The sequence below is a fragment of the Danio rerio genome, chromosome 13 (assembly GCF_049306965.1).
Source record: "Danio rerio strain Tuebingen ecotype United States chromosome 13, GRCz12tu, whole genome shotgun sequence".
Lineage (NCBI taxonomy): Eukaryota > Metazoa > Chordata > Actinopteri > Cypriniformes > Danionidae > Danio > Danio rerio.
This window is the reverse complement of record NC_133188.1, coordinates 14,361,418-14,649,775: the sequence shown is the minus strand read 5'-3', so window position 1 is coordinate 14,649,775 and position 288,358 is coordinate 14,361,418. Positions and strand designations below refer to the sequence as shown.

The 288,358-nt window shown below is 35.7% G+C and overlaps 3 protein-coding genes and 1 long non-coding RNA gene across 9 annotated transcripts in view; 2 read left to right on the top strand and 2 right to left on the bottom strand.

The window, feature by feature from the left end:
• gfra4a (GDNF family receptor alpha 4a) overlaps positions 1-55,125 on the top strand; it is a 292,438-nt gene extending 237,313 nt beyond the window's left edge. For 2 of the 3 annotated variants that reach the window (XM_073919162.1, XM_073919161.1), the window contains 6 exons: positions 3,751-4,096; positions 8,911-9,020; positions 24,706-24,840; positions 46,306-46,490; positions 50,512-51,616; positions 52,932-55,125. In XM_073919162.1, the coding sequence (XP_073775263.1) occupies positions 3,751-4,096; positions 8,911-9,020; positions 24,706-24,840; positions 46,306-46,490; positions 50,512-50,646 (911 nt within the window). In that variant the 3' untranslated portion in view covers positions 50,647-51,616; positions 52,932-55,125. 3 annotated transcript variants of the gene reach the window in all.
• An 8,829-nt stretch (positions 55,126-63,954) lies between these two features.
• Positions 63,955-240,124, bottom strand: atrn (attractin). Of its 2 annotated transcripts, NM_001353962.1 has the most exons (29): positions 239,643-240,095; positions 222,373-222,456; positions 212,983-213,096; positions 209,145-209,273; positions 197,567-197,769; positions 179,112-179,280; positions 178,926-179,016; positions 175,217-175,466; positions 167,442-167,625; positions 164,922-165,076; positions 159,174-159,258; positions 157,135-157,355; positions 153,859-153,980; positions 153,621-153,759; positions 151,655-151,836; positions 149,059-149,278; positions 148,059-148,244; positions 143,923-144,171; positions 141,975-142,112; positions 141,805-141,898; positions 131,772-131,824; positions 131,467-131,561; positions 129,268-129,346; positions 128,999-129,156; positions 114,244-114,305; positions 108,611-108,689; positions 72,846-72,953; positions 66,290-66,404; positions 63,955-64,477 (listed from the first exon to the last, which is right to left on the bottom strand). In NM_001353962.1, exons 1-29 carry the CDS (start codon positions 239,903-239,905, stop codon positions 64,353-64,355), a joined length of 4,152 nt encoding a protein of 1,383 aa, NP_001340891.1. In that variant the 5' UTR covers positions 239,906-240,095; the 3' UTR covers positions 63,955-64,352. The 2 variants fall into 2 exon arrangements, 1 of the variants encoding a protein (NP_001340891.1); XR_012388707.1 differs by lacking the exons at positions 63,955-64,477; positions 66,290-66,404; positions 72,846-72,953; positions 108,611-108,689; positions 114,244-114,305 and adding an exon at positions 92,165-92,614 and having other exon boundaries at positions 128,560-129,156; positions 239,643-240,124.
• LOC101884819 (uncharacterized) lies at positions 231,352-232,471 on the top strand. Of its 2 annotated transcripts, none has more exons than XR_002459841.3 (5): positions 231,352-231,486; positions 231,726-231,820; positions 231,948-232,058; positions 232,138-232,230; positions 232,332-232,471. It is a non-coding gene; the product is annotated as an uncharacterized lncRNA (long non-coding RNA). The 2 variants fall into 2 exon arrangements; XR_012389211.1 differs by having other exon boundaries at positions 231,423-231,486; positions 231,788-231,820.
• A 1,553-nt stretch (positions 240,125-241,677) lies between the features above and the next one.
• The window catches only part of eif2ak3 (eukaryotic translation initiation factor 2-alpha kinase 3), a 59,372-nt gene continuing 12,691 nt past the window's right edge, over positions 241,678-288,358 (bottom strand). The window contains exons 2-17 of one of the 2 annotated variants that reach the window (XM_005156585.6): positions 276,125-276,254; positions 264,051-264,245; positions 263,782-263,912; positions 263,276-263,573; positions 263,030-263,195; positions 261,554-261,694; positions 261,345-261,467; positions 261,025-261,251; positions 260,812-260,924; positions 257,719-257,841; positions 257,473-257,622; positions 248,547-249,234; positions 248,281-248,454; positions 247,131-247,232; positions 246,553-246,615; positions 241,678-243,601 (exon numbers count right to left, since the gene is read on the bottom strand). In XM_005156585.6, the coding sequence (XP_005156642.3) occupies positions 243,422-243,601; positions 246,553-246,615; positions 247,131-247,232; positions 248,281-248,454; positions 248,547-249,234; positions 257,473-257,622; positions 257,719-257,841; positions 260,812-260,924; positions 261,025-261,251; positions 261,345-261,467; positions 261,554-261,694; positions 263,030-263,195; positions 263,276-263,573; positions 263,782-263,912; positions 264,051-264,245; positions 276,125-276,254 (3,004 nt within the window). In that variant the 3' untranslated portion in view covers positions 241,678-243,421. Of the gene's footprint in view, positions 243,602-246,552; positions 246,616-247,130; positions 247,233-248,280; positions 248,455-248,546; positions 249,235-249,726; positions 250,032-255,650; positions 257,623-257,718; positions 257,842-260,811; positions 260,925-261,024; positions 261,252-261,344; positions 261,468-261,553; positions 261,695-263,029; positions 263,196-263,275; positions 263,574-263,781; positions 263,913-264,050; positions 264,246-276,124; positions 276,255-288,358 lie in introns of those variants that run through there. The other variant, XR_012389203.1, reaches the window with a different exon arrangement.

The following is a 288,358-nucleotide window of genomic DNA, read 5'->3' as shown; positions in this document are numbered from 1 at the left end:
ATGATGTCGAGCAATGCACTAGCCGCGTCTTATATACTTGACTGATTGTCATTGACGCCAGCTGTGCATGCTGACGTTGCCATTTCATTTGGCATTTCATTGGCCTGATTTTATACTCTTTCAGATGATTGGTTTCTGACGAAAACCCATAAGTGGAAGGTTTTCCACATAACATTAAAGTTTCCCATCCGAAGGGGAACACCAACTTATCTAGCATATGTTTTACGCAGCGCATGCCCTTCCAGCTGCAACCCAACACTGGGAAACACCCACACACTCTTGCATTCACACACATACACTACGAACAATTTAGTTTATTCAATTCTCTCTAAAATACATGTCTTTGGACTGGAGGCAACCGGAGCACCCAGAGCAAACCCACGCCAACACTGAGAAAACATGCAAACTTTACAAAGAAATCCAACTGACCCAGCCAGGACTCGAAACAACGACCTTCTTGATGTGAGACAATTGTGCTCACGCACAGCACTACAGTTACACCATTTTTGCTTTTTTCAAAATAAAAATTAACAAAGTAAGAGAGCAATACGGAAAGGAAAAAGAGGAAGAAATGGACGAAAGACAAAGGAAGAATAGAAAGTGGGAAATGAGTGAAAAGGAGTGGAGGCATGCAATGCTAACAATTCAAAGCATTCAATGAGGTATAAAAAGATGGAGAAATGAATGTAGTGTAGAAAGAAAGGAATGATAATGATAAGCACTAGAGTAAGGTCAAAAAATTCGAGACCAGGATAGAAGACAGGGCAAAAGAGGAAAGGGGGCAAAAGGAAAAGACACAATGGAAAGTAATCACAGAGGGGGGAATGGAAGGATGCAAATAAAATGAGGGAAAATAAATTATGAAAAGAATAATAGGAAACATGTGAGAAGGAAGGAAGGAAAAACAGGAAGGAAGAATGAAGGAAAAAAACAAAAAGGTAGCAAAGAAAGACATGAATACAGACCATAATGGATGAAAAAAAAGTAGGGCATACTAATAGATGTAGAGGAGGTGAGAAAAAAGATGACTATGTGGAGGCTAGTGGTTAAAGTCCATGGCTCATGAACGAGAGTGAGAGAGAGAGAGAGAGAGAGAGAAAGAGAGAAAGGAGAGAAAGAGAGAAAGGAGAGTTAAAGTGAGCTCTATGGCAGTGTAATGCTGGCAGGCTCTCTGCGGCCCACATTAGTCTGATATAAAAAATGAAGAAGTAGCATCAGGCAGTCTCAGCTGGGACCTGCTCTGTGATAGAGACCAGATTCATTCAACTTTTATTCTTACTCATGCTCTATTCATTAGCAGCACACACGGGCCACCCAGACTCGCATCCACTTAAAGCAGACCAGCTCAAACCTTCATTAGGACATGAGAGAAAGAGACATTCAGTGTGAACCTCAACCCTCATTAGAACAATGAGCAAGAGCGCACCTCAACAACTCACACCTCTCTGACAGCTGGACTAGCCTGTCGCAGAAATCAGTCTGGGACGATATGTACATCTTCCCTTAGCCTAATAATTAGAAGATGCATTGGATGACATTAGTTGTTATAAATAGCATTATACAGGATTTGCGTCTGATATATATTCACATAAAATGACTCTCAAACTTGGAAAAAGTTAAGATTTGACTTTTGTTCATTGGAAATTGACGATTGTGTTGTTTGCTACAGTATTGCTGTCATCAGTGGTGACCCCTTAAGTCCAAATGAAATTAAAAAATCAAAAAACACAACACAAGTTAAGACCCCTGTATACTTTGAAAGAACTGAAATTGCATAATTTCAAATAAAATCCAGCCAAAACAAAGTTAGTTTCGAGTAAACCTTTGGGGGAGTTAATTTTGCCTCCTAAACACCTTTGAGTTACTATTGGTCTGTACTAATTAAACAATTGGTGGGAGTATTCTGGAACTGACACATTTGACATGTGATTGGCTTGTACCTTATCAACGGAGTCAAGTCAGGAGAATAACATTCAACACATCTGCACCAAGTTAGCACCATGAATGCATTGGAGAGTCGAGTAGCAGAGCTGGTAAGGATGTATCTGCACCTGTATGATTGCTCTCTCGCAGAGATTTTAAAGACTCCTAAAGGGTCACACACCTGAAGCACCCTTGTGTCGTGCCACATCTTATGCAGGGCTCACACCAAATACGGAATTAAATATTAGCATTTCTTAGTTACATATAAAGCCAATGCAAATATGCAAAATGCAAATTATGTTCAAAACATAATGGTTTATTAGATTAATTAGGATTAGATAAGGGTTTTGCTCTAAATTCACATTGATAAAAATTATACAATACAAACAGTGATTTCTGTGATCTGAGACCTTCATACTGATGGGTTTGGATTCCATCGCAGCTTTCATTGGCTTATGAAATGAAAAGGAACCAATGAACCACAGTACATTTTGATCAGCACCATGCTTAGTGGTATGAAAATTGAAATAGCACTATCGTGGCTATAATACCAGAGCAATATGTAATTTCTATGCCATGAAATGACCAACTTTTAAAAATCTAGGTGTTTATCCAAAGAAACCCTCATTCACACAGTAGTTAACATGATGAATTTCCAGTTTGATGTCTTCATGGCTTTGTTTCCAAGAATGTGTCACACGTTTTCTTAAAATACTTGTGACTTCAATACATCTGAACGGTTTCCCATTTTATGTGCTTCAAGCATCAGACGTTCAGCCAACAGTCTGTGAGCATGATGTCTGAGGCTGAGTCCATATGTGAAGAAAAACACTCCATATGTTCTTTTCTTTTGAGGCTTCTAGTATACATGAATATAATTAAAAACAATTAAACCCTCTCTAAAGAAATTAGAGAAGTACATATGAGAACATCTATGGGGTTTTTTTCTTCTCTCTAAATGAGCAAACCTTTGGACTGAAAGCCCTGATGGATATTGTTTAGTAATTGGCTCAGATGTGGTGCATTTTTCTCAGTACACATTGGGCTCATTACTTCACACTAAATGTATAGATTTTGCATGCAGGCGCAGCTTCCACTGGGGCAAGGAAAGTCATGTTCCCTCCACTTTTCAAAATGGAAATAGACATTTGAAGTTGAAATGACCATTTAGAAATGAAATGGCCATCTTAAATTGGCGATGAAATGCCAAGCAGCTTCAGATTACTTTAATGTAAATATTTAATATGTTTGTTGGTTCAGTATATTAGCTCAGGTCAGAATAATCATATTTTATGTAAAACAGAATATACTACACCTGTTGATATTAGTCTAATCTTTAGAAATTTGTACTGAACAGAAATTAGCATCAAGAATGTATTTTTTCTTTAACATGGAACCCATTATTAAAGTATTGATAAACATATTCTGCAGATAATAGGTTTCATGTCCGTCTGCAATAAAATAGATCTAAATCTAGTGTTGTTTTTTTAAGTGTCATGTTTATGCAGTTATTTTCTACACACAGTATCCAGTATATTTATTAGTGTGTGTGTGTGTGTGTATGTATACATACATATATATATATATATATATATATATATATATATATATATATATATATATATATATATATATATATATATATATATATGAGTTCATGTATGTAAGTGCATACATTGAGATATCCAGAGAACAGGCTTCTATTTCAGCACTGGACAGCAACTGTATGACTGCAGCATCTACATCATGTACATGTTTGTACTTCAGTGGAGGAAGTGTAACTAACATGTTAATCCCATTATAAAAAAAGTCTCTCTCTTTTTTCAGAGTCTGAGGTTGGCATGACAACAGTGAATCGTTGTTTGGATGCCGCCAAGGCCTGTAACGTTGACGAGACGTGTCAGAAGCTACGCACCGAGTATGTGTCAGCATGCATTGCTCCATCAGCACGAGCCGGGACCTGCAACCGCGCACGCTGCAGCAAAGCACTGAGAAAGTTCTTTGACCGAGTGCCACCCGACTACACGCATGAGCTACTCTTCTGTCCGTGCTCTGACACAGCGTGTGCAGAGCGCCGACGCCAGACCATTGTGCCTGCGTGCTCATTTGAGGAAAGGGAGAAACCCAATTGCCTGGTCCAGCTCCGAGCGTGTGAAGCCGACTATGTGTGCAAGTGGGTATTGTGTGTGAAAACTACTGCTATAAATACAATCAAGTTCTTTTGAAGAGCCTAAAGATTGAAGCTCTGTTCTCTGTAGCGAGCAAAAATACAAAAGTGCACCAAGTCAGTTTGACCTGCTATGAAAAAAAGTTTTAAACATAAAAATATATATATAAATGTGTTTAAAACTGTGAAACTCGCACTAGATAAATAAGCTTTATTTTATTACACAAAAACTGTTGTAAATGTCTTATGATAGAGATCATACACTTTGACTTGTCTTGCTAAATTGCACTTAGTGCTCTTTTAAGGTCAGAACAATCTTTATTCAAGTACTAAAATGCATGTTTAAATGCTTTGCTAATCCACTGCCTTGTTAAACATGCTTTGCGCAAGCTCTTGCTTTGTTTTGGCAGTAACAAACAACTCCACTCAAGGGAATGATAGAGTTACAAATGCCTTTAAACTGGATGTTGTTATTCTGACAGCTAGCTAATAAATATGATGACTTTAACTTGCAATACAAGATTCTCTGGCTGACGGCAAATACGCTGCTGTTTAAAAATGTGGGGTGAATAAGTCTCTTATGCTTAACAAAGTGTTATTTTTTTGCGTTATTGTTTGTCCAAAAATGCAGTAAATACAGTCATTTTGAAAAAATATGACCACAATTTAAAATAACTATTTTATTCGTTTATATTGTTCCCCTGATGACAAATCTGAATCTTGGAAGTACAGTAACAAGATCTTTCAGAAATCCTTTTAATTTGCTTATACCAGGGGTGTCCAAACTCAGTCCTAGAGGGTTGTTGTCCTGCAAAGTTTACATCCAACCCCAATCAGACACACCTGGGCTATCTAATCATGTACTTACTAGGCTTTCTAGAAACATCTTTGCAGTCGTGTTAAGGCAAGTTGGAGCTAAAATCTGCAGGACACATGCCCTCCAGGACCGAGTTTGGACTCCCCTGGCTTATACAGTGCTCAAAAAAACAACTAAAAACTAATTATAAACAAAATTAAAAGTGCCATATAATAAAAATGTAAACACACCTACAGTAGGCCTGGCTGAATAATAAGAGCTCCATGAAGATGACATACCGTTAGTCTCAAATGCCATTATTTTTCTCAATCACATGTAAATTCATTGTGAGGAGTGTAAAATCCTCACAATGAAAAACTCTGGTGATCCACACAGAATTATTAATATACACGTCCAGGCAGTGGTTGAATGTCTGTAATGTGTCATAGAAAAAATTGCAGTAATGATAACTTTCCCTTATATGAAAGTTTATTTAAGTATATATTAAACTTGCAATGTATGTGGGACTCTTATTTTAAAAATAGGATAGGCTTTTTAAGAGCAAGCAGTTCTGGAAAGAAGTTCAGCCGTGCATGGCCAGAAAGTCTCATCATGTCAAAATGCAAAATGTGGAATCTAAGGATGTTAAATTATTTAAGAGGCAGAAGGTCTGTTTATATTCTGTTAGTTAGTTTAGCGTGCATATTGTGAAATTTGCTGTGTATATTTGTATTGAGGCAACAAACAAATGCTGAATAGAAGTCTTTAATCCATATTTATGCATCAGTTAATCATGGATCACTCAGCTCTTGTGATTTTTCTCGATTGACAAGATACCAGTAAAACATTCTGGAGTGAAAGGACACCAGTAAAACTCATTTGTTTATGCAGAGGTTGATATTATTTCCTGTATCTGTTTTAAGATGCATAAAAACCTCAAAATACAACTCTAATTACATCTCTGTTGGTCGGTTTTATCGGGTTTAATTATAATTTAGCCTCTATTCGATGTACAATACAATGCTAGAGCAAACTAGGTTACTCCGGTGCATAAAGACTGCTCATGCTTTCCTTCTAGCTAAAATAAACCCGCTGCTACTCTAATTGTCTTTTAACAAAGGATTTACAAAATTGAAATATGGTTATTTTGTAGGCGTTGTCAGGGTTCTACCTCTCTGGTCTTGTAAATTCTTGTTTTGGTGGCAGAGTCCGGACACTAGCTCTGTCTTTTCCGTCTTGTCCTGTTTCTGTCATTGTGTGCGTGTTATGAGCGCCAATTGTGAACTTTGTGCGTTCCCACTTGATGTGGGCGCGTGAGGTCTATGCGTGTTTGCAATTGCGCGCTCCCGTCTGGATGTTCACGTTCGTCTGTCTGCAGCATGGTTTTTTATTCCCAGCGCCTTAGTCTAGTTGGTTTCGGTTCCGGTCGGCGCTGGGATGAAACATGCACGCTGCTTGTGTGAGTGCACGGTGAGTCTTTTCAATCGTCGTGTACTCGTGTCACGCATTCAGTCTTCTGTTGGTGTTGTGTTTGGCACGTGGTGTATGTTTACATGCACTGCGTACTTGTGTTGTCATGAACACGCGGTTAACGAGTTCTCTCATGGCTGCATGTTCTAGTCTCGTTTTATGTGAGTGCATGGCTTGTGTTGTCTCTTTGTGTCATGTGCTCTCCCATATATTGTCTAGTCCCACCCTCCTTGTTAACCCATTATTAGCTGTCGGAAATATACTGTAAAATTATATATTTTTGTTTACATCTGTTCAGTAATAGATCATAACCAGTTAAATTGTGGTAGTTTATTATGGCGAGGGAAGAGACCACGAGTAATTAAAACACTGTAAAACACATTACAACTCTCTCTCACTGTGGCTGATTTTACCTTTTGGCGTGAGGTAATGTTAAAACGTTTCCTCTCCTCTTGACTGTTACAGTGTTACTTCTGTAAGAAGCGTGTGTCTGCAGAGCGAGTTTTCTCCTCTATGTCTATTATGGATCAGCTTTGATCGCCGTTGCCGTTTATCAGTGTCTTGCATCAATAAACAGTACCAGAGCGTTAAAGCCAATCGCAGCCCTATCTGTTGAGCATGTGACCGATAGTAAGTGTGTAAGAATTCACTGTACAAGGCTCATAAAGCGAGCGGGATATTTACATGTGTTTATTTGCTATAAATGCTCATGTTGTTTTATGCATGTACCTGTATATTGCTTTTATTAAAGAACAAAATTGTATCACAAATAATATATAAATGTATTTGTAGCGTTCAGATGCAAAAGGCAAAAATCGCCATTTCCGCCAAAAATTAGCTAATAACATTGAGCGAATACTTTAGGCACGTAGTACATGTTTAACAAATAGTTTTGCTTCAAATCATCTACAACTGCAGCGTCTGCCAATTCAGAAATAATGGTTTGTTGGCAAAAGCTTCTAAACGCCACTTGCCTTTACACCAAAGGCCTCTATGTCTTGAGAACCAATCAAAAGGCGCGAATCAAATCACATGTTTTCAATGTAACAGCACACTGACACTGGCGTATTTTATAGGGAGACTGTTTTATTTCACACCTGATTTATATTTTAAAAGATGGAGTTTAATGAATTGGATGAGAAGTGTGGCACTGGTTTTGACGCAAAAGAAAATCTACCTTGTTAAAAACTAAAAAAATTGTCTAAAGTACATTTTAAAAAAATTTTAAAAAGTTCTTTTATTTACAAGCTAATAACCTTATCATTACATATAAAATGAATCTTCTGAACCTAATCAGAGGAGCCTGAAAGAAAATGCTCATTTACAAGAAAAGAGATCTGATGGATTCAGAGGGTTTTGCATCTGAACTCTTCATTTATACTTTTTAATAGAAGAATTATTGTGCTGTGAAGCAAAATATAAAGTTGTTTATGGAAAGCATCATCAATGCACCGTGATGCTCTGAGATATTGAACTAAATCGATGGCATGATAATTATTACCGAACTGTGAGACCAGTGTAGGTTTACATCTCTACTATTTTGCATGCATGTATTTCAGACATGTGTGTGAATGTCAGGCATTGACACAAACTATGGAGCATTAATATTAATATCCACAACTTTTTCAAGTATGGTCAAAATCCACTTCCATATAAAGGCCAATTCCTAGATTTTGGAAACAGACTTGTAAATCAGTTTTTGGTGAGTTTCTGCACTTTCCTAAGCCACATATCTTTTATTTAAAAATCAGAAAACAATTTAACATGAATTATTAATATGTAATAACACATTTTATGGCACCTTTAAACTTGGATTTCTAGTAGACTGCACACCCTAAACAATAATAAAAGTACTTACTCACACTTCATTTGTTCAATATGGACAAATTGAGAGATTTAGACACATTGAGTCCTATCATGTGTATGCCAGCTGCGTTCACTCTGAGAGGCTCTCACTGCAGTTTGAGTGGTCATTTTTGAGCCTCTCTCTTTTCGCATCACAAACACAAAGACCTTCATCGCTCTCTGCTATCGGTCAACCATCATGCTCCACACACGCCAAGCAAACACTCTGCTGACACAATACATTACACAAGATGAGATCACTTACAGCCACAACAGCCAGTTAACATAAGGAATCAGCTGGGAATGTGAGTAATTCCTCTGAGACTGACTTGGTTAAATGATTGATTGGTGACCAGAAAGACTGGCTGAATGTGACCTGCATGTAAATGACCCAGACCAGTTGCTGCCCCTCTGTCTGAGTATCTGGCAGTTCTCCAGAACTCTGTATTGCAGTCATGTCTCTGCTTAAAATTAAAGAAAAACGAATGGATTAGGACTGTATATGAAGGGGGATAAGGGAGAAAATGATAAAGAGTGGACCGGAGTGCATTGGTGGAAAGCTAAAGAGAGGACAAAACAATAGCAGAATATGCAGCTCCATCTATATGTATAGTGGCAGGTAGCATACAAGCAAGTGTTTGAGTGAATTTGTGCTTCTGAGGGTTTGCTGACTGGCTACATGATGGATGTGCTGTTGTGGTTCCCTCAGGTCTCGCTGGGCTCAGTTCCAGCACGACTGCCAACCCTCCGAGCTCACTGCCAGCGGCTGCCAGCAAGAAAATTACGGAGCCTGCCTTATTGCATACACCGGCCTGATAGGTGAGAACTTTGGGCAACGTAGTCCAACCTGGCTTATCACATACACAAGTCAGACAGCTTAGAATTGTGGGCATTGCAATTTGATCACGTTTTGCACTGATAGGTGGAATTCTGACAAATGGAAAACCACTGTGACACATAAGCTTGAGGGTTATTTTTAATGATCAACTATGCATATGGTGCGAACAGTGAAAGATTAATCTTAAAGTGTCATTCAACCCCAGAATTAATTTGTGACTCGCTTACCCACTGTCATTATAAGTTTATAATAAATATATTTTTGATAACACTATTTTGATGGTCCATTTGATTATTAGTAGACTGTCTGCTTAACCCTCTACAGCATAGATTTGCCCTCAGGCAACAGAAAGTTTTCTTAAGGCTTGTGCTAAGCACAGATTTCTTCAAATGATGAACCAATTAAAATGTCAGAAAAAGTATCAATAAAAAAATCCAATAAGGTGTTTGAGTCACTACCTAACACCATTTGAAGGTGGAACTTCCTTTTCTGACTCATGGTGACAGGAGCACATGGTATGAGAAGAAATTAAAATTATTTGCTTAATTAACCTCATTTCAAGTAACATAAACTGTACAAAAAATGTGTGTATTTGTGAAGTTGTGAAGAAGCTTTTTGTAAGGTTTTATGAAGTTTTTATTTTATTGTACATGTTCAGAAATTCAGTTTTTCTTTTCATTGCCTTAACATTGTGCTATAAGTGGTACTTTTCAAGAAGTGTTTACTGACATTAAATGTGGGCATTTTCACATATTATCATTATTACATATTGTATTATTTTTCATTTAATTTTAGTTTTTTACATATTTTCTAAAAGAATTATGGATGTAAGCTTGTTTTATGGAAGTAAAGAGCGAATTAAAGTTGAGATAGACTGCAGTGACAGTGAGGAGAACAAAGTTTGAGCAGAAGTGTAAAAAATATCTTCAGAAGTTCAAAAAGTAGCGCTGATTAACATTTATAAGTGATCAGTTTACACAGCAGGTAGCACACAAAATAGGGGTCAAATATATAAACCAGTATCAAACCACTATATACAGTGTGCAGATTTCTCATTCAAATTAATATTAGATCTAGGGCTAATTTAACAAAATTATTTATGATAATGGTCCAAAATTAATACGCCCTAATTGATATGTTAGAGAAAAATATTGAACAAAAAATGTAAAAGAGTAAATTCAACATAAATAAAAACAATATATAAAATAGGCGAAGCAGTGGCGCAGTAGGTAGTGCTGTCGCCTCACAGCAAGAAGGTCGCTGGTTTGAACCTCAGCTCAGTTGGCGTTTCTGTGTGGAGTTTGCATGTTCTCCCTGCGCTCGCATGGGTTTCCTCCGGGTTCTCCGGTTTCCCCTACAGTCCAAAGATATGCGGTACAGGTGAATTGGGTAGGCTAAATTGTTCGTAGTGTATGTGTGTGTGTGGATGTTTTCCAGAGATGGCTTGCGGCTAGAAGGGCATCCGCTGCGTAAAAACGTGCTGGATAAGTTGGCGGTTCATTCCGCTGTGGTTAATAAAGGGACTAAGCCGACAAGAAAATGACTGAATGAATATATGAAATTTAGTTTAAATTTTGTAGTTTGTTATTTTTTTCCCAATATTTCGTATTAATTTAATTGCATTATTAATCTGTTTTGTTCAAATGCACCAAAATATATGACCTATGACCACTGAGTACTATACTCAGTACTCAGTGTACTCAGTTATGCTGAGCACTGTATATGCTCTAGTTGTTCTTCCCAATTTAATTAATGATTCTGTTACAATTTGAATAAGATTTGTAAATTATTACTGCTCTCTGATCACTGACTCATGATATTTAATATAGAATATGTGAGGAATTTTCTTTGCGATTGTGTACCATTGTTACTTAACAAAAAATATTTGGGGTTGGGGGTCAAACCAAAAACAACTTTTAACATTAAAATGTTTCCAAAAAAAGCAAAAAAAAAATCATGTGGAATAATTTTTGTCATGTACTGTACCATTAAAATGTGCAGTAGAGGGTTAATATCTGTTGATATGCTCCTTCAACAGACTTTTAACTGACTATAAGAAACTTTGCAAGTACACTAACTCTAACCCCTACCTACGAATCTTCTTATAATCTAATGAAAATTTGTTGCAATTTAAATTCAACAAACGGACCATCAAAATAAAGTGTGGCCATATTTTCTTTAGTACTCTTGTAGCATATACCTTTCAAGGTCAGGCGCACAACTTTGAATCACAAGGTCTCCTTTCCTGCAGATTTTAGCCCCAGTCATGATTAAATCCATCTGCTTGATTAAGGTAGGAACTAATCTCTGCAGGAAAGCTGATCTTGAGAATCAGATGTAGCCTTTGAAAGAATACTGCCCTAGTGACCGCTTTTGTACCTTTTTCCCTGTAGGTGACCAATCCTGTTCTTGAAGATCTATCCTTCCTGCTGAGTTTGGTGCCAACCCTTCTTTAACAAACCTTTCTGCAATAATTTAATGTTCCTGAAGATTTTAATTAGGTGGTTTAGACACTTAGAGATTAGGGTTGGAGCTAAACATTGCAGGAAGGCAGATCTCCAGAAGTAGAACTGAGCTTCTCTGCTGTACAATTAAATCAACATTGGGGGGAACTAAGCTTGTAAGTCAGAGGTATGCAATATTAGGTGTGTATTTGGTGCACTCACTCTTGGAATAAAAATGTGCTATATAATCTGTCACTGGAGACAGTACCCTTTAAAAAGCTACCTTAATGAAATAAAAAAATATTCCCTTGGGGATGAATGAAGTAAAAAAGAGTACATTTTGAAATTGTGTCACCCCAACTTTTGTAACTTTTTTCCCCATGATGCAACAGAAAATCTAATAAACTTGGTTTAAATACAGGGTGTCCACGGGGTCTTAAAATGTATTAAAAGTTGATAAATCCATTTAGAGAAATTGAAGGCCCTTAAAAAGTATATATAAACAGTCTTAAATGCTAGTTGTATGCTAAAGATTGCCTGAATTTAATCTGCCAATGGTATGCTGGGTAGTTTATAAAATCCTGCTAGATTTCACATCACACTGCTTATTATTCTTGTTATTCCTGCTGTGCTAGCTGAATTCACACTTTCATTCAGTAAATAAATAGTGTTTTAGTTCAGGATTAGTTTCTTAAAATCAGTATTTAGTTAATATATTGTGAGTTACAACACAGGGTCATTTTGAAAAAGTACCCCAGTATACATTTCTGGAGAGCGTGAATCACGTGGACTGCTTTTCCGCTGTTACTAGTTTGCCCAGTAGCTCGACTTGAAAACTTGAAACAGAGAAGAGTTCATGGTGACAACAGGGTTCGAGACCAGCGCAGAACGGTTCCAGAAAACAGATAACATAAAAACAAAAGGTAAAAAATAATGTAACACCTAGTTTGTTAAAGGGGTTAAAGACAATAAAGACGATAGACTTTCGTATAAATAACCTTTATTAATTACGCAAAAAGGGATATCAAACAATTAACTATGGCCCAGTTTACACTGTCAGGTCTTGATACCCTATCCCGATTTGTTGACTATATCTGATATGTTTGCCTGTCTGTTTACACGTTGTTTTAATTGTGACCCATATCCAATTCATGCGTTTACACTTGCCATACAATTTACAATGTCGCACATGCATAAAGGCAGGTTCTAGCATTTGTGCCACACTAGCCATGATGGAAGAAATTGTCTTGCTTTTAGCCCTGCGAAATATGCGAAGTGTAGTATAAGCAGTGAATGGTTTAGTCCAGATTTACCCCCATGCAGTTTATGTAATGGTATGGCCCTGATGTGCGTTTGTAGTTGAAGATGTAGCCTTTGCCTGTATGCGCACTGGTGTTGGAGAGAATAAAGATATTCTTTGTGTAGCCCGCAGTGCGTGTATTAATAGCGACAAAAAACAAAAGTTACAACACTAAGTTTGCCCAACTTTAAAATAATTTTGAGGGGGAGGTGGGGAAGGGCCGTCATCGCAGCTTGCGCTCATGGTTTTTATGCTTTATGATGTCCTCCACCATTCAAAGAAATTTACTTAAAATACTTTGAGAGAGATCTCAGGTCTGGTGGGAGCAAATTGTGGCGACTAACCACTTTCCTTCTCTGTGTTTCCTCTGATGTTGTTTACCGCGTCGGCATCTCCACACACGCTCTTATTTCTGTCATTGAACCACTGAGAAGCACCACATTGTCGCAAGTTTAGTGATGTACAATACGGAATGCCTCAATATATCCGATCTGCCTGTTTACATGACAGTCGCATTGTCACATATCCAATCTGTATATGATTTATTTCCAGAGGCCTGAAACCGATCTCTGAATATCCGAATGCATGCGTTTTTATTTGTTTACACGGTCATAGAACAGATCCGATCTGTTTCACATATGAGCAAAAAAATCGGAATTGAGTCACATTTATCTGGCAGTGTAAACGGGGCCTAAGAAAACCACTTTGGTATCAGGTGAGCAGACTAATCCACAAGGATTTTTTATCAGGTGCAAGCGTGCAATACTCTCAAGGCAATTTGGCTCGTACCCCACTCTTAAATAATGTGCAGAAATGCAATACATTAATCCTCAACATTCCTTATATAGTGACTCAAAACAATGACATAAGCCAACTCCTGGACACAGCTACAATAACTGTTACCCAACATTAGCACCTGCAGGTATCCTTGACTGCACATCCTCAAAGAAAATTGACGCTGCCCAACTTTTCCTAATTTGTCTGCATTGTCTGCTCAGTATTGTCTGCTTGGCGTGCACGCCATGCTTCCTCCTCACAACTGCCGCTCCATTCATAAAGACAGCGTATGACCAGAATTTACCGGATTTCCCCTATCTTGCACCATTATTGTAAATACTACAAAATTTACAATAAAATAAACAAGTAAATAACAGGGTGAGAATGTGGTAAGATCTGAAAACGTGGTAAAAATCAGACGGCCGCAAAGGCTTTTTTTTTCTGGAAAACACTGTTGGTTGGGTTTAAGGAAGATCAGGGTGATCAGGTCAGTTGGTGCTTTTGAAAAACCTTATTAGTTAGGTTTAGTGAAGGGGGTGGGTGGGGGTATCAGTCGGTCAGTCGACAGCGGCCTCTGGTGGATTTATGCAAGATCAACAGCTGCGAATGGCACAAAGCGAGAGAAATTTGAGATCTCAAAAGTGCACAGCGACCTCTAGTGGATTTGCAAAAAACAAAAACTGTGAAATAACTTACCTTCTGGCATATATTTGGCGCTCTCCAGAAATGTGTACAGGGGTGTGTATCAATAATGAGCCTGTGTTGGTAAGTTAAAATATCGCCAATGTTAGAGGTTGAAACCCAAAGTGGCGACAAGGTATTAAAATGTGCAGAAAGAGCCTTAAAGAAGGTCTTAAAAGATATTGAATTTCATTTTTTGATTCCTGTATACACCCTGAAATATTCCTAATGATCCTAATTATGTTGTTCTAGTGCTTTAAATTAGGGTTTGAGCTAAACCGTGCAGGATGCTATACAGTACACTGTCAGGAACAAAAATGACAAAGGGGGTACAAAACCTAAAACTGTACCAGTTTAAAAGGTCAACAATAGTTCCTCATAATTTTATACCCAAAATCAACTAACAACCAAGTGATGGCCTTCGTACCTAAAAAAATACAGTTTTGTGAAGGGGTTCCAACAAAAATGCCCAGTTTTGATCTTGGAGATCTACCTTCTTAGAGAGATTGGTGACAAAACGGGCTGAACCCGGTTTATCTATTTATACTACAGTAAGCTCTAAAAATATGTTCTCTTTTTGTGTTGAAAAATGTACATACTTTTGAGTGTGTAACAAAAGAGTGCAACCTTTGGGTCATACTTTCTTTCTAATTAATGATCGGTTCTGTTGCTTAGTTACATCCCCTGTCGATCATCTTGTCACATTCTCTACAATTACTTTAGAATAAATGTCCTACTATGTTGGAGATGAAGTGGCATTTGAATCTGTCATTTGCAGATCTTTCATGCAGAGAAATCTCCTTGATGTGAAATCAGTTTGCTTGCATAAGTATATTTTCATAAGTTAATGACTGAATGTGGCTTTAGATAAGTTCCTAATGTTGTTGCAGATGAAATATGACATAGATAAAATTACATTTATATAGTTTATTAGGTTACATGCTAATTAACTCTTGTGGACTGTTCAAATTGACTACCCTTTTGTTATGATGGTGGCTGTTTTTGCCCCATTAACTTTTATTATAACCACATTTTTTTAATTGCAAAGCCATGACATTAAATAATCATGCATTCTTGATTGTTGGTGGTTTTCCCTGTTGGGCAGAGGTAAAACTTTTCATTTTTACTGTTGATCATCAGATGGCAGCATTAACCCTTTAGATAAGACACAGCAAAAACGTTACTGGCATACAGCAAAAATAAATACACTTACTATGTTTACTGTGTTCTGAGAGGCTTATTTTTTATTTTCTCAAAAATATCAAGGTAAGTGCACAAAAGTCTCTCTCACATATTCACACAATCATGTCAATAGGGCAAACACGGTCGAGAACATAACGAAAGGGTAGTAAGTTTGCAAAGACTGCATTGTTGAGTTGTTGAATATTTTTAAAGCATTTTCCCAAGATTAGATTGGTCAACAAAAGTTGTTCCATTTGCTGAAACAAAGAGAAAGTTGTTGCCAAATTATAACTCAAAATCACCCCAAAGTTGATGAAAACCTCCTGAACAGCATATAAGAGTTAATAATCATTCATACTCCTTTACCTAAGCCTTTCCATTCAACCTTTCCAATCTTTTTTGTTTTTGACTTTAACCCAGTTTGTAGCACACAATGTGTTTGGGGGAATATTAGCTGTTAGAGTATGCACAGAGCTCTACTTTAAATTACTAATGGAAAAAAGCATCTGTGTAGCAGTGGAGCAATCATTTGTGCTTACTACGATTTAGGACACAATTTTATTTATTTATTTTTTCAATACTTTTTAGGATGGATGGTATGTAAGTTAGAACGGAGCAGCAGTTCAGTTCCTGAAGATCTTATTTAAGAAATTCAGGAGCTTTAAATTAGGGTTGGAACTAAACTTTGTAGGAAGGTAAAGTATCTACAGCACCAGAATGAGCACCAAAATATCTGGTGTACAATGAAACCCACACTGGGGTGAACAGTCTAAGAAGAGTACATGTAGCTACAAAATTAAGGCCAAAAAGCTGTCACTTGGGCAGTACCATTTCAAAAAGTCACTAATATGTACCTTCAAAGTTCAACAATGCTCTTTTTAGGTGGCCCAAATGGCTTTCCGGAAACAGCTTTGCATATCTTTGCTGGCTTTTTTTAACAATTTATCATTTATTTATTTATTTTTATAATTATTATTATTATTATTATTATTTTAGCTTGTTTCTAGAATATTTGTCATCAGCACAAGTACCTGCCATGCCTACTTATGTCACCTGATTTACACCATAACTAATGATTCAGCATAAGTTTCCAGCTTCTACTAAAACTTGAACAAAAGTTTTAGTACTTTGCAGCACTTGTCTGTGGATGTTTTGCAAAAGTAGCAAGAAAAACAATGAGGGCTGCTCTCTGAAGGCAATTTATTTGGGGAGAAGCAGCTATGAGACACATTTCACTATAATAAATGTGACCAGGTGCATGCAATGATGCAAATTACATGTCGTCAATAGCGGCTCACTTTTGCAGTCTAGTAACAGAAACAAATTGAACCCTGATCATAAATGGACCTGGGCCAAAACATTAGAGCGATAGCAAAAGTTTCACTGTAGCTTAAGAAACAAATTTGCATATGGGTCATTGACAAATAAGCATTAAAACACAAAATTGAAGAAAAAAATGGTCATATTTATTTAGTTTAAATTCTGACATTTGAGAAAGAATAAGGGGTCACTAACTTTATTGTTTGTTTGTACTTTGGGCTACGGATTGACAGTAAAATTGAAGAAAAACGACTCCTAATAATATACCAATTGTGAGAAACGTGTCTTCATTTTTTGACATTCCTCATAAAGAAACTACACTACATGAACAGTGCTAATTATTTTATTTGAATTTTTTTTTCTCCCTGACTTGATTTACTTCGATATTGTCAATGAAAAGGGTGTCACACAAAAGGACAACAAAACTTATGTTTACAAAAAAGCTAAATTTATGAACAATTCTTAGATATACTGTAACAGGTGCACCTCATGGGCTTCACAGAGGGCTTCAGTCACATGATCTGGGGTCCTTCAACTAATTAAAGGTTTCTGTACAATTGCTGTATAGCCTATTATTAGCACATTATATACCAGATGGTATGATTTTCACCAAAAAAAAAAAAAAAAATTATCAAGATCCTATGTTTTTTTTTAAATACATGCAGCAGCCACTTTATAAGGTAAAGTCCAACTGCTCGTTAATGCAAATTTCTAATCAAGCAACTCAAGTGCATTTAGGCATGTAGACATGGTCAAGACCATCTGCTGCAGTTTAAACCGGGTATCAGAATAGGGAAGAAAGGTGATTCAAGTGACTTAGAACGTGGCATGGTTGTTGGAGCCAGATGGGCTGGTCTTATTATTTCAGAAACTGCTGATCTACTGGAATTTTCATACACAACCACAATTCTCAAAATAATTTTCAGAATAAGTGGCAGATCTGTGGCTGCAAATGCCTTTTTGATGCCAGAGGAGAATGGCCAGACTGGTTCCAGCTGAAAGAAAGGCAGTCGTAAATCAAATAACCACTCGTTACAACCGAGGTATGCAGAAGAGCATCTCTGAATGCATAAGTCAAACCTTAAGTTGGTTGGGCTACAGCAGCAGAAGACCACACCAGGTAAGCAGAAAACTGAGGCTACAATTCACACAGGCTCACCAAAATTGGACGATAGAAGATTGGAAAAACTTTACCTGGTCTGATGAGTCTCAATTTCTGCTGTGACATTCGGATGGTTGGGTCAGAGTTTGACGTCAACAACATAAAAGCATGGATCCATCCTGCCTTGTATATCAAGGGTTCAGGCTGGTAGTTGTGGTGTAATGGTGTGGGGGATATTTTTTGGCACACTTTGGGCCTATTAATCCAGATTGATCATTTTGTCAACATCACAGCCTACCCGAGTATTGTAGCTGAACAAGTCCGTCCCTTTGACAGTGACATCCTCTGATGGCCATTTCCAGCAGGAAAACGTGCCATGTCATAAAGCGTGAATCATCTCAGACTGGTTTCTTGAACATGACATTGAGTTCACTGTACTCAAATGGCCTCCACAGTCACCATATTTCAATCCAATAGAGCCCTTTTGGGATGTGGTGGAACGGGAGATTTGCATCATGGACGTGCAGCCAACAAATCTGCAGCAACAGCGTGATGCTATCATGTCAATATGGACCAAAATCTCAGGAATATTTCCAGTAACTTTGTTGAATCTATGCCACGAAGGATTTAGGCAGTTCTAAAGGCAAAAGTGGGTCCAACCTGGCACTAGTAAGGTGTACATAATAAAGTGGCTGGTGAGTGTATATAGATTAATTAAAGAGCCCATATTATGGGTTTTTGAAAATTCCCCTCCATGTAGTGTGTAACACAGCTCTAAGTGAAGTGAAGTATCCAGCTAAGGCTTAAATATGTAAGAATACAGTGTTTAAAACTGTTGATTCATCTATAAAAGAGTCGAATCATAGTGCTTCAAACGAGTCGCCTTGATACCGACTCATTAGGTGTTTCGCCATGACGTACGAACGAAACAAAGTTTTTCACGTGCACGCGCAAACCCGGGAGATTTCAAACCTGAGGCCCCGCCCTCTGACGCAGTAACCCAGACACACACACACACACACACCCACAAACACACGCACACCCACAAACACACGCACACAAACATGCCGGTCGATTGAAGTCACACTGCAGATGGATATATTGAGTCTCTACCCAAAGATGAAACATCAGCATTATAACCAAGCAGTTGGAAACTTCTGGAAGCTACATGCTACAAAGAATACTTCATCTGAGTTTGTTAAAGGAAGGATCAGTAAAGAGTAACTGTCAGGATGGGTTTCTTCCTACATTTCTCAAGTGTAAGTACGTGCGGTTAAAGTTGTTGCCTCGTTTACTCTTGCTTGCAAATGTATTTAGTTGTGATTTGTTACTTGTAACCGCGTGTACTGTATCAGGTTAACTGGATATATTATCTTATCGCGTGCAAAGTCACGTTAAAAACGCGACGCGTGCTGTTTGTTTATGGAGCTCCGTGCTAGAGTTCTGCTCCCGCGATTTATTCGGAAATGTATTCCCGCGCCGCAGAAATCTGGCGCGGGGAGAGAGAGAGAGAGAGAGAGAGCGAGAGAGAGAGCGAACGAACGAACGAGCTTTGTGTACTTTGTGCTGTGTGTGTGTTTTTATACAGACAGCTTGGCTGTCTGGACTGTATACTGGGTGATATTTGGTTGTGTTCTCCGCTCTAGCGGGACCGGGCGCGGCGGGCAGAAAACGGAGCGGGTTCTCAGGCTAAAACCTGGCGGGTGCGGGCTGAAGCGGGAGCGTTGTCATCCGGAGGTGTGTGTGTGTTTTTGTGTGTGTGTGGTATGGCGAGTACACGACTGTCTCCTTCGTTCGGTTATCCGTGGCACTATCCACTCGCCATAGTGTGGCAGCTAAAGTCCACGCCTACACTATCGAGCGTGTATGAACTGTGATTACTTTTTAAATTGCTGATTAGCTATTGGCCATTTCCCTCTCTGACTGAAGGCAGTCGACCAATCGCGACAGACTGTCATCGGCCCAATCAGCGCAGATTAGCTTCGCGCTAAGGAGGGGTTTGGGAACAAATGAATCACTGGACGATTCATACAGGAGTCGCTGGGATAATTAGATAAAAATAAATGCAGATTATAAGACCATGAAAGTGTTTTTTGACCTTGCATGCATATTAGACTGTTGTTGGAGACCCTTACAACCAAGATATGACCTTATTTCATGTATAATATGGGCTCTTTAAATGTTTGTGGTTTCGAACAAATCTCAAGAATTGTGTTTTTTCAGCTCATTTTAAATAAATACTTTGAACAAGCAGCAACACTGTGAGTATGTCTAAGAGGTTTATGGAAGACAAATATTTAACAATTTAGGGCATTTTAAATGATGACAAGACTAATTGTATGCATTTTTGTCATGTGTGACAGTGAAAATGCAACATCAAGTAGCGACCCATATATAAATACATGATGTCAAAAGCTGGACAGAACTGTGAAAGAGATTTGGTGGTAAAGAGAGCTACAGAAGAATTTACGACATCAACAAATGTACAAGTCAAAGATAGCAGTAAGAAAAAAAGAGAACAAGAGCTTTGCCTTGGCTGCTAGTCATTAAGGCAGTATTTTTCCAAGAGCGGTTGTGAAGATGTTGCACTTTTGTGTTCTGGGACAAAAGAAATCAATGTGTTTAAACGGTACCCTATCAGACCATGGAGTTCCAGAGTGCAGCACCTCCACTTTTCCCGCTTTCAGCTGACGACTTCTACACTCACTCACACGCTGAAAAAGCAGTCATTTTCCCTCCCTGCTGAACAAAGACACAGCTCCGAGAGCATCGCAACTATATCCTCTGCAATCAATGTTCTAGCCCACTTATGTAACCCACACACAAGAAGAAGATTGACAGAGCTTTTCATATCTGCCTTAGCTGAGGGCCCGTAAAGTAACACAAAGTGATTGCGTGAAAATGCAACAAACATTTCATCATCAGAAGGGTGAAAGTGTCTTTGCGGTGATGCGCGCTAGTCAGTTGAAGCGTTCGTCAGATGCAATGAGTCTAATAGCACGTTCTATGAATAAGGTGCACTTTGATGTCCCATTAGAGGCACAAATCCAATACCAATTTTTTTATTTTTATTTTTTTGATGAAAAGAAAATACAGTGCAAAATGCTAAAGTCCTTGATCAGACATTGACAGGGGGTTGCTTGGTGTTTTCCAAAAGTCAAATAAATTTTATTAAACTATTAGAATTTTCATGTGTTTTCCATAACCAACAGAAGTTAAAAGTAGTATTTTATAGTTATAAATTAAAACCACAACATGCAAATGAAAAGCCATCAGCCTTTTAATCATTTGTTTTATAGGATTGGTGTGTTTACGTTAGATTGACAACACATCTGCAGCTGATTGATTTTATAGCACCAGGTTAAATTTGACAAATTATTGGCAATCGAATACATAAAAAAATAAATACAGGCCACAACTGACGGATGATCTCTGAGTGGCGGTCTTCAAAATTAAACAAAGAATAGACTTGTGCTGAAAATATTGTGCCCACCAGTCTCAGGTGAGGTTAATATTAATATTAAGGTCTGAATTTTTCAGTTTTTACGTGTAGAAAGTAAACTGTTGTAGATGTTTCTTTTTCCTTTGTGTTTCTCTTTTCATGCATCACAACAATGATTAATATACAGGTTATTTATTGCAATAACACAACTTTAAGTTTGCAATCTCTGAGTTTTACAGTGTAAAAGTAAATCAGGGGAAACGAAAGTAACACTGTTATTTATGCCCCACTGCTAATAGACAAACCTTATTTTTCAGTTCCACATTAGAGTTCTCAGTGTTTTGATTCATACATTTTTTAGAAGGAATGCATATAGTATTGCCAATAATAATAAAAAAATATATAAAAATTGTTTAAAAATGTTAACAGTTTGCAGTTAGTAGCTGATTGTTTTTGAAACATATGATGGATCTGAAATTTAAAATGAAAATGACTAATATTTTTTGTCGAAATATGTTTGCTATTAACAAGGTCTAAGTCAGATATATTTCAAATAAACAAGATTAAGCCAGTAAATCTAGCAAATATTGTTGTGTTACTTTTGACACACCCGTGTGTTACTTTCTACCCTACTGGCAGGGTCAATAGTAACAATGTGCAATTTCTGTTTAAAATGAAATTATTTTGAAGCTGTTCTACATTTGTTCAAAATACCACCTACTATTGATAAACCACACTTATGAGTTTGTAATCATAGCATTTTTCTTTTAAAAACATTAGGCTCTATTTTGATGATCCATGCGCAAAGCGCAGGACACAAACGCATTCAGGGCGTGTCAAAATCCAATTTTGCTAAAATAAGGACGGAAAAGTCTGCTTTGCGTGGTGGCGCATGGTCTAAAAGGGTTAAGTTTTCTTAATGAGTTATAGGTGTGTTTTGAGTATAAACCAATCAGAGTCTCATCTCCCATTCCCTTTAAGAGCCAGTTGTGTCGCGTCATAGCGCAATTGCTATTTGCATGACAATTTTGTAAAGCTGCAGTCATACTGGGCTTTTCCTCCCATAGACTTCCATTCATACGCACGCGAATGCAACAGACCGGAAACACAGGATCATGCGTTAAGTTTCGCAGGTTGCTGCGGTACAAAGTTCAAGCTTGGTGAACTCTGACCTGCGAAATCGCATCACTTGACTGCGTGAAACCAATCTAGGATCAAAACATGACCTCTTTGGACAGAAATTTAAAACATGGAGCAATCGCTCACTTTTTTAATGCCTAATCTTGTTTAATACCACCCCTTTTCGCATCGCTGCACGACAGAATTTCACATGCTCAAACTCTAGTGTGACCGCAGCTTAAGTGGAAGAACTGAGCGTTTCACTAAGAAAACAGTTAAACAGAGCATCTACAGCGCGAGAATGAGAGATAAGGCCTCTCATTTTCTACTTTCGCTCTCGTGGATAGGGAAAACTTGTATGCACAGACATCAGTTATAAATAATTAATTTCGTTTGTTAAGCGCAAAGATTTGTTTCAAAACAATTTCTAAATTCAGTTCTAATTTTCAGCAAACTAATAAATAATCAATAATAATGAAGTGTGGTCAAAAAACTGAGTTATATCCAAATACACATGCTGTGCCCCATATTGTCTGAAACCTGATGGGCAAATCTAAACTTAAATATGGATATCATAAATAATACTGCTAATAATAATAAAATATTGATGTGATAATACTGCTAATAATAATAACATATTGATGTGATAACAACTGCTAATAATGATATATATATATATATATATATATATATATATATATATATATATATATATATATATTTATATCCTCAATATTTTAATTCTTTTTCATATGTAAAGATTTGCGTATTGCTCTACATCTTGTGTGTATTAAGCAGTGGCGCACAACTAACGCACTCTGCACTGGACAATAGATCGGCTTTGTTCTGGTCTATTGAAAAATCTATCATAATTTCTCAATAAAGCAACGCGCCTGCAATGCTCCTCAACACACCTTCCTTTTTAGACCAGAACGCCTATGCAAATGCATTTGATATTTAAACAGCGTGGTGCAAAATGTCAAAACGACTCTTGCGCCAAGCTGAAACTAGCAAACAACAATTGGTCGCGCCTTGCGCCACATTGCGCCTGGTGTATGATAAGACCGATTAAAAAAATGGTACTTTCATCCTCCTCTCCTTTCTCCTCTACTTCTAATAATTTACATTCATTTAATTGTTGGAAATCACCAAGCTGTTGCTGTTTTTTAATGTAACTACTATTTTTTTAATCTTCTGTAGTTTATTGATAAAATATGATCATTTTTAATAATGAAATGTATAACATTTTTGGAAGTCACCAATCTCATCAAATTGGATCAAATATGGAGAAACTCAACCGTTGGGTTAAAATGTGTAATTTAAAATGTGTAAATGTCCAGACTGTCCATATTTGACCCAACGCTGGATTATGGCAACCCAGCATTTTTTTGTGTGTTGGTAAACTGTTGTATATTTAAGTAGTAACATGTACAATTTAGGAACACTTTTAAGCAGCTAAGTTGGATTTGTTCATATATGACCTAAATTTGTACTCTAAAAAATGCTGGGTTGTAGGTACCCATATTATAATTAGCATCATCACTCCTCACTCCTCTCCACCAATCAGCTGGCGTGTGGCTTCAGTCACGTCATCAAGGTGAATGCTGCACACTGGTGGTGGATGAGGAGATTCCCCCAAAAATGTTTAAATCGCTTTGAGTGTCCAGAAAAGCGCTATATACAGTAAATGTAAGGAATTATTATTATTATTATTATTATTATTGGGGTTAAAATTGTCATTTAAAATTAATTGAAAAAATTAACCCAACATTAATATAGATTTGTCCATATTTGGCCCAACACTTGGCTTTGACAACCCAGCATTTCTTAGTGTGTTAATACTGAATTAATTTATATGGCAAAAATTGTTTTACTTTGCTGAGTGGATGATTTTTATTACTTGAAGATCTTATCACCATTTGTATCTTCTTAATTTTACATATAATTTTATTCCAATGTAATTTGCAAAAGTTCACATAAAAAGAAGGGAAAAGGAATTGAACAGTCAAAAAAGAAATTGAACATTTTCAGAAGGTTTAGGAACTCATTTTCACTGTCCATTTAAAGTCAAAGAAAGAAATGGCTTTTTAAAAAGTATATTTTCTATTTTGTGCCCTATTCCATTAAAAAAAAAAAAAAAAAAAAACTTTCATCTGGTAAAATAATTTTTTTGGTAGCACAACACGGAGATTTGACAGATGGACATAGCATTTATGGGATACCATTATACTGGTACTGCATTTGGCTTTCTGTTTTGCAACTGATGTTCTCTTCTGTGTCTCGTTCTCTTTCCCTGTAGGAAGCATTATAACTCCTAACTACCTAGATAACTCTACATCCAATGTGGGGCCGTGGTGCTCCTGTGCGGCAAGTGGGAATTTCCGAGATCAGTGCAACCACTTCCTCAGCCATTTCCATGACAACAACTGCTTGAGTGAGTGAAAACTTTTCCCTTATGTCCTATATCATAAATAAATATGATCATTGCTAGAGATTCCTTTTTGTGCATGGAGAGGAAAAGAAGTGAAAGGGACCGAAATGACATGCAGTGGAATATTCTGTAGTCTATTTATTAATAATGTTTTTTAAAACCAACGCCTTGCTAAAAAAATCCATTGTTTATTACCATTTAAGCTATGCTTGCAAGCTGGAACCAACATAAGGCAACTTCTGCTTCAGAATGGCTTAAGAGGGTCAGTTTAACCATCAATATTCTCATCTGTATCCAGCTCATAAATCAATTCATCTCGGTAAACGCTGAATTTTTCATTAGAATAGCTTCACGTTTTCATGCATTGAAGATGTGCTTAAATTATAAGCATCTTCACCTTTATTGGACTGGTCTACTACGATATCATATTTTAAACTGTAGGTGATATGTAGCTGTGTGAACATAAACAACATCTCTGAATGTAATGAGCTGAAAGTTCAATGCAAAGGGAGACATTGGCTTTTACAGAGTTAGTTTAGTGAAGCCTACAGTGAACGAAGTTTGAGGACTACAAAAAATACATCTGGGCTAGTGAGCTCACAAACGTGAAAGGGTGTGGCCAGAGGTGCTGTAATGCTATAGCAGAGAAAGCTAAAATGCCGTCAAACGTTATTTCATGCAGAGCTTGTTCTGTTTCTGTATTTGGGATTTCAAAGGAAACAACACAAAGAGAGAAGTGCTTACAGTTTAATTTTATTTATGTTCCAGAGAATTATAAAAAATATATAGTTCTAGTATTTGACAAAGGACAGCTTTCAGAATCTCTCCCAGTTCAGTGCTGAATTCGGCTAAAACTTCTTAAAGAAGCTCCAACCATAGTAGCAGAAGCTGTGGATTGTGAGCCACAACCTGTAAGTATTTTTACTTGTTAAAATTAAAACAAGGATTTAAACAACGGGAATTGCTGTTTGGCACCATTAACAATTTAACTACAAATTCATATATATCCATCAAACCACTGTAAACACCTACAATCTTCAGCAGCGCTGCAGTGTCTCTCCAAGTGGATGCTTTCACTGCATTCTACATCTCGAATAACAAACTTTCAAAAGCCGTGAACATTTCATATTACCTACATTTATTCTGATTATACGTGAAAGACACTTGCCAGATGTTAATTTAGAGAGCATGGCGACTCCTAGAGGCAATTATGTTGAATTGCACACTACAAAGTATCTTTGAGACGTGCAATTGGCAGCTGTATGGGACGGGACTTTCTGCATGTCTAGTAGGTATAAAAGGTTTCCATACCATGCAGTTGACAAGTAAAACATTAAAACGCAATTTGCAGCGATCGCCGGTTTTCCCAATCTATCTGGAGCGAGTGACTACACGCACATTACTATAAAGGCCCCATCTGAAGACGAATTTACGTATGTGAATCCGTAACATTTCCATTCAATAAATGTGTAAATAATATGTGATGCTGAAATGCATTTAACATAGTACACACACTTATCAATTATTGAGTTCATCAGATTGAGTTCATCAGACCCTGGATTCGAACAGAGTTCTTGATCAAACGTTTCAAAACATGTTGCCATGCTCTTTACGAGCTTCGCCACTCATGTTGCTGTTTGCTGCTCTCTTTAGTGATCTCAATCTGTCAATCAAACAGTGATGGGTGGTAATTCCAACAAGGTGTGCTATTTTTTTGCCAAAAAAAAAAACACTACAAAATTTTACACCTTTACATCGGACCATTTCTTTTTAAATTCACTCACAGTGCGATGTTCAGACCTCACTGGGTTAACCATGTTAGCTAAACTCCCACTTTATTTGTTTTCTTTTGCTATTAATTCCGGAGGACAAACTTGCATTGTTGCACAGTTTTTCTACGGTTTCCGGACCTCTGAAAGACGCACCTTTAATTTACATTCTATTCAAAGTTTCTCTTTTTGCTTGCTTTTGCCATTGCTTTTTCATTTGGTTTTGCCAAAGTAGAGTTATTACCATATTTATTAGGGGGAGGAGGCAGGGAGGGGTTTTGCGTTCGTTTACATTAAGTCGGATGTACAAAGAGAATATGCGTAGGATTCCATGTACGCTGTATTTCATACATCTGAATTTTTTACTGCGTATGCACATTTACAGCTTTGTGCATATGCAATGTTTTTGTATGAATTCAACGCAAGTCTTGTATATGAAGCACCAAATGTGAGGTTTAGCTGTGTCCTCTGTGTCATTTTCTGTAAGATTCAGACTCAAATTGATATTGCTAACAGCTACTCTGACTGACAGTTTACACAACTCAAAAGTTTGTGCTTGTTGGGGCGTGATGCTTTTCCTGGTGACATGGAGCCATGAAGCATAAGCACACATTGCTTTGCATCTTATAAACAAAGCCAAGCCTTAGAAATACACTCTAAACCACCCCTTAAATCAGTTATTTACCAAAAGTGGCTGCATCCAAATTCATATATATATATATGAATATACATATATATATACATATACATATATCTGCAAACTTTCATTTTTTATGCAAGTGTAATCATTTAACTGCAATACTTAAATCAGTGAAAATCTTAACTATTTATTGGTGTTCAGATTGTTCATTATCTTGGCATTATCCTATGACTATACATTTGTTATTCAGTACTCTGTCTGGTCTCTGCAGCACTGCTGATCAACACAGCAGAGCATTTTGAACAATATTATAATTTTTCCCAAAATATACCCTGACAGTCTGCAGACTACTCCCTGTCTGAAAAATACTAAAGCTCACTGTCCTTAACACACATTAAGTCCACCCCATCTGTGAACTGCTTTAGAGCTGAATTTGAGGCAAAGCATATTCCATCATTCATCATATTCAAGAACTCACGTCCTGAAATGGCACAATGTCAAGGGAAAACCTTCTAGTGCACAGCATTGAATCAATTATGTATTCCGTTTAATTTGGTGGAAAAAAAGTATAGTGTTGTATATTTTATTAGAGCTGAGCAGTGTATTTTAAAGGCAATTCACCTTTAATGCAAAAACCCTTTATACAATGAAGATTGTGTTAACGTTGCTTTAAAATTAGACTAATAATTAAAGTCAGAAAACAAAATGTAATCGTGAAAAACAATATATCTTTATACCTTATATCAAGAATGGTTGCAGGATCTTCTTAGAATGCTAGAGTAATACTAGTACATCCAAAAACAATTAAGTTCAGATTCAGTTTAGTTCATTCATGTTCTAGAATAAACTGTGTTTTTGTTTTGCCGTGACTTGTATTCCATATGTGTGTTTCATATTGGGTACAGAAAACCATATATCAAGAGGTTAAACTGACAGGACTGCAGGAAATGAGGCACAGGCTCAAAAGTCAGTCTTTTTCATAGCTTCTGTTTTAGTTGCATACCCTGTAGATACCCTGTGGGCAGTGTTGGGTAAGTTACTCAAAGTAATTAATTACGAATTACTGATTACAACTGGGACACTGTAATCTGATTATGTTACTAATTACTTCATGTAAAAAGTAATCAGATTACTAATTACTTTACTTTGAAGTTACTTTTAAAACATATAAAACCTATAAAAATACAAAATAAACTGCAGCTCAGTAATTCATATTCACTGACAAAGATTACTATAGCTTGATCACAGCAGCTTGACATATTCAAAAGACTTGAAGAGTTTACATTCAGCATTTTTTTACAACAAAAGAGGACATGAAGAAAACTGTATACCTGTAAACACTAACATCTATAGTAAGCAAAAGCACTGCAGTGTTTGGGTGTTTGTTTGAGGTAATCAGTCTTCCGAAATGTGTATTTTCCATACAAAGCATGAAGCTGATCTGTCAGTTCTTGTTCCGCGACACACGATTTTCAACTAGTGCATCTGGAAAATGCACCTTCATTGGAAATAATAAACTTGCGTTCGCAAAAGACAAGCAACTGTATGTGAACGGTCCCACAAGCAGCTACAATTCTCTTCACATTCAAAAGAAACCTTTACTCCTGATCCTGCTCAAAAATTCAATGTATCCTGTTAGACTGAGTTGCGCCCGCCATGTTTTTGGGCATCAGTGTCCTCCTTGGTGATAAGTATTGTCATAGAATGCTTTCTGTTCAAGTGCTTAAACAAGTTGCTGTTTGAGTTAAAAGCAGTGGAAAGTTCTTTAGAGACTGGACATAGGCTGAATTTCAAAGAAATATTTTTGTTTTAAGACTCAATGAAATCAAAGTAATGTCTGTATTTCCAAGCAACCACTCTAATCAGCAACCATTTCAGCAATTTAAAAATTAATGCTTATTAATTGACATTGCAGCAGAAAACTGGATTTAAAATAAGCATTTTTAAATCTCAAAAACTTGAGACAGAAGTTTGTTAAAACAAAAAAAAAAAATCATGTTTTGAAAGTACAAATTGGATTTGATTATTACTGACTCGTTGATTGACATTGCAGCAGAAAACTGGATTTAAAATAAGCATTTTTAAATCTAAAAAACTTGAGACAGAAGTTTGTTAAAACAAAAAAGAGAGGCCGTTGCAAAAGTGGAGACCCATATGGTTTTAATACAAAATTACAGAATATGTTTTTTCACCATTCATAGGGTTTACAATGATGTACACATTACAATCTTGAAATTAAATCATTTTAATAGATACAAAACTAAAATGAGGTAACAAAATAAATGTTTTTAATAACTGGAAAAGAAAATTTTAACCTATCGGTTTACAATATACTGATGCCCTGTTTTTCTAGACTTTATTGGTGATGATGGTCAGGAATGTTGGACCTCGGCATATAAGCAGAGGACACAAACCAGCCAGACAGTAATGAATTGAATGAAGTGTGAATTGTGGAGCGGCCTAAATCTGTTAAAAGCATCAGTATTTTTTTATTGTGTATTGTTTAAAAATAATCTTAAATGGTTATAAAAATCTTTATAATCATTCAAATAAATTATAAAAATAATTATTTTAAAAATCTTGAACCATATTAATAATATGACTTAGTTCTGGAAACTTCCTACTTCTGATTATCCATCTGACTTTACAGTGGGTTTCTTCTGACCGCCCCCTGTCATTTTAAAGAATATCACAAATGACGAACACATCAAGTATAAAAGCCACAGTGTGTGCACAGTCAGCAGAACTCCGCAATGTGACGCAACGCCAGGCAAAAGTATAAATCAGCCTTAAAGTTGTTATTATGGAACTTGTTACACCCAACTCTGGATGTGGGGAAAATTATTAGGAATCTGTAAGTACTCAAACTTCCTGTGTTAAAGTCCAGGGCTTAGTATTAAATAATAATAATAATAATTATTATTATAATTATAATAAAACTGCTAGTTATTGTGACAGATGGAGGTAGAGAAGGTACATGTGCATCACATTTTTGTACAAAACACTTCTGCATACACCCGTGTTTCCTCGCTCAATTTATCTGAAAGTTTCTTCACTCCGTATTCCTCTCCTTCTCATAGTGCAATTAAAGAAGCTTTAGGAAAGTTCCTGTTTCCACCTAAAACTGGCATGGCATTATAAATCATCCATTAATTTTTTTGAGCTGAAAACTCTTGGAAGCATTCTGGAGACACCTGAGGCTTACAGTACATCTTGTAAAATGGATATAATAGGCCCCATTTAAAGTAAGCAAAATGTTGACAAAGCATTGCAAAAACTTTATCCAGTTGACATCTTCCATAACACATTTGTCCCAAGTGTTCAAGTTGACAGGTCCAAACTTGAGTGTTTCTCATGAGGAGCAATTTTATATAGAAATTGGGCTCACCATTCTTCATGATTAATTCAGCTCTTCTATTAAAGTATGTACCCAAATCAGTCTTAAAAAATAATACACTTACAGTACTAAATGAAAATTCATACATGTACAATTCACACTTAATACAGATTTTAAACATTTAAGTAAATGTGAATTGTATTTGGAATTTACGGATTGAATATGCAGGTTTTTGAATCATGTTTTGAAAGTACAAATTGGATTTGATTATTACTGACTCGTGTTTTGAATTTACGGATTGGATTTTTGTGTATTTGAATCCTGTTTTGAATTTACAAATTGGATTTTGTTTGTTTTTTATTTGAGTTGTGTTTTAAACTCACAAATTTGATTTACATATTTATGAATCATGTTTTAAACTTATGAATTGGATTTGTGTATTTTTGAATCATGTTTTGAATTTATGGATTGGATTTGCGTATTTTTTAATTGTGTTTTAAACTTATGAATTTGATTTGCATATGCATAAATCATGTTTTGAATTTACGAATAGAGTGGAGGAACTATGTCATCACCTTGTAGGCCAATTGGCTGCTAGCATAAAACAGGTTCTCTCAATAAAATACCCATAGAATTTTCCCATAGTTTATTATTTGCAAACTTCGAAAAGTCTCTGTACATTACACTTACACATTTTGTCCAACCAGATAATCCTCACATGATAATATAACTTATCACTTTTGGATCTTAAATGCAAACACAAGAACTAAAAAGCTAACATTAGGCTATAAACGGACTACACTGACTTCAGGGGGGTTGCCTGTGACGTCAGCACCACTCTGCTACAGACAACGTTTTAAGCTTACTTTCAGAAATAAGGTACATGACAAATTTACTATCTCAGTTTAGTATATTATAATCCACGCTATATACGTACAAATAATATATTATTTTAGTAATATTACAGGTATTAAACATGCATTGTTATTATACATTTTAAATAGTTTTCCAGTGGGAAAAAACATTTATTTTACTTTACAGTTGTTGGAAGTTGTTTTATAAATGTGCCTAATATTATTATCATACGACATATTTGATAAGTGTTTTGCCCACATGCATACAGCCTGCTTACCTTAGTGAAAACCTAGCTATGGCAGTCAATTACAAATCCCATATTCTTTTTTATAGACGACTGAGATGAGGGATACGTCTATCAAATGCCTTCAAGTCCCATCATGGATAGAGAACAATATTTAATATTCTTTTTTTTGTCACAAACTACAGCGAAATCCAGTCTGTACAGTTACATATGTTATAAATTGAGGCAAGTGTAAAGGAGTTTAAGAAGGAGTGTAAATGTCGCAGCTATGACAAAGTTAAATGTGTTCAGATGAAGAAAGACACAACGAAAATCATTAGATGTATGTTAGTGTAAAAGGATTATGTTAAAATGTCAGTAAATATAAAAAAAAATTCAAATGTATTTACACATTTGCTTTACTAAGAGTAGGAAAGTAGGCTGTACTATGGTAAGCAGTAACTTCATAAAATAGCTTTAGTAAAATAAATGACAAATGAATCTGTCATGACGGTCTCTACCAGTGAAAGCATTATATACACATAATATGAATGCCTAATTAGAAAAAAATACTATAAATTGTAAAATACTTTAGAAAATCCAAATGCCTGACGCAAACTGTAAATTTAGAGCAGGCTGCATTCCAGACAGATCAGTTTGATGATGTATAAAGCCTCCGTCAACACCTGTATTCCCATTTGGCAACTTGATAATGACCGTCTTTTTAAAGAAGCGTAACCGATTCAAAAAAAAAAAATTTAAAAAGTGTGTGATGTAACTGATGTGTTTTATCTTGTAGAATAAAACCTCAAAGTATATTGAGTTTGTGGTAACCACGAAACTTATTTAGGTGATTTAACCAAAATCCCATTTAAAAAAAACTAATCGACTTTGGGACGAGTGAAACGGAACTGCTAAATTACCAACTCGCTTCCGGGTTTTTGCATATAAATTGACGTCATAGTTCCTTCACTCTATTGGATGCGTGTTTTTGAATCGAGTTTTTGAACTAACAAATTGGATTTGTGTATTTTTTAATCATATTTTAAATTTACGGATTAGATTTGTGTGTATTTTTGAATCATGTTTTAAACTTACAAATTCGATATGCTTACGTATGAATCATTTTTTGAGTTTACATACTGGATTTGTGTTTTTGAATCGTGTTATAAATTTACATTTTGGATTTGCGTGTTTCTTAAAATCATGTTTTGAACTTACCAATTCTATTTGCTTATGTATGAACCATGTTTTGAATTTACATATTGGATTTCTGTGTTTTTGAATCGTGTTTTGAACTTACAGATTAGATTTGGTTATTTTTGAATCGTGTTTTGACCTTACAAATTGGATTTTGTAAATGTGAATTTTTTGTGGATGTATGAATATTTTTTTGTAAATGTATTATTTTTGAGACTGATCTGGCTCCATAATAAAGTAGCTTCCATGGCCTTGTGAGAAAGCAAAGTGTTCATTGTTTCCAGGCCTCGTGATTCCCACCAGATGCAGTTTTTTTGTTCTATCTACCGTATCATCATTACAGAGTATTCAGTATCCTACTCTGATGCTCATGCGGACACAGGCACTCGGTGTACACTCATATGCTTCAATTGATAGAAAATAGACCCAGGTGATACAATACAAGAGTCTGCAGAGAGGTGCATTTGCATTCGCGTTCTTCACCGTCAGCACTATTACTGAGCAATCAGCAGAGCCGAGCGAGAACTCTCTTGATGTAACGTTATGAAGCTTATATGCGTGTCGGTAATGAGGCATTAACTGTCGTCGGGAGCGCAGGATCTCTTCAGCGGTGTGCTCGACTCATGGCCCACTGCATCTCTGAGCCACTAATAACAAACACACCATGTAAACACATTGGTTTCGCAGGTGGGGTGTTTGCTGCAGTTTGACCGCTGAGATCTCGCAGATTAGCTCTAGCTCTTGATCCATAAATGCTTTGGTGTGATCTCGCTCCTCAAGGGTATTTACGAAAACTGCAGCGTCCGGTTTCCAGCGTGCCTCCCCATTCTATGTGCGGGTCTTGGGGCAGTCCGGAGTGCTGGGTAGGTGTGTGTGTGTGCTGATTCAAGACTAAGCGCAGCCTCTGGTGTCTCGGTAATTGAGCGTAATTTGGCTCCCTGCAGTAAAACTAATGGAGCGGAGACAGCCGGAGAGTAGCAAACAGGACAGAAGTAGCACAGGATGGAGGGAAACAGCTGAAAGAGCTTTTTGAGAGTGAGTCCGTTGAGGCTAGTACTCACCTCAGCTGTTACTGAACTAGTTTTGCTGGCTACACCAGCCCCCCTAAACCATCAGTGCACCCATGGGAGCACGATGAAATACTGGACATCTATTACAAGAATTTCTTCATTCCGTTGGACTGTGAAAAGAGAGAGAGAGAGAGAGAGAGAGAGATGAAGTCAGTGGGCCAACAGCCAGCAGAATTTGAATTAGATGGAAGTGATTTAGTGATTCACTAATGTGGTAAAAACGTGACGATCGTGTGCTCTCGATGTTGTCCAGATTGAGTGATGAACGTTTTGATGAGAAATGTGCAGGAAGAGTTACGGCTCATTTCCTGTTTCTTGGTGAGGAAACGGTAGCTCTTAAGTGTGTGTGATGCTAATAATTTGATGTTAATTCATTTATGTATTGATTTGAGCAAGTAAAACAGTTTTGCACTTTGGTACCCACTCATGCTTGCGTTTACCTCGATTCTTAAGCAGTATGCAGTAGGTAATCATATTTGCTGCATAATTTAGTAGTTTCTCATAGGAATATTTCCTTTCTTTAAGTATGGCAGATAAAAATGATTTGCAATTTCACACTCAATTTCAGCTCATGTAAGAAAAACATCCATTTAATGTTATTCATTTTATATATATATAAAAAAGGTTGCTCTAAAATTAATTAACTTCACCAAGCAGGCGGGTCAAGGCTTAGGGTGAGGGGCTCTAAACCAAAAGCAGAGGACCGCTAGGAGACCTCAACAGACATCCAAGGGAGCTTAAATATGACCTTCATAGTTTACATTTAGGTTGAATTAATTTTAAAAAAGCGATTTTTAAACCTGATAAATGCAAACATTTAATCAGGAACATAAATGCATGTAAATGTGGTCAAGGGGATCTGCTACTGCCCAGAATCAGCCATTATAAATAATATGATTTAAGATGAGCTGAGACTGCTGATCTACTGGGATTTTCCCACTCAACTATCTAGGGTGAGGGTAACCAAGCTTAGCCCTGTCAGGCCGGTGTCTTGCAGATTTTAGCACCAACCCTTATTAAACACAACTGAACAACCTGATCAAGCTCTTACTAACTATGCTTGAAACTTTCAGGCAGATGTGTTGAGTAAAGTTGGATCTAAACTCTGCTTAACTTGATTCCTGGAGGGCCGCAGCTCTAAACCCTAATCAAACACAGCTGATCTAAATAATCAAACTGTTCCAGACTACCATACCACTTTTTGGGTACACTTTGCAAAGGATACCTAGCACGACAAAAGGGTTACAAAAGTAGATGCGCAACTGAATGCTATTGCTTTACAGAGATGTCACTCGCAGTAGCAGGAGAATGAAACAAAGGAACTGCCATTTTTAAAATCACAGCCGAGACATTACACCGTAATAATATATGCATATAATAAGCCATGATTGACCCGAGCTCAAGCAAACCTTGACTTCTTCTTGATGAACAGCCACAAAGCCAGGAAGAAAAATCTGCCATGTCCTGTCTAAAAGTGTGAGCGGTTTCACTTTCTCCAGAGAGCTCGCTGCACATATATATTTAAAATAACGAACTTCTTGATTAATAGCATGCGCGTGATTATTAAAGCACGTCTGACATCCGATCCTTTCAGCAAGGGACAAACACGAGAGTGAAACAGAGCAGCAAATGATTTTTTTCTGCAACATAAAACATGAACAAACTTCCATGTTTAACTATTATCATCAACTTTTGGACTATTATAGACTAACTCTGAATTACGAAATTACTGTCTAACAAGAGGTTAAATGTGCTACTGAAAATTAAAGATACAGATGAGAGGTTTGCACTGACTGAGCTATATTTAGTGTTGTTTTTGAACCCAAATAAGGACTATATGAATGCTGTGTGTAGTTTATCTGTAATTGGCAATATATCGGAGAGTGTAAGGGTCTGTATGTGTTCATATATGTTGCATTTATTTATTTCATAAAACTGCAGACATTACAAGAGGCTATTTCGCCCATATCATTGATCTGCAGTTTAAATCAAATCCTGTTCATATAAAGGTTAGGATTGAACATTAATGCACAAGTATTTGTGTGTATAAAGCATCTGTTTTGTGAGAAGTGCTTGTCATATGATAAGTGAGCATCCCATACGGCTTTACTGTGACATTTTCTTGAGTAAAAATTACATTGTCTGAAAGTTGTACAACCATTAGTATCCTTTTGGCAGTGGAAACGCAAGCCTGATAAAGGTGACCCATACCGTACTGTAGCACTCAGTGGAAATGGGCCACTAGAGACATTTAAGCAGGTGTGAGTTTGGTTGGAGATAAACTGTACAGAGCTGTGGCCTCCAGAAATTGAGTTCGAGACTATTGATTTAGATTGTTTAGGGCTATTGGTCCTAAAAAAGAAAATTATCAGTGAGTGGAAGTTTTGTGCCAGAGGTCAGAAGAATGGCCAGGCTGGTTCAAGCTAACAGAAAAACTACAATGATATACACACTATAGTTAAACACCTAACTATAGTTAAACACTAATTACAACAAAGATCTAAAGAAGAGCATCTCTAAATGCACAATACCTCCAACCTTGAAACAAATGTGTTACAGCAGCAGACTAAGCTGCCACTTCTACTTGCTAAGGGGACGTTCACATATTGTGTCTAAAAGCATATGGAAAGTAAAATAGTCCTTTCTTTCATCATTTTCAATGCACTTTGTTCTCCTTTGTTGTCTGTTAGGATGTCAAAGGATGACAAAACATTGCTGCAGCTCTGATACAAGTTTTATTTATGGAGAAATTTAAAAAGCACTGTAGTCTTTGGGTGCTCTATGTTTGTTGGGTAATTAGTCTACCACAATGTGTATCTAGACTGATTTCATGAGGCCACCATTTTAAAAGTGAGACTGCGCTGGGAAGAAATCCGGAAGTATCACCTGGGGTTACACAGGAACGGCATCTGCTATGGCGTATTGTTGTGTACCTAGCTGTATATCTTATCAGTAAAAAGAAAGTGATACAAATTTATTATTTCGATTCTTTGAGTGACCCGAAGGTTCATTCTGAATGTTTGTTTTAAAAATACAAAAGGGATATCAGACCTCATTTTCAGCTGAGTTAAGGGAAATGGCACTAGTTAGCTAAAGTTATCTATCCCAAACACATGTTTTAGATGCCATTTATCAAACTTAGGTTAATGAACGGATTTTTTTTTTTTTTTTTTTTTTTTTACAATATTAGACTTGTAACAATTCTGAATTTCGGTACTGAAAAAAGTAAAAAAAAAAAAAAACTTCCATTTCCTGCTTACATTTAAGCACTGTTGACAGAAATGACAGTGACTGGCCATGAAGGTCATCAATCCACCACTCTTCACTGAGTGCAAACACACAAACAGAGACTCTGGAGCATTTTAAAGCCGCAAAGATCAGTCAAGTCAACAACGGATTGCTCATCTGTGTTTGCACATCAGTGAAGTGTTGAGCACTGATGAATACTATGGCAAATCAGCAGTGTTAAAGAATGCACTTAAATGTTAGCAGGGAATGGTCGTTTTTTTTTTTTTTTCAGTATTGTGACAACACTATTACAGACAACTTTTATTACGGGTGTGCTTCAAATATTTTACATAGGACTGCATTGTTTTATCAGTTACATAAGCTGAAGCAGGAAAGCCCTTACGGTTTTTACCTTGTGCCATAAAATGAAGTCCAGGATAACACATTTTTATTGTTCTTAAAGAGATTGTGTTTTTGATTGATGCCTAATATGCTTTTAATTGATTAAATTAAACTTAACTGAATGATATTAAAGTAATGTTTAGCCCACATCTGCATTTTAAAATCACTGCAACAGCTGGAGGTTTGTAGTCCACAGCATGTTGCAATGTTTACAATGCTGGTCCTCTGCTTCCGGGTTTCTTGCCACAGCAGCCTCGCTTTCGCTTTTTAAAATTGCAGCCATGTGAAATAAGCATATTCCATACAAAGTATGTAGCTGATCAGTCAGCTCAGGTCACATGACTCGCAGTCTAGTTGTGGCATTCTGAAAAGTTGAGATGTGTGTCGCTCCCTTTATGCATGCACAAGCTGCACACCTACATTAAAAATAACAAACTTGCACTTGCAAAAATGTGATATGTGAGCAACCCCTAAGGCTGCATTTACATTATTGTTTTTTAATTTCAAAATGGCATTTCAAAATGAAAACATTCCTCATCCTCACTGGTGTTTTTACTGCATTTCAGGACTCCATCCACACTACACAGCCCAAAATTAATGATACGTGATGACTGGTACTCACTGGGTATGTGCATATTGTGCTCATATTCGTACTTGCAGTCTGGTAATGTAATGGCCATATGAGAGTGGCTTGACTAATCAGGGAATATTACACAATGGTCCAGAATACCAGTCAGAGAGTAATTTTGAATATCTGCGTGTTTATTTTCAAAAGTCTGCATTTCATTGCATCTATACTAAAATGGACAAGCGTAAAGTAAAACATGGACTTGTTTTCGTAGGTCAAAGATGCCACAGTAGTGTGGACACCATGTGTAAACAAAACAAAATTTGTGCGTTTTAAAACTAAAGTGCACTAGTCTAAATGGCACCTAAAAACAGGAAAATGAGACTTGTACAACTGGACAATAGAAAACTGGAAATAAGTTTCATGGTCTGACGAATTTCAACTTTTGCAACAACTTTTGGATATCAGAGTAAGAATTTGGCGTAAAAAACATGAAAGCATGGATCTACACTGTCTTGTGTCAGTTCAGGCCCCTGCTGGTGGTGTAATAGTCATGTTATATATTTGCCTGGGACAAAATTGGGAGGGAGAGCAGATGGGGTGTAGCTTATGAAAGGGTCAGTAGTTCCGAAAGCCCTGATAGAGTCAGTGAGAAATCAGCACTTTAAAATATCCACTGCACCTTGATTACTTGGACATCCACAATTTGGTCCTATGTTTCATCTATGAGGGAGTGAGTGAGACAAACAGAGTATACTGGAAGCAAGCGTTCCACATCGCTGATCTAATATCTTTATAGTCATTGTCTTCGCCTCTGCGTATCTCAGTCTCCTTCTCTTATCATAATATCCAGACATATCCTTTCAGCTGTGATGGAGAGTGACACTGCGCATCTACACAGCCGAAACAGTCATTGTTGGAGACTGATCATCTCATTTACTAACAAGAGGGACTCTCAACTTTTTCTGCTTGTACAGGAAACAGCTGACAGAAAGCGGAATGAAGCTATGTAATTATTTTGTATCTTACAACCTAGAAATGCTTGTTTATTTGTTTATTATTTTGAGAGCATTTCTCATCCAGCTTCACAAACATTGCTGCTTTTTTGTGTGGAATGCGTGTACATGCAAGTGAAAGTGTATTGCGATTATGATGTTCGCGGGTCAATTTAACATGCAATTTCATGGTTTACAGCAGCTGCACAGACCCGAAATATCCAAATGATTGCCCAAATTCAGGGCTCCAGGCTAACATTGGAGAGAAGAGGCAACAACACACCTAGGTTGATAACACCACGCATGCAATATTAATATTATTACATGTTTTTTCTCTCGTAGAAATTCATTTTTGACAGCTTGGGTCGACAGTATCTTGAGCTTGAGTTGTGAGGTTGCAGATTTAAATTCACTCAGACTGAACAGATTGTTCTGTAAAAGCTGTAACAACTTTTTATACAGAACATCTGTGGATTAGAAGCCTATACTCTTAGAAATTTTGTACAAATGCTGTTTCAGGGCTGCATGTATCATTTCTTTTGTACTTTGAAGTACAGATATTTACCTTTAAGGAACTTATATGGAAAGTATATCATGTATCTTTTGAAAAGGTACCTTTTAGCTTTTTTACCGATTTTTAAAAGTGCAGATAAAGCACCTCACTTGTACAATGGTTAAAAAGTAAGCAAATAATATGGTTTTTGTGGTATTTGTTATGAAACACATCAGCCTAGAGACATTTAGTATATCTACAGTTAGATAAAACCATAAAAAATAAAAAAAAAATAAAAGAAACGCCAAGGAAATATTTTTTAGTTTTTAAAATAATTGAACTTAAAACTAAAAATGTTTGAGGGTGCTTTCACACCTGTAGATGTGATTGGATTTCAAAATGTTACAATGTTGCACTTTGTTCTTGGTGCAGTTTGATTTGACATGACAAAGTTTCTAAATGAACCAAAATAGATAAAACAGGTCACATGCGAGTAAACTTTCCTCGCATTGGAGTTCCACAGTTTATTTTTCAGAGCCCCGCTCAGCTGTCATGTGTCCTTTTTTTCATTTATGGCAATGAGCAATAAGACATAATATGCAACAGGCTGCACTTTAATTTTGATTGGTTACATCCACAGATCACCAAATATAAATCAGAGTTTAGACTTTCTCATAGCAGTGGGCTAGAAGTATGCATTACAGGCTTTGCATTATGAAAAAATAACATATATATCAAGTCTGCGTGCATTTTATTTTTTTATAGGATAACCAGCTCTTGTTAATATTTCAGCATGCTTTTTACTTGTATTTGACATGAAACGCACATTTACTGGTAGGAATGACATTCGATCGCACTAAAGTTTGTTTCAATTAAACTGAAACCACCTCATTCAAAACCACTTGCTTTGCTGCGGATCAGAGCATGATTGCTGAATTCAGCAAAGCACACACAAAAAAAAAAAAGTAAAAGTGAGAAAAAAAAATGTAATTATATTAATTTAAAAGTATCAATTTAAAAAAAAAACATAGTTGCTCGGGAAAATACAACTGGAATAAATACAAATGCACACATGAATAAATAATCATGTGTACTTTTTTTCCCCCTGTTCTTTTCAATGGATCTCAAAGTCTTATTTTTTTAATCACATGAGCCGCGTTTCCATTATCGCGTCTAAAGCGAGCGAGCCAGGGCGAGCCAAGGCTAGTCGCGTTTTCACTGTCACTTCCGGGGCCTAATCGGGCCAAATCGGGGCTTTCTTGGGGCCAGCGGCCGGCCTTTTTCGGCCCGCCGAATACCTTGGGCCAACTGGGGCTTCGTGCGGAGTGAAAGGAGAGGAGGGCACAGTTTTCCGATCGCACATGAGAACATGCGCCAAACTAATAAATACATAAGGGAAAGAAAACATCTAGCTTTATGGGGTCTTTTTGCGTATGATCACCCTTATGTTTCCCTTTTAAATGTTAGTAAAGGTTTGAGAGTTTTTGTCAAGTTTAAAAGGTGTGTGTGCACGTTTAAATGCCTGTATGTGTGTGTGAGACCGAGCAAAAGAGCGCTCCCGTTACAGCTCTGTTGATGCCGCGAGCGGCTTTTTAAATTTATTTTGGAGATAATACACAACATGAATAAAACAGAAAGACATAAAACTTAACAAATTACGTGCCCATTTTCGTAGACTTTAAACAACATAGTGTCATATCTTAATAAAATAGCCTAAGCTATATTGAAATATAATTTAAAGAATTACAAATATCGTATATAATAAAATCGCATTAAATAAATAAACCAATATAAAATTAACATAAGCTAGCTAGAACAATGTAGGTAGTAGCATATACAATACATAAATCAAACCGTTTTAAAGCCACATATAACTTTCATTTTACAAAGACCTATCTGAAAAAAAGATTAGATATTTCTAAAATTAATAAACACCAGAGAAGGTTTGAAATATTATGTATAAAGTATTTGGATATGATGATATTAATCAAATCGTGCAAACAGCGTTTTTTGGGTAAGTGAAAGCAGAATCTAGCCTACTTTTTTTTTCTGTCACCCAGTCCTGCGCAGCACCGCTTTAAATGCATTAGGGAAAACTCCAAACACAAAATGTGTTCTATATCCTCAAACAAGTGTTTATGTTTTTATATGACGTTGTCAGATTTATAAATGAAACTTTAAATGTAGAGCTTTATTGAATAGCTGCTGAGCGCAACAAATATGGCTATATTTTATTAGGCTACTTGCTCTTATGTGCTGAAACCCTTAACACGATATCTATCAAAACAAGGACGTTGTAAAATAACTTTTATACTGAGTTATAACAGAGAATTTCTGTGGCTTTATATTATGGATGGTGCGCTCACTGTGCTGGATCCCTCCGTTAGTGGCGAGAGCACTCGATGCACAATGCCAACAGTCGGTCGGTAAGTAAACAAATGTAATGAATGGAAATACACAGGTCTGTGCGTATAGATATATAATTGCTGCTTTACAGTAACGTGTCATTTGTTTGTTTCGGTTGTCTTCATTTTAATGGTTTCGATTTGTGATGCTTCCATGGTGTGTTTTATCTGCCTGGTTCCCGCTGAAGTGGGCAGGTTGTGTGACGTTTGATTCAGGGGACGTTCTGGGGGCGGGGTTTGCGTGATGCGCTGCGAGCTACTAGCCCGACAGAGGAAATGTGACCTGGTTTTGGCCTCATTACTCAACCTCCCGGGCAATTGGCCCGGCCCGATAAAAGCCCTGGCTCACACTGGCCCGATAGTGGAAATGCGGCTATGGTTTAAATTGGTCCTCAAGAAAAAAAAAAGAAAAAAAAAACATTTTCTCTAAGCTCTCGCGCTGTTTTCTGGGCTGATCTGACAAATGGTGTATGTGGCTTGTAAGTTAATTTGAGTACTGCTGGTTTGTTCCACTTTGCCATTTAATATTTCACATACAGAATAGAAATGGCAATGCATATCAGTTATCAATGACATTGGTAGTGGCACTATTGCAGCCTCAAACAAAATTATGTTACACTGACAGGAAATGTGACCACTCTAGTCAATGAAGTCAGAAAGTTTACAAAATGTGACCATTTAGATGCTGGAATCCTAAACAGCATTGCTATATTAAATGCCTACCAGACTGCAGTTAGTTGTGAACTCTGGCATGTGTATGCACTAGTACTGGACAATTCATTTTCATGCACATATTGTCATTCTAAACCTCCAGCATATGCTTTCAGTTGGCGCTGCATCTACTTCACTGACAAGCTTTGCAAAATCACGTTTAAAATTTGAAATCGCTTTACATTGACGCTAATGAAAGAGAACTATTGTTTTGATAATGACAGCAATTTGCATAACTTCTGCGAGAAGTAGGACATTATGAAGTCAAACCCAATCTCTAAATTGAATTGTGCTTTTAATTGAATGTATACTGAACGCAGCTGTCATGAAAGCTGTATGAACAGGACTTTATTTATCTTTGCGTGTTCTGCTGCTGCATGAAAGTAGCCCCGACGTTGGTTTGTTTCCCTGCAGTAATTCAGCTCCGCTACGAGTGGGCAGCTTCAATTAGCATCAACCCATGGCATCTTGCTAAACATTCAGAGACTAATCAACTTCACACCATTCACACTCCTCCACATTACTCCACTGCTAACACTCCCATGATTATGATGTGCTATGACTGTTATGATACGGATGTCGGATAATGAGGGCTTTAGGTGGACTGGGGTGAAGGCTAACTGACAGAAATTATATTCCTAAGTGTAAACTTAGAATTACCGCTTGTCTATAACCTTACCTTTCAAAATCCCTGAAGGACGTAGTTAAGCAGTGTTTTGTATGTACGGTAAAGAGCAGAGGTGTGTGCTGGACTTCAGAAATAAAAGCAAACTCGGGTACTATTTCCACTGATGTTTAAGAAGTTTCCAGGTTTCTTTCTTTTACGTGAGATATACAACAAAAACAACTAGAAACTATTGATTAAAAACAACTTGCATCAAGGTTTCAGCATACTGTAGTCAACTTTTCAGATCATTAGTGGAAAAAAAATCATTGGTAAACACTACAGATGTTATGACTTATTTACACAGTGCTGCAACTTTTATTTAACAGCGCCAAGTGATTGTGAAACACTCATTCACAGATCAGCATCTCAAATCATTTTGGAGCTCATTTTGATTCGGTTGTAGCTAACAGTGTTATCTGAGTGGGTGAGTTTATGCCAGTTTTATTTAATTTATTATTATTTTTTTTCAGTTTGATGTATATTTAGCAACAGAAGCGTTATGAACATGATTGACGGAATATATATTGCATTCTTAGTGTAATGAGCCAATCACGGTTTGATTGCAGTCCTGTTTCCTCTCATGTGACTCGTCTTATTTTAAGAAAAAAGGCAAAAAAAATTCTCTCCAGGGGTTCAATTGTGTAAAATAAACCATTTATGGGTGAAATATGACATGTCCCATTATGTCTTCAGCAAATTACAACAAAATTATGTTTTAATAAAATGCATACTCATAGTGAACAATAGTCATTATCTTTGACCTATTTGCCATTAATTACAATGAAATTAATCAGGACATATTTTTATACATGCATACATAAAAATACATATTAATAAAAAACTGAAAGCTATATTACACAGTTTTAATGCCTTTGTGTGTTTTTATCATTGTTGAGCCTATATTTTTATATTTTTGAAAGTACATTTTAAAACAAATCTATTTATTATTGGTATTATTTTTTTATTATTTTTGCTATTATTACAATTAAAATACAATCACTCAGAACTTTATATACATACATGCATAAAAAATTCATAATATGTAAACAGAAAGCTATATTACACATTTTAATGCCTTTGCGATTTTATCATCATTGATATTATTAAATATTATCTCTCATTACAAATAATCCGGGGCATATTTTATATACATGCATGCATAAATACATAATGCCGTTTTGCTTTGTTTTTTAATATATATTTAAATGTATATTTCAAAACAAAACCTATATTATTGATATCATTAAATGTTTTTTTTTACTTTTATTTTTGCCATTATTACACTTAAAATACAAATAATCAGAAAATTTTTACAAACATACATGCATACATAATTTTCATTACACATTGTAATGCCTTTTTATGTTATCTTTGAGCCTCAGTTTTCTTTACTTTTGAAAGTAAATTTCAAAACAAAACCTTTATTAATAGTATTATTAAATATTTTCTTCAAAGTTAAAAATGATTTTGTTAAACTTTCGTTAAACTTAATTAAAAAAAAATAAGCAAATTAATTTAAATGACAACAACAACAACACGATTTAACAGAAAATATATACATGCAATTTAAAATTAAATTATAATAGTTTTTCTAAATCATGCAAAAAATAAATGAAACACAGCCATCATGCTGAGCAGCATTACACACACACACACACACACACACACACACACACACACACACACACACACACACACACACACACACACACACACACACATATATATATGTGTATATGTATATGTGTGTATGCATGTATGTTAGTGTGTGTATATAATATAGCAGGTTGTGAAATGATTTAAAATGACACTGTAGGCACAATACATAAAGTAAGGTATCAGGATTCCACTCTCTTTCTCTCTCTTGTGCCTCAAACCTCTGTAAGATCAGAAAGATTAAGCAATTAGTGTTTCAATTAAGAAAGAAAAATCACTCAACCACACAGCCATTCACCATTCATAAATCTAATCTTTCATTTTTTCCCCCAACAGAACAGAACACGTTTCTCAGCGCTAGAAATGAAGATCAGCCTCAGTCATATGCAATACTATCCTCACCGCTGTGTCTTAATTGGGGTGACTTTCACGCCGTGGCAATTTCAGACAAGTGACCTACTAGACCAATGGAAATTAATCAATTCACATTATTATCATTCATATGGCCTGTCACTAAGTCTCAAATGTACTCATATAGAGCCAATAAAAGAAAGAAAACGAAGAGGAGTGTGATTTGAAATCTGTGTTTAGATTTAATATGGAAGTCCATTCTGCCAGTACATGGCTGACAGTAGAGGATATTTCCAAATGAATAGACACAGGTGTTGTACTATGGGTACGATTTGGCTTAAACGTCAAGATACCAGAGGTAATCAAACTTCTTTCAAAGCCACCGGCACAGAGGCTCACTCGAGTCCACACTCCATTTTATGCAACCAATCTTACCCAAGGGAAAACACACTGAGTGAGAAAAGAAAAAAAAAAGATGAGGAAGAAAATGGAAGACATGGGAAAAGAAATAAGGACAAACGCCAAGCTGTTAGGAAATATGAGCATTTTTTATAGATATTACTGCAGGGCAGGATTAGCTGATTGGTAATATAGGGATGTATAGAAACAGGCTATATTTAGAGCATTGAGTTTGGGGTTTTGAATGCTGTCAACATTTACGCTGGAGAACTGATATAAATATACATGAGCCAGTCTTCTCTGGCTCCTCTGAGTGCGTTTTGTTGTTGTTATTATTGTAGGAAAGCATGTTGACGTAATCCAAAGGCATTTTGAAAAAGAGACATATCTGAAAGAGAAAGCTAACTGAGGCATGACTGCGTTCCAGACATGTTCATCTGCAGAAGGCATGGCTGTGAGTGAGTGTCTCTCTCTCTCTCTCTCTGCTTCTTTCAAACAGAGAATGCCATTTCGGCTTTCGGGAATGACACAGACCTGAAATCTGCAACCAACCAGGCTCCGGGTTCTAATACCAACACTTACAACCACATCCTACCAGTTACCAGCACTGAGCCCACTACTACTACCAATGGTGCTGCCACAGAGACTGAGCAGAACCTTCTGCGTCCACAGATGCCCACACAGGTACAAGCTTTCATGCTGACATAAGTGCCAGCGAGAGGTGGCGTTTACTAGGGTTGGGTATTGTTTTGAGGTCTCAGAGGAGTGGAACAAGTGTGAGTAATTATTAACATTTTTATTTTTGAATGAACTATCCCTTTAATAATGGCAAAGAAGGGGTCAAAATTATTTGGTGCCAGTTATTATGCCTTAATATATATTATGCCCTAGTGCCAATTTAAAGCATGATACCATCCAACGGCACAATATAATAGTCTGCCAAAGTACTGTACATTAGTATTTACATAGTCTTAATAGCAGTGACAACATCTCTTCATCATCCCGCATAAAAATAAAAATCACCATATACAGGTAGGCCTGTCACGATGTATTGCGATATATTGTCACAGAAATTGTTGTGATTATTAATGATCATTGTCATTATTTTATGCCACTGATTATGTAATGATTTCAGCCATAAACAAATTAAAATGCTTAAGGTTATTTAGATTCTATAATTTGATTTTAAAAAGGTACATGTCTTAATATAATTAAAATGTACTATTAAATAAATGTCCAATTATAAACTGACAGCGGTTAGGTAAAATGTAAATACTGGTAGTGGACCATACTGGTGGTGGATGAGGAGATTCGTCGATGATTCCCCATTGTTGAAGTGCTTTGAATGCCCAGAAAAGTGCTAGATAAATGTAAGGAAGTTTTATTATTATTACTAAATGTCAATGTAAAGTGGCTTTAATGTTATTTATTCATTTTTTGTGAATTTGTAAAAATATATTGCAACGGCAAAAATGATTGAGATCATTTCCAAGTATTGCATAAGTCAATATATTGGTTGTGACAGGCTTAAATACAGGACTGTAGGTATGCAGTGTTTCTTTACAAAGTGACATTGCCACCTACTGATGATGCATAATACAGCGCCTTTAAGTAATTTTTGTGGCGCTGAGTGAATTATTTTGATAACGTTGTTGTCCATTTTTAATACACTATTGTCACAAACTCAATACCCCTTAATGAACAAATTCATCCTCTTTAAGTTGGTTGTACACTGCAAATTCTGATGGTTGGAAGTTTGCACATACTGTACGTTAGATATCACATACAGGCCCTGAGAATGCATCACTTAGTGGTGAGCAAAGCAAGCCTTTACGAAACACTGAAATAGTCGAAGCTTCGAACCGTTCTGAAACCAGTCTCTACAGTGACACCTAGTGGTTTTTTTTTTTATTCAACTGCACTTAGTCAAGACCAAATCCAATCTGAATATGCTGGACTTTAGCGCTGTGTACGGTTGTAGTACTGAGCAAACAAAGAAAACAAAAAGGCAATGTTAACATTTCATAGGTAAGACTTAGCTTTTTTTTTTAAAGATTTTGTATGTTATGAATTTGTATTCTCAACAAGTAATGTTATTGAAGAAAATACAGGCACTTACTGCATTCAACATTGGGCAAAGTAGCACCAACTTCCACTAAATACTAGGCTTTTGTTAAAGAAAACCAGCAAAACAATTCACATATCTATGGCTCCAGATGGCCAGTCCCCAGTACACCTTGGTGCCACATTTATTTAAAAAAAGTGCTACCCTGTACCAAAATGGTGGCTCTATTGACACGTTCCTTCCAACAAACAGCAATAGCATCGGTGACATCTAGTGTAAATATCTATGGAAAGACTGTATGTCCTAGTACAGGTCACGACTAAGTTTATATGAAAATAATTTGGACGCAGTAATATCCATGAAGTATTCCTGGTTCACCCTGTGGGAATTATAAAGTGAAATATATCCACTAAACAATCCTCTCTGACAACTGTCATGCATGACATATCATAGCACATTTGCTGTTGAGCAGGTTTATCCTCATGATTGGCCAACCAGATAGATTGACAGGTTGGATCAACAATTTCAAGCCGACAGCTCCCAAACTTTCAAAAATAATCGGGAGCTTGTGAGCAGATCGCCTTGGCTCATAAGTGAATTGAAAAAAAAGTTCTGCTTACACGGTATGAACCACAACCATACAGTGCTAGCATCAACATTTACCATGCAGCTTCTCCAGATGAGAAAATAATCACATACAGCCACAAAAATCACACAGTGTATGCTCGCCTTTAGAGCTCTGTTGAGTGTGAACACAGATTTGCATCGTGTATGACAGTGCATATGCTGTATACATCACATCCAAAATTGACTCAAAATCCATTCGGACCATCCAGACTGGAACATATTTTGAAAATACATACATATATACGCTATTTTAATCTAATTTCAACATACATATGGATGGGGTTTGTGAAAATTGGATTTTGGTTTTTTTTTCTAAATGGATTTGAGTCAGATATGCCTTTCATGTCGTCCGAACAAAGCCACGAATGCGTGTTTGTCTGCCTTCCGAGAGAAACAGCATAAAACTAGCCTACATGATTTCCCTGACTGGCCAAGCTCGCCACACTGGTCTGGTTTTGTGCTTTTTAAAGGGCTTTTGGGATTTGTATCCTGAGAACAGCAAACTCATTTAATGCAGATTGTTTTAAAGCTGTTAGTTTGTTTGTTGTAATGCAGTAGGGTTTTTTTTTCAACTGATTTCAATCAGGACTTTAAAATAGATTTTGGATAATATGATGGCAAAATTGTTTATCATTCAGAACAGAATTTTGATTATTTACTCAACAAAACCTTTATATATAACCAAGTGTACATTCTTTATTCTTACATCATTTTGTTCATGGTTTTGAAGATGAAATATGTTGTAAATAAGATTTTTTTCTAAATGAAATTAATACTTTATTAACTTTAAAAAAAAAGAATTAGATTTAATGTTTGTGTTTACCTTGATGATATAGTATAACTATCTGTGATTGTTGGTGATATCTGTAAAAGACATAACCACATTTGGAAATGAGAGGGAATCATGTCAGATAGTCACATAATATCAACAAATGTAATTGTAAATTTCTCTCAATTTTAAGTTTATATCTTGCAATTCTGACTTCACTTTTAATAAAGCCAATTTATTACCTTTTTTCTAAAAAAAAGTCTTTGAATTTGGATAGACGAGAACTCATAATTTTATAGATTAAATTAAGAAAAAACAAATTGTATTAATCGAAAATGTCAGAAATTCCAGAACGTTTTTTATAACTCGCACGAGAGTCAGAATTGATGATTATATATTAATTATATATTAGAGGTGTCAAAATTACATTTTTTCTTCAATGCACCGCAATGCAGATGCAAACAATTCGGTATCAGTAATAATCATAACCGGTAGCTTTGGCCTGCTGGCATGTTGGTGAGGTAATGTTTTATCTCCTCTCTTGGCCGTAACAAAAACGTTACATGTGGATTCAGACACATGAACATGTCCGCATGCGAGTTTTCTTTACCATGGAACCGCGGACATTTAACAACAGTGTCCGTGTCACTGTTTGCTGAACAGCACCAGAGCCGTGCTGTTCCAATCTCAGCCTGTTCTGTTGAGGGCATGATCAATCATTGGCGTTTAAGAACTTGCTCAATGTTAGAAAAAGCAAGCGATAGTATTTACATTAGTTTACTTGCTCTAAATGCTCATGTTATTCTGTGTATGTACTTCAGTTTGCTCGATACATTCAAAAAGAGTGTTTTCTTTGAGCAGGACAAATTAAAGGTACAGTACATATACAGTATCTGCTCGTATTAAAGGACAAAATTGTATTGCAAATATTATATAAATATATTTATAATTTTTAAAACAACAGTTAGTGTTGCTAAGTAAATCATCAAATTGTTTATGGAGAGCATCGTCAATGCACCAAGATAACGAATTGAACTAAATCAATGTCATGATAATTGTAATGGAACCGAACCATGAGACCAGTGGAGGTTCACACCCCGATTATATATAAACTGATTTATTCTTTGTATTCCATAGCAGAGGCCAGGCTTTTATAGGCAACATTATTAAATGCTCAATATGGAGTAATAAACTATTAAGATGCAATACATCTAAAGCTCTTATTTGTTGTGTTTGTCATTTAGATGAACGAGCGAGACAGACTGTGGGGTGACTCTACGCTGCCGTCTCCTGATCTGTACGATTCCAGTCCCACCACAGCCCACCTGGATGAACTCATGTGGCTCCTCCCCTTCCTGCCACTCACGCTCCAGCTTTAAAATAAAGCAATCAGTCAAAGCAGAGCAGAACTGGGACAGAGAGAGTGTGTGTGTTCATCAGTTTAACCTCCACATCATTTAACGAGGACACAAAAACTGCCAAACTCTCTAAACATGTGCAACCCTGCTCCATTCCTCCAGTCCAATTTAGTGATTTCATCGTTTGTGTTCACAATGACTGATTTCAAGGGTTTGAATAATTGTGTCTCTCTCTAATGTTTTGGACTGAAGATGGTGCGTATGTAAAGCCCCGTTCAGATTACATGATTTCGCCACAATTTGCTTGACAAAGGGTGTTGTCATGGAGATTCGTAAACGACAAATGGGAAGCAAGATTCAATTGCTTCTTCTCATATAGTGCCATAGTGCAGGACAGCCGATGTCCGAAACAATTTAAGACGTCATAGCAGAAAGTATAGCATGTGTCGGTTTTTATCTATGATGAGTTCTGTTACATGGGTGACCAATAGAAGCACAGAATTTTTTCAAACACAGGTTTTAAAATGACAAAATGAAAGCGAGAGGACTGTGCTGCTTCCATGAAATGTGTTATGGAAAGGTATGCTTGGAACTACCATGACAGAATAAAAACATCAATGTTGGCGATGGGTAGCAGATGCATTTCTGGAATTATCATGTTAACAAACAAATCTGACAATTAGGCTGTGTTTACTGTACACTGCAGATCTTGATGGTCAGTTTTGTCACTGTATCTGATTTTTTTGATGACCTGCTTACATCTTTTAAAAGTGACTCGTATCCAATTTTCTGCATTTACACAGCACAAGGCAAAAGGCGCAATGACAAGAAAAAACAGTGTGTGCTGACTGACATCTGATAATAAGAGAGCGCTGTTTTCTCTATTCCCTGTCTTTAATATATTCACAGGGTTTTTTTTTCTTTTTGACAAGTTGTTTTACTATAGTTTATAACAGAAAAGTTGTCATTTGGCCATCATCTTTTAGTCTAGGCCAGGGGTCGGCAACCCGCGGCTCTTTAGCGCTGCCCTAGTGGCTCCCTGGAACTTTTTCAAAAAATGTTTGAAAATGGAAAACGATGAGGGAGGAAAATATATTTTTTGTTTTAATACGGTTTCTATAGGAGGACACACAATCTTAACGTTTTCCAATGCTAAGATTTCCAATGTGTAGAATATTTAATTTCAACATTTCTGTCAACGAAGATTTGCGTCATAGCCTGCGACACACGTTTCTATCAGCAGGGCGGGATGCCAGGCAGGTAGCTGTTGTAAACAAACCGGCGGCTGTTTGGTGCGCCATGGAGCGCAAGCTGTCTTTGCCAAAGATGTACAGCGGGGCACGCTTTCTCATTTTCCCTCCCTGAGAGAATTCTAAGAAGCCCATCCCGATCACTCACTCAACGGTAATTATTTACAAGGTGCGATCGTTGATATGCAAACCCCTAACCCCAACCGTCATTGGGGGAAAAGCAAATCGTACTAAATTGTACGAATTAGATCGTACGAATTCATACGAATTAGCCACTAAATGAAAAAGTTACGAATTGCCATGAGATTGTGTTGGTTGAGCACATTCCCAGGAATGACTCGAGCTGATCTTGAAATGGAAATGGCAGACTGCGTTTTATTGCACTGTTTGTTGCCCAGATAAGGGGCACGTTGCACGTTAATTTTGATGTTGTTTTTTGGAATCCTGAAAATAAAAAAAAAAAACATAAAAAAATCTGATTTCTTTATTGCATTTCTTTAATTTCATCAAAGCAAAACATAATGCAATAATATTGTAATGAAGTTAAACTTGATCATTAAACATAATTCATTAATATTGTAATGAAGTTAAACTTGTTAATTAAGCATAATGCATTAATATTGTAATGAAGTTAATCTTGATAATTAAACAATGCATTAATATTATAATGAAGTTAAACTTGATCATTAAACAATTCATTAATATTGTAATGAAGTTAAACTTGAACATTAAACATAATTCATTAATATACTGTAATAAAGTTAAACTTGAGACGGCATCGTACAACAGAGTAGTCACGTGGCGCGTCATTCTCTACAGGATGCACTGCAGGGAAATGAACATTTAATCATGAAGGCTCAGTATGTATTTGTAGCCAGCAAAGTCATTTTTATAGTAGGCTAATATAGCTAATATAAATACATACAGCATGTGTTGCCATCATTATAAGGCTAATATAAAGCCTTTAATTTTTTGCGGCTCCAGACATATTTGTTTTTGTTTTTTTTGGTCCAATATGGCTCTTTCAACATTTTGGGTTGCCGACCCCTGGTCTAGGCCTATGTAAACCAGTAGGCATCTCAATGACATGTCCATGGCGTGATTTATGGACGTAACATATGCAACAATTTTATATTCGTTTACATGGTGGATGTTGCATTCTCTCTCATTAACATGCTTAAATACTTGTGCTACATGACAATATAAACGCTTTTTTAGTCATCGTGTATGAGATTTAAGGATTATTGAAGTTTGTTCTGAAACGAAATCGCAGAGTTGACATCATTTGCAATGTATTTTTAATGATGCGTGACTCACATTTACAGGTGATAACCTGATCTACCTGCTTACACTGTAGACACAAGGACACAGATCCATTTCATATTGGATAAATTTCTACATATGAACAAAGCCTGAATCTGATTTAAGTAAATCAGAATCCATGTGGATTTTTCCTGCTTGCACATGTGCCATATCTGATCTGTGCCACATGAGGAAAAATCAGAATTGAGTCACTTAAACCATGCAGTGTAAATGCATCCTTACAACCACATCTAAAAATCATGGGGTTTCTTGATGTCACGAAACTGGTATTCCATACCAGTCGGTCCTGCAATTTTAAAAATGTCCATTTCCTACTAACATTTGAGCGCGTTCTTAAACAGCACTAAATTGCCTGTGTTTACATGCTTAACAGAAATAACTGTGATTGGCCATGAAGGTTATCAGTCCACCAAACTCACAGCTGTTTACTGAGTGTAACCACAGATACAGGGACACTGAATTGTTTTAAAGCCGCAAAGATCAGCTGCTCTGTTTATAAGCTGACATACAAGCAATCCGCTGATGAATCGACTGATCCTCACAGCTTTAAAACACTTCAGGGACCAGTGTATTTGGAAATTGATATCGAATTCCACTATCGTCACAACATTAGTTTCTTGATGACAGACTTCACATGATGATTAATCGTAAAGCAATGTGTAGTCTGACATGTTTGATGCTCATAACAAGTCAAGTTTATCTAGAAAAAAAAAAAATCATACAATCCAACATGGTGAGCGGCAATAAAAAATGCAAAACCACATTCTGCACACATTACAAAGTCCTGGCTGCGAAGTAAGTAAATACAAGTACTTGACTGGCCTGTCCGCAGTCTTGATCTGTTTCCAATAGAAAACTTCCAATAGAAGAGCAAATGGATGATTTAAAAATTTCAGTATCATGACAACGCTATTTCTTGATGACAGAGGTCACATGATGATTGATTGCAAAAATGTGTAGTCTGACATATTTGATATCCATAACAAGTCGTGAAACTCTAGAAAACCAAAAATATAATCTGACACAATGAGTGGCAATAAAAATTATGCAGTCTGAACGGGGCTTAAGATGAACTCGTCTATTCATAATGAATGACTGAAATGGCTGAAGTCACGCCAACACTACAATTCTATGACAAAAAAAAAAAAAAAAACGAAATGAAATCATCATCCATATTTAATATCTATTTTTTCCAAGCTCTTTCTAATGGATGCCATAAGCCGTAAGTGTGCTGTATATTCACCCGGATAGAAATGTGTTTTTGATGTTTGCACAGGAACAAGTGGCGAGGGAAAGAAAGCTGATGTAAAACGCCTATGATGAGAGCTCTTTGGTGGGCTTCAGCGAAGGTCTTTATTTTTGTAACGTGTCTGTGTTGTTCAGATGTACAGTACATACCACAGGCTGGAGAAAACAGCAGAGATTTGAAGAGTCCAATGAGCAGTTCTTGTATACTTCACCTGTGAATATGGAAGTCTGAAATAGCGCATCAAGCTGCTTACTGCAAAAGAAGCACAAAAAAAACTTTTACACAAAGCACTTCCATGTTCATGTGAATTCGAGCAGCTTTACCCATCTCCCAATTCACCATTTGTCTCAGCCAATCAAAATGAGCACAAGGGTCTGTGGATTCTCTCCAGTGACTGATGACAGCTTTTTTTCTGCGTCTCCATCCCATGAGCTCTTGACATCTGCAGTTGTGTTGCTTTTTTATTCTCGATTGTACTGTGATGATAAAAAAGGTGAGTGAAACGTAAATGCTTTAACCCCAAATGACCCCAGGAGACTTTTGACCAATCGACGACCTGCATTACAAAACGGGGCAAAGCATTTCTATCAAATGGGTGGACATTGTGGATTTTATTTGTGATTTCCTGGAAAAAAAAAAAAGAATAATAAAGCTGCCAGATCCGGATGTACAGAGAAATGTTTGTGTGTCAGATCTGTCAATAAGTGACAAACATTGCACTTGTTGTTATATATTTAAATATAAAAGCTCCAGTTTAGTCATTTCTATGATTTTTTTTTTTTGCACTTTTGCTCTGTTGAAACATGATATCTAAACATTACACACATCTAACAATTACACAGATCTAAAAATGACTAAACATCTGTTATACAAATAAACTTTTTATAGTAAATACACAGACTGAAGGCATTTATATAAACATAGGATCCATCTATTCAGTTATTTATCATTTTAAATAAGTTGAAGCGATTACCTGTCTACAGCAGTTTACATCTGTCTTAGTTAAATAAGTTTTACTTTTGGTTTGTCACAGCGCACAATGTCGATAGTAACACAAAACCAGATTATTTCTGGGGCTGATATAAACATTGAAATATATCAATCTGTCTGTTGTCCTAAGATGGAAAATTAAGTCAGTCACTCCAATGGCCCGCTGCCAATTTGAGTTTGAGACCCCTGGTCTACAGCTTTTGAGGGATTTATACTGCATATACTAAAGTATTTACTATTTAAAGGTTTAATAACAGACCTACAGTATACTGATATTTATATGTACTAATAAGAAGGTATCTCTCCGAGGTGTCTGTGTCTATCATTAGCATATAATACTGAAGAATCTGAAGCATTTATTATGTTTATACACAGTAGCCAACATTTAAATCAAAACCTTTTATCAAAACATAGGGTGTTAAATCTATTAAACAACTCTAGTCTTTCTGGTCATTCTGGTATTTGAATAAAAAAGTGGCCCCTACAAACGTTGACTACTGTATACAATAATGGTGTTTACATACACTGAAAAAAATGCTGGGTTACATACAATCTATTTGGTTTGCAAAATGTATAGAAAAATCATTCAAAAAAATTAACATTTACTCACCCTGAAGTGGTTTCAAAACTGTTCCTCTTTTTTTTTTTTTTGAACAAAAATTAATATATTTTGAAGAATGGTTAAAACCTGTAACCAGAATTCCATAGTAGGAAAAAACTAATACTACAGAAGTCAAACGATGATACAATTTATTTTTTTATTTTTTTTTTTTAAAAAAGCATCTGTCATATGTAAGGTGTTTATATATTATACTTAACTATTCTTTTATAGCATTTTAGTGCTCTCTTAAATATCTATTGGATGTGATGTTTATAAGTATCTGTCTGTCGGTATGTCTGTTTTATAGACTGTCTGTCTGTCTGTCTGTCTGTCTATCTATCTACATACAGTTTTTTAACCATCAGTACTATATTGTTTGGAAGTTCGTGCTTGTATTTCAGAAGGAACATACTTGTGGGCCGTCGATCAGCTCAAGCTGAGGGGGTAATGAGGAACTGAGGGAGTGAAGTAACCCTCATTTATTTGGAGCACAGCCACTGCAGTGCCATCTATGTGCATGATCTGGGTCAGCACACACATCTACACTGTCCTTCAGCACGAACAACCCACAACAACACCAAACATGCAGTAACAGCACTGAACATCTATAGAATACAAGCAGTTTAGTCTGTAGGAATTTAGGTGCATGGTCATGTGAGACAGTTATTATATCCTATTGATTTTTGTGGTTTTTCGTATCAGGAAACTATACGAAAAAGACAACTGTATGGTCTTTGGCAGGTTTTAAATATGAAAGTCTCTATAAATCTCACAACATGTCATCACTTATATTAAAGTAATCATGTTTTGATCTTAGTCTCTCCGCTCATTCTGCAGGAGTTTTGGAGAATTTTTTGCACAGCTTATGCCACAGCATTTTAGTCAGAATGAGCTCTGTACTATTGCAACACTGATTTATTTATTTATATATTTAGTTATTTTTTTTTCTTTTCAGCACTTCTGCTGTACAGTAGATTTGCTGGTGTGCTTAGGATGGTTGTCCTGTTGCATAAACCCAGCTTTAGCTGTCAGATGGGCATTGGAGTCAAACAAAGTGCTAAGATGTCTGCTGATGATCAGTTCAGGTGTTTGACTAAGAATAACGGTGTCTGATTTATTTTTGTTAATATCTTTTGTTGTTGTTCATCTGAGGTTTTATTTTCCAAGTTTTAAAACCTGCCAAAGATCAGATCACTTTTTACGCCCTGATATGGAATAACTTGGAATTTCACAGACAGTGAAATAGCGAAAACGTCTTGTTTATTTTGTAAATAACTGAACAAAAAATGAAAAATTAAGATACAAATTATACCAAATTTCATTTTTCTGGTTAAAAATTATGTCTGACCCATTCCCCTTCTTCCGGACTCCTGCCATCTCATTTATCACAATCTGATGTCTACAATAAAGAATGTTTTCAAACAATAATCAAACAAGTAATATTTAAACTAATGTACAAAAATGTCAGTTTTGCCTTTAGGGTGTGCTTTGAGGTGTAGTCTGTCACAGTTTTTATTTTAAATTTAGTTTTTTTTAATGTATAAATTTAAGTGAAACATGTTTCATGTACACTAAAAAAGGCCGGGTTCCACACAGTCGATTTGTGTTGAAACAACATAAATTACTAGTTTTTACAAATTCAAGTGGATTGATCATAAAATTATTACGTTGTTCCCCCCAAAAAAATCAAACTGAACAATCTCTTAAGTTAATGAGAATCAGCTGTCGTTCAAGAAAAAGAACAAAACAAACTTTTATATATATATATATATATATATATATATATATATATATATATATATATATATATATATATATATATATATATATATATATATATATATATATATTATTATTTTTTTTTTTAGGGGGGAGTGAGGACCTCTGCAGGGCCCCATCGCAGTTTGTGCACTGTGTGCCAGTTGGTTACACCAATAGTCCTATTTCACATGACTGTATATACTTATGTACATTGTAAAAAAGCTATTAATAAAAAAAAGTGAGTAAACCCATTGTCTTAAAAATGACAAGTTTATTTTTCTTAATAAAAAGTAAGCATTTCGGTTTTAACTTATAGCTCATTTTAACTTATAGTTCACTTAACTTATTATTTATAATTATGCATGAAATTCATTTACTTAATAGTTTGGAGGCAGCGAGGTTACTCACTTTTTGAAAAAATAGTTTTTTTTACAGTGTATGCTGACATTTTACAGTCATTGCAACCATATCCAAACTGCAAACACTACTAAGTGTACAGAACTGTAAAGTATAAAACTGAAAGATTTTAAACTTTCCTCCATTTATTTATGAATTTTTCCAAACCTTTTACTACACAGAAAAATATGTAATTACAGTTATCGCAATGATTTATGTAATGTATAAAAAAAGCAAATCAACAGCATTTACTATCTAACAAATGTACTACAAAAATAATGCCTGAAACTCCAACCATCGAGTTCTTATGAAGCTAAATGCCAGTGCAAGTACATTACCTTCCATTTACAGCCTCAGCAAATGCATATTCACAGCAGTATGAAGTGTGAGCATCATGTCGCATACTGACCTGGTAAACATTAGAAATCTGTCAAAAGTAAATCTTACACATCAAGATCACACACTCAAATCTAATCTTACCTTTTATATTGGTTACATCATCCTTGGATAGCCCGAGGCAGGGGTGCTCTGGAGATGTACCTTCCTGCAGAGTTTAGCTCCAAACCTGATCAAACACAACTAAACCATCCAAGCAGGGTCTGAAAGAGCACTTGGTAATTAAAGACAGGTGTGATTGATCAAGGCTACAGCTGAACTCTGCAGGAAAGTACATCTCCAGGAAGAGGGATGAGCACCTCTAGCCTGAGGGTTAGTAAAGTAACAGCAAATTTAAATTGCATTTAAGAAATAGTAAATACGTATAGAGATCTCTGTGTGACAAGATTTAAAGTAGAAAGCTGTATGTAAAAAGATGTCCATACTTTGTTTTTCTAGCTTTGCTAGCTTGCAATCATCCTCAAACTTTCCATGAAATAGCTGCAATATTACAATTTGTAATTACAAGGCTGAATGGCTCGGTTTGACAAATACAAGCATTGTTGAAAATGTTTGTTAGGACAATAAAACAAAGGCATTTTGCTAAAGGTCCATTTGACGACTTCTGTAATAGTCATTTTAAAGGACCAGTGAAATAAAAATAACAGTTTTTTTTTTATATGTTAGTGTCAGTAAGTTCATTTGAAGGATATCTATCCTCTTGTTAAATCGAGACATAAAATACTGTTTCCAGGTCAAAGCTGCTACTCATTTGAATTGAGTAAATATTCATTAATGACCACTTTTTAGTCATATCACTCACTGAATTTTATATAACATCATGATGTACACCTCTGAAGTTGCTGCATCTCAGACAATAATATTTTAACAATCTATAAAAAAGAATCACTTTCTGGCCATTGAATATTATGGATATATAGATTTTGATTTTTGAAAGCATTACATCGCTTTGTAAACATTTATTAATATCATCATCATTTGTTGAGCCTTGGACCCAGAAGCCATTTCACCTGATATCACACTTAAGCGGATAAGCTACTGTGCTACAAAACAGTGGCAAAATTTGCATTTAGAAAATATAAAACTGATATAAACATCTAAAGCTTGCAGTAAAAGGAGCAAAAAATAAAAAATAAATAAAAAAATCACATCACATTATACTTCAGTTTCTCATCAAATTTTGACCAATCAAATGCTCCAAGACACCTCTCATTTGCTTTTTTTCTTTTTTTTTTGATGCGCTTGAGCTCATCAACCACTCTCACTGACAGCTGTGATGAAAAAAAAAATGAAAAAGAAAATGCTATTGCCATTTTTTCAGTCTGCTCTGAAAAGACTCTGGATAAAAGCATATGTCGGCAGAGGAAGTTGTCATGAGTTTGTTTACCCTCATTCGTTTGCTTGATAATGAAGAGATAAGAAATGCATTGCATCTGTCCTGTTGTGAGCTTAAATGTTTACAACAGCACAGTATGCTTTGAAAATAAGCAATGTGTGTTGGGGTTTGTCTTCATCGGCCACTTTAGCATTTAGGCATGTACAGTAGATGTGGTCAAGAGAATCCACTGAAGTTCAGAATGGGAAAGAAAAGCATTTTAAGAGATTCTGAACTAGGCATGGCTGAGGTTGTTGTAAGATGGGCTGCTCTGAGTATTTCAGAAACTAATGATCTACTTAGATTTCAAGCACAATCAAGTGGCAGAATAAAATCACAAAGAGAAAAGATCCAGTGGGTGAAAATGCCAGAGGTCAGAGGAGAATCAGCAGACGGGTTCAACTGATAGAAAGGCAGCAGCATCCTAGGCCTGTTTTTGGCTGATGTACAAAAGTAGACAAGCCAAACATATTCCTGTTCATGCACAGTGTTTAAAGCCGACATAAAATGGAAGTTAAGCTTGTGGTTTTTTATATTTTACACTATCATGACGTGCATCTACTCGAAGGTGTCCTGAAATGAGAAAGAAATAGCAATTTTTCTATTGTGAACGGACTGGATTGTTGGAGGATGAGTGCTGGTAACAAAATGAAAGAAGATTGACGAATGGATGAAGGCGGCGCATAAATGAGACATGCTCTGATAGCCCTAAATGACTGTAAGCCCTGCCCTAAAGGCATTCCATGTGACGAAATTCCAAGTGAAGATCAGTTGTTTCGAGAGGGAGGGAAGGTTATGATATTCAATTAAGGATTCTGAGGGCAAATGAATATGACAAAATAGCAAAGTGCACAGATACGCCATCTGTAACAAGCAATACAATATATATATATAAAAAATGAAAAGCTTTTGATTTTATTTCTACTTTAAATGTACGGTTTTTGTAGCAAAATGTCCAAAAAGCACTTTTGTACTTTACCCCAAATGTTTCGAAGAGTGGTCAAATCCACAAAAAAAAAAAAAACAAAGCAATTGTAACTAGTGGCATACACCAAATGGATCAAATGATGTCACACGCCATCGATTTTTGATTTAACAGAAAACAGAGAAAAACCAAAGACACGTTCATACCGTATGTTGTGCATTTTATTAGACTGCACAGAGCAGCATTATAGCAGAACCCTAAAATGTATTTAGTATGATAAAACAGCACTGTCTTATCCCCATGTGTTCATGAGCAGAAAAAACTGAAGCAGTGGACTGAGCATAAAAAAAACTGCTGCTGCTTTTGTGCAGCATATTACTATGATTATAAATTTGGAATACTTTAGCTTATCTATTAACATCATTTTTGCAGGAGTCCCATTAACAGTTTTAGTCACATGACCGGTGCAGAGACCTGGCAGGCAAATAACAGAAGACTGTAATGACAGCTACACTTTTACCTCCAAAGACGTGCAGCACAATCTGGTCGTTTTCCATCTGTTTAAAGATAAGAATATTTGCACCACATAACAAAAAACAAAAATATTAACACAAACTGTGAACTGCAAGCACTTGCAATCCATATTCAGAGTTTTTCCATATTTTAAACAATTAAAAACCTTCATGTCCCTGTCAGAGCTCTAATTCAGAGATGTTTACATTTATCTTGTGGATATTCCTCAGTGATTTACTCATCTGTGATGCTGTTATAGTGCATACGTGTCTGCTTTTATATTTGGTTTCTTTTGCTAAAATTAACATTTGCTGGTTAAAAAAAATCATTTTGTTCACTTCTGCTATTTATGCACATAACCTGTAAATTAGAATAGAAATTTTATAAATGCATACAATCGTACGAATATTTAATTATATCGTTATAGGTACTATGTTGTTATGGGTCAATAACGCTACCATTCGGCACAAATCCCTAAATTTGTCCTTTCGGCTTGTTCTTCCATGAAGGAATTCAGTATAAAGCACAACATGTGTCCTTGTTGGTTAGTAACGTTACATCTTCTTGCACAACAATAATATGAATTTTTGGATAAAATAAAAGAGAAATCATTCAGCCCGTGACTTGGCAGTCATCAAACACCTCTGGAATTGGTTGAAAGTGAACAAATCTAAAACATTTAAGAAGTTGTGCTTTCATTTGGTTTAAATATTACTTGTTTGTTTTGTTTTGTTCTTCAGTTTTGTTGGTAGTAAACATCAAAACTGTGTGGAAAATGGGACAGCGGTACATTAGGGGAGACAACTGCTGACCACTTTATTAATTTTTCTTAAAAAATTCTTGGTTTTGAATTTAATTCTGTTAGACATGATTTGTATCATAATTGTAATGCACTTTTTGTTGATCAATGGTAAACAAATAAAATAGAAGACTGAATAAAAATAAGTGGAATATGTTCAAAACAAATACTTCAAATCAAAAGGCCAGAACGCTGGTATTAGCAAGACATACTTAATAAAAACGGCCGGTAAATGTAAGTGTTGTGCCATTTCCTCAAGCCTTCGTAAATCACTCGATAGCAAAACCCTGCCAAAGGGGCTCATTAAATAAACGACAGATGAAAACCTAAACAAAGAACACTGCAATTTCACTCAATTTTCACTCAACATTAGAACAAAGCATTAGTCTTCATTTTACCATTTAATTATAGACAAAATGTTCTATGTCATTCTTTATATACACACATAATTACAAGGTCAGTTTAGATTCTCAGGACTTCTTTTTTTTTCTTTTCGTCTTAAAGTAGGCAGCTAGTTTTAAAGTTTGTTCATGACATTCGCCATCTTACATACAAAAAGAAGCTGCAATGCAGTCACATTTCAAAAGCCTGGGATACTCCACCCGCCAAGTGCAGTAAGTCGCTTAACAGAGACGGCATTCACATTACTGTCCATCACTATGTACAAAAAACTTGAGTGCACTTGCTGCTACATTATACATATTAACAAACTACAGACTCTGTATCTACAGTATCACTGTATATAGATGGTGCGGTCGGTGTTTGAGGCTTAGCATTGTGAGAGTTAGCTTCCGTCAGAAGGAAGAGAGACCAGCTCCATTCAATAAACCACTTTGTTTTGTATGCATGACTGCGTTTTTGTTTTCCCTTTTGGGCCCTAGCGAATCATGAAATCTCTTTACATTCGCACCTGATGGGTGACGCAGGCCATGAATTTTCCATTGAATTCATGGAGAGATTAATAACATCCTGTTTGGGCTGTCAGTACTAGGTGTTTTGTTCCGGTCTAGCGATCTGCGTCCCTTTATTCATGGCACTCTAAACGCACCAAGAAGCGGCGAACAGGTCATCTGTGCAGTCTCGGTGCCGCCGCCCACAAACACACACACATATGCCAGGATAATGAAAGATGTAATGACTGCACTGCTACACGCTCTTACATCGGTTCAGATTTCATAATGTCACATTTGCTCACTCTATCTCTGACCTTTCCTTTGCATGCGGCAATCCACTCCATATCCTGAAGAATACCCCCGGTATCCGACGCGGCTCCAGGTTTGTGCATTTGTGTATGCAGATAATCCTTTGCCAGCCCAAAATGACATCTGACATTTTGAGAAACCCAAACAAGGTCCTCACTCGCTCTCATTTCACCCTGCCTGCCTGCAGTCGCCTTTTATTTCTTCCTTTCCCTGAAATGCGCCTGAAAAATGGACTGAGATTTCAGATAAGAGAGGAAAGTAAATGATAAAAGCAAAAATGGAAGAAGCACTGTGATTACGGCAACAACATAAAACACTGATGTCTTCAAAAAAAGCCAACATGTGAAAAGAGGGAACTGGAAAGAGAATGAAAGCACACATGAATTTTCTTATTTGGGAAAATAAAACATGAAAAGAGACGCCACAAATGACCTGTAATGTCAAACGCTTGTAAACATACCTGTCAGATTCCAGTTAGCGCACCAAACATGCACACCAAATTAATTAATTAAATAAAAACAGAATTACACCCGCCATGATTAAAGAGACCCTAAAACATGTCCTGTACTGTATGTGTGTGTGTGCGTGTTAGTGTATATGTGTGTGTTATAGCCATGCAGCCTCTGGACGTGTTGTATATGTGTGTGTTGCCATCAATAAAGATGCAGCAGTGCAAGGATTCCTCCTCCTGATTGTAAAAATGGAATAAAATAACAGAAATAAGTTAAATATCATTAAAGTGACCCAGATTAAGTCCTATCAGTCCGGGTCACGTAAGAGTTTGTTTTCCTGTAGTGTTCTCTCAGGAGACATTCAGTTCCTCCAATCAGAGTCTGCTTGGCTTCATAAACCACGCCCCTTCGCCCCTGCTTCTCTCACAAATGTGAGCCAGTCATAAACGTCTCAGTCATTGCAGGGGTCGGAGGTCAGAAGATGATGGGTAAATGTCAGATGCAGGTGGAAGGCTGTGCTAATGGCTGCTGCTTACGACTGCGCAAGCCTCCAGACTTCTCCTTATATCCCAGACACATCTGCTGAGAGATGTCCACTAATGCACTTGCTACTGCCAGACCTGAGATTACACAGAAAAAGGGGGATTTGTTTAAAAACTTACAAGTTAACCTCATTTAACAATTCAACAAAAGTACATCAAGGAATCAATTGGCTATATGCACAATGACTTTTTATTTCAATCAGCCAGCACCAGGGCTTCCAGTTAATGGTTACAAAATTGCTGCGTTTAAGTTCAGATTTATTTAAAAAACAGCGATCTTTGCTGCTTGGCTGAGACATGATGGGTCTCAGACCAAACAAGAAGTGCTGCATTAAATTCTATTTAAAATATGAAAATTAATTTTACCCAAGTATTTTCAATGGAATTTCAGTGCTGACCTGCCGCTAATGACAAAATTTGAGTTTAATCTTTTGTCTCTTTTTACGCTTTAACAACCAAATGGATGCTAAAGCCTATTTAACTGATTATATTTGAATTACATTACAACATCAATGCTGTAAAAGGAACCTAATGAAATTGAAAATTGTCACATAAAACCTTTACCATCACTGGCTAAAAAATGCTAGCTGTGCATATAGCCCGTTGTGTTTCAAAGAAAAAAAGTGAAGTTATTAAATATTTCAATACAGCAGGAACATATACAATTCTAAATTAATTAGCAATCAATTATTATTACTAGATTTTGATATAATTTATAATTTTTTGTTATCCTAAAATGATGGTTTAATATAGGCTGCGTCCAGAATTGCCAACTACTCGAATAGGTACTACATTTGATTTAAATTAACTACAAGACCATTAGAAAAGTAAGTTGTATTGACTTCATTCTGCGATGTGGAAGTGCGAATTTTGCAATTATTTTACAATTATTTTTTTGAGAACTTCCTATTCAGTTGCCTATGGAAGAAATGACTAGAAATAACAAACAGAAAATGATCAAACTAATTACTCTGCAAACAAGTGTGTTCATGACTATACATAAAAAGTAGAATGAGGCCAGAATTCTTTAACCAAAAATATTCCAATGGCTGTGCTTGCTTGTACAGGAAGAATAAGGTCTATATTAGGACTCGGCGCATAATCAAAAATCGACATTAAGAACCTACAATATAGGTACATTTTTTCAATTACTTTGGCTACTGACTGTGGAGTCACATGAACCCGCTCTGTTAAGACTTTATTTTTTGATTTATACTTCTGCGTGGAACGCACTGGTATGGTCCAGCGCAGCCTTTGTGCGGTCGCATACCTGTGCACCTCTTAAAATATTGTAGCTACACATCGCACATTTGCACTACATTGACGATGACTGGAAAATGCGCCAGAGATGCCTTGAGATGGCATATTCGCTATTACAATAAAATTATTATTTGCATTAAAATATTTATTTACAGAAGATTAAAGAAATGTACTGTTTAAAATATTATTAACAGGATATAAGTCATTATCACATGACCTACCCACGGCAGTCACGTCACTTCCCTCCCATTTATGAATTCTCTCACATGGCATTATGGGATAATGGATGCACACTTCAGAATCTCGCCGGAAGGTCATCCAAGTACCCACTGTTTTTCAAATGCTATGAATTTGGACATACTACACAACTCACATACTGCTATTAATGTACTATACAGTAAGAATCAGATTTCAGATGAAGTCCTACTATTTGTTTTTTTTTTATCATTATGGAATTTTTTACATGTTCAATTTAATGTAAACATCACAATGCTTTGGCAATATATATGTAACATTTGTCATGCCAAAGTTTGAATTGAGAGAGGGAGGGACTATCAACATTGGCAGAAAAGAGCATAAAGATGTTCAACACTAGGTGTGGGGGCCAAATGCATTGGATTGTAGACCCACCTGACTGTCCTGGAGGAGGAATACCTCCGGGGCCTCTGGGTAACCGAACAAAGATGGAGAGCACTGCTGCTTTATTCCCAAAACAGGGCTCCAGAGCTATGGGCTTTGGTACAGACTGAAAAAGGAAATAATAGAAGAGGAAAACAAATTTAAAATCAGACATCCAAAGTACTAAATACTCCATTCGATACCACATTTATCAACATGGCAAAATCATTGTATTGCCATTTCTGATTATGTTCTTTGTCTCTCCAGCATAATTTTGTTTGTTTGTTTTGATATGGCATGTTTAAATAAATATGAAACTAAAATACCCAGCAGGTGTATCTTTGGTAGGTTTAGATAAGTAGAATAATTCATTCATATTTATTAATTTAGCAAAAAGCTTTAATCCAAAGTGACTTGCAAATGAGGAGCACTTAATGCCATGAGGCCTGATTACAGTATTTTAGCATAAGTTTTTTCATTAATTCAAGGAAACAAAAACATTTTTTTTTAAATTAAAACAATTCAGTGTGTGTGCGTGTGTGTGTGTGTGTGTGTGTGTGTGTGTGTGTGTGTGTGTGTGTGTGTGTGTGTGTGTGTGTGACTGAATAATTTCACTTTCACTGAACAAAACTATTTATTTTCTTTAAAAAAATTCTGCATTTACTGTGAAAGAGAAAACTGATTGGCTATTCAGTTTAGCAAATAGTTGCATTAAATACAACAAAGACATTAAATAGACTGAATAATGTGCAGGTTAGTGTATACTCTATGCGCTTTTTTCGTTTCTGTCAGCTTTGGGTTTAATTAAAGAATTAATAAACTATTACGGTTTAGAACAGGGATGCTCAAACTCAGGTTGGTGTCCTGCATATTTTAGTTCCAACCCCAATTAAACACACCTGAACCAAATAATCAAGCTCTGGGTATACAAAAACTTCCAGGCCGGTATGTTAAGGAAGTTGGAGCTAAACTATGTAAGACACCACCCCTCCAGGACCGAGTTTGGACACCCCTGGTTTAGAAGAATGGTTTGTGACTAATAAGAGGGATAAAGTACATCCAGGTGGTTGTTTTCACAGAATAAAGCCCTTTAGTCTTTTTAAACAGTCAATAAGCCTGTTGGGGGGTTATTCTGTGACATTCTCTTGAATGTACTTTATCCCAATCTCGATGCACCTTAAGTTAACAAGAGCTAACAACAGATTACTGTATTGTCATTAACTACCATCAACAAACATGAGTAAATAACTAATTATACAGTAAAGTAAAAATTATTAGCCCCCTTGAATTATTAGCCCCCGTTAATTTTTTTTTCCCTATTTCTTTATACCGGAAAGAATATTTTTTTTAACAAATTTCTAATCATAATAGTTTTATTAACTCATTTCTAATAACTGATTTATTATATATTTGCCATGATGACAGTAAATAATATTTTACTAGCTCTTTTTCAAGATACTTCTATACAGCTTAAAGTGAGATTTAACGGCTTAAATAGGTTAATTAGGCAAGGTATTGTATAACGATGGTTTGTTCTGTAGACTATAGAAAAAAAAGCTTTAAAGGGGCTTATACTTTTGATCTTAAAATGGTTTTTAAAAAAATAAAAAACTTCTTTTATTCCAACCGCAATAAAACAAATAAGACTTTCTCCAAAAGTAAAACTATATTCAGACATGGTGAAAATTTCCTTGCTCTGTTAAACAATTTGGGAAACATTTAAAAAAGAAAAAAAAAATTAAAAGGGGGGGCTAATAAGTCTGACTTCAACTGTATGTATTGTTCTTTTTCACGTTTGTAAATAGAAGAACAAACATTAACTATGTGTACCGCATCGTTAAATGTCACCATTGCAATTTTTGTGGTGGATTTAAGCACTTTTAACCCAAATGCACATGACGCATAGACAAAAATTAGTCATCACTAGATCTTTGTTGGTGGTTTTGCGCATCAAGAAACCAAAGGACATTTTGTAGGACAAACAAACAATTATACACTTTCTTAAAACGCCAAAGTTGACAACAAAGCTGTATTTCAAAATTCTGTAGTTAAAAAAACAAAGTTAAAAAAGTTGCGTCTTTTTAAAGTATTCTATATTGTATGTTAATGCATGTGAAAAGCAGAGCTGACCTTCTGTTCTAGAACACACGCACAAATCATATTCCAGCTTTGACCCATTTCACACTCTCTGCCCTTAGTCTTAAGACTTACATAAACACTCTTTTAAACACACACGCTTGTTCTTTCCTGCTTAACTGCTGAGTTTCCCCAGTGTGTGCTGTATGAGTGTGTATGCTTGGTATTAGTGCATATGCATCAAAAAGACTGTTCAATGACTGAGTGTTTGTGTGCTTACTGCGGCTCTCGTTCTCCCCTCTGTAGAGCACACTTGCATATTCATTCCTCCTTCTCTCCATATATTCTTCTCTTTAAACCACTTCTTATCCTACCGAGGCCAGTTCACCCCCTCAACTCCTCTATATCGCACGCTCCTCCTCGCACTTTCCCACTGTCAATTCCGAGCAAGCGGTATTTATCTTTCACGCCATACACACCTACTCCCTCCAGCACACGGACAAAAAAAAAGAAAGAAGAGAAGAAACTCCAAATAAAATTCAATTACAGCCTTTGAGAGCTGCAGCATGAGTATGGAGGGGTGTATTGCTGTACGTATATGTATACGCGTCCATTACGTTTCGGCTCAGGCGATTATCTGAGGCAAGCAGACTGAGCAAAGCAGAAGACAGGTTGTATTTAATTAACTCTTATAATTAAAAAAAGGAAAACGAGAGAGAGAGAGAGAGAGAGAGCAAAAGTATAGGAGCGTGTCCGAGGCCATAAGCCGCAGGATTGAATGTTCTGATGTCCAAGCTTCTGTGCACGGCGCACTTTGTTTAGTCGTGTTTACTTTACTTTGGCACCCTCTGGGCTCTCATATGAGATTTGAGAGAAATAACTGCATTTATAGCTACTGTGATCAAGGACGGCTGGATTGTAATTACTTTTAAGCCATGATGGTGAGCGTAGGACATTGATGGAGCAGGATGGAGAACCGAGGAATGGAGCAAATCTAAATTGGATCTTCACTCTAGGGCTGTCATTACATTATTAGGACAGCAGCACAACAAAAACGGTAATTACAAAACAGCGATTCTTGAAATCAAATACAGTGGTAATACTGTGTAATGCTGTTATTAGTTTGAGGGGTTGGAAGGTCTTGGAGCTGAAGTAAACTGAATTAAACAACAAAGATTCATCAAAATTAGATACTGGAAGCATGATGGTTTAATGTTGCTGGGAACCACCACAGAGAATCTAAAACTGAGAAGTAAGCTGCCTGTTTAGACAGTATCTGAGGCGCATTCCTGAAAATCTGTACTGTGGAATAATATATTCTGGTGTCTGCTATCATTGCATTTATCTTTCATGGAGGAATTCATTGTGGAGAGCTATAAAATTTTTCATCCAAGATTGTAGATGGAGTTGAGGGGAATATATTTTATTTACAACTTCCAAATCAATACAATTCTTAAATGTACATGTATAGTGCCTGGTAAAAACATTGATTTTCCAATTAAATCACTATATTTTTCAGCGATCCCGGTATCAATTTTTTACTAATCAAGATCAATTTTTTGCTATATCTATTTTCAGGGACTACATGAAATATAGTCTGCATGAAAAACTGAATAGTCTGGCCTCTGTCTTAATATTTAAAAACAGTACCAAAAAAGTTCCCCATGGAAGAGTTCTTTTCTCCATCATTTTCAGCACATTGTTCTGCCATTGCTGAATTAAAGCTGCAGAAGCTTCGCTGTTGTGGGATGTGATGCAATAAAAGGCCTGTTTGCCATCAAATACCAGAAACAATCATATAATCTGACCACTAGTCTCATGGTTCGGTTCCACTACGATTAACATCATTGATTTGGATCAATTCGACATCACAATGCATTTCATCCTCAATATTAACTTTTATCTCCCATGTATACATTTGTGCTATTAAATACAAGAAGCCAGAAAAATGAACAGAATCTTTCATTTTGCCTACTCAAAAAAAACTGGCTTGTTGAAGACATCAAACATCAAAAAGCAATAATAACATGCTCAGAATAGTGTTCCTCTGCTCTGTGAGTGGGAGAGATGAAGCTTTTTACAGTGTGCCCTTAGAAGTGACATGGGGGATCTTGAATTCTACTGTATCTGCAGCGTCAGTGAACTCACAAGCAACAAAATGTGTGAATGACTTTAAAATAGTTTTTAAAATAGCATTTTAATTACTTGCAATTCCTTCATCAAAGTATGCCACTTGGTATGGTTTTCTGACATATTTTACCAACGGAAATGCATGCTCGAGTAGCATACTGTCAGAAAACCACCTTAACCAGTTATGGTCTGTTAATAAACCGATACTGAATGGACCTTAGTCTTCATCACAATGCACCAAAAAACAATTCATTTTGTCATCCCTACTGAACATTGCACTTGAATTTGTAAATACATCTCTGTTTCCTTTATGTAAATAAAAAAGATATAACATGACCATTAGCATGAGACCTAAACACACTGTGCCGAGTTTTTTTAAAAGAATTGCATACTTAGTTACACGTGGAGCAATTTCAAGCAATTACATTATAATAATAATAATAATAATAATAATTATTATTATTATTATTAGTAGTAGTAGTAGTAGTAGTAGTAGTAGTAGTAGTAGTAGTAGTATCGTTGTTGTTGTTGTAGACTCTGTCATATTTCTTGAAGTTGGTTTTGTAGCATAAACCCATAATCTACTTTGCTTTTATTAGTAACTCTTTTAGAGTCAAATTATTGTAGCTAGGTTTGGTGGTTTAGGTTTTATTGTGAATTTGTTATGGGCATAATAAATGCCCTTAAATAATGCAGCTTGTAGTTTACAGCAAGCATCAAATGTTCATTGAGATGTGTTTGAGATTGTGTTGTCTGTCATATCGTCTGTCTTTGAAGGGTTTGTTTTTTATAAGGCACAGCTTTCAAAAATGATGAGATGAAACACTGCTGGGTAGTTGCGCTGGTTTACCAACATTTGTTTGGGTCCATAATTTCTTAGCATTTTCATAACGGTTTTACAGTTTAAAACGATGAAACTGGTTTGTGGTGTTACCTGCTTTTGATGACAAGTCATCTGCGAAGTTTGCAGTGCACGTTGCTTTGTTTCGGATTAAAAAACTATGTAGCTCAAGACTACTGAAGTCTAGTGACGTTTCTTGTCAACAATGTTTGTGACTTTTTTCTTACTCCTTCAAGTGCAATTAACACTGTATGGCTGTATACTTGTATACTGCCTGCAGCATGCAGAAGGGCAGGCTACAAAATGCCTGCGCAGCGTTACACAATTATCTAACTGTCATTATCGTTTTTTCAGAAAATTATTTATCTCAGTAATTATCGAAATCAAATTATCATCCAGCCCTAATCAGAACCCATTTCACACGATATGATTTGAATCGCAGACAGCTCCAGATATTCAGCATGCCAAATATCTCACTGATGTGAGAGTTTTAACTGAAAATAACATTGGCGGTCACCTACAGCCAATGAGAGAGCAGCATCCACTAGCATCCACCACATGGTATCTGCAGGTCTGTGAGAGAAGGTAAAAGCCCTCATTTCCACTTTATTTGCACCCAAGAAATGGTGGAAAAACTAGTGTAAATTTGGCAGTAGCCCCCATGTCTGTTTGACATGTCATGGGAGCAATACCACAAGTGGGCTGAAAAAGAAAAAAGTTGAGGAGAAATTGTTAATTCCCTTCAAACCCAGGTGAGCAAATATGTACATTTTCTACCCCCATTAAGGGCTTCTTTCTCATTATGTAGTTAATAACAAAATATATCCTATGTGTTTCTGGTTGTGAGACGTAGTTTAGACAAAGTTGTTGGCGACTGCTCTGATTGTAAAGTCATACAGTATGAAACCCCTGTCACCGATCCATCTTGTAGTGTAAACAAAGCAGTGACAAAACGCTAGCCCAGCTAAACATGCAGTGTGAAAGCATCTGTGATGAGACTACTTTGAAAACCATGCAGTCTGAACTTAGCATTAGGATGAAAGCAGGCTATATTCCTACTGAATGTGCTTAATATTAATCATACAACAAACAGCGAGTGGACTGTTTGTTACAGTGCACAGACTAGGCTTAAGCACAATTTGTTTTTATTTTATTTTAAATAAATTTCTAAGACTTAATTTGTTTTTAGTTACCCATCTTGCTGTGGTTTTAAGCATTACGAAATTTTATGATCTCTGAAACTTATAGGTGTATTATTCTGTGTTTTTTCCCCCACCATACTCGAGCAGCCCTAGTGCTGAGAGAGCTTAGTGTCTATATAAAGTTCCAAATGGCATTCTATCAGGTTGCCATCTCAGAAAGCATTTGCTTATGTAAACAGCGTACAGTGATGCAGCTCACTGGGCTTTGGAACAGAGCCAGTGACTCAGCTTTCAGTTCATTCCCAACATTAACATATGCAGCAACTGCACCCCCTCTCAAAGCCAGCTCTGATGTCATCACACGAAAGGTCACGCTAACCTTCACGTTTCCACCAATCAGGTCCGGCGGCTCCTCGTCCGTCTCCAATGCCACGTTGATGGTGGCGAACGGTCGGCTTGCCATCTGCTGCATTTCTCGCAGGAGTTGCTGGGAAAGAGAAGAAGAAGATTATCCAACAGTGTTACATTCACACACACACACCACACACCACACACCACACACCACACACACACACACACACACACACACACACACACACACACACACACACACGGCTGTGTGTGCTGCTTAAATCCAGATCAATATAAAGGTGACGTTTGAAACAGCCTAACTTGAAAGAGATGCAGGCTGAATGCAAAAGAGAGAAGGCCAGATTGAAACAAGCTTGCGAGCGCATAAACACATAAAAGGACCATCTAAGAGAAGTCAAACAAGGGGAACTGTATATCTGCACAGCCTTTTAACTGTCAGAGACGGAGAGAAAGCGGAGCGGGAACAGATCAAACACTCGTTAAGCATAATTGATGCCGCTCTTTGCTTATAACGGATGGGGGGAAAGGATACAAACACATAAATGGGCACAAATCATCCAATAAAGGAGAAAAAATGAAAACATTATATGCAGGTATGGAGCATCTGATAAGTGTCTGTATTAAAATGTCAAGGGCTGTGCTTAAAGTGCTGTTTTATTCTGAAAGACATCTTTGAATGTCTGTCAACCAATGGGAGACTCAAACCTTCAGCCTTTTTTGTGAGTGCCACAGCTCCTGAATGAAATGGCAACATTTTCTACAAACCTGCCCAAGTGTTGTTGTTGTTGTTAAAACTATTAACTATTCGAATATTTTTCTTAATTGTAAAGGTTATTGTACACTGAATCCAACATTTTTCTCAGAAATTTTCACACGTTAAAAAAAAAAAAAAAAAAAAAAAATGGACCTCGCATTGTCCATCATATTGACACACTGCCTGCGAAACTTTTATTCGTCATAAATAAAAAACTTTATTTGGGTTAGATTTTTTAAAAATTTTCGCAGCCTAAAAAGCGATTTGAGAGGCATTTTGACAGTTCAGAGCCACCGTACAAGCAGAAGGCAAAATATTGTCACTTGAGCCACAGATAACTTTATGAAAAACACAGAGCATAATATAAGACAGAATGTCGCAGACAGTTAAGAACTCCATGCTGGATTCAGTGACTAGTGCACCTCTGCCCTGCTGCTGTTTGGTGTGTGAGTGTATCTTTCCATTCAATGTACAACCTTTAGACATCATAAAAGAAAGCTAGACGCCTCATGGTCTGCTTCAGTTACTCCCATGTCAACGTATATAAGAAATGTATCAAAATTCCACTAAATTCCTGAATTAAACTTTGCATTTGGGGATAATCCAGCCCATATCTTTGATAATGAGCTGAACTCTCGCTCTTCTCTATGTAGTATTGGATGAACACAATTTGTCGTAGATTCTTTTTTTTCTACTTTGGAAAAGAGAGGAGAACAAAGTATAACTGCTTGAACTGACTCTGAAATGTTTTACATTTTTTCAGAATGGATTAATTACAATCCATCAGACTCAGTGTGCAAGGTTTTTGAACATGCATTTTGCATATGAATGGGGGAAAAAACACATACGAAAATCTCGGACTTTAGTGTGCTAATACCTGAAATATGTTGAAATAAAATACAAAGTTAAACTATTTTTAAATATTTAAAAAAAAAATTAAAATGTAGATTGCCAAAGCAGCTTAAAATAGATGTTCTAGTAAATTTAAATTGTGTCAGTCTAGTTGAAGTTCAGTTCAGTTCAGTTCAGTTTAGTTCAATGAGGTTTGATTTTTGCTGCTGAAAGTCCAAACACTGAAGACCAAATCCATCAATGAGCAGCTCTACAAGTCCCAAAATCAAGCAAACCACTGGCTTGATTTTCACCAATTAATGCAAGTGACAGAAAAGAGAGAAAAAAAAATTGAGAGAAATCAGGCTCAGTTGGGTACGACCATTTCTCCACCAAACTTTCTGTGTAGAGCTGCTGTTTAGGCACCGGAGGCTGAAGTATTATGATGTATTGAACAGTGCTGCACAATGAATAGCAACAACTCAAATAAAAAAATAGTAAATTTGGATCCAGCAACTAACAGACTGAACAGAAATAACATAAAAGGGTCACTAAATCAAATAATTCATCCAACGATTCAAAATGTAAACAGCCTTTTTGTGAAATAAGACAAATAAGATGACGATTCTTCTATCAATCCACCAATGTAAAAAAGGAATTAATAATAATAATAATAAAATTACCATAATAATAATAATAATACTAATAATAATAATAATAGTAAATACTAATAAATAAATAATAAATCCCTCTCAGCAGTCCACCATTAGAGTTTTACCTACCAAAATCATGTCGGTGACTAATAAAGGCATTATAATATAGGCATTATAAATGTAGGCATTATATATGTTGAGTTTTAGGATACACAAATGAACACTGTAGTCTCCATAGACTGTCCTCTTCTAAGCCACTTTTGACATTTTCAGTTTTTCCTCAGCGATAAGGTCAGCCCTGTTTTGCATCTGCTGCTATGACGATGCATAGGTTTTTTTTAGGTTGTTGCTATATTAGATATGGTTGTGGCTGTAAATTAACAAAAATGCTTTATATAATTTATTAAAATTTCCATTAATTGTATTTTATTAACGTCTACCTCCACCCCAACCCTAAACTCAATCGTCACAGTGATGTAAAAACAGTAGTTGTACCGAGTATTATTTGTGTCATCTATTAAATTATCCAATACATTTTATTTTTTAATCTCTACTCCTACCCTAACTCTAAACCCAACCATCACATTACTGCAAAAATATAAATTTTTGTTAAACAGTGACATCAAAAAAATGTGCATAACACATTTTCGGCCAGTAGTGTAACCTATCTAGACTTTACCATGTTTGTAGCTCTGCGAGAAACAATCTTATTTAAATTTGAAGAAACAGTGACCAAAACGGCACAATTTGGATCAAAACACGTGAAAAGGGTAGTTTCAAGAGTCATAAACAATAATTTGTGTGATATTTAGAGCCGAAACTTCACATACACACTCTGGACATCAGAGACCTATTTTACATCTTGTAAAAATGGCATAAAAGGTCCCCTTTATTAATAATGATGATGGTAATTTAAATCAGTACATGTGTCTGTGTGTGAGAGAGAAAGATGATGGATAGAGAGAGGGATACGAGCAAAACAAGCTTCTTCAACAGCACTCGACTCAATTAGAAATCTCCACCGCCTGACTGCCATCTCTCTCCACAGGAGCCACAAGTCATTTAATCTATGTGTGTGTGTTTTGTGTATCTGTCCATCCATGTTCGACTGTGCAGCCCAACACACAACAGAAAATCTTATAAAGAGGAGAGCGAAAGGGAGAGCGGGAGAGAGAGAACGCAAACGCTCCGGGGAGCAGAGCAACTGTCACACACGCGGTCCCACTGCAGCACATCAAAGTGCATATTTACTGATGTGTGCTTTAAACTACCGTCAGGAATATAAGGCATATCCAAAGAGACAGAGCAGAGGGGTAAAGATGGATGTGCCGAGCGGAGAAAAGAGAGAGATCTTTCAATCAACCTTCAGGAGAGCAGCAGTGCTGAATCAGATGCTGAGGTGCAGCCATGCTGAATACTGATCTGAGATGAAACACCAGCACACACTGATATCAATGCTCAGTGTCTTTCTTACAGCTTGCCTGCATGGGTGGCTTAAGAGAGGTTTGAGCCACTTGACAGCTGGTCAAACTACAAGATGGGATGAAAAAAAAAAACTTTAAAAAAATTGTTACGGTAAAAAAGGCAGCTGTAGTTGGCAGTATTTTAACATTAAAACTATGACACAAAGCACAAAATATATTTTTTAATTATGTAAATCACTGTATTTCATTAAAATGTAGTGTAATGTAGAAGTACTAACATCTACACATCATATACTTTGTTACACTGATTATTAAACAACATCATGGTAAACAGAAATACAATTAAAGTAATTTAATAAACCTTTTTATCAACTTTTTATCAACAAACTGTAATACCTGCAACTGATGGGAAAAAGAACTATAGTAATTTCATAAAAAGCATAAAAAGTGAAGTGTCATGCAGGGAACTGTGGGGAAATTAATTTACAGCTATTTAACTTGCTGTTAACTGTAGCATTTTTACAGTATTTCAACTGTAAACCTTTGCTATTTTATTAAGTTTATTATTAAATTACTCAAAAATGGAAATTTACTGGTGATGTATTCACCTTTAAATGCAGCTAAACCTGGTGCAATTTATATTTTTGTACAAGCTTGTAAGTGATTTTTTTCCCTGATCAGAAGAAGAAAATTTCTCAACCAAGTGGCTCATATTGTGAAGTATATGTGAATTTGTGAAGTACGTGTGGATAAACGAGTCAATTTATATTAAGTTGAGCAATCAAGAAAACAAACTCGCTGAACATCGAGCACTGTACTATGTGTCATGCATGACAAAGTGGCATGACTTGATGGTTTACATTGGACAAAGCTTTATAATTCACACATGTGGTGACCATGAGTGCTGGTTTCCAGGTGCTAAAAAACCTGTATATTTTGTGTAGCTAAACATGCTATGAGGGAGAAGCCCTGAAAGAAATTCTTTCGTCCATGTTTTGTCCAGACCAGATCAAAATTGTGCCGTTTATTAAGTTTATTTGTATAGTGCTTTACAATAATTATTGTTTCAAAGCAACTTTACAAAAGGTTGACTGCATTGCAATCAAATATAAGTTATTATTTACAGACATAGTTTAACAATTTTAAAGCATATAGGTGACATCTATGGGTACATGTTGAATGAAATGTATTGGTGTAATAAATGTGTGTTGTCCTTGAAGGTTGGCATCATCTCTTCATAGGTGTGATTTTTGAAGTCTGTGCTACATAAACGCATCACTGATCCCAAACAATTTTTACATAAACTTACTCATATTTGTTGTGATCTTTGAACCATGTATGCTTGCCCTTAAGGCATTCAAGATGTAGAACACTTTCTTTCGGCAAAAAAAAAGAAAAAAAAAAAAAGATTTTAAACTGAAGCCATCGTCTTCGAGGAAAAAAAAAAAAGCATGTCAGCCTTCACTCAAAGACACACGCACAAGCACACACAGTTAAAATCACCTTTTACCTGTTCTGAACGCACTTATGACCATTTGATTAAACAAAGATTAAACGCAATAATGTTCTTGCACTTCAGTGTTTCACTATATCAACATGAGCCACAATTAATTTTACTTTTGACTTGCAATTCAACGGCTAACAGTAAATGTTCATTTTTGGGTAAAGTCTCTCTCTAAACCAGCAAAGCTCAGCAGTGTTTTCAGCATTGCTGTCTGGTTTTGTTTCATCACTCGGATTTGTTCTACACACCACTGTTTAGGTTGTGTACAGGCAGGCAGGAAAAATCAATGATTTTGGTGTATCAGACTCAAATCTCTTTGTAGTGTGGTTTGTAAAGATTACAAACAGATCTAAACAAGGGCTGCAACAACTAATCAATAAAATCTATAATGAAATTCATTGAAAACAAATCAGATTATCACACCGGTACACAGTGCACATAAAATGGCAGTCACATCACTTTACACTTCTGAATAATGTATTTCTATAGACAAAACACATCTGAAGCATAACAGAAGATAACTGAGAGCATGACCCTAGTTTCCCTAAATATAAAAATGCTTTATATGAATTCCTACAAGCTGTATGACTATAGTTAAACAACTCTGGGCTGATTAAAGAACTTAATGCAGGTTTTTTACATTATAAAGCTTAAATTTTAAGACAGGTCTGCACAATATCGAAATAATCTAAAGTTAAGTCTAAGTTTCTGTGATAAATATTTCAATATGAATACAGTTTCACAAGCAGTGGCAGATTTAAGCATGGGCAATATAGGCGATCACCCAGGGTATAATGTAATGTAATCTGCATTTATATAGCGCATTTTATCATGTAGCCATACACCCAAAGCGCTTCACAGTCATGAGGGGGTCTGTCCACACCACCACCAGTGTGCAGCTTCCACTTGGATGATGGGATGGCAGCCATAAGACAACGGTGCCTGCACTCACCACACACCAGCTATTGGTGGAGTGAAGAGACAGTGATACAGCCAATTCAATGGATGGGGAGGCCATGATCGTAAGGGCCGACTGAGAGACTTTGGCCAGGACACCGGAGTTACACCACTACTCTTTACAAGAAGTGCAATGGGATTTTTAATGACCACAAAGAGTCAGGACTTTGGTTTAACGTCTCACCCGAAAGACGGTGTAGCGTCCCCATCACTATTCTGGGTCATTAGGACACAGGCCGCTGGTTGAGTACCCCCTACTGGCCTCACTAACACTACTTCCAACAGCAACCTACTTTTCCCATGTGGTCTCCCATCAAGGTACTGACCAGGCTCAGCCCTGCTTAGCTTCAGTGAGTAACCGGTCTTGGGCAGCAGGGTGATGCGGCTGTGGCAAGGGTAGGTGGGAACATCCTCCAGGAAAAATCATATGGCTTTAGTAAAAGCTTGGAGATAATATATTCTATATGTGCAACCAAAACAATGCTGGCAAAAAACAAGTTGACGCATGCTTGCTGAAAACCATTCCAGCTTGCTGCTCCTGGTGTGAAATGTTTGCATGCCTGCCGATAAAATACCATTGTGGTAAGTAAAATTATCTTATTTTTGCTTTGAAATGTAGGCATTAGGACTACAAAAAAGACAAAAAACTTTATGCAACTCAGTTGCATAAATCGTTTAAATGATTACATGCAACTAATCTATGGTACACCTCCAAACATCATTATTTTTTTGTGCTCAATTTTTATTTTTTAACTCTTGAAATGGTTAGTCGCAGACTTACAAACACAGGCAAATGATAAACTTTCACTCTATTATGGTTAAACTTAGCAGCAACAAATAATGTGTTCTGTGGCTCATGGTCAACTATAATTCAGACTCAATATTGCATATCTTAGTATGTGAATATTGATGCACACATTGTGATATTGATGCTAAAGCAATATATTGTGCAGCACTAATTTATAATTATATATTTATCCATAAATGCAGAGCATCAACTGTTTGTTCTGAGCGACTTAATTAGTACACACTTCACAAAGCATCTGTCAAACAAATAAAAAAAAATATCTATTAAGCTGAATTAAGATGGAAAATAAAATAAAGATGCAGACACCTGTGACCTAGCCTAAATCTGCACTATATCAATGTGTCGTTTAAAACTTCAGACGTTTTTGTTATCTGATGTCCCTCAGACATCAAATAAAATGAATGTTCACAACAGCGTCTGAACAAACTGATCCGATTTGGCCACTTTTTACAAGTCAGTCTTGAAGATTGGAGTTGGAATTGGAAACACTGTGCACGATCTTATAGATTGATGGTTAACTGTCAAGTGGGTAAAAAAAAAAACATGCAAAAAAAAAAATCTTTTAAGGAGGCTCCAAGACTGGACGGGAAAACAATAGAGTTATATTCACCTCAGATATGTAACTGTACCAAAAAAAAAAAAAAAAAAAAACACTTGAGGAAGTTTAAGAGAAAAACGCTACAACAAGCAGAAGAAAACACGACAGAGAACAGGAGGAAGCCGACCAGCCATGCAGAGATAAACCTGGGCCACTGTGAGAGATTAATGCAGGAATATAATCCCCCAAATGAGCCGTAATCCAACTGCCTAATTATTCCCACAAGCCCCTGAGACCACAGATCAGTGGAATTAATATCAGTGCCTTGCAGCAGGCAGAAAGAGAGAATGCAGAGAGCGCAAAGAGACATGTGTCTCACATGCCAAATCATTCAGACACTCAATTCGTGAGTTCTGTTTTTCAATAATTCACAACAAGCATTGAGCAACAAGCAAAGAGGAGGGTTTGATCTGAAATGCTGCGCTTCACAGACACATTTTCAGTAAAGACAGAAATAGCAAAGCGTCTGTGTACTGTATGATTCACAGCTACAGAATGAGTTGCTTCTCTTTTTGTACAAAATAAATGAATAAATAAACAATCTACAGTCTGTCCATGTAATGCTTAACTTTTGACCCATGAAACTCTCTCACAATAATGAATAGACTATGATTTTATATAAATTGGAGAATATGACAAAAGAGATGTTACAAAATGTTACAGACGCTGCAGAAAAACTTAATTTCACTTCCATGATCTTTCTGTGATTTTTCTTTGATTTTTCCAGCCCCTAAAAAATCACCATTTTAAATTTCTCAGATATTCCAGACGTTTTGTGACCCTTGCGAAGCCTGATTTGTGTACAGTACATGATCCCATCAACTAAATACATTCGCTAACAATTTATTTAGCTCTCTTTAGGCGAGAAAAAAAAAATCTGATTATTTCTTCTAAGATGAGAGTTCTGAATGCCATTTCACACTGACAGTGCAAGACTGGGTCAACTTTGCATTTCCAAAAATAAATTAATATACAAAAATCACTTGCGATACATGAGTCACACTGCAGAATGTGCACTTTCAGGTGCATACAAGATGGAGTATAAGATGGGGTTTCATATTAACGAAGTAAATGTTTTCAAAATTTAAGAAACAAAAAAAAAAGAGAAAAAAAATTCCTGAATGTAAATTAGGCAGGTTTCCATCGAGTTAGGGCCTACTGTACTACTATTGGTAAACCAGTAAACAAGTAACCAACAGTAAACAACTCAAGCATAATAAGACTGATTAATCGCTTGGATGTAATGTTCATTGCGTCAGAGTTTATTTGGCAAATGAGATTCCACTTTCCATTATATTTAAATTAGTCAAAAACAAATTTTTTGCAAGAGTAAAATCTTTTTTTTGTTTTAATTCAAAATTTGTAGACTACACACACCGGCCACTTTATTAGGCACACCTGTCCAACTGCCCGGCAATTCTCTAAACAGCCAATCACATGGCAGCAACTCAATGCATTTAGACACATAGAAATGGTCAAGACGATCTGTTGCAGTTCAAACCCAGCATCAGAATGAGGATAAAAGGTGATTTAAGTGACTTTGAATGTGGCATGATTGTTGGTGCCAGACTGGTTGGTCTGAGTAATTCAGAATCTGCTGATCTACTGGGATTTTTACGCACAACCATTTCTAGGATATTACAGAGAATGGTCAAAAAAAAGGAAAATATTCAGTGAGCCTCGGTTCTGTGGGTGCAAATGCCATGTTGATGTCAGAGGTCTGAGAAGAACGGCCAGACTGGTTTGAGCTGATAGAAAGGCAACAGTAACTCTAATAACCACTTGTTATGACCAAAGCATGCAGAAGAGCATCTCTGAGCGCACATGTCAAACCTTGAGGCGGATGGGCTACAGCAGCAGAAGACCACACTGGGTGCCACTCCTGTCAGCTACGAACAGGAATCTGAGGCTACAATTTGCAACAGGCTCACTAAAATTGGACAATAGAAGATTGGAAAAATGTAGCCTGGTCTTTTTGCTGTGATGTTCAGATGGTAAAGTCAGAATTTGGCGTCAACAACATGAAAGCTCGAATCCATCATGCCTTGATTCAACTGTTTAGGCTGGTGGTGGTGGTGGTGTAATGGTGTGGGGGATATTTACTTGGTACACTTAACTTATTCATACCAATTGTGCATATGTAAACACCACAACCAACCCGAGTATTACTGCTGACCATGTCCATTCCTTTACAACCACAGTGTATCCATCTTCCAAAGGCTACTTCCAGCAAGATAACGCACCATGTCATAAAGCATCTCAGACTGGTTTCTTGAACATGACAATACATTCACTGTACTCAAATCTCAAACCAGATCTCAATCCAGTCGAGCACCTTTGGGATGTGGTGGAATAGAAGATTCACATCATGGATGTGCAGCCGACAAATCTGCAGCAACTGCATAATGCTTTCATGTCATTATGGACCAAAATCTCTGAGCAATATTCCCAGTACCTTGTTAAATCTATGCCACAAAGATTGAGGCAGTTCTCAATGCGAAAGGGTGTCCAACCTGGTACTAGTAAAATGCTCTTAATAAAGTGGTCGGTGAGAGTAAATCTTCTGCATAGTCTTGCGTGTAAGTGTCATGTAGCATATGAAAAGCTACAAATCTTTTACACATCATTTTACCCTAGCAATGAGAACATTGATTATGTTGACAGCGTGGTTTTAATCCAAACCCACTGTAGATCTACGATGAAACAAACTATTTTTTAGAGACAAAAAGACAATATATTACAGAAGTCACTTTCAAAACAGTTGACAGTTGCTCAAAGTAGCAAATTTACCAATCACCAATATTAGTAGAATCAAAAATACCAAGTCAGACAGACTCAGAGCTGTTTGTGCAAAACAGGTGTGCGAAACCTCCTCCAATAAAAACAAGAGCACCCTCAGCTGAAGCTTTAAAAATAGGATACTGGTGAAACAGAACTGGCAAACTCAAGTGTGCATTTGTGTTTTTGCTCTGGAGAGCATCAAAGGTTTCCATTTACCATTTGTTTTGAAGAGTTTAAGAAAGTCAATATCCATTCGCTGTTCAAAACACCAGAACTCAGAGTTCGGCATACTCGAGAATCCATAATTATACCAAACAATACTAATAACAGACTTACAACCTCCTGAAGAATGACAGCTTTTTAATCATTTTAAAAGGAAGCAAACATTCAATAAAAACAATAAAAATGTGCAGTATGTTCAGCGCAAACATTCAAATGACCAGAGCTATTTAATCTGTATTTGTATCAAAAGAAGATTATGGCTGTATCAATGTTCCCAAACAAAACATTATTATTTTTATAAATATATATTTTGCACATACTATCTTTAAGATAAATATACTTGCAGTAGCTGTATTGAAACACACCTTATCTCCACAGCACATAAAATAATGTGACTTTTAAGAATAATTTTATTTATCAAAATATATTTTATCTGCATAATAAATTGCACAGATTCCACCCTATACTGCCCACATGGAAAAAGTATGACAAGGTAAATAAAGACAGAACTGCAAACTTGTGTGCAAAGCTGACACTGTTTATCAGAGCACTTTATCTTTCTGGGCTTTTTAAAGAAGAGTTACATATGGGAATGCCTCTAATTAAATTTTCCTTCTGCCCGAAAGTAATACCATCCTTTCTTTTAAACTGTAATGGCCCTCAGCAACAGAATGATTTCTTATTCTTACTTAAAAGACAATTAAAACAACAAAAATGTTTAGCATTTAACACCTTTTACATGACAGAAATAGAAAACGAAAGCAGAATCCGGGGCAAGTTAGGAGATTTAGAAATCCTGGCTGAATGTATTTTTAAGTTACAAAAAGAGGACATGTCTGGGAAAAGAGGATGTATTGTCCCCCTAAATAATGAGCTGGATCAGTCTACTACCAAAGTTAGATCTCCAGCTCGTCTCTGTGGGTCAGTAGCAGCAGAGAGCATCTGAGTCTGTGGAGTTTCTCACTCACTTAGAACCGGGCCGCAGAGGTAAAGTCTTATTTGTGGGAAGCGCTGGTGTTGAATTGGGTATCACACTGGATGAACCACGATATGCCATGACCGAATTGTAATGCAAACGTGCGAGCCTCATTTAAAACGATGTGCGCTACATCGCCATTCAGTGCCTTGCATTGCTTAGCAGCGTATACAAAACAATGTAACTTAAAGATCGCTTGACGTGAAGTAAAATAAACCTGTAGAGATGTGCAGTTGTTATTAGCGTCAGCGTGTGCTACCATCACAATACATTTCCAACATAATACACCATAACTTAGTGTGAAGACCATGTTAAATCTTAAAGGGACTTTGCTAGCAAGCAGTGTTGTGATTATGTGGGCTTTGCACACTGGCTCTGGACACTGCTGAATAGAATAGCTGTAACAGTTTAGAGCAAATCGGACTGCTTATATCAGAGATTTTTAATGCACGGCGATAAAGTTTTTAGGACTGATATCGGACCTATTTCCGATATCCATATTGGATCAGGACATCCCTAGTTCATAAAATAGATTGTTTTAAACTATATTAGATTTTTCTTTTACACAAAAGAAACAAGTATGCTGGAACATTGACAACTATAGCATTTGCTTTTCCTACTATCTAACTTTCTAACATTCTTCAAAATATCTTCTTTTGTGAAATAAATTAATTAATTAAAAAAAAAATGGTTTGTCAAGGTTGAATGAATGATGACAGAATTTAATTGTTTGTATTCTCTTTAAGCCATAAGTCCTTAAGTACTGTTTGTGCTGTCATTGTTTAATATCAACATCACTGGTTGTCACTAGCTTAAATGAAGAAAAAATATATGAACCACAATTAGAAAACAAGAAATCAAACCCTCTTTGGATTTGAGTGTATTTAGTTTAGAGCTGTTTTGTCAAATACTTCTGGCTACACTTGCTCTCTGCATTGCCAATATTAAAGTCTCAGCTTTCGTAGCTAATGAGCGATAACCCTAGCTATTAACAGCCTGACTCTGGTGGCCGATTAGCAGCCAACATAATGAAAGTATGACCAAATACATTGAGAAAGGACTGTTCAGTTCTACTCGTGGAAAGGAAATTCTCTAACATCTGGTCTGGAGTTTATAACATTTGTAAATCCTTAAAATAGTCTGGCACCTTTTCTTCAGTTCATTTATTAAAGTTTTGCTGATTTGCTTGGTCTAAATGTAGGTGGTGCAGGTGTACAACTCAACGTAAGGTGTCAAATTTAGTATTGCTGAAAAATATCTTTATTATTATTTGCAAATATTATTAGTATCCATGACACTACATTACCCACAACACATTGCTAATAAAAATTGTGAATAAAAAAAACAACCAAGATAGGCTAGGTGGTTAAAAAGACAAAAACATTGCAAATTCAAAAGACTGATTGCTAAGTGGAGATGATCAAGTAAAGAGGTTTGAATAATTTGAACTTAATATCTACTCAGACAAAGTGAACATTTAATCGAATGTTATCTGCATTTCAGTTCATCTGTAATATTTACATATTTTTTTATAAAGACATGTTTGGACAAACTTTTAAAAGCATCATAAAGCAAAGATCTGTCTGCATGAAAGACCCATGAGAAAGGTAGATTAATGGGTTACTCATTTATTCATTCATTCAGTCATTCATTTTCTGCTTAGTTCCTTTATTAATCTGGGGTCATTAATGTGTTACTTTATTTCCCAAATAAATGTTATATAAAAAGATATCTGGATGATGCTATTGGCATCAAGACCATAAACACAGTTGATACACAGGTATGATGTAGTATTTGTCCTAAAGTGTTGTACTTTTCTTTTACACACTCAAAAGTGTGTACTTTCTTAGAGTATACTATAAGGTGGTACATTGGGATGCAGCATGGGGTTCAGCTCCAAACCAAATCAAACCAACCTGTACAAGCTGTTCAAGCTCTTTAGGATTACTAGAAAGTTCTATGAAGGAGTTAAACTCTCCAGGAAAGAGAACATTGTGGCCCGAAGTTTGGAAGCCCTGCTTTGAGAAAACGGTCTTGCTTGTTGTTTGAAAATGATTACATTTTTGTTGGACTGTTTTTAGTCCACGGGACTAAAACTGTACTGTCTGTGTACCCTAAGCTAGGGATTTCCTTAATGGTCTTGTATATGCATAGAATTTGGGATGGCCTAAAGAACTGAAATAACACTTTGAAGCTTTTTCAAAAGAGTTTGTTTAGAGGTTGTACATTGAGAATGTGTTTTAAAGATTCACACCTTAAAGGGTAAACTACTTTTTAAAATGCCTTTCTTCTTTCAAAAGGTTGAAATTGGGAGTAAATTCTGAGTGAAGGTATACTTAATTATAAATGTCCAAGCATCTGGCCAAAATCTTACTAAAGGTAAAAGTAAAGTAAAAAAGAACAGCTTTAAACTGGACTTAAAAAGATAACTAATTGAAAAGGACCACATCATTTATTCTTCCAATTGTGATTTTAAATTCTGTCAAGCAAAAAAAGATATTTTGAAAAATGCTGGTTGAAGACACCCATCGACTTCCGTGCAAAACAAAATCTATGGAAGTCAACAAAAGCCAGCTATCAGCACTTTTTATATATCATATTATCTTTTGTGTTCAACAGAAGAAACAAACTCCAAGAGGCTTTAAGAATCGACCGTTAAGTAAAAAATTTGATGAATGATGAAGAATTTCATTTTTGTGTGAACTGTATGTACAAAACTAACAAAAGAGAAGAGTTCTAGTTTCATCTTCTAATGGAAAGAGGAAATAAATAGCATGATAAATGATGATTACTAAGTTTATAATGGCTATTGAATACATCTACACCATTATAAAACTTTACTAAACCGAGTTTACGATGTTTAATTAATTATCATCTGGGAAATTTGTATAATTTTGTAACCATTAAAATAATCTAACTAATTTTATTTGCACTTCATAAATGTTAATTTATAAGAAATAAATTAGAAGTAATCTTTCTTTTACTTGAAAATGGACAAACACAAATAAATTCAGTTTAATATACTTAACAAAAAAGACAAATATTTGCGTACGCTTTTTTTTCTTTAAACTGGCAATATTTTTTTAAGTGTAGGAATAAACAACCGATGTGTGTGTGAAGTCCAACAAGTGTGACGACAAGACAAATAAGAGATAAGCAATGCGAGTGTACCTTATTTTTATTTTGCTTCACAGATTTCATTTGTTCATAACGTGGAATGCACAAAATGAAGACAAAGGGTGACAAAATTGCCTCAAACAACAGCTCCGTCCGTCTCAGAGCACTGTGAAAGAAGGGATTTGCTGCCCGCCATTGATAAGTATTTACTATTCCTGAAACAGGTCAACAGTTCTATAAAAGTCTGGCAAGATAAACCTCTGCTCATTTAATGCATCAATTCGAACCGAAATGGCGCTTAAGGGATATGGGAGCGATAAGATAAGGGAATATGGGAAAGCCTTGCATGAACTGTAATGACTACAATGTTCTTGTTAGCTATGGCATTTCTGCGGGCTGGCAGAGGCAGGCATGCCCACGTTACTTGTCATCCTAAATCAGTCTGAAACTGCAGCCGCTTCTTGATTGCCATAAGTGGATAAAGAAAGCTTGTGCCAACGAGTCCCACTGGTATTTGCTGAACTGCTCTGCCGTAATAACCCGCTGCCTTCACGGTGGCACAGGGATCAGTAAAGACTGGATCTATTACAGAGAAATATTTGGATGCCCGAGCGACACCATTTTTAGGTCTCAAACTCTCTGCTGCAACAGATTGTTAAGATTAGTTCACTAGGACCATATGCTGAAATCAGTGTTTTTAGTGTCAAGTCATCTATTACACATAGTGGATGTTTCACTGATGTGTGTGTGTGTGTCTATTTTTTACTTGACTATATAACTGCTAGAGATTGTGTGTGGGTAAAAAAAACAAGAGAGTGCATAACTTCAGAGAGATTCTGACCTCTAATCAAGAGCCATATGAACTTGGCTACAACAACAGTCTAAATGCACAAACACCTCCAGGAGGGGGCGAAAACCTCTACACCCGCAGTCCTTCATCAAGTGGAAGGGGGGGAGGCTGATGTAAGCTTTTACTCTCAATCCTCTAAAGGAAAGCAGAGACTAAAGGAATGAAAGCTGGAGAAAGAAAAATTGAGAGAGAGGTGAAGACGGACTCTGTGCTGACAGAGTGAAAATGTGGCAAAAAGAAAGGATAAAGTTGTTCTTTGTTCAGCGCTGACCAGCTCCTCCGTTGCAATATCATCATCATCAACTGAGACCATTACACCAAGAAGAAAAGGAGTTTTAAAAAGTAAAGCAGAATTTAGATTTTTAATTGAAACGTAGAGCAGGTTTTGTTCTGGATTTGGCAAACAAGTGACGATAGAATATTTGGGCAGTTGAAGAACAACTGGTACAGTACACTGACTACAATGTAAAAAATGGTTGTGATTTCAACGGTAAAAAAACTGTAAAAATGCTACAGTACAAATCCGTAACTTGGTTAACGGTATGTTCCCTAATATGTACGGCGAATACCCATAAATTGACTTTCCCAGAATTCCCTGCATGGTACATAACCTTTTATGTATTTGGTTGACATTATTATGGATCTTTTTAGTTGTTTCCCCATTAGTTATGTACATTAGAGATTTATGTTACATCTAATGTTTATAAACAATGTTTATTTTATGACTTTAATTTTATGAGTGTTACCATACTGGTGTTTAGTAGCTGTGTGGATGACACTGAGCACCTTCTATATGCTGATACTCTTTTCTGCTTGTGGGAGAAGTTGATTGTGATGAGCATTGGCTCATTATGTAACTTTCTCATCACCACCTGCATGTGGGTGTGCTAACATGTCTAACTGTGTAGCAAAAGATGTGCAGATGTTGATCATTCAAAATACAGACATATTACCGCTATAAATTAATAAAATACGGTAATTAACCGCAAAAATGAAAAATTACTTTTACGGTTTTACCGTATTTTTAACGGTAATGTACTGGCAACCACAGCTGCCGTTTTTTTACCGTAAATTTTACGGATTTATTTTTTACATTGTAGACCAAGGTGAGAACTATTGGGGAGCTAAGAGGAGCTCAGCTACCCCATAAAACATGGGGACCAAATAATGAACTTAAAAAAAATATTAACAATGTGTTAATTTGACATTTGCTTTAAGTTTTGTGTAATGGCATCATGGAGGATTATATTGTGTAAAACTGAAAAAATATCATTTATTCATGAATGACAGTGATTTAGCCCCAATTCACTGCACATGCTATTCTTTTCATGAGCATCAAGATGTGGGGACAATGCAGTACACTCACATTAATTTAACTAAAGGGGTTTATTTTAACGATCTAAGCGCAAAGTCTAAAGCATTAAGGGCGTGTCCGAATCCCCTTTTGCTATTTTAAGGATGAAAAAACATAGTCTGCCCCTTAAGCAATGGTCTAACAGATTTGTGCTTATTCTCAATTATGGGTATGTTGAGCATAACGTGCCTTAAACCAATCAGAGTCTCATTTCCCATTCCCTCAAAGAGTTAGTTGTGTCGTGACATTGTCCATTTGCTTTTTACATGGACTTTGTAAGTAGAAAAAATGAATGCTTCACTAGTGAGAAAAAAAAAAGTTTAACAGACCATCTGCAGTGCGAGGATATAGAACAAGCCTCCTTCATTCGCCTTCTTAACATTACTTGTATTCTCTAAGTTACTCCTTTATTTTAATAGAGTAAAGAAATGGTGGAAATTCATTCCACTAAAGACATCCATTAGCCTACATATTTAATTTTGTTTAAACTCAAAAATTTATTTCAAAACCATTTCTAAATTCAGTTTAATTTCTAGCAATTAAATGAACAATAAAATAATAACTAAGTGTGGTCAAAAAATAATTATATCAGCTTTTTTTCAGTTGCCTCAAAATAGCAAAGCACTTAATACACCTACTTTACACTATTTATTCTTTTTAAGACTATTTTGCTATCTAAACAACGTGGTGCAAAACATTAACAACAAATCATTAAAAATAGCAACAACTCATTGAAAATAGCAACAAATCACACCCTCCACCGGTGTATGATAGGGCCCAAAGACTGACTGCCAAATGTATCTTCATATGCGCAATAGTGTGACGTTGTGTTTCATTTCATTTGCTACATAGATAGGCCTGTGCAGTAGGCTAATACAATGTTCTTTTTTTAAACCATAATATTGCTGTAAATGTTTTGGACAATTTAAGCTGAAAGCATCTGTCATTAGGCTACAGGGTAGACCTGACAAACACTTTTAAGGGTTTTCTTTCACTTTAATAAAGGATTTACTTGCACTTTATGTAATGGCACTTTTACTTGAAAATTTTACTGGACATTTCAAAGTAAGACATTTTATTTCTGTCACTGCATGTAGGGAGTGCTAATTTTACTTTACATCTACACATTTACACCTTCACCTTCACACCTTCAAATTGCATTATGGGACCTTAATCTATGCTCTGAATACTTTTGATGCAAAAAAAAAAAAAAAAAAAACTCCATTAGATTGGTCAATTAAGACTGCTTTTATATTTAAGGATTTATTTCATTGAGTTTATAGAAACAATATAACTGCATTGTAAGAATTTTTATTTCTTTACTTTTAAACAGCAAGCATGTCAAGCAATCAAGCATCTACAGTTATTTGTTGATTTGCAAGTAAATAAAGGTTAAAAGTAAACTGGCCAATATTTGGTCAATATTGTTTATCTACAGTACACTCAGCTAATAATATGACATTCTAGACTGTTTTGATGGTGTAGTTCATTTAATTTACATGCTCTATTAAATACAGTGCTGCATTTTCCCCTCTTTCTTTGGTTGTCTTTTACAAGACATTTATTAATGACCAGAGGACACATGTTTACATTACTCTGAATAAACCACCAATATGAATTAAAAAATTCACTCTGCAGGCTTATCAGGCCCGGATAGGCTGATCGGGAGAACCGGGAGAATTGCTGGTGGGCCGGTCGTTTTTTTTGGCTGCGTCCCTAGCTGCTTGCACTCTCAGCAGTTGCACTTTTTTCTAGTTATTTGTTTATTTGACTATAACCTCATTCTTTTTATTCATTATTTTGCAGCAGCTCCACCCCTTTTATTTATTTTCTCACAGCCCCGTGAGCAAAATGCAGCCCGCAGGTTAATGATAATTCCACCCCAAACAGCGCCTCAGTGAATATGAATTAATATTAATGAATATTACACCTGCTAAACTAAAATCAGATGATTCACTACATTAATAAATCTGACATAACTTGATCAGAAATCTAAAAAGGGGAGAAAAAGAGTAGGGTGAAAAAAAAAAAGAGTAGTTATTAATAGCAGCAGATAACAGTGCAATGTTTAATAGTACCATCGTGGTCTAGTGGTTAGCACGTTACGTTACGACGCTGCCAATCCGAGTTCAAACCTTACCAGAGTATAATTTTTTTTTTCATTTTTTTTTTTCAAGACATAAAATACTGTTTGGGTTACTTATGTAGGGGTACATATTTTTTTGTGTGTGTGATGACCGTTTCAAAGGACTGGATATCTATAAAGAATTAATGTTCTCATATTTATGAAAAACATTTGAAGTTCTAAAGCAGCTGTGTCCTTGAAAAAAACATGTTAGTGTCATTTGAAACTGAATTGGAAATGACGTTGTTTTAATATAGTCAGTAGTCGACTGAGGTGGGCCGGTCTAAGGTTTGAAACTCCAGAGCTAAAAAGGAGTCACACACCGGCCCTGGCGCTTATTGTGGCTTCAACTGACACACATACATAAAGGATTGTGGAAATATAAAATTTCTATAATCTAATTTCAAATGATCAATAATCAACATATAACTGAAAAGTTATATTCTTTGTTTTTTAATTATATCATTTCATTAACAGCCCAGCCATGAGAGACATTAAACTTTTGTCTTTCTGATTACTGCCCCAGCCAAAACGATGCAAATGCTACGGGCAAGGTCTCAACGACTCTTTTGTCTTCGGGTGATGCTTTCAGGCCAAAGAACCCCTTTTGCTGAATAACTTGTGAGGTCAGTAGCTGGGCAGGTTTCTAATACCTATTTTCCGGTTATCATGCTGACTCCAATACTTAATTTGCATGCCTTTTTTAACCATCTCCCATAACACAATATAGACAGGAAATTTTTGTCTCGAATCAAGGTTTCTTTTACAGTCACAATAACGAAAGTGCTTACTCACAGAATCAGACACTGCTGCTTTTTTATGCTACAAATTTATATCCCTTTATGAATTATGATATATCTAGGTTTATTCACAGAAAAGCAGAAAAACTGGATCTTGAACGGTGAGCTTCAACTTGCCATCCATCACAATTCTGCCAATTTCTGCAGGTACAAAAGCTCACTATTTGTCAAGCATAGAAAAGTTGCTTTCAAACCAAGAAGTGTTTAATCAATGCAGAAAATTTGCATAACCGACTTGAACCCACTCCAAAATCAGCATGTGAAAATCGTTGGCCTAAAGGAAATTCCTGATTGTGTGGATTCTGACTGAAATTACTCAACAATGTCTGTGAAAATTTGATGAAAAATGGTTCATCATTGTGATGACAACTTTAATCTTGTGGAGCCCACATGGACTCAGGCCAATGAATTTCTGATTATTTGTACTTCAAATACAGACATTTCTTGTTCTCCAGTGCAGACAATCAAAATGAGGTCTGAGTGGATACAGTCTATACTGCTGTACTATAAAAGGTCCATTATTGACAAAGCACAGCAAAAATGGCACTAAGCCAGCACATGGTTGAGTATGATACAGTTCAACATGTAAAAGGTAAATGGAAAAATACATAGTGCCATTTTAAAGGAACACTTTACTTTTTTAAACATTTAGGGCCGTCACAGTGGCACAGTGGATAGCATGATCGCCCCACAGAAGAAAGTCACTGGTTCGAGCCCCAGCTGGGTCAGATGGCATTTCTGTGTGGAGTTTGTTCTCCCCGTGTTCGTTCACCTGGGTCTGCTCTGCTGTCCCCCACAGTCCAAATACATGCGCTATAGGTGAATTGAATAAGCTAAATTGGCTGTGGTGTATGTGTGAATGCGGGAGTGTCTGAGTGTTTTCCAGTGTTGGGTTGCGGCTAGAAGAGCATTCGCTGTGTAAAAAAATCTTTTGCTGGATAAGTTGGCAGTTCATTCCGCTGTGGCGACCCCGGATTAATAAAGGGACTAAATCGGAAAGAAAATGAATGAAAAAATAATCCATTTAGCCAAACTCAAGGTCTGATGGGAGCAATTTTAGCTTAGCATAGATCATTGAATTGGATTAGACCAGGGGTGGGCAAACTCGGTCCAGGAGGGCCGGTGTCCTGCACAGTTTAGCTCCAACTCTAATCAAACACACCTGCTTATAGATTTCTAGTGATTTTGGAAACACTGATTACCATGTTCAGGTGTGTTTGATTAGTGTTGGAGCAAAACTGTGCAGGACACCGGCCCTCCAGGACTGAGTTTGCCCACCCCTGGATTAGACCATTAGCATGACTCAAAAATGACCAAAGAGTTTCAATAAATTGCTGCAGGGACCCTGCCTTGCAACCATGAAGACATTTGTAGGATTCCCGGGTAGGGATTATTTTCAGCCATTACGTAATATGATTGTGCATGTTGCAGGCATAGTACAGAAACAAGATCTTTGATTATTGCGCTGGAATAAGAGTATGGTAGCTAGACATAACGGCTTAGAAAATAGCAACTTTCCATTTTCCTGTTAGTCCTAGTACAAAACAGGAAAGCTATCTTAACTTGTCATTTTTGAGTGAGAGGCTAATGATCTATTCTGTGGGAACTCACTGGCATATCGGGTTCAGTGATTCTTAGTCGTTGCCTAGAGCTGTAAATTTTGTTACGTTGCTAAAATTTAACCCAAAAGTTTTTTTATTATCGTTGGCTATTGGAATAATATTTAACAAGATTGGTAAAATATAATGTTTTCTATTTGCTGGACAAATGCTACTGTAGATAAAATGTAAAGCTTTTAATTTGATTCAGTCTGACTCAATTCAGTCGAATCGAGTGATTCGAATCCGATTCCTTGAAATGAGCTAATAAATCCCTGATTGATCTTTTAAAGTAGGTTGATACCATATATGCTAAGTGCTTCTTTTGGAGTGTTCCTGAGCACAGTAAAAGCTATACTGAGATGTAATGAATAAGGGTGAATGATCTGAATTATCAGGTTATCACTCTTAATAAGTTCCACTGTAGTCATGGGGTATTTAATCTTACTGAGTCACAAACTGCCTAATTATAAACAGATCTTCTTTTTGTTCGTGTTATCAAGCAGAGACAGAACAAAATACAGGCTGACTGTTGGAGTATGATAGGGGCTGTTTGCCCCAGAGCAGCTCTGATCATGTAATGCTTCTCTTAATCATCTCACACAGGCGAAACGTGAAATGTGTCAAGACAAATAAAACATTAGAGCAGAGGTGAACCGCCTGAGAAGCGTTTTAACTTGACAGAACTGACTGCAATGACAGTTTAATCTTACACTGGTGAGAAAAAGTGTGTCCCAATCCAAACCGCTGCTAAATAAAACCAAAACGAAAACCTCGAGGACAATAGATTGCAGAGAAGAGGGTCTTGGGAAGAGAGATGAGGCTTTATACTGGACAGTACAAAGAAACCAAGCAACTGAACGGTTTGCAAGGCCATGCCACACATTATGAAGAAGCAGAAAAAGACATCTCTGAAAGCGCCAGAGAGCCCCTGCTGCCAAACCAGCAGTTTCTGCTCAAACCTTTTCATTTTGAGGGTCAGAATGGCTACTCTGACATTAAAGTGCCCAAAAGAGAAGGGATTTTTTGAGACAAGGAAAAAAAGAGAGATAACAGAAGAAGCAAGTGGACTCAATCTGGTCTCTCCTGCAACAAAGCAACAGTACACCTGGCACAAGAATTTTTGCAGATATTCACTATTCTGTCTTACTGTTCTTATGCTGAAAAAACAAGCAATACATCTTCCACAGTCTCAAAAACTATACCATCTCAGCTAAAATTGACCAGATCTGATCAGCTACAGATTAGGGTTGGGTATTGGGAACTAGATTCAATTTTCAAAGACCGGGGTTTTTGATATAATGCATGCACTTCGATTGCTGACTTTTCAATTCAACTCAATTTAATTAAATTTAATTCATCTTTATTTCCATAGCACTTTTACAATGTAGATTGTGTCAAAGCAGCTTAACATAGACATTCTAGTACAGGGGTGGCCAACCCTGTTCCTGGAGAGCCCCCTTCCTGCAGATTTCAGTTGCTACCCATATCAAACACACCTGAACTAATTAATTAGGACCTGAACACCATGCGATAATTACAGGTAGGTGTTTGATATGGGTTGCAACTGAAACCTGCAGGAAGGTGCCTCTCCAGGAACAGGGTTGGCCCCCCTGTTCTAGTAAATTAAAACTGTGTCAGACCAGTTTTCTGAGTTGTAGTTCAGTTTAGTTCCATTCAGTGTAGTTTAATTTTCACTGTTGAAAGTCCAAACACTGAAGCGTCCCAAACAAAGCAAGCCAGTAGGAAAAAGGAAAAAAACTTTCCAGTCAGTCATTCTCTTGAAGTGAATGGCGGAGAGCATTTCACAGTTGTGTCTATCTGCCTGGACCTGCGACAAGCTCTTCATCTTATTTCGCACATGCCATAAACTTGAAGAATTTTGGTTAATTTGTAAATAATGGGGAATACGGCGGAGCAGTGGGTAGCACAATTGCCTCACAGCAAGCAGTTCACTGGTTCGTGCCTCAGCTAGGTCAGTTGGCATTTCTGTGTGGAGTTTGCATGTTCTCCCCATGTTTGTGTGGGTGCTCCGGTTTCCCCCACAAGTCCAAAGACATGGTAGAGCTGCACGATTCTGGCAAAAAGTCTGGCTTTTTTGCCTAAAATAAAGATCATGATTTTCTCACGATACTGTAGCTATAAAATAAAGGTTAATATGAGTGGGTTATTATTATTGTTTTTCTCAAACATGTAGTAAAACAGCAATAGGCTATGTGAAGCTGTACTGTTGGTTAAAATGCTAAATTTGACTGGGAATGGTGGGCTTGAACAGACTTTAGATTTGTCCTGGTCATTAATGCTGATGATATTTCTGATGTTGAATTATTGTGTTTGTGGCATATGCTTACAATCTGTCATTTTCTACTTAAAATGTATCACTGACATGATTTTCGTTAATACAGAAGACTGGGTGGGTATTTTTGCATTTCGGCGGGTTTTGGATACTTTTTGGGCTGGAATCAGTCAGCTTTATCTTGCAACACTGTGTGCGCTTTCGGTTTTATTTTCACGGCTAAGAGCGGTTCACTTCCCGCACGGCTCCCAAACGATCACTCTGTGCCACAAACTGAATATTATTTACAACTTTATTACCTGTCATACACAGACTATGCAGGTTCTGTTCACTGAAGTAAACTTCTTTCTGAGGTGGCACGCCCGCCCTCCCTAACAGCTGACAGTCAGCTCACGTCACATGTGATTTTGCGGTCGCAAATACATTACATGAAGATGACATTTTTGGGGTAAATTATATCTTATAAATACAGTATGTGACTCTTTCATCATCATTTGGAAGTATCCACAATGCTAAACAACATAGTAAAACAATGTGAAGACTTGTGCGGCCACCATTGCTTCTCTCTCGAACTTGAAAATATGATTGACAGAATCGTAGAAATGCTGGATTAACATCATCTAGGGGGTCGAATTGAGATCGCGATCTTTTTACGATTAATTGTGCAGCTCTAAGACATGGTATAGGTGCATTAGGTAAGCTAAATTGTCTGTATTGTGAATGAGTGTGTATGGATGTTTGACAGTGATGTGTTGCAGCTAGAAGGGCATCCGCTGTGTAAAAAACATATGCTAAATAAGTTGAGTGATGAATAAAGGGACTAAGACGAAAAGAAAATGAATGAATTTGTACAAAAAAAATAAAAAATTAAAAATACAAAAATGCTAAAATTGCCAAAATGCAATACCTGTGGTAAAGATATTGAGCAAGGGAGTACTTTTAATATAATGAAACATTTAGTTCAACACTGACTTGATCTAACGTAATGCACCATTTAACTTTCCCACTCATGAGTCCTGTGACAACGCACCCGATCCAGATAATATTAGAAACAGCAGCATCTCACACACAAGTACTAAGGTACTAAACAGATGAAAAGACAGTCACCTTCTAATTTTAGCTGTATAATTCAGGATAAACTGACAATCCATGTTGTTTTTTTTTTTTAAATAGTGATCACAATTAAATACATTTTGGCAGCTACAAGGACAATGTGTTCTAGTTTATTTAAAAATATATTAATTTGAATAATTAACCCTTGTGCGCTGTTCAAATTCACAACCCTTTTATTATGTTAGGCATGAAAACACCCATTGAATTTAACTGCTGTAAAAATGCATCTACTTAATATTTATAAAACAAATGTTTTTGCATTTGCATTCGCAAATCTGTGAATCAACCTAAATCCTAATCAAAACTACTAAACTGTTTAATTTTTTAAAAACTTTTTTAAACTCTTTAATTGCCAAATTCATAAATGATTTTAGACTAGTAAAATGACTTATTTTCAAAATAAAAACTAATTGTCGACTGGAGCTTTTTCTTTTATCACAGTCTTGGACATGTGAATGATTAGTAACAGCATTGGCCTTGATGCATTGTTAGATTTAATTTTTTTCTTTCTAATTTACTGTTGATGGCTGTTTTTGCCCCATTGACTTCCATTATAATCACATTTGATGGTGCATAATTAACAGTTTTCGTTTACTCCATGTAGTTCTGTGAGCCGTGATGCACATTTTGATTTTCACAGACACAACAAGGTAAGTGCGTAAAGGTCACTCTCACAGACACACACTTCAATGTGTGTAAATCTAAGCTTTTTTGTACAGGCCTGTTTTAAAGGTTAATGGTGCCAACTCCTGAACAACAGTAATTACAAATTGTACCTCTTCCCAACAGGGAAGAACACCAACAACCAAAAATGCAAGATTATAGGGTGTCATGGTTCTGTAAAAAAAAAAAAAAAATTAAAAAAAAAATTAAATAAATGATTATAATGGAAGACAATGGCAAAAACAGCCACCAACAGTAAATTAGAGAGAAATAAAATACCACAAAAAACGCATCAAAGGCAATGTTGTTTTACATGTCCAAGATTGTGATAAAAGATTTTTAAAAAATCCACAATTGCTTTTTGTATTGAAAATAAGTAATTGAATGTGTTTTTTCACCAAACCAGTGACAACATTTTGGGAATTAAAGAGTTAAAATCCAGTAGTTATTAAAACCACTTAGTAGAACGGAGTATACACTAACCTAAAAATTATTCAGTCAAAAGATGTCGCCAAACAGTCAAAAACAGTGATGCATACAAATTTGAATGTTTTTAATGTCAGTTGTTGTTATCTGGGAATAACATACCATGGCTGACCACTCGGAATCGAGTAATCCAGAAAACTGGATATACAGAAAACACAGAAATACTGTTAAGAGAACATTTGATCTTTACTAACGACAGGCTTAATGTGACAAGAAGTTAAAAAAATTGGTTCTTGAAGTGTTCTTTTCCCCCTTCTCTCTCTATATTGGAATCTTAACTAAGAATCAATAAGAATTTAATTTGATATGCAGAATCAGAATTGCCATACCCAACCATACTACAGATGGTCTGGTCTTGTGGACGCAATTGTCTTTAAAACAAAGTCCAAAAAAAGAAAAAAAAAAAAGTATTTCCAAATCAAATCTGATTAAAATTATAATGGGAGACTAATTGATGTTGACAGAACTTGTTCTGATAAGTTTTCAGAAAGAATAACAATAAAAATTTATTCTGCCAACATCAATTATTTTCTAATTTTGGCTGCATCTGCCACTGCAAATACCAGCTGTAGATCATCAAGCCCACAAAAAGGACCATTAGCCATCACTTGCCATCCATGAATGGCATTTGTCTCCAGAACAAGTAGGAGGGGTTCATTACTGAAACGTTCCAAACCAAAACTCTGGCTGCCTTCCATTCTGGCTCATCCCATCAAAGGCTTTGTCCCAAAATAAAAAAATAAATAAAAATAAAAATAAGAGGAAAAGGGACCAAAAAACACTCTTTGGATCGCACTTCTGAATCATTTGTGTCGCAAATGTGCATAACGAATCAAGTGAGTGAAAGATGCCCATCACTAATTCCAAGGGACCCTCTGAAGTGGCCCTTCATTCTGGAACAACAACCCTTCATGGTTGTGCTTACTCTGAAGTGCCCTTTGTAGAAGGATTTGTCCCATTAGGAATGGAGCAGATTTTGTATTTCAGATCTCCCTTAGAAACAGCTCAAGTTAAACAAGACACACTACCTCAATGCATTTTCTCCCGGAAAATCTAGATCTGTTAAAGGTCAAATTCACACAGCTCTTTATTACACTTTCCTCCAAGGTGCACTTAAATGATTAGTAACGTTTTTGGGGGCTAAAATTCAGTGTATACATTTCAGGGTTCATATTCAGTATATACATTTCAGTGTCAGTTTTCCAATCTGTCTCACGGTCCATTAGAATTAAAATGGTCAACACTTTGCGTTGTCTGTGTAATTTCTTCTATAAATACATAAACACAGTCTTACCACATGAATTATATTGAGCACAATTTTAACTGCAGGATCCTTGAATAGCAGACTGCTTGAAAAGTTTGTGTTTCATTGTGACAGGTTCATGAAACAATTTGCACTTAAATGTTAAGATCACACCGAAATGATCAGGGATTTGCCTAAAAATAGAGCAGCTGCTTGTTTCTTTGGGACTCTCAACAGCAGGATGAACAGAACACGCGGTTTTACTTGAGATATTCACTGCAGGGACAGAATCATAAACTTTATTCCATAACCCTGATAACACATTTGGTCTGTTAAGACCTGAAACGGATGCATACAATTTTCTTGAATCCATTTATGAACACGTGTGAAATTGTCTTTTTCAAATATTTTCCAAGTGCAAGGAAAACAGCACTTTTTCACAGCACTTCCCATAATGTATTTTTGTCCTGGAGAAGTCTTATTTCATTTAGTTTGTCTAGAATTTATATAAAAAAAATTTATTAATGTTGCCAAGGAGTTCTTGATTTGCTAAAGAACAAACCACTGTTGCCGAGAGACTTGTCTAATCAACCTAACTTGTCTAGTTAACCTAATTAACCTAGTTAAGAATTTACATTGCACTTTAACCTGAATACAAGTATCTTCAGATTTGCTTTTTAAGTATGTACATTTTTACGTATGTACTCATGTTTCATATCATCTTCACATCGAAATACTATATTAAAAAATGACATTTCTAATTCAGAGTGTAAGGGCAGGACAGCAAATTTGTGGTTGTTTTCTCTTCTGGCTGTTGTTATCATCTCTCACTATTTTTTCCCTTTTTCTGAAAGTCTTGACAACACTATTGTGAGGTTTTTCTTTTATTATTTCAGCAGATAGAATTATAAAAAATATTCATTGTACAAACACGGAAATGTGAAAAGAGTCCATTTTAATTTTACAGGAAGTATAATAAGTGTCTTCAATTGTATATTGTTTGTCAAAGTAAATCTCATTACTGTTTTTGTTTAGCTGTGCTTCATGTGTAATTAAATACTTTAAGTATACTTAAATTAATTAAATACTGCCACAGCCATATCACACTGCAGCCCAAGACCGGTTACTCACTGAAGCCAAGCAGGGCTGAGCCTGGTCACTACCGGGATGGGAAAAGTAGGTTGCTATTGGAAGTGGTGTTAGAGAGGCCAGCAGGGGCCGCTCAACCTGCGGTCTGTCCTAATGCCCCAGTAAAAGTGAAGGGGAGACACTATACTATCGGTGGGAGCCATCTTTCGGATGGGACGTTAAACCGAGGTCCTGACTCTCTGTGGTCATTGAAAATCCAATGGCACTTCTTATAAAGAGTATGGGTATAACCCCGGTGTCCTGGCCAAAGTCCCTCAATCGGCCCTTATTATCATGGCCTCCCAATCATCCCCATCCACCGAATTGGCTCTATCAATGTCTCTTCACTCCACCAATAGCTGGTGTGCAGTGAGCACACTGGTGCCGTTGTCGTGTGGCTGCCGTCGCATCAACCAAGTGAATGCTGCACACTGGTGGTGGTGTAAAGAGACCCCCCTCATGATTGTAAAGCGCTTTGGGTGTATGGCCATACACGATAAATGCTCTATATAAATACACATTACATTTACATGACATTACTTTAAACAGTTATAACATTTTTGATAATATTCAAAGCCTTGATTGCTGATAACAGAATATAGTCTTAGGTTAAAACGTTTTTACCTAACAGTGACAAATGGCAAACCTAAACATTATCTTGATGATTGGTGGAATGTTAATCAGGGGTTCTGCAGGTTTCACCAAGTTAAATGTAAGACTTTAAGACACTTTTAAGACTATTATGAACAACATTTAAAAAAAAATAATAACCATTATGGTAAAGGGAGTAAAAAATTTAATATTTAAAATAAAAAATGTAAATGTATTATTGAGATGTATTGTTGGTGATTGTATGGGTGGTAATGGCCAGACTCGGTAGGTACATGAACAAAGGAAAATTAGGACTTGCAAAACACTATTATTTCAGAAGATTTAAGACTTTTTAAGGTCTACTTTTTTTTTAAAATTTAAGGCATTTTAAGACTTTAAGATTTTAAGAATTGGATTAGTAACTATAAATACAAAGTATTCCTTTGCACTGGGCAAACAAACAAACAAAACAGTTTTTTTCAAGTTCTGAGGTCCTTCTACTAATACCAAATAAGTCATTCTTTACAACATAAGGGCTTCAGTAACTACAAAAAAAAGACACCCAAACAGACAAAAAAGTATAGAAATGAAAATGAATAAATAATGATTTTGTTAGAGATGTTGACAAATGCATTTGTTCTCACTGCAAAATAGCCACACAAACACCAGACACCAGCTATCAGGCCACCTCATTACAGCACACACACACAGACAGAGAATATCGACAGCTATTCCCACTACGGCTAATTCACAAGCCACTCTCTGTCAGTTTAATTCACAGCCTCATCAATAAAGGTGCAAGAACCAGTGTGTGTGTGTGTGTGTGTGTGTGTGTGTGTGTGTGCGTGTGCGTGTGTGTGTGTGTATGTGTGTGTGTGTGTGTGTGTGTGTGCGCACGTGTGTTTGTGTGTGTCAAAGAAGATGACTGAAGAGGAGCTCAAGCTCATCACAAATCTTAATCCTGTTACTTCTGAGTGTGAGACTGTGTGTTTGGTGCTAGTAACAGAATAAAGTCAATTTAATTGGGTCACAAATGAACATTTTAGATCTTCAACATACTCCATGTGCATGAAAATCACACATACTGAAAAACATTCAGCACTCTCCAGTGAAGACGCATGCGGTCTAAATAGGAAGTTAATAGAAATTTCAAAGGGGCGATTTTGTAACACTTTTAGTATGACGCACATTTGTGAGATTAAAGAAAATAATCAGCAGTCTGTTCGCATCAGCTCATCTCGGCTGAGTGGCCCTCATTTGCATATCTAACAATTACAGAGGATAGTCCCCGAAAAACTGATAAACTGCAGCTTTGATATTTGGGTCACAATACATTCTTCTCCCTGCGAGGATTGTGATATTTATCGCTGAAAGATTTACCTGGAAACTCTTTCAGAGCACCTCCGGAGGAATTCTGTGTAATTACTTACACACACACACACAGACACAAACACACACACATCACGCAGAGCGCTTTGAGAAAAGGTCACTTCTGATTTGCAATTATAGTTCTGACATCAGAGCGACCCTCCGATGGTTTTTCACATCTTCAAACGGGACAAGGGTGTTCAAAGACAGGGCGCACATATGTGCAACTTTATGATACAGCTGGCATATACCATGCACCGTCATGCATAATATCATTTATTACACTGCTTTCTGGAATACTTAATTCTGATTGGTCAGTCACAACATTCCAAAGTGTGCTATTCCCAGATAACTGCTGAAACTAATGACACAGGGTCATCCCGATACTTTGAATCATCTTGACTATCAGTCAATATGTTCACATTAAGACCAAGTCCCAATTCTATTTTACCCATACCCCTTGGCCCTTGAAAATGGAAAGGGAAAGGCTACAAAACCCTTTACTCCTAAGAAATATAACAGCACTATAACACTAGCACATGTCGTCATATGTTGTTGCGAGCTCTTACTTTATATAAAATTGATGACAACGGTGACTGCTGTAGTTATTCAAGTTGCTTTATTTTTTGATATTTAATTTTCTGGAAACCGCTGAAGGCAACGATATCATGATATCAAAACAACGTAATGTGGCAATAAACTCTTAACTGTAATGTGCAATTACACAGTGGACATATTGATTATGTAAACAAATAACAACAACATTAACATTATACCAGACACTGTAAAAAAAGCTCATTCAAGGGCATTCTAGTGGCTGGTACTCTGTATTCTGGCAAGGTATTCGAGGGTTATCGATTGACAGATGTAAAAGTATGTTGTGGGACTACTATATGGAAGTTGTTATTATTGCAGGTATTAAAAAGCGAAATTTAGCTTTTTTTTTTTTTTTAACACAAACACAATTATAAATTCATTAAAGCAAATGGTTGCTTGTTGTAAAAATTTGCAATAATGACAAAAAAATCCTAGTTTTGCACCTCCTGACTGGCACGTGCAGCCATGCTGTTGTTGTAGATGCGTATTCTGAGTAATGTTTGTACTCCTTGGTTTGGAGTGTGGTCCTGAAAAATAATTTAAAAATACAGAGAGAATTGGGACGACCCTACTCCATGTGAACACGCAAAATGAGAGGTAGGGCTAAGGCGTAGAACTGGGATTGAACCTAAGCATCAATCACCCATTTTTCCTCCTGTAGCCAATACCAAAGTGAATCATTTTGATGTATATAGCTAATACTATCCTTCATGACAACTGTGAGGGGGTGACTTTTTATGACTCGTCTGTTCGATTTATTATTAAGCCTTAAAAGTTCAAGTGAAATTAAAAAAAAAACATTTTTAGATGTTAGTATCAGCATGTGAGTTTTAAAGATATCTATTAGTAGTGTGCAACAAAACAGTGACAAATTTGCAATTTGAAGATATAAAACCGATATTAACATGTAAAGCTTACAGTTTGTCACTTCTGCCTAATTGGATCAACATTTTTTTCCCCACGTCATCTCATACTTCAGTTTCTCATCAAATATAGACCAATCAAATGCTGTCTAGTATCTGACATGCCCCACCCCCTTCAAGATACTTCTCATGTGCTTTTCATTTGATGCGCTTGAGTTCAGCCACTCTCACTGGCAAAGGTGTGATAATCCTAAATGCTATTGATTGATTTTTAAATAGGAGAGGGGCTACTCTATGTCCTGCCCTCTCTTTGTACTGAATCAAAGTCAGCAATAAAAAAGTAAAGTAAAAATTCTTTGTAATTATCTTCTTAAATTAAAGTGCAACAAATCAGTACCTCAAACAAAATATTTGATCAAGTTGTCTATCCTATAAACTAAAGTCGACTTGAGTATGTGCTGCTATTTTTGTCAGATACAGTAGGGCACATATAGTGCACACATTAACCACACACAAAACTTAAATATTTTAGGTATCATGTGCACATTCTAACTCAGGAGGTCTGTAAATATAATTAATTATATAATCCTAAAGAATCACAACTTGCATAAGGTGCAAGAGCAAGATAGAGCAAAACTGTTTGCTGGATTATGCTAGTCCTAAATTAGCCCTCTATGTCTGGTTGCCATGGAGATCTTTAGTAAATGTCATGCTTGAAGCTAAAGGGTCAGAAACTTTAATGCTCAAAGTTGAGATAGGAAGTCATGTGCATATAGATACATGTTTGATTGTTGCGTGACTGAGAGGAAGTAGTATTAGCACTTTTTATTGGATGAGAGCACTTGACTAAGGCAGATGGTGAAGAGGGTGCTTTAAAGGACACTCACATTAGCCCTTATAAACACCTCTGTGTGGCTTAAATTGGCCTCTTGAAAATCTTTCAAAACCAAACCACTTCAGTCTATGTGCTAGCCATAAAAACAAAAGTTCATATTTCAGCCCTTATTCTTCTAGCATATTAAAACTGACCAACAAAAAAAAGTCAGAACACCACAACAAACTGTTAAAAAATTAATTGATGGTATGTTTTGCTAAAATGGCTTAATACTAAATTAAATAGAAGTAAAAAAAACATTTGTTTATATTAGACTATTTCAAAAATACTAGGTAGGTAGGTTTTCAAAAAAGCAAAATGGTTAAAACTGCTTTTTTTGTTTAATTGTTGCTAATCAACAAGTGCTGATTGTGCAGAAGTTACAACTAAGCCTAAATGAAATGTTGATCTGAAAATTTTATCTAAAAAGAGCAAAACTGAGAAATAATGTTCCTAAAATGGAAGTGTATTAATAATAAATCATTGTTCATTGAAAATGTAAAGACTCTTAAACACTGTCAGCATTATATTTTAAGTTATGCTGATTTTGGGGGTGAAAACAGCACAGTGTTTTGTGTAATAATAATATAACCATAATACACTTTTATCATTTTTTTTAAATAAACATGAAAAGCAATCTCATACAGGGCTTTTTATTTTTTGCAAAATAAATTTGTTAAAAAAAAAAAAAAGATGCAAGTTGCTAAATCCTTTGTTTAAAAACAATAAATTTAAAAATGATTTCTTTAAAAATGCACATTAACATGTGGATGTTACTTCTGAAAAATAATGAATTAATTATTTATATAAAGTCTAGAAAGTGAATTAAAAACTTTCACTCGCCTTAGATTATCGTGATCTAACAAACATCAATAATAGTCAATACATTGTACTCGTCTACACTTTTTTGTATTTTAAATGAGATTAAGCTTAATTTACTAGTTTAACGTTTCTGTTTGTAAATTATTTTTAAGAAATATAACTTCTTTTTGATATGACTTATGCTATGGTCATAGTAGAGTTTCAGCATGCGAAATTCTGATGAACGACGCTGTGAAAAGAGGCGGGATTAAACAACATTAGTCGTTTAAAAAAAGCGAGCGATTGGTCCACATTTAAAATTTCTGTACAGAGATGTTATGTTTTGATCTACAATTGATCTCACGGAATCCCATGATGTGGTTTTGCATGTCAGAGTACACCAAGTGAACTGCTTGCGTTTCCGATCTGCCACATTCAAATGTGTATGAATGGAAGTCTATGGGGCGAAGTGCAGTATGACCGGGGCTTTAGTTTCAAATATAGGTTTTAAAAGGGAATTAAGGCAATAAAAAAATTCTATATTTTTTCATAATTTTGCATGATATTTTAAAGGTAATGTTTTTCTGTTGGTTACTTGAAGCAAAATCCATCAGAATGAAGCCTTCAAAGAGAACACTGCTCATGAATTTGAAAATCGCTATAGGTAACTAATGGTAAACATAATAATGTAACCACCCATTACCACCATAGAGAACATATGTATGACTCGATGAAAAACATCTAAAAGAAAAAAAAAACACTTAAAGTATAAGTGCATGGTTAAGTAACCAAAAAAACCTTTATTGTAAAGTTAAATACAGAATACAGGCAAAAGAGAAATACTGGCTCAAAAATAAAGTGTTACTGCATTTCTACTACTGTATAACTCTATGACATCAAATGAAAGAAAAAAAAAAAACATATATATTTTCATAATATTAAAATGCTCTTAGTTTGAATATAATTTTGCATTACGTTAATTAGCACAATGAGAACAGCAATGGATGATTTAACTCAAGTTAAAATAAATCTGAAAAACTTGTTGTTTGTGTAGTCGTGAAGTGCTCCCTCTATTGCATTTGATAGCTCGATAGTACTTTTACAAACATTATATTTAGCTTATCTGTCACCTACTTTTAACACCCAGGCTTTAAAGTGGTCATTTTGAAGACAAAGTGCTCGAATTGTATATTATCCTTGACATGTTTGCCTTAGTTAACAGGTGAATGCATTTGACTTAAGTGGCTGCAAGTTAAAGACTAAAAGTAACAAAATGCAGCTGAAAATTATCCTAACCGTAACAGTTGAACAGAGTCAGTTGGCATTTCTGTGGGGAGTTTGCATGTTCTCCCGTGTTCTCAAGGGTTTCCTCCAGGTGCTTCGGTTTAACCCCACAGCCTGAAGACATGCGGTACAGGTGAATTGAATAAGCTCAATTGGCCATAGTGTATGTTGGGTTGTGCCTGGAAGGGCATCCGCTGTGTAAAACTTGAGCTGGATAAGTTGGCGGTTAATTCTGCTGTGGCGACCCCTGATTAATAAAGGGACTTAGCCAAAAAGAAAATAAATAAATGAATGAAGTCAAATTGATTTATTTATTTCTTTTGCAAATATTTCCCCCCCCCCAATGTATCTTATTTCCTATTTTCCTATGCCAACTCTCGACTGACATGTCTTCCACTTAAATGTATAATGTTTGTGTAAAGTCGACCAATTACAACAGACTGGGTCATCAGACTAATCCCCATAGATTAGCCACATGCAAAGAAGGGGTTTGGGAACAAATGAATCGCTGAACAAATCATATGGTAGTCTTTGGGATAATTAAGTAAAAATAAATGCATATTATAAGACAATGAAAGTGTTTTTTGACATTGCATGCATATCAGCCTGTTGTTGGAGATCTCCAAAACCAAAATATGACTTTTTATAATGCTAAATATGGGCTCTTTAAAATTATTATGTTAAAAAAAAAGAATTCATAAAAATTAAAAATTAAAATTAAAAACTGACAAGAAAAAAAAAAAACTTCTTTCCATTAAACAGATGTTGAGGAAAAATGTTTCAGGGGGCTAATAATTAAGTAGGGATAATAATTCAGACTTTAACTGTATATAGAAGGAGATAAATGGAAACTAAAATTGAAAGCGACAAACAAAAATCCCTAATATTCCATAATCAAAATATATACAAACCACCATGACATTCCAGCTATCCAATTCCCCGGGGAAACCCTGGCCAATAAATGTTCATACGGAAACCCTCAAAGTTCAAAAAACAAGCATCTGCCTTGATTGACAGCATTCGAAAATGCTTCAAAGCTACAAACACACCATCACGTGACTAACTGGATCAATCAAATGGGACAGGTAGGAAGTGAGCTGCTCCACCACTGACCTCTCTGCGCCGAGACGCCCAGCAGCTCTGCTTGATCTTCCATACGACTGCTGCCACCAGAAGCAAAGACAGGAAACAGCTGCACAAAACAAAAACAAAACAGGAGATACTCAACAAATCTGACAATTATTAGGAATTCTGGATAATCCTTTACAAAACAACAAAAAGAAAGACATCACACCCCAAGCACACACACAGGGCTGTTCATGTTTAATGGATTAGAGGCCATTTCACAAGCGCACAAGTGTTAAAGATCAGTATCCGCATGGAAACAGGGTCAGAGCTCATGAATGCAGCTCTCCTGTATAGCACAACTGGGCTGTATGTGAGGGAACCGTGGAGGTGTAGGTGCATGCTTATACCTTATAAGTGCAGGTGTGTGCTGAGATGAAAAACATTGGTCTTGGGAATAACTCACCCACACACACACACACACTGAAGCTATGAAGAGCTGCTGTAATTTATCATAGCAGAGTTGACATAACTAATGATGAGGAACCTCAGCCGACCACAGAAGCTACTGTATGGTTCTGTGTGTTTACATGCATTGTGTGTATTTCATAGTATATACAGTATGGAGATTCACATGAAAACCTTTTATTTTTAAATATCATTTTTAATTATGTTTAAATAATTGTTCCCCCAACATATAATAGAAACAATGCATGGAGCATTTGTCAACCTTAACAGAAAAATGCCTACTATAAAATTGAGGATGAAAACATCTTACACGGAGGCATCATTTGGTTGCTTTTTTTTAATCATCCTCATATATGAATATTCAGTGAATTGTTTGTTCTGTCATGTAAAATAACCTATAAGAACAATTTATTTGTTTTATATATACAGTGCGGGAAAAAGTATTTAACACATGATGTTTTGTTCTGGGAAAAATATTCTAAAGGAGCTGTTGACATGGAACCAAATCAGATTTTGGTTTAAAAAAAAAAACGCAAACATAAAAATAACAAAAGTCTGAAAAAATGTTATGTGTAATAACAATGAAATAAGGATTATGTACTGAACTACTGAAATATATTTAATCCTTTACATAAAAGGCATTTTTATTGATAACAGCTTAAAGACTCCTCTAATATGGAGAACGAAAATGAATTGCTCAGATGTAAAAATTGATGGTTATGTGCGTCTCATCTATCTATTCTGATCTTTATTTTGTATTCTCTATTAGATTTAACCCTCAGGGGTCTGAGGGTATTTTATGGCCGTGGAGAAGTTTTGACATGCACTGACATTTGTGTTGTTTTCAGTATCTTAAAAACATATTAATGGCTAACGTGTGATAACACTGTAAACAGCACTAGTTGGGCTACAATAATACCCAAGCAGCATGTTTGTATGCGTTTATGTTTTTAAGAAAAACGTTTATGCGTGGTCAGTGAAAAACTAAAAGTCACTAAAACAAGGCCATGAAACACACAGAAAACATTTGTGCACAAGACTTTTGAGAAATGGCTCTTGTAGTCTAGTGTTTTTGCTTCAAAATGATAAATGAAAAACACAAATTTTCTAAGTCACTTTTTGAGTGAAAATGGTCTATGCGAGAAGGCGTGAACTATCAATACTAAAGCAGTGTGTCACACCTGAGAAGACAAAGACCTGCTTAATAAGCCATCAGACAGGTATGTGACTAAGCCCCCGTTTACACTAGTGCGTTTTAGTTTTAAAACGGCGTTTTAGATCAAAAACGATCTGCGTCCACACTAGCGTTTCACCTAGCATTTCTGAACATATCTCCGTCTACACTACGCCACCAAAAACGTATATCACATGACCATTCGCGCACTCTGGGCATGCGCGTTCTAGTATAAACAGGAAGCATGTGTCTTGCTCGGCATTTGGTTAATCTCGGCTTTTAAAGAAATATATATATATATTGATATTTATTTACAATATTAACATAAACTGAGTGTAAATAAAAAGTATATTGAAAATATGTTGTTAAATACAATAATTTTATGACGGACGCCAATACAAACATGTGACATTTTTTCCATGTACGCGCATAGCCGCGTGCGCGACCCGGTTCACTCATATTTGTGGCTGCTAGCTGCACATAATTATAATTGATGCAAATTGCAGCTCTATGCCCTGTAAAAGACAACAGCAGTCCAGAGCCGAGAAGAGGAAAAAAGAACAAGATGAATCCCGTGCATCACTTTCAGGTAACTTCCATGAATCTTGAAAACATATTTTTGGTTGTAAATTAAGTAAATTAGTGAGGCTAACATTTAAACTTCACCACAACTGCACCAATCTTCCTTTTGTGTTGTTGTTCACATTCAGTTTTTGCTTTGCAGCTGTGCATTGTGCTTTAACTATGACAGGACATGTTCTATGACTTTTCACATTTGCTCCTCTTCCCCATGTTGCTGATAATTACACAAATTATTTTTATTAACTTGTGCAATACTTTACAATTCTGTTTGCACACCAGCTACATACACATGTACTGCATGATTATTTCACTGTATCTATTGTTTATTATAATATAGTTATTATGTATATTATTATGTATATATATATATATTTTTTGTCAATTTTTTTTACATTTCGCCACCTTGGAATTAGAAGGTTCTATCTGCGTTCTGAATGATTTTGAGATATTGAGCTTCAAAGTTTTTGCATTCCATAGCAAACAGTAATAGAAAGTCCTAAAATGTAAACAACAAACATCCCATAATGTAAATAAGTTGTCATTTAATAAGAATGTCAAAATATGTCTGGCGCACCACAGTAAAATTTCGCATAGGACACCCTTTTGGCCAGCAGCGGCCAAAATGGTGCCCTATATTCATATATATATATATATATATATATATATATATATATATATATATATATATATATATATATATATATATATATATATATATATATATATGAAGAGTTCAGATGCACAAGCCGCTAAACGCCACTTCCGCCCAAAATGAGCTAATGACATTGAGTGTATTCTTTAGGCATGAACTACACGAACAACAAATAGATTTGCTCCAAATCATTTAAATCCCAGCGTCAGCGCATTCAGAAATAACAGTTTGTAAAAGTCGCTAAACGCCACCTGTCTTTGACAGAAAAGGCCGCTATATCTCAAAAACCAATCAGAAGCGCGAATCGAATCATGTTTTCAATGTAGCAATGCACTGATACGCTGGCTTTTACGAGGAGACATATTCTTCTTTCAAATTCGATTTAAAAAGACAGAGTTTGATAAACAGGATGAGCCGGTCCAACTGTTAGTGAATGGCAAATGAAAATGTCCCTTACCTCAAAACTCTTTGCATTATAAGAAAAAGAGAACACAATGTGCAGTCGAAAGTGTAACATGCATTCATAACGTGTTTTTGCGCAGCGACGCTACTTTGAATGAGTCTGATTTACTATACAATAAACTGCAATTCTATTTCCCGAAAGACAGAGTTAAGATGCTGTTCTTTTATCCCACGTGAATGCTATGAGCATAAACACGGGAACAAGACCTTAAGTATGGTGAGAATGAATGAATGAGCTTCTAAAATTGTCTAAGAGGCATCTCTTTTTACCCAGTAGGCCTACCTTGTGTTTTATTTGCTATTGTAAGCTATTTTTTAAAAGATAAATATAATGCATAAAACTACACATTCATATTAGCCTACTTTATATTACTGATACATCTGATAAGTTTTTTATGTTAATGGACAATGCACAGATTTTGATGTTTCACAGTGTTTTTACACTACATTATTTGAATCTACCAAGCTTAGCTCACAATGTTTGCAATGTTTACATTGTTTAACTTACATTAAATCTAAATCCCAAATATCAGAAATGACAACAGATTGTTAAGATTTATTTAATGCCTATTTTTGTGTCATTGATTAAACTTTACTTCACTTAACTTGACTTCATTCCTTCATTCATTTTCCTTCTGCTTTTACCCTGGTTTATCACAGCGGAATAACAGATTTATATATTTTAAATTTCAGGTGGTTTGTGTAATGTGTTTTATGTTTGGTAAAATAATCTAATGGCATCTTCATTTTTAACTAATTACACTGTCTTGTTCCAAAAGATGGATTAAAAGGTCTTTGCATAAAAAGCAGACGTGGATTCAGCTGGTTGACGCAAAAGAAAATGTACCTTGTAAAAACAAAAGAATTGTCTAAAGTGACATTTTTTTTTTAAAAAAAAAGGTATTTTTTTACTAGCTAATAACCTTATCATTACATATAAAATTTTATCAGAGGAGCCTGATAGAAAATGCTCATTTACAAGAAAAGAGGTCTGATGGTCTGATTTTTGCATCTGAACTCTTTATATTTATACACATACATATATATATACACACACACAGTTGAGGTCAGAATTATTAGTCCCCTTCAATTTTTTTTCTTCGTTTATAAATAATTTTCAAATGATGTTTAACAGAGCAAGGATATGTTCACAGTATGTCTGATAAAATGTTTTCTTCTGGAAAAAGTATTGTTTGTTTTATTTTGGCTAGAATAAAAGCAGTTTTTAATTTTTTAAACACCATTTTAGGGACAAAATTATTAGCCCCTTTAAGCTATATTATTTTCTCGATTGTCTACAGAAAAAAACATTGTTATACAATAGCTTACCTAATTACCCTAACCTGCCTATTTAACCTAATTAACCTAGTTAAGCCTTTCACTTTAAGCTGTATAGAAGTGTCTTGAAAAATATCTAGTCAAATATTATTTACTGTCATCATGGCAAAGATAAAATAAATCAGTTATTAGAAATGAGTTATTAAAACTATTATGTTTTGAAATGTGTTGAAAAAAATCTTCTCTCTGTTCAACAGAAATTTGGGGAAAAAATAAACAAGCGGTCTAATAATTCAGAGGGGCTAATAATTCTGACTTCAACTGTGTATGTGTATATGTATATATATATATATATATATATATATATATATATATATATATATATATATATATATATATATATATATATGTATATATATATATATATATGTATATATATGTATATATGTATATATATATATGTATATATATATATATATATATATATATATATATATATATATATATATATATATATATATATATATATATATATATATATATATGCACTTTTGTGTATATGTATGTGTGTGTGTATTTTCATGCTTTCAACACACATACTGACATGGACAACAAATAATTTCTGAAAAAGTTGCAGTAAAAAATACATATGTTAAAATTAGATTATTCTAATGCTTTTATATTACTAAATGACTAAGTTTTATATTTAAAATCATAAGCGCAGTGTTGATTTAATAGGTTTTATGAGAATAACCAATACGCTAGAGACATGATGCATAACCATATGTGAACTATCATTACATATAACCACATTTACCCTTTAACAAAGCAACAGGGCTGTTTTTAAGGTTGAGTTTGCTGTATATGGTCTGAATCAATAACATATTACAGCAGGTCTTCAAGAGGTGAATTAAAGCTAGATCACGCAGGAAAGCACTTCAATCCAACGAGTACTTTAAAAAATGCATGTCACTTAGATTCAAAGGAATAAGTGAGCAGATATGAAGTTCATTAAAGATTTCAGTAGTTCACTTTGTTGCTTATTACACATGCAAAATATCTTACCTGAAGAACGTGACAAAGAACTGAACCAAATCCATGAAGTTACTGTGTTGAGAGAAAGCGATCTGAGAAGAAAAAGAGAAATGGGTATTAAATACTGATAATAATAATAATAATAATAATAATAATAATAATAATAATAATAATAATAATATACATGTTTGTGTTATGACTGTACATGTTTTTGTCTAAATAGGACATGGGAGCAAAATGTGTCGTTTCTGACTGTAGCAATACTGCCCCCTGCTGGTACTAACCTGCTTCAGACTCTATTCTAATTTACATCATTAGTAACACTATTTTGGCTCAATAATATACGTGCATGTTCTGTGTATATTTATTATGTGTACATATAAATACCCACATGCAAGTATTTAAGAAAATGTTTATTAATATACAATATATATACGGATATTATACAACTTGTATCTAAATTTAAATACCTGTAAATATTTTTGTTTTGTATAGTTTTGTTTTTATGCACAAGTGTGAATTACATATACATAATTTATGTTTGTGTATTGAATATATTTAAACGGGAATTTATTAAAACAAGTAAAAACAAGCATTTATTTTTGGATGCGATTAACCTATGCCCAGTATTATTTTTTTTTAAATGCCAGAACCACGATTATGAATCTATGTTGCTTTTTATGTAAAAAAGGAAAAAATACAGATGAGTAAATATGGATGACATAAATGCCTAAATAAATTATAAGATTATCAGAAAATATTTAGTTAATATTTAAGGTTATATTATTACATACTTTCTAAACTCATTATATATTTTTAAAAATAAACTATACAGATATTTAACAAATCATATTTATTAAAAATATTAATAAATATTTCTTTTAAATTATTTACTTTGTTTGAACATATGCAACTTTCATCCAAACTTTAAAGGTTAAGAAATACAGCTGCATTTTTTACAGAACATTATTGCTGAATCTATATTCCTCTGCTTATGTAAATGAAGTATCTGTTGACTTGACAATCAAAAACGGCCTCAAATGTAAACAAGGTTTGGAAGATTGATTCATAATGTAGTCAACCAAAAAACATTATTTAAAATTTTATTTATCTGTTTATTTTAATAACATACAATGAAATAAATATTTTTATTTGATATATGTGCCATAATCCTTTGTATGTACAAAACTAACTGTAAGTATAATGTGTCTATAATTTTAGATATTAATATAATATGCCATTATTCATTTTTACCGTTTACAGTCCTGTTTTTCCCACTTTAGTGACCAGTTTTTAAAACCCCTGGTATAATGCGTGATACTCTGCAGCACTGGAATTATTTAACAGCCAACCAATCGTAAACATCCTCAGTGTTTTCTCATTAAATATTCATACTGCATTTGAACAACTTTCACACATTGCGTTTATACTCTGTAAGAGAGAAACCAAAAAATAAATGCATTTTCCTTGTGTGCTATTATTTCATGTATATAAAGTTTAAAGCAAAATTAGTATCCTTGAATTTTTTTTTTTGTTGTTGTGCCGTTTAACATAGCAAAGAAATTTTTCAGTACTTCACATCATTTTTTTTCCACCTGGAGAAAGTCTTATTTCATTAGTTTAGGCTAGACTAAAATACTTTTATTTATTCATTTATTTATTATAATAATAACTTCAATATTTTTAGACCCTCTATAAGCATCCAATTGGCTACAGAATACACCACTGCCCACTGTCCAAAGACCTGCCAAATTAACCTAACTTGTGTTAAGCCTAATTAAGCCTACCAAATTAAGCCTTTAAATGGCGCTTAAAGCTGAAAATTTGTATATTGCACAAAAAATTTGTAAAATAGAATGCACTGTCATCATGGTAAAGACAAAACAAATCAGTTATTAAATTAGTTATTAGGTTTAAAATGCGTCTCTATTAAACAGCACTTGAACATATTTTTAAAAGAATTCAAATTTCTCAGGAGGCCTAATAACCCTCAACAGGAGAAAAACAGAGTGGATGTCACATGTCGACATCTATCCAGATGGTAAACCTGTTATTAAAAACAGTCACAAGCTCACTGCACTCTGTACTTGTCCAATCAGCATTATTAACCTTACAAATATGCAAATGAGAACATTAACCGAGAGTTTACAAATGTACAGCTGGAAATAAGAAAACCTGATTAGCCTGAATTAATTGCTAACCCAGGCCCTGAAACACGAAACAAGCTTTCAATTATGTTATCATGTTAAACGTGACCCTTTCTCTAATATGTGATGTGTGGTTAAGTGAGCTGATGTACGTTATAGAAATAGAGCAATTATGATTTATTATGAGCTAAAATTATTTTAGAAAAATGTGAAAGATTATAAAGATTACTCCAGAAATTGATTTCTTCATACCAGGGTTATTATAGTATAAAATAAATAAATAAATAATTAAATAAATAAATAAAATAAAATAAAATCACTGTCTTACTTAAAGTACTGTAATATAAAAATTTACAAAACTAGGTTTTATAAAAATATGTAAATAAGAGGGATAAAAATATGATTTCTTTGGACTCAATAGATTTAATTAGTATACGAGGACAAATAGTGAGTAAAATTAAAATAACCATTATATACGGACAAGCATGTCCACACACATCTGTTTTATGAATTTATTTTTCTTTATATCTTGAAGATAATTCTGTGATCTTTTGATTTATTTGGTAAAAAATAGTTTATATCTAAAGAGTAATTACACTTTTTCCTACCTAAACTTGCAGCGCAACATTATTTTATAGATGAGTAATATCAGACTTGAAGCAGTGCGATATGGCTGTATATTGGCACAGGTGGGAGGAGGGCCTTAGAGTCCCACCAGTGAAAATATACAGCAATATCGCGCAGATACAAATGTGATTTTGTGTTTGTACAACAGCTCGACGGAATAAGGTGTATAAAAAAATAAAGAAAAAAGAAAAAGAAAAAAAATCAAAGATGAGTCTCAAAATCATTTTGTATGAGGAACTACTCTCTTCCGCCATTCCTTCACATCTGCAGCTGATGTCAAAACAACAGAAATCATTGCTACTTCACAAACGTCACTGTAGAGCTAGTATTTGAATGATTCTTTAACGTAATATCTAAAGTGATGAAAAACAGGTGATTTTGGCAGATATTTTAAGATTATGAGGCTAAACGGCATGAAATGCCATAAGTATACAGAGATTTCCCAGTGTTTCTCTGTTGCAAATAAGAGAACAGGAATAATTTCAGGAATAATTATTCCTGAAAAAGCCAAAAAAGCTCCAACTCTTTCAGATTTCTGTTCTGTTTGCGATAAGGAAAAACGCTACACATTTCTTCTTTCTTTCTTTTTACTGAACTAGTCTGCAGTGCATTTTTTTTTCCCAAACCAGTAACCCAAACAGAAGACTCATTAGAAACAAACAGATGGCCAACCAAAAAGTAACTCAGGGTTATACAAAGAGTGGCCAACACAAATTACATACATTCCTGATATGTCCCATCTCATGAGTCCCATCTTACACTCAACACACTACAAATATATATGGTATAATAAATATAGCACTACAGCATACAAAAGAGATCGACTTAGAATGTTATTTGCCTGTTTAATAATGATTTAATCAACTATAGAAATTATGCTATTTTTATCCTCTAAAGGGCTTATCAAGCGGTCTCTGTAGCCATCTTGTGGATGAACATAATGTAAAGAAACTAATGTCTGGCGCTGTGCTGTCTCTCAGAAATTACAAATATTTTAAAATAGGCACTATCCTTATAAATAAACTGCGGTGTTGCAATCTTCACAACTACATTCTAATATTTGCCAAACTGTAGAGTGTGCTCTGATTGTCACTGTATGTGGGCGGAGTAATACACAAGGGTGAAGGGTTAGGAGGCTGAATGAGTGCTGTCATTTGCAGAATATCACACGGCTATCAGCCAATCAGATTCAAGAACCAGATAGAACTCACTCTCCAGAAACTTTGAGGTACACGTCCAACTGCTCGCTAACGCAAATTTCTAATCAGTCAATCACATGGCAGCAACCCAATGCATTTAGGCATGTAGAAATGGTCAATACATCATGGATGTGCAGCTGACAAATCTGAAGCGACTGTGTGATGTTATCATGTCAATATGGACCAAAATCTCTGATGAATGTTTTCAATATCTTGTTGAATCTATGCCACGAAGGATTAAGGCAGTTCTGAAGGCAAAAGGGGGTCCAACCCGGTATACCCGGGTTGGTATACCCGGTGTGATATATATATCTCACACATCCACATTTATCTATTTTATGTATCAATTTTCTATCTATTTTCCTTTCTATCTTTAAGACAGGGGTGTTATCTTTTAATTTATTTGGTATATAAATACGGTTAATCTCTAAAAAAAGAAAAATTACCCATTTATTTCACACATAAACCTAGCAGCGCAACCCCCTCAAGTAGTTACATCACTTCCTGTCCTTCTTTTCAGGGATGATGCGCACTCTTAAACTCGTCTAGCACAATGAGGGCAGAGACTGCGGGACACCAGAGACGCTCTTCCACTTTAAAACACTGTCATTTTCTTTCCATATTTTACCTGCTTTTCAAACAAGCTTACTCTTCCCTCTCCATTCCTCCAGGCACTTCCAAAATAAGCACTGGATTCTGAGAGAAGTGGGTAAAACTGAGCTATTGCCAGACATCCACAGCATGGATAGTGAATTCACACAGCGCTCTCATTGGGCAGATGCTGAGCGCTGATACAACCTCTCTCTTTTGCGTTGAGACACACACTGGCCTGACTCTTCAAAGACTGACTCACAGCTCCAAAACACACTGAAACACACACACATTCAATACAAAACCACAGCAATCCAACCATCACTGTCAGTCACGCATGACAACCTGTGTCTCACACCGCCATTTATATGGTGCATGTGACGTAAACACTATATATAGCTTGTTAGCAAGGCCATACTGAATCTGCGGACATTAAATTATAAACAAAATCTGCAGATTTAAGCAGAATGATTTTGAGAGTATAATAACTAAAAACTTAATCAATAAAATAATACATTTTTAGTTTAAGGTTTACAAAGCAAATCCAATTAGAATGACTTGTTTGGTAAAAAAAGTTTCTCATATATCTGAAAATACTACTTTACAAACTATATTGTACATAGTATATAAATATTAGCATGTTATTTAATTATGTTACTGAAATTAATATATAAGCTGAGTTAATATACATTTATACATTTAAATAATTAAATAGAGTGAAAGATGGCCTCAAAAATCTGTGGATTTCTGCACACACAGATTCTGTGTGGGCCTACTTGTCAGTGAAATATCAGAGAAAATGATGACACTTATCCAATCAAATCATTCCTCTAGCTCAAATCTAGTTGAGTATGGTGCTAGAGCTGTTATGAAAAATCATAAAAAATATATAAGCAATTCCATGCAAATGTCAACCTTGCCATGAAAAATATTAAGTTTTCACCAAAATAGCAAAACCATTTCTGCGTTTTTTTGTGTAGGCTTGTATTTTACAGTACTTAAAAAATAAATAAATAAATAAATAAATAATAAATAAATAAAAATAAAAAATTTCTCTGTCTGTGTTTCAAAACATTTTATTTAATTTACCAAAAACACACAAGTGGCAATTTCACATTAGTAACATCTATAACGGAAAAGTGTTGCATCCATAACAACACTTTTTCCTCATAAATGCAAAAATGTAAATTCAAATAAAATCAATCATGTTTGTTCTACAGTGAGCTGACTCTTATCTTTTTGATTAACATTATATCTTTAGGGTTGTGCAGTTAAATTCACAGAATTTCTACAAAGTATGTTGTATACTGTAAACTCACTTTTTTGTCACATCTATTACACGTTTATTTTCCTCATTTAAAATATAATTTTTTTTTTTAAATCAATATTTTTCTGCTCCCACAACTCTGTGGCTAGTTGTTTTGAAAAATATAAAAGAGATGTTTCAATATAATGTCACCATATACTTTCTCTGTCAATTTATGTTTTGAGATTTCACTGCAAATGTCACATCCATAACGCTGGAGTTGCTCATATACATTTCTGAGATTTTCAAAAGGCATCCCTATTCTCTCTTGAAAAGATTCTGAACTTTGTATTTAACTGCAGATGGTGCTCTAAGCTAGTTATGCAATTTGGCTTTTGTGTCTCAAGATTAATGTAAACATAGCTCATTATCAACACTCTTGTTCACTTAAATGTGCTGTATACAAATTTTCGAAAAATGTATATAACTCTGAAGTATAAAATCAAAGCCATATGTTTTGCATAATTATGTTTTTTTTTTTTTTTGTTTTTTTAAGCGAGCATATTGTTTATCTGAAAAACAATGTTAAAGTCAGATTTCCTCCTAAATGTGTGTTTTGTGTTGGAATGGCTGTCTTTGTTTTGGTCTGTGTATCTCTGCCCACTGCCAACCTACCTAATTATATTTCAGAATCCAGGGTTGCCTTGATTTAAAACCGTGCATTTCATTTTAGTAATGAAGACTGCTTCAATACATGTGGCTGCAGCTGAAAAAGCGACCTCCAAAGAACAGTAGCGGCCTCCCAAAAGAGACGAAGATGACAATTCTAAAAATAGAGTTTTTTTTTAATTATTATTATTATTAGCAAATCATATGGATATTAGTATTGTAAGCATTAGCTCAGAATCTCAAACAGGTGTTGCCAGTCTGGCAAAATTGCCATTGAGTTATTTTGAATTTGGTGGCAATACCTAGATCAACCACTAGATAGGTCAATCCTACATACTTTACCTTTAAACCTCACCCAACTTTGTTAATGGTTACTCTAGGTTTAGGTTGGACTTGTAAGGAATTGAATGCGTATGAGTATGACTGTTCAGGGTTTCTGCAGGTTTCACAAAGTTAAATTTAAGACTTTTTAAGACCATTTTAAGACCAGTATGAATTCAATTTCAGACTTGCTGAGGTTTTTTTTTTTTTTCTAATGGCCTATGGAAAAGATTTTTACTTGCTCCGTAAAAAAAAAGATGGAATTATTTTATAGGCACATACTTTAAAGGTGTAAAATCAAGCAAACTCTAGTTTTGTACACATACTTTTATTCAGTAAAATTTTCTTTAAAAAATGAAAGAGAGAGAGACTATTTTAAAACTAAATTTATGCACAACAGTCTGTCCAGGTCAGTGTCCTCACCAGGTAGTTACAAATACTTGCACTTTTAAATAAATGTTATTGTAAGATAGATAATTAAACCATATTAGTAAATAGAGTTCATAATTTTTTACTTCTGTTCAATGTTTTAGTGAGATGGATTGTTGGGCCACAGAAAAAGAAAAACCCATTTAAAATTATTTAAGACTTACAAAACTATATTTTGGTGAATAGAAGACTTTAAGGCATAACATTTTGTTTTGAAATTTAAGACATTTTAAAACCCAGCAAACACCCTGCTGTTTATAAAGCATATAATGTCACATGCTGTTAAAAACTAAGCTCAGAATCCATTCAAGAGAAAATAGCAATGCATTTAAAAAAAAAATTTGAATCAATGCAGAATCAGGATTTCTCAAACAATTTTTCACCACAACACTAGATGATGCCATCAAATGACAAAGACGCGTTATTAAATCTCAGCTTTGGATAAAGCCTCTGCCAAATGCATACATTAGGGGTGTGTAAAAAATAATACAGCATAGTTTTGTACACCAATACTATATTGATGGACAGATGCTAATAATCGATATATCGCCAATGTCAAATTGATTTCTAATATCACATTGTGGGGATTCTCACCCCTAGCATACATAACAACGTAAGCAAGAGAGAACCAACTAGTACACCTGGCAGGGTAAGGTAAACAAATTGAAATTAGTTGCTTTTTTATGTTCTGTGGAAAAGGATTTTAACTGAAACCTAATAAGCAAAGACCGCAATCAAGCTTATTACAAATGGCAGTCATCACTGAAAGAATGTAAGCCAGAAGAATCAAGCATTTGTAACTAACTAGTAATGAGAAAAAGGAAAAGTGCACCAACACTGAATCATCACAAATGCATAAATCCAAAGTGAAAATCCATATATTCTGTGTCAACCTGCCGACGTTTGCACAAACAGTCAGTTTCACCCCAATTGTAAGCCACTGGATGAGGTGGAAGTTGACATGCTGGAGTGCTCAAACAGAGAGATGATTCGAAAGCGTGTCATAACTCCGTATTGAGGTTTTCATAGGGAAGCCATAGAAGAATCATGTTAGGTTCCATAAAGAACATTTCTTTATTTTTAATTAGTGAAATGCACATTTTAACGGTCTAAAGAAAATCTTTACACTCTAAATAAACTTTTGTTGAATGGAAACTGTTCTCTGAATGTAAAGCTTCTTAAAGTGATAGTTCACCCAAAAAATGATGTTGAAGAATACTGGTTGCTGACTTCCATGATCGACTTCAGTAATAGGAAAAATACTATTGCTATGGAAGTCAAAGGGTGTTAGCAAACAGAATTTTTCCAAATATCTTCAACAGAAGAAGGTCAAATAGGTTTTGAACAAGTGATATGTGAGTAAACGATGACAATTTTCATATTTGGCTGAACTATGCTTTTAATGCAGCAAGTGATGCATATAAAAAAGCTTTGTTCTTTAAGAGTGCAGTGTTTACACCCCCCAAAGTCAGCCTACACATAGCTGAAGTGTCTCTGAACATCAATCTAAGCTAAAAAGAATATAAAGTTGAGTCCACTGAATCTTCAAGTGTCATTTTTTTAAAGTGGGTGAATCCCACGAAACCTGTCAAGAATGCGTCTAAAGCCAGCTTTCGACTGCCTCTCACAAACATCAGACTGCAAGTCATTCAGTTTAAAAAGAAGAGCAGTATGGGAACTGTGTGGAAACTTAAAAGCAACAGTTCACCCCAAAAATGTTTCTTTTTCAGTTAGAATTTTAAAAAGTATAGATATTTTTAGCTAAAGATAATATCAATCTGTACAAGAAACAGAACATTATTTACAACATTTACTACAAAACAAGCAACTGGTCACTCAGTTTTTTTAATTCACCTGTGTTAAAAGAATTGGACTTCCCAGTTTGTCCACTATAGATTGCATTTAATGAGGTTTTAAATAATGTTCAGTTTCTTGCATTGACTTCCTATTTAGCTTCATAAGAACCCAATGTATCGTCAGGGTGCCACAGGCATTAGTTTTATTTTGTCTGAATATGTTTCTTTTTTACTTTCAAGGAAACATTGGATGATTTTTTCTTTGAGTAGACTGACACTTTAAGTGTCGAGAGAATAACACTTTATTGCATTAAAATATTAAAAACTGTAGCAACTAAACTGCACGACCGAATAATCGACTGATGTATTTTAATTAAAACTACGAGCTTGAGTAATCACAGTACAACATGAGCACAACAAAGCTAAATGAGTATTTCTTTTCGGCTTAGTCCCTTTATTAATCTAGAGTTGCCACAGCAGAATGAACCGCCAACTTATCCAGCACGTTTTTACTCAGCGGATGCCTTTCCAGCCTTAACCCATCTCTGGCAAACATCTATTCATTTCACACTCATTCACATTCATACACCATGGACAATTTAGCTTACCCAATTCACCTGCACCACATCTTTGGACTTGTGGGTGAAACCAGAGCACCCGGAGGAAACCCACCCGAATGCAGGGAAGACATGCAAACTCCACACAGAAATGCCAACTGACCCAGCCGAGGCTCGAAACAGCGACCTAGTCGCCATACTGTAGTACTGCTTCTTCTTTTTGTATCACACAAGGATTAGCTAATTATTTTTGTTCAGTAAATTAGTTCATTCAATTAACAGTTTTTAATAATGAAGAATCTGTAATATTTTGGATAAAAGACTCCAATTTTTTTTTTTTTGGAGGGGGGGGGGGGTAAAATAACAGACATTATAATAAAAAGCTGTGATGATATAGTTACTGTACATTCAAATGGCTGATATTTTTTAATAAGTTGGATGTCCACATTACAAATAATTACCATATAAAGAGTCAATATATTTAAAAAAAAATGTGACAATCATCTCATATGATGAAATAATTTACTGTAGATACTTTTAAGCCACAATAAATTACGATGAAATGTATTTATCACATCAAGTACATATTTAAAGATTTTAATAGCTGTTTATAAATCAAAATAAAACGTAAATACTATTTTTTTTTTTTTACAAAACCTGTAATTTTAGCAACTGTATTTTTATAAATATATTACTTTTGCACTTATGCAAACATCACTTTAAAAAGGGGTGGTTAAAAATAGTTAAAAAAAAATATTATTATTTACCTTTATTAGCAGTAGTAACCCTACCTATTTATGAAATGGTTTTTTTGGATGTGTTATTATTTTTACCACGTTGAATAATGTGAATAAAAATTACTTCTAGGAAATGAAATGTGACACTTTTGTAAATGCCAACGAGGCACATTACAGCCCAAAATTTTGTAAAATGACATTATTTACAACAATTAAAATAATAATAATAATATTAATAGCAGTAATAATAATAATAATAATAATAATAACAACAACAACAACAACAAGATTGTATTATATATTTAAAAAGAAAGGCACCATTAGTGATAATGTACATAATTAAAACAGAAATATTATATTTTTCTTAAATAAAAAACACACAACTACTGTATCCAAGTAATGATGAACTAATAAGAATCACCAAAGTGTATCAAGAAAATGCACCTCTTCTAAACAAAATAATATTAGGGTGAAATGCAACCAGCTATTCAACCAAATTCTGTTTTCATCACATAATGTTCGCACCTAGGAAACCCTGACAAGTGAAGGCTCCTACTATACTCCTCTTTAGATTTACAAGCATACACACTTCCAGCATTGCACCGGCCAAAAGCTACACAGGCCGCACACAGACTCTCCAACCACAGGGCGAAATGAAAACAAGAGGCAGAAACAGAAGGCTGCTTCTGAACTTTCTGATCTCTCTTATTTCTCTCAGGCTCTTCCCTCAGTCTCTCTTTCAAAAAAGAGCCATGTGTTTCAACTTAACATTCCTTCTGACGCTCTCAGTCTCAGCCTGCCATGTTTACAGAGCAGGTTTTTCGCCTCTCGTCGTTCTCCTCTAAACTCCTGACAAGAGCCCCTCTGTCCTGCACGCCAAGACCCCTTTTTGCCCACATTCACTCTTGAAATCGCCACAAGCATTCTCCGTTTGATGAAACGTGGAACCCAAAGGTTGGTCAGAAAGTGAAAGGTGAACAAGAGAGACGGTAAGTGTTACCTGTGTGACATTCAGCCTTTCTCCATGAGCTGAGGTGGCAACGTGCTCTAGATCAGCTAGCGGACAATCTAAAACAAACTCTGGGTTAGCGTCCTAGCAAAGTTAGATCGCTTTCCAACGCAAAGGAAGAGAGGAGGGAGAAAACGAAAAGAGGAGGAGAGGAGAGAAAAAGAGGGAGGGAAGGGAAAACTCTGCCAAATCATTTCCAGACCAGACAGAAAAGGCCAAAGATATATGAGAAAGAATAAAAGGACATGGCCTTCGTGAATTTACAGACGGAAGGAGGGGATAATATAGCAAAACAAAACAACTGACGCTCACACTCTCACACAGCGGCGTGATATTTTCTCTGTATATGTCAGCAGAGCCAATAATGTGCGCTCACCTGGATTTTGCAATTCAACTTATTACACCGTGTCCTAACTGCGAATGACCCGGCAATGCGACGTGCTAACTTTTCAAATGAGTTTTTATGCCCTTCATCCACAATGGCATCTCTCAAGGTTGCTATTTTGCAAACAGTTTCTATTTCTGTGATGACATGGCTGAACAACATCGAAAATTACCATAATTGCCTCAGGTGCTGATCATGTGCTTTATTCAGTGTTAAGTTACCAGTTTGAGTTTGAATATCATTTAATGCAAGATTTATAGCTATACTGAAAGCGGCAGCAGATAGTTTACCTTAGATCTTCAAAATAAAACAAGCAAACATAGAACATAAACATGAACATTACAACTGTGACTTAACAAGTACTTTTAATAAGGTTAATTAGGTTTAATATTTACTTGCCATTGGAAGTAAAGTGCACCCTTCTGCACTTCTGTGGAATTCTAATGTTTCTGTTGTGTCGCGTTTGATGTGGACAGCCAAATTGCGTGTTGCTGGAATCTTGTTTATTATTCACCTCTCCAATCAGTTATTTATTTTCCTTTGGCTCAGTCCCTTATTCATCAGGGGTCGCCAAAGCAGAATGAACTATTCCAGCATACGTTTTAAGCAGCAGATGCCCTTTTAGCTGTAACCCAGTACTGGGAAACACCCATACACACTCTCATTCACACACAACCATGCACTACGGCCAATTGAGTTTATTAGTCAACATCAATAAAACAAAAAACTAAAACCAGCCAGAAACCCATAGAACTTAAACAGTAGTCTGGCTATTCCATATTATCATACATTTCACATTTCCCCCCTTATTCTGCAGCCTAGTGCTGTCGAAAGTAACAACCACAATGCCATTCTCTAATGTAATTTAAAGAAAAAAACAAACAATCAAAAGACCCATCCATTTCCCACTAACATCTGAGCACTCTTGAGCAGGTTCTTTAACACATATGATTGTCCACTGCGTTCACACACTCAACAGATAGGACAGTGATTGGCTACAATGATTGTCATTTCATGCTTTTTACAGAGCACTCAGAGAATCATCCACTGAACAGTGCTCAAAAGGCAAGCAGGAAATGTTAATCTTTACCATTTTTTTCCCCAGAACCGATTGGTATTGAATTCTGTAAGTTTGACAGCAACAATGCAGTCTCCATGGTTTCATATGATGGAAGTTCAATCATTCACTCAAACCAAATATTTTTTTAGAGTGATTACACTTGCATAATATAATCCTGGCAGCTTTATAAGAATCTTAACCCTGTAGAACCATAAAATAATAATAATGTTAAAGTTGATTACCAGGGCTTGACGTTAATACCTGCCAACCCACCAAATGCTGGTAAATGTAAGCTGTGGTGGGTTAGACACTCCTACTAACCACTTTGGCTGGTTGAAAATAATATTTAAATTGTGGTTTTATTAAAAGCAGGGTTCGACAATAAGCATGGCCCAATATTTGTGCAAATGTGATCTTAGAATCGAGAAGCAGCACAACTGACAAAAAACTTTGTTCGCGCAAGCAAAAGAAAGTAGGTGAAAACCGAATGAGAAGATGATCACTCATGCTGAATTCAAAAGTAAACGGGAGCACGAGTGTATATATATATATATATATATATATATATATATATATATATATATATATATATATATATATATATATATATATATATATATATATTTTTTTTTTTTTTTATACAACAGTTATGTCTGGTTCTACAATCTGATTGACTGACAGCCATGCGATATTCTGCAATAACAGCACTCGTGCAGCCTCTTCAATCTTGTGTATTACTCCACCCACATAGTGACAGCAGATCAATAAACTCACTTGTTTGACAAATATAACGACTGTTTGACATAATGTACTTTCAGGCTTAATGAGGCTTTTTAGGCAAGAATGTAGACGTTTAGATTGCAACCTTGCAGTTATTTATAAGGATAGTGCCTATTTTAGATATTTATAATTGAGACTTAGCACATCAGCTGCCATTAGCCGTTCATCGAGTAGAGCAAAGAATGTTGATATTCTGCCACAAGATGGCTACAGAAACCGCATAATCCCATAGTGGAGAAAAACCCAGCGTAATTTCAAACTACAACGGATCAAATTATTGTAAAATTGGTTAGTGACACTATTATGTATCTCTTTTGTATGTTGTAGTGCTTTATTTATATCATAGTATCTGTGTTGGCAGTGTTAGCTTTGCTTTGGTTTTCCGGGGTTAATTATTGTAATATCCCAATTGCATATCCCCAAGAAATACTAGAACATGTCTCTATACTGACGGCATTTTATGTCGTTCAGCCTAATAATATCAAAATGTGAGCAAAATCACGTGTTTTGTCATTACTTTGGATTTTACGCTACAGAATCAATCGAATACTAGCTCTAAAGTCAAAACAGCAGATGTGAATGGAGGGAGAAAGCAGTTTCTCTTACAAAAGGGTTGTCCAGACTCTGGACACTGGGTGTTTGATTTTTTTTTTTTTTTCTATATACACCATTATCCTGTCGAACTGTTGTATAAACACAATATCACACTCGTAGCAGTGAAATATTTCTGTATATCGGGACACAGCCAATACATTCAACCCTGAGTAACACACAGCAAGGATTTTTTGGTCACACTTTAATTAAAGGTACAATTCTTGCTATTAAAAATCCATTTATAATGACGTTTCCTTTATTATACTATTAATTAGCTGCTTATTCATAGTAAAAGGATAGTAGTGGAGATAGTAGGATAGTAGGAATTAAGAATGTAGATCAAGATAATCCAGAATATGTACTTTATAAGTATTAATAAATAGCCAATATCTTAATAACATTCTAATAATCAAGTAAGTCTAATGTTCTATAAACTAGTTAACAGTGATAACTAGTCCCTATACTGGGTCACTATAAGTGTTAGCAGATATTCCCATAAGTGTCAAAGTTAGCAAGTATTTTTTTTTCCTTTTGATTCAGTATGTTGAGTACCACTGATCTCCAATTAGACATAACTGCGGTCCAACATGCAAATTAACTTCAACTCAAACATTTAATTTAACTTCAATTAAACTCACCTGGATTTTAATTGGCCAGGTGAAGTTGCTGACATAAACGTAGAAGGTGATGTTGGTGTTGCTCCTGAAGTCGAATTTCTCGTTGGAAAAACTGTCTTTGAATTCCTTGATGTTGCTGCGTGAGACTATAGGGATTTCCTCACCAGCTTGAGTTCCAGCTGCTCAGGCAAGAAAGAAAAAGAGACTTATTGAATGTGCTGCTCATTTGCAACATGCTCAGTTTATGTATGCGTTTGTGTTTAGTACATATCTGTGTCTGGGTTTCATACCTGCAAAGCTGGTTGCCCATGTGATGTTGAGGTTGAAGTTTTTCGAGGCATTAATGAACATGTCCAGATCGCGATTTTGCTGCAAGACAAATTCAAAAGACTTTCAGACTGAATAATTCACTGAATTTAAATATGTACCCTATAAAATGTATAGTAAGGTTAAAAAAAGGTTTAGTATTCCAGGGAGATGTCGAGCATGTCACTTGCTCTCGATGCAGATGTCACATAATATGTAGTTCATAAATAGTCTGTTTTAAAGTAAAAAAAAAAAAAAAAACACTAAAGGAAAATAAATGAACAAATTTTTTCATTCTTTAGTCATTTTTCATTAAATTTGTCACTACACTATCACTAGCCAGTAGGTCAAGGACCAACAACCCTGTTCCAGGAGATCTACCTTCCTGCAGATTTCAGTTGCAACCCTGGCGAAACACACCTGCTTCAGGTTTTAATTAATTGGTTCAGGTGTGTTTGATTAGGATTGAAGCTGAATTCTGCTGGAAGGCATCTCTTCAGTAACAGAGATGCTGACTCCTGCATTAGATGATCAAAATAGGCATTAATACATACTTAATCTAAGATATTTTAAAAGTGAATTCTCAACACAAATTGTATTTTATTAATAAATACACCAAGTTTATATGCATAAGGTTGAATTTTTTGTTTAAAAATATAGTGAAAAAAGTAATAGTCTGGAATTTAATTCCAAAAAATAAAATAAAATAAAATAAAATAAAATAAATTTAATAATAATAATAATAATAATAATAATAATATATATATATAGATTGATAGATTGATAGATTGATAGATTGATAGATAGATAGATAGATAGATAGATAGATAGATAGATAGATAGATAGATAGATAGATAGATAGATAGATAGATAGATAGATAGATAGATAGATAGATAGATTTTTTTTTTCTGTTTCAGGGGTATTCTACCAGAAACTTCAATTTTCAACTATAGAAAATGTGACAACCTGACCTTAAGTTTTTCCTCATCAAAAAAAAAAAAAAAAAAAAATCAAACAATTTTATGATAGAAAGCATCCTTGATCTTCTCCTCTGACAAATTATGTCACTACCTCTAGTCATAGCCTTAAAAAAATGTATGCAAATTTGACAGGACTGACAGAAATATGGGACGATTGTAAAACAGTATTTATTCGTAGAATTTGTTAATAATGTCATGCTTTTAATCAATTGATGTGAATGATAACAACTTAAGGGGGTCGCACACCAGATGTGTTGCTTGGTGCGGCACCACGGCAGGCAGCGACATGCATTTTAGAATTCTAAACATAGATTTTATCAGGATTCGCAGACCGGTGCCGCAAGTCAGTGGCTGTTTGCAGTGCCTAGCTACAACTCAAGACACTGTTTATATTTCTGCCGCACCACAGAGCACTATCTGAGTAGTTTCATATTAAATAACATGCAAATGTGTGGGTCTGCTGTGCGTTAAGTCCAACTGTCATGTGTGCGCCGTGTCGTGGCACTGAGTAGCTCGTCTGGTGTGCGACCCCCTATAAACTAGCTGTGTTTCTGAAGTATTTTTTTCTAAATAACAGTTTTTAGCATAACAAAACTATTTAAGCTGTAGGTTTAATGAGGAGGACAGTGACAGGGTTCGTAAATTTGTAAAGTGTTTAAACAATCTGAGAATCAAATGAATGACATATTAATTTTCGGACAACACACAGTAATCACCTATCGGTCTATTTTAGACATTTTGGGGGATAAAATACTTTTTGTACATTTCTGGTAGAATGTCCCTTCAATTACTTAAATAATTATTCCTTTGATGGCAAAGCTGAATTTACAAATGGTAAATTTTGGAAACAATTTGTTTTTAAGTAAATGTATTTTTTAAAGATAAGTTGATGAACGAGCTGATAAAAAATATTTATTTTAAATCATTTCCCACAAATCAAATCAAATTATTTTAAATCAAAACACACACAAACATTAGGAGAACATGCACACACAACTCCTCACAGAAATGTCATCTGACCCAGCCGGGACTCAAACCAGCGACCATCTTGCTGTGAGGTGACAGTGCTAACCACTGAGCCAGCGTGTCGCCCCAAATTTGTTTTAACTTTATTTATTTATTTTTTATAATTTAACGCTTGATTTATATCCATCGAGTACATGCACTTCTTCAACAGTGAAGGTTTTCCAGCACAACAAACCTCATCTGGAGTTGCCACAAAGTTAATAGCAGTGTAGTAGCGGTCGTCCTCCTGAGACAAACTGAAGGTAAACTGGTAATCTATCAGCAGAGTGTCTGTGTGTCAGAGATAGAGATATAGTTACGGCTGTGAAAGAGAATACATGTCAAAATCCTGCTATTTTCACACAGACTGAAACGCATGCAGCTTCATGCTTTCTCCCTGAATCCGTCAGCAAAGGAGGAAATGAAAGGTTCAGAAAATGACTGAATGACTCAAATAGCCACAACATGAGCTGCCCTGATCGTCAGCACAAACATACTCACAATAACAGGTTCCCTTCAGAGGATTGCCTTGATAGCGGTTCTCCACCTCACACCTGACAGACACAAAACAAAACAAAAGAGCTGGATGAAAATCAGAGTCGATGAGTGGGAATACTGTAGAGTCTAGGCTTCCCAATCCAGACCAAATGTCAAATTCACCAATTTTTACTGACTAAAAATTTCCATGATCTATAATGAATTTAAATTTGACGAATTTTCTGGTTCTGTGGATGCAAAAATTGGCAAATAATTTAGAGGAGCTTGGATTTTTATTTACTTTTTTTTCTGATTTCCTGCAAACTTTCTGCACAGGTTTCCAATCTTTTTGTTTTTTCATTGATGTATGCTTTTGAATAGTATTACATGATCTTTTTCTTTTCTCCAACAAGTTTTGATGCTGAAAAGTTTGAAAAAGTGATTTTCATTGACATTTTTAATAGTTTTAATTGGTATATTGTCAGGGTTGCGTTGTAAAATTACTTTATAAAAAGTCACTGCAAAATCAGTTATTTTAGGCTGTGGAAATCATGAATTTTTAACAAGAACATCCTAGTGACTGAATTTAATTGCCAACATTTGAAAGGACCTTTTAAAATTTCATGACTATGGGAACCCTGAGTGTCTGGTATACATTAGCTAACGCGAAGCTGAAAGTCTTTAAAACGTCGTATAATCTTAGAGAAAAGAAAAGCTCCTAATGGCCTGTTAGCCCATACTCTGCAGTGTGTTTGTTTTTCTTTATCCATGTTATCCATGTTGTAAATGTGCATACGCAGTAAAAAATTCAGATGTTTGAAACACTGCGTGCGCCGAATCCCACGCATATTCTCTTTGGACATCCGACTTAACGTGAAACTGAGCGCACGTGCACGTGCCCAAAACCCCTCCCTGTCTCCTCCCCTAATAAATATGGTAATGACTCTACTTTGGCAAAACCAAATAAAAAAGTAATGTCAATAGCAAGCTAAAAGAGAATCTTTGAACAGAATGTGAATTGGAGGTGCTCTTATAGGAGGTAAAGCGGAAAAATCTGTCGTTTGTCGTTGGAATGAGCTAGTTAAGTGATTTCCGCCCGTTTGATCGACAGAGACAAGAAAGCTACAGACAGCGTATATAAACAGCGCAAGTGGCGTACCTATCATTCATGAACTCGGTTCAAATCCAGCTTCTGATGAACTCATTCTTCTTTTTTCCCTACTAAATATCAGATTTTGCCTACTCTTCATCACGAGGAAGACAAGTAGGAATCGTTAATAAGTGTGTGTGTGTATTATGTTAAGCACATTTAAGCAACACATATTATTTGCAGATTTATTGAATGGAAATGTTTCCGATTCACGTAGCCTACGCAGATTCATCTTCAGATGGTGCCTTTATACAGATGTTACTACTTCAATGTGTTCCTTGTGCCGCCATTCATACCGCGGCGACGGCGTTACTTGATGCGCCAGCAGCATTTGACCGCTGGGTGGCACTTTAACCACAGATATTCAGCTTTGCCTTTTCACAATGCTAAACAGACTGTTCTGTAGGCGTAGCTTACTGTATGTGATGTGATGTGTTCAATTAAAATATAATTTTAATTTAGTTTTTCTGGTAATAGACATGCTCTTACATTATACTATGCTGTAGAAAAGATACATGGTGAGAAGTCAAAAAGCAAATATAAGAATTAAGTTATTAGCCTTCAGTGCCCGATTAAATTGCGTTGGGGTGAAAATAATGTTTTGATTTCTTTGACTATCATGAAAATGTTATTATCTCAAATCCTAAACGTGCGCATATGAAAAACAGCAAAATAATATAGATTATCGGGCCGGTAGAGCACATCACCTCACAGTTGTGAACTTGCGATCACCTCAACTTACATTTAAAATTTGTTTACCTGGTTTATTGTAAACTTTTTAAGTGCAAAGAGGATTCGTTTTGGAAAATACAATTGAAGAAATGAAAGACAACTAAAGTGAAAGCATAAACATTCAGTATAAATAAGTAGTCTTAAATAAATAAATAAATAAATAAATAAATAAATAAATATATAAATAAATAAAGCAGTCTTTTAGTCTAAATATAGAGAGATGAAGTTTGCTATTTTGATAGGACTAAGACAAGATATTTTCATTTATGTTTTTAATTTACGTTTTTATTTACATTTTCGTTGTTGATTATATTTTACTATCTCATTTTATGTTTCAGTACATAATAATAAACGAATAATGAAAATAAATAAATAATGAAAATAGGACATAAATTAAGTCTGGCAGGTTTATTTTTAATAATTTAGTTTCAGTTCCGTTTTTTGTTTCAAAACGTCAATGTTCTGCTTTAAAGTATAACTGTTTTGTTTTGTTTTTTTACTTAATGGCTCAGTAAGTTTTGTATTTTAATTTCATATTCAGTCACCTTGCATATGCGTGTGAAATATAATGCCGCATAACCGCGGAAAAAGAAGAAAAGGCTGTCAGTTAAAGCTAATCAAAATTAGCTATATTAAAATACAGCATTTATGTTAATACAGGCAGAGTGTGAACAAACTCAAGGCTAAGATATGCGCTTGCTTTTTAATGCATTTAAAATATAAATAAATGTTTTTTTTTTAAACTTTTTTTGAATGGTAAAGGACAATGCACATTATGTTATTGATGTAAACTTAGGCTAAAACTTACCATTGATAAACGTGACCTACCTCAAGCAGATCACTTAAAGTGTAATAAAAATAATGTTGCCGCAGGACATAAACGAAGTCCCGCAAGTTTATTTTTAATAATTTAGTTTCAGTACTATTAATTTTTTTTTCTCAAAACATCAATAGCACCTTCAATAATCTAAACATTAAAGATGGACCGCAAGATGTGTTGAGTGGCTATATGTGGTGAAGAACGATGGCAAAGCTAAGTGTGATTATTGTAATAAACTAATAAGTTATAAAGCAGAGAGTCCCGACCAACAGGACTGACTTAGCATATGCGGTTGGCTCATTCTTCACGAATATAGAATTAAAATAATGGCGCGTTAGGTTCATTGTGCATCCCGCAGGTGCAACCAACAAGGCTTGTGCATTTTAGTTTAACTTTTTTGAGCGTTATAAGCAGCTTGGTGTTAGTTTTTAATTTAATATATATTGAGCCGACACTAAGCAGCGCATTCTCTCCGCCTCCTCGTTTATAACCAGCGGGACACGCTACTGAAGCAGGAGAGACACTCTGTCGTTCATAATCTTAGCTGATGTGTCGGAGTCGAAAGAATATATCAAAGAGGAATGTTCTTTTTACAGTGCCGATATGTTTAATCTTTTTTCCCCTGTCATTTCTCTTCAGCAAATTATATTTTTAAAGCTGCTTGATTCTTTTAAAACCGAAAGCAGAGCCCGTCAATTGGTGTTTTTTCATAAGATACTCCTTTATTAATGTTTTATTTTATGAGTGTCTTTAATGTGCTTTTTAATAGTTTTATTTTATTCAAAGCAGCACCTAAAAGCGAATTTATCCTCAAATCGTGGCATGAGAGCGATGTCATGACGCATATATTGCCTTTTTTCTGATCTTTTTGCATAAAGGTTTTAATCAAAAGACAGGTAATTTAATTACTTTCGATGTGCTAAAATATTTGTTAAATAAATGTTATTTAAAAAAGGCATATGCAATGTGCTCTGACGGGTAAAATCAGATTCTTTCTCTCTTTTAAGTTCAAAGCAAATTTGAATGCCAAAGGATTTTAGATGCATATACAAGACTATATGTAGTATATTAACATCAACAAATTAATAAAATAAGTAGCAAATGAGAAATAAATGACAGACAAGTTGATAAAAACAGACATTATCTCTAAAAGTTATCAGAATTGCAAGATTAAAACAGCTGAATATAGGCCTAAAATAAATCTAGAAAGCTTGCGCACTGATATTTATTCTTTTTTTTTTCTTCGAATAACGAACAATTTCAACCGCGGGGAGATACCGACAGCTTGATTTGCAGTATTTTCTAACATGTTAGAAGCGGGCAGCGGACATCAGCCAGCCGTAGAGACGGGCCGGCACAAAAAAAACATGGCTGCCGGTGGGGAAGCGGCTGTGCCCTCAGCAGCTGATTGAGACGGAGCTGCATATCCAAGTGCACTAAATACTCCGAGACAGGCACGTGCACATAGGGCTCAACCTGTGCAGTGCACATGCCCTTTTTAGTCTTGGATAGAAAGTGCCCTTCCAAAATGATCAAAAGTGCCCCCGCGACGCGGCACACCCTCGGTCCCGCCCTTCAGTAGGCGCGCGACAGCACCGCGTCAACACCGCTCTTCAGTACGCGCGCAACAACAACCCCCAAACCCCCACCCCCCAACCCCCAAACCCCTGTCTTGTTTGTGAGACGTGACGCTGCACTGCTTTGGCGAAACGAATGTACAGTTACTTGTCATGCCAATAAAGCACCTCAAATGTGAAAATGTGAAAATAGCCTAGGCAACAAATAACAAATAGTAGTCTAATAATAACAAAAAAGGCCCTTTTCATTTTCATACAATAGGCCTATGTGTGGGTTTTGACAATATGTGTTTAATTAAGCTATAAAGATTTGTCTATCAGATGAAATGCATAGTAAAATATGAAATAAATGTCTCTTTTGCTGAATATTTAATTAATCTATATATTTAATATTTAAAAAATCAACTCCTTTTTGCCCAGAGAAAGAGGCGCGCGGCACTAGCGGACATGGGGTGCTTTTCCAAAAAAAGACGTAGGCTACAGTAACTTGCGGCTGAACTATGCACAGTTTGGGGAAAAAAAGGATATAGTGATGCATGTTTCCCAAAACCCCTAGTTTCTCTGTCGCAGATCCATCATTTGAATCACGTTATAAGTAAAACGCACATAATGATAAAGCACACCATCATCACGAGGGCAATTAAATAAAGACAACCTAAACATATTTTTAATTGTTTATTTATGTAATGTGAGTTTTTATAACTTTGTTCTTTAAATTATTTCAATATAACTTAGGCTATTCTATCGTGATGACACCATAAAAGGCCTTCAATGCATTGATATAGGTAATAGGGATACAATAAAAAGCCGATTTCACTATTGACCCTGTTTTTATGCATTGACGGCTTCCCAACGCCGCAATTCTGTTGCGCGAAAAAAAGCTGCTGCAAATAAGCAAATTTATGACAATACTCATTTAATAGTTTCATGAAAGTAGTAGCTGGTGTGCTTCATCTGCGTGATTCTGATTTGACATTCTTCCGCTAAACTTGCTGTGTTGAGGTGTAAATGGGCTATGCTCTTTGCTATTGAGGCTAACACATCAAGGTGTAAATGAGCTATAGTTCTCTTTGCAACTTTCAATTTTGAGGTGGGGGAAGTGGGAAGAGGCAATTCAAATGTACCATCTCTAAAAATAAAAAGCCCGCTTACGCGGCATTTGTGTTTAAAGATTATTACCTTATTTTTATTTTATTATTATTAATTTATTCATTCATTCGTTCGTTCATTTTCTTTTCGGTTTAGTCCCTTTATTAGTCTGTGATCGCCACAGCGGAATGAACCGTCAACTTATCCAGCATATGTTTTACGCAGTGGATGGCTTCGGGACGGAGTGAAAGGAAAGGCGGAATTTGCCCCGAGTCTGGGAAAGATGGCTTGCCGTAATTACACTAGTTTTCCTATCGCACACATGCGCCAAAATAAACAAATAAATAATAAAGGGAAAGAAAACATCTAGCCTTGAGGTCTTTTTGCTTATAATCGCCCTTATGTTTCCGTTTTAAATGTAAGGCTGTTGCATAAAATAATACAATTTTAATTTAAGTTACTTTGCTGCGTCCCCCTTGATGTTTCAATAACGCATAATAATCTACACACCATATTAAAGACACAGCAGACATAAAGGTTGTGTGTGAGAGCCCGAGCAAAAAAGGATCAGAAATGGATCACGCACGCACAAGAAAAAAGGCAATTATGCAACACATGACATGCATCGCTCTCAATTGACGGGCTCTGCTTTCTGTTTTAACATAATCAAGCAGCTTAAAAAAAATTTGATGAAGAGAAATGACAGGAAAAAAAGTAAAAAAAAATAAAAATAAAAAGATTAAACGTATCGGGACTGTTAAAAGAACATTCCTCTTTAATATATTCTTTCGACTCGGATACATCAGCTAAGATTATGAATGACGGAGTAGGCTATCTCTCCTGCTTGCTTCAGTAGCGTGTCCAGCTGGTTATGAACGAGGAGGCGGAGAGAATGCGCTGTTTAGTTTCGGCTTGATATATTTATATAAAAACTAAAACCGAGCTGCTTATAACGCTCAAAAAGTTAAACTAAAATGCACAACCCTTGTTGGTTGCACCCGCGGCATAAAAAACCTAACGCGCCATTATTTTAATTCTATATTCGTGAAGAATGAGCCATAAGATTGAGATCGTTGACGGTGCTCTCCAGCGGCAAGTTCCTGGCGAGTGAAAAAATTTGTTTGCAGAAATAGGACAAGAGGAAAAACATTTTAAATTATATAACAAGCATCGTATTCTTTCAAATCCTCGCCCAGTTTTAGTACAAGTTGTGTTATTTATATTTGTGGCTGTGAAGTTTATTAATATATATATATATATATATATATATATATATATATATATATATATATATATATATATATATATACCTGACCAGCGCTGACAGCAAACGCATAAAGGACAGAGTGAAGGAATTTCTACGGTCCACACGAACCTCTGTTAGCGCCCACCGACGTCTTCAGTATTAGAGACAACTTAAAAGAAAACATTTAGTTATTTTTGTATTTCTATTTGCTTTTTTTCCTCAGAATAAATATATCCTCTTAACCAACTGTATGACTGTTTTTTCCCGATTAGATTCCCGACCAGACAAAACAACAATAACAACATTATTATACATAAGAGTAGCATGTAGACTATAAAACATAAAACAGGCAACATATCGACTCATGCGCACACATGAGGCCCGTTGCCAGCCTGGTGAAAGGGATGGTTCTTTTTTTTCAAGTGGACCTTTTTGCAGTTATACGCCTCAGTTTCCATTTAACTATGAGATTTAAATACTACATTTTAGTGACTTTTTTGCTGGATTAGCCAGTCAGATGTCATTATAACCACACTTTTTGATGTACTAAAATATTTCCTAAAAAGTGCAGTTAAAAAATTCAAACAAGAGAAATTTTTAAAATACAAATTTATTAAATCATATGTCATTAGAAAAATAGCAATCTGTTTTAAAGTTTTAAAGTAAAAAAAAAAAAAAAAAAAAAAAAAAATTATATATATATATATATATATATATATATATATATATATATATATATATATATATATATATATATATATATATATATATATATCATTTATTAGACAAAAACTCACTGGCCAAACCTTTGACAGCTTTTTCTTGTTTTTTCGCGGTTATGCGCGCATTAGCCTATATTTCATATGCATATGTAAGTTGACTGAAATTAAAATTAAAATACAAAACATACTGATCCATTAAGTAAAAAAACAAAACAACAATTTTACTTTAAAGAAGAACATTGACGTTAACATTATTTTATTATACTTTAAGTGATCTGATTGAGGTAGGTCACGTTTATCAATAGTAAATTTTAACCTAAGTTTATATTAAGAACATACAGTGCATTGTTCTTTACCATACAAAATAAAAAATAATAAAAGAAACATTATACACCATAGTCGCCTGTAGCCTAAAAAGGCCGCAAATCTTTTTAAATGCATTAAAAGGCAAGCGCATATCTAAGCCTTGAGTTTGTTCACACTCTGCCTGTATTAACTTACATGCTGTATTTTAATATAGCTAATTTTGATGAATTAGCTCTAACCTTTGACAGTTTTTTTTTCTTTCCGCGGATATGCGCGCATTATATTTCAAATGCATATGCAAGGTGACTGAAATTGAAATTAAAATACAAAACATACTGGGCCATTAAGTAAAAAAACAAAACAAAAGTTATACTTTAAAGAGAACTTTAAAGAGAACATTGTTGTTTTGAAACAAAAAAAATAACTGAAAATTATTAAAAATAAACCTGCGAGATATGTCCTGCGGCAAAATTATTTTATGAAGCAGTATTCAACTTAAGCTCTTTAGACCATGCGCCTGACCGTTTCTTAGTGTTTCACCACATGTCCTTAAATACATAAGGCCTATTTTTATTATTTTTCATTATTCGTTTATTTATTATTATGTACAATAATTGTGACATAAAATTAAATAGTAAAATATAATCAACAACGAAAATGTAAATAAAAAGGTAAATTAAAACATAAATGAAAAGGTCTTGTGTTAGTCCTACCAAAATAGCAAACACTGAAAATCTCTTTACATTTAGGCTAAAAGACTGCTTTAATTTTTTAATTTAGGCATACTTAGAATATTTGTACTTTCATATTAGTTGTCTTTAACTTCTTCAATTCTATTTTTCAAAAAGAATCCTCTTTGCACTTAAAAAGTTTAGAATAACAATAAATCGTGTTAACAAATTTTAAATGATTAATAAAGGAATTATAAGGCTTTGACTTATTGTTTAATCTCATTTACAAGCACAATAGCATATTTAAGGCTGCTGTGTGGGCTATTTCTGTCGGTTTGCATCCCGTCCCTTTGCGCCCCCTGGCGGCTCATTCACAAACTGCGGTCATACACTAAAAACAAAGCGGCTCCTATTTCAAACGGCGGCGGTATATGACGCGGCGGTAATAGTCACTTTGAACTCTCACCTACTGTAGCAATGTGTGTGCAGTAGATCGCTCGGATTAGATTGGGTGAGAATTGGCGATCGCTGCAAATTGTGCTTTGATGTTTAGCTGGTCAACTGTATGGTATGGAAACCTTATATACCAACTAGACATGCAGATGATCTCATCCTATACAGCTGCCATTGCACGGCTCAAAGATACTTTGTAGTGTGCAAGTTAACACAATTGCCTCTAGGAGTCGCCAATGGAAATAAAACAAGCACATACAAGAAATGCACGTACGCCCGGCATGAAGTTGGCGGACCAACCAACATTCTTCCATTCGATTCATCATTAGTAAATCCAAACGTGAGCCTGAAACCTGCCGTATGAGCTGCCCTGAAATTTTTGTACGTACGCAGCTTTGATACATGAGGCCCCTTTAAAAGCTTGTTAAAGTGAAAACATCTAATGAAAAGGCACCTGATCATTTTTATTAAATAATGGTCTAATAAATTCACTGTCTGAAAAATGTTTTCAATTTAAATGTAGAAATAAATGTATAAATATGATTAAATGATATAAGTGCTGTTAGGAAGTACACTCAATGCAACAATATGTTTGCAGCTTGTCAAACTACTTTTATAAAATGAGCTGAAATAACACAATTCTTGAGATTTTTTAGGAACAACTTAATTGTTTTATGTTCAATCCATTTAAATTTGCCAAGTTTTATGAATGAATTTGTGAATACATGAATAAATTTTACGGAACCCTGTATTTTTACAGTGTATGTGCAGAGGGAAGACAATAATATAAAAATACACATTAATACATTTCACTTTAACATTTACTATTTATTTTAACTGTTAAACTATTACTATTGAAAGCATTTAATATATTTCAATGCTTTAACATTTACTCAGTAACTGTAAAGAAGACATTTACCTGCAGCATAGGTAAAAAGTTTATTTAACAAAATTTAATAACATTGAAAAAAGCCACAGACCCTACACACCACAAAAGTGCACTAAAGATATGAATACTAGGATAGATACTAAGAAGTTGATTTTTTTTTAAATGATTTTCTTCCTTTAATGTTCTCCCGTCATTGTATGTTGACTCCTCACATTAAGTTCAATGTGAAAAGACAACAAACAACTCAGTTAACCTATAATTAAACTAAAATAAAAATATTTTTTTATTTGGTGCACAGAAGCTGTGAATTAGCACTTTGGCACAGACTGTACTGTACAGCAAAACACAGTTTTGTAAAGTATACACACTGCAGTTGTAGTGTGTCTGTGTGTGTGCACTTACACATGGCAGCGGTCTCCTTTGATGCCCTTGGTGGTACAGAAACACTTGCCATTGTTGGAGTTGCACATGCTTGCGTGACCATTGCACTTACAGGCTGCAAAGAAGCAACACACAGTGAGATCTTATCAAACAGCCAACAAAAGTCTACTGTATTTTGGAAGGAGACTTACGCTGACAGCTGCCTCCGTTTGTGGGGTCGCCATAATAACCGGAGATGCAGCTCTCACACTGTTTGCCCGTGGTGAGATCCTCACATCTCTCACACACACTTTCATTCACACACGAGCTGTGGCCATTACACTGACACGCTGCATCAGAGACAAAAACACTCATTAAACATTGAAGTTACATATAAAACATTATAAACTTATCATAAAACACAAGTTAAATTGAAATACAAGTTGCTGGGTCAAAGACAAAACAATTTTTAATATCATAAAAATAATATGAAATACAGTTTTACTGTGATATACTGTAGTTTGGAATGTTTTTGATTTTATTTGTATCTTATTTGCATTGTTCAATCTATTTTTGACTTTTTTAACTTTAAAAGGAACTTTGTTCATTTAACATGCTATTTTGAACAATTTAAATTGTAAAAATTTAATTAAATGTAGCGTTAATTAGTTATTATACTGAAACTTAATAGACAAAAACTCTATTTTAAAGTCTATTGCGAAACTACAACGAGTTTCTTTTCTTCTGTTAAACAAAATAAAAACATATTTTAAATTGTAATGTATATTAACCTTTGCCGCCAGAAATAATATTTTACTCAATTGGATTAGTGATAAATCTCCATCAGTTAAAGGTTGGCACAAGATTAGTTTGTGTTTGAGTTAATTCCCTTGGAACATCTTACCTATGTTTTACACAAAAAGAAAAACAAAAAAGAAAAAATTCAAGGTCCATATATGGATTATTTGGAACCTAGTCTGTCATATCATGCTAAAAGGAATATTGTAACTGTATTGCAATCTGACAAATAAGCAATGTTTTTAGCCTTTTTCTGATCTGTTTTAATTAGGGTAGTCCTGTTTTATATAAACAATGTGAGCTTTTCTTTTCTTTTTCCCATTTCCTCTTCATTGTTTTGTGTTGATATTACTCTCTGCGAGTCTTTTGAAGATGTATTGTCTTTATTATTGCGAAAATCCAATAACATATATATATATATATATATATATATATATATATATATATATATATATATATATATATATATATATATATATATATATGTGTGTGTATATATATATATATGTATATATATATATATATATATATATGTATATATATATATATGTATATATATATATATATATATATATATATATATATATATATATACATATACATATATATATACACACATATATATATATATATATATATATATATAGTGTATATATATATATATATATATATATATATATATATATATATATATATATATATATATATATATATATACATATATATATATATACATATATATATATATACATATATATATATATATACACTATATATATATCCCCTTCCACTGAATTGGCTTTATCACTGTCTCTCCTCTCCACAAATAGCTGGTGTGTGGTGAGCGCACTGGCGCCGTTGTCGTGTGGCAGCCGTCGCATCATACAAGTGGATGCTGCACACTGGTGGTGGTGTGGAGAGACCCCCCTCATGATTGTAAAGCGCTTTGGGTGTATGGCCATACACAATAAATGCGCTATATAAATACACATTACATTACATATATATATATATATATATATACATATATATATATATATATAAATATATATATATATATATATATATATATATATATATATATATATATATATATATATATATATATATATATATATATGTGTGTGTATATATATATATATATATATGTATATATATATTTATATATATATATATATATATATATATATATATATATATATATATATATATATATATATATATATGTGTATATATATTATTTTAAATAAACAATTAGATAAGCAGTTAAATAAAAAGCTTAAAACTTGATTTAAAGTCAAAGTTCAAATAAATTTTCACTAAACATTAATTCATTTCATAAAGAAATGACATGAGCTTCACCTGGGCACTGGATGAAGGACCAGTTGTAGTTGCCCTCCACTGGGCACAAGCTCACGTTCAGCATTGGCTGAGGAGCAGGAAGGATGGAAGGTCCTGAAGTGGACGGGGCATGAAACAGGGTCTGGACTGGACCCCGGTAAGAGCCCTCTATACATTGACCCCGGCCCGTATTACTGGGGTCAGTGCACCACCCACATCCAGGCTGGTCCAAACAGTGGCCACACGTCTTGTAACCAGAACAGTTTTCCGCTGTGGTAAACACACACACACACATTCACTTAACAAACATTTTATGCAGTGCAACAACCTCAAACTTAGCCTTTGACTTTCTATTAATCTGAATGGATTTTATGTCAGTTGTAAAGACTTTATACATTATGAGTCAATAAACAAACGATGTGGTATTGTTCAGTCTTCCATTTACAAAAAGAAAACAGCTTGACTGTTCTGAATGAGAGGCAGACATTAAATGATCTTACTATAGGGCTCCTTGGCATACTTTATCCTGATACTGTGCATCCGGAAAGTATTCATAGCGCTTCACTTTTTACACATTTTTTTTTGTTATTGCAAAATAGATTAAATTAATTTATTTCCTCAACATTCTACACACAATAACTCATAAAGACAATGTAAAAAACAAAATTGTAGCAAATTTATATAAAAAAAAGAAGAAGAAAAAAAACTAAAAAAGAAAATCACATGTACATAAGTATTTAAAGCCTTTGCTTAATATTTTGTTGATGCACCTTTGACAGCAATTACAGAGTCAAGTATGATGCCACAATCATGGCATGCCTGGCATGTCTGTCGGAATTTTTGCATATTAATCTTTGTAGTACCTCTCAAGCTCTATCAGGTTGGATGGGAAGCGATGGTGTACAACCATTTACAGATCTCTCTAGAGGTGTTCAATGGAATTTAGATCTGGGCTCTGTCCACTCTATGACATTCACAGAGTTGTTGTGAAGCCACTCCATTGATATTTTGGCAGTGTACTTTGGGTTATTGTCATGCTGGAAAATTAACCGTCGCCCCAGTCTGAGGTCAAGAGCACTCTTAAGCAAGTAGTGAATCAGGATGTCTCTGTACATTGCTGCATTCATCTTTCCCTCTATCCTGACTAGTTTTTCAGTTCCTGCCAATGAAAAACATCCCCACAGGATGATGTTGCCACCACCATGCTTCCCTGTGGGGATAGTATTAGCCTGGTGATGAGCGGTGCCTGGTTTTCTCCAAACGTAACGCCTGGCATTCACTCCAACGAGTTCAATTTTAGCCTCATCAGACCAGAGAGTTTACTTTCTTATGGTCTGAGAGTCCTTCAGATTCCAGGCGGGGAATGGCTTTTGTCTGGCCACTCTACCATACAAGCCTGATTAGTGGATTGCTGCACAAATGGTTGTCCTGTAAGGTTCTCCTCTCTCCACAGAATATTGCTGGAGCTCAGACAGAGTGGCCATCAGGTTATTGATCACCTCCCTGACTAAGGCCCTTCTCCTCGATCACTCAGCTTAGATAGGCAACCAGCTCTAGGTAGAGTCTTGGTGGTTCCAAACATCTTCCACTTACGGATGATGGAGGCCACTGTGCTCAATGGACCTTTCAGAGCAGCAGACATTTTTCTGTAACCTTCCCCAGCCTTGTGCCTCGAGACAATCCTGTCATGGATGTCTACAGACAATTCCTTTGTCTTTATGTTTGGTTTGTGCTTTGACATGCACTGTCAACCCTGGGACCTTATACAGACAGGTGTATGCCTTTTCAAATCATGTCCAATCAACTCAATTTACCACAGGGAACTCTAAATAAGCTGCTGGGACATCTTAAGAATGATCAGTGGAAACAGAAAGTTCTTGAGCTCAATTTAGAGCTTCACGGCAAAGGCTATCAATACTTATGTACATGTGATTTTCAGGTTATTATTTGGTTTATTGTTAATAAATTTGCAACAATTTCAAAAAATATTTTTTCACATTGTCATTATGGGGTATTGTGTGTATGTAGGATTTTGAGGAAATTAATTTAAATCCATTTTGGAATAAGGCTGTAACATAAAAATTGTGGAAAAAGTGAAGCAATATGAATACTTTCCAGATGCACTGTAGGTCAATCACACAAGAGCTGGGAAATATGACTATGTGTATCATATGAACAATCTATTTCTTAGTACTGGGTTGCGGCTTGAAGGGCATCTGCTGCGTAAAGCACATAACACTGTAGTTGGGGGTTCATTCTGCTGTGGCGACCCCTGACAAATCAGGGACTAAGCTGAAGGAAAATGAATGAATGATTGAATGAATGAACAATATAAAAAGTCTTTTATACTGTGGTGTTGCAAAATACACTGTTTACTGTAATACTTTTTTGTAATTTATATGAGCGCAATATTACATGTCATTACGGGAATGCAGACATAAACATGAATAACAGCATTGTGAGAAAGTTGCAATGTAGTACAATGTTTACATTTTCCATTTATTTGTATCATTTTTTTTTATTATTTCTTTATACATATTTATTTATAGGGGTTTTCAACCTTTTAATGGATAAAACAGTGGAGAGTATTAACAGGAAATCACAAATATTGAGGGAGCAGAAAGAGTGAAAGGATCAGCCAAAAAAATTTTTAAACTTAAAACCCGGAATCTAACTCATGCGTGACATCATGCGAAGCTTCTGGGTCCAAGCGCCACATCAAACTATACGGGGAGGCTCATCAAATGATGATTTTACATAAAATTTATTTCAATGTATGATATGACTAAAAAGTGGTCATAAACATATATTTTCTTAATTCAAATGAGTAGCGGCTTGGACCCAGAAACAGTATTTTAAACGTCACCGATACGTCACAACTTAACAAGAGGATAGACACGAACACATTTTCACATTTTTTTTTTTTTCCAGATATTTTTTTATTCTTCCATTTATTTTATGCTAAGCCTGTAATCATTTGTTTTGTGTTTTATATTCCATACATTATATACAATCTTAATCAAACATTTGCCCTGAAGTTCTAACTATTAAAGAAATTGTTATTTACATGTGGTCAATGTATATAAACTATTAATTAATTGAATATACAGAAGAAGCATTACATCATGATATATATTGTTATCAGAATATGAGATGACATATGAGATTTTTGTTAATTTATAAGTTATTGAATAATATATTTATTACAGTATTTATGCATCTTTGTTAATGTTAGTTAATCATAATAAAGTTTTTCACTGTTATTAAATGCTAACTCACTGTGCATCAACAAGCATCAATTTGGCTTTTAATAATGCATTAGTAAAAAATGTTGACCTATGATTAATAAATGTCATGAAAGTATTGTTCATTACTAGTTCATGTTAGTGAACACATTAACTAATGAAAGCTTATTGTAAATCGTGACCTTTATTCTTATAGAAATAGCTTGGATAACCTGAAAAACACAGAAAAAACATATATTCTATGGTCACAACTAGGGCTGCAAGATATTGAAAAAAATCTGACATTGCAATATTTTGTTTTTCTGTGATATGTATTGCGATATAATGCATCCATACAATGTCATCAAATGGTTGAATAGCACTACTTGGAAAGAATTTATAGTCACACTTTATTTTAAGACTCACTTCCCGCTATTGGTCAATGATTAACTACGACTTCTGTTTCTTCTAATTTGGTTCTTATTAATAGATATTAAGGTTGCTTAGGTATTAGGTTAGGCTTTTTCAATGTTAAAATTACACTGCAATGTTTTTGTTTAAATAACTTAATACAATTATCCTTTGTTAAACTTCCAACCGGTAAAATGAATACTTAAATCTCTCCCAGGCCTAAAAAACATGCAAATGATACAATTTCACTCCATTAGGGTTAAACTCTGCAATAATTTTACAAATCAAATTGCATATCTATACAAAATCGATGCTATAACAAAATATTGTGCAGCCCTAGTCACAACAGTGTGTTTATTTGTTTAATCAGATTCTAATCTCTAGATCATGCACAGATTTACCCTACAGGAGGTTTTTTTTTTATTTCACAGTGGATAAAAAAAAATTATTGTCACTGATATTGCTATTTGAATAAATTACAGATAATACTTTGATTTAAAATCATTTCGCCGGCATACGTACGTGGGCAGCTGTTCATAGTGTACCACTCCATGCACTGGCCATAGGGGAAGGAGGGCACATAAGCGTTGGAGTCGACACACTGCCTCATGTTACTGCACCACATGCACTCAGAGCTCCCACTGGTACATTCACTGCAGGATGAGCGCAGTGCACAGGGGGTCCGGCACTGCTTCACACTGTGGTTCGCTGCACAATAACACAAACGTTAAAGAGATTCAATGAGCAATACACACAAAAATGTTTTTTAGAAATAGGTCATACAGAATTTTATTTAATTAAATTAGTATTTTTATATTTATTAATGTAATAACTATATATATGTTATCATAATTGTATTATAATTACAATAATTATCTGATCACAGCAAGTAATATATTAATTAATTAATCATATATTTCCAGTACAATACAATATTAGATGTGGAAAGTGGAAAATAAAATACAAAACAAAACAACAAAGAAATAAAAAAACAATAACAAATCACAAAACAAAAAACGCAAGACAAAAATCACAAACCTCAATAAAACAAAACAAAAAATATACAACAAAATACAAAGCAAAAAACAAAACAAACAAAAACACAGCACAAATCAAAAAATAAAACCACAAATCTCAAAACAAAAAACCCAAAGCAAAAAAAATCACAAATCTCAACAAAACAAAAACACAACAAAAAACCAAACAAAGCAAAACAAAAAACAAAGAAAAAACTAAACAAAAAAACTAAAATACAAAACATTCAACCAAAACAAAACAAATAAAAAAAGCGAAAAAACACAACACAAAACAAACAAAGCAAAGAATATAAAAAACAAAACATACAAAACAAACATAAAACACAAAAAACTAATCAAAACAAAACAAATAACACAAAAAACAAAACATACAAAACACCAAAACAAATACCACAAAACACAAAGCAAAAAAATACAAAACAAAAACACAACAAAAAAAGAAAATATTCAGTATATGCGTGTTTCTGTATGCAAATGTTACTCACTGGGTCGTTCACACAGGCTCCCATTGACAGAGTTGACACAGGTCGCCGCCTTCAGTCCGTTGAAAGTGGGTTCAGCCAAATACCCACAAAACCCTGCGTCGCTGGGTTCACCGGGCAGCCACTGCAGAGTGGAGTTGGTGAAGGGCGACATATCCTCCCAACACCAATACGACACATTGATCTTCCTCAGGCCGACCCACGGAGTGATCACTGCTTTAGACTAGAGCACACGGAACAATTCATATTCAATTCAGTTTCAAGTTTGATCTGACTAACTGTACATCTAATGCTGCTTTACTCACAGATAAAAACGGCATAAAGACACACGTTATAAAGACCAACAGTTGCAAAGTATTTTCCTCAGTGTCAGTATAATGCCTATATTCATGAGCATTAGTTTTCTCATAGATTTCCTCTATTTGATATAAAAGCACCAATACGTCAGAGGTAACACGTCAAAATGTGGGCAAATGTGACACATAAAGGCATGTTCTATGGCCTAGGCTGACATTGGGAAGACTGAACTGTTGCATAAAGTTATGCAACACATAAAGGTGCGTCCTATACTGAAGAGACTAAGGCCCAATCCCAATTCTATTTTTGTACCTCTACCCCTTCAAAGGGCTTTAAAATTTACCCCTAAGAAATGGTACAGCACTGTAGTACCTGCACACGTCATATGTCATCACGATCTCTTGCTTCATGAGATCAGACGATCGTGACTGCTGTAGTTATTCCAATTGTGTTTTTTTTTTTGGTATTTATTTTTAAGAAATAACTGAAGGCATATATTATGTTACCATAACGATAAAATGTGGCAAAAAGATCGTAACTGTACTGCGCATTTACACCATGGCCATAATCATCTATGTTAGCACACAAAAAACAACATTAACATTATAACAGACACTGTAAAAAGCTCATTCCCAGCCCTTAGACTTTTCTGACAGGGTATTCCAGTGTCACTGAGTGTCAGAATGCTGTGGGGCTGCTGTGCAGGAGTTAATATTATGGATTATAGATAGCAAAATTTTGCGTTTTTTATTTTAGCGGGTTTTTTAAAAGCATGATGGTAAAACACGAACGCGGTTATAAATATATTAAAACGTGTTTGTTTGTTTGTTGTAGAAATTGGTAGTAATGACCCAAAAAAATACTAATTTGTGCATCTCTTTACTTCCGGGTGCAGCTATCCTGCCGTTGTAGCTGGTGTATTCTGGGAAATTTCCTTACCCTTTGGTTTAGATTGTGGTCCAGACAAATGTCAGTTCGAAGGGCCCCTTCCCCTTACCCCTACGCCTTCAAACTAAAGAGAATTGGAATACTCCTACCTATTCACAGGAACGTGCAAAATGAGGGGTAGAAGAGGAAGGGCTAAGGGGTAGAACTGGGATTGGGCCTAAACTGTTGAATAAAGGTCGTGCAACACAAAGGTGCGCCCTGTACTGAGAATGAAGAGACTAACCCGTTGAATAAAGCTGTGCGACACAAAGGTGTGCCCTATACAAACACTGGGGAGACGAAACTGTTAAATAAATTTGTGACACATAAAAGTGCGCCTTATACTGACACTGAAGAGATAAGTCATGCGACACAAAAGTGTGCCCTATACTGACAGTGAGGAGACGAAACTGTTAAATAAATTTGTGTGATACATGATGGTGCGCCCTATACTGACACTGAAGAGAATAAGGCCCACTCCTAATTCTATCCCTTAGCCCTTCCCCTTACCTCTATCCCTCGTTTTGCGTATTCCCATAAAGGGGTAGGGGTGTCCCAATTCTCTTTAGCTTGAAGGCGTAGAGCTAAGCAAAATCTTTGAACAAAGATTTTTCAGAACCACAAATAAAGAATTGGGATTGGGACTAAACTTGAATAAAGTCTTGCGACAAAATGATTCTTTTAGCTTGATAATTTTCTGGTTGAACAACTGAAGACACATGGTCTGTATTGTGGATGTTGTCTGGTACCTTTCTTTAACTGAACAAGTCGAGAACCTTGCCGTTTATAGAGGATAAGGAAGCTCTAAGATTTCAACTAAAATATCTTAATTTGGGTTCTGAAAAAGAACAAAGATGGTTTGGAATGAAATGAGGTAGAGTAATTAATAGCAATTTTCATTTTTGACTGAACTAAAATTACCAATCGTAAGAGTTTGTCTTTTGCTGTCGATTAATGCTAACAATTACATAAGGTGTAGGTTTAATTTCTTCAAATATTTTACTTTCACTTTAAACATAACTGACAGCATTTTGAAGATGACCACATTGATTTTATTTGGTATACTGTATATTTAACCATCCATTCAGGCACAAGGACATGTAAAAAAATAAAAGAAAGAAAAAAATTGGCACAAGTATTAATTCTCTTCCTAATTTTGCATTTGCTTCCTAGAAAACGACGAAAATCTGAAATATGCAAGGAATTCACAGCATCATTATATGTGATTGAGTATATGACAGGAGTCATAGACATGTCATAGAGAGAGGAGGTTGTCAACAATACTGCAGAAAAGTGATTTTGCATCTTTTAAAATATTTCAGTATCGACTCGTATCAAAATTCTGATTCTTTTGACTATACTACATCAAACTCACCTGCAATGATCGGTTGTGCATCTCTTTGAGGACGAATTGGACTTTCTTCTGTGTGGTGAGGGATGCCAGCACCGCCTGTTGATTTCGACACACCAGCTTAGCATTGTCATACGAGTCCTTAGCGGTCATCAATTTCAAACACGAGTTCCCCACCAGGTGCCAACTCTCCCCGCAGATATTCCCTAAAAACAAAAGCATTACACAGTTATGTGGGATTAGATTAACGTACAGCACTGGCCTTGGCATTGAAGCAAATTTCGATGGGAATGGCACTCAAAGCACGGAAATTGTAATAACCCAAGGTTTTAAAAACTAAATTAAAGGCATAGTTCACCCAAAAAATTAAATGTCTTCACCATGTACTCTCACTCAAGTGATTAAACTTTTATGAATTTCTTTTTTTTTTTGTTGAACAGAAAACAAGACATTTTGTAGAATGTTGAAAAAAATGTAGACATCAACATCTATAGCAGTAATCAAAAACAGTCAATTGTGTAAATAATTAAGTAAAATGCTTTTCTAATATTCTTACAAAAACTGAAAGAAAATAAAACACTTTAAATAACTGTTTGCTAATTATTTTTGTTTTCTTTTCTTTTCCACCTGGGGTTACTCATTCCGAGGCCTCTAGAGATTATGTAGCACCATTGATCTGACCCAAGACCTATGAAGAGATGATGCCAACCATAGAGGACTTCAAGGACAACACATACAAAGAGATGTTGCCAACCACAGAGAACAATAGAGGTCTCCACAATCCTGGACCAGGCCGTATCCTGAGCTGATGCTGTGGTGGTCATGGAGGAGCAGAGAGCATGAGACTGATTTCTGAAAAACACAGTGACAGACGAGTCTCTGCATTGATCCCATGGCCCAGGCTGAACATCCGTGGCGACTTAAGCCTGGTTTATATTTCTGTGTCAAGTGATCGCGCGTAGCTATGCATTCATACATCTGCGCTGTGTTCCTGTACACTTCCAAAACGCTAGTTGACAGTGAGGTGTTTAAGGTTCCCTGAGTTTCTTCGCTGGTGTTTTGTTTTTTCTGAACGCTTCCTTAATGTACGAGTAGCTCAAACTCGCTCATTTTGAGGCAGGAACCGGCTGACTTGCAACAACTTAAACCATAAGGTAAACACAAAGCAACAGTCTCCATCCGGAGCTCCTTGTAAACTGTCGACATGCATAAACAGTCGCCCCAACTGCCTCGCGCGACTCTCAGTCCTGTTCACAATTGTTAGCGCTACCAAGCCAACCAATCACAGAGTTTGCGCTATGCATCGTTGCGACGTGTGGTTAAATGTTTTGAGAGGTGCACGTCAGCAACGCCGACGGCCACTGCTAGGTTTAACGTAGGTTGCACCGCTCTTGACACAGAAGTATAAATCAGCCTTTACTCATACCAGCAGCTTCTCCAAGACAGACATCCAGCGTTCTCCAGCCTTCCGCGCCTAGACTGCAGCTCTGTGCTAGAAATTTGCCCAGAGGAAAAATGGCCGTGCCCAACAGAGCCTGGTTTCTCTCAAGGTTTTCCTTCGTTTTCATCAATTGTTAAGTTTGTTCTTCCCTACTTGCTTGGTTTGGGACTTGTGGAGCTGTGCATCGATGGATCTGCTCCACAGTTTTTGAACTTTCAGCATCACACTAAACTGAACTAAACTGAACGTCAACTCTGAAAACTGGACTGATACAATTTTTAATTTACTAGAACTTGTATGTTAAGCTGCTTTGACACAATCTACATTGTAAAAGCGCTAAGGAAATAAAGATGAATTGAACTGAATTAGTGCATGATGAGTTAAATAAGACAGAATTTAAATTTCTGTGTGAACTATCCCTTTAAAAAACAATAACGATAAAAATAGCGATAATAATTATTTTGCCCCAGAGATATTAAACAGGATTATACTTTGCTATGCTTCAATCATTTACACAAATTCCAGCAAAAGTTTGTTCGCGTTTGTTACCAGGCAGGGTGGTGCACTCTTGATTCCTGGTCTCCCACTGGCAGTTCTGATCTGTGGCACAACTTTTACAGCTGGTCCTTTTACTGCACACAGAGGAGGGGTTATCCTTTGGACAGGCCTCGTACTCCATTATCCCTCCCTACAGACATTTAGAGCACAGTTACATTATTTATGAATTCATAAACTGAAAAGAAACTCATCTGTAAGTTGTTATGGCATAATGAAAGCGCAGACTTACTGGAGAACTGGTGCAGTTACTGTGACTGGACACACAGAGCGTAGAGCACCACTGGCAGCTGTTGGTGTTGGCTGTACAGCTGTAGCAGTCGGAATACTGCTCACACTTCTCTCCATCTGCATCTGGAAGGCACACACAGTTTAACAGCTACACAACAATGCATGTGGTGTGGCAAATGTGCATTTAGTGGGGCATTTAGTTGAATCTGTTGTAATTAACTGAATCCGACAGGTCATTTACACCTGTTCAGACGGGACTGGTTATTTGCAGCAGTTGCTTTTTGTTAGCTGGACTGTAATAAAATAGAGAATTGAATTTCAATAAAGAATTAAACAGCAAAGATACCAGAATTGGAGCGACACGATGGCTCTGTGGTTAGCACTGTCGCCTCACAGTAAGTATATCACTGGTTCGAGCCCCGGCTGGGTTAGTTGGCTTTTCTGTGTGAAGTTTGCATGTTCTTCCTGTGTTGGCGTGGGCTTCCTCTTGGTGCTCTGGTTTTGCCCCCAGTCCAAAGACATGCGCTATAGGTAAATTAAATAAACTACATTGGCCCAAGTGTACGTGTGTGAATGAGTGTGTATGGATGTATCCAAGTACTGGGTTGCAGCTGAAAGCGCATCCACAATGTGAAACATATGCTAGAGGAGTTGGTGGTTCATTCCGCTGTGGCAACCCCTGATGAATAAAGGGACTAAGCCAAAGGAAAATAAATGAATAATTAGACCAGAATTTCTGAGCCAACTCTGGGGATCCTCAGAAAAATCTAAATCTCATTGCTTGTGTTTGTGAATATTGTGTTTCTCTTATTACCAAATAGCTTAACTAAATTTAAATAGCATTGTGGGCAAATCGTCTCTGTCTTTTGCACTCTTTATGCCAGTTGTCTGGGTAAAATAAAACAGCTGGTGGTGCGTGCCAGTATCTGGGCATAACAGGGCATAACACACCTCTTAAGATAACAAAACCCACATAATTAATCTCTGAGAGATAATTGTATAGTAATGTAGAGTTACGCTTCATTTCATTACACATAACTAATTAGTTTTTTTTCCTTCTATGTATGGATAACGTTGGTTATAACTGACATCCGGTGACAATTTCAAGTCAAAAGCACCTTAAGAAATGCAGTTAAATCAGAATTTTTTAATACATTTTTAAGCATAATAGTTTTGCTCACCCCAGTGAGCAAAAAAATACATTTGTATCATTAATGAAGACAATTTTTACTAAATTATTAAGACAATGAAGACTATAAAGAATATTTTACATTACGTTATTCTATTTCTGTACCTGAATACTGTTCGGAAGACAAACAGACTTTATGGAAAGCAATAAAGCAGTGTTTATTTTACATTTTTGTTGCTCTATTGTAATATGTTTTGCTTGCAATATGTTTATTATTATTTTTTACAGGATTTACACACTTACAAAGTCCACCCAATCAATCTAAATGGATAACTTCTTTCCAAATAGAGCTATTCAAGACATCTGAACAAAATTTTATTCATATCGCAATATATATTATCGAAAAACAAAACAACACAAAGTCAGATTGTTTCTAAGATAGCGCCGCACTATTCCAGACATTGGATTGTTATACTTTTTTGTTCATGAAAAATCAGGGAAAATCTATTTTTTAGTTTCCATTAATCTCCCTCTATAAACAGTTAAAGTCTAAATTATTAGCCCTCCTTAATCATTAGGCCCTCTGAATATTTTTCCCTAATTTCTGTTTAACAGAAAGTTTTTTTTTTTTTTTTTTTAAATGAAAAACTGTTTTTATTCTAGCCCAAATAAAAATGGATTTTATTGGGATAATAGCTGTGCATTATGTAATTTAGTAATGTTGAAAAACAGTGTAGATTCGTAAGCCGACATGTCTTGAGTCCACTAAATCCTTTAGGAGGTGCACGCAGCACATAAACATTCATAAACTCCTCTAGAAAGTGTACTTTGATGATGGAGGCTTTTAGCGGTGCTTCCAACTGAGCCGAGCCAAGTTTGATGAACTTGTCAGACGCTGCAGGATGTCTATTTGCGTCTATTTGATGTCTATTTGCATTGACTAAACAAGGAAATCACTCGCACTTGACATTTCATCCACATCTGGTGTGAGCGCAGCATAAAACATAATTTAGAAAATTTTGGGAAAAAAAATTAATAAATAAAGAAAAATAAATTATAATATAAATCCGGATTTCACCATTTCCAGATGACAAAAGCTCTCGGGTAAACAATGTTCCTTAGACACGTATTTCTATGGCGCGTCGCGTGCACTTTAAACTACACGTGAGTCCAGCTGCGCTCTCATAGAGGGAAAATAAAAACAAAACCTTCACTGCAGCAAATTATAAAAGCAACACTGACGACCCGTGTCTCCAAACAATTCTTCTCCCGCTTGGCAACACAACACAGCATGTCTCTGCCGTCTGAACACTGTAACTATCATGCATATTAATGAAGTTGCACAATAGAGCGCGCTGATTGGTTTGAACTAAGCCTTACTCATGCATTAATGCAGCACACTCAGAGACGTGATAAGGCACTCTTAGGTACAGACGTCCAGTCTACATGCTGGGATACACGCTAAGATCTCATGGCCGTGACGCAGCTTCAAAAATTAGTTTAAGACCGGAAGTACGAATTTGCTAGAAATAACGCAAAAACAACCAATTTTCACTTTTTAGTGAAATATATGTGTCCTAATAGAGTTTTAGGAGTGTGGGACACATATACGACTGTCAACAGCTCAAAAAATGTGTTTTGATGTTTCGTGACCCTTTAAACTATAAATAAAATCACAGGAGGTCTAATAATTTTGACTTCAACTGTAAATTTTCTTTTTTTCCGTTCTTTCTTTATCCAACTATACTGTGTGTGTATGAACATTTTCATCATTTCCATCACTGGTTTACACTGTCACGTGTTGCATTCGGAATTGCAAAACATTACTTCTAATCTGACTGGAATGTGGATCAAATCAAATATTTGAAAAAAATTTAATAAAAAATAGCTGTCTTTCAGGATTAAATCCAGATATGCAAAAAAAAAAAAATCTGATTTGTGACTGCACTCTGAACACAGCTCAAGATCAAAAGCTTTTACAGATCTCACCCAAATTCAGTCGAGCGTAAAAAGCAAAATCCAATTTAATCGGCACATACAACGACAGAGAATCTACGCCAACAATTATAACTTAAGCAGTGTTTTGAAATCTGAATAGCTGTAAAGGAGCCAGAGGAAGCAGACGTCCTCTTTGTTCCCTTGACTTACACCCTCTGGGACTGCAGGTGTTCCTCAAAGCCTCCATGTCGAGGAGCGCCGCTGCGTCCCAGGGCACACAGGTGGAGGTAGAAGAGTTCCACACACACTTCACGCCGGGCACAGCCGTCACACACTCCAGATGCTCGGAGAAAGCAGCACAGCTCGCCGGGGTGAACCTCAGCACATCGCCCAGCATCAGGCTGTTAAAGCCTCCATACACGTACATCACCCTGACAAGAGACACACAGATTAACCTCAGAATGAGAGAGGATGGAGAGATGAAGGCTGAGGAGGAAGAGGGCAGGAAAGAACACAAAAGAGGAGTGATGAATAGAGCGTACGAGATTGACAAGTCAAACAGCAAAAGCTGTGTTGTGCCACTGCTCCCAACTAAGGGGTCAGTCGGTGGTCAAATCGACACTGACGATGACGCTGGGGTTTATGGGTAGGAATACAGATCACATTGAGCTTGCATAGAAACCTCAAAGGAGAGATTCTGAGCATGTGGATCGATGTAGAGCTGTTTGTTCAGCTGCTAATACGAAACACTAATAAAAGGATGGTGTTATTTATGGATAATGATTCCGCTTTATGACTTGCTTCAACTAAGCCGTAAGTACGGAAGGAGATTACAGGACCATTTTAAATTTAGATTTCGCATTAGCTGTGACTGCTCAAATATCACAGAAATAGAAACGGATTAAAACAAAAAGCTCTATTCAGGACTTGATACAAAGTAAGCGCCAGTGGCATGCTGTCGATTAGCTGAGGAAATTGTTTCGACTTAGCAATAAAACAAAACAAACGTCTGGAAAAAATAAAATTGGTCACATTTTATTTTAAAAGCAAATATAATTAACTATGACTTTTAGCATAATAAACTCCTAATTTGCAGCTTAATAAAAGTTATTAAGGTAGAATTCTGGCATTAGGTAGGATTAGGGATCTAAAATAAGATCATGCAGAATGTGTACTCTATCAGTACTAATAAACAGTCGATATCTTAAAACTAAGCTACTAGTTTAATTAATGCTCTGACAGGCATTGAAAGGGATAGTTCAACCAAAAAAGAAAATTTCATCACGATTTATTCACCTTCAATTGATTCCAAACCTTCTAAGAGTTTCTACCATTTGTAAAACACAAATAAAAGATGATTTGAAACTGACAACTTGTAACCATTGACTTCTATAGTAGGAAAATAACACTATGGAAGTCAGTCATTACATGTTTATAACATTTTTCCAAATATGTTTTTTTGTGTTTAACATAAGAGAGTAGCTCAAAAGTTTGCAAGTATATTAAAGGGTGTGTTTTTTGCGTGAACTGTATATTTGAATAGAAAAATTGCCAATAAAAACATGACATTCATGTAATAGTAGGGGAATTAAAAGGAACTAAATTTAAGTAGAAACTAAATTAAATCTGACTTATTATTTTCATATGAAACAAGGTTTGTCATATAACAGTTTGGGTTGACACCAATAGTCAACCAAGAGTTTTTTTTTTTTGTACCAATAATGATTTATATTACCAATAACACGCAGATAACAGAGATTTATAATTATCAGTGCTGAAAAAAAAAAGATAACAATTTATTTTACAATTTAAATGAAACATTATGAATCTACAAAATTTAATATAGTATACTTCGGTTGTTCATAGTAGATTATAAACTGAATTAAAAAAAAAGTGCTGAATCCAAAACGAACCTTAGAATAAACTTAAAGAAAAGAAATTTAAGTGTCAAGTTCGTCCATTTCATTCACTAAAAACCCATTTACTGTAAATCTAATATAAAATAACACAATATAGTAAAAGAATTTAGGATTTTTTTACAGTATTATTATGTTCTACTTTAAATATAATTTATTATTATTATCTGAGTGAATGAATGAATGAATGAATGAATGAATGAATGAATGTGAGTAAATTTAATCAAAAATTTTTTTTTTCAAATATCCCATAATTCATCTAAAACAACATGTCTATTTTAAATAAGACAGGACATTTTAATGTATCAAATTGATCTTAAACATTTAGATTACCCATTGTGATACACAGCTGAGTGGCCAAAACGGTTGACGTCATGGTAAAGATCTGGATTGGGCAGAACAGTCCACTCATCACAAGCTAGAAAAGACAAAACAAGCAGACAAAGTCAATCTACTTTCAGTCCTCCAACACCAAATACTGCTCGTGCTCATTTTAGAGACATTACTACATAGAGCAGTGAGCTCATGAATATTAATTGGTCTAGACTAATCGTTGCATAGTAATTTTCTCTCATCTTACCCAATAAATATTCATAAGACCGACCTTGATCTTGGGGCTTAATACATAAATTGATGACCTGTGCAGAATATCCCATAAGGCAACTTAAAACTTGGTAACACATATCAAAATAAAGGATAAAAGTTAACATTTGTGTTTATCGTCATGGTTTTAAAGACAAGCTTTGAAATTTCTGAGCTCAACCTCACACAGTCCACTTTTTGTGGGAAATAAGCTCACTTGACAAGTTCCCTAAAATTAAACAGCTGAGTTTTACCATTTTTGAATTCATTCAGAATCTCAGGAGCACTTTTACCTTAGCTTAGCATAAATCATTGAATCTAATTAGATCATTAGAATCTCAATCAAAAACATTTTGCAGCATCTGAAAATAACATAATGACATTGATAATAATATTGCCCCTAAAGGCTGATTTATACTTTCGCCTGGCGCCGCATCGCAGACCTCCACTGACTGCACACGCACCTCACGAAACAGACGAGGCTTTTATAATTGACACATTCGCCGTTGTGATATTCTTTAAAACAACAGAGGGTGGTCAAAAGAAACCCACCGTACAGTCAGACAAATAAACAGAGAGGAAGGAAGTTTTCGGAACTACATTATATAATTAATATCCTTCAAGATTTTTAAACTAATTATTTAAAAAAATATTTTAATAATCATAAAGATTTTTATAAACATTCAAGATTTTTTAAATTAAACTCTGACACATCACTTGCTTTTGTTCATATCTCAGAGAGTTCTACCCATTAAAGTTAAATATCAATAACAAAAGAGCATGGGTTGCTCTAAAAATATATATTTTTTTTATTATGGAAAGAATAAAAGGAGAGCCTGGCTTTAAAAAGGGAAATTAACAAAACTCTTTCTTTTTTTGAGTGGGATGCCAATAATCCAACCTGATTTAACATTTACGCTGAAGCTAAACTGAAAGTGATCTCGCATGAAGATCGTCTAAATTAATTCAAAAATGGTAAAACTCAGCTGATTAACATTAGGGGACTTGCAAAATGAGCATTTCTCCAAAAAAAGCTGCGGAGTGTTCTTTTAATAGCAAATCATCTCTTCCCACGATGTTAAGTAGAAGTTAGCGGCTAATCTAGCAGGAGCAAGAGAAGGATAAAGAGAAATGATTGCTATTAGTGGTGTGTGTGTGACAAGTCACTGCCCTCTGCCGGCAAACTTTCTGACAATCGAATTTAGTGTCCTGGTGTGGGCCAATATAATTGAGTTCAGCTCGTAAGGACAGAGCAATTAACCTTAGGGTTGAGACAGGCCTTTACTTAATCACAGATTACCACTCCACTAGCCTGAGTCTCCAAAGAGAAGAACAAGAGGAAGAAATGTAGAAGAGGATTGATATAGAATTAGGAACGAACACACACACACACACACACACACACACACACACACACACACACACACACACACACACACACACACACACACACACACACACACACACACACACACACAGAGACACTTCTGATGTGTTTGAAGCTATAGTTGAGCATTATACAGGCACAACAAACTTCTCAAAGACGCTCTGAAACCACCCACACATCATATTCTCACATTCAAGAGCCGCTATTCAAATGCGTCTGGTCTGACATCATAGCATCCCTCATTATCTAAATGAAAAGCGAGATAATACCAGCAGACAGGCATGTCTCCGATCCCTGGAGATTACAAAACTCAAATGTGTCACTCATAAAATAATGGCTTTAAGATCCCGCATCCTCCTGCAAGAGCCCCCCTGATGAGTGTGTTTCAGTCTCTAATGGCTTGCCGCTACGCGCAGAAATCCAATTACGCTTTCTGTGTGAGCGTCTTCGGGGCTGTTCAATATTGTGAAAGATAGAGGTATTTTATATGATGCCATATGTGAGAGGACGCTGTAAGTCAGCGGAATAGAATTTGACAAGTTGCCTTAGATTGAATTACCAAGACATGGCTAATACCAAAATATTAATGTAGACTCTTTAATGTTAAAATTAAAGTAGAAAATGAGTTTGGATCTATATGAATCTTCAAGGAACACAGTTTCAGCTAAAATTGCCTTCAGGGGGAATAGTTCGCTCCCCAAGAGAGAAAATTATCCCATTATTCTATAGCAGTGGAAGCTGAGATGGGAAGTGATGCCTCTCACTGTGAGCAGAAGTGAGTTGTTTTGGCTAAACTGCAGGTTTGCATTAGTATCCATCCATCTTACAATGGCACACTCTTGTATGCGTTTCCAGGATTATATAATAGGTCTCTTGAGAACGTGGTTGTGGCAGTTGCTGGAAGAGAGTGGTAATAGTTTATAAAGTTTTAAATATGGACATTTTTCTTATAATAAAAAAAAATTCAAAACGACTGCCATGCTTCAACCATTCACTGCCCCACTGGACCCACTTTTTATATTCACTGCCATTTTAAAAGCTATGAAAAGTATATGCTACAATATTTTATTTATTTCAGTTGTGCTCATATGAACAAAGGACATACACCTACTGCAGGATGGTTTGAGGTTGAATAAATTACAGGACAATTTTCAATTTAGGTGACCGGTTTGTTCTACTGGAAATCAACTACATCTTTACATTATAAACAGCATTTTTTTTCTTTATATTTTGGGTGAGCTCTCCATATAAAGCATTAGTAAGCCTACTATTTGCGATGCTAAACTCATGTTTGAGTGACACTGTAGACCTGTGGTGTTCCTGGAGGGCCACTGTACTCTGCATAGTTTAGTTCCAACCTTATTTAAACACACCTGATCAAACTATTTGAGTGCTTTAGGCTTGTTTGAAACCTACAGATAGGTGTGTTAGAGCAGGGCTGAAACTAGTTTGACACTCCTGCTGTGGACCTTTATCTATTTAGTACAATGAAATTAGTATATCAAATATGTAGATAAAAAATTAAATGTATTAAAATCAATGCAGGCACACTGGAAATATGTGCTTCAGACAACATCTTTGTGAAATTGCAAAAATGTACTTAAACCTACACTCACTGGCCACTTTATTTGGTACACCTGTCCAACTGCTCAATAATGCAAATGTCTAATCAGCCAATCACATGGCTGCAACACAATGCATTTAGGCATGTAGACATGGTCAAGACGATCTGCTGCAGTTCAAACTGAGCATCAGAATAGAGAAGAAGTTTGATTTAAGTGACTTTGAAAGTGGCATGGTTGTTGGTGCCAGACAGGCTGGTCTAAGGTCTCAACAAGTGCAGATCAACTGGGATTTTTACGCACAACCATCACTAGGGTTTACAGAGAATGGTCAGAAAAAGAGAAAATATCTAGTAAGCGGCATTTCGGTGGGGGCGCAAATGCATTGTTGAGGCCAGAGGTCAGAGGAGAATGGCCAGACTGGTTCGAGCTGATAGAAAGCTAACAGTAACTCAAATAACCACTCATTACAACTGAGGCAGAAGATAATCTCTGAAAGCACATGTCGAACCTTGAGGCAGATGGGCTACAGCAGCAGAAGACCACACTGGGTGCCACGCCTGTCAGCTAAGAACAGAAAACTGAGGCTACAAACTGCACAGGCTCACCAAAATTAGACAATAGAAGATTGGAAAAATGTTGCCTGGTCTGATGAGTCTCAATTTCTGATGCGACATTCAGATGGTCACAATTTGGCATCAACAACATAAAAGCATGGATCCATCCTGCCTTGCATCAATGGTTCAGGCTGGTGGTGGTGTAATGGTTTAGGTTTTGTTTTTCTTGGCACACTTTGGGCACATTAGTACCAATTGAGAATCTTGTCAACGCCACAGCCTACCTGAGTATTGTTGCTGACCATGTCTATCCCTTATTGACCACAGTGTACACATCTTCTGATGGCTACTTCCAGCAAGATAATGCACCATGTCATAAAGCGTGAATCATCTCAGACTGGTTTCTTGCACATGTCAATGAGTTCACTGTACTCAAATGGCCTTCACATTGCCCGATCACCTTTGGGATGTGGTAGAATGGGAAATTCGCAACATTGATGTGCAGCCGACAAATCTACAGCAACTGCATGAGACTAATATGTCAATATGGACCAAAAGGAATATTTGCAGTATCTTGTTAAATCTATGCCACGAAGAATTAAAACAATTCTGAAGGCAAAAGGGGGTCCGACCTGGTACTAATAAGGTGTACCTAATAATAGTGGCTGATAAGTGCATGTTTGACATCAGTTTTGAGGTAAAATAAACGCTGCAGAACAGTATAACACCATAATTCCAATGATCTAGGCCTGAATAAGATATATACAAGGACAGTGGTTCTCAAACGTTTTTCATCAAGTACCACCTTAGAAAAAAATTGTCTCTCCAAGTACCACCAAAATGAGCAGTATTGAAATACAGTAGCATAGTAGGCCCTGTAAAGCAGCTACAACTCTGCACAGTTAAAAAAACTTGTCAGATTACCTCAGAAATTTAGGCTATATATCATATATGGCATAATATATACATAATTTTTAATCCATTTTGAAATATATATAGCACGTACATGACATATTTCATTCCTCCGCGTACCACTAGAAGGAAGCCCGCGTACCACTAGTGGTACACGTACCACAGTTTGAGAACCACTGTACTAGGAAACTTTGTTTCACCATTTAAACAAATATTAAATCAGTTTTCTAGGTTTCTGTGAATCGTGAAAACCATTTATTGTATGTATTTATTTTGTTGTTGTTGAACAGGCAACTTTGCAAAGGTTTTCCTTATGCAGTGTGTCTGTTTAAGGCAGGTTTTTATTATTATTATTTTCTTTAATACATTGGTTTCTGAATACATAGCTTTTGATCACACTTGCTAGAAGTAGATGGCTGACCAAACATTTTTTCATTGTATTTTTCATAACAGAGTGCAGGACAAAGCTTCCAATTTCAGGACTGTCCTGCAAAATGCAGCACAGATATTTCATCACATTGATGGATGTAATATACAATAAACATAAAAGAAGATTAAAGGGGTGGACTTTATAATACATACTTGAATGCCTGTTAAAAAACTAATCTTAGAATATAAAAATCAGATGCTATGAAATATGACCACCTGATTTTAAAAGAAAGTCTGTTTAAATCAACACATACTTACATGTTACACGTACATGTTATAAATAAAATTGATTTTTAATTCTAAAGTTCTAATCTTTCTGTCATTAGCCTGCTAATAATCGAGGGAAAGGTGTATTATTAAAAAATTAGGTTGTACTTTTACCTAGATCTGCTGGTGGTAAATAAAACTGCCAATCTATAATGATAAGCAACCCTGTATAGTAGAGCGAAAATTTAGAACTGGCTCTCTATAAAATTCTGTGTTCTGAATGCATCTGAATTTTCATGTGACCATCCACCATTTTAATGGTCACATACAAGTGACATCCACTGTGAGTCCACATTTTTACTGACATACTTTCTTGTTGCCCAGACTTGCATGGATAATCTTCATTTTGAGCATTCTGGTGGCACAGATGATTTTTGCTACTCACCCAAGTTGTAGGCTATGAAGTCTGAGGAGAAGCACTTTGCCCCGTGGCTCATTGAGGTGTCGTTGTGCGTGTTCCCTCCAAACACTAGTATGTTCCCGCCAGCTATCACTGCTGTGTGGAGGTATCGGAAAAACCCACTGTCCCTCAGAATCAACCTACAGGTCAACCGAAGAAAAATCAAGAAGAACCCAAGTCAGACTTTATTTAGAAGAGCACACTAGCATACTGTATTACATAGCTTTTTTTTTGTATAGTAGAGTCAAATTAAGCTAACCAATCATCATCATCATTTAGCATGAAAGCCTTTTGTGTGACCACTTTTATTAAAGTCTTTCACACTGAAGGAACAATAATGTTTTGAATATAAAAATGATTGTGAATACAAGCAGCTGCCTATCTTGTGTATTGGAAAAGTCAATAGTCAAAGAAACATCAAGCTGCTATCAGCATGCTTATCAGCATAACCCAATGAATTACACAGTGCAAGCCTAGAGCAGGTCTGGATACTCTGACATCCATCCATTCAACACATACATGTCTGTTACAAACCACTAATCAATTGACAATACTAAGTGCTTCACAACCATATGAGAGGTAGGGGGTCTCTCCACACCACACCACACCACACCACCACCACCAGTGTGCAGCATCCACTTGGATGATGCGACAACAGTCACAGGACAACGGCGCCAGTGTGCTCACCACACACCAGCTTTTGGTGGAGTGAAGTGACAGGGAAAGAGACAATTCAGTGGATGGGAATGTGTTAAACTGAAATCTTGTGGAGACACAAGACTTAAAATTCACAAAATGACAACTTTACCATGGAGTATTGACTTAATTCTGCAATGCGGAAGTAAATTTGTTTGTTTTCTGCAATTTTTTCTGCAGTTGTTTTAGGATTTAAAATCATTTTGCCTATGAGTAGAATGAGCAGGAATAGCAAATGACAATACAATAGTTAAAGTGCTAGCTATACAATCAAGCATGTTTATGGCTATATGGATGTGGACCAAATTGATGGTACCCTTACATTTTACAAAGATAAACTATTAGTCATTGAAATAACTTGAAACTGAAAGTAATGAATAATCAAAAATAGTAAGAAAAAAAAGTTGTATATTGTACAATGGACAATGTCAGGCCAATAGGAATAAATCAGTGTGTGGAAAAATGTATTTCACTGGTCCGCACTTGGGCAACGTGCGCAGTAGATAGTGCTGTCGCCTCACAGCAAGAAGGTCACTTGTTTGAGCTTCAGTTGGGTCAGTTGGCGTTTCTGAGTTTCCATGTTCTTCCAGCGTTCGTGTGGGTTTCCTGCGGTTGCTCCGGTTTCCCCCCCCAGTCCAAAGACTTGTGGTATAGGTGAATTGGGTAAGCTAAAATTGTCCATAGAGTATGCGTGTGAATTAGAGTGTGACGGTGTTTCCCAGTGATGGGTTGCAGCTGGATGGGCATCCGCTGTATAAAACATATGCTAAATAAGTTGGCAGTTTATTCCGCTGTGGCGACCCCAGATTAATAAAAGGACTAAGCCGAAAAGAAAATGAATGAATGAATGAATGAATTGTCCGCACTTATAAATTGGCCAAAGCTTTTTTTTTTCATTTATCACTAAATAAAAAATTAGTTGTCTTTTAAGGTTATGTAAATGCACAGTAGCTCCACATTGTAGTAAAAGTATAGAAATATATTGGGGTCTTCTAATAAAACAGCTTTGCTGACTTAGATCTGCCAAAATTTGAAGGAATGTACAATATTACTTAATGAAATAATGCATCACATAATCCAAATGTAAACTTGACCTTCAGTTTCTACTGCGCTAAATAAAAATAAAATAACAACAAAAGGTCATATGATTTTAGATTAATATTGACATTTGTGCATTTTTTTACATATGAATTTATATTACTGAGGAATCTATAGAAGCCTATACCCACCACTGAATAAAAAAGGTTATAGCAACTTTTGGGTGATACAAACTCGCTGTGAAGATTTGTGTGATACAAACTCGCAATTCTGACAATTTTTTTCTCAGAATTGTGAGATGTAAAGTGTGAGTTATTGTGTGTGAATTGTGTGTTATAGTCAGAATTGTAAGATTTCTGAGAAATAAAGATTAAGAAATAAACAGATTTGCGTAATATAAAGTTAGAATTCAGAGAGAAAAAAAGTTGCAGTTGTGTGATATAAAGTAAGAATTCTGAGATAAGAATAATTCTGACCTTATACCTCGCAATTCTGAGAAATAAAGTCATAATTGCATGAAATAAAGTCAGAATTCATATCTCGCAAATCTGACTTAACTTGAAATTTCGAGTTTACATCTTACAACTCTCAGAAAGTTTGTATACCAAGTTCGGAGATAAAAAGTAACAACTTTTTATTATTCAGTGGTGAGAACGAGCTTACATAAGAATCAAAAGTACATAATAGATCCTTCTGAAACATATCAAGTAAAAATATGTATTTCACAATCAATTAGTGTTCAGCTCGATCATGTAAAGTAGCTCAACGCACCACTTTCTCTCGTCCACATCATATCGGTACAGGTCACCAGCCAAGCCGTATTTATTAGCAGTGAAGGCTTTGTAGCCTCCATGGATGTAGATGGAGCGGGTCTGAGGGTCGTAAACACTGCTGTGCCCATAGCCACCTTGAACCAGTGCTCCACGAGTCTCCAAAACACTCCATGTGTTCTTCACTGCAAAAAGAAGAGGGGAAAAAGACAGCATGAGAATTAGTGAACAAAAAAATTAAACACTTCATTCACCTACATTTTAAATATTATTTTTAAATAAACAGTTTTCAATATTTGGTGGCAAGATTATTTACTAAATAAAAACTTAAACTAAAACTATTAGTCACTAACTAAAATAACATTTTAAAAATCACAATAAATGAAAAACTAAACGAAACTAACAAAAGCCACTGAAAAAGTAGCTAAAAATAAATAAATAAATAATACAAATAATAATAATAATAATAATAATAATAAGCAAAAAAAAAAAAGAATTGTTTTTAAACTAATAAGAATGAAAATCTGACCTGTGGCTGTTTAGAGAAACACTTAGATGTGCTTTTACAGTCAAATGTATTAGTCAAGAGCAGGGGTGCCCAAACCTTTGTCAGGGTTCTGCCACTCTGGTCTTTGTAAATTCTTGTTTTGGTGGCAGAGCTCTGACACTACCCATGTCCGGTCCTGTTTCTGTCTCTGTGTGCGCGCGCGCCGTCGTGGGTGTACGCAGAGTGTGCGTGCTTCTGCTTGACGCGGCCGCGCGCGCGCTCTGCGTCCCTCAGACGCGTGCGCTCTTGTACTCGTGTTTGTGTTTTCGTCTGTCAGCAGCATGGTGTTTCATTCCCAGCGTCTCAGTCTTGTTGGTTTCGGTTTTGGTCGGCGCTGGGATGAAGCATGCATGCTGCATATGTGAGCGCATGGTGAGTGTTTTCATTCATCGTGTGCTCGTGTCTTGCGTCTTTTGTAAAAGCACATGGCTCGGTGTTTACATTGGTCACGTGCTTTTGTCGTGTGCTTCAGTGTTGTGTTATGTGAGCGCATGGCTTGTATTGTCTCTCTGTGTCATGCGCTCTCCCGTCTATTGTCTAGTCCCACCCTCCTTGTCAACCTATTATTAGTTAATTGTGTTCACCTGTGTGTCAATTTACTTTTTTGCTTTATAATCCCCCTCATGTTTTCAGTCCTTTGCGAGTTCGTTGTCTACACTCCCCGTGTTCCTGATCCAGTCTTGCCTTGTTCTTGTTGAGCCAAGTTTGTGTGTTTTGTTAATGTTTTCCCCCTCGGGGTAGTTTTGTTTTGCTTTTTATTTTTATTTTATTATTAATAAATACCCTTTGTTTCTTTGCACTTGAGTCCTCGCTCCTTTTTCCCCTTTTCCCCACCACAACCGTGACAACCTTGTTGTATGAAGGGCCAAAAAACTAATATCATTGAATGTCATGGGTCGAATACGAATACAAATACCAAACTATTTTACATTAAAGTTCCCATGGGTAATTTCCTCAAATTTAAAAATAAACAGAAAATATCACTTTGAATCGTATTATCTAATGCAGCATAACTTTTTAAATCATAAATTATTGCAATAAAAACAAACAATCAACAAACAAATAACAAATTATAACACAATGGAGTTCAATGCTGAATACACTAGTCAAGCAAAATCTGCCTTTGCCTTGATTTGCTCACTAAAGTCTTTGCATTGTCCTCTATCTCTTGGGTGACAGTATGTACATTTTAAACTAAACTACAGCATTTAAATTAAAACATTTAATTTCAGTTAGCTTTTTTAGCTTAACAATATACCAAACAAATAAAAGGTTACATTAAATTTGAAATGATAATCACAAAACCATCCCCGTCATTCTCTACCTCTTCACAGATGGGATGGTTGGCCAAATCAAAGGTTACCATGGGCCTAGTTTTGGCATTTCTATATATATCGCCCATACATTAAAAGTTTTTAAAAACCAAATATTTAAGCTGATTGTGCAACATCCCTATCTCTACTAAAGGTGTCAGTGTCAATATAGTTAAAAACACTATAGTATTTACTCGAAATAACTATAGTATATTTTTATGTGGATGTCTAACAAATGAAAATAGATCTGTTAGCAGATATCCCAGCCTGTTACTTTTTTTGCCTTTCACTATTTTATTAACATTTATTATTTATTTATTTAGGGTATGCATTTTCACATTTCAATTCCAATGCCTAAGTTGTTAAAATGACAATGATTAAATGAAATATTCTTAAGAATAAAATATTAGATGTTCTTTGAAAAAGTGTACTTGGGTAACACTGTATTTTGATGGTTCATTTGAGTATTAGTAGACTGTCTGCATAATATCTGATTATACTGTTCCTTCAACAGACATTTAACTCACTATAGGAAACTTTGCAAGTACATGTCAACTTACACTAACCCTAACCCTAACAGTATATAATCATCTAATGGCAATTAGTTGGATGTAGATGCAATGTAAATTAAATTCAACAAACGGACCATCAAACTAAAGTGTGACCTGTACTTGCATTGTGATATTATATTGTCATTCTGGCATTATATAAAATATATGGCAGTATAAAGTGACAATAATATTGTTTATCACGATATATTTTGGTGCAATATATAGTATAGCCAAAAATAAAGACAGGCCTTACTACAATTACTAAAACTGAAACTAAATATATAAAAACTAAAGAGAAATGTTTTCACAAAATAAAAACTAAACTAAAACTAACAAAAACATGAAATTGAAAAAAAAAACTGAAATTTACAGAAAAAAAGTCAAATGGTATAAAAATAAAAACGCAAAACTATAATAACCTTGTTCGTGAATTCATGATTTTCCTACTTATTTAGGCTTCTGGATCGCATTAAGGGATCTTGATATTTGCTCAAAAAGCTTTTATTGCTGAAAAGTGACTTTTATTGATATTTTTTAATAGTTTAATATATTGTCAGTGTATGTGTTGTAAATTAAGGTACAAAAGCCTGATAATAAACTGCCTAAAAATATTTAATCCTAGATCTCAATAATATTTCTCAAACAATATATTGTCTCAAATTAATAAAATGTCAATAAAGGTCAATTAATCTGTGGTGTTAAATATTTAACATCAAACACCCAATAGTGGAATTCACAATCGCAAATAAACAGAAAACACCATGTAATCCAAATGTAATGTATTTGTTATTTAATGCCATGTCAGCCACAGAGTCTATTTTCACGGCAAGAACATTTCAATAATAAATATGCAATTAAAAATCAACAAACAAATGTATACATAAATTAAATAAGCATTAATAGTATTAAGTGTTAATAAGTAATAATTTAAAAAAAAGATTCCTGGCGTCACTTTGCTAAAAATGTCCTTAGGAGAGTTCATTTCGTGAAAGAGTCTACGTGTGAACCGCAACAAACAGAACCTGTTAATTCACAGATATATAACAGTGTAGTTAAAAAACAACTTGCTGTTGCTCTTTCTTTTCAACACCAGAGGGCAGAAGAGTTTAAACTAAAACCACTGCACATGGCCTACACCACGGAAATTCAACCTGTCAGTATGTGTAAGACTCACAGTCAAAAGTCCAACTAGATAGATGCTCCTCTTTTGCTAGCAGCGGTTTGATGTTCATTTCAAACCACACAGGCATCAATTCACTTTTATGAAAGTAAAAGATGAAAACTTGCCCAATTCTCCCTCTCTGTGGCCCAGATGACAGCAACAATCAATCATCAAGAGTCGCATTATTTTTTCCACCGCAACTTCAAAACAGCACACAGACTGAAAACTAATATTAAAAAAGGCCCCGGTTTTAATTCTGTGATGAATGACAGTGTTGGTGTGAGCAGACAGAAAGTGGGTCACAACTGTTCACTGTGACTCAGAGTGGGGACACATGCATTAGGGTGCTTTCATACAGGATGAATTCTTCCTTTCAAACAGCCAGACTCAAAGGAACAGAACATAGGTGTCCCGAGGCCTGCTCTTAAAAAGATACTGTTTTATTTTGAATTTATTTATTTATTTATTCCCCGAGCCGTCTTGAAATTGTAACGTGAAAAGGAAATGGTGCAGTGCACAGTAAAAGACAAGTAAATAAATGAAATGATATACGGTTACAATTGTGCAGCTATGTCAACAAAATAGACGCATGTTATTAAAGAGCCCCTATTATGGGTTCTATTATGGGTTTTTGAAAAATACTATTTATGCAGTGTGTAACAGCTTTAAGTGAATGGAAACATCCTGCTGAGGATTAATTCTGAAAGTGCACTGTGTTAAAAACTATTGATTCATTTGAGTCGAGTCAGATAAAGATTTCATAAAGAAAGATTCATCCTTTGTTTGGATCATTTGCCTGAACGCATCAACGTCAATAAGAGACATCGCTAAATATGAAGTGCTGAATTCAGTAAAACGTGAACGCGCCTGCAAGGGATCATAGGATTGATCATGATATGAAGATTACTATCAGTGAGAGATAGCCAGACATGCGGCTGTGGGGAATAAAGGGTTAAAGTTCAATTTCACAACAACCTCACAGTATAGCTAACCATGTGCTGGGTTTGTTCCTGTCATTTTTCTGATGATTGATACAATAATCTACCCTGCAGCGCAAAATTTGCCAGCTGTTTGTTATTAAAGAAAAGATCAGCAAAGACTACTAATGTATGGGACTTTGTCAGTAACTGTTACACAGTTTGTATGGAGTAGTTTCTTCTTCCTCCAGATCCAGTAAATGTTTTTCCTTCTAACACAGCGTAAAGTGTTATTAAAATTGTTGTCACGTGTTCTGTAGTTTAATAGCTCCTAGATCAGTGCTTGTAATGTATCTCTCAAGTTAAATATTTGAGGCTATTCACATTTACGTCCAAAACCACGTTGAAAATGTCATGTGTGCTTCTTCCTCTATTGATTTAAATGCATTTTGTGCTTGCAATATCCTGCTGTTTGTTGCTATGGCCATCATCAGATGTTTCTACACACACGTGGTGCGGTCAATTTCTACATAGTTCAAATTTTTTCACCGTGTGGATTAATGCTGAACGTGTCGCTGTTAATACTTGGGGTTAGGGTTAAGAGTAGAGTAAATGCTGGTGTTTAACTGCATTGATTTAAAGCATTGCTGCATTGGGCTCTTGTTGGGCATTTCTCTCAATCTCGTGAAAAATGTAATCAACCATTCACAACAGACTGGGTCATCGAACCAATCAGCATAGATTAACCTCACGCAAAGGAGGGGTTTGGGAACAAATGAATGGCTGAAAAAATAATAAGGGATTCGTTGGGATAATTGGGTGAAAGTAAATGCATATTATAAGACAATGAACGTGTTTTTTGACCTTGCATGCATATCAGCCTGTTGTTGGACACCCCCAAAACCAAAATATGACCTATTATAATGCAGAATAGGGGCTCCCTTAAAAGGATTTGTTAGTTGTACAAAAATGGCATTGGGGAAAAATATTACTGTTTCAGCAGACTTTTTTGTATTCAAGTATTTTTGGTACCTAAAGTAAAATAGATTATTTTTAAATGCATACTGTTGGCTATAATACATACACAATTATAAAAAAGCAAAAATCTAAAATGAAAGAGTAAGTTCGTAAGCATGCACAATTATTTATGCAATTAATTTAGACTTTCTTTTTTTTTTTGCATTTGAACTAGCATTGAAGCACAAACCAAATTCATTCTGCTTTTTGAAAAGATAACATACACATTTTAACCCCTTCCTGGTACATGCATTTATATAAATAAATACAAAAATCAATACTTAAAATGCATAGAATTTTGAAATGTATCATGTGTATCACTCATCATGTGACTTACAACTTTCAGACAGCTAGACTTTTAACATTATCCTTATTAACACTCTACTTTTATATTACTTTTAGTGCTGGGCAACAAATTAATCACAAAAAAAAAATAAAATTCAAAGTAAATGTGTGTATTTGCTAAATAAATATGCACAGTACCCAAACATATAACGTACAGTGCATCCGGTATTCAAGTATTCATAGCGCTTCACTATTTCCACATTTTTTATGTTACAGCCTTATTCCAAAATTGATTAAATTATTTTTTTTTCTTAAAATTCTACACACAATAAAAAAACCACATGTACATAAGTATTCACAGCCTTTGCTCAATACTTTGTTGATGCACCTTTGGCAACAATTACAGCCTCAAGTCTTTTTGAATATGATGCCACAAGCTTGGCACACCTGTCTTTGGGAATTTTTGCCTATTTCTCTTTGCCGTACCTCTCAAGCTCTATCAGGTTGGATGGGAAGCGACAGTGTACAGCTATTTTCAGATCTCTCAAGAGACATTCAATAAGATTTGGATCTGGGCTCTGGCTGGGTCACTCAAGGACATTCACCGAGTTGTGGTGAAGCCACTCCCTTGACATTTTGGCTGTGTGCTTTGGGTCATTGTCCTGCTGGAAGATTAACCGTTGCCAAAGTCTGAGGTCAAGAGCACTCTGAAGCAGGTTTTGATTCAGGATGTCTCTGTACATTGCTGCATTCATCTCTCCCTCTATCCTGCCTAGTCTTCCAGTGCTTGCTGGAGGAATTATAATTGAATACCATTACATGGTATTAGCGTGGTGATGAGCGATGCCTGGTTTTCTCCAAACGTAACACCTGGCATTCACTCCAAAGAGTTCAATTTTTGTCTCATCAGACCAGATAATTTTCTTTCTTATGGTCTGAGAGTCCTTCAGATGCCTTTCGGCAAGTTTTAGGCGGGGAGTGGCTTCCGTCTGGCCACTCTACCATACAGGCCTGATTGGTGGATTGCTGCACAGATGGTTGTCCTTCTGCAAGGTTTTTCTCTCTTCACAGAAGAACGCTGCTGATCAGACAGAGTGACCATCTGGTTATTGATCACCTCCGACAAAGGCCCTTCTCCTCGATCACTGACCAGCTCTAGGAAGTGTCCTGGTGGTTCCAAATATCTTCCTCTTACGGATGATGGAGGCCACTGTGCTCATTGGAACTTTCAGAGCAGCAGAATTTTTTCGGTAAGCTTCCCAGCCTTGTGCCTCGAGACAATCCAGTCTCAAGACAATTCCCTTGTCTTCATGCTTGGTTTGTGCTTTGACATGCACTGCCAACTCTGGGACCTTATATAGACAGGTGTATGCCTTTTCAAATAATGTCCAATCAACTGAATTTACCACAGATGAACTCCAATAAAGCTGCTGAAACATCTCAGGAATGATCAGAGGAAACAAAATGACCTAGGCTCAATTTGGAGCTTCACAGCAAAAGGTGTGAATACGTAATTTTTCAGGTTTTTAATTTTTAATAAATTTGCAACAATTTCGAAAAATCTTTTTTCACATTGTCATTATGGTGTATTGTGTGTAGAATTTTGAGGAAATAAATTAATTTAATAAATTTTGGAATAGGGCTATAACATAAAAAAAATGTGAAAAAGTTATATGAATACTTTCCGGATGCACTATACATGTACCTACAAAAATGTGTGTACATGTTTGAGGATTTCTTTATTTATAATGGTTTACGGAACCATATTATACAATTTATATATATTTGATGTGTATATTTTGGTTTTTATGCATTTATATAAATATAAATGTACACAGAACCTGCACAAATTCATTATTTAAAACAAAGTCTTATTTTGGATGTGATTATTTGCTGCCTAGCACAAAAACTGCAATAACTGTGATAATAATGCATATTTTTAATGTATAAACCAACCCTACTGCGAAGACTGTGTGTTACTGACCTATATTGTACTGCTGCACTTGGCTGATGTATCCATAAAGAGGGCAGTGCCCGAACACCACCAGTATGACAGGCTCGGATCCATCAGGATTGAGTTGGACAGTGTGTGCTGAGTGACCCACAACTGCATACTGCTCTTTAGCTCGGGGACTGAGCAGAACCCATGACTGGTTCCTCGTGTGGAAAACCCACAGCTCTGACGTCACGTTTCCTGTGGAGTCAATCTTCCCTCCGTACATGTAGATTTTATCCTGAATGTTTGCACACAAAGACAAACAGCATAAGTAACCACAAGCTTTACACACACAGGTCTTAGTTAAACACAACATGAATTCAAAGGATTTCCATAAGAAGTCATTATTTATATGTTATGCACTGACGGAAACTACAACATGAAACATGTACCATGATAGTGGTTTAACAAACTCAAGATTAAAGGATTAGTTTTGAATTGACAAAAACAAACCAGTACAATCTGGCTTTGTTTATTACGGTGTTTCTGGTCATAAACTATCTGTTAACTCTGACTTTTGAGTTTGAGCTTATGAGCATGTGAACAAGAAAGCAGGACATGGGTAGCAAACATTCAATAGCATGTGTTGAAGAATAATACAGTATTGTAATTGACTCGAATATCAGCAAATTGTACAGCCAAAGATTAGGTTTAACCCTCTGGGGTCTGAGGGTGTTTTGGGGCTCTGGAGAAGTTTTGACATGCACTGACATTTGTGTTGTTTTCAGTATCTTTAAAACATATTAATGGCTAAAGTGTGATAACACTGTAAACAGCACAAGTTGGGCTACAATAATACCCAAGCAGAATGTTTGTATGTGTTTGTGTTTTTGAGAAAGAAATGTTTATGCGTGGTCAGTGAAAAACTAAAATTTTGAAGTCATTGAAACAAGGCCGTGAAAACCACAGAGAACATTTGTGCCCAAGACTTTTGAGAACTTGATCTGGTAGTCTAGTGTTTTTGCTTCAAAATGATGTGAGAATCATCTTGTTCACTTGGTCACAGAAAACAATATAATGAATTAAAATTTTAAGCCACTTTATGAGTGAAATTGCTTCATGCGGGAAGGCGTGAACTATCATTACTATGCAGTGAGTCACACCTGAGAAGACAAAGACCTGCATAATGAGCTGCATAATGAGCCATCAGACAGGTATGTGACTAGGAGGGAAGAGTTTCAAGAAGGAATCAGAGGAAAGTTTATTTACTTTTTTGTTTGCAGGTTATTTAAAATATATTAATCACACAAAATAACTGGAGATACACTTGTGAGAGTCAGTACACTCTATAAAACTCTGCAAACTTTTAAACTTACACATAGCAAATCTACTGATTTTTTATTTTATTTTATTTTTTTGTAAATGAAGAGTTTTGTTGCAAAATTTGATTTATCCATTTTGAGAAATGTTGGATATTTGACATTATTATTTAAGACATCAACAGTCAAGTTCATTCACAATTTTATAAATTAAACTATTACTTGAGCTCAGTGAAGTCCAGGAACACAATATTCTTCAAATCCAGGATATTTTTATTTAACTTTATGTCTATAAATAGTTTATAAATAAGTCAAAAACATGCTGAAATGCAACATATTATTTTAACAGTCAAACATCTTAAATTGGTTAAAAAAACAATATATTATAATATATTGAATAGTATATACAAAGTTTGAATTACAATAATAAGATTCTGAGTTAGTTTTGGTAATCTCATATTAGAGCAATGTTATTTTAAAGAATGATAATCAATCCATATTAAAAAAAATTACTGTGAGCAAAAGAAAGCAGGTGAAAACACACCATGTGCGATAATGAAATCTTTTAAACAGTCGCGTGCATCACAGCAGCTTTTGGCGCAAGTTATCATTCTCTCATTCGGTATTCACAGTAATTATTTAAAGAATAAACTTACAAAGGACACTTAGAAATGTAGCCTTGCAGACAAGTATCCTGTGATGGGTAGCAGCGCAGGAAAAAGGCACTATTTCACTGTAACCGCTGGCCTTCTTCTTGACATCAGCGAAGACTCACAGACGCAAAATTACTTGGTCCACTTTTGTAGCGTTTTTAAACATTTTGTGAAGTTGATGGCTACATCTTCATCTAATAGTTTGTCGGCATGACACAGACCAACATTACTCTCATTACTGAGCTAACTCGGAGTACTTCTTGTCTACTTTAGCTCTCTTTGCCACTGGTCCTTTACCTCCGTTGTTTTTATATCTGGATTTACATATAAAGCGTGCTAACAGAGAGGCGGGACCATGCTGCTGTAATGAGGCGAATAAGGAGAATCCGTAACAGTCCTTACTTTTATACGGATTACATAAAAAGAGATCATTTGTTTTCGACTTGAATTGGTTAATGCAAAAGTAGACATATCAAGCTTTATATGGATATCATAATTCATCATCTTTGTTGACTAGTTGCAGAGTTTCATTTTAGTGACGTGTTTTTCTGACCACAGTCTGCTCGCGTCTACAAAATAACAATGCCTCGTGGGCGTGGTCGCATTAAAACTAATGAGATCAGACTAAGAAACTAGACATAGCGTTGGTTTCATATCGATTACTTTATAAAGCAATGTTTGTTTTCAACATGCATAGTTGCGTTTAAAAGTAGACACTTTAAGCTTTCTAGAAATACATGTCTCATCTGGATGTGTTTTGTATTCGCGGAGTTTTAGCGCATTTTACCGACGCGTTTCTAAAAGCAGTTCACAGAGAGAGAAAAGACAGAATGCCTACCCTGTTTGTTTTCCTTATTTTGCAAAAGCACACACGTTTGTTGTTGTTGTGAGTGTACACAACAAAAAGTAGACACATAACAGATTCAATTGATGTATTGATCTTATCTGTACGATTAAAACTGAAAGTGTATTTAAGTTCATTTCAGCAGTTTGACGCCACCACAGGTCAAAACGCGTATACGCGGTCCTGGACCCCAGAGGGTTAAAAACGCATTAAGGATTTAAAAACATTTATACAGCAAGATGAAAGATCCACCCATGAAAGATAAGAGAACAGCTTGCTTTAATAGCGCAAATGAAGTTGTGAAGTTGGTTTGAATACAGTAGATAATAATATGTAATGTATAGTTATACAGAAACTCCAAAATCAAAGCTCATATGTAATATTCTTTAAATCTTGATTTAAAGAAATTGCAGCTGTATATTTGTAGTTATATATAATTAAACTAAAACAGTTGTTAAATGTGATGGATTAATAAAACAAAATCAGCGATCTCCACTGTGATATCCAATATAAAGTGGGTCTCAGATTGTATAAGAAGCACTGCATTAAATTACATTTTTCCCAACCATGTCTTTATAATATGAGCATTTATTTTAACCCAGTATATTCAATGAAGCTTCTGCGCTAACCTGCCGATACTAACGGGCGCGTGCGAGTAAACGGCTTTTTGTTTCATTTTTCGCTTGAGCAACTAAATGAATGTCAAAGTCTATTTAACTGATTGCATTTTAATTACATTACAACATCGATGCTGTAAAAAGAACCGTATAAAATGAAAAAAAAAAATAATAATACTTTTTTTTTTTTATCACAATAACAAGTCACCGGAACTTTATCAGTATGAGAACAAAATTAGCTCAGCATTTACCCTATTAAACTAATGATTTCAAAAGTCTATAAGAATCCACAAATGTTAAAGAATGGCGCATCCATTCACAAACCTCGTGCACAGACAGAGAATGACCGTAGCGTCCAGTTACAGAGTGGACAGACCGGTTTAATGTCATCCAGCTTTGAGAGGAGATGTTGAACCTGAGGTATAAAAGGAGAAAGTGAAACTGTCAGCCAATATAATTATTATCAACATGTGAATTTGCTTAAGTTTCTGCTAGTGTGTGTATACTTACGCAGTCACCATCTGGTAGTGTGTGTAGTTGAACACATGTCCTCCTATAACCCACATCACATCTTCATGAACCACAGCCTTATGGGATGCCCGCACTAAACCATATCCACTGTATTCCTCACGAGTCCAGAACGAGACATTCGCTGGTACAGTTATTGAACAGTCCAGGCCTAAAACAGACACACAGGATGTCATGAACATATATAGAATTTTTTATGTCTTTTGACAGTAAAATACACTGTATTTGTTGTTTAAATTGTCAAATCCATAAACTGTAATTCGCAAAATTCAAAGTAATTTGCTTTTTAGTTTATTTAGAAAATATTTAGTTATTTAGAAAAAGTGCATTAATTTGATCAATTATGACCGTAAACACGATTATAAAATGTGAAAACCTTTATTTTAATTAAGCAGCATAATAACAGATTAATTAATAACCAATAGTCCAAAATGCAGCAACACTCTTTTTTGACTGGGACAAATAAGAGAGAACATATTTCTCCCATCCAGGCCTCTCTTCACTGACTCCCTGTGAAACAGATAATTGATAATTGAAAGTTCTACACGGACTTTCCCTGGCCTATATATCTGAACGTTTGAGTTTGTTTTCCCCCCAAAGATCCCTTAGGTCCTCTGCCCAGCTCCTGCTAATTATTTCTAAATACCGCTTGAAAACTGTGTTTTCCCGGTGTTTTTTTTTTTATTTATTTTTTTTTTATTTGTAGATTAATCCTAAATTTGTAATGATCTCAGATGTATGAAATCACATGCATGAAAGCATTTAGGCTTTCCTGTAAAATACAATGATGACAGAAGAAGTTGTGGTAGGTTATTCAGGATGTAGTGTTGGGTTTCGTAGGTTATTAAAGGTGTTTTCTGTCACTATTTGTTTAGCCTGCATTAATGCATTCATTGTAAGCTGCATGACTGATCATTAAAAGATCAGGATTTCTACACCCACAAAACATAAATTATAATTGATGGTGATTTGCATTTTTATATTAATCCTTCTAATAGCTGCATTCAAATCTGTTACACACAAACAGTCAAATAACACAGAAGTACTGGGATAGAAGTTTATATTTTAGATAAAACCACCGATGTTTATGGTAAAGATTAAAATCACCATGACATGCATTTAAATGAATGCTCTAAAATGAAATTGGTAGGCAGCAATTACATTATTTAATAGATAACCACTAGATGGCCATTAGAAAAATGCCACTAAATAATTCTTCAAAAATAACATATCTATTAATGAAACCTAAAGTTTTATGAGTGAATAATTGAATCCTTTATTGGAAATGCAGACTAAAAATAAACATCGGTTGAACAAATTATACTGTTATATTTATACATTTAGCGTTAGCAATTACAGTAGTAGTAACAGTGAATTTTTTTCAGTACTGAATATTTTTCAGCTGATTATTTCTTCATTTTACTTTTCATAACATTACAGATTCTAAGTTCTGTTTGCTAAAACCAAAAGTTTCTTGCAGTACTGTTTTTGTTATAAATAGAAAGCAAATGACATTTGTCTCCTGCCCTTTTGGCTAATCTGAAAAATGGTCCGATCCATGACTAAAAAACTACAATGTGATCCAAACAGTCAGATTTGTGATCAGATATATTCACAAAACAACTTATGTACTTTTATTAAACAGCTTTTAACTTTGAATTCTTTAGTGGAAAAAATATGCAGAAATATAAAAATTAAAAAAAAGATACAGAAGACGGCTGGTTGACAACTTATAAAATAACAGGAAACCAAGGAGGAACTTGAAATATGAGTCAGCTCTGAGTGCGACTCAACCTGTTCTTCACAGATGGGCAATTAAACACTTCCACACTTTTCAGCTTCTGACGAAGAGAAGAGGAAGAGAACAGACTAGACAGAGATAAGAGACCCCACATCTTCATGGGCAGCACTGCTATTCCTAAAACCCGGCTTTAGTGGCTGCTTGTCATAATTACCGTAATTACAATTAAAACAGTTCAAGCCTTTATCAACCTTGTAATTGCAAGCTGGAAACTCACAATTATGAAACCCCAGACAAGTGATGTAATGTAATGAGAGTCAGAACGGCAGCAGCCTCAACACTTATATTAAACAAGGGAAAACACATTTCTTTGTGTCATATGCTAATTTATCATAGCTGAAACTTCCTGTTGAACTTTTCATTTTTATTTTGGGAAAGACAGCGGAGATGAGCTAATGTAACAATTACATATTTAGGTCATCTTGCCATATTAAATAACACTAAAGGAGGGTTTACATGCCAAAAAAATGATTTATTTATTTAGACTTTTGCAAAAACTAAAGCATTTTGATAGTTGATGCACACATTTTTAAGTGAGTTTTAAAGGGCAGCTATGATGTAAATTAACTTTTGTAAGCTGTTTGGACAGAACTGTGTGTAGGTATAGTGTGTCCACAGTCATACTGAAGTGATTTAAACCCAACACGTCCCTTTTTTAAATTTCCTGACGTTAAAATAGGACCCAAATCCCAGTGATTTTGAGGCCCACTGCAACGTGACGTAGGAGTGTAGTTTCCCCACCCATCAAATTAATTGACAGGCACCATATTTCTATAATAACATGTATACAAATTTACACAGAACATTTTTTTTTTGTATTTGGTAAATATTTGTTATAAAAAGTATAATAAAGTTGTTACACAGCTTTGTGATTGTTATATGTTTTATAAGTTTAAAACATTTTTGAAACAGAGCATGATTGTTATAAAGACAGTAAAGATGCCATGTAGTTCTTAACCGCTATAATCACCATGGCCGCTTGGTGTCATAAAACATGCATGCGTGTACTGCCAACGACATTTGCGTGTGACTCATCATTTCAGAAAGGCTTGAATAACTCCACCACAAATACATAAATTAAACTTGGCATTTTTTATTAATGCACTGTATTTCAGCTTTACCGTGTCTGCCTCTATTACTGACTGCTGTTTATCTGATAAAAGGCAGGAGAAGTAGACAAGACTTCTCACATCTTGTAAAAGGGGTAAAATAGGTGGCCTTTAAAGTTTGTGCATGCATCATTAATAAATTCATCATTTCTGAATCATATTCACTGAGAATAACCATAGAGGACAAACACTGCATATAAATACAGGGCTCGAAACTGCGACCAATTTGGTCGCATATGCGCCCGAAATTTGAGCTATGCGACCTTATAATATATTTAGGAGCATTCGTGCGACTGCATATAATGGTTGTACTGTGTTTTTATTTTTTTCTAAAAGCGTGTTGAATCCCTCTTCCCTGCCACTATATAGGTTCATTTTAGCTGTCGATCACTCAAGGCTTTCCGCTGTCAGATGACAGGAAGCTTTTATGACCGCGGGAAATGTAAACGGCTGAAGAGTGAAAAGTATACTGAATCTCGATGTGCTGCATTCACTGCGTGCTCAGCGCAAATGTCTGCTAGAAGTAAAATGTAACACTGTACACATCATCACCAAAGACGCTTGCCTTAACTAAATTTAAACTGATGCGGCTCATAACAAAGAACGGAATTGCGCCGGTCGTCACCGGGAGAATCCTGCTCAGCCCCCTCATTTATTGGGCCGACTGACTCGCCTGCTTTCCACAAAGATAGAAAAATATAAATCTGCACATAACGAGACTGAGCATTTAAAATAACACAAAGCGAAACCAAAACTTTTAGTAGAAGTGAAACTTTACTTACTTTCTTTTGTCCATTCTTTCTAGCGATGCATATTATTTTACTATTTAGTTACTGATGACTGCTTTGCAGCTCTCAGCCTTGAATTGAATGATATATTATAATCTTTTGTTTGTTTTGTAGCAGAAATATTATTTATTTAATTGAAATAAATATAAAAATAATAGTATAAAATAAATATTTATTACTGCAATGCTAAATTTGTGTTTGATGCAAACCATTCATTTATTTTTCATGATGTAACAGTAGGACTTTTTATAGCACACAACTTGCATTCAAGCACATTCAAGACAGCATGATCATGAGAGATGTAAATAATTGTTAGTATTAAAGTCATTTTCGTCATCAATAATATTTTATAATTATTAGACATTTACTTTGGAATTATTGCACAAATATTAACGTATTAAATTATACAGTTTCTCCTTAATATTTGAAGTTGGGAGCAGCGGTGCTACCAAGTAAAAAGTTAATTTCGAGCCCTGAAATAGAATCAGTACATAAAGGCCTTAATTACAAAGATAAACGATTAAAAAAAGCGTGCTCTGTGATTGCCACTACTTATCTGTGGCAAACACCCATCTGTGTAGGTCTACAGCATGAAGGCATTTCCACTACATCGTCAATCTGCAATCAGTGCTGCAGGCAACGCTTCAATGCCACAATTTCATTTATATGGAAGTTCAGCTTAAATAGTCATGCAGTTGTTTATGTTTGATCCTTTGATCTCGTTGTGTGTATTTCTCCTGACACGATTTAGATTTTTGATGTTTTTGGGCAAAAATCTTTTGCACCATTTTGCCCACATTTGAGACTTTTATGATTTTTGTACATTTTTATTTTGTATGATTTTGTTACTTTGATGACCAGGCTCTTTCCAGTCATATTAAACCTCTCAAGTTTACGCTTTTCTCAGAGAGTAAGGTGAATAAGGAAGATATCGAACGACTTCCATCTTACGAACACGTAGGACATTCATTGTTAGAGACACCAGGTAAGAGGTGAACGACATCTTTTGTTTTTTATTCAATCTACAGATGATAATAGGAGAGAATACAGAATGCAGCGCTAAAGACTGTTCTTTACTTTTGTTTTTAATATGCTTTCTAGCAAGGTAAGAGGTTACTCTTAGGTTCGAACTGTTTTGTTATATTTCTTTCTTTTGTTTGGCTTCACTATCGTCCCCTTCAAGAGTTGAAGTAATATTTTTTGAACTGGCTACTTTATTACATTTTTTTTCACTATTACAAATTATTGCTTTTTGTATATATATTTGGTCATTTGAATGGTTTTCACTTTTGTACATTAAATCCCTTTTGTTGGCATTTCATTTGTCTTTTCCTTCCACCATCACATGGTAAACTTGCCACACATTTAAATGTTATTCCTTTTACCCTAGACTAACAGCAAAGAGGTTGTAACAAAGTGTATTATGAGACTGAAAGTGGCATTGAGGAATTGTTGAGAGCAGCCAACTTAAGAACATTTTAAACACCCCAGAGCAGTGCCGTTAAAATGTTGGTTGCCAGTAGCACTGAGTGCAGATTTAAAGCTGTTGTGCAGGTGTGTCAAAACTAGGTCCTGGAGGGCCAGTGTACTCCTGAGTTTAGCTCCAACTGGAAAGTTTCTAGTACATACCGTTGAAGTCAGAATTATTAGCCCCCCTTTCTTTTTTATTTATTTTTTTAAAAATTTCACAAATGATGCTTAACAGAGCAAGGAAATTTTCACAGCATGTCTGATAATATTTCTTTCTTCTGGAGAAAGTCTTATATGTTTTATTTCAGCTAGAATAGAAGCAGTTTTTCTTTTTTTAAAAACAATTTTAAGGACAAAATTATTAGCCCCTTTTAGCTAGATTTTTTTTGTTCGATAGTCTACAGAAAAACCATCATTATATAATAACTTGCCTAATTACCCTAACCTGCCAAGTTACCTGATTAACCTAGTTAAGCCTTTAAATGTCACTTTGAGCTATTTAGAGTGTCTTCAAAAATATCTAGTAAAATATTATTTTCTGTCATCATGGCAAAGATAAAATAAATCAGTTATTAGAGATGGAGTTATTAAAACTATTATGCTTAGAAATGTGTTGAAAAAAAATCTCTCCATTAAACAGAAATAACAAATAAACAGGGGGGCTAATAATTCTGACTTCAACTGTAGTAGAAGCTTGATTATCTGGTCCAGGGCTGTTTGATTAAGGTTGGAGCTAAACTCTCTAGTACATCGGTACTCCAGGACTAAGTTTGGACACCCCTGCTGTAGTGGAAACACTGCAATAGTCACTCAGTTTGTGTCATTGGTAGTGTGAATATGGCTTTACACTGTATAGTAAAATAAATTATATTATAGGGTAATAGAGATGGCATGAAATGGAATTTGATATTGAACATTTTTCCGTGAATTTTATCAGAATGTTCTAAAAAAAAAAAAAATGTAGGTTGAGGCTTGATTGCATCGATTGTTGCCGGTTTGATGTTGGGTGTCGCTGGAGGTTGGAGGTAGATTTGAAAATTTGCTTTGGAACCAGCTCTGTAGGATTACACTTGACGTACCACTGGTGGTCAAATCACATGTAGGATCTCTTATTGAGGTGCCTGAGATAATAAGAAAGAGGAATAAACATCTTTTTTTTTTTTTATCCAATTTTGACCCATTGCCTCTCGTAAAAAGGGAAAATGTGAAATGTGAAAAGCCTCCATTGTATTTTTTGTCAGTTTATACATTTATTTTGGGTCAACACTCAAAATCCCAATGATTTCTCACACACAATATGGTCAAATGGTGGTAAAGCAACTCTCAGAGCAGCTCCATAGAAGTTCAAGTATTCTTGTCTTCATACAATGAAACGACAGCTGCTAAAAACAGCCATGCGAGCCACACGTGTTTGAGTATGTGCAATGCATTCACACAGACACACAGAAATTCATCTTTAAATGGTCTTTTATGCTTTAACATTCACAGACACAAGTCTACACTGTCACTGTATACAACACTACTTGTGATTAATCCGTGCCAAATTTCATTGAGTTCAGCATTATACGCCTAACAGTTCTGCTTTGATGACTGTATTGCACAATTCTATTTTCTGCATCACACATAGTTATGACAACCTTTGGTGATTAACTTTATCCATTCATTAGTCATAAAATATACATCGAGTCCTCAAACATTCACTGTAGCCACCTAATACCATCATAAGCCACTTGAAGTCAGCTAAATATATACTCAATGTATAATTCCACCCTACATCCAAGGACTTTGTATATTTGGTTTATCAGCATTAATCAGAATCAAGCTCATTGTTAGAACACAAGCAAATTTAGCCATGGGACAAACATTTTCAGTACACAGAGTACCATCTTTCACCCAAACACAAACAACAGCAGAGACAGAGTGACCTGCAGTCGGAGCAGAGATGCGAAGGGGAAAGAGAGGCAGGAAACAATTAGAGAAACCAAAGATCTACACATTCCCAGAACTGTGAGTGAATTTTGAAACATTTACAAACAGAAATGATGATAAAGAGATTACTGGAATGACTCGAAATGTTCACAGAACTACTATGATACATACAGAATGCAAACAACTGCATTATTCAACATTTATTCTGTATAAATAACCAATGTCATGCCCCTTTTACATTGTCATAACCCTTGTGAGTAACTCCCTGAATCATAGCAACAGCGACCAAAATTAAACATCAGGAATGGTGACTTACTCCTAGACACTCTGCATCACAATTTACACAGCATGTGCTCATAAATGTTCAGTCCTGTGTGAAAAGAACTGTATTTAACTGAACTAACCCTGACGTGCAAGTTAAAATGGTCATAATATACCAATTTTTAAACATCGAGATTTTGTTTCGGAGGTCTTTTCCTAAAAAAATTCAAATTGTGTGATCAGTGGTAAATCTCTTTCAAAGGTCAGAGGGTGCTCTCTAGAGCTAGGCGATTTAGCCTAAAATCAAAATTTTGATTAATTGAACATTTTAACTTGACACCCATTACTGAAACGATTCAATTAAACAATTATTTTATTTATATTTTTGCCCTCACAGTTCACTGACAGGCTTTGTACAGTAAATATGCTCACATATTACATATTAAGTAAGAGATTTTGAACGTTGAACAACTGAAATTAAAACACACCGATTGCCTTAAACAAAATAAATAACTAAAATCTTTGGAACTAAAATTTATTATTTTCACAGTTTTTCATATTATAAGTAGAAAATAAGCAGCATCTCTACTAAATGCAATTAATCTTGTATTTCCTGTAAATAATATTTTAAACAGTGCAAATATACCCTTACCATCTTCTGTAAACAAATATTTTAATGTAAATAATGATTTTATTGTAATAGAAAATATTGTCTCAAGGTATCTCTGGCACAGCTTCCAATCATTGTCAACTTAGTGCAAATGTGCAATATGTAGTCACATTTTTTTTTAAAGATGTGAGAATTATCCGACCTCACAAAGGCTGTGCCAGACCATACCCATGCTTTTAAAGAAGTATAAATAAGCCTTAGAGTGGGGTCACGTGACTCAACATGCAACAGGGAAAGTAATTTGAAAAAAATTGACCAGGTAAAATTTGATCGACTATATAGGTTCTAAATGAGAATTTCGATTCTTTTCCGATCTATTGCCCAGCCCTAGTGCTCTAATGTGAAAAATCCAAATACAGATGAAAAAGAAACCCACGAAATTGCTACATCATTAAATGATAAGCAGATGTAACTAGGGATGGCCCGATCTGATATTGATATCGAAAATAGGTCTGTATTAATAGGATATAGGTATCAATCCAAATATATATATATCGGACAGCATTGAAAATCTCTGATATAAGCAGTCTGATGCGCTCTAAACTCCGTTACAGCTATTCTATCCAGCAGCGTCCAGAGCCAGCGTGCAAAGCCCACGTGATATTAATCATTTGTTAGACGAAAATGGACTGCTACTATCTCATACCGAATTTTTAAATAAATATAGAGTTAGAATCACAAATAAAGGTTATACTAAAATTTGTGAGGCTAAAAACCTATTGCTTTGTTTAGGTTAATTAAAAGTAATTATTTTGATCTCTCATGTACACTTGTAATTTCTCTTCCGTCTTTAAAAATATCAAATGTTGATATTTTCAAGAGTAAATGAAACAGCAAGCTTATTTACTAAGAATTTAAACGCATTATCATGGGTGATTATAACTGTTATCATCTGGGAGTTGTTGAACTCTTAGTAGAGGACAAAGCTTTTACCTTTTGTCTTAAATATCCTGTAGCACCTAAGGTTAAGGAAACTCATTACAGAATTTTATTTAGGATATATCCTGTGAATGTGTTTATTCAAAAAGAGTTAACTTTAATATTGACAGGTGTAGCTTCTGCTCAAACTTTCCAGAAACACTCGATCACTTTTTTTTTTTCTTGTGAATTTACTTTTAAATTCTGGTTTGACATCCATACTTGGCTTTCATTAAAGATGATTTCAGTCCCCCCTATTGTTCTAGAGAATATTTTATTTTGCAAAGGCGATTTACATTTGTCTTTCTCTGATGTTGTGAACTTTATTTTACTCATGGGTAAATATCATATTCATTGTTGTAAGTGGAAAAAATGCAGACCCTCTTTTAGATGCTTTCTTTTTTTTTTACTTTTTTTTTTAAAGATTTTTCTATATATTTTTTACAGAACAACCCATTTCCCAACAGTTTTACCCCTTACACAAGAGGGGATAAATAAAAAAAAATAATAATAATGATGATAAACTATAATAATAAAATAAATAAAGAAACTGAATAAAAAGATAAATAAAAAATGAAAAAAAAAATGATTACTTCTCAGGAGATGCATTTATACATCAAGTTACATTGCGTTGCATTGTAGTTACATTCAATTACAGTGATGATACGGTGAGGTTAAGCAACCTCTAAATATGTCATAATACTTTTCCGCCACTTCAGAAAAATGTCAGTCTTCAATTGTAGACATGCAATTACTTTTTTTAATTATATAGACCTGTTTAAGTCTCTGAATCCACTGAGCCACCTTTGGAGAGCTTTCTTCCATCCAATGTACTGTTATCATTTTTTTTTTTGCAACCAGTAATAATATCCTTAGGACAAATCTTGTTTCCTTATCAAACATTTATTTGGGCAGTGCTCCCATTAAGCGCATGACTGGATCGAGTGGTATTTCTATATTTAATATCAAATTTTTCCAAAATCTTAGAACAGTCCCAAAAATGTGGGTATGATCTCCAATTTTACCACATTTTCTCCAACTACATGCTTTCTTTCTGAGGTAGAGAAAGTGGCTCAAAGCTTTAAATAATTCAGAAACCATGGTAAAATAACTAAAGATCTCTGTACTTCATTTTCAGAATATTTATTGTTTAAAGTTTTGTTTTCCTTTGATGCATGTTTTTAGTACTGCTCCTTGCTCCTTGTTGCAGTTGTAACAATTTTAGTTTATTTTATTTATTTTATGGTAAATATGCCTTGCGATGATGATTGTTCTCAGTTTTGTGATGTAAACTTTTGCAAAAAAAAATAAAAAGCCCGCGTGATCACAACACTGCTTGCTAGCAAAGTACCTTTAAGGTTTAATGCTCTGCACACTCTGACGCTATCATTAACATCACATTTCTTGTTTATTTAATTCAAGTCAAGCAATCTTTACATTGGTTTGTATACGCTGCTAAGCAACGCAAGGCACCGAATGGCGACGTAGCGCACATTGTGCAAGCCTCATTTAAAACTTTTGCGTTACAATTCGGTCATGGCATATGGTGGTTCATCCAGTGTGATACCCAATTCAACACCAGCGCTTCCCACACATAAGAATTCACCTCAGCGGCCCGGTTCTGTGAGACTGAGAATGCTCCGCCACAGACTCGGATGCTCTGCTGCTGTACACCCACAGAGACGCGCTGAAAACATTCTGACTTTGGTAATAGCTTTGAGAAGAGCGCGAGGACACGCGGAAAAGAAACATTTTTGTTGTTTAAATTGTCTGTTTAAAAAGAAAAAGAAATCATTGTGTGACTGAGGGCCATTAAAGTTTAAAAGAAAGAATGGTATTACTTTTGGGCAGAAGGAAAATTTAATTAGAGGCATTCCCATATTTAACTTCTTTAAAAAGCCCAGAAAGATAAAGTGCTCTGATAAACAGTGTCGGCTTTGCACACAAGTTTGCAGTTCTGTCTTTATTTACATTGTCGTACTTTCCCATGTGGGCAGTATAGGGTGGAATCTGTGCAATATATTATGCAAATAAAACAAATTTTGAAAAATAAAGTTATTCTTAAAAGTCACATTATTGTATGTGCTGTGGAGAAAAGGTGTGTTTCAATCCAGCTACTGCAAGTATATTTATGTTAAAAACAAGATGTGCAATATATATTATTATAAAATAAATAAGGTTTAGTTTGGGAACATTGATACAGCCATGATCTTCTTATGATACAAACATAGATTAAATAAATCTGATCATGTAATTGTTTGTACCAACCATACTGTACATTTTTATTTTATTTATTTTTATTTTATTAATATTTGTACTTAACAATAACTTATAACAATAACTCCTTATTTCTGCTCGCCAGTGTGAAATTTATTTTTCAGCTCGAAACTGGATCAAAAATTCATCAAGAAGCTGTGTGAAATTTAAACTTTGGACACTCAACTTTTAGCAGTTGGTCAGTTAACAATATATTTTTTCTTATGTCCCTGCTCTCAGCTGTGTCTACCATTTGCTGATGAAAAAAAAAAAATAACGGAAGTGACCTTTAATTAGTATTTTGAACTTAAAAATATATTTTTTTGTTTAATCAATTAAGATATTTTTCATTCATTCATTTTCTTGTCAGCTTACTCCCTTTATTAATCCGGGGTCGCCACAGCAGAATGAACCGCCAACTTATCCAGCAAGTTTTTTTTTTTTTTTTGTTTTTTTACACAGCGGATGCCATTCCAGCCGTAACCCATCTCTGGAAAACATCCACACACATTCACACACACACTCATACACTACGGACAATTTAGCCTACCCAATTGACCTGTACTGCATGTCTTTGGACTGTGGGGGGAAACCGGAGCACCCGGAGGAAACCCACGCGAATGCAGGGAGAACATGCAAACTCCACACAGAAATGCCAACAGAGCCGAGGCTCGAACCAGCGACCCATCGACCTTCTTGCTTTGAGGCGACAGCACTACCTACTGCGCCACTGCTTCGCCCCAGATATTTTTTAGGGTCTTAATATTTATTCATTACTTCTTTTTTTTTTATATATTCCTATGTAAAAGGTTCACATTTATGCAACTAGTAGTTAATAAATTGGTAATTTTTTTCCCATATAATGTTGCTGACTTTTGTTCTCAGTTTGATCTAGCCGTTCATTCATTCCACTCAACGAAATAGGTAAAAGTAAAGTATTCATGATTTGTGCTGATTATTGTATCGGATTTGTATCAGTATCGGTTTGTACTAAAGGCTCCAATATCGGTATCATATCAGAAGTTAAAACGTATCGGGACATCCCTAGATGTAACTGTTTTCAGTGAATCAGTGGGACTAATAAATCACGACTATACTAAACCATCACACAGAGGGATTTATTTCAAACACTTGACCTAAGAAATGAAGTGAGTTCATTAAGTTCATTGAAAAGCCAAACAAACAGCACATCATCACAACACCATTATCTCAATTTCATTTTTTTATTATAACCAATTAAATCAGTCAAACTTGATTTTGATAGCATGTCATTGGACTATAACTATGTGAAAATACAGTAACTTTATTGGAAAAATGCTCATAAATGTCGCCATTAATTAATCGTCCAGCAAAACAGAACAACAACAAACAATAATATGTTGATTTAAGGATCATGTCTTTCTAAACTTCTTTCTGAGAGCCTACTCTTCTCCGATTGATCAGATGGCCAAGTGTATTGCACTAATTGGAAGGCAAATCACATGTCAGAAATCCAAATACCCATTATCAAATCTAGACTTCTTCTCTGGAGGCTGCTTTAATACAGTAAACGTTTAATACAGTTAAATGTGCGGTGATGATAGTTTTAGAGTATAAATTACAACTCGAGCTCTTATAAAATTGAAGTGAGTGCAAACAGAGTTTGAGTTGACATTTCTGGGTTTGAATAAAGCAACAATTACAGTTCTTAAAGGTCACCGGCAATGTATAAATCCACAGGCGTGCATTACACAAATTTGGGACAAACCAACAAAGACAGGAAGTGAGGTAAAATTAGAAATACAAAGTTCAGAATTGCTTCCTTCCTAAAAACAAAAAGATGGCACATTATTTTAGGAAAACATCTTAGAAGTGAATCCGGTGTTATTTTACGGAAAAGAGTTTGAAAGGGTTTAGCAGTACAAGTATCTTGTTAGAATCTTTCATACCTCACTAAAGTTCCAGCAAAACACAGATGAAATATTTAGGGATGCTGCATCAAGATTTTTGCAGAGAACCGATTTCCTGTTTTGATGATTGGCCGATACAGATAACATATTCTGATGCTTCAAGCTTTATATAACTGTGCCACTGCATAAAGCAACCTTCCACCTTCACACCTACAGTTAAAACCACAAGTTTACATACACTGTATAAAAAGGCACATAACCATTTAAAAGAAAGTCAGATGTTAATGTGACTAAACGTTTTCTCCTTTAGGTGAGTTAGGATTATCAAATTTGTTTCTGTTATGCTTAATAGCAGAATAATGAGAGAGATATTTTTTGAGAAATTGTTATAACTTTTTTTGAAAGTCAAGTTTACATACAATAAGATGCCTCTGAAAAAGCTCAGATGATGGTGTCAAGGTTTTGGAAGTTTCTGATTGGCTAATTGACAACATTGAGTTAATTGGAGGCACAACTGTAGAATATTATTTAAGGAAAACCTCAAACACACTGCATCCTTTTGTGACAAAAAGGGAAAATTAAAAAGCCAGAATCGACAAATAAAGCCAGATTAGAATTCGCTAAATTACACTGGGAAAAAGAATAATTTTTGGAGACATGTCCTGTGATCTGATGAAATTAGGATTTAACTGTTTGGCTTACAAGCACCATCCCAACTGTGAAGTATGGGGTGTTGGGGTGGGGGTAGCATCATGTTGTGGGGCTGTTTTGCAGCAGGAGGGACTGGTCCACTTCACAACATAGATGGCATCATGTAGAAAGAACATTGTGTAGAAATACTGAAGCAACATGGCCAGGAAATTAAAACTTGCCCACAAATGGGTCTTCCAAACAGACCATGACCCTAAGCATTCTGCCAAATTAGTTAAAATGTGCTTTAAGGACAAAAGAGTGAATGTTTTGGAGTGGCCATCACAACGCCTTGATCTCAATCCTATAGAAAATTTGTGGGCAGAGTTGAAAAAGCTTGTGCGAGCAAGACAGCCTACAAATCTGACTCAGTTACACCAATTCTGTCAGGAGGAATGGGCCAAAATTCTTTAAAACTACTGTAAGAAGCTTGTGGAAGGATACACAAAACATCTGACCATTCGAAGTAATACATTTTAAAAGCAAACCTAAAAAATACCAAGGAAATGTATGTAAACTTTTGATTGTCTAGAAAGTAATAAAAAGTTCTCCAAAAAAAATCTCTTATTGTTCTGGCATTTAGAAAATGTAAATTTGATTTAGGCAATCCTAACAGACCTAAAATAGCAAATGTTTAGTATAATTTAACACCAGACATTTTTTTGGAAAAAAAAAATGGTTGTTCCTTTTTTTAGAGTGTATGTAAACTTCTGGTTTCAACTGCATATGCATCTATTACTTCATTAATAAATAAATAAAAATAATGCAACGTATATTTTATTTAATGCCACGTCAGCAACCAAGGCTATTTTCATGGCAAAAATATTTCAATGTTAAATATACAATTAAACAAAACAAACAAAAGAATACGTACATTAAATAAGATTTTTAAATGAAAATATAAACTCTTGTTTATCACAGCTTAAAGATTTAGTGAGTATCAATGAAAGGTGATAATTTGCTGATACTGACCTCTGGCCGATTGGAGAATCCCTACAAAGAATCTATGTTCTTGTTAAATAAACTCCTTGAACAAAAATAAAATATAAAACAAAAATATTGAGAGTATCAAGTTTTTTTTTCTTTTCTATGCTGGTGCTCATCACTTTTCTCTAAGAAACAAGAATCATCTACAGAGTTGAGGACTTAATCCAAAAATAATAGTGTGCCTCTGCAGAGTTCTGCCAAGAAAAAGCCAGAGTACAACATGAGATGAAGCATCTTTTAAAGGTACATTTTTCAGCATTGTCTTCTGTAAGAAGATTCAGAAGAATTAAATGTTTATCTAATGCACTGTTTCTCAACCATGTTCCTGAAGGACCACCAACACTGCATGTTTTGGAAGTCTCCTTTGTCTGTCACACCCATTACAGGCCTTTCAGTCTCTGCTAATGAGCTGATTATTTGAATCAGGTGTGTTTGGTTGAGACGACATGGATAATGTGCAGAGCTGGTGGTCCTCCAGGAACGTAGTTGAGAAACACTGATCTAATAGATACAAATATCCTATTGTTCCAAAGGCTTTAATGTTTTATCATTTTAATTAAGTTTTAACACATTTTTATTGACCCTGAACCATTTATTTTGTAATGTATTAAGTTTAAGTTTCTTTTAAATTTATTATCAAGGAAACTGGGTGTTTTTATTTTCCCATAGTTCCGTATTATATGGTTCTCGTGTTATGTTTGAATGCGTGTCATATGATGCTCTTGCTCTATCTTAATTCTTCCTTGTGGGATTAATAAAGTGGCTAAACTTAAACTTTGGCAAGCAATAGCTTCATTTAACCTTTAAAACTTTGCAGACCGTTTACATTCACAAACAGCAACAATGCATTTTTGTCCAGTTTATTTGACATTTTTAGTCCAGGTAGGTACCATAACACAGTTATAGAAACTAGCTCCTAGCCAAGGTCCCCTAAGAACTAATTTAACAATTTAGCTGGTTGCTTTAAAATTGTCAGCAGCAACTCTAAAGTTAAGTTAGCCAAAAGCCACGTCAATCAGCCTTTAACAAAAACAACAAATGGAGTTTGTGTTTTCGTTGTGTTGTAAAACTGGAGAAAAAAACTTAGAAAAATAAGTTATGCAATTGAAACTGCCAAATTGAGGACTAAATCACCCCTGTCTACTTGGAGTGCTACACATGACAGAGAACACAACTCCACACTCAAAGGAGATAAAAGACTGTAGCATATAGTCTTTGCTACATCCCTTTAAAATACTGTGCCAGCATTTTGTTGCACATGCTTTCACCCAATCATTGTCCAGTAAAGTCAGTGTGTTTCCTGTTGTGCTGGATTAGACCCTGCTTTGGAGTAGAGTTAATTTATTGGCTGTTTCCACTGAGCAATACAATTTGGTAAGATCCATTTCCACTGTCAAAGGTACCAAAAAGCCATACCATAGCACTTTTTGGAAAGCGTACCAAAACAGTGAAGCTAGACTCGCAGTTAAACGCAATTTATTTACCGAAAATAGTCACAAGCGTGTGCCACAAGCCAGTAGAAAGACAACACAAGAAGCTCCATTTTTAAATATACAGATGGGACATGACACTTCATGCATATAATGAGCCATGATTGACACAAACTCAAACAAACCTTGTGGTCTTCTTGTGACAAACAGTCACATGCTAAGAAGTTAAAACAGAAACTGATGTGTGTTCTCTATTGTTTACAAGGGCGTCTACAAGATGCCTTTGCTTTCTCTCTCTATTTTTGTGTGCTTACTGCGTGTCTAAATTTGAAATAATATAATAGAACCGCCAACTTATCCAGCAAGTTTTTAACGCAGCGGATGCCCTTCCAGCCGCAACCCATCTCTGGGAAACATCCACACACACATTCAGACACACTCATACACTACTGACAATTTAGCCTACCCAATTCACCTGTACCGCATGTCTTTGGACTGTGGGGGAAACCGGAGCACCCGGAGGAAACCCACGCAAAGGCAGGGGGAACATGCAAACTCCACACAGAAATGCCAACTGAGCCGAGGATCGAACCAGCGACCCAGCAACCTTCTTGCTGTGAGACGACAGCACTACCTACTGCGCGACTGCCTCGTTAATAACATTAAATAATAAAATAAAATATTAAACTGGAGTTCATGATAATAACCCGTGCATGGTTATTGAAGTGCTTTATATCCGTTTAGAAAACGATAAAGGCGAGAGTAAAGTGCGGAAAAACAAATGAACAAACGATTCTTTCAGCAACCTAAATTAAGTTAACAAGAGCTGGTAAAGAATAAACATACAGATGAGTGTAAACAGTTTTTCAATACAAACAAAGCCTTAATGCATGTTTTGCTATTTTTTCTATGATTGGTAACATTTTGGAGACTGTAAGGCTGTAATGTTCACACTACAAGTCTTAGTGCTCCAATCAGATTTTTTTTCCTCAGATCTGATTTTTTGCCTGGCTGTTCACACTGCTGTTAAAAATGTGGCCAATATCAGATTTGCAGTGTGAACAGATCATGGTCCTAAACTGACCCATATGCGCAAAAGTACAATTACGGACAGCCCAAAATGTCTAATTATGCACACAATGTGTTTATTAAGTAAACACATTGTCAGATTATGCTCATGTTATATGATTATTGCTCTTTTCACAGTAAACCATGGTGTATTTCATGAACTGTAAAAGATTGTTCTGCTACTACTAATGTGTATTTCGCTAATTGAAATCTAAAATAATAAAATCTAATCTAATAAGTCTTGTGATTTGACAAGTTGTGATTGAAAAAACTGATCACAGTTTAGGGAACTCATCAAGAGCTAATGAGCAGACGCAGACTGAACTGAGAGGGCAGAGTTGGTTTATCTCTGTTTGCAGAGTTCTTTCATTTTACTTTGTTAGACACAACAGACACGTGTAGAAGGGGGTTTGGCTGCTTGAGCACCTGCCCTTAAAAGCACCTGCCAGTTCCCCCTTAAAATGACAGTGCCCTTTCCATCCTTTGTGCACAGATCCTCTATTCCGCAACACCCACAACGCTCTTTAGCTTAACGATCAACCCATGCCCCAATCATTAACAAGCACCAGTTTTGCCTTCATTTTTTTTTTTTGAAGTAATTGCCATGTGCCATTCTACTATGCTGCTGAGGAGTGGATAATGTCTGCAGCACAGAGTGAAGATGCATGTCGTTCTGTACAAGTTACATAAAATACGACATAACCGTTCACACTGCGGTAGCTTTGCAAAACATCAGATCTGTGTCTGATTTAATTTGGGCCACATTTGGCTGCAGTGTGAACGTAGCCTAAGGGTCCGAATTTGTTACATACAGTGTTCAGGAAAGTTACTTTTGAAAATAATGCATTACAATATTGAGTTACTTCCCCAAAACATAACTAGTTGTATTACTTAGTTTTTATGGTAAGTAATGCGTTACGTTACTTTTAAGTTACGTTTGCTGAGGCTTGGCGCTGAGGTGACCTTCACATTCACTTTACTGAATCGCACCACTCAGTGAAATTGAGGCGTTAGTTCCCCAAAACAACAATCCTACAACTAAACTCGCTCCCAGTTCCGGCAATGTGACACAGCTAAAAACCAGACACTTTCGCTAACAGTTCTAGGAACGGTGAAAAAATCCCTCTGGTGTGACAGCCCCTATTATCAATTCCATGCAGAACCAGCTTACCTTGCCATCCTGGTTTGCAGAGGCAGCGTTTGGTGCTGTTGTGACACTGTCCTCGCAGAGGAAAGCCGCAGTCGGAGGAACAGTAGGGTACATCACAAGCCTCTCCTTTCCAGCCATCCTCACACACACACTGCACAGACTCGCTAGAGTTTCCCACACGACACTCTCCTCTATCAGAGCAGTTATTGGGACATGTATTCAACCTGGATGGAGGAAAAAAAAATGAAGGAAATCTCATGTCAGTATTGATGGACAACCACACCTAAATGAACCCCAATATTAAATCACTTAATGTGGTAAATAGAGTTGCATGACAGTGAAGAAAAATGTGATATGGTGTTAAATAACAATACATTCACACTGTATTTAAGTTGCATGAGCAATATTTATCTTTCATGTTCCAAAATATTATATACATATTTTTGTAAACACCTAAACTTTATTTCTGCGCAAATATTTCTGTATCACTGTGAAGAAATCATATAATTTAGCAACCATTTTGCATAAACTACACTGAAAAAAATTATTCAAAGATGATTTCTTGGATTTACTCAATTTTTTACGTTAAGTGGTTGTAAACAATTTATTTGTGTTGAATTTAAACATTATTAAACTTAATTTGTTTGTTTAAATTCAAGACAAATAAATTGTTTGCAACAGTTCTGCATGCAACACTTAAGCTTTTATTGACATGGCTAATATATTAATAACAGCACACATTGTGGCTAAATCGCATTCTAAAGCCTGGTTTATACTTCTGCATCGAGTGATCAGCGTAACCCACAGCGCATGCAATGCGCATAGCCATGCATTTATACTTCTGCATGCTGTTTCTGTTGCTCTGCAATAACACTTCCAAAACGCTAGCTGGCAGTAAGTGTTTATGTTCCTCTGTGTCAAGTTTCTTTGCTGGTGTTTTTTTTTTTTTTTTCTTCTGAATGATACCTTCATGTATCAGTAGCTAAACCTCGCTTATTCAGAGGTGGGAACTGGTGGATGCGCAACAACTTTGATCATCAGCTTGTAAACACTCGCTCCATCAGGCTCGCGCAGCTCTCACCCCCGACCCACACTCGTCAGTCTTACAAAGCTGACCAATCACAGAGCTTGTGCTACGCGTCGTTGCAACGTAGTTACATTTTTTGAAAGTTGTGCATCAGTATCGACAACAGTCACGGCGAGGGCTATGCGTCTACGTGTGCGCCTGACGCAGAAGTATAAATCAGCCTTTAAGGTGACCTGATAAATAAACAAATATTTATTTATATATTATTTTTTGAATTGTAAAACATTGATTCAAACAATGGAAATGTTTGTTGCAAAGGAAGCCATTTTTATTTACCATTTTAAAGTTATGTTTTAACAAATAAAGATTTATACAAAAACATTTTTTTTCCAAAATAGAATACATTTTTATTAATTGACTGCTGGATTGGCTGATTTAGTGATAAAGTTTGATGATATAAATCTATACTGTTATTATCGGCCTTTTTTAAAAATGTATTTCAAAGCTTTAAAAAAAAAAAGTTTTACACAGCTCAAATTATATCAAGAATTTTATTAGGCCTGTCTGTTTCAGCACAAGTTAAATGCTTTTAATCTGGAATAAACTAATAATATTTGCTTCCACTACCTGCTAATTCAGACTAACTCAATTATTTTAAACAAAAATGTCAATACTTACATTGCGAGCTTATTTAAAGCTTAAAATCTGCTATTCAGAAATGCATATCCCAATATGCTTAACCTCATTCTTCATGCTGATTAAGGGGGAATAACTTCAGTATAATCATTTTCTTTGCACCTACCACACCTAGCGCATGCCTTTTGTTGCACTGATTGCCAAGGCATTTACTTTTTCCAGTGCACATTGTACTCCCTAGACATGACATGCTGCCAATATTGTTTAGCAATTTCCCCAATAAAAAGCTGTCTGGTTACACAGTGGAAATTTAGTCTATGAAAGAAAACAAAATGTCCTTTTTTTAGAAGAGCTTATTCAGCTGCATGCAGAGTTATGTCACAGTGACCTGTCTAAAGAATTAGCCAACAACCTGCTTGTAAAGTTGTGATGTATTAATCATGTTGTTTCTGTGTAAAAAAAAAAAATAAACCCTCTAAATAGACATTTATGATCACAGTTTTAATAATAATCATAAAAATAAAAATAATTCATAATAATTCCTTACATTTTTATAGCACTTTTCTAGACACTCAAAGGTCTTTACACATTGGGAGGAATTCCTCATCCACCACCAGTGTGCAGCATCCATACTCTGGCACTTCTTCCAACCTGGCAAGGACTGGCCAACCGAACCCAACCTGGGCTCAATTCAGAGCACTCACACTTGTCAAATGAACCAGGAAATGTGGGCCAAACACGAGATCAGTATCGGTTAATAATGACTTAATCGGTACTCGCTGATGTGGCCAATTTCATGAACTGATTGCAAGTGTTTGTGTCTGCTGGAGATTTTAAATATTTGGAGATAAAATATTTGTATGATCCTGCACGTTGTTGGACATAAAAGACATAAAAGAACTGAAAGTTCCGTGTTTTTGACAATATTCCAAGTTCACTTATTGCAATAAATAGTAGTTTATAGACCTATTTCATTTTAGTAAAGTAGTAATGGTTTTATATGTTTACATTTTAACTTCTTATGAATCAAATGTGCACTCCAAACATTTTCTTGATTGAGACATGTTGAATTCTGCATCATTTGCAATGTTTCCAAATTGCATTGTTAGTCATTTTTCTTACCATTTTTTTTTAATTGGTGCTATTTATTACTTTCTTTAAAAGTTTCTTCTGACCATGACATGTTCACACCTAAATGGCTACGAGACTCGTTTAAGGGATTATATGCAGCATCCTTTATTTATTCTCCTAAGTAAAGAGAGATTTTCTCCTAAATACAATATCATACTTAGAGAGAAAATGTGCTTTAGGCAGTATAAAGCTAAAAGCCATGACAAGGAATCGGTACTTGGTATTGGCTGCAAACATCCAGATCGGAGAATCTCTACCTATCATCTGAAATGTAGATTTTTGAACAAGAAACAATATAAGATTAAGTAAAAACTTTTTTTTTTTGTCCTTGAATAAATTGTATAAATTCTGTATAAATAATTAAATACAATTAATCTGTATTACACCTTCACACATCATCATTTTTATTACCTAAATGTATTAAACTCCCTTGAAATGCTCATAGTCAGAGTCCTTAAAAACACATGCAAATGATAAACTTTCACTTGATTATAGTTAAACTTAGCAGTGACTCTACAAACCACTTGTTCTGTGGCTCCTGCTCAACTAAAATTCAGACTAAACATTGCATATCTTGGGCCATGAATATTGTGATGTGCACATTGCACTAACAATGCTGAAACGATATATTGTGCAGCCCTATTCGGCCTTATGTAAAAGCACTTGTGTTGTTGGTCGTAAATTATATGCATAGGTAATGCAGTTCGATTATCGATCCGATGTGTTAGTTAGTGTATGTGTAGGCTTAAAATAGCTCTTATGTCTAGTATTGTGTTTATATTTTTATTATGTTTATTTTTCTAGTACCATGGTCCTGCGAGACACAACATTTCTTTCCACTCCATATCCAAGCATGCAGCAGAATGACATTAAACTTAGTTAAAGGGCACCTAGGTTACCTTTTTTTTTCAGTTTTATTATGAATCTTTTGTGTCTCCAGAATGTGTCTGTAAAGTTTCAGCTAACAACACCCATCAGATTGTTTATTATAAGATTCTGATTTATAAATTTTTGCACCAGGTGGCGGTTTTGCTGTACCGCACCTTTAACGCTAGTTCTCCCCGCCCACTGTTTCTCCGTGCCTTCCTGCATGCCTTAATCTCCTCCCTCGGCTGCGTCAGACAATAAACAGACAAAGGAAGCAGATCTCACGTAGTATTTGTGAGAAATACTACAGTAAGAACTTTACCAATGAGAATTCGATGAATTTGCTGTGTTAAGTCACAACGATGAGTCACACACAATGTCGTTACAAAGTTCACGCACACACACACAGACATGCACACGCATACCCAGCATGGATACGATATGCACATACAAACAGACAGCGCGTTTAGCTTTGCACTCTTTTTGCACGCAAATGTGACAGGATACAGGTTAATCTCCACTGCTGTGTGGATATCTGTTATGTTAGTGTACAAAATAAACCTGATTTAACGTCCACAAACTGGGATTGAAGTGTCTTCATTTATAATTGTTCTGACATGGGGCTGTGCTGTAAATTGCTACTTCAGATTGCACTGTTTTAAAACATTTTAAACTTGTAAAACTTACTCTTGATCACATTTGATGATGATTGATGATCCTAGCAAACTGAACAGACTTTTTATTCCCGGTTGCTTTGCGCACGTCCTCTCTTGTTGATATGACAATACATGTGACTACCGGGACATGTTACGCAGCGGTCAATCAATTTGGTGGGCAGGGGGACCGCAATCCTTTGTCTAAGTTGCCGTCGGTCTGAAAATGACTCCAATTGGTCCACCGTTTTTATGTTGTTAAATTGAAAAAACAGGACTCTGTTTATATCGCCCCAATATGAATGCCTATACACTACACATATGTCTGTCCAAACAGCTTGAAAAGTAGATTTCTTTAAAGGTCCCTTGAAATTAAAATATAGTTTTTTAGATTTTAGTATCAGTATTAATAGTTTTTAAGATATCTAAAAGCTAGTGTGCTTCAAAGCAATGACAAAATTTGTGTTTAGAAGATATAAAACCGATACAAACATGTAAATCACTTCCGCTTAAATGGATCAAAGGTTTTATTCACGTCAACTCACACTTCAGTTTCTCTTCAAATCATAACCAATCAAATGCTCACAAGTATCTGACATGCCCCGCCCTCTTTAAAACACTTCTCATTTGATGTGCTTAAGCTCAACCACTCTTACTGGCAAAGCAGAGAAAACAAAACGTTGTTGGCCATTTTTTTTTTTTTTTTTTTTTTCCCACATTGGAGGAGCTACACTCCGTCCCACCCATTCTTCATGTTTCGGTTGAGATTACACCAATCATCGGAAAAAAAATGCACATTTCAAAGCACTTTACGGGACCTTTATAGCAAATCTTTTACAAAATCACACCGTGAACTCAGATTTAACAAGTGAATAACAAAGCTGATATAATCTAAATCTTTCAGTTCAAACGTTAACTTCACCTCAAGTTAATAATTAATTAGTTGTCTCAAAAACAACTGAATGAGGTGAGAGAAGTATAAGTGAACAGAGCATTAGCCTGAACTGAAGTGTGCAAGAACTGGCGCATTAGTAGGCAGCTCACTCTCCTCTACAGATGAACAGGGAAGAAAGGGACAGCAGAGAATAACAGGCAGTATAGCATCTGTCTTTCAGCTTTGCGTGAGTGTCAGGCCCGGTGTTTGATGTTCTCTTGATGCTGCACTATAGTGCTTTTTTTGTGTGAATGCAGTAGTTATAGAAACCGCTGCAGTCCCCGTCAAGACTCCACACGATCAGACACGGAGGTCAAAGACATCTGCGCTTCCTCTGTCTCGCTCGTCTTAAATTACTCTGACCTGCATTTTCTTGTTTGTGCTCCTGTTCTTCAGCAAACAGTCTTAAAGAGGCAGTTCACCCAAAACTGCTTAGCATTTACTCACTCTCATGTCAGACCAAATCCATGTGACTTTTGTTTTTTCAACTGAAATGAAGAGGAGATTTAGATGTCTAGTAGTACAGGGTTTAGCAACTTTTTCCCCACCAAAATAACTTAATATATTTTTTCAACTATTTCATTGTTATTACACTAAAATGTCAATCGAGTCATGATTCAGAATCATGAGCATTTTCTAAATGTCTGTTTATCTGTATATTTATGTTCGTGTATCTAGATATAACACCTGACAGAAAACCTTTTAGAAAAAAAAGGCAGCGATAAATAGATGTACAGGTGTTGCACATTAACTGTTAAAGGTCACAGTGAAACCCCATAACAATTCCATAATAATAATAATAATAATAGTAATAATAATAATAATAAAACTAAAACATTAGTTTTAGCTTGGTCTCAAAAAAAATACATAAAGGTATGTATATGTATGTATGTACAGTATGTATGTACACCCGCCAGCTACTTTATTAGGTACACCCTACTAGTAACAGGTTGGACTCCCTTTTGCCTTCAGAACTTAATTCTATGCCTGAATCCTTGGTGGCATAGATTCAACAAGATACTAGGAATATTCTTCAAAGATTTTGGTCCATATTAACATTATAGTCTCACGCAGTTGCTGTAGATTTGTCAGCTGCACATCCATGATGTGAATCTCCTGTTCCACCACATCCCAAAGGTGCTCAATTGAATTGATATCTGGTCACTGTTGATGCCATTTGAGTACGGTGAACTCATTGTCATTTTCAAGAAACCCGTCTGATTCGTGCTTTATGACATGGTGCGATCCTGCAGGAAGTAGCCATCAGAAGATGTGTACACTGTTGTCATAAAGGGATGGACATGGTCAGCAACAATACTCAGGTAGGCTGTGGCATGATGCTCAATTTGTACTAATGTGCCCAAAGTGTGCCAAGAAAATATCCCCCACACCATTACACCACCACTACAAGCCTGAGCCATTGATACAATACAGGATGGATCCATGCTTTCATGGTGTTGACGTCAAAAGTCGCAGCATAAATCGAAAATCAGACCATCAACAATTTTTCAATCTTCTATTTTCCAATTTTGGTAAACCTGTGCCAATTGTAGCCTCAGTTTTCTGTTCTTAGCTGACAGGAGTGGCACCCCGTGTGGTCTTCAGCTGCTGTAGCCCATCCGCCTCAAGGTTCGACATGTTGTGCGTTCAGAGATGCTCTTCTGCATACCTCGGTTTTAATGAGTGGTTATTCAGCTCGAACCAGTCTGGCCATTCTCCTCTGACCTCTGGCCTCAATAAGGCATTTGCGCCCACAGAACTGCTGTCCTCTGGATATTTTCTTTTTCGGAACATTCTCTGTAAATACTAGAGATGGTTGTGCGTGAAAATACCAGTAAATCAGCAGTTTCTGAAATACTCAGACCAGCCCATCTGGCACCAACAACCATGCCACGTTCAAAGTCCCTTAAATTGCCTTTCTTATCTATTTTGATGCTCTGTTTGAACTGCAGCAGATGGTCTTGATCATGTCTACATGCCTTAATGCTCTGAGTTGCTGCCATGTGATTGGCTAATTAGAAATATTTGTTCGAAAGTAGACATTTAGAGCAATTCGAAAGGGTTAAATTAACTGTATGTATGTATGTATGTATTAATAGAATCAATGTTATAACAATGGAATGGCACAAGGAGAAAGTACTGAAACATATTAAATAATTTATATAAAAGACTTTTCTTTGTGATCATATGGAAATGTATGTTACATGCATTGCTCCAGTGTGATTTTTTTTTTCAGTCCAAATCCATGTGACTTTTTTTTTTTTGACTGAACCTGGGTTTTGACTTGGGTTTAGAAACGTTTTTCTTTCACCAAATACCTTTATGTATTCCTTCTATTAAGAGAAAAGGCAAAAACTAATGTTTTATTTATTTGTATTATTATGAAATTGTAAAGAGTTTAACAGCCAAGATGCATCAGGGGTATGTCTATTTATCTTAGTTTAGATTTACTTATAAACTTTGATTTATATCAACATAGATATACAGATAAACTGACATTGAGAAAATGTTTATGATTGTTTATGATGATCAAGGTGCACATATTTGCTCCCCAAACAAAACATAAATGTATTTATTTTTAATTACTTAATTTTGTTTCTATTCTATGGCCATGTATTTCCTTCTAAAAATCCAGGTTTCTTTCATTTACAATTATTTCATTTTTATTTATTAATCTTTAACACTATTTAATTAAATCAGTCAATTAAAGTTAATAAGACACACTCAGAAAGCACCTAATAACCAATTTAAGGTGATTATTGTTATGAAAAGAAGACCACTAACTTTATCAAATTGACCCAAAAACACAAATTCACTTATCAGTGAACTCGGTTTATGACCAAAGTTTCACACTGTATTTATCTCTTTCAGATATATCAAGCTATCTGTCACTAGTTTTTGTTGGCAATACAGCAAATAAATTGTGACTAACTTTGTTTTCTGACATAAACTGATCTCTAGTGTTTTAAAGGTGCCACAGAATGTAAATATGGACATACCCATGCATAGCTGAAGAGTAAGAGTGCAGTACATAAAAATGGTCACACGATGAGCTTCACACACCATAAGCATGCCCGAGGCTGCTTTTGATTGACTAAACGATTACACGTTTTACCATTTTTTCTAAGTTTAACACGGCTTAATATATTTCCTATGTAAGTGGGACTATGTTATTTTAAAAACTAGACAACTCTGGATTAAGTCAAGGCAACATCATCTTATTGGTTGACACAATTCGAGAAAGACATTATTGTTCAGCTTGAAACTTAAAAGTTCCTCAACCACCATGACCATTATAACAGAGTATTTTTGTTAGTAGATGTTTTAGCTGCACCATTATTTATATACAGGGGGAGAAGTAAGTATTGAACACGTCATCTTAGTTTTTTGTTTCTAAAGAAGCTGTTGACAATGGTTTTGGTGTAATCCCAAACAATACAAACATACAAATATAACCAAAAAAAATCTGAAAAAATGGGTTATGTGTAAGGACAATGAAATACAAGCAGAAAATACTGAAGTACTGAAATGTATCTCATACTTTATACAAAAAGGCATTTTTTTTTTCCTATAAAGCATTTGAAGTCAGTGTTTTTTTTCCCCCACATAATTCAACAGATTGTGAAAATCTTGATGGTTCTGTGCATCTCGTCTATCAAATCTGATCTTTAATTTGTATTTTATATTGGATTTAAGTCAGGTTATTGACTTATTCTACAGCTTGATGTTCTTTCTCTGAAACACTTGAGAGTTTCCTTGGCTGTGTTTTTGATCGTTGTCTTGCTGAAATGTCCAGTCTTGTTTCATCTTTAACATCCTGTTAATGTAGATGTTGGACTGAAGTAACTGATATGAATTTACAATGACGAAGGGCAGAGGGTTGCTAAATAACTACTGAGAGATTTCAGCTACTGTCTGGGCTTACACTGCCTTTCTACACCACCCTTTCTTTATGTTTTCAATACTTTTTGCCTGCCATTTCAATTTATTACACATAACTTCATTTGCAAACTAATTAGATTTGTTTTCTTTGCACATATGAATTTCTTTGGTTGTTACCAACATCTGGTAAAAATTTTAAGTCAACAGCACCTTTAGAAATATGTTTTCTAAGACAAAAATGTCACGTTTAAAACGTATTTCCCCCAATGTATACCCCAAATAATACCCATGATTCTGGCATTCAAAGACACCTAACCTCCATAAAAATGCATGCTGTTCTGAACCAGTGCAAGAAAGTTTTGTAAACAAGTAGTCATTTAAAGTTATAGTTTCAAAGTCCAAGATACAGTAGCAACAGTGAACTTGTTTTCAAGAAATAATCTCTGTTCTCAAACATGGCAAACTTCCTTTCTGCACCCTATACAGGAAGACGCCCTTTAAAGAATGATCTGGACTGAATGGAAACTAGTGACTGATTTTAATTGCCAAAGAGGCAGCAAACTGCAATTATATCTTTGGATACCAACCTTCAAAAGTTTAAACCTGGCAAGAGGATTTAAGTAGTGGATTTAAACAAGTTCAGAGGATTTAAACAAGTTTTAAACAAGTCCATCATGTTTGCATCTATTTGTTATCAGCAATACATTACTATCAATAACAACAGTAATAATGCAAAACAATATTAGACTCAAATCTACTTAAAGGAATGATATTCAAATGAATGAAATTGTAATTGAGACATACATTTAAAACTCTATAGTCTACATTGACTATAAGGAAACCTGTCCACATGAAAATCGTTACTTTCAAAACGATTTTTTCTACTTGATTGGCCATTCAGGCACAGAAATTAGACATTTTTCTGATCTGTCTCTAAAATATTTCCTTTCTGGTGTTGTCATGGGACGATAACCATTATCAAAGTATACTGCGGTTTGGAAAAAACAAGGTTTTAAAATTTTCTGCTATACAGTTCCTATGGTATGTGTAAGATTTTTTATTTACTTTAAGACAACAGTATCTCCAGCAGAAAATATCTAAAGGCAGCATTTTAAATTGTAAAGAAATTTGTGTATTTTTTAAACTATTGAAGACAGCAGAAGTCAATGATTATTTTGAATTACTTAGCCTGACATGTTTACTGCTACAAAATATTAAAAAATGTTTCTTAACATAAAATATATTGTGTTTAAATGGGAAAAAAGTTTTTGTTTTTTTACCCAGACATTTACAAAAGGACAAAATTTAAAGCAGTCATCTCGATACCGTGAAACCAAGATTATCATCCCGTCAGAATCTTATACCGGCCCATGTCTATTCAGGTGTTACATCTAAATATACAGATAAAAAAAAATATTTAAAAAATGTTTATGATTCTAAATCATGACTCAATGCCAGCATTTCTTTCTAGGTGTGCGTACTTGCTCTCCAAATAAATAAATGGAAACTAATAAGTGACGGAGTAGACTAACATTCAAAAATGATTTTTTTAGTTTTTGTTTTAAAAGAAGTGAATTAAGCTTGCATTCATTTGTTTTTAGAAATAATTTACCAAATGTTTAATCTTTTAGCAAGAAGCCATGTTAAGGGCCTGTCTACAGCTTTATTTCTACACTGTTGGCCATTTGTCCACAGAAATATTCTTTACAGATGCAGTATCAGGTGACTGAAACCATAACTTTCTCAAGACTCCAACAAGGGTAAAGATTTTCAAAAACACAAGTTATAGTGCGATCATGTGGACAGTAAAACCATAGTTTTTGCCTCATGGCATTAGCGTGCTAGCTGTTTTCCCTATTTTGATTGGCTTTATTCACGCTAAGTTCACACCAAACACAGAAGATGCAATAGAGCTGAATTCCACTAATTAGTGGCAAATGCATCATGCATTCTGCAATCATTCAGGCCACGCATCAGCAATTCATCTCTGCTCATGTGTTTGCATTGACATTGTAAGCAATTTACTTTCTATAATTACTTAATTCCACGTTTGGTGTCAATCCACCATAAAAGGATTTTATCACCAGCTGTGGGTTCAGCTTGACCTTAACTGTGTTTTTGCATGTTCATGTGGACGAAAAGAAGAAGAACAAAAACAACATTGTTTGTGTGGACATTGCCTAAATAGTGGTACGATTGTAAAGTTAAAAAACACAAAAATTGTTCATTTTTGATCAACACAAATGACTTTAAAGTGAACATATCAATCCATCTGCCACTGTCTATGTTTAATACTGCTTTACACTAAAGACAAAAACAAGGTAATGTATAATAGAGCTTGCAGCAGTTAGTGTCTACCTTCTGAAACAGTCTTTATGATGGAAACATACCCATAATGCCTTGAAGACACCATGCAAATGTGCAGCATAAATAAGCAGGAGTTTGTTTTGGTGCAGGAATTGAACTGACCTGTAGGAAATGTTGAACCCGGTGAGATTATAGGCAGCGTCACTGAAGAAGTGCAGCAGGGTGAAGCCAGAATGAGCCACCACCTCTGGAACGGTCTCATTGCTGTAGCTCTCAGGAACAATCAAACCACTGGAACATGAAAGACAAGAGATTTTCAAACACTTCACACCTCTGAAGATCGACAAAGCTATACATACATGAACATGTAATTCATTGTAACAATAACCTATATAACATACAAAGAAATACATATAGTTGAAGTCAGAATTATTGGCCCCCCTTTGGATTCTTTTTTAAATATTTCCCAAATTATGTTTAACAGAGCAAGGAAAGTTTCACAGTATGTTTGATAATATTTTTTTTCTTCTGGAGAAATTCTTATTCGTGTCATTTCAGCTAGAATAAAAGCAGTTTTAAACTGTTTAAAAACCATCTAAGGGCGTCACGATCCTCCAAATCCTCGATTCTATTACATTTTCAATTCTAAAGGCACGATTCGATTCGATTTTCAATCATGAATAATTAATTAATGACCAATTAATTATTTGTAGCTTACCGTTTTAACTACCTGACCTGCATGGTCTTTGTTTTACCCATAAACAAATCATACAGTAAATGAATAAAGGCAAGATACACACATAATTATCACCTGTCAATCACTTTTTCTGCGGGACTCGTGAATAGGCAGTGATCTGTATCGTTATAATGGTGTCGGTAAAAACGATGCACAACCAACAGGAACCAGCCAACAGTATCTGAAGTGTTCGCTAAAATGACAAAGTACAAGTGAGTGAAAGATTGAAGCAGTCCTCTGACTGCCTGGACCTGCTGTCTCAAGCTCATATGGCTGTGTGTGCGTCTGTGTCTGTGTGGTCACGTGATGTGCATTTTCAGAGGTAGAGAGGAAGGAGGGCTGTTTAGAAACGCTACACGCCACTGTGGATGTCAAATCGCTGTCGTTCTAAAATGCCATTTAAAAACAAAGACAGTGTAAACAGGGCCTAAGTGTGTACTTTTCACGAGCGGATTTGCAACGGGGGCGGGCGGAGGATCGAGATGCCGGTGTTGTCTATCGGACGAACCGTACGTAATACGTACATAGCAGAGCTTGCAAAACTGTGTTTTTTGTCGACAACACGAACGTTGTCAACATAACTCACTGTAAATCCAAAATGCTTACACACCGGCGACTTCATTGAAAGAGGAGAGGGTTTAAGCTCTGTCGACGGGTCTCCTGCTTCTGCAGTTTAACGAGCACTTCAACAAGCCTGTTTTTTTCCCACTTGGCAAGCCAAGCTGACGTGACATGGGGCCGTGGCAGCATCGACGATTCTATTTTTTGATTCAATAATCGAAATTGAGCATAAATTTCGATCGATTTCGATTTGACACCCCTAAAACCATCTTAAGGTCAAAATTATAAGCCCCTTTAAGCTATATTATATAGCTTAAAGGGGCTTATAATTTTGACCATGTATATAATATATTTTTTGATAGTCTACAGAAAAAACCATCCTTATAAAATAACTTGCCTAATTGCCCTAACCTGCCTAGGTAATCTAATTAACCTAGTTAAGACTTTAAATGTCAATATAAACTGTATATGTGTATATGCAAAATAGTATGTACTGTCATCATGACAAAAATAAAATAAATCAGTTATTAGAATTGAGTTATTAAAAGTATTATGTTTAGAAATGTGTTAAATAAATTAAATAGAAATTGTGGGGGAAAAAAATTAAACAGGGGGGCTAATAATTCTGAATTCAATTATACATATTTTGCCATACATATGAACGTGAATCATTTGATGACATACTAAGGGCCTATGCTTTCCGAACCATGCCCAAGCCCGTTTCCCGGATCGTTTGAGAAGTGTGAGTGCGCTGAATCGGGTCCGGCATGGTTCACTTGGCCGGCCCTAGCCGTGTTGGAAAAGGTGTGCCAGAGCGCGGTTCACTTGGGCTTTGGCGCGATACGCTTGTGTGTGCATAACGCGCCTAAGCCCAAAACTAAAAGTGAGACGTGACTTTAAAGGAACAGTTTCATATGGATTTATTAATCATTCTTACCATTCAATTAACATAAACTGTCATATTTTATTAAAGACGCAAACTCCTCACTGTGCCACAGCTGTGCCTTCAGCAAACCTCCTAATTCCTGCAGAACGAGGACTTTATGACTGTTTATGAGCGTCAAAAGTGGCGAATCTGTTTGGCGAAAGATTTGACTGTGTGTCACTGCATCCCAAACGACTAAAACAATATAACTAAAAAAAATCTCCACTGTGCTGAGCAAGAGCGCTTCTCTATTGAACACTGATCAGAGCAGCATCGATGGCGTAAGCGTGCACAGGCCCAAATGTAATGTGAGTGCAGGCAGTGGGGGAGACGGGAGAGGGACAAGCGCCCGGTTCAAAGCAACTGTAGTGTGAGTATGCCCTAAAATCTGATTACAATGCAGCCACAAAATACTAATGAATTATCATAATAAATCTTTATATTATAAATCTTTTACTCATGTGTCAGCACAAACTTTAAGCAATTTAAATACAATATAATTTACTATGTCCTCTTACTCATTTTATAATTTTTAATAAACAAGTACAAGTCATTGTATGTTTGTTGTTTCTTTTCAACAAAAATCTATGCATTAGTGCTGAGGGAACATTGAAACATTAAAGGGGACCCAAAAAGCAAAAATCACTTTTATAGTGGATTATAAAGTTTTATAAACACAGTTGTGTGGCAACAGTCTCTGAATAGTCAGTCTTAAAGGGTAAACATTATTTGATTAAATTTTTTTATGATCACACTTGATAAAAACAGTCTGCAGAAACACTTTGATTGACATTCTCCCAAAGTCCCACAGATTAGTGACGATCTATAGCATAAACAGCCCTGAGTGAGAAGCAGCCCTACACCATTAGTTTTGACCTGCTAAAGATAATGTCAGAGGTTATCTGACATGAAGATTATGAATGTAAAGTTTTAGGATGCATACATGAACACCTTAGTCCCCATAGACTGCCTTCTTCTGAGCCATTTCTTTTGACATTTTCAGTTTTTTTTTACAGAGATAATGTCCTATTTTGACTCTGCCACTATGCTGCCACATAGGCGTTTGTAGCTCTACCCTCTTTCAAGCACAATCTCATTTGAATTTAAAGAAGCAGTCATCAAACAGCACAATCTAGATCAAAGGCCAAAAAGGGGAGTTTCAAAGATTTTTAAAACATTATTTGTTTGGTATTTTGGCACATACACACCCTAGGGACCTTTCCCCTCGGCCCTTGAAACAGTGTCAAGGGGAAGGGCTTCAAATTTTACATTTGAATTTATTATGTCCTACGGATGGAGCACTAAGCAAATTTTGCAAGACGTTGTTTTGATATCATAACCATAGTTACTGCACACCGCTTACTGCTGATTGGCTACAAATGTGTTTTAAAACTCAGTTGGACATTGTGGTCAAAAGAGTTTTCCAATTATTGCTGGCTGCCATGGTAAATTGACACACTCAGATGAGAAATCAAGTATGAGAAATATGTGTATCAGCAAATAATTGATTGATATTTCAACCTAAAATTAGGTACATTTCTCCGGTGACATTCAGACAGAATACTTGTTTATAAAACAGTGTCTGGTGTGTTAAGCACACAACACTGCAAAACGTCCCACATTCTAATCTGATCCTGGATTAACAGGTCATTACCTGGAGATCTCACTGCTCCCGTTTACAACACACACACACACACACACACACACACACACACACACACACACACACACACACACACACACACACACACACACACACACACACACGAAGAGAATACCTGAAGGCGGCGAGTAAAGGGGAGTAGATGGAGTCTCCATCATACACATACAGATGATCCCAGCTGCACTCGGTGGCAAAATGCTCAAAGCGAAGCCTCAGGATTGAGTTTGGCCTGTCGAAAGAAGTAAAGCCATCAACCACTACATCACCAACCAAAAAAAAAAAAAAAAAAAATCAATAAAGAGGTCATTTAAAAGACCTAACTAAATGGTTTTCAGATGTCAAACTATTTGCTTTTCCAAACAGGAAATCAAACTGACAATGAGGAAGTTAATTCACAATGTTGCAAGTTTTTTCTTGGTTCGAATTCAGCATTACAAAGTTCACCAAAATGTGTTTAATCGAGCCATGCGAGTAAACCCAGGGCATTCATGGTTAGTCACCCATTACACAAGAGACGCGTTGCAATAAGAGGCGCTCTTTTAACTTGTTTTTTTATAGATAGTGAGCGTTTTGATCATTGGTTATGTATCCTGGGCACCTCATAATTTTCCAGAACCGAAAAAAGTCTTAAAAAAGTTTTAAAAATGTAAAAAGTCAACTCAGAGCCAAAAATATCTTTTGAGTTTTTCCTATCTATTGTCCAATAGAATTAGAAATCAGCAAACCAAACTTTAGAGCATTTAGAATTTTAAATTCAACCAAAAAAAAAAAAAAAAACTGCGCCTGAAACACTCAAGTAGGTCCTACGTTTAAATTTACAACATGACCATTACATAGGTTTGTTCTATATAGTATGAATGAGTGTAGTATGAACGAAATTCAGATGTACTACATCTGCCATTGGTCATTATCATGTGACCTCATCATGGGATAGCATAGCGTCCATTGGATGTGCACTTCAGAAAGTAGCCAGAAGTAGTAGGTCATCTGGGTACTTCTCACATACTGTATTTTAAATACAATGAATTTGAACATACTACTTGGTTTGCATACTTTTTCCCACATACTATATAGTAGGGAGGTATGCGATTTCTGACACAGCCAAAGATGTGCAATGCACGTTTCCAAACATTCTGTCTGACTGATTCATGTGGCCATTTCATATGGCTTTGGGTGTATGGCCAAACACAATAAATGCACTATATAAATGCACATTACATACGACCAGTGTTGGGGGTAAGGCATAGCAAGTAACGAAGGTTGCGTAATAATATTACTTTTCTAATTAACAAGTAACGGATTACTTTTAAATTTAAGTAGTAATAGTTAAGTTACTTTTTTAAAAATGTAATGCAAGCTATTTTAAAGTTTAATTAATTTGATTTAAAAAATAAATTGCTGAATTAAAATGAAAGTTGAATCCCGTACTCAATGTGAGAATTTTCTCCCTGCAGATACAAACAGAAACTAAGATGGCAGAGCCTTACGTTTGTGAACTGGAAGTATTTTCATTATTCATAATGCATGGAAAAAAGTAAAAAGGGATTCTGTCAATGCTCATTTTACTTCACTAATAAGACAAAAGTACAAAAGCATCAAACACATTGCTTTAAACTGTCATTAATCTTTATATATGGCATGTAGAGCTCTGGGCTCAGGAAGTTCTCAGAAAATAACATTATCCTACATTATTATCATTTGATGTGTTTTTCAAAGGTAAATAAAGATAATACCGTGTGCTGTTAAATGCAGAGCTCCTCTACTTGAATAATAAATAAATGCAAAAGTAACCCAAAAGTAACAAAACATTACTTTCCATAAAAAGTAACTAACGCAACTAGTCACTGTACTTTTTTGGGGACTAACTCAATATTGTAATGCATTACTTTCGAATGTAACTTTCCCCAACACATGACCAAAATAAGAGGTAAATTAGCCAGTTTGCAAAACAAATGGGTTAAATGTGACAGGGTAAGAAATTACATCTTGCACATCTTTTCATGGAAGCACAGTTCTTTGATCAATTGTAAATGTCCTGCAATAGCCAGAGGGCGCTCTTGCACAGAAACTAATAGTTAAATGACTTTGTAATCACATCACAGAATTATTTATTTTAAGCATTCGCCTATAGGTATGAAGTAAGCTTGGAGCAATTACATGTTATTAAACAAAATAATAATAATAATAATAATAATAATAATAATAATAATAATAATAAATCAGATGTAGCACTATTTACTACACACAGCCTTTGTTCACTGACAAGCAACACAAACAGTTATGACAAAACGACAACCTTCAGTTTACAACTACAACTCTAAAGTTTTTGTATGTATATTTAAAGATCCATACAGATTAAAAAAATGATATGATAACTTTATTTTTAAATCAGACAGAATAAATTATTAAATACATTTAAAACACATTATGGGCTCTATTTTGACCGTCCATGCGCAAAGCGCAAACCGCAGGGCGCAAATGCTTTCAGGGCGTGTCAGGACGCGTTTTTGCTAATTTAAGGATGGGAAATCTGCCCTGCGCTTCTGCGCAGGGTCTAAAAGGGCTGAGTTTATTTTCTTAATGAGTTATAGGTGTGTTTTTAGAATAAACCAATTAGAGTCTCATCTCCCATTACCTTTAAGAGTCAGCTGCGTCGCGCCAAGAGCACATTCACTATTTACAGGACGCAAAGTAAGTCTAAGCAGGAAAAAATGAGCATTTCACAAGCAAACAATTAACAGTTAACAGTTTTTTAACAGAAAACTATTAAACAGAGCATGTACTGCGTGAGAATGAGAGATAATGGATCACTTTCACTTTCGCTCTTGGATAGGGAAACCTTTACGCACAGACATCAATTAGTCTATAAATAAATACTTTTGTTTGTTAAGCACAAATATTTGTTTCAAAACTATTTCTAAATTCAGTTCTAATTTCCAGCAAACGAATAAATGAATAATAATAACAAAATGTGCTCAAAAACCTGAGTTATATCCTAAAACACATGTAATGCCCCATATGGTCTAAAACCTGACAGGTGGGCAAATCTAAGCTTGTTTTTAATAAAACAAATATAAATATGGATATAATAAATAATACTGCTAATAATAATAACATTATACAAAAACAAATTGTTATGAATGAACTGAAAAAGCCTCCTGAGAAGAAGAAGACATAAAAGCAGTGGTTTTTCATATTTATGTAGGCTAGAAAATAATATGTTTTGTAATATTTTAATCCTTTATATTTATATCCTCTATCTATTCTTATTATATCCTATATATATCCTTAATATTTACATTTTTTCATATGTAAAGATATTTGCCTATTGCTCTCGTATTAAGCAGCGCGTAAGCGAGGCGCAACTCTGCGCAGGAGTTTAGACCAGGTTAGTTTTGGTCTAATGAAAAATCTATTATAGTTTCTCAAAATAACAACGCGCCAGCGGTCCGCCTCAGAACGCCTTCCTTTTTAGACCAGAACGCCTATGGGCGCAAAAATGAGCGCTAATGCATTTGCTATTTAAATAGCGTAGCGCAACGCCTCAAAACGACTCTTGCGCCAAGCTTAAACTACCAAAAGACTACTGCGTCACGCCTTGCGCCACACTGCGCCGGGTGTATGATAGGGCCCTATATGTCATTTTTCAGATCAATTTGTGATAAACAAAAAAATGACCATTTCAGTGGAAAAACAAAGAAAACACAGTTTATAATGAATAAAACAATTGTTTAAATATTTTAAGAGATTGACAGTCAATTTTTTTTCCAAGGCAGGATCTCAACTGGCAATAAATCACATTATTTTACTTTCAAAAAAATGTTTTGCACATTACTGAAAAATGCAGCCCTACATTAAGAAAAAAAAAAAAAAAAAGATAAGATTATGAGATAAGATTCAAATCTGCCTTTAGAAGTCGATAAAACAATTGTTTTAATACTATGTCAATAAACAAAAGACATTTTATTGGTTTCTTGGGTGGAGTGCAAGAAAGCTATCGATTTTGCATCAGACCATAAACGCATTACAATAGTGGTCAGGTCACATTGGGTTACAAATTCAAATTAAGAGGTCAGGTTCAGGCTTAAAGGAAAAGTCCATCCAAAAACTAAAGAAACCTATGATAATATACTCACGTATCGCTATCTAAACAGGTGATTTTATTTATTTATTTTTTACTTTGTTTTATTATTTTTTAATGCAGTTAAACATTAAAACATATTTGCTTAGTTAAAACTGCAGTCCTGATGCTATTTGCTGACAATAATAAGGAGGACATGACTGCTGTATTGTTCATCAAAATAGTATTTGCATGCGTTTAGTCTGGATGCTGCAACTACAAAAAGGTTGTAAACAAACAGCATTGGCTAAAGTGTGATGTTTAAATTCATGTCAGTATGTGACAGGAGGTACAGTACTTGTGAATGTTTTCAGAAGAGATTGTTGAAATAAAGTAATAATGTTGAAAAGACAGAGTTCCCACTCTTTCATGAACTTAAGTTCACTTACACGTAATATTTAAATTTCGGAGTAATGATGATGTTATGAACATGTTAAGTTCAAAGAAATTTAATTTGATAAATACAATAGGCTACTGGTGATGTCCATCATAGTTCTCTTGTACAAGATTTAAATTTCAGATTTTTAAATAAATAATTTTTTATAGTTTTTTTTTTTTCTATTTAGTACTATTGATAAACTAATGGTGCTTTCACAACTAGACGTTTGTTTCCGAAACTGGTGTGTTTACCCCATTATCTCACTATGTTCTGTGCCAAAACAATAGGTCTGAGACAGCCTGAATGAGGTGATCTCGGCTCGATTGAAATGAACTCTTGGGCAGATCGATTGTAGTGAAAAAACTAGTCAACCCAACGAACTAACGAACCAAGCTATATAAATATACATATCATCACCTTAGAATTATAAGGTTCTATCTGACATTTTTTGTCAAAATTGAGTTACTGACATATTCATATAAATGACCATTTATTTACATTATGTTTCTTTCTTTATAAATTGTTTACATTAAGACTTTTTATTTAAAAAAAAAACAAATGTTACACACAAACTGTTTGCTGTATGGAATGCAAAAACTTTGACGCTCAATATCTCAAAATCATTCAGAACTCAGATAAAAGCTTATAAATCCAAGTTGAAGAGATATATATTTATATATATATATATACGGCTATATAAAGAGAAAATTGTGCGTAGGACGAGATCTCATTCCTACCAGTAAATGTGTGTTTTATGTCGAAGATGAAAGTGAAAGCTTGCTGAAATTTTAACAAGAGCTTTTAATTAATCTGGAAATTTACAGAAATTTCCATCCGATATTTTTTTCCATATTTTAGACTTTTTAGAATTTGTAGACCTATTGTTTTGTTAACTTCTGCACTGGCACCTTAAAAGAAAGATCAACATTAATCTGCATCATGATCTGACTGCAGACTTACTTCACCTGTTATTTCTCTCTATAATGAAAGCCTATAATGCATAATTCTTTTTAAGCTGAAACATTATCAAATGTCGTATTGTTCTTTTAAAATAACTAATTAAATGTTACAAAAAAGATGGGCAATAGATAGATTGATTCAATAGATCAATTTGTACAATCCTTGACAACTTAAGAAAGGCTGTGTATGTATGAGAAAGTCTTAACACTGATTTATATTTGTTGACGATGTCTGTGGGTGTCACAATGCACAATTGAAGTGCATCTTTTTGCATATAATATCTCATTTCTCATCATCATAAATTAAAATAATAATGTTTGATAGTTGAGTAGAATGCATGGGACTCTATAACATAAAGTGTGCAACTCTGACCGTTGTGAAGAGGGTTTACTTGCATGTGGCTTGTTGGAACTATTTTGGTCCGTTTAGAAACTTTGCCGTGTGAAAGCGAACCGAACCAAGAACAAAATAAACATGGTAAAAAGAATAATCCCTGTTTAAGAACAAAATAATCGATCTACAGGTATGAAAGCACCCTAATTTAATTTAAAATGTACTTCCTTGACCTATGTTTGTTTTTAAGACTCTCCAGGTCCTGAGTCCAAATGTTTAAAAACTCAAGTACTTTCAAGAAGTGAAAACAAATGAATCAGTTCTCTTTTTAAAAACTCAATGTTCTGCTAATGGAGCCATTTGCATTAATTTAGTTGTTTTTGTTTTACTTGTAAAATTAAAGTTGTATTTTATGAATCACTTAAATTCTACTGAATAGTTACAGTACTGAGGGGGGGGGGGGGGTGCATAGCATATTTTTACTTTTTAAAGATCTATTCCTTTAAATAGTTTAAAAAGTAACAATTAGGACAGGGCCGAAAAAACAATATTATATTGAATTGCAATAAAATTTTATGTCAATAACAATGATAAGCTCTGAATTTGTTTACTCTGTATTGTTCTAAAAGCCAGTCACAGAGCAGAAATGTGCAAAAATGGGAACTTAAAAGTGTGTTGATATTAGAGAAGTATCGAATCTTCACCCATTGAAAATGTATTGGACGAAAATATGTTGCCCTATTTAATTGACCCTTTAATTTTTGTGGCTTCAGTCATTGTTGGGGTAGTCTTTTAAGTCTGGAAGCATTAACAACTTATATCTGCTGCTCAGGTAATCAAAAAGTAGGCTACTTGATGTTTACTATGGGTGGGTTGCGGGTAGATAAGATCAATAGCCATAAATACGCAATGCATACTCTCATTTTAAAAATCACGCGACCATCATCTCACAATGTTTAAAAAAAAAATAATAATATTTTTTATTAAAACAAAAGTGATTTAGCCACTGACAAGCCAATTGCAGAGAAGCAAAACAACCATCACGGCAACCGCAGAGAGCTCTTTTTCCAACGTTCAGCTGTTCTTTTTTGCACTTGGTTATTAATGTTAAAAAATCAATAATGAATAGGCCTACGAGTGTATCTTATGTGTGTGTGCGTCTTTTATCACTGAAGCCGCTTTCTTCCAAAACCGAAAGTTGCTTTATCTGTCTGGCAATATTTCTGCTTTTAATCGAATAAAAAGTTAATTTAGATGAGCCAATATAAAAAAAAATTGCAGTAAAGTAACTGTGACGTGCGGCCAGACATCAAATCTGAGGTCTGATCTTCTCTCTCTCTGTCTGTCATCCAGACATCGATACATAGACGCCATACGACAAGTCGCAAAACTGAGGCTGGTAACAGCTGACAGTTAGAACAGCTGAGGCCTTTGCATAATATGTCAAAATACAGCACTGAAATTAACAGGCATAAATGTCTTTGAACCAAAAAGTCTATCTGTAAGATATCTGTAAAAATGCAATCAGAGCCAATGTTATGTAGATGTTGTGTAGGCTAATAAAATTCTAATAAAATGAAAACCAAAATAAATTCATAAAGTCATTGCATTTTTCGTTTGATAGAAAAAATATACATAAACGGAAAAAACCAAAGGGTGGCTAGTTTGTATTGTAATATGTTCTAATATTAATAAAAATATGCTTAGCCTATTTAAGCTTAACGGTTATATCCGCTGCCAATAGGTAAGCCATTCAAAAAATAATATTTTAATGTCTACTGGGTTATAATGTACATTTTACAATAAAAACTAAACGTAGCATGTCTTGCTGTCATTTAAAACAGGCAATACATAACACACCAGAGCTGTAGGCCTAGATAGTCTATGCAGTGTGTAAACTTACAGGGAGGTGTTGGTCAATAGCCATACTGCGCACAGCGTTATTAGCCCCTTTCACAAATACAGACCTTTCCGGAAAATTAAAGGCAATTTTCCGGAAAGGTTGTATGTGTGAACAGGTCCTTTTTGAAAATACCGGTAAATTCGTTCTGGCTATTTACCGGAAAGAGAAGTTGTAACATTACCGGTAATTTGCCGGAATGCTGCGCTGTGTGAATGCAGAACGAAAAAGAATGCCGGAAAAAGCGCGTGCACGTCTAGAACGTGCTGACGTGAGACGTCTGCTTTAGCCAATCAGAACAGTCAGACGCGTTTACGTCTGCACGGTTCATGAGAATAAAAGCCTTTGAATATTTTCCCAGACGCATTTAGCTGCTAGAAGTTAGTCAGATAATGTTTATATGTTCTTCTTTATGCCAACTTTGTAAATAATCATCGATAAGATGCTTATGATAAGCCGCTGTTTGATTACCTTCAAGCTTTGCGTGTGTATGTGAAACAGCCAGTAAGCGCCAGCACACGCACATATTATGAACATCTCGACATGCGAAAGTGATCCTCCATATGTTTTCATCGAAGTTGTTCACAATACTGATCATCCACAGAGTTTGTAATGTAGTCAAATGTTTACTAATACAAGCGCTCATTTAAGGCGCTTGTACATACTACATATATGCTAATACATACTAATTTAAGGCTCATTTTTGGTGAATGATGTCAGAATTTACTGGTATTTTGGAATGGATGTGTGAACATTCTTTTCTGGGAAAATTCCGTAACGTCCTAGCCTGTGTGAACAGCGCTTTTTTGAATATACCGGTAAAGTCGTTCCGGAAATTTTCCGGATATTTACCGGTATCACTGTGTGAAAGGGGCTACTGACATCGAATATCTCTGAAGGAGATTATGTTACCCGATAGCCAATATTAACTTGAGAGATTAAAGAAAAAAAAGGCATTTTAAAAAAGAAACAACACGCAAATCGGCAAACAAATAAAAATGGTCCTGTGGAGTTCAGCACTAGTCATCTTGCCAAATATGCAGCACGTGTCAACTGCTGGTGAAAGAAAGAGCACATGTGAGAGTTCAAAACTGGTATCGATATAACCAAAAGCAAGATCATATGGTTATAAATATTCCATTAACGATACTTATCGAAATATTTATACATTTACATGGTGTTTATTGAGATTGTGTGATCTGTATAGGCTGCCTGATCTTTACAGAAGCTGTAAACTGACACACGCATGGTGACCGCAGTAATGTTCAGCTCTGACTAGGCGCTTTTATTTAGCCTATAGTCTTTAAATTTTTTACATAATGTTCCATTGCTTAAAATTTCTTTCATTTTTTTATTTATAGTTAATAAATAATTTGAGTGCTAGCTTGTTTAGCTTTGATCATTATGCAAGGATCATATTTCGTATTCGGTTTGTTCTTCAACAGCCTATAGATTCATTAATAATGTATTTTATAAACAAGTTGTTCACAAGGACTAAGATATTAATATATAATGCAAAAGGCAAATTAATACATTAAGACATTGAAGTCAGGAAGGACAACAAATCACATCCATGTAGTGAATTACTGTCGAGTGGTATCGGCCTTTCATGTATGATAGGAGTATGAGTATTTTAAACAAGTATCGACCCAATACCCGATACTGGTATTGGTGCATCTCTAATATATAGTTATCGTTCATTATGGAAAATAATTATCGAGACTGCATTTTTTAAATATGGCCCAGCCCTACTTTAAATGTACAGATATCTAATCTAAGAAAGTTTTTTTGTTTGTTTGTTTTGAATACTCACTGTCCCTCAATGAGCCACGTGCACTTGGTCTTGTATTTGTAGTTTCCTGGTCCATCAGAGAGGTAGCCTGAAGGTCCCGTTAGCCTGTGTATGACAGACACAACATTACTACAGCAGTCAAAACACAGCACACACCTGAAGGGACAGGTTCAGAGAAAATGTAAACAAGTTAGAGTTCACCAATTACGCAAGGAAGCTAAACCGCTCTTAGCAAGGGTTTAATTGGCCATTATACAAGCAATATAACACACTTGTCTCATGGCACAGATCAAAGGTGAGAAAAAAAAAGAAATGAGGAAACCACAAGCACAGAGTGTGTATCTTAGTTTCACAAATAAAGTTACCAGATACTGACAGATTTCGATCTAATGCATTTTTAGAGATGCTCATGTATTATTTATCCAAAATTAAAAATTCCTTTATGACCCCCTTTCTACTAAAATATAAAAGAAGATTTTTATTCTTTTTTTAGATCACTTCTGCCCTTTAAATGAAGTTATACACTATAGCTGTCACAAGATCCGACTTCCATTAGATGTTTACTGTATATTGGCTGAAATAATAAATAATCCTTAATAAATAAATGCAATTAGTCAAATAAATATTGATGACGCTTTCTTTGCTTTGTCTCTTTTATGGCCAATGAAACAGCTGCCCAGGATTTGTTTTAAATAGATTCTAATAGTAAAACAGAAAAAATTGCATACAATATGTTATCATTGTATAAAACCAATATTGCATTGTGATCGCACTCACATACTGGCATTTCTGTGATATTCTGCTTAACCCCTTCAATTGTATGTGGTCAGACTAGGCTTGTCCCTGAAGCATACAATCACACTGGTGTGATTCGAACGTTTACAGTGCACTTTATCAACTGCTTAATTCAAATCTGATTTCTTTGTGCTGAGCAATGAGGCATGTGGTGCTTGTCATGAATGACAATTTATCAATGTTTCAAAAAGAATACACATAAATACTAACAAAACATAACATCTGTGTGTGTGTGTGTGTGTGTGTGTGTGTGTGTGTGTGTGTGTAGCGCTCATTATAATCACTATGAATATTCCGATCAAACTTAATACAATCTTACATCAACAACACATGGCAAGCAATGCGTTGATAATAACAAATAATCATATTAGATTACAAACAACCCAATGAGTTGTTTAGCACGTGTGCATCTCTGCTGTTATGTTTACACATGTAATATTTTTCCTGAGGCGATTTAAAGCAAAAATACACAATGGCACTCAACCAAATATATCTACAATGATAAGGAACATGGTTACTTGCTAAGCTATTAACGCACAGCAATACCCAATAAAGAAAGGACAGACTTTGAAGGAATAAACAATGTGAGGAGGGCTCCATTATAGTGCACAGGACAAGTCTGAACAAGTTCCGTCCATGCATGCGCGAGGCAAGCAGTTCTGTACAATTACGTAATTTATCGGCTTCAAGATATCGGCCTAATTATGACGTCGGATCGATGACGATAATATTAAAAATAGCATTTATCGGCCGATAACATATGGTCGCCAATATATCGTGCATCTCTAATTTACAGATAACATTCGAGCATTGTTGTGTGCGTTCTTATACACAGTTGATTGGCCATTTCAGTGTCAATTGTTACCGATATTCAAGTATGGTGACAAGGTCAGCCCTGACTCGTTTAAAGTCCAGAAAAACAGAGTCAACACAATCTGTGTCTTTAGTAGTTTTATCTGAATAATAAGCTAAGACAATGCATTTGTGTTCACATAAAACAAAAATATCAACTTAATATTCAACAATTACTTTAGTGTCTGTAAAAAAAAAAAAAAAAAGTATACATTCACGAGTGCTGTGCAGTAATCTATAGCCCAGATGCCTGTGTGTAACTTCCGCTGTTTGAAACAAAGCACAGGTACATCTAAGGTAATGTGTTAGTAGCGAAACAGAGCTCAACAGATATGAAGAGCACATCACTCTCATGAATGTGCACCCTAGGGCTGTGCAATTAATCGAAAATCCGATTTCGATTTTGGCTTCTAACGATTATGAAACCCTTAATCGAGATAAAAGATTATTGGATCATATACCACCCCTTTCCAGTTGTACACGTGTTGCTCTTAAAAGCGCGAAAGACCGCATGCTTCTGTGTGTGTGTGTGCGGCGCGCACACACAGTCAAAAGCATGCGGTCAGCATTCGCACACTGAGGAGCAGAGCGCACACATCTCATCTTAACTCGAGCGCTTTTAATGGTCAAACAGGTGTCAAAACGTGCTGTTTAGTGATTTTTCATATTAACCCTCATTTGTAAAATAAACAAACGAGTTGAGAATCAAAAGACATGTAAAAGAGAAACCATTAAAGTGACAGCGCGCAATTCCTGCTGCCGCCTGTTTTTATCATTAATAAAAAAAAAGAGAAAATTCCTCACTGGTCGGGACTTTTGTAGCTAAAGTGTTTTTGTTACAATGAAGATGCTCAAAGCACAGTTTGTTTCATATTTTTATTCTATTGTATTGATTTCTCTTTCCTTTGCAGAGTAGAAAATAACTATATATGCAGTTAAAGTCAGAATTATTAGCCCTCCTGAATATTAGCAACCCTTTTCCTCCCCAATTTCTGTTTAATGGAAAGAAAATTTCTGAACATAATAATTTTATTAACTCATTGACAGCACACAAAATTTTACTAGATATTTTTCAAAATACAAACATTAAGATTCAAAGGCTTAATAAGGGTAATTAGGCAGTTCATTGTATAACAGTACTTTCTTCTGCAGACAATCAAAAAATATATTGCTTAAGGGAGCTAATATTATAGACCAGGGGTGGCCAACCCTGTTTCTGGAGAGCCAATTTCCTGCAGATTTTACTTGCAACCCATATCAAACACACCTGTCTGTAATTATCACGGGGTGTTCAGGTCCTAATTAATTTGTTTCAGGTGTGTTTGATATGGGTCGCAACTAAAATCTGCAGGAAGGTGGCTCTCCAGGAACAGGGTTGGCCACCCCTGTTATAGACCTTAAAATAGGTTTCAAAATATTTAAACCTGTTTTTATTCTAGCCAAAATAAAACAAATAAACCTCTCCAGAAGAAAAAATATTAGAGGAAATACTGTTGAAATTCCTTGCTCTGTTAAACATCATTTGGGAAGTATTTATTTTGAAAAAAATTCTTAGGAGCGCTGATAATTTTGACTTCAACTGATAATCGTTTTGAATAATCGTGATTACAATTATGACCAAAATAATCGTTATTATGATTTTTACCAAAATCGATCAGCTCTAGTGCACCCTATGCTGACACTGATGAAACTGTAGTTATTTTTGATTTACCTGTGCAGAAAAGTTCTATCGTATCTTGGTAATTTCCTGATTTAACCACTTTAAAGGGCGTTAATTTGTTTTGAGAACATTTTCTGTTTTTTTTGTTTTTTGTTTTTTTGAACTTTGAATGAGTAACTACTACTGTTGTTTATGGAGGATGAGGGAGCTCTCCGATTTTATCTGAAATAAAATCAATAATGCACAGTATATAAGCTGAATACAATCTCGAGCCTTGTAAACATGAAAAAACACAGTTCATTATCACACCTACAATCCTGTGGGATGTGCATGAACACACTCCAGTGGACAGCTGTGGCAAACACACACCACTGAAACATCATTCTCCGTAGAGAACTGGAGTCTTCCACCCATCCGATTAGATCATCGCTCAACAACGTCTCATCAGAATCATTAACAATTAAAATCACATTGTGTATTTCCTCAAATAAAGCACAAGCGCTCAATAATGGGCAAAAGATTGCTGAACGATTGAGCTGTTGTGCTTTTCCCCTGTCAGTTGGGCAGTCGACTCCATTCAGCCTTTATGATGATGGACGACAGAAATGCCCGTCTGCCTTAAGTGATTTCAAACCTGGCTGTGCTGAGAATTAGACTTGCTAAGTGCAGACGGAGCTGCTGAGAGACGAAGCACTTAACGCGTGTTAACAGAACAACCCCAATGTTCAGCAGAAACACAGCATCCGGTTTAAGAAGGCATTTTGGGACAGGAATGGATGCTTCATGTGTTTGTGGTTGCTGTTGAGGAAACAGACAGGCTTCTGTACTTCAAATGATCCACTAAAAAGAGACCATTTACAGAGGCAGATCCTGTTGCTGATAATTATGTTATGGAATTATGAATGGGCCAGCAAATTAGAAAACACGCAGCACACAACATTACAGCTTTCATGCAGGATACAAATCCTCTCTTTTTGCCTTTTCAGACACAGGGACTGGATTCTATTAATAGATACCCATTTATAGATTCATGTTAATGAAAGAAAAAAAGCACGTACTAAGACACTGTAGAATCTTCCATTGTGGATCTCCCAAAAACTATGCACAATTTCTGGCAAGACTTTGTTACACAGTGCATACTTGTACATGAAAAAAGTACTGAGTTATAATATAATAACTTCAGAGGGGGCAGGTTAGATTCTAGGGTAGGTTTAAGGGATAATAGTTATTATTATCCAGTTTAATGACAATGATTAGTATATTATGTACATGTAAAACAGGAACAACTGCAACCATTTTCTTACTTAAAAGATTACTGTGGAGCAAATGTGTGTTACCATCACATACCATTACAAGTGACAAATCTCTGTAAAGCAGCGGTTCCCATTCTAGATTTATCGACCAGCAAAGCAGCATCCCTTCCGGTATTAATTCACTCACTGGTTTTATTCACTCCTACAAGTGGACTTTATTAATAGTGCACTAATGTAAGAATAGAGAATGTGGGTATTGCTGGTCCTCCTGGATTGCCAACCAATCAGCATGTTTTACATGTCTCTCTTATTTAGCACACCTGATTTAGATAACCAGCTCGTTAGAAGAGCTCCCTCCATGAACTGTGCTCTTTTTTAAGCATTTACAGCGCAGCATTGCCTGCAGTGTCTTCTTACTAAAGGCAAAGTGTGACATAATATACCTTCGTAAATAATTACAATATAAACATTTAAACACTCAATGGCATCCTTTCAAACTGAAGTCATGGCAGAATATCATGTGGAGTCCAGTAGCAGGGCATTTATTGTTGAATTACAACACATGTCTGAATTAAAAAAACATATGAAATGTGCAGAGCGATGGGGCATAAGGCTAGACCTTACGCCCCACGTAGCTGTGTCCGAAATTGCATACTTCCATAGTACCCTAAAAACTGTTTGCGAGCTAAGTAGTATGTCAGAATTCAAAGAATACGAATAACAGTATGCGAGAAGTACCCGGACTACCTACTTCTTTCAAACTTCCGGCGTGTATCCAAAGATGCAACGCAGTTGAATTCATAAATGGAAGTAAAGCAACGCAACTGACCGTGTAAGCCACGAGTTCATGACAAAATGGCCGATGTAGCACGTCTGAGTTCTATTCATACTACTCGCAGTCATACTGTATAGATTAAGGGTGTCCATACTCTGTCCTGGAGGGTCAGTGTCCTGCTGAGTTTTGCTCCAACTTGTTTCACCACACCTGCAGGAAGTTTCTAGTATGGCTGCATCCAAAACCGCATACTTCCATACTATATAGTACGCTAAAATCAGTATGCGAGCCGAGTAGTACATCAGAATGCATAGAATTCGAAAATCAGTATGCGAGAAGTACCCGGATGACTTACTACTACCGGCGAGATTCTGGAGTGCGCATCCCATGCACGCTGCGCTATCCCATAATGTCCCGCGAGAAAATTCATGAATGGAAGTGAGGCGATGCAACTGACGCAGGTAGGTCACGTGATTATGACAAAATGGCGGATGTAGTACGTCTGAACTTCATTCATACTTTTTACATTCATACTGTATAGAACGTACTTTTCTAACAGCCGAGTAGTACGTTTAAATTCAAATGCAGTACCTAATGAGTAGTAAGCGGTTTCGGACGCAGCCTATATCTAGTAAGAGCTTGATTAGCCATTTCAGGTGTGTTTGATTAGGGTTGGAGCTAAACTCTCCAGGACACCGGCCCTCCAGGACCAAGTTCGCACACCCCTGGTATAAAACATACTTTTCTAAATGTCAAGTAGTAGATTTAAATTTAAATGAAGTACTTACTGAGTAGGAGGCAATTTTAGACACAGCCCGTGATTAAGAAATGCTGCTGTAAGCGAGTCTGGTTCGACTCTTTAAGTTCTTTTACGAAAGGTATCCAAAAAAGTGGCTTTCTACAGTTCATTGTTTTGGTACAATATTTTTGATAACTTCTATGGATGTTTGTTCAGATCCGATCACACAGTTTCAGACTCGATCGGAACCAGACGTTACCTCCCAATCAGGACTCGAATATATATCTATAGATATTTTCTCATAATTTTTTTTAACACATCAACATGCGGTGGCACAAAGTTAGACCTCTTCCTTGACTTCACACAGAAGCAGCAACACATGCAGCAGGACATCACTTTGTTGCAGAGACACTATTGGTTAAATGCCGAAAAAGTAGAACATGGAAGCAGCTTGAAGTGGAAAGCGCGAGTATGTCTGCCATCTGGAGGTATTATAAAGTTAATGGCCACAACATTGCCATAGCAAACTGTAAGATATGTAAACTTAGGATTGTCTACCGGGCATTTTAAGTTGAGGTGCTATTTGTTTGCTTTTTTAGATTTACTGTTGCACTAAAGTCCAAAAGTGAAGTTATTTGTTACTTGATTGTTCAAGCAACCTTACAGAAGTGCTTTGTTTGTTAACAGAGTTGTTGAATGTTAAAATAAGGTGAATTAAATGTAAAAAATAAGGAACATCCTGGATCTGTTTCTTCGCTCTTCTTTATTCTTTTTTGTATGTATTATAGAAATATCGGATCAGGTTTTGGCATCGGTAGATTCTCAAAATCAAATGACTCTGACTCGAGGGCAAAAAAACCTGATCGGGACATCCCTAGTCAAATCAGACGGTGGAAAGTACCTACCGCACTGTATTGAATTGAAATGTCACACTTAGTGGAAACAAGTCAGGGATTAACAAATTTAAAGTTACATAGTTATAATTTAAACATGAACACTTTTACAAATCATTGGACTTCAAATTACATAAAGAAATACGATTTCATCATGGCAAACACGCAGATCATCCTTTGAGATGTAACAATTAACCAAATTCACTATTAAGAACTGACTGGTCAGCTTCAAACTTTGTATGGAATATCCACATTTCAATTGCTAAGAGAAAAAAATATAGAAAAGGAAAAGAAGGTTTAGCAGCCTTTGGCTACATTTGTTCTCTTTAAAAGAGAAATATTTCGGTAATATGTAGCTTAGATTTACATTAGACAAATACTATTTTATATTTATTATTTTTATTTATTTATTGTTCTGTCATTTATTTTCAGTGTAAAATTATTACTCATGTTTAAATGTCAATAACTTGTTCCACATATTTTTAAGTCTAAAGAGAAATGGAATATTGTTTGTTTTTATTATTATTTTGTGCTGTTTTATTTAGTTACTAAGCAGCAGTAAAAAAAAACACTTTGAAATAGAAGACATTTTCTTCTAGACTACACTCTTAAAAGTGATGTGTTAAAAATTTACACAAAATATGTGTTAAACAGGTCGTAACACATTTTGTGTTACTACGGACACATTGTGTGTTAATATTGTGCTTAACTGTTTACACAATGACTGTGTTAAACACATTTAAACAGTATGTTGGAATACAATGCATTTTTGCCTGTAGTCAAATGGCACTGTGTTATGAGTTTATGTAGTTTATTTATCATGATGGTAATATAAAATAAGCATTTGTGAGTATGTGGCTAAAAATTCTATATTTCGGGGTTTATACTGTGAATTTCTGCACGCGCATGCGCAGTGACGTTCTTTTTCAACTGACGCTCTCTCAGAGCTCTATCGGATAACGCACCTCTCTGCCTCAGGTGAGTGAAATTCATTAAAATTCGTCTACGATAGTAAATATTTCTTCCACTCTGCGTGAGAATGTTTTGTGTTAGTTGTCCAAGAAGTTATTTTTGTTACTTTTATTATGTTTTCATGTTTCGTACTCCTGATACACGGGACTTGGCAACTCTGTCATGTAACATTAACTTTAGCCGCGCAAGCTAACGCATCTGGCGCGTCTTTTGTAAAGCTGCGTTGGCACTTGGCAGAATTGTTAATAATAAGTTACATATAAGGCGAAAGACTTACCCTAAATATGTACTGCATTTTGGTGTAAGAGTTGCCGTCACTTTAAAAAGCCTCTGCGTCTCTGACACTCGAGGTAACGCTACCAGATATAATTTATGCATTTAACGTTACGTTATTATCATAAGGTTATTTAATATATAACCTTATATGAAGCTCTGCGGCAGGAATTTAAACATAAATCCCTTGTCGTAACGTTAGTTGGGTGCTTTGTACAAACACCAAATGGCGCCGAGGTGTGAGCAAATTCATAAACAATAGCTAAAATATGAAGATATTTAATGTACTCAATTTTGCGCGCCATTTTGTGGTACCCTACTAGTCGCATACTATTTAAAAGTGTACTTTTTATTGTCATACACAGTTACAGGTGTTTGTTTTCTCATTGTGCTGTATGAATTTCTCTCTTAGGAGATGGAAGTCGAGGAACAAATTACACCGCTTTCTTGCAACTGTCTTCATAGACAGAAAGGAAATAATTATGGAGAAAACTATTCACAGATGGCAATGTTGGAGATCTGATAGCCTTAGTCAAACAGGTCTCAACTATCTTTTGATTGAATATTGAAATTTGACAGATTTTCAAGTTCATTGACACTGATGTAAATGCAGGAGTAAAGGAGCTTGGCAAATTTCAAATATATTATATTGCAAGCAACACCCCGGACTCATTAGAAAGAAGTGTGCACTCATTACAGGTAAAACATTACTATATTTCTCCCTTTATATTACTATAGATAAACGTAAACATTTAAATAAATAAAATGTTTTGGCATTTCTTAGTGTCCTTTAACAGATTCAACTCAGACTGGCAACACAACTAGTTTGCTGACGCTGCTTGAAGAAAAGCCTCTTCAATCCTGAGAGAACATGAAGACTGTCAAAAAGTTGCTGTCAGTGTCCTTGTAGAGAAACATGGATTGTGAGTATGTGGTTTGTTTATTTCATGTAAGATGTATTTATTTGCAAATTAAATAAATTACATTTATTTAAATAAGTTATATAATAAAATAAATTCTACATTTAAAAAATATTTCAAATAAATACATTTAACAATTTATCCCAATCAATTCTGAAGTACCACTGTTTAGTCAATTTTTTGTTTGTCAATGTTTGTGTATAAGCAATTTATGCAACTGTATTTGTTTTTTACTTTTTTAGCTATCCTTCTGGTATAGAAAAGCTGGTACTAGCAAAAGAGATTCTGTCATTGTTCCCCTTAGGTGCCCTTTGGTGAAAATGAGGGACATGAGAATGTAAGAATGTTTTTACATTATAAACTGAATTTATTAGGAATGTGTATATAAGTTGCTCATTTATTTGACTTTCATTAGTTCTGTTTTTACATTACTAATGTCAGGAGGATTTTTTTTATTTTGCTAGGCCATCACACAGTCGGACGGAAGCTTCAACAGAGCCAGTGGGTGTACAGTTTAAAACATCATCATTGTACACCGCAACCTTCTTCACCAAGTCCAGATGAAACCGTACCAAGTGAGTTGTTGTCTCTGATAAAGAAGATGCGACCAGACAACTTATCATCAATAAAGACTGCAATCAATCAAACCTTCAGTTACAGAAGAAGATGGATAACAACAAAATCCCTTCAAAATCTCTTGCTGAAATCTTCAAGGACTATCCCAGATTTCTTGACATGCCAGCTTTGGTAATAGACATGCTCAACTAAGACAGAACTTTACACAGACATTTATGTCATAATTGTAATATTAATATTTCTTTGTTTCTGATTTCTTTCTTTCTTTAAAGATGGACATTGAATTTTCCAAGCTCACAGATAGGAACGAAGACTTGTTTATCCAGAAAAGGGAAGGGACGATAATTCCAGAACTCAAAGAAATAGCATCTTGGAGAAGAATATTGACATCAGACTCTTACTGAAGATGGCTGACAATCAGCATGATGGTATGAGTTTCAGCCAAAATATCTGTTGCATGTGCACACTTTTCTAAAAATAGTTTAAAAGATAAAACTTAATGTGAATATTAATATTCTATTAAAGATATTAATTTCTAATATATTTTGTTTAAATTCTTATTTTGCATGTGACCTGTATCTTCACTTCAAGATGAGCTGTTAAACTGTTAAAGATCCTTATTCATCTTCTTCCACCCACTGCCTCTGGGAGAAGTGTTGCTGGGAGTAAATGCTGTGTGACTTCTGCTGTGTCCTACCTGTTGGAGCAAGTGCCGGTATAGTTTTTATTGGTTTAGCTTATGATAAATAAAATGTTTCTAATGCAGCAACATTTTCTTATGCTTTTTATTGTTTCATTCCTGAAGGCTGGTACCACCGTTACATCTTTGCTCACTGAATCCATGAAAGGGACCCTGAAGTCAGCTCAGCCGCAGTTGGTTTCTATTGGTTGTCTAGGACATGGATCCTTGTACGTGTACGTGTACTTGTAGCTGTGGCAAAGAATGACTCTTTTGCTCTTCCACTCGATCCTGAAAGCCTGACCTGTGCTGAAGACAGACTTTTCAAATTCTTCTGGCTGTGCAATCTTCAGTATCCATGCCAACTGTCTTCTGTTTTTTTTTTTTTTGAGTATATATATATATATATATATGACTTGTCCTTGTCCCAGTCATCTTGCACACGATCAAAGGTAATGGAATTAATTGCTAAGGTGCAGTCTTGTACCTAATTGAAATAAGCATGTACACCTATCCAAAGTGTCTTTAAAATGATTTTGTAATTTGGCGTTTAAGGGAAATGCATGCACTCTCTGATAGTCACAACCTAACTTTAATTTGTAGTCAAAATCGTTGCCCTAGAACATATCATAATTTAAATTCCTTTTTAAAACATCTCAACAGATCATTTTAAAATTAATTCATGCCCTTCTGAAGAGTCAGGACACACAGGGAACGAGAGTTTTAAGAGTTAAGTGTTTTGATGAACATATTTTTTTCTTCAGTGTCATCAGAACAAATCGTTTTCTCTTTGCTTTGCTGCCTGGGGACTTAATAGATTACAGACCTCTAGACATTTTGTCATTTTGTGATCAGCAGTATGTATCTCCTAAATACAAAATATTGTTTTAAACATGTTAGTGATTGAAACTTTGGTAACACTTTATAATAACTACACACTATAAATCATTTATTAAGCATTAGCAAATGGTGAATTCATTAATTTGTAAAGCGTTAACTCTACATTATAAGACATTAGCGGTTTACAAATGCTGTATTCTTGACTTATAAGTAAATGTTTAATGTGCTTAATAATTGTACCTTCACACTTTGCTTCTGATTATTTTTTCACTACTAAATTAAGGACTGCATTATTTACAAACCATTTGTATTTGAAAGTATGAATTATAAAAGTACAATTGTTAGGCACATTATAAATGTGCTTATAAGTCAAGAAAACAGCCTTTGTAGCTGTATTTAGAAACCCATTACTAATGTCTTATAATGTAGATTTAATGCTTAACAAATAGTGAATCAACTACTGTACTTGCTAATGCTTAATAAATAATTTATATTGTGTCGTTACTATAAAGGGTTACCTAAATGTTTGAAGTGTTTTGACTAGATTTGACAATGATTTATTTTGTTAAGACAAGCACCTTACATGTGGGTGAATGTATAATCAGTGTGCTTTGGTTATTAATTTCTTTCACTAGAGAATAATTTTGAAAATGGATATGTTTCATACATATTTGACATTTTATTGGCATGCGTAACAGATACGAGTTCAATTTAATGAATACTTTTATAAAGTGAGTTTTTATATTATGTACAATGAATTGCTGTAAAACATTTGAATGCATTTGGGAAAATTAAACAGTATGTGAACAGTGTTTAATGTTTCCTGTGAGATTTTGTATATTGATTTTACATTTATAATATTTTTTACATTTAAAATTACAAAAAATGAATAGTAACACACAGTTGTGTTAAACACATACAAAAATAACACATCTGTGTGTCAACTTATGCTGCACATTAATGTGTTACATTTTATGACACATTTTGTGTGTTAAACTTAACTCAACATGTGTTGTCCCTGAGCACACTCAGGACATGTGTTGAAAATAACACATGTTGTGTTGTTTTCAACACATTCCTTTTTAGAGTGTATAACTAGTAGTGTTTTGAAATTAATGAATGCATGATAATCGTAAAACCAGGATTACTCCTCAGACCGTAACAGTACAACCAAAATATATAATCGTTGCATCCCTAATGACACTATGATGCTACTGCAACCACTGTTACGATAGCTAGCTTAATTTGCAAGCATCATGTAATTAATGTCTTATAATATCATTGATAAGCGATTATAGTATTTATTAGCTTTCAAATTAGATTTTCATTTTAACTTCAGTTTTAGTAACTTGGTGAGATTTTATATAACTATTTATATATTTTGCTTTATTTTAATTCATGATTTTCCTATTTACATTTAGGTTTAATTAGGACATGTTTATACCTGATATTAAGATGCGTTTCTGTGGATCTGATCTCAAAAATATGGTCTACTTTCAAACAAGTGTATGCATTCACTGCATAAACGCTAACAAAGCATTTGAAACCTACAGAGATATGAGGATATAAGAGTAGAAACAAAAGTTACTGTTTTTTTTATATAATTTCCAGGTGTCTCCTTTCATGTTCACAATATGTACTCTACATTAAAAAGCACACAGTGTACATATTACAGACTCTTGTCTTAAAGAAATCAGGAAAGTGGTCAAAGTTAACAAAAGAAACAGATTAAATCACCAGGTGTAAACAAGTCTCTCGTCTACTTGTGATCCGATTAACCAAAGTACATTTTAAAACCAGTGCAAACTGGGTCTTGTTTGTCAATGGCAGCATCGGGTCTTTTAGCTGTCTAACATTCATCATCATTACACGTCACATCAGATAACATTTTTATAAATACATTAATATGTCCAAAAAGCATGTCTGATTTGCATTAATAACAGCACTAGTAATGAATTAAGACCATTTCGTTGATTTATATCCATGGTCAAAAGGACGACAGGAAAATTCCTGAACTCAAATACATTGGAGGAATTGTCTCTGCCTCCAGCGTGGCTTTTAGATTCATGATTGACACCACATGATCATTTGCCTTCAGTCTGCCGCTCTCTTCTCAGCCATTTGGAGCCTGATTCACCCCGCATGACCCAAAGCCTCCAATGTAACCAGTGTGTCTGCTAGACTTTGCCCATCGAGTCGCATCCCATGATGGAGCAGCATGAGGGAGCCGTCATGAGTCAACCAAACCTCATACTACTGTTCAAACACCATGCTCATCTAATCTGATCTACACCACTCTTGAAGAGCTACCAAAACACTGAAAGCAAGAGCTGAACCAAAAGTAACAAGTAAAGATAAAACAAAAGACTTCCAAGGACAATTTGGAGGCCAAATGGCTTGAGAAACCTGGATTCTAGTTTGCAAATTTACATTCATCTATTTTCCTTCGGCTTAGTCCCTTTAATCATTGAAGGGTTGGCACAGTGGAATGATCCGCCAACTTGTCCAGCATGTTTTACACAGCAGATGCTCTTCAAGCTGCAACCTAATATTGGGAAACATCCATACACTATCATGCACACTCATACACTATGGGCAATTTAGTTTATTCAATTCATCTATACTGCATGTCTTTGGACAGTGGGAGAAACCAGACCACCCGGAGGAAACCCATGCGAACACGTAAACTCCACACAGAAATGGCAACTGACCCAAACGGGACTCAAAACAGCAACCTTTTTGCTGTAAGGCGACAGTGCTAACCACTGAGCCACCATGACACCTGCAAATTTACATAAAATTATAAATAACTATATAGAACATGCCCGCAGCCAGGGGGTTCAGCCAAAAGGTCCAGAATATGTCCTTTTAATTATTTTATCCAATTTAATATAATCTAATATATGTATTATATAATTAATTTAATATATTGGCGCCTCAAAGCCACAATAATGTGACGCAAGTCACGTGACATAACCCACTAAGTGGTAACATTTGAACCTTTGATGCGACATCAAAGAAGACCCACCCCTCACTGACAAAAGTCCAGAATTTGTCCCATACATGAGCTCATTTTTCCTATTTTGACTGCTATGCCATCATAAATATTGAAAATAAAATTAATGGATTAAAAATCCATCGAAAAAGGCTTTAAGGTCAAACACAATCCTCTATCGGCTGTTGCTTCAGTGGGACTATAAACAGTTGTAAGAGAAGTCTTCTTTTACTACTGTATTGTTTTTAAACAGAGAAAACATTTTACAGGAAACTTTTATTCTAAATCTTGGACCGTATTTCTGAAATAAAAATGAGCAATAAAAAGGTGTGAAGCACCAGAAGGAGACCATATTAAATTTATTTAAATATATTTTGGCTATTGTGGATATACAGGAGTTTTCAAATGTACTAAATGTAATAATGAAGATTTCATTATTATTATTATTATTATTATTATTATTGTGTTTTAATTATTATTTTTCATTGAAATGGTTAAATTGTGACTGAGGACAGTTGAATATGCTGGCCAGTTTTATAACAGATTGCATTTTTTTTTCCTAATGATGAATGATGTAATAAATTTGAATTTTAAAATTGAGTCGTGTTTTAATTTTTTGTTGCTATTTTTTAGGAAATATATTTAGTACATCAAAAAGTGTGGTTATGATGACATCTGACTAGCTAATCCAGCAAAAATGTCACTAAAATGCAGTATTTAAATTTCATAGTTAAAATAGGTCAATTTTTTTTTGAGAAAAAAAAAAACAATCCTTTCACTAGTCTGGCTACGGTTCTGTAGAATACTTACTAATAATTGTTTGTGAGCCAAAATTGTTCCTAAATTTAAGTCCACAGTTAAGTGATAAATCATGATAATAGTGTGTTTACCGTGTTTATTACTGTATTATTACAACCCAATAATAAAAATGACAGTAAATTTGTTCATGAGAATCTATTTATCTATTCACTATTCCCATAAGGATTATTAAAAAAAAAAGTTTAAAGTCTGCGCGAAACATAACATACTGAGACTTATGTTGACATACTTCCAACTGACACCGAGTAGCGGTGGGGTCAACAAAGTAGGACCACCACTCCAAACGTGGAAGCATATGGTCAAACTTTGACTGAAGATTACCAAAATATCTTTTTGGTCTATAGAAATGAGACTTTTCAAGTTATTCACTTGGGCGGCGCAGTGGTGCAGTAGGTAGTGCTGTCGACTCACAGCAAGAAGGTCGCTGGTTCGAGCATCAGCTGGGTTAGTTGGCGTTTCTGTGTGGAGTTTGCATGTTCTCTTCTCATTCACGTGGGTTTCCTCCAGGTCCTCCGGTTTCCCCGACAAGTCCAAAGACATAAGTACAGGTGAATTGGGTAAGCTAAAATTGTCCGTAGTGTATGTGTGTGAGTAAAAGTGAATGGGTTGCAGCTGGAAGGGTATCTGCTGCGTAAAAAAAATGCTGGACAAGTTGTCGGTTCATTCCGCTGTGGCAACCCCAAATTAATTAAGGGACTAAGCGGAAAAGAAAATGAATGAATGAAAGTTATTCACATATCTGATAGTAAATTGAGATCAAAGTGAGATCGAATCGATAATGTTATTCTTTTGTGCTTCATAAGAGTGGGTGGAGCAAAAAAGTTTTGATGCAGGTTTCTCAGAATGTCCCTCTGATTTGTGAACTTTCTGTATAGGAATATGGCAAATGTAGTTTTCTGGATGAAATCTGCTTTTAATCATCCCTCAACAAAAGCAGAGCATGAAGAAAATGAGTGAAGATTTCACTTTTACTGTAAAAATAAAACTGTATTCTCACTTATTGTGTAAATAATTAACTGAAACAAATAGTCATTGAGTTTTATAGGCGGTCAAAAATGTGGTCAAAAATGATCAAGTGCAATATTCAGCCAAACGTGATCAATACCATGCAAATGTCAAACTCGCCATGAAAAAAAGTTTTTACCAAAATAGCAAAATCTTTTCTAGGTTTTTTTTTTTTAATGTAGGCTAGGCTTGTATTTTACAGTACTGTTAAAATACTCAAAAATGTCTGTCAACGTCAATTATATTTACATCACATCTGTCACATTGATAACAAAGAGATGGCACATTCATAATGAAGCTTTTTCCTCATAAATGCAAAAACGTAAATGAAATCATCCGTTTTTGTTCTATAGAAAGCGGACTCTTATCCTTTTGATTGGCATTGTATATTTTGGGTTGTGCGGTTTAATTCACTGAATTTCTTCAGTGTTGTATACTCTAAACTCACAGACTTTTTAGGTCACATTCAAAACGCATGTTTATTTTGCTCATTTCAAATATACAAAAATGTTTAGAGATTGTTATTTTTCTGATCTCATAACTCTGTGGTTAATTGTTTAACCACAACGATAAACGATAAACAGATGTTTAAAAATAATGTTAACATTCTCTATCTGAATCTCTTTTTTGAGTTTGTACTGTAAATGTAACCCATAACGCTGGGATTGCTCATATCACATTTTAGCTTTCGACAGACAGACAAACATTTAAGCTTTATTCTTTTTGCACGTTAAGTTTTAGTTTAATTTTTTTCTCATTTCATTGATGTTATCTATTATATTTTAAACATTATAAATATTATTATCATTAATAATATGTCTCAAACAGCCTACGGGAGAATAAAACAAAAACAAACATTACAAGAAACAGTAGAAAAATATTCTGTAAGCACAAATACTGTAAGTTTAGAGCAGCTGTGGTGGTCTGTCAAATCTGTCAAGCACTGTATATGTACATGAAGTCTACCTCAGACTTAAAATCTCCTAAATTAGCCATATTTGGGGGCTTCTTCTCAAAGACAGTATTGCACAATAATGAACAGAATAACCTACACCTGACAGCGCAGGTCGTTTAAATCTTCAGAAATCCTCAATAAGAGCCTTCACTGAGACACACTGACAACAACATACACATAAACCGAACTACGACAACACTTGCGTGTTGTGAACGGAGCTCACGCATTACACACGGGCTCCAGTCAATGTCAAGAACCTGAACTGTGAATCCCAGCCGGGAGCGTCTCACCTGAAGCGGCCGCCGCAGTGCTGGCACTGCTCCCCGACCCATCCCGTCTCGCACACACACGCGCCGCTGGCTGCGCTGCACTGGCCGTTCAGGCACGGCTTATCGCACTCCTTCGCTTCGGTGGCCGCGGGCAGACGCAGCAATCCACTGAGGGCTGTGATGAAGAGCAGAGATCGCAGTGCGGTGCCGTGAAGGCCTACATGAGCCAGGCCGACAGTCAGACTCCAGCCCCGGCCGAGGGCCCTCCGAACCTCCGCAGCCATTCGCGCACAAACAGCTGACGGTCGGCGGCGAATCCGCTACTGGTGACGGGTGGATAGCGAGGCTAAGAGGGTGGCAGTATCGGGAGAGCGTGTCAGCGGTCCGCAGATCCTTCGGTGGCGGATTTTTTTGTTATCTTCTCGTCTCGTTCACATCTTACCGATGCTTATCGCTGCAGCACCGAGTCTCATATTGACACCCGGAAGTGACGAAATTTCGGCGAGATGCGGAAGTGCGCACTGATTGATAAGCAGCGCGGAGTTTGATTTATTTATGAAATGACTATATTCAAATGCAATAATCACGGCTTAATTATTGTGAAAGTTAATTTTAAAGTAACGTTATCAAATCAATGTGATCTATAGCAATACAGTGCGTTTTATTCAGTGCATGATATTTGTTATTTTGGAAAATGAAAGATAGAATTATAGATAAAAGTGAACTCGATAATCTAAAGCTGTTCCTAAAGGCCCAATCATATTAATGTAAATGGTTTGATGATCGCGATAAGGCTTCTTCATCCCACAGATTCTACTTCAGTTTACAAACTGCTTAACAGCGCCCCCTTCTGGATCTCATGTGCTATGAAATACTGTTTGGGTTCGAAGACTTGTTAATACACTATTCAGATTATTTAGTTTATCATGCAACACTAAACTGCCGAAAGTTGGACTGAATTCAATATAATCAGAGCCTAAAAGTCATTTTGCCAACGAACTTAAGATGATTTATTGGCTATAAATATTCAACAACAAGAATTTAAGTTTGAAGCATTTTTATTGAAAGCAGACAAAATTTAGAGGCTAAACAAGTCTGACGTTAATGTAACTAATGTCATTCAATATTAACATTAATGCTACTTTGACTAATAATAATAATTGTTGTTATTGTTATTTTTATTATTGTAAACTTTGAAGTAGTATTTAACAATAAACTGGTGTTTTATAACTGAACTATTTATTAAAAATAACAAATAGTAATTCTACCAATTTCAATAAAGACTTATATCAAAATATCACTATATTACTATTGAACTGTAAAATATTACATAATTTTAATTATGTAGGAAAGTGGGAAGAACTGATTAGTAATATATAATTTTAATCAGCTGAAGTTATATTATATAGGATATTATTATTACTATTATTGCTGTTTTTGTTGCTATTAATATTATTATTTTAGTTCGTTATTATTATAATTGCTGTTGTTGTTACTATTTTTATTATTATTATCATATTTGTTGTTGTTATTATTATTATTATTATTGAGGTGTTGTTATTATTATTATTGAGGAGTTGTTGTTGTTGTTGTTGTTATTATTATTATTATAACAAACAATACTAGCTTGTATAACAGAATAATCTCTCCCGAAAGACTCACGGCTGGGTAATTTGGCAATTCTGTGTAGAGTTTGCATGTTTGTGCATGGATTTCCTCTAGGTGCTCCGATATACGCCAAAGTCATGTGGTATAGTTGAATTGAATAAACTAAATTGGCCGTAGTGCATGTGTGTGAATGAGTGTGTATGGATGTTTCCCAGTACTGGGTTGCAGCTGGAAGAGCATCTGCTGGATATGTTGGATAAGTTGGCAGTTCATTCTGCTGTGGCGACCCCTGATAATTAAAGGAATTAAGTCTTGGGAAAAGAATGAATTATTCAACAACAGTTACAGTTATAAAGTTATTAAAATTTTATAAATAATAAATTTGAAAATATGTATTTTTTAAATAAGCTTCAGAGATGTTTTCTTTCATACAGAAAAACACAAACACTTTTACAAACATCATAGAACGTTTATTAAATTCTGACTTGTAAGAAGTCACAATATTTCAATGCACTCCAATGGATGAAGCGCATTAATATACCTTATTTATACCTCAACCAATCCAACGGACTGATTATTGTACTCAACATAAATAAAAACAAATAAACATATTTACATAGACGGCAGGAGACTGGCTGGGCTAGAGAACAAGAACCTGGGATTTCAACAGAAAAACAAACCCTCCAAAGGACACTGAAGAATCTGAACATCAAAACCAAAACGCTACCATAACAAAAGCATGAATACAATGGATTTAAAAGCAAAAAGACAGCAGGGAAAAACCTGATGGAAGGATTTGCCACAGTGATCTTGAACAAAAAGGATCTTCACCGGGACACTTCACAGATACAGCTTACGAGGTGAAGACTCACAAAGTGGTCCCTGACGTGGGTTACAGAGTGATTTTAAGGATTGTAGGTCATAATCTCATGTCCGTTCTGCAGCAAAAATCACACACACACACACACACACACACACACACACACAGACAGACAGACAGACACACACAAACTGCTCTTTAACACCACCACAGATCCAGTCCGTCAAACTGGAAAGATCCACTCTCTCAAACAACTCTTAAGAAAAAAAATACATCCAAAGAAGTTGAAAAACGTCATAAAAAGCAGTTACTATACAGAAAATTCCATCATATACAAAAGGAAATTCAGTCCCTCTAATCAAAACTGGTAAGAAAACAAAGCCATACAATCAGTAATTACCTGATATGTTACAATTAAGAGTGTGTGCTGAATATTTGGTCGAGGCGATTCCTCCAGAATCCTTATTCTCGTTGTGTGATTAGTCAAAGCACTTCTCATTCAGGTTGATTATTATTAGTATTATTCTTTTTTGGTCACACTTATTTGCAAGCAGCTTTCATTAGTTCATGTATTTACTAACAATACCAGCATTTTATAATTATAATTCAACATTTACTAATGAATTATTCAAATCTAATGTTAAATTACATTGGTCAATGTTAACAACAGCTGAATAAATACTGGAATAACTGTACAGTTCATTGTTTGTTCATGCCAGTAAATACATTAACTAATACAACCTTACTGTAAAAAGTGTTCCCATTTTGTGTGCGTGTGTGTGTGTTCAGTAAACGATTGAAAAATACAGTAAACTACAATTCTGGGTGCTAATGATGTGAAGTATTTTACAGAATGATTATTTATTTATTTTAAAGTCTCTGTCGTTTTTTTTCTAAATCTCATACTGACCATCATCACAAACGTGTCTCGAAGTCCAGCTTAAAGGCAGTTTGAGGAATTCCCACACAGATCCCTCAAGTGATGCGCACGTGAGCCACTAACACTGAGTGGCTGAAATTGCCTCTGAACTTGTGCGTTGGTCTTGAACGAGCACCTTTAAAGCCCCTCTCTTGCTCCGTATTGAAGCCTATTTACATTTGAGGAGAACAAAATAACGTGTACAATTTCGCCCATTCGGAAAGCTCACATCCTGTTAAAGACATGCACAATGGCGTCCAAAAGGCAGGTCATTCGTCAGCAAAAAAAACATCAAGTCTCCTTCTACAGTTGTTGTTCGGCATTAGCATAAACGCCAGCGGGACTTTCTTTGTGTCTCTGTTTATCTGTGTGTGAATGCTGTTAGAGGTGGTGACTGGTTGTGTTTGTCATCCCGCAGACGAGGCACAGTATGCGTGTGTGTGCGTTTGAGCTCTAGTTTGAAGAGGATATCTGTCGCGAGGGTCGTCCCGCAGAAGAGGCGCTGTACGTTCGAGTGCGCTGTCTGATTCTGCAGGGCACCTCCAGCTCCTGGAATAAAGGGGCTTCTGTGATTTCGGAAGCCTCCGGTCGCTCCGCAGGCACGCGGGACAGCATACAGCGCACCATCTGAGCCTGAAATACAGACACATGCAGTGATATTAGTCTCTGTGTGTGTGTGTGTGTGTGTGTGTGTGTGTGTGTGTGTGTGTGTGTGTGTGTGTGTAGTAATATTTATTTAAAAAAGTCTGAATGATTGCTAGAGCCCACTAGAGGGCCTCAGCAAACTTCCAACAGGACCACTGAATAACTGACTTCAGTATACATGGGCTATGTTCTCACTGCGATAGTGCTCAAATCTGTTTGCGTAGCGGTTCACATTGTTGTTATAAATGTGACCAATATTTCTGATTTTATTAGATATCATATTTCCGGCAGCTAGCTCTCTGCCACTCTTACATGGTCGCCCACTGAAAGCAAGCAGTGCCCGGTCAGTACCTGGGATGGGAGATCACTTGGGAAAAGCTAGGTTGCTGCCGGAAGTGGTGTTAGTGAGGCCAGCAGAGGGTGCTTAACCTTCGATCTGAGTGGGTCCTAACACCCCAGTATATTGAAGGGGACTATATACTGCTTAGTGAGCGCCGTCTTTCGGATGAGACGTTAAAGTGAGGTCCCGACTCTGTGTTCGTTAAAAATCCCACGATATAGGGGTTTAACCCTGGTATCCTTGCCAAATTTGTCCACTGGCCTGTCCATCATGGTTTCCTAACCATCCCCATATCATAATTGGCTTTATCATGTTCTCCTCTCCATCAATCAGCTGGTGTGTGGTGTGTGGTCTGGCGCAATATGGCTGCCATTGCGCCATCTAGGTGAATGCTGCACACTGGTGGTAGATTTGGAGATTCCCCCTAATGTGTAAAGCACTTTGAGTATCCTTAAAACGCTATAGAATGTGGGGAATTATTATTATTATTATTAGATTATGTTTAATATGATTATTGCCAATTTCACAGACAACCGCTGTGCTTTTATGAACTTTAAATGGTTGTTTTGCTGGTTATAAAGTCTATTTCGGTGTTTAAAACCTAAAATGATTTTTTTTGGGGGTTTTTTTTGTGATGAACAAAAACACTGATAATTTAACAATTTTTTAAAAATTATTAACTTGTTGCGAGACTTGTCACGCTGTTTTTCCTTTATATTTGGTTTGGGTAATGCATTAATTATTTAAGTGAAATATACAGATGAAGTCACAATTATTAACCCCCCTTTGAAATGTATTTTCTTTTTTTAATATTTTCAAAATGATCTTTAACAGCCAACAGAGTCAATAGAGCAAACCATCGTTATACAATAACTTGCCTAATTACCCTAACCTGCCTAGTTAACCTAATTAAGCTAGTTAAGCCTTTAAATGTATGAAAAATATCTAGTCAAATATTATTTACTGTCATCATGGCAAATATAAAATAAAACTGTTATTAGAAATGAGTTAATAAAACTATTATGATTAGAAATGTGTTGAAAAAAATATTTTCTCGGTTTAACAGAAATTGGGGGGAAAAAAAATAAATGGAGGCTAATAATTTAGGGGGGCTAATAATTCTGACTTCAACTGTAGTTATTTCATATTTTTTTTTATTTTTAAATATGCCATTTACTATTGTGGTATTTTAATCTAACTGAACGATCCTATTTAGTTAAAGGCTAATGGTTAATTTTTGGTTGGAGCATCAGTTGTCATTCAAACAATATTCAAAATAAACAACCTTCAATTTTTGGGGTAAAGTATCTACAATGTGTGCTATTCTGTTATGCTGCTCAGTAGAGGATGTTTGCAGCATGAATGAACACAGAATAATGATGTGTGTTGATCAAAAAATACATACAAGTCACATGAAATCCTACATAAGTGTTCACACTGTGGTCGGATTGCAAAACATCAGATCTGATTTAATACCACATATGAAAGTGGCACAAATCGGAATTAAAAAGATCAGATTTTATAGCCTGAAGGACTCAATTTGTTTGATCAGGTGTGTTTAATTAGGGTTGGAACTAAACTGAGCAGTACTGCGGCCCTCCAGAAACTGAGGTTGACTCCTGTAATTAGATTATATATAAATAAAAGTTTGATGTAAAGTAAGAGTTAAAGTGTTATTAATATTATATACAATATTATTAATATTATATAGCACAGTGGTTCTCAAACTGTGGTACGTGTACCACTAGTGGTACGCAGGCTTCCTTCTAGTGGTACGCAGAGGTAATCCAATATCAATGTCATATGTACATGCAACATATATTTCAAAATTGATCAAAAATGGTTCATATATGAATATGATGACATATAGCCTATATTTATAAGGTCCTAGCAACATTTGCAGGTTTTTATTTATTTATTTTTTTTACATACAAGCACAGCACAGTGTTAATGTTCAAACTATTTATAATGTTTAAAGTGGCTGATAATAATAAAAATTCTTAATAATAGTAGTTAATCTGTCACGATTTTAAACTGCAGAGTTGTAGCTGCCTTACTGGGCCTACTACGCTACTGTATTTCAATACTGGTCATTATGGTGGTACTTGGAGGGACAATTTTTTTCTGAGGTGGTACTTGGTGAAAAAAGTTTGAGAACCACTGATATTGCATATACGTATTTGTTTAAGGAGTTAAAATGGGTTGAGAAGTCTTGACTTGTAATAATGAATAAATTCATTAACTCAAAATAAATTCATCCCATAAATTTAAAGAAAGCAAATGACTGGTTTAATTACAACCTTTGCCGCTCACTCACAGCACAGTTTTCAGTAAAGCTGCTTGAAATCGTTGTGTATATGAATTGTACTACACAAAAACAAGTTATTTCCCATTCTAAATATAGTACACTAGAACAGGTCTGACAGGCCTGACAATGCTGCTGTGAATGGAAAATATTTTGATGTTGTAATTGTAGTCCTGCACCTACAGGGGGCAGCAGAAGGGTTGTTGATCTTTAGGATTTCCCAACTGAACAATCACTCCACCCTCACTGCAGAACACCCAGCAGTACAAATACAAAAACACAACACACACTTACTTCCAGGATGTTGGCCTTGCAGAAAGCAGCAGGAAACTGCAAGGCTCTGACCTCTGTGAGAGTCTGGAAGAAACACAGTGAGATGTTCATTTTTGGTTCAATAAAATGAAATATTTGATTCAATACTTTTATGCATGCATAACATGAATATACTACAGTCAAAACTTGAGTAAGATTAATACTTTTATTCAGCAAAGAAACTTCAAAATGATCACCAAAAAAGAAGAAAAATGTGTAGCAACACAAATGATGAAAACAATGCCTTCAGCAGCAAATGATTTCATGTTCATCACATGACACTAAAGACTGCAGTAATTGTGCTGACAATTCAGCTTTGACATCATATCAATATTAAAATGAATACATTTAAACAGAAAAAGAGTTAAACTGTACTTCTATTTCTAAATGGAATTTAATTAACAAAATGCAGCATTATATTATAATGCACATTTTAATTTGATTATATTACAAATACTGGCTATGTTTATATAAATATATATATAAACAGCCAGTGCTTTGCAGCACAGTGCAAACAAGTGGAGTACAGTTCATCTGTATCGATGTATGTGCAGTCTTACCCTGACTCTCTCCATCTGTGTGCGGAATGGACAGAGGAGCTCAAAAAGAATCAGGCCAAGTGAATAAATGTCCACCTTGTGAGAATATGAATTGCCGGACAACTACAGAAAGAAAAGAAAGAGGGGAAAGAGAGAAAGCTTTTTTTAACATAAAGCATATTTATTTAAAAGCATATTTGGGAAAAACTATTACTTAGTAATTATTGGTTGTCTGGATTTGCCATGATAAGTATATATTCAGAGCAAAATTCAGTGCAGTTATGAACAAATAATAATGTTTTCAAAATTCTTTAAAAAAAAAAAAAACAAAAAGAAAGAAAATAATATTTTCTTTATCCAAAAATATATATTTTTTTACATTTTAGATTAATCAAACAAATGTATGTGTAATGTATAATATGTCAAACTAAACAAATTTTCTGAAATAATGATAGTATCCTTGTTAGGTCTGTATACACATTTAACATTATTTATTATTCATTATATTTTCCCCCAAAGCTACAGCGCATGTGCTCTAGAGTGATAGATGCAAAAATCGACAATTAATAGACTATTTTTTTTCTGGATATTTAAGACGGCACAGTGGTTAGCACTGTCACTTCACAGCAAGAAGGTCACTGGTTTGAGTCCAGGCTGGGCCAGTTGGCATTTCTGCTGTGCATGTTCTCCCTGTGTTTGGAGTTTCCTCCGGGTTCTACGGTTTCCCCACAGTCCACATGTGCTATAGGTAAATTGAATAAGCTAAATTGGCCTTTGTGTATGTGTGTAAACGCAAGCGTGTATGGGTGTTTCCCAGTGCTGGTTTGCAGCTGGAAGGGCATTTACTGTGTAAAACATATGCTGGATAAGTTGGCGGCGACCCCTGATGAATAAAAGGACTAAGCCGAAGGAAAATTAATGAATGAATGATTCAGAAATGTTGAATTCATTAAATGATACATGCACACATTTTAAAACTCACTTAAAAATGTTTGTATCAAGCACTAAAATGTTGGGGTTAAGTTAATTGTGACGCATCCCTAATTAAAAATCTACAAGCCTTATACAAAGCAGAATTCTAATTTTCCATAGACTGCTTAATGCTAAATAAAAACCAGCAGTGTTTTGGCATTAAACTGTGTAGCATTTCTGCACAGTGACTGGAACAGACCTGTTCGGGGCTCATGTAGAGTTTGGTGCCCACTTGGCCAGTGTGCCGGGCATAGATTGGCATTGGTGTGAGAGTACTCAGCTCTTCATCATCTTCCTCCTGATCCATGGCAGTGACCAGGCCAAAGTCTCCCACCTTCACCACATCATCCATTGTGAAGAAAATATTAGATGGCTGAGAGAAAGAGAAAGGGAAAGGAAAATGACTGAGCTGATCATTTTGTGAAACCTTTCATTTCAGCCAGGTTTCATTCTCAGCATCTTTACCTTAAGATCTCTGTGCATGAGTCCTTTGCTATGCAGGAAGTCCACAGCTTCAGCGATCTGCAGGAAGATGTCCAGACACTGAGTGTGTTCCCTGAGTTCGGGCAAACACCTCTGAGCCATCCAGTCCTTCAGGTTCTCCTTCCTACAGAGCTGCATCTGAATGTACAGGTAGACCTTCGGTGTGAGCAGGGGCCGCACGACGGGACAGGGGGTACTGGGAGCAAGACTCAGAGTCGTGGGCCTTGAAGGTAAGGAAATGGGTGGTCCTGTTGACGTACTGCGCTGGGGTTTGGAGCCAGACTGTGAAAGGCACACGGGTGGCACAGGTGTACTTCCGCTGAGGTCACTGTCATTGTCCTGGTGTTCACAGCCGGAGTCCTCGAAGACGATGTCGAAAGAGGAAGAGGTGCAGTCGCCGTGGGCAACCGTGCGAGGTGGGCAGAGCTCAAAGGAGTGGGGGGAATCGGAGACCTCCATAATAGCATCTGGGTCGGCCTGACTGTCTCGCTCTGACATCATACTGTCCGGCCCCAGGCCCTCCACGCAGACTTGGTCCCCGACGCACACGCTGGTGTCCCCGCCGGCCGCACACATGCATGATGAGTCCACAGGAGACGGAGTGGCCACTGGAACCTTAACAGAGAAAGCCTCCATGTGTTCCGGAGAGCTCAGCAGCCAATCAGCAGTGCTGAAGAGAGACACACAGAATCATTTTTCTATGATGCTCTTGATGTAAAAATGGTTTAGTTCCATTATTAGACATTACATAGACTAAAAGTTAGTTTGAAAGACAAACAATAGCTTAGTGTCCATCTAAAATTATTTAAATAGGAGTATAACTGCAATATTGCATAATAGATGTGCAAATAAAGCAGTGTTTCCATCTAATTGTTCAAAGAAAACAAAATTGCCACCTCCTGATTAACTGTGGTGGTGTGTAAAGGCATGAGACACAGAGCCATTTTGGAGGTAATTAATAATATAATAACACTAATACTGAAATGACTAAGGCGTTTTAGAATGAGCAAAACAACATTTCAGATGTTTTACAGTTTGCTCAGCCTGCTGGTTTATACATTCACACACTTTTCGTATAACAAAATCACAAGACTTTAATGCGCATACTGGAATCTGTTTGGTAAGTGTTTCTATTGTAGTTTATGAGCATCTTTTTTTTGTTGAAAGTAATTTTAAAATGCATACGTTTTTAAGCGCATATCCTAATTGCGCATAAAAATAGGTGGATGGAAACGCTACATAAGTGAAAGAGTTTTAAATTTATTGCCAAGTCAGTTTCTCTGGTAATTTGATCTGGTGTTATAAAAAAAAATAACATTTTATAAAATAGCACTTTTTTATAATAATAAAAAAATAGAACAATAAAAAGACATCAACAGCAATAAATAATATACATAAGATAAAATACATGACATAAAACACGGTATATGCAGGAATCCTGAAGGTAATTTCAATACCTTCTTAAGACTTTTTTTTTTTTTTTTATACTTTATTTATAGAAGTTTTTGTAAGAACATAACACCAAATAATGTACATCATATATATATGTTGACAAACTTGTCTCAGTGTTATTACCTTATACTAACTAGAACATGCACCAAAACACAAGCAAACATAACAGCAATTTTACAGCACCATCACAAAACAATAAAGAAATTTTAGCCAGACTGATGGAATAAGAGACAGAATAGAATAACATGTAAAAAGGAAGTGGAGAGAAGAAAAAAAAATTACCAGAAAAAAAAAAATATTACAGAAACATTAATAACCTATACATCTGAGGAAGGGGCCCCATGTTTTGTCATACAACTTTTGTTTGCCAAATCTAGAGAAGCGTATCCTTTCCAACTTGAGGGCAGAAACCATTTCAGCTAACCATTTAAAAAAATTTGGAGGTGTTGTGGATTTCCACTCCATCAGAATCACTCTCTTGGCCAACACCATGCCAAACATAAAGGAGAGTTGTTGATGTTTAGGCCAAGTTAGAGCCTGGTCTGACCATCCAAACAATGCTATTTCTACATCAATTTTTATGTCCATTTCAAAAGCCTGGGAGTAAAGTCCGAAGATACTTTTCCAAAATTCAGATACTTCTGGACAGGACCAAAATATATGACCATAGGTCCCGACTGCGCCTTTGCATTTATCACACAGAGGAGAGACAGAAGGATACAGCTTATTAAGTTTGGCTTTTGTATAGTGCAATCTATGCATCACTTTAAATTGAATGAGCTGTAGCCTTACATTTATAGAACAAGAATGAATACGACTCAATCCCTCCTCCCAGGTAGAGGATGAAATGTCAATTCCTAATTCCCTCTCCCAAGAATCTTTCAGATGTGCAGTAGAGACCGAGACGTGAGAAGAAAACAGATCTATAAATTTGGTCACTAAATGTTTCTCCATTGGGCACTGCCTCAAAAGCTTGTACAAATCATGGTCAAGAGAGACTTCCTCGCACTGTGGAAAGTTGTGTTTGATAAAATGACGCACCTGTAAATAACGAAAAAAGTGTGATTGTGAGAGTCCAAAAGTTTTATATAAGTATTCAAATGTGGCCAGTTTGTTATCTACATAAAAATCCTTTACTGAACGCAGTCCTTTGTTACTCCAAAAAGTGAAGATCTTATCAAGTTGTCCAGGCACAAAATCATGATTTTTGCAGATAGGTAAATAAACAGAGGGATGCTCGATCTTTAATGCCATTTTCACTTGATTTAAAATTTTAATAGAATTAAGAACAATAATATTCTTACATTGAACTTTTTTCAATGATAGAGCTTTCGACCACAAAATTGCAGCCAAAGAACTGTTGCCAACTGAACAAGCCTCAAACTGTAACCACTTAGGACATATATCTGACTGATCGGAAGCAACTTGATCACACTCATGCCAAAACATCATAGCCCTCATGTTAGCTGCCCAATAGTATTGACGGAATGTGGGCATTGCTAGCCCTCCCACTTCCCTAGACTTTTGCAAGTGGGGTTTTGAAATTCTGTGTGCCCTATATCCCCAAATGAAAGGAAAAATCACAGAATCTAACAATTTAAAAAAGGATTTTGGGAGAAATATGGGTAAATTCTGAAAAAGATAAAGAAAACGAGGCAAAATAACCATCTTGATGGCATTAATTCGGCCTATTAATGATAATGGAAGAATCCTCCACTTCTCGATAGATAATTTTAATTTGTTAATAGCCGCTAGAAAATTTAATCTATAAATATCCTTAAAATGTTTGGGGATAATTAATCCCAAGTAGGTGAAATGATTATCTACAATTTTAACAGGCAGAGATTTCAAAAATCCAGAGTCCAAGCCATCTCCCAGAGGCAAAAACATACTTTTTCCCCAATTAACTGAATAACCAGAGAAGGAACCAAAAATATTAAGTGTTTCCATTAAATGTGGAAAAGCGGTGGATGGGTCATTTAAAAATAATATTAAATCATCAGCATACAAAGATAGTTTAACCTCGAATTTTCCACAGGGCATACCTCGAATCTCAGAATGGGTACGTAAGTATATAGCCAAGGGTTCTAGGGCCAGATCAAACAGCAGCGGACTTAAACAACACCCCTGTCGTGTTCCCCGCTGTAGCTGGAAAAATGCAGATCGATCAGAATTTGTGAGAATTGCAGACTTAGGAGCCAAGTAAAGCATTTTAATTAACCTGATAAAATTTTCACCAAAGCCGAATCTCTCTAGAACAGAAAACATATAACTCCATTCAATTCGGTCAAAGGCTTTCTCTGCGTCCAGGGAGAGGATTGCTGCCTTAGATTTTTTTGACTGATTGTTGTATAAAATGTTTAATAGGCGGCGTGAGTTACAAAAGGAGAACCTTCCCAAAATAAAGCCAGTTTGGTCGGAATGAATTAATGAATCCACATGTTTGTTTAATCGAGTAGCCAAAATTTTTGCGATAACCTTTTGATCACTGTTAAGAAGACTAATTGGTCTGTAATTAGCTGGCTCAGTATCATCTCTGTCTTTTTTCTTCAAAAGACACACAAACGCTTCATATAAAGAGTCAGGAAACTTATTTAGCTCAATTGAGTGATTTAACATACGAAGCAAGAGAGGAGCCAATGTAGATGCATTTGCTTTATAAAATTCAATTCCATACCCATCTGGACCTGTGGCTTTTCCACTGGGAAGGGAATTAATTGCTCCCAGCACTTCACTAAGATCGAAAGGTTGTTCTAATTCCTTTTTAGCACTATCACTAAGCTTTGGAAAGTTCACTTTATTGAGAAAGCTATGTCCCAAGTCACTCATTACTGGACTGGTTGAAGAATAAAGATGCTCATAAAATTCTGTAAAGCAGTCATTGATTTCTTTAGGATGCGTTACCAAATCACCATTTTGAGCTCTAATTTGATGAATAGCACGACTGGCCTGCACCCCTTTAAGCTGACGAGCAAGAAAAGTATCTGCTTTGTCACTGAGTTCAAAATGTTTCTGCTTAAGCTTCAATAGTACATTAGAGACCTGATCACTCAGAATTGAATTATATTCGTATTTCAATTTTAAAATTTCATTAAGGTCTGATTGAGCTTTGGATTCTTGAAAAGCTTTTTCCAAGGAAGGAAGGATATTTTCAATCTCAAATAGTCGTTTGCGTTTTTCCTTTTTATGTGCAGATTCAAAAGCAATAATATGTCCTCTCAAAACAACTTTACAGGTTTCCCACAAACATGAGTCAGATACGTCTCCTTTATCGTTGGTCTCTAAAAATTGACTCAGCTGATTTGAAAGAAATGAGGTAAACTTTTTATCCATTAGCAAGATAGGGTTAAAACGCCAACAATATTGGTTCTTTGGTAAAGACAAACTTAAACCTAGTGAGACGGGGCTATGATCCGAAATTACAATGTTATGGTATTTAGATTGAACAACGTCTTTTATAATTTTGGAGTCAATAATAAAATAATCTATACGAGAGTAAGATTTGTGAACTTGAGAAAAAAATGAATACTCCCGACCAGTAGGATTCAGTAATCTCCATACATCCACAAAATTCATGGACTTAATAAGACTATTTAGAACCCCAACAGACTGGATAGGAGAAGGAACACGAGCTGAAGAGCGGTCAAGATAAGAATCTAAATAACAATTAAAATCTCCCGCGATTACTACGTTAGTAGCATTGGTATCTGGAAGGAGTCCAAATAATTTCCTAAAAAAAGCCGGGTCATCAATGTTAGGGCCATACACATTAACACATGTGATTGGAACATTATTAATACAGCCCGATACAATAACATATCTGCCCCCTGGATCTGAGATTACTGAATGAGAACGAAATGGAATCGACTTTTTGAAAAGAATAGCCACACCTCTTGCCTTGGAAGAAAATGTTGCTTGGTATACTTGAGAGATCCAATTTGCCCGCAGTCTTAACTGTTCATTAGCTCTAATATGAGTCTCTTGAAGAAAAATTATATCAGCTGATAAAGACTTTAAATGTGCAAACACTTTGCCACGTTTTATCGGGTGCCCCATTCCTCTTACATTCCAACTGACAAAATTCACATTCATATTTTGTTTCTTCTAACAATCATTATTATAACAATCAGAAAGAAAACATCATAAAACCCGTCCAGCTTATTTACATAAAAACTTATAAGTGCCGTAAACAATTGGTGCAACAAAAAAAAATGTGGTAACAGCCCCAACCCCATCCCAAACCCCAGTGCAGAACAGCATTTCCCCCCCATCTTCACGGAGCCAGCAAGAGGACAAAGCAAAGAGTACAAATCTTACCTAGGACTGATAAAAGAAAAAGCAGCCACACAAAAAAACTTAAAAATGAAAATAGTAACCTTCAGTAAGGGAGAAAGAGAAGAAAGAAAAAAAAACTCGAGAGGGTCCACTCTCTGCAAATAATGTTATTAGTCCTCTACCTCGCGTGTCATAGTCATTGGTCCATCAGAAGAAAAAAAAAACTATCAGTCTTAGTCTAAACATTCAGGCGTGATGGTCATAGAACTTCCTGACCAGGGATCAGATCGAAACATTAGGAAGTACATCCACAAATTTTTTTGCCTCTTCAGGAGATGTGAATGACATCGACTTTCCATTATGAGTCAACATCAATTTTGCTGGAAAGCGCAGCGACCATTTCATGCCAGCTGCGCGTAAAGCTCGCGTGATCGGACCAAAAGCACGGCGCTGCGCAGTGACCTCGGGACTGTAGTCAGGAAAAATATATATCTGGCTGCCCTTGTACTTCAGCGGGAAATTCTCCCTGCTGAGGCGAAGAATTAAATCTTTGTCCCTATCATGATGAAGTCTTGCAATAATTGTGCGGGGTCTTTGACCCGCAGATGGCTTTGGTAGAAGGGCACGGTGTGCCCGATCGATTTTGACGGGCTTTGGAAAATGTTCGTTGCCAAATAGTTCAGTGATCACGTCCGAGATGAACCGCGAAGTGCTGCCCTGTTCCTCCCCTTCAGATATTCCAACGAATTTTAAGTTGAGCCTTCGAGATCGGCCTTCCAAGTCATTCAGCTTAGTCCATAATGATTTGTTCTCAGCTTGCAGTTCCTGGCACTTTTTTTCAGTTTCTCCGACGCGTCGGTCCACCTCATTCAGTGCTTCTTCCACATCCACTAATTTTAGATTAAAGCCAGTTTGTTCCGACTGCAAATTAGCCATCGCCGCATCCAGTGTATCCAGCCGACCACTCAAAGCGGTCATCTTCTCGTCAATTAATTTCTTCAGATCGTCACCTTGCGAGTTTATTGCCGCCAGTATAACACTCACATTTGCCTGAGATAGAGTGTCACACGCGGCGATATCATCCCTGACAGCAGTCACGGTTTTTGAAGACTTTCTAGACGCCATGATCGAGCACGCGATGAATCAAGAAAAGTCGGTAAAACACCCAAAAAGTTACGAAAATAATTGAAATCTTACTTCGAACTATTAAGAGTAAATCCAAGATATGACTGATAGTTATTAAATAGAATAAAGACACGAAAGATGGAGTTATATTCGAAAATCAATGTTATTAGAGAGCAGCTCAAAAAAAATCGACTACTCCATGCTTTCCGCGCATGCGCCCCCCCTTCTTAAGACTTTTTAAAGACTTTCTAAGAATATTTTAAGACCTCATCGCCACTTCAAGTTCTAATCAGTATCAAAGCTTTCACTTAATAAACAGTTGTTAATAAACAGTTGTAGTTAAATAAATCAATGAAGCACAACCATGCAACAGAACTCAGATAGGCTTAGAAGCAACAAAGCTTAAAGGAATAAATTACTCTGTTGTTTTCAGCGACAGGCTTCAGCCACTGTTTAAACTGGTCTTTCTCCAACCAGGAGTACGCAAACTAACATTTCCCATTTTGCCGTCTGTTTTTTTTTTTTTGGAGTCAAACACTTTAAACAACGCTTGAACAAAAACTAAGACCTTGCAAAACACGATTAAGACTTTAATATCTTTTGAGAGCCTTAGCTTTCTCTTAATTGATTCATCAGTTTTTAATACTTTAAGACCCCAAGGACACCCTGTAGAATAATAAGGTAAAAATCTAAAACAGTTTAAGGTTTCATTTGATAAAAAAATGTCTGATAACATTAACAATAGGGGTTGGCCTTTCACGATAAGAAATGTTTGTTGTGCAATACATCACAGAAATTGTTGCTATAAGTGATATTACTGTCATTCTGAGATCATTTTATGCCACTAGATTTACAATAATTATATAAAAGCATAATAATGCAAATAGCCATAAACAATTTAAAATACTTCTTCTTATGGCTATTTGGATTTAATAATTTGTTGTTATTGTTATTCCTATTCTATATACTATTAAATGTCCTATTAGAAAAATGTCCAATTATAAACTGACACTAGTAAGATAGAATGTAAACGTCATTGTAAAATGGCTTTAACGCTATTTGTGAATTTAAAAATACATATTGCAACGGCAAAAATGATTGAGGTCATCTTCAAGTATTGTGTGATAAGTCGATATAATGATTATTGTGACAAACATACATTTTTGGAATGCACTATTTATGCCTAACACTGGTTTCTGCTGCCTTATTGAAAATTTGGGGGATCTTCTCCTTTTGGAAGACGGTTGAAAAAAACTAAAACAAACAGACAGTCAGACAGGTATATGGTGAGACAGAAGGAGAAGTTAGTCAAACTGAAAAGACAGAGAGCTAGCAAGTTTAAAAGGAAGACAGATGGATATTAGGCTAGACAGATACATACATAGGGAGACAGATATATAAAAAGATAGACTGAAAGACAGACTGATAGCTAGTTAAGATGGATAGTTGAACAGACAGTCAAGTACATACACAAACTGTTACCAAAAAAAATTGATGTTTAGGCCGTTAAAAAGAGAAAGACAGCTAGTTGGTTAGAAAGAAAGAAAGATGGGTACAAATATATATAGTTAGCTAGAAAGAGACAAGCAGAAAGACGGATGGATTGTCAGTTAGACAAAAATATACAGACAAATAGTTGTTAGAAAGACGAATAGGCAGGTAATTAGTTAGACAGACAGTTAAACAGACATATGGATAGTTTGACAAAGACTTGGATAGATTGTAGAAAGTCAGATAGACAGACAGAGACATAGTCAGAGACACAAACCATATAAATACAGATTGATTTTTAGACAGTTAGAAAGAGACAGACAAAGATGGATACAGATGGCTAGTTAGATAGATAGACAAATAGATAGAAGACAAAAAGTTTGTTAAAAAGACTGACAGACAATTTGTTAAGACAGATAAAAAGACAAGTAGGTCATTAGAATCTAAAATCTTAAATCTAGGCTAGGCCCAGAAATCTTATCAGATTAATCAGAAAACCCTAGTGCTCTCCATTACCAAAACCCAGTATTTTGTCATGTGTCAGCAAGTTTATGTTGTAAAGCACCTTGCGTCTTTGAGCCAGCGTTTGTCCATGTCCTCCTGCCAGCCCTGAGGCGGACTCTCCTGCCAGGCGTTGAAGTAACGGATGATTCCTGGGTGTTCCAGCTTAGCCAGAGCCTTCACCTCTCGCATGACCTTCTCACGGGCCAGCTCCCTACAACCACAATTACAGCATTACACACACAAACAGGCAACCGATAATCTGGATAACTGGCTTTATGGACTGCCGGTGTTTGGAGTTGACGGATACCTGTTTGGTAGACGGATCCTCTTGATGGCATAGTTGCAGTCGTCCACCTTGTTGCGAGCCTCAAACACGACACCAAATCCACCCCGTCCCAAACACTGCACTGGCTCAAAGTCTGTCAAATATCTGATATACACAAACAAACACAAAATGGCTATGAATCACAAAAGTATGCTGTATGATGGAATAGCTGTGTGTGTTCAAATGAAGCAAACTTCAGACTGTCAAAACGGTTTTCAAGTGTCACTTTAAATGGCTAATTTATACATAATCAAACTATCAAAATGCAAACATCAAATAAACTCCACAGCAAGAGCACTCGAGTCATAATAGCTGTGCATTTACCCTTCAGTATTTAAAAGTAAAATATGATCACGATGCCATCTGTGCATTCCGCACTCAGCAAATGCAAGCCTCTAATGTGCCATGTGCAAACAAGTGTAATCTATTTAAAGAAATGGCTTTGCTTTCTTTATTTAAAAGAGGAACACCAACTGTAACTTCACTGTTTAAATGTAAAATCTGCAATTTCTAGTACAGTGGTAAGGAACCTCTGGCTCGCGAGCCACATGTGGCTATTTGATCAAGAATACGTGGCTGTCCAGCTGTCTTCTGTCAAAAATATTTCACTGTTTAAAAAAATACAATTCCCTTTTTATTGTTTTTTTCACAGCAAAATTAATAAAAACTCTATTAACAATAAAAGAATGTTTCGACCAATGTGAAACATTTCAAGCACTGTGGAAAAACTTGAATAGCAACACCAATAAAGGGCAAACAACTTACTTTTCTTGAGCAAGTCAAAGAAAAAAAAATCATTGACGGAAAAATTAAAAAAAATCTATAAATTTCTTCATTCATAGACTTCCTCAACATGTGATTCTTTATTTATTTATTGCCACAACAGCAACTTATGGCTATTTCATGGCAAATTGATATACATAAAAAATATTACATGATAAAAACAAATAGCTTTTACAATAAAAAATGTTACAAACATGTAGCATAGAAATAAACAAAATTCACACAAAATAGTCAAAGTTAAATATGATTTTTCAGTTAAATTTTGATAAATAATAAAGGATTCTTCCTGGTGGCAACATGATTATTCCTTTTTTTTAAATATATACTAGAGCTGCAAAGTTAATCGAAAAAAGATTGCGATTTCGATTCGACCCCCTAGACGATCTTAATCCAGCATTTCTATGATTCTGCCAATCATATATTCTAGTTTAGGAGAGAAGCAAAGGCGGCTGCACGAGTCTTTTCAGTGTTTCACATACATTGCTCAGTGACATGGACACCTCCAAATAATGTTAAAAAAAGTCACAAACTGTATTTATAAGGTATAATTCACCCAAAATGTAATTTTTGTCTTCATATAATGCTGTATTCGGGGCTGGGAAATCACACGAGACGCAAGCTGCTGACCATGAGCTGTTACCACAGAGAGGGCGGGCGCGTGTGCACGTCTACTTTAGAGAACAGAACCTGCATATGCTGTGAGTAACAGGTAATAAAGTTGTAAATATCATTTAGTTTGTTGCACAGAGTGATCGTTTGAGACCCGCGCGAAGTATGAACAGCACTTAGCTGTGAAAATGAAACAAAGCGTGCACATAATTTAAATAATCATATTGCATTTTAGAGTTATGACTGCGACAGGCATTTAATAAGTCTTTTCTTTCATAGCGAACAAACAGTTGTGCATGAAAATAAATGTTTACAGTGTCAGTTTAACTACTCTAGCCTATATAATGTCGATTTTACCAGTGAATAAAATGGTCTAATAATGTTGTCAAATGACAGACTGCAAGCATAGGCCTATATCTCAAACACAATTCAACATCATAATGATTATAAGTAGAACAGAATTATTTATAGAAACCATTAGACCTACACATATTATTATTGTTGTTTTGCCATATGTTTGAGAAAAAAACAATAATAATAACCGACTCATATTAAACTTTAAATTACATCTATAGAATCGTGAGAAAATCTTGATATTTATTTTAAGCAAATAAATTATAATAATAATAAAATGAAAAAAATTAAAAAATAAAATAAAATCGCGATCTTCATTTTAGTCAGAAATATGCAGCTCTAATATATACACACACAAACACACAAAAAAAATGCACTTGCCAATAAAATCTAAGGGTCTTTGTGGAAAAAAGTTCCCGATCTCTGTTCTAGCAAATGAAGGTGTGATGTGTTTAAGCAGTGATGGACATTGGCTAATCCAACATTCATTCAAACAATAAAAAAAATAAAATAAAAAAAAAAACAAGCTTTATTTTCACATTTTTTGCAAGTTCAAACAGGATAAAACAGGATATTGTGAAGAATGTTGGAAAACAGCAGCCATTAGCTATGTTTCCATCAATCTATTTTTATGCGCATTTTGGATTTGTGCATAAAAACGGTTGATGGAAGATGCGCATAAATTTTGAAAATGTGCATAAAAAACATGCGCATAACTAAGTAAGATAAACTTTTTATTTAATAAGAAAATATGCTTATAAACTACGATGGAAACACTTTTACCAAATTTATGTATGCTCATTAAAAAGTATATAAAATGTTAATATTTGTCGCCAGATAATCAGGAACTGACTATTTTGTTCAATTTGACTCATTGTATGGAAACGCTGCTTTATTCCCATTTCTTATGCGATAATACAGTTTTGTTCATCAAGTTAATTCGCAATTTTGGATGGAAACATAGCTATTGAAATCCATATGAACAAATATACTATGGATGTCAATAGCTGTTTTCTCAGCATTCTTCACTATCTTCATGTGTGTTCAAGAGAAGAAAGAAAGTCAAACATGTTTAGAACAAGTGAAGGACGAGAAAATAAAGGCTGAATTTTCATTTAACTTTAATTAAATACTAAGGACTATTAGTTGTCATATCTTTATTAGTTACTTATAACTTTAACTCTTAAAAACTACTAGCTACTGGTTAATTTAAGTAAGTTCTTATTTACAATCATAGTTAACCTTCAGTTTTTAGTATATAGGTTATGTCTATGTGCACATGTTCAATGAAGTGTTTGTTGTAATACTACCAAATTAATACGTAATTACCTGGAGACATATTCGCAGGGACGCATATCTGTGACCACAACTTCTTTGGGCTCTGTAACATCTGCTTCAAACTTGGTGTCAGTTTGGCACTGTGTCTCAGACTCCTTTCTTTGCTGCACAGGTAAATTATGATCAGTTCAACATGTTTAACTCTATACTTAGCATGAGATCATTAGTGGGCATGTGGATACATTAAAGAGTTTATCCATTTACCCGTGAGTATGTTGTAGGTGGATGGAAGAACTTGCGGACGATGTACGTGGTGGCAGCGATACAGAAGAAGATGGTACCCAGAATTTCTTTCCACCACGGCAGCAGCAGCACAGGGTCTTTCCTTCTCACCTGTGAGCCTTCTCCGTCTTTTTTCAACAGAACACTCACTGCAGTCTCGTCACGCCGGTTTCGGTAACGAGGACTGTATGGAAAGTAGTATCCATTATCTACAATGTGAAACAAAGAAAGAGGTGATGAAACCTTGAGTCAGAGACTGTCTAGCCAAGTATCCAAATGGCCTGAAGAACTCTAGCTCTTACCATACGGGTATTGCAGTATTGAAAGAGCTCCATTGCTGTACTCTTCATGAGAGAATTTATCATTATTCAGACATTTATCGAACTCTTCAGAGCCCACCAAGACTGGAGTACGAGACGGGGAGTCTAGAAGAAAACAAACAAGTTGTTGACAACATCACTCGGGCTTCAGTACATATCTGAGCATGTGTGATGAGTTATAATATGCTCACGGATGAGGGGTTTCCATTTGACTGTAGGTGGTGGCATCATGTCAGTGTCACCTCCCCAGCCGTTCAGAGCTTTGGATTTAGATGGAAACTTCTCAGAGATCCTCACAGAGGACTGAAGGTAAAGCTGACCCTGAAACATGCCTTAAAAACACATTTTTGACATTAGAATTTTGTTTAATAATCTTCAGTTTGTCTCGAGTAATAAACATCTAAAGTTATACACATGTTAAATTAAGTTATGCTCTTTGCAGCTCAACGCTTCACAACATTTATCTGTTTTGACATTTTAGATGCTTTCCAAGCCCCTGCTTTGAATAAGTCACAGACAGACAGAGGGGGAATGTGCATGAGAGAGATTCTGAGTGTGTATATGTAAATGACACTGGCATATCTAATAGCTCATAGTAACCTGTGTTAGCTACAACCTCTCAAATACATTTAAGCATATTTGTAAGTTGGTTGGCTTCCTTTTGAAGAACTCGTCCTTGTTCTCGAGATTTAACAGAGAAATAAAAGCTCCAGAAAATGTTACCAAGTTACTATGGGTACTACTAACGTTTTAGGGTAGCGCATTTATTTCTGCAAATTTATGTATTTAACTGACATTAAAACTGACTGGAACTACCAGTAAATTAAACTAATTTTTAGTACACCTTCCAGCCAATCAGAATAAAGAATTTCAACGGTTCATGGAATATAGAGCTACATCTCTTTCACCATATGTAGTTGTGTTTGAGATATTATCTTTGATTTATTATAATAGTTGACTGACAGACCAGAAAGTTGTTCTGTTCTGTAGACCAAGAATTTATGGGAGGGAATGGATCATGAAAACATTTAACTCCATTTAAACCTGCGTTACTTTTTTCTGGTTTACCCAGTATACATTTGAGCAGCAAATGCAAACATGTTGTCTAACATATTTACAGTTGAAGTCAGAATTATTAGCTCCCCTTTGATTTTGTTTTCTATTTTACATTTTCAAAATGATGTTTAACAGAGCAAGGACATTTTCACAATATATGTCTGATAATATTTTTTTCTTCTGCAGAAAGTCTTATTTGTTTTATTTCAGCTAGAATAAAAGCAGTTTTTAATTTTTAAAAAACATTTTAAGGTCAAAATGATTAGCCCCTTTAAGCTATATTTTTCAATAGTCAACAGAATAGACCACCGTTATATAATAACTTGCCTAATTACCTTAACCTGCCTAGTTAACCTAATTAACCCAGTTAAGCTTTTAAATGTCCCTTTAAGCTGAATAATAGCATCTCGAAAAATATCTAGTATAATATTATGTACTATCATCTTGGGAAACATAAAATATTTCAAATCAGTTATTAGAAATAAGTTTTTAAAACTATTATGTTTAGAAAATGTGTTAAAAAAAGCTCTCCGTTAAACAGAAAAACAAGAGGGCTGATAATTCTGTCTTCAACAGTATGGTGTGTAAAACAAATGTCAAATGCATGTTACCCAGGTAAACGCTGGACTCTGTTGCCCCGCGGGCCTCCTCCATGATGTCATCATCCTCCTGAGTCTCAGTCTCAGTTTGGGAGTTATACGAGGTGTCATCAAACAGGCTAATGGGTGTCACCTTCCCCCCTCCAACCAACCATGCCGAGGCAATGGGTGTGCAAAACTTCAGAGAGAAAACACAGTGGTTGAAATGTGTAATTGCTAAACCTATGTTTTAACCAAAATGGGTTGAGATCTATTTACCTGATGCTCCCAGATCAGCTGTCCTTCTGGTTTGGTGCTGAAGGCCATGACTTTCCAGTCCGGCACAGAAACCTTAATGACCAGGTCTAAGCCCTCTACCTGAGTATGCGCTGAGTTTGGGTGCATCTTAGCATGATTTTTGGTTTGTGCGTCCGTCTCCTCCTGGATAACACGCTGTGCTTCACGTCTGACCTCTCGCCACGTTTCTCCACTTGGTGCCTCCCCCTCCAAAAAGTTGAGTTTGGACTGAATCTCCGGAACAAATTTGAGCTCAAAGTTTCCCACGCTGAAGTTCCATCTAGCAAAATACAGAATACAATTGACATTTAACGGGGGCTGCTACTAATCTTTAAATGTTTTTCTACAAGCCGCTGCCAAGCTGTGCATTGTTGACACAAGCCATCGTTTCATGCATCTAATCTACCTCTGCTTCGTTTGTACGATCAAAAGCAAGGTCATACGAAGCACTCAACAGAGCGCGAGTGAAGCCTGCGGGTGTTTCTTACTTCTCAAACCCGTTGCGAGGCCTCACAGCTCTGACAGTTTTCTGTGTTCTCTGGAGTAACAATACGTCCTCTGGCTCTCCTTCCTCGTCCCCCCACCGACTGCAGCCCACCGCTGAACAAATATACTTCAACTGCATAGAAAGAGAGCGGGAGGTTAAAGCTGACAGCCAATACCATGATATGATAAAAGAGTTTGCAGTGTGCCAAAACAGCACATCAATCATTTATTCCTGTAAAACAAATTCTGTTTCAACAACTGTGTGGAATACCTTGCCGCTGTATGCACCAAGGCCGTACGTGGTGAGGGATTTGCCCCCTACAAGCACAGTGTCCTCTCCGATGCGGTACGAGGAGTCCAGCAAGGACTCCACACTGAAGGAAACAGCCTCCATACTCTCTCTATCCCTGTTCCACTGGAACAGAGCTCCGTCCAGAGAGGGAATGAACATTTTGTTGCCAAAAATCTGTAGAACAGAAAGAGATCAGAAGAATCGTATTAAACTTGTGGTCAATGAGTAGAAGGGACACGTGACTTCATTTAGTAAATAGTTCATGTTTTTGATTATCAGCAGCGGGGTGGGTACAATGAGCAGACTGTGATGGATAGAGACAAGGGGACAGCCAGCTCAGAGTCTTTGACCAATCAGCTTTGAGTCTGTGTGTGGCATTATCACACTGTATTCCATTAACATTTGGCACTCTCTGTACTGTTGTCCGAAAAGTTATGCAATCCTTAAAGGACAAGTGAGCACACACACACACACACACCAATAAAAAGTAAAGACCATTATATAAGGATAATGTAACTGACCCTAATCCAAATTGTGATCTCAGCTCAAACAGACATACACAAATGGGGGGGCGGAGGGGTGAGATCACCAACTTCCTGTTGTGCTTTGTCTTAACATTGACACCTGGTATTGACCAATAGGATGCTGAAGCACCATGAGAAACCAACCACCTGCAGAATGAAAACAGTTCCTGTGATTGGCTGAGAAAAGAAGGTATTAGCTCATCTGTCCATCATGCCTGAGTGGGCGGAGCTTGCAGTGATACTGAGGGTAAGAGGTTTAAAGTGTGTGTGTGGCAATGATGACTCATCACTGTGCTACATTCAGTTAATCCATCATGTGATCTATTTGTCTGATCTCCAGCTCTACAGGATCTTGATGCTGGGTGAGACTTCAGTCATCCTCAGCCTAACATCCTAAATCAATGAACAATTAAAGCCAATCAATTAGAAGAGCATGGATTTAACCCCGGCCAAGCTCCAGAACTTCATTAATGACATTAGCTGTTACAGTTCTTTTCTGAAAATTGACAGTGTCAGCTACATCTACATTCATTTAAAAACTAGCACGCAAGCAAAAAAAAAAAAAAAAGAAAAGGGGAAAAAAAGAAAGACAGATTGTCTCAATGAGGAATTAACATTAATTGAAAAATCAATGTCATTTAATTGGATTAAATAAATACAATTAAACAATCACTATTAAAGGAAAAAAAACAGACTAGGCAAAAAAAAAAAAAAAAAAAAAAAACGGACACTTGTAAATTTGAGGGTAATAACTCTATACTTCAGAGTTATGATACTCGTATTGAAAAAAATATATAGTAACAAAAATGTAAAATTGTATATTTGTTTTGTATCATTTTGTTTATTTATTATTCAATAAAGTAATTACAAAATTATTTAAAAAAATTATGAAAACCGTAAGATCCTATTGCCCCCTAATGCACCCAAAGACTTGAACATGAAATTAAATGGCTTCAGAACATGACTTTATTATACAGCAAGGAGGTTTTATGACTCTCATGAAAGACAGTCCAGCTTTTAAACCTCTTTAACTACAAGTTGTAAACGTAAAAGGTCGGTACTTTTTACGAAGTGGGCAATTTAACCTCTACACTACAGTATTTCAATGTCAGTGTTCTCTGGTATCTAAACAAATGTGGCGCTTCAGCAAAAATAACTTACGCTCACATTGGATACATGACATCTATTTTCTCTTTCTCCCAATGCATTGAATGCCAAAGAGGGCTCAAGGAGCAGGGTAATAGCCTGCTATTAAAACTGATCTCTGACAATCTGGCTTATTGTCTGCATCAAGCTCAGTGTTGACTCACTGAACATGCACTAGGGGTGGTAGTTTTGATACATGCTAAACGTTTTGATGGGCATCAACAGCTAAATCAAGGCTTCATCATTTCTGTAGGAGTAATAAAACACTCTCTTTAATTATCAACCATAACAGCAGAGCGAGAATAATAGTCTATGCTAATCTATGCTAATTTTTCTAGTAATTTCCTGACAATATACAACCTTCATGTTGCACAATGACAGAGTAAATATCAAATCTGAGAACGCCTGTTATGACGCGTTTAACTGTCATCTGCATCGTAAATCCTTTAAAGTTTGTAATATCTATATGTATTTATGTATTTACTATAGTATATCATCTTTGCTTCAAATGTCAAAAAATGAATTACCTCTTGTGCAAGGCGTTTCTAATGCAGCGTCTATGGAACAGGACAGCAAATTTGACGTTGTTTTCTCATATGGCTTCCCTCATCAGTCTCAAACTCAAATGTTTTTTTTTTTTTCTTTTTCTGAAAGTCTTGATATTACCCTTGTGAAGTTTTTTTTTTTTTTTTTGGAATTTGAGCAAATAGGATTGTACAAATATGGTTTATTGTATTCTCCCAGTCACTGCGACTCCAAGTTTTCCCAACTATGACTACTTCCGCTACTGAGAAACCCAGAAATGTGAAAAGTCTACTGATTACAAATTTTTATTTGTACCATTTAATTTAACTATTGAAGAGGTAAGTTAAATGATAGACAGGAAGAATTTGGTAAAAATGTAATGAAATTTCTAGATTCAAAGTTTTAGATATTGTAATGCTTGTGGCAGAAGAAAAAAATGTGGACAGTACATAATTCTTGTGTTTTTGGCACAGAAAAAGTATCTTTGCAGGTTTATAAAATGATAGTTGAACCACTAACACATGGATTGTTTTGACAGTATTTCTGGTACTTCAAGAGCGTTGAAAGTTTCCTTGCTGTCTATGAAGGGTCAAAGAGCTCTTGTCTTTAATTTAATAAAAAATACTTTAACCTTCATTCCGAAGGTTTTATTGGTTTGTAAGGACATGGAGGAGAGTAATTAACAACAGAATTTGCACTTTTAGGTGAACTATCCCTTTAAACCCAGATATAGGGCCCCATTATACACCTGGCGAAAGATGTGTTTGGCAGGATTTGTTGCTGCTTTCAGACCAGCACAACTGTAATTTTCACTTTTTTCACCACATTGTTTAAATAGCAAATTCATTTGCTCCACTTTGTGGACTCATGAGTGTGCCGGTCTGTAAAGGAGGTGTGTTTGTTGGTACATTGCCATTTTCTAACTAAAATAGACTATGCCATTGACCCACTGAAAGCTGGTCTAAAGTCCAGCACAGAGCGCATTAGCTATGTGCCCGTGCAGGTTCAAACACTTACACATTGCTTAATACACACAGGATGTACAGCCATACACAAATATCTTTACATATGAAAAGAATTAAAGAATTAAAATGTTACAAAAATTATTATTTTCTACATAAATATAAAAACCACTGCCTCCATGCCTTCTTTTTTCATGACAATTTGGATTTGTATAATGTTGTTATTATGATCAGGAGTATTATTTATTATATGCATATTTATATTTCCTTTAAAAAAAAAAACAATTTTAGATTTGTCCACCTCTCGGGTTTTGGAAACAAATGTATTACCATTTGGGGCATAAGAATAGGATGCGTGTTTGGATATAACTCTTCACCACACTTCATTATTATTGATCTTTTATTCGTGTGCCAATTTTTGCTATTGACAACCAAAATGAAATATGTGGGCAATGGATATCTTTAGTGGAGTGCGTACAACACGGTTTGCTTACTTCACAAAAGTTAGAAAGTAAAGTAAAGAGAAGGTAAAGAGGCCGAATGGAGGAGACTCCTTTTTATCCTCATGCTGCAGATGGTCTGTCTAACCGTTTTCTCGCTAGTGAAGCATTCAATTTTTCCACTTACAAAGTCCACCATGTTAATAGCAAATGTGCCATGGTGGGATGCAACTAACTCCTAAAGGGAATGGAAGATGGAGATTGATTTAATGCACGTTATTCTCAACACACACCGATAACTCATTAAGAGAATAAGCACAACCCTGTTAGACCATGCGTCGGGCGCAGTGTATTTTTCAGTCTGTAAAATAGCAAAAGTGGATTCATTTCAGACATGCCTGTAATCCTTTTGCGCCATCCACTTTAGACTTAGACTGTTAAAATAGAGCCCATAGTGACACACAGAGAAACAACCACCTTCAAACTGGATGATGAACTTTTTGCTATCATTTTGTCACTCCAGTTGTAGGGTCAGACACACCAAACAATGATATCAAACTGACCCCCACAGATGGCCAACATGACTCCAATCCTCAGTTCGACTGTGGGCAATGACTCCTGGAATCTTGTTTGACACATTCAATTGGAGAGATTTAGCCAAAGGCGGTCTGGCCCTTGTCTTAAGGGATCACAGCAGGTTTGAGTATAAAGTGTGTCTGTGTAGGCAGGATATCCCTCTGTACTCACTGACCTCCCACAGACGATAGCGCTCCACTGAGTCTGACACATAGCATTACATCAAGCTAAGCACAAGCCCTTCTCCATTCCCTGCTCAACGGTAATCTCTCTGACTCCCACACAAACACAAACACAACATATCACTTCACACTGCTTCTGGCACAGAAATCACTTTAGCGCACCCTACATACGTTTTAAAGTCAACTACACACGTAGGTCTATGGATGACATGCTATTGAGGAAAAACAACAACTTAAAACATTTATGGTTTACTCAATGTTCTTGAGACATTTAGTTGTGATTTACAAGGCCAACCTGAAATGCCACGACTACTTTTTTTGTTTATTTTTTATTAGACACACATGCTATTTAAATTTCGCTGCTAGAAGGTATGTGTTCAAAACAAACTGAGGTGTCGCCCACAAGCCCAGGGGCATCGCTAGCAACTTTGGGCCCTATGCAATGATATGTGAAGGTGGGCCCTCTTTACTAAAAAAGTTGAAGACCGAGGTTGGGTTGTTGACGTAAGTGAAGATGTAGGGGTGAGCAATGGTATACAATTTTCGGACACTCCAACACCCTGAACTGCAGTAGGCAGGGTTGTCAATCTGCTGCAAATACTCCTAAAGACAACAAATTGCAGCTATGAGAGAAGAACAGATTTATAATAAACATCTAGCAATTAATCTTCTTCATGTGAACCACCAGAGTAGTGCAGCTTAGGAATGGGGCAATTAGGTCTAAAATCAACATCTCGATTAAATGACCATTTTAACTCGATTACAATTAAATGAACATTTTTTTTTGCCTCAGTGCCAAGTTCCTTTACAGTTTTTTTTTTTCTGAATGCTAGAAAGCTAGTTTTAGCTTCTTCTCCATTGGAGCCTGAAATCAGCAGATATGCAAAAACAAAAGTTTTCATATAGAGCACCTCCGTGGGACTCGACACTGTAAACACATGCTCCAGTGGGCTTGTGTCTCTTAACAGAGAGGGGTGACGTGACTCCACTGTGGTAGGGAAAGTAATAGAAGAAGAAGAAAAAAAAAAAAAAAAAAAAAAAAAAAAAAATCGACAGATTCGATCGATTATAGGTTCTGAATGTCGATTTCAATTTCTTTTCGATTAATTGCCCAGCCCTTATGCAGCAACACATCAATAGATCATTTATTTTATTAACCGCAGACAGATACCAAAGTCCTTTTAAAACAAGTAATTTCCCTTAACAGGTGATGCAGTGGCACAGTAGGTAGTGCTGTCGCCTCACAGCAAGAAGGTCGCTTGCTCGAGCCTCTTAGTTGGCATTTCTGTGTGGAGTTTGCATGTTCTCCCTGTATTTGGGTTTCCTCCGGGTGCTCCAGTTTCCCCCACTGTCCAAAGACATGTGGTACAGATGAATTGGGTAAGCTAAATGGTCGGTAGTCTATGTGTGAATGAGTGTGTACGTTTCCCATTGATGGGTTGCATCTGAATAGGCATCCGCTGCATGAAACATATGCAGGAAAAGCTGGCGGTTCATTCCACTGTGACAACCCCAGATTAATAAAGGGACTAAGCCAAATAGAAAATCAATGAATGATTGAATTCTACTTGCCAACCATCTTTGAAACGCCTCTCAGGCAGTATGCTTGGGGAAACATCAAATTCTCCAAAACTGTTTGCCAAGCTTACAATTACATTATATATTTGGCGTATTTAATGGGTGTTTGAGTAGTTGATGCTGTCATGTGATGTGCGTTTGACAGGACAGACTGTACCCAAGTAAAGGTACAGTAAAGTAAAATTTCTTTGCAAGTAATCGTACAATTGTGGATGTACAATTTTTTACTCAAACTGCAGAGATCACAAATTTTTTTTATTTATTTTTTGTTAAAACTGTCATTTAAGTTCGTTCCTCAAATTTGTGTTTACCAGAGCCTTGAGGCTGAAAGCCATCCAAGCGAAAGAAGAACTCCTTAGCAATTGCGGATTTGAGACGAGTGTGACATGCTTTATTTTTTATTTGGCGTTTCCGTGTTTCTATAAAACCAAACCAGAAATTGACGGTGTGTGATGTCATTACCATGACAACACAGGGTATGGACCCAGTCACTAATTTAAATTGCTTATTTCTCCGAATTAAAAAAAAAAAAAATCTAAACATCTGGAATAATGTAAGTGCACAAGTTAAAACGTAAAAAATATATAAAAATATATAAGACTGTTCTCGGTTTTTGGATATTTTAAATGAAAAAAGAATCTTAAATATTGTTTATTTAGGTAAGGCCTGTGGTTACTGCTATTTGAACAAGAAACATATTGTAGTGTAAACTATGAAAATTTTGTACATTTTGGTGAATTAATGGATTTTTCTGCCATTCACAGTTAGGAGTGGAAACCATGTTCCAAACCATGTTTTCATAGGATTTCAAATCAGACTGCAAAATGGCAAATCATGCAAAATCTCAAACTAGAAAAATGTTTTCTTATGAGATCTTATTTTACTCAAAAATGAAAATCCCTTCTTTGAAATATCAATTAGACATTTCTGAGGGGGAAAGAATAGAAAAAACAGATATTAACTGCAGACGATAAACTGCTGATCCCGCTTTGGTGTTATTTTGCCTCTTTTCATGACAGGTGAGATATTCAGGATTTCAGTGGAGTGCCACTCTTAAGAAGTTGACATCACTGACATGTACCCAAAGAAAAAAGAAAAAAAACAGCACCAAAATGACACTTCAAAGAATTGTGTCCTCGTAAAGCAGAAAGCTGCTGAGGAAAACCTCACAAAATCTTTCAAGAACATGTCAGAATCATATTCCACCTTGAAGCTTAAAACTGAAGCCTAGTTTAAGGATAATTAAGTTTTACCACTGAAATAGAAATAATATAAAAAGAATAGATGACAGCTCAATGAATTATTAAAAAACAAATATACAACTGTGGAGGTAAAGCACCCAAAACAAAGCAGAGAGGGCATTACACACCTCAGGTGTCCATTATTTTTCAATTATTCAATGGCCTACCATCAATTATTCTGCTTGCATAATGGTTTCCACACCTCAAGACATCTTGGAGATCAATTTTTACTTTTGTTGTCCTTGTAATGCTTGAGTGGATTTTTATGATGGAGAAATTGAAATGAATGCTTACAATATTGAAAAATGTCAAAATGTTTATTATAATATACAGTAATACATCTAAAGAAAATTATAAAAAAATTGTAATCTTTATAGTCATTATGTTTACTTTGTAAGCAAACAATATTAACAGTGTTTTCCAATTACCTCATATGTAAAATGCAGAGTCTGTGCAGACATAATCAACAAATGACCCGAGGCTCGCTTAAGAGTTCTCTCAATGCTATCATTATGTTATTAAGTGAAAGTGTGTATCACATTTATATATTCATCTAACGCTGCACTCAGTAGAAAGGACAGTTGGAATGTTTGTTATCAGTATATCACATTAAATGTATTTACAGCCACTGAATCTCTATACTGACTGGATATGATTTTGAAGTTTTTGAACAGCTATATTACTATTCCTTACAAACGGAGAGCATCACTGAGAGAGACAAAACCTTGACTGAGTAAAGCGTATCAGCCAGTCACATTGGATTAGTTTTTAGGATATGTGAATATGAATTACTGATGTTTTAAGACAGATAATACAAGAGAACATAGTACAGAACTCACTAAGCTGTCAGTCAGTCACTGAACAATATCAGGTTGTCAATGAGCATTGATCAGTTTAGTTCTTGCAGAGTGGCAGAGACTTTTTGGCTAATTAAGCATGTTAAATTTGCAACCGTCAGCATCACTGAGTGAAAGGGTAGGTTCGTAGGCAGGGGGGGTTTGGGTGGTTCGGGCGACCCACCCCTCACTGACAAAGGTCCAGAATTTGTCCCATAGAGGAGCTTATTTTAAATGCTGTACCTTCATAAACAGTGAAAATAACCCAGAGAAAAAGGCTTTAAGACAAAGCCAAATACTCTGTTGGCTGTCACTTCAGTGTGACTTCAGCTAATCAGTTTTGGCCAATGCTAACAAATATTTTAATATTGCAATTTGCCAAAAGAGTAGTCATCTTTCGCTACTGTATTGTTTTTAAACAGAGAAAACGGTTTACATGGAACTTTTATACTAACTCCTTATTCTTAAACAAAAATGACCAATAAAAAGGTGTGAAGCACCAAAAGTGGACCATATTGAAAATGATTTGAATACTAATTTGCCTATTGTTGTTATCATCCATGAGTTTTCAAATGTACTTTTTGTACAAGAGAGGCTAGGAAAATTGTAAAGCTCTTCATTAATATTAGTGGCCAAGCACAGAAGTTGTGTAGGCACCTTTTGCTTCATTTCAGCTCCATCCGGCTTCTTCTTCCGCTCTGGGAGTCTATGAACTGTTTGCAGCATTATCAAAAACTTTGACACTTACACAGACCATGCGAAGCAAAAATTATGGAATTCAAGTTGATTAAACAAACTGTTTGTGATTAATTTGCAAACAAATCTAACGTAGAGAAAATAGACTCGAGGCCCATTGTCCTAATTACATAATTGTGTTATGTTAACCATAGTCTGAGACTATATACAGCGTTTCAGCCCCCTGCCCCTTATTTGTTCGAAGATACTTTTTTTTTTTTCTCTTTCAAACTTTTTAACCCAAATCCAAAATTCATAAAACTGGTCTCTTTACATCCCGCGAAGCATGCAGAGTGGAATGATGTCTGATTTTCCCAGGTCAGCCATTTTGGCCATCAACCCTTTTGAATAATGTCAAAAATTACTATATTTTACAGATGTATTGGCAAATGTTTATGAAAGTCGCCTAAAGGTGCTCAAAAAGTTTGTTGCAACGTCAACTTTTGGTCAAACATTATAACAATATTTCTAAAAATGCGAATAACTTTTGACTAGTTTTGCAAATTATTATGTATCTCGTCTTGATAGTTTCTCATTGGGTTGTTCTGACAATATTGATTCTACCAATTAGACCCTAATTAACTGAACTTGCTGTACGACATCTAGCCCTAAATCTAAAACCTACTTTTTCAAACTCTTGCATCGTTTGGTTGATTTGCACTAAATTTGACTCTGATCATCTTCAGACCATGCTGACAAAAAGTTATTGAATTTGTATCATTAGGTTTAACAGTTTTTGTTTACTGCACTGACAAATGTGATGGCAAGATGCCAAATTATACATCAGAGGCTGCATCTCTACGATAGTTAAAGATATTGACATGGTCTGTCATTGTCTACTCGCACTGACCACACCATAAAAATTTGGTGACAGCGCCACCTAGGATTCAAGAATTATAAGACATTTATTAGCCATTAATAATGACACCCAAATTTGGTAATAACTTTTGACAGCATATGCTTATTTTAATAAAATTGGTCTCAAATATTCCTTGGGTTATGCCGACAACATAGATACCAATTATGCCATAATCTTTTAACTCCTCCTAAACCGTTGGTCCAATGTTTACCAAATTTCACTCGGATGCCGGATTATCTTCAGAACATGTCGACCAAACGTTGCCATGTCTGTTCATGATTTGGCGGCTGGGCTGCATAGCCCAGATAATTGCTTCTTGCAGCCATATCTATTTTTTTTTCTAATGATAGGTGCTGTAATACATTTTTTAAGTAAATATTTGTCATATTTATATTTCTTTATTCTAAATCTTTAGGAAACATTTTTGGTATATCAAAAAGTGTGGTTATGATGACAATTCGACAAGCTTATACAGCTAAAATAGTGCTTAATTATGAAATTTTATTTTTTTTAAATCATTTTAATTCGAAAAGGAGTTGATTAACTGCAAAAAAGTCCACTTTTTGAGAAAATAAGAACCACAGCTTTCAGCAGGCTGGCCACGGGCCTAAAGGGAGAACTCAAATTGGCAATATGACAATTAATAAGTATGTTTATTGAGAGTCCTAGTTTAGATTTTCTTTTTCTAACAAAAACACAGACTTTAATATTTGCTGAAATAGTTAATTATTCTCACACAAGCACAGACTATACCTGCTAGTTGGTACTATAGTCTTTGTGGTGTGCTCAAGTGAAACATTTTAGACACACATGGCATGATGCGACAGCACAGTTGGCTTTCATCCCGACTAGTTCTTTGTTGTTGGTTTGGTGCATCAGGACATCATTTGGTAGGACATAATACATGGAGCTAACAGCCTCCAGTGTAATGAGAAAACAAAAACTGCTTTTATAGCCAAAAATTGGTTTTGGTGTAACTTTAGGAACTTATTTCTGGTCTACAGCTTAATCCCAACATTGTGTCAGGGAGCTCCATTACTGCTACAATCGAACAAAACAAAACCACCAACAAATAGTGAGCAGAAACACCGGCTTCTCGGCTCATTGGATTAAAGTGCCTTAATTACAACGGTTCACTCTAAAGATTAATAGATGGGAGGGGTGTATGTGTATGTTTGAGTTGGTGGTGGTTGGGGGGGGGGGTTCTTATAGATGACATCATCCAACACATAAGGCATTACCTCATTCTTCAATCCTCTCAGCATGACTCACACCACGCTGTCAGTAGCATGGCTTTACACCCCCATCCCTCTCTTCCTCATTCCTCTCATCTTTCTCTTTCTTCCCTCCATCACACCTCCCCCCTCGTGTTGTGACAGCGTGTTTCTGCAGACAATGCTGTTTACTGCTGGCCTCTCTGTTAGTGTTGAGGCATGCTATAGGTGACTGTTTCCGACTGGCGCCATGGCGAGGGCCAATCAGAAGGGGGCAGACTGCTCTAATCACTGAGCAGAATGCCTTGCAAGGCACCGCTTGGGCCAATCAGAATGGCTGGTTGCTAGGCACCCAGAGGTAAAAGGGGAGGAGAGAGGACAATTTCAGCCAATGAAGAGGCTGCTCGCACAGCAGCCAGGCATTTCAGGTTACCGCCAACCAGACGGGGGTCAACACCATCACTCATTTTGCTTTATACGCACACACATTTCAGGGAGTTAAAAAAAGGGGGGGAAAAGTAGAAACATACAGTGACATTTGTAATTTATTAGCATGGATCAGATGAATGTGTAAGTAAATAGAATATGTACAAAGAAGCCTGTTAGTGGAGCGCTACGGTTTTCTCAATGTGTTTATGTAAATGTGTGCATGCGCATAAGTACATCGCTGCCAAACGCTCTTCCTCCAGGCTAGTCTTCAGTCTCTAGTGAGTATGAGTCTGTGATCTCAGCGTATGTGTGTGTGTGTATGCGCGCACATGAGTATGTGTGTGTGTGTGTGTGTGTGTGTGTGTAACTTGTTTCAGATCCAATTTCCTTTGGGCCATGTCTCATTCTCTTCTGGGGTAAAGAGGTTCAAACAAACAAATCGCCTTTTCCCACACACAAGAATACACAAATGGACTGTGTGCAAAAGTTTGGGCAAAAAAAATCTTATGCTGCATCATTATGCAAAATACTACAAGAAGGTGTTTAATACTTTTAACCATATTTACAGACATGTAAACAATTGGTTGTTGTAAAGGATTACGGCTGGTTTATACGCGTTCACTAGTTTGAGCGTGCGTGACGACAGTGACGTCATTGTGGAGTTTGCGGAGGTTCGCTTTGGGTGAATATAAATTCACTTTGAAGAGGTTTTGTCTGAAAAAGGTACAACTGTACAGACATCTTTATGAACTGTGGACAAGGTGCACGCGCAGTATAAATCAGCCTTTAGCCTGTGTTTTTGATACCTCTGGTTTGCTGAGGCTTGAGGATACCAAACAGCCTGAGCCCACGTCCAGGTCCCACTGCTTGCGCCCCTGGTTTAGAGGATCCAGAGCTGCGATTCTCCCATCCAGTGTGCTGATGATCACCAAAGCCCTGTCAAGCACACAAACACACAAATTCACATACACTGACAAGGGTTTTCATAAAGGCTGCACAATAACGGGAAAATTGTTGTTGCGTACTGCAATAACAATATTTATTGCAATATAACATTTCCCTAGATAAATGCTATTTTTATTACTTACTTTTTAGAAGTCAATTATTTAATGATCATACTAAAATAAACAGCTAATAGATTTTTTTCTGATCTAATTAATTATAATTCTGGCAAAAAAGTCAAGGTGCAAAACATGTAGTGCATGTCTTTGTAATACAGATATTGTATACACTATTATGGTGAAAGTTTCAATATGTTGTATAACCTGGACATTCTTTCCGCTCTGGTGACACCTGATAAATAAGGGACTAAACCAAAGGATAGCCATCTATTACTCCAAGCTCTTTTACTACTGCCTTTATACTTGAAATTGAGTTATTAAAATGATGGTACATGTACAGCAAGTAAAGCTAAATTACAATAACGATTACTGCAATAATGTCACAACTAATCACTAATTAATGGCCACTATTAAAAGACTGTGCATTTTGTCTAAATGGTAGTGCATAATCAAACAACACAATAAACAGGCGCAAACAATCAGTCAATTAATTGTACAATGGCACGGTTTTATTTTTAAATGAACTGAAAGTGGCTTTGGTGTTTTACATTAGTAAACTTTAAAAACACAAATTGAAAAATTTAAGAATGTAAAGTTGCCTTTGGATACAACAAAGATGAAACCCCCTTTTGAGTCTTACGGTTTGTTCGTGTGGTTCTATGTCTGGGTATTTTACAATACCTCCTGTTCTTGAATGATACTTTTATTACCAGTACAATTTTTTTAACAGTAAAACTCCTAAAAGCAAAGAAACAAAAATGCAGCCAAAGAATAAATCAGTACAAAAAGATTTCGGTTAAACAAACAGGTCATGTCAATAGGTGAGGTTCCCTGCTGCATTCTTAAGGTTTTTAACAGATTAGAGGTTCAATTTTTAAGTCTTGTTGATCAGGAGAGCGACAAGCATGCATCAATGAAGACCTTTGGTTAATAAATTAAAATTTATCCCACTGACATTAATGTCTTTCAATGCAAATCTGAATGTAAAGTCATGTTATTTGAAAATAAATTACAATAAGATGCCAAGTCACATGAATCTGTTCTGAGAAGGAAGCCATGTCTAATCTGATTTATATATCACAGTGTCAATCACAGCTGACTTCATAAAAAGTGGATGTAACCAAAGATATTTGGTTCACAGTTGTGTTTTGTTTGCGCTAGGCTTAATTTGGTGGCACCAGCCATGGAGTGATAACAAACATTGACATGATGTCCAAACATGTTTAATGTATGAATAAGCTTATAACAAAATAGTTTAAAAAGTCCAAATAAAACTGACCCATATATAATAAACTCAATTGGAAAAAAAATGCTCAAACCGAATGAAACTGTAATCATTTGAGGAGTGGAAAAAGGAGTCTTTCTACTAAAAGCCGTTACACATCAAGTCGACACCAAACAACTAGCACTAATAAAACTCAACTGTGTTGTCGCCTTGAGGTGGCTAACATGGACCAAAAAGCTGCACATGAAAACAGCAAACTGATGAACGCAATCGGATTTAAGCACATGCATGCATTGAAAGTACAGAACACGTGCACTTGAATAAGGCGGCCTTCATCAGTTGTGTGTTCATGTGCAGCTTTTTGGTCCAGATGTTAGCCAAAGCGACAAAACTGTTTATGCTTGGGTTGGGTTTTACCGATAAAATTCAACAAAGCAGTGTTCATTACCATTATAACAGTAATTATCACTCACTACAGAGGGATTCGCTTTGGTAAATGTCTGATAATATAATAATCCATATTGTTTGGAAATAGTTGAGAAATTTAGCAAAATTACATCTGATCTCTTTGTGTTCCTTGACGTGAATGGTTTACTTGCTACGTCACACGCGCTCTGAATCATTGCTAAACAACCAATCAGAATGCTACCTTCAGGCGAAAGCGATTCTACATGCTGAATTGGGCCAACCCAATCCGAATTGGTGTGTCCTGGTTCTAAAATATGTTTTAAAATAAATATATAAATATATACACACACACACACACACACTAAACATATGGATAATAATAGACTGCATAGCATTGGTACATTTGGCAAATTCAGTTTCTAAAACTAGGGAGACATTTTAAAAATACTAGCTTGTGTCTTCATAGGACAAGACACCTACCTTTAGAACCAAGAAAATGCCTTGACTTTTTCAGGTTTTTCATGACTGTCCGAAACCTAATTATGAAAACAAATTAAATCTCTCTCCATCCTGCCCTATGCAGCAGTAATTTACCTGTATGCGCACACCATCCCTCTACAGTCCATACAAACTTGTGAATGAGCAGTGACTTATGCACAAGTAGTTTCCAATCACTAAACTCCATTAACAAGCAGTGATACTGAGAAGATTGAGCAGCCAGTGACCAAAGAAAAAGCTGCTGAAGATACAGTTAACTACTTGGTGGCATTTAAGCACAAAAATAGTTTGGGTGAGAACAAACTCAAAAAAACGAAAATGATGCACCAAGGAAAGATAAATGTGGAGCTGCTTGTTTCATTGGTATTTGAACATGAACTGTATGATGACAACAACCAAAATTACTGACAAGTTAATTCATTCATTATTTATTTATTTATTGCCATGTCAGCTACTAAGGCTATTTTCATGGCAAGAGCATTTCAAATTGCTGACAAGAGGGAGTTATAGAGAGGAATTGCAGATCAAATAGAATTCAATGACAAGTTTCATTTAACCTCTTTTTTTTCATGGCTTGTAAGTTTATTAAGTGCCATTTAACATCACTGAGTGATTTATCTCGTCCACACAGCTCATCGGCCATGGAAAAATTGAAGTATGAAAAAAAACATCCTGAAAAACACTGATAAGCTTGACGAAAATCATCCTGGTGTCCTTTATTTATATAAAGATATTGTATTCCACTTGTGTAACTACATTCAATGTAGTTTTGCTATATTTCATAAATAAATGTGCAGCAGTAGCCTAATAAAAGCCCATATAGTTCCATTTACTGCGTAATGTCTTCAGTCTAATAAAAAAGTGTTAGAATTGAATTGTGAAATCAGTATCGAGTAGGGATGCAACTATTATAAATTTTGGTTGCATGGTTATAGTCGGAGGAATAATCATGGTTTCATGATTATTATGCATTTATTAATTTTAAAACACTGCTAGTTTAGTAAAATCACATGAAAACTCCTCATTTTAAAGTGTTATTTATTGCTGTTCAGTAACCAATTAATACAGCTAGGGCTGCAGCTAACGATTATTTTAATAAACAATCTGTTGATTTTTTTTTTTTTTTGATTGATTAATCTTAATGACAAATAATCTCAAACAGAAGTTTTAGGTATCACTTAATTTTCTCATGTCATTTTTCTTGTCTAGTCTTGATTTAAGATTTTTTTATATATTTGAACTGGAAACGAGACAAAATTACTAAGTAAGAAAAGCTTTTTTGCAGTGCATACATGACAACAGATGGAAAAATGAATAATCCAAAAATAAATCAAATTTAAAAAGTGAAAAAAAAAAAATAAATCGTGTCTTTAGTCTTCCATGCAAAGTAACACCGCTGGTTTACTACTGTTGTTAACCCTTTCACTGGTGAGTTTAATATATTCAATCTGGAACTGGAAGTGGGTTTAGGCGACCATTATTTTAGAACATTCACCCTTAATGTTTTCATGGCGACGCATCATGTTTGTTACGTGACACACAGAGGCCACAAGAGAGCTGCATGACAGACGTAGTTATCCCTTTTATTTAGTTGTTTTTCCATTTAATTTAGCATTCACACGCTTGCTCATCATGTTCACATAAACTTGTGAGTGCATTGTGTTTTTAAAGGCAGTATAAATGATCGTGATCTATAACGTGAGATGGGATTCAGCACGTAAATTCACTAGTTACTCCCAAAATACATGGAAGTAAGTGGCTGGTGAACATGGACAAGAACAGATTATTATTTTCCTACGTGTATCTGATATAAATAAAACACATCGGAAAATTATATTTCAATGGATTAGACTTCCATAGACTGTCGTGTGTTTTACAAACTCTAAAATGTATTGTTTTACTAATACTTGAGTGTAATTGTCTAAAGCATCAAATTAGCATTTGGCGGTTAAAACACTGCAAAATTGTAATAATATGACACTACTTTCTCTGAGTGAGCCCCAGCCAACGTGCCAAATCCCCGTTTGATTTTTTCCTTTGCTGCTATGAGTTAACGTGCCAACGCTAACTTGTTATGCTTGTCAAGCTCGATAAAGAGTAAACACCAGCACCAGGGACTTTACGTTCCTCACTTCAAAACAGAACAAAAGTAGTATACTGTAGTGATTTACCCTACTGTTGAACTCCCTTCCTCCTCATCCCCGTCTATAAGGCACTGAACTCTGTATCAGTGTGCGAGAGAGACTGTGTTCACTCACCACCATGCTGAACTAAAGTGTTTTTTTTTAATAATCAAACATCCCCGTGTTGAGCGACAACGAATCGATTATAAAATTTGTTGCCAACTCTTTTAGTAATCAATTTTTATCGATTTAATCTATTTGTTGTTGCTGCCCTAAATACAGCACCAAATAATTCTAAAAACAAAGAATAGTCAATTTCTTTTTAGACTTAAAAATAAGAGTTAAACATAAGTAATAATTTTACACTGAAAATATACAAAAAAGAATAAATGAATAAAAAATTGTGTCCAACGTAAAGCTAAGCTACATATTAGCAAGGTATTTTCCTTTTAAAGAGATCAAATGTAGTCAAAGGCTGCTGAACCTCTGTCTGAAAGGCACTTTTGAGCAACTAAATTACACAATTGTTTGCTTGTTTGTTTTTATTTTGCATATTTTTTTCTCTTTGGTGTAGAAATGTGTATATTCTATACAAATTATGAAGCTGATCGGTCCAGTTGTTGTTACATGACTCGCGGTGCACTTGCAGCAGCATTCTTTCAACCGTATGGTGCGCGTCTCCATTGGAAATAACGAACGTATGCATGCAAAAGACGCAATATGTAAACAGCCCTTTGTTAATAGCCTCAGCCATAATTAATCCAGGGTGCGTGCGTATTAGCTTCGTTGTACAATCTCGGAACTTTAAACTAGTGCACAGTTGACATAACTTTTAGTTGCAGCAGTTTGCTTCTGTGCAGAAACGCAGTGTTAAGAGGCCTTTACGATTAATTAACCATAATAAAATAGTGAGGTTTATAGTGAAATCCATAAATCGTTGCGTCCCTAGTATAGTGAATCGAATCAAATAATGAGTACATTGTTACATCTCTAAAAAAAACTAACTAAAAATTATATGTACCGATTAAAACGTAGAAGAATTTGACATGTTGAAAAAATGTTTTAGTGGCACGCACATTCACTTCAAGTGCACTAATAGAGAAATTGCAGTCAGAGTTTTTAAAAATCAAACCAACCCACAATGTCCACACCCGAAAATCTATTATTTAAACAGTGTGCAGTGCATGTCAAACCATCACAAACTTTTTTGTTCTTTTTACTATGTGATAAAAGCTGAAGGCCTGAAGTCTGAACAGGACACTTCATGGCTAAAGTGCCAGGGAACTTTTTAATGGACAGGAGCAAAGGCAACTGCGGGGTATAGAGCAGGACTATGAACAAGAGAGTCACTTTGATCAAGTCTAAGAGAGTCAACACATCCCTCCAGACATCAACACTGATGAGGTCAGAATTTAAGGGCACTTCAGTTCTGCTCATCCCAATGCTCTGGGCTAACTCCGTTTATTCTCATTCTCCAATAAGATTGGAGAGCAGATCTATAGCAAAGCACTCCTGATTGGCTGGAAGGCCCCTCCAAAAATATGAGGACTGATTGGTTGTTGCTAAGCAGTGGGCATTGTGAGAATGAATGAGGACACTATGCAGGTCCCGCCCAGCCAAAAGAGTGATTGAGGGAAAGAGGAAAAAAAACTGAGAGAGAGAGAGAGAGAGAGAGAGAGAGAGAGAGAGCGAGCAGGAGAGAGAGAGAGAACATGGTGATAATAAAAGGAAGAATAGCAAATCCTATTTTCAGCATGTACAAGATCAAAGAGCAAGTATTCCACAGGCGGTTTAACCTCAGGAAAAATTAAAAAGCAAAGGGAACCAACACAGACCGGCGAGGAAAAACTGTAAAATTAATCAATAGTTTGTCTGACACCAATACAGTTTTGCAGAAAATAATATAACTGCAATTAAAAGTTCAACAAAACTGTGATGAAAATAAACTATTTATTGAAACTCACTCTTTTATCTTTAATTTTAATGTAGGTTTACTTTTACTTTCTATTTCTGCCTTATTTTATTGTTCTAAACTTGCATATCTTCATTTTTGAGATTGTCTGTTTCTGTTTGTCTAAATAAATCATGTGACTTTTTTTCCTTGCCTCAGGCTTATGACTTTTAGCAAGGCAAAGAAAAACATTAAATGATCATTTTAAAAGTCACAGTAGACAATAATATTTACATCCTTTTAAAATTGTGTCAGAACAGTAAATGGTGCTCCCCCTTTTGCCTCCCTCAACATTATTCCTGTAATGCTGTTTAACACACTTTGCACTTTACACACAAACAGATACTTAAGTGCATGTCCACACACCTGTGATCCCTCCCTCTCACTTACACTTACTCTCTCAGCTCCCTCTCTCTCTCTCTCAGAGGAAGTCAAGAGAATCTCAACCCAGACCTGATGTAAACAGACTGCATGGAAGAAAAAAAAAAGAAACAACTAGGGTATCTGAGGGGTTTGGTCCAATCACAGGAGGCTTTTCTCCTCCCACAGCCAATCAGGGCTTGGATGTGTTGCTGCACTTTCAATCAGAAACCACTCCTTTAAAAAAACACCAGCCAATGGTCATAAAAAGCCCACTGTAACCATGCCACAGCGAGCAGCTCTTATCAGCCAAGTGTGAGTTAGCAAGTACCACAGCAAACACACACACACACACACACACACACACACACACACACACACACACACACACACACACACACACACACACACACACACACACACACACACACACACACACACACACACACATGCACAATGGGGGCATGGGGAACACGTGGACAAGTTGTGAAAACAGAGGCACACCCCTGCAGAGAAGCCGCAGAATTCTTGACAGGTTAACTGAGAAAAGTACTTTGTGCAGACACAATTGTTCAACACAGACAGCATGCAGAGATCTGATACAGCAATTAAGCATTCAACAATGTGATGATTCAAACAGCAGTTTACTCAAATAAAAAAATTCCTTACTAGTCCTACCTGGCATTTAAAATTTTTTGCAGAACAAAGACCTTTTTTTAAGATTTAATCAGATTTGTTTTGTTTTATAATGTGATTGGACTGTATAGGAACTTAAGTTAGTGAAAATTAAAATTAAATTGAAAAAGGGGTGAAGGATTGGTGGAGGGAGGTCCTCAAGCTGTAAAACATTAATTGGAATTAAAATAAAGTTTTGTAGATGTTAGTATCGGTATTGTTAGTTGTTAAGATATCTATCAGCTAGTGTGCTTCAAAACAATGACAAAATTTGCGTTTAGAAGATATAAAACTGATATAAACATGTAAAGCTTGTAGTTTGGAGTATTGATTTTTTTTTTTCATGCCACCTCAAACTACAGTTTCTCATCAAATCACATGCTCTCAAGTATCTTTCATGCTCTGCCCTCTTCAAGACGCTTCTCATTTTTGATGCACTTGAGCTCAATCCCTCTCACTGGCAGAGTGGTGATAAAAACAAAACACTACTGGCAATTTTTTTTTTTAAAGGTAATGCACTACACTATATCCTGATACTAGAATTTGGTACCAATAAATACTTAAATTTTAAAAATGTCCATTTTACCCACAAATGTTGGAGTGCTGATGAGCACGTTCTTAAACACCGCTGATTTTTAATTGTGTTCACGTTCTCAACAGAACTGACTGGGATTGGCCGTGAAGGTCATTAGTTCACCAAACTCACCTCAGTAAACTTACTGAGTGTAACTACAGATACAGAAATACAGGAGCATTTTAAAGTCACAATTCATCAACAGATGACTTGTATGTCAGCTTATAGACAAACCAGTTGATCAACATGACTTTAAAATGCTCCAATGTTTCTGTATCTGTGTTAACAGGTTTGGGGAACTGATGACCCTGACTGCCAAATCAGTCATTGGACAGTCACAGTCAATAAACGTTTTTTAAAAATTCAGTATCGATTAGTACTGATCTCAAAGTAAAGGCCAATTTATATGTGTGCTGAGTGCATGTGGTAGGTCTGACGGTGCTTTGATAAAAAAAAAATAATAATAATAATAAAAATAATCATAATAATAATAAATCACACACACTTGTCCTTACCCAGATCTGTAATTGGTCGTCTTATTGTAACAAGAGAAGGCGGATTCAAAAGCTGTGGGATCGGAGAATTAAACAAGTTCATAACCTTAATAGTTTTTCTTTATGGTCAAATTTATTCCTGTGTCTTTCTTCTCTGAATGAGTGAGAGTTACAGTATGAGCTATTTCTGCAGTAACATTCCAAACAAAAAACAGCAAAGAAACTCAACACAGTTGAACATAGAAACCCCAATGGCTACAGAAGTACAAAATCCTCACAACGGCGTGGGCTACATGCAAGGTATGCGTTATGGACAATGGCAATCACTTGACAGTGCAGAAGTATAAATCAGGCTTAAGTGTGGTGCATCATACATTGTTATTGACTGAAGATGCACTAATGTATCAACATTTAATATAAAAAAATACACAAAAATAAAAGTAAACAAAACATGAAGAAAAAAATTGGGTCCAAATTTTTTTAAACATTTTAAGTCATGTGCAGATTTGACGCAAGTGAAACTCTGCAAAGACATTCAAAAGCGCTTGCATTGAGTTACAAACACGTTTTATTACGAAATAAATGGTAGTTGCTACTGTAGAACAGTGGAGGTTTCAACTCAAATCCATCGACCCAAAAAAAAAAAAATTAAATAATTATAATAATAATAATAATAATAATAATAATAATAATAATAATAATAATAATAATCACCAAGGCAGATATATTGGCCGATATTTGTCATTTTACAAATATCAGCATCTGCCGATACGTTTTGAAGTGTGTATGAAGGCGTGTATGAAGTGGAATTTTTATATTGATGGCTTTGCGGCTGGGTACACTGTGCTCATATTCTTCCCTTGTAGCCGATACAGTGGTGTCTAATAAGGATAGAAGTCCATCTAATAATTAGATAGAACTGTTTAACAAAGAATTTAAATATGAAAAATGAATTATAACAACTGCTTTAATTAGTAAGAATGATGTGCAGTATAAATTCACAAACCTTGTAAACTTCATCAGATCCAGCTGTGAGATCTTCTAATGTGTGCATTTGTATCCCACATGATCGTGCGTTCTATGCATGATGGTCTGTTTGTGCGGATGAAATGCTGACAGGAGAAGAGTGGGGATGTGGGATCGACAAACCTTAATCTTATAATTTTGAATTATTCTGAGCATTAAACATTTGATGCTCTGTACTGTTGACTACCACTATAAATCTTTGAAACCCAAAGAAATAGAAACCCAAGCTTAAAATTAACAAGTTAACATTATAGGTGAAATGATGACATTGTTGATTTTTAGATGGACTTTTCTTACTTTGGCAGTTACCATGATTATATTTATGGATGCATGAAACATGGAAAAGGTAGGTAGATAAGTAAATAAATAAATACACACAAAACACAAAACCATTACAGCCCAGCTGATACTGTATTGCACATGCATCTGACATGCTTAGGCAAAGTGTTGAACAAAATAAGAACCTCAGGAGAAGCCATCTCTTAAAAACCATGACATCAAGACTGCAGAATCCACAGAGTTTCCAAAACGAAGGGGATTTTCTGCCTAAGTGAGCACACAATAAAATATAGCACTGCAGTAACATGCAGAGCCCGGTTTGGAGAGTTTCACAAAGCGCTCTGCAATGAATTTCAAGGTACCGTCTTCCCCAGGCAACATCCGCAGTACACAAACACCATGTCCATAATCGTATATCTCGCAACATAAGAGTACACACTCCACAACATTCAACCCTTAGGATGTGCACCACAAGGAGAAAAAGTGCAGTCTCTGCATTACTTGTTGAATGTGCGGTGGACAATAAACTGCGTAAAAGTGTGTGCATGCTTATGTATAGAGAAAAATGAAGAAAAAGACGATCAAAATGTACAGGCAGTGTTTACCCAAAATATATGGCATCTATTAGAAAATCTGTTTTATCTTCCCCGAACTGAATTAAAGCTTTATTTCCCTCCAAAACATTTTCAAAGTATATACATTTTTTTTTATTTTAAACATTCTGGTAACTTCCATGATATTGTTTTGAGTAAACAATGCTTAAATCTTTTTTTTATTAATCTAAAAGCAAATCAAGTAAATCATTAAAATCAACCAACAATAAATGTAACAACTATTTTTAGGAGTTAACAAAAACACAACTTTTAGCTACCCTATGAAATTTGCTTAGGAGTTTAACGAAAATATAACTTCTAGCAGGCAAGAACAACTGTGGAACTATTCATTAAGGCAAGCTAAGGTAATGTTAAGACTTATGCTTTTCTTGAGTTTCTCCTATCCGTAAATAACTAAAGAGTAGGGCCAGACAGAATCTGCGGATATTTTTTGCTATTTCTTTAAAAATAAATAAATAAATAAATAAATAAATCTGTGGATTTACGCAGAAGGATTTTGAGAGAATCAGAACCAAAAACTTGATATACAAAATTTAAAAAATACCTTTTTAACGTTTATTTAATGTCTACAATGCAAATCCAATTACATTTACTTAACTAGTAAACACAGCTAGTCTATCATATAATATATCTCGGGATGGGTATATATAAGGTTTTAAAGGTTTTACTACTTTTATTGATACCACTTATCAGTTCAGTACTTTAGCAGTTCTCTTTTTTTAGGTTTTTAAAGAAAAAACTAAACTAATTGAACAGAATTAACAACACTTTATTTTATTATTACATTTTTTTATGTAAAATAAAACGAAACCATTAATTGTAAAACAATTTTTTTTTTCCTGTAAAAGAATGTGGAGAAAAGAAGTTTTCTGGAAAAAAAAAAAAATCAACATGTTTGCCCTTTCTAGCAGAAGTAGAGATATTTCTTGGTATATTGTGCTCCCTGCAGTTGAAAATACCCTCTTTGAGTAGCAAAATGTAGTTAAATGAGATAATGTTTAGGATTTTTCATTAAAATATTCACTAGGGATGTAACGGTATTGTAATACAATATTCATTTTTTTCGATATTACCGTAGTCGCATGACTCGGTAAAACTATAGGTCTTCTGAGAAAATTTGCTCAGGCGAATGAAGCGAACGGGAGGTAGCGAAAACTACAATTCCCATCAGCCAAGGCTTGGCCATAATCCCTTGCGGTCTGTTGTCGCTACAGATCCAGTAATGCGGAAATAGAGTGTGCTGCTAGAAGCGGGGATCAAAAAGAGCTGGAAAACCCTAAAGCGGGTGTTGTCGCCGCGCGCGTACTGAATATTGGTGTTGTCGCGCGAGTTCTTATCAGCTGTGTTGTCGCGCGCGTACTGAATAGCGGTGTTGTCGCGCGAGTTCTGATCAGCTGTGTTGTCACGCGAGTTCTGATCAGCTGTGTTGTCGCGCGCGTACTGTAAAGCGGGGACGGAGGGTATGTCGGGTCGCGGGGGCACTTTTGATCATTTTGGAAGGGAACTTTCTATCCAAGACTAAAAAGGGCATGTGCACTGCACAGGTTGAGCCCTGTGTGTGCACGTGCCTGCAAGTTGGGGAATACGACTAATAATCAGTCATGGGGACTGCAGAAACACAGCACACTGTTCAGATTGATGCAGACATGAGATCTCTATCTCACTCATGGTTTGTCCTCTCAAGTGGGGGAAAGACAATGCACAACGTTACCCACTGCTGTCAACCTGGGCCAAGTCATATCTCTCTTGTCC

Coding starts and splice junctions, on each gene's coding strand:
- atrn (NM_001353962.1), bottom strand. CDS start 239,905: ATGGCTGCGGAGGTTCGGAGGGCCCTCGGCCGGGGCTGGAGTCTGACT. Junction 153,760..153,858: donor GTAACTGCACCAGTTCTCCA/GTAAGTCTGCGC, acceptor AAATGTCTGTAG/GGAGGGATAATGGAGTACGA. Junction 114,306..128,998: donor CCTGGCCAATTAAAATCCAG/GTGAGTTTAATT, acceptor TTTTCTTCTCAG/ATCGCTTTCTCTCAACACAG.